The sequence below is a fragment of the Canis lupus genome, chromosome 1, assembly GCF_011100685.1.
Source record: "Canis lupus familiaris isolate Mischka breed German Shepherd chromosome 1, alternate assembly UU_Cfam_GSD_1.0, whole genome shotgun sequence".
In the NCBI taxonomy this organism is placed as follows: Eukaryota; Metazoa; Chordata; class Mammalia; order Carnivora; family Canidae; genus Canis; species Canis lupus.
Window position 1 is genome coordinate 17,424,967 of NC_049222.1, and position 243,793 is coordinate 17,668,759.

At 45.1% G+C, this 243,793-nt stretch overlaps 2 protein-coding genes, 2 long non-coding RNA genes, 1 other non-coding gene and 1 pseudogene across 15 annotated transcripts; 4 read left to right on the forward strand and 2 right to left on the reverse strand.

Annotated features, from left to right (window-relative positions):
- The first annotated feature begins 22,203 nt into the window (after positions 1–22,203).
- LOC119870718 lies at positions 22,204–30,044 on the forward strand. The gene is made up of 3 exons (XR_005353436.1): positions 22,204–22,245; positions 23,592–23,709; positions 29,622–30,044. It is a non-coding gene; the product is annotated as an uncharacterized LOC119870718 (long non-coding RNA).
- Positions 30,045–30,449: 405 nt separating this feature from the next.
- On the reverse strand, positions 30,450–91,228 carry MALT1 (MALT1 paracaspase). Its single transcript, XM_038525473.1, has 17 exons — positions 90,933–91,228; positions 83,021–83,187; positions 72,225–72,346; positions 65,640–65,799; positions 62,222–62,400; positions 61,605–61,701; positions 61,050–61,082; positions 58,050–58,076; positions 56,875–56,907; positions 51,763–51,966; positions 43,103–43,280; positions 42,278–42,352; positions 41,423–41,550; positions 39,137–39,286; positions 36,676–36,833; positions 35,418–35,543; positions 30,450–34,358 (listed from the first exon to the last, which is right to left on the reverse strand). The coding sequence occupies exons 1-17, from the start codon at positions 91,226–91,228 to the stop codon at positions 33,918–33,920; spliced, it is 2,574 nt and encodes an 857-aa protein (XP_038381401.1). The 3' UTR covers positions 30,450–33,917.
- On the forward strand, positions 70,986–71,561 carry LOC100684262 (annotated as a pseudogene).
- Positions 91,229–96,063: 4,835 nt separating the features above from the next.
- Positions 96,064–96,167, forward strand: LOC119869880. Its single transcript, XR_005354873.1, has one exon. It is a non-coding gene; the product is annotated as a U6 spliceosomal RNA (small nuclear RNA).
- Positions 96,168–101,094: 4,927 nt separating this feature from the next.
- On the forward strand, positions 101,095–243,484 carry ALPK2 (alpha kinase 2). 9 transcript variants are annotated; one of them, XM_038525899.1, is made up of 17 exons: positions 101,096–101,240; positions 124,871–125,176; positions 125,529–126,119; positions 131,560–131,622; positions 136,508–136,558; positions 140,422–140,549; positions 143,723–143,840; positions 169,564–171,298; positions 203,982–207,195; positions 210,622–210,769; positions 214,267–214,394; positions 214,499–214,534; positions 217,343–217,617; positions 219,229–219,317; positions 224,377–224,594; positions 229,645–229,693; positions 242,711–243,484. In XM_038525899.1, exons 6-17 carry the CDS (start codon positions 140,441–140,443, stop codon positions 242,937–242,939), a joined length of 6,348 nt encoding a protein of 2,115 aa, XP_038381827.1. In that variant the 5' UTR covers positions 101,096–101,240; positions 124,871–125,176; positions 125,529–126,119; positions 131,560–131,622; positions 136,508–136,558; positions 140,422–140,440; the 3' UTR covers positions 242,940–243,484. The 9 variants fall into 9 exon arrangements, with proteins under 9 accessions (XP_038381832.1, XP_038381827.1, XP_038381828.1 ...); XM_038525900.1 differs by lacking the exon at positions 136,508–136,558; XM_038525895.1 differs by lacking the exon at positions 131,560–131,622.
- On the reverse strand, positions 149,309–191,402 carry LOC102151902. 3 transcript variants are annotated; one of them, XR_005353438.1, is made up of 4 exons: positions 191,264–191,402; positions 183,453–183,586; positions 161,066–161,192; positions 149,309–151,910 (listed from the first exon to the last, which is right to left on the reverse strand). It is a non-coding gene; the product is annotated as an uncharacterized LOC102151902 (long non-coding RNA). The 3 variants fall into 3 exon arrangements; XR_005353439.1 differs by lacking the exons at positions 183,453–183,586; positions 191,264–191,402 and adding exons at positions 157,668–157,762; positions 169,542–171,396; XR_005353437.1 differs by lacking the exons at positions 183,453–183,586; positions 191,264–191,402 and adding an exon at positions 169,542–171,396.
- Positions 243,485–243,793: the final 309 nt, after the last annotated feature.

Consider the following 243,793-nt stretch of genomic DNA (forward strand, 5'->3'; position numbering starts at 1 on the left):
GGCGGCAAGGAAAGCAGGTCCAGGGCCGCAGGGTTCAGGGGGCACACATGGATGCTTCGTCACAGAGCCAGTACCTTTGAAGAAAGCAGATGTGCCCTTACAGTTGTTGGGGGAGGGAGTTTACAATGCTGTTTGTCAGGCTCCCTCTCCAGGTTCTTGCCTAGGGACCTTCCTTTTTAGCAAGCTCTCTGAATCTGATGTTGGTGCCTTTAAAAAAAAATTTTTTTTTTTATTTACTTATTTGAGAGAGAGAGATTGCACAAGCAGGAGGTGGCTGAGAGGGAGAAGCAGGCTCCCGCTGAGCGTGGAGCCCCAAGTGGGAGTCGATCTCACCACCCTGAGATCATGACGTGAGCCGAAACCAAGAACCGGATGTTTAACTGACTGAGCCATCCAGTCACCCCAGATGATGCTGGTGCTTTAAACCACATTTTGGAAAAACATGTAACTAAAGAAATGGTTTATGAACTATGAACATTGATTTTTCTCTTAAAAATATGTAAGGAATATATGTGTTGTGTACATAAATTCTAAAATTTGGAAAAAGAAAGAAAAAAATGGCTTGAAATCCCACCACTCAGGGATACTACTATCAACGTCTTTGTTTTGTTTTAAGATTTTAAATATTCATTTGAGAGAGAGAGAGCAAGAGAGAGCATGAGTTGGGGGGAAGGGCAGAGGCAGAGGGAGAAGCAGGCTCCCCATTCAGCAGGGGATGGGGGGGATGCGGGGTGGGGTGCGGGGGACATCCACCCCAGGACCCTGAGATCATGAGCTGAGCTGACTGAGCCCCCCGGATGCCCACTATCAACGTTTTAATTTATTTTCTCCCATTTTTCTCCTATGTGTGCGTGTCCCGTATGTAGATGGGGCCATACACCTCGGTATTACTCTGTAGCTTGTGTTTTGCACTTAACAATAGATCTTACACCCTGTTCCATATCAATAGACATAAGTTTATCCTATTTATCAGTCAGTGGAGATACATGTTTGGAGGGAGGGTCTGGGATCTTTCACTTCCTCTTCAACATGTATTATCTAGCGAACACCTGCTACCCTGGGGTAAGGCCAGAACTTGGGGTTCCTTTCTGAACCTCCGCGCCCTGCACTTAGCTACACATCTTTTTCTTAAAGATTTTATTCATTTATTCATGAGAGACATGGAGAGAGGCAGAGACACAGGCAGAGGGAGAAGTAGGCTCCCTGCTCGATCCTGGGACCCTGGGATCAGGCCCTGGGCCCAAGGCAGGTGCTCCACCCCTGAGCTACCAGGTGCCCCGTGCACTTAGCTACCCCTGACGCATACTGCCTGGGCTGGGAAGTGGGTAGCTACTGGTTGGTTCTGGGCAAGGAACAACCTCTACTGGCTTTCTGGGCTTTAGAAAGCAGTCGGGGAATCTGCAGCCTCTGACGCTGACCTGGGTGTTTTGGCTCTGGATTTGCGGCCCTGGATCACACCCCACCCCCACCCACGGGAGCCCCCCCCCTCCCCTGGGGACCCGCTTCAGGATGGAAACCTGGGCCCAGTGAAACCAGAGCAGCCGCCTTTGAACGCACAGAAGGCCTCCCCCCTCCCCCGGGTCTCTCTCTCTCCCGGGGCCCACAACAATGCAAAGTTCAAATCTATGGTTACTTGGAAGCGCATTTGGGAACAATCAGGGGGCCCCTGACCTCTGACATGTGACCCCAGGCCTGCCCTCCCAGCCCCGGAGACCAGGCTTGAGCCCTTGGAACCAAAGGGGGAAAAAAATGTGCAGTAGAGGCCTTTTTGAGAAGAAATGCACTTAAAATACAATCTCTAGTAAACTTAAAAAAAAAAAAAAGTAACCTGAGTAATTGGCTTCAGTCTGAGAGATAAACAAACAACAAAGCAGATCCTTGAACCTCCTGTTTGAGGCTGTAAAGGGGCTGCATTTGTATTTTCCCAGTGCTTTTATGACCTAGGGGCCGGCCTTCTCTGCCTCTGGCCCAGGCCGGCGCAAGGCCGGGCTAATCACAGAGCAGTTTCGGAAATGAGGGTCTGGGATGGAATTTCCTCCCCACGTCCCCCGTCTGCGACTGCCTCTCTGAGCCTCCCCCTCTGGAAGGTTCTGGCCCCAGCTCTGCACAGGGCTGCAGAACAAAGAGACCGTTTCTCTGAAACTTCCCTGGAGCCTAGTGAGCCTTGCATTGGACAAAAATTCAGTGGAAGCAACTCGTCTATTCCCTTGCCAGTGCAGAAAAGGAAATCAAGGGTTGCATGTGGAGGCACCTACTGGGTGTCGGTCTGGGTGGGGGAGGGATACCAAAATGTATATGGTAGCTCGGAGCCTTGCCCTCAAAGAGCTTACTATTCACCTGGAACGTCATAGCTAATCAGAACGCCGGGAAGAAGCCACCTCACGATTAAGGCCACGATCCCAGGGACCGTTTGGCAGATGAAAGGTACAGGCCTTCGGAGTTCAGTAGCTGTGAAGGCAAAGACCAGGGTCTCACTCACATGTGGAATGTAAGGACCAAAACAAATGAGCAAAGGAAAAGAAAAGAGAGAGAGAGAGAAACCAAAAAACAAGATTCTTAACTCTAGAGAACAGACAGTTGGTTAACAGAGGGGAGGTGGGTGGGGTGAGGGGGATGAAGAGTGCACGTATCGTGATGAGCACTGAGTAGTACACGTAGAATTGTTGAGTCGCTATATTGTACCCCTGAAACTAATATAACACTACATTAACTGAACTGGAATTAAAATTAAAAAAAAAAGAGTTCAGTAATTGTCTAATATTTGTTGAGCATCTCTACTAGACAAGCTATGGGATGGGATCGAGCCCCACATCGGGCTCCCTGCTCAGTGGGGAGTCAGCTTCGCTTTCTCCCTCTGCCTCTCCTTCGCTCATTCTCTCAAGTGTTCTCCTTCTCTCTCTCTCTCTCAAACGGATGAATAAAAAATCCTAAAAACCAAAGTATGGAATCACAAAGATGGTATGATGGTATCTTGTCTCAAAAGATGGCTGCCATCACTTCTTTCCTCCCCAGGGGTGCACAGGCCCGGCCCTCCTGGAGAGGTGGAGTCTCCTGCTCCAACACTTTGAATCTGAGCTGGCCCATGACTTTGCTGGGCCAATGCTTTGACAAATGCATTATTGTGGAGGACATTATGCTGTGCTAGTTATTTCCAGGCCTAGCCTTTAAGAAGACTGGCATTTTCTGCTTGACTCTCAAAACCCAGTTGACAGGAAATGACATGGGAAGCCCAAATGGGAGAACGACTCAGGCTCCAGGACCATAACCCCAGCCGAGTTTGCCAACAACCCCACCCCGCCAGCTATGGGAGCAAGCCATCGCGAGCCATCCTGGAAATAGATCCTCCCACCCCACTGACCCACCTCAGCTGATGCTGCCTGGTGCAGCTGCGGGCTGTCTGGCCAAGCTCTGTCCTGGTTGCAAAACTGAACAAATCAATGATGGTCTTTGCATTCATGCATCTGCTTTGTTCTCACAACAATCCTTCAAAGAAGATATTATTAGTATTATCCGCACTTTGTAGATGATGGGGCTGAGATGAAAGAGGTTATGTGAATTATCCAACATGGCCCAGTGAGCAAGAGAAGTCACCAGAATACAGGAGTTGGTGCATGCAACACTTCAAAAGGAGGCAGGGATAACAAGTTGTGTGATTAAAAAAAACAAAAAACCCACAAGATGGATGGGTTGAGGTTGAATTAAAGAGAGACCCATGTGTCAGGATAAGTTAGCATGTCATTTAATAATGGCCCGTTGAAAGGGGCCACTGAAGGCTTCTGCGTAGAAGTGACAGGATAAAAATGACTTTGACAAGTGGCTGGACACAGGTTAGTTTGAAGGGACGACAGGCTGTAAGTGGATGGCCCAGCAAAGAGAGCTGTTCAGGAGGGAAGCGATGAGCTCACGGTGTGGCACGCCAGTGACGGGAACGGGAGGCCCCGCACTAAGACTTACAAAAAATTGGAACAGTGATAGGGTTTGATGGCCAGTGGCTCCAGAATTCGAACCTGAATGTCCCAAAGGAGAATGGTTTAGGTGCTATGACTCTAGCAAGTGGTAATGCAGGAAGGAGAGCCCTGCTGGGGAGGGAAGCACATCCTCAAACACCGATTTGTGGAATTGGAATGGATTTGAAGAAGATGATTTCGGTTTCAGACAAGCTGGCACTGATGAGCGGACAGAGAGTGAAGATGTGGAACTCATGGCCTAGGCCCTCGGTGGTTTACGGAGTTCTCTCTCCATCTTCCATATACACTGCCTTATCCGTGGACCCTCGACATGCATTCTTAGTACATGCGCACGCCAGACAGCAAGTAGAAGTAGTGCATAGTAAATACTAAACAAAACAAAACAAAACAAAAACTAATAAAAAGAATAAACTGCCAAAACGGAGAATAAATGCTATGGGTGATCTAGAGAGGAAAGATCACTGGCCTCGAGCATCCAAAAGTGTTACAGTAGAATCAGTAGAAGGATCTTCCTCTAAGATAAGCATGGAGGGCCTGTGGAAAGGATCATTCTCAGAGCCAGAGCACATTGTTCGAAAAAGTGATTTTTAACCATCAACAGAGTATTCGGTCTCATGAATAACCACAGTTTATTAAACTCTCCCTATACATTTTGTGCATTTATGAGGTTGATAATTTTGGTTCCTATAAATGACACCAACAACAAAAGTCTCTGTAAATACATTTTTGCCTGCGTCTGATCTTTCTTTGAAGACAGATTCCTAGAGATGGAGTTAGTGGGCTGAAGGGTGATAATTTGAAAATATTCTTGATACTTGTTGCCAAATAGGCTGCTGAAAACACTGCCAATCCACATGTTGTCCAGCAGCATGTAGAAGGCCCATCCCGCCATTCAGCTTGCAATGAATGGAATGAGAAGAGGACATAGAGCTGCCTATGTTGTAGGATCTTCTTTCTGTTTTTAAAGATTTATTTATTTGGGATCCCTGGGTGGTGCAGCGGTTTGGCGCCTGCCTTTGGCCCAGGGCGTGATCCTGAAGACCCAGGATCGAATCCCACGTCGGGCTCCCGGTGCATGGAGCCTGCTTCTCCCTCTGCCTGTGTCTCTGCCTCTCTCTCTCTGTGTGACTATCATAAATAAATAAAAATTAAAAATAAAAAAAATCATTTAAAGATTTATTTATTTATGTTAGAGGGGGGAGGGGCAGAGGGAGAGGAAGAGAAAGAGCCTTAAGCAGACTCCCTGCTGAGCATGGAGCCTGCGTGATCTCAAGACCCTGAGATCATGACCTGAGCCAAAATCAAGAGTCAGGACTCTCTCTCTCTCTCTTTTTAAAGACTCTATCTATTTATTTGACATAGAAAGAGAGAGCACAAGCAAGAGGAGAGGTAGCGAGAGAAGCAGACTCCCCACAGGGACCCCGGGATCACGACCTGAGCCAAAGGCAGACACTCAACCACTGAGCCACCCAGGCATCCCAAGAGTCAGACTCTTAACCAACTGATTCACTCAGGCACCCCCGTATGACTTGGTTTATTTATTTGAGAGAGAGAGAGAGAGAGAGAGAGAGCAGAGTTGGGGAAGAGGGTAGAGGGAGAGGAGAGAGAGAATCCCAAGCAGACTCCTCACTGATCAAGGAGCCATCGTGGGGCTGGATCATGACCCTGAGGTCATGACCTAAACAGAAATGAAGGGTTGGTCACTGAGCCAACTGAGCCACCCAGGCGCCCCCGATCTTATTTTATTTTATTATTATTATTTTTTAAGATTTTATTTATTTATTCATCAAAGGCGCACAGAGAGAGGCAGAGATGCAGGCAGAGGGAGAAGCAGGCTCCTGCAGGGAGCCCGACATGGGACTGGATCCCGGGACTTCAGGATCATGTCCTGGGCCAAAGGCAGGCGCTAAACCGCTGAGCCACCCAGGGATCCCCGGGTTATATAGTTCTTAAAAAAACAAAAAAATTTTTTTTTTTTTTTTAAGGCTGTAAAAGCAACCCTGCAGGAAGAGCACTGTGCTCAGGCCAGGAAACTGCTGTCCCAGGTGCCCTGCTGACAGTGGCATCTCTGAAACAGCTGCTGGGGGGTTCTCAGCAAGGGGATCCCTCAATTACCGGGGCGCCTCAACCTCCTTCCCCGGAGTCCTACCCGAGACCAAGCAAAACTGCATGAGCTGGGGTGGGACCTGGGCGTGGGTTTTGGGAACAAATGACCCATGAACCGTCATGTGACACTCAGGAACGAACACCCCTGAACTAAAGGACTGTCCTTCCAGGCCATGCTGGAGACTTCAGCCCCGCCGCGCTGGGGCCATCTCGGGGGCCAGGAGGTGCCGTGCCGAGCACACCTTTACCTGTGTACCTGCCGTGCCTCAGCTGCAGGTGGAGGGTGGGCTCGATTCGTATCCGCCAACGTTGGCAGACAGTGAGTCAGACCCAAACAAAATCGCGTCGCTGGCCAGGGCAGCCAGGCCCTCCCATTCCTCGAGCGGGAGAGCTCGGGTGGGTAAAGCCAGGCCGGGGCAGGTGGCCTTGGCCCTCCCTTCCTGTGTTAGGGAAACGACCTGGTGGTCTCCCTTTTTGGGAGGTTTGTGGTTGAGGAGAGAGGTGGAGGTGGGGTAAGGGAGAGGTAGGCCCGGCCGGTGACCTCCTGCTTCCTCCGGGCCAATGGGGAGCTGCCACTGCGCGCTGGCCGGGCTCCCAGCCGCCTCTGAGGCCTGGAGATGAGGGCCATTTAATCCCTTGCTCCTCTCTGGTTATTTCTGCGGGGAAGGGGGCTGGGCCTGCCGCTGGTTCCCTCAGCAACGGGGCCTGGCCCCGCTCCATTGTGAGGAGGGCCCCAGCTGGGAAAATCCGTGGGGGAAGGAAGGGAGGAGCCCGGTCTTTCTAGGGCCTTCCCTTCTCTGAGTTGGTGGAAGCTGTGGACACCCTGAAGCCCTCGGTTCCAGAAGGGAAGGGGAAGGCTTTAGGGTCCTGGGTCCCTGCCCAGGTGGAGGCGGCCGGAGATGGGCCTGCGGGTAGGACAGAGCCACAGTTGAGGGTTGAAAAGGAGGGTGCAGCCGGGCTACATGCTGGGAGGAGGGGTGTTGGAAGGAGTCCTGGGGCAGGGACCTTCCCCTTCACGAAGGGGAGGAAGAGGCCGGGCCGCCTGGGCAACCCTGCTCAGGGGCTGGTCCTGGCCTGACCCTCGTGTCTGAACGCTTGGCATCTTCCGACCAGATTCCTTTTAGCATTTCTATTCCCAGAACTTCCTAAAGGCTCCTCTCTGAAGCGTCCTCCGCAGGGGGGACCTCGGCCCTCACCCTCCCACGGCTCACTCTTCCCTGGGTTCTTCGCCACCTTGGCCTCCTCCCCACCTTGGCCTCCTCCCCACCGTGGCCTCCTCCCCACCGTGGCCTCCTCCCCACCGTGGCCTCCTCTCCACCGTGGCCTCCTCCCCACCGTGGCCTCCTCCCCACCGTGGCCTCCTCTCCGCGAGCCTCATCCAACCCCGCTGCAGCGCCTGCCTCGCCCGCACTCCTCGTTCCCACACTCACGCACGCACGCAGAGCAAAAGCACACGAACATCTCCCGTCCCTTTTTCCAGGCCCACTTTTGTGTGAGGATAATAAGGGCTTCGGCAGCCTCGAGGGGGGTCAGAAAACAGGCACAGCCTAGAGCCGCCGGTGCTGTTTGGGGGCTCCCCGGATGCAACCCCAAGAAGGGGTCAGGTTTCAGTCCCCTCGGTCCTTAGACGTGGGAGCTTCCAGATGTAAAACGGCAGCCACTCTGAACCTTCCCAGGCCACACCCGAGGGTCAGATATGACCTGTGTGGTTTAACGACATCCCTTAAAAATAAGTGTCTCCTGGAGGGAGACCCCTCCATGTGAGTGTGAGTGTGTGTGAGTGTGTGTGAGTGTGTGTGAGTAATGCCCCTCACGCCGGCTCCTGAGGGACGATGGTTTCCACCTGGAAAGCGGTGCTGTGGGAAGGGTCATGTTAAGGACCCCGGAGACTCCGCCACCAGCTTCCTGGGGTGTCTCTTCATCGTTGGCGGCCTCCCTGGCCCAGAGCGAGGGGAAGAATGGGGCCGTGCGCCTGACTCCCAGCCCTCCCAAGGCCGGGCCCCCTCAAACCCCACACAGATGACAAGGTCCCAGGTCATCCCCTGCCACCAGCTTTGCTCGGACAATTCAGCATCCTGTGCCGCCCCTCCTCGCTTAGGCTCCTCTCTCCACGTCTGAACATGCGGTCGCTGCGAGGATCAAGAAAATTGGCGTGTGTTGAGCAGGGAGCCCGGGGCCCGGTGCACAGGCGGCGTACTTGCCCACACGCGGGCACGGTAGTATGGTCTTTGGCCTTTTGGCCTTGGGAGTGTGCCTAGGTTATCGCCACCGCTGGCAATGAGCTAGTGCACGGGGCCATCCATCCCAGCTCACAGGCCTAGAGGTGGAAGCCCAGGCGGCTTCCGTAACCTGGCCACCCAGCCGCCTAGCCGGTGGCGTCTGGATCTGGGCTCAAGCGCTCAGCAACCCCGGGGGCGGGGGGGGGGGGCTGCTTTCCAAAGCAGCCACCGCTTCCCCTGCATCCCCGGTTTTCTAAATGGCTTGCCTTACCTGAGTCCTTGGAGGTTTGTCCTGGGGAGACGAGTCCATTATGTCGATGCATTTGGAATCGGCGGGAGGCAGGCCTCGGCGGGGGGCTTTTAGTGCCGAGTAAGCAGGTGGAGAGAGAACAAGATCAATGCGATGCAGAGGATGTTTTCGAGGCTCCCTCCTGGGGGCTGTAGCCCCGTCTGTGCTCCCAGGTCTCGGAGGAGCCCGGGGTTTTAAGGCCTCCGAGGAGAACTGCTTCACACAAAGACGGGGCAGGTGGGTTTTCCCATGCTGGTGTGATTTTAGGGGAAGAGGACCGTTCCCCATGGGCATATTCTCTAGATCTAGAGTGTGTGAGACAAAATGCCCCCGAAGAGAGACATTAAATCATTCTTCTGAGGTCTTGTTCTGTCTAGAGTCCTTTTTAGAAACAAGTAAGCCTACACTATGCAGCAGATGATGGGCCAACTTCCCGGAAGGCAGCAAAGCATTGCCCGTCCAGGCCTGGGGAGGAACGGGGACCAGGATGGGGGAGTCGGGGCGGGGGGGGGGGCGGTATGAGGACCTCAGTGTTCTTCCCAAGGCACGTGGGGAAATACCTTTGATGTGATGACGTCTGTGTTGGGATCTCTGCTGGGCTGTCCTGCTCCTCTCTGCAGATTTTTGACCAAGAACAGAAAAGAAGGAGGGCAGCGGGGGTGTGGGTGAAAGGAGGAGGACGAGGGCGCATCTGCCTAGCTGAGCAAAGCGGTCTCTCACCCAGCACACGTGTGTGCACAGGTCCACACTTGCACACGCACGCGCCCCCACCGCCCGCAGCATTTTTGGAGAATCACAGTGCCACCTGGTGGCTCCCACGTGCAGAGACTCCTGGAGCCCTGACTGCGGAACCCGCAGCTGCACTGTCCCCTACTTGCTCCCTGCGGTTTCCCGCAGCAGACAGCCCCTCCTCACCCTCCTGCCTTGTTCTCAGGAAGGGAGCCAAGCCATGCACGTGCTTCTGAGAAGCGCTTTCCAGCGTCCCCGGCGGTGCTCTGGGCAAGAGAGACAGTACTCAGAAGAGGGCCTCCCCGCAGAACTCCGAGTGCTTGGGGTCTGAAAACCCTGGCCTTGTGAAGCTGAGTCTTTTTTTTTTTTTTTTTTAAGATTTTATTTATTCATTAGAGGCAGAGAATGAGAGAGAGAGAGAGAAGCAGAGACACAGGCAGAGGGAGAAGCAGGCTCCATGCGGGGATCAGGCCCTGGGCTGAAAGGCGGCACCAAACCGCTGAGCCACCCGGGCTGCCCTGAGTCTTTTTTTTTTTTTTAATATTTTGTTTATTCATGAGAGACAGAAACACAGGCAGAGGGAGAAGCAGGCTCCACGCAGGGAGCCCGATGCTGGACTCGATCCCGGGACCCTGAGATCACGACCTGGGCCAAGGGCAGGCGCTAAACCACTGAGCCACCCAGGGATCCCCTGTGAAGCCCAGTCCTGATCGCAGCAGACCCCAGCCTCCGTCCGACAGACACTGCATTTTTAAACCTCTGTAAATTACTGGAAGAGCAGAGAAGCCTTATTACCAGCGGCCTCCATTTCTGCTTCTCTGACTCAAGCCTTGGTCCCTCCAGTAATGGCTCATCCCACTTTGCTATAATTATAAGAAACGCCACCCATTTGCAACACCGAGTTCCCACCCTGTGCCAGGTACTGTGCAGGGGGGCCCTTCCCATGGCTGGTGACGTCAGGGCAGAAGTGAGCACACCCCCGGGGCTTTGTTTTCCTCCCAGGAACTCGTGTGATCTTTACATCCCTAAGTCAACGAGATCGTCAAGTTGTTGAGAAGCTCCCTGCCTGGTACCTCCTGAGTGCCTGTGACTGCTGTTGTAAGTGGACCAAGTAGGCACAGAACTATGTGCGTGTGTGCGACTAATTTCTATGACTAGGGAGCAATGCAGATTTTTCAGTGCTTTGGAATATTATTGCTTTTTTATTTCTAAAAGGCTATTTATTTCAGAGAGAGAGAGAGAGCACGAGCAAGGGTGAGGGTAGAGGGAGAAGGACAAGCAGGCTTCCCACTGAGCAGAGGAGCCCTACAGGGAGCTCCATCCCAGGACCCTGGGATCATGACCCAAGCCAAACGCTTAACAGACTGAGCCACCCAGGCGCCCCTGCTTTGGGATTTTAAAGGGACTCATTACAAGGCACCAAGATTACGACTTGCAATATTTTTTATTTATGTAGGAGTCCGAGGAGTTCTTTCCAAATGTTAACTCATGGATCCTTGCAAAATCCCCTGGAAGTGCCTGGCCATAAAGGGAACACCACCAGCGAATCATTAATCTGAGTACCACGGAGGTAGAGTCAGGACAGGGAACAAGCAGTTCTTCAAACGTCCTCCCTCCGAAGCCTGGAGCAGTAAAACTCCCTGGTAAACAACCTGGTTTTGCATTGTGCCTGCTAGGAAGGGAGACTCCTTGTTTGGCTCGAGGCAGGGAAAGAATAGAGCTCTGAAAAATAATTCTGGATTAGTCTGCAAGCAGGACAACAGAGAGGAGACGGAGGGTCACATCACCCCTTCTCCTCTCCAACTTATGAATACAGGTGAAGTTGGGCTAAAATGAGTATTTAGAGACTTTCAAGGGGGAGGATCCAGATAGGAGTGCTCATAGGGACAGAGCGCCTGCAGGGGGTGGTGGAGGGAGAACCCATTTCCTTGCCTTTTTAGGTCCTACTGAATGCCTGGGTTTCTTGGCCTATCACCGCTTAATCTAGTCTTTCTTTCTCTCTTTCTTTCTTTTTTTTTTAATTTTTATTTATTTATGATAGTCACAGAGAGAGAGAGAGAGAGAGAGAGAGAGGCAGAGACATAGGCAGAGGTAGAAGCAGACTCCATGCACCGGGAGCCCGATGTGGGATTCGATCCCGGGTCTCTAGGATCGCGCCCTGGGCCAAAGGCAGGAGCCAAACCGCTGCGCCACCCAGGGATCCCTCTTTCTCTCTTTCTTTCTTTCTTTCTTTCTTTCTTTCTTTCTTTCTTTCTTTCTTCTTTCTTTCTTTCTTTCTTTCTTTCTTTCTTTCTTTCTTTCTTTCTTTCTTTCTTTCTTTCTTTCTTTCTTTCTTTCCTTTCTCTAGATTTTATTTATTTATTTGAGAGACACAGCCAGCACGAGTTGAGGGGGAAGGTCAGAGGGAGAGGGAAATCAGGCTTGCCGCTGAGCAGGGAGCCTGATGCAGGGCTCCATCCCAGGACCTTGGGATCATGACCTGAGCCAAAGGCAGATGCTTAACCAACTGAGCCACCCAAGTACCTCCCTTCCTCCATCTTTAAAGAGCATCCCCCCAAGCTCTGCTTCTGTCACCCATCACCTTTCATCTCCAGCTCTCCCCTTATAAGGATCCTTGTGGTGGCACTAGCCCACCCAGAAAACGCAGGACAATCTCTCCATCTTAAGATTGCTAGTTGGATCTGCAAAATCCCTTTTGCCATACAAGATCCCATTCCCAGGTTCTGGGGATTAGGATGTGGACGACTTTGGGGGCTGTTATTCTTCCTCCCTCGCTGGGAAATCAGGGCAGAGAGACTGAATGGCATTGCAAGGAGGGATTCCTGTGATGTGGAAATCTCTCCGTTTAACACCAGTCTCTCTAAGGCCAAGGACCATGGGATGCCTCATCCATGAGCTGCCTCCGGAGTTCTGAAATGTGCCAAGGTGAGCTGTGCTTCTTGACATGCCTCCCACCTTGGGCACAAGAGAGGTCATTCCTGAGACTCTCCTGGGTAAGGGGAGCTGAGACAGTCGTGCAGCTCAAGCTTCTTCCTCCAGAAAGCGAAGGAAGTCGTTTAAGGTTCAGTTACCAGCTGGGCAGACCCAACTCGGGTTGCTGGGGAGATGCCCTTGGCCACAGCAGCAACAGGGAATGGAAAACAGGTTTCATAACAACCAAGCCTCATCCAGTTCTTTTGGAGCATCTCTGAGGAGGCTGTTCCTGGCTTTGAGTCGGGGAGAGGAACCCTGATGGAAACCATAACCACCACATGTAAGCGTTTCCTTCTGCTTCCCAGAGAACCACGTTCAAAGCAAGAGTTCTCATCTGCTGAGATGTGTCTCAACTCCTGTGTCCTAGGACCTCCAGGATGGTCCTGGCCACCCACCGTCCTGCTGTCAGATGTTGTAGTGGATTCTAGGATGTGATCTGAGCTCCTGGGCGTCATGGAGTCCCCTGCCCTGTCACAGGCACCGCTGCCCACGCAGCCCCTGAGTGCTCCAGACTTCCTGCTGCCCTTCGCTCCTGGTTCTGTGGCATGGATGTCCCCGGGGGGACTTTCTACAAACCAGGGTCCTGGGGTCAGCATCGAGGAGGTTACAACGACCATCACTCCCTCGGACCCACGGGTCAATTCCCCTCTAGCCTTGCTTCCCCGCCACCCTCCCCCTCTGGAGAGGCTCCCTCCATCCACAAAGCTTGGGAGAGCCCCACCTTTGTGATAAGCATACTTTCCTCTTCGAAGCTCTTATCTTTCACACAGCTCTTTCAGTTATTTGAACAGGAAGAAAAATCTTTTTTTATTTTTTTAAGATTTTATTTATTTATTCATGAGACACACAGAGAGAGGCAGAGACACAGGCAGAGGGAGAAGCAGGCTCTCTGCGGGGAGCCTGATGAGGGACTCGATCCCAGGACCCCGGGATCATGACTTGAGCCCAAGGCAGATGCTCAACCGCTGAGCCACCCAGGTGCCCCTAGGAAGAAAAATCTTAATGAGGACTGTGTCAAACAGGAATTGGTTAGGATGCGAAGCCAAGAAATGTGAGTTATGCCAGGTGAGACAGGGCAGGGCTCTCAGCACTGGTGACATTTGGCCCCAGCTGGTTCTTTGTGGTAGAGGCGGTCCTGGACGTTGCAGGTTTGGTGACACCCTCGGCTTCTAACCACCAGATCAGCTCTTCCTACCAGGGGGTGCTTTTGCCCTCCCCGAGGACACTGGGCAACACCTGGAGATGTTTCTGGTGGCCAGGCTGGGGATGGGGGCGGGGGGTGATGCGACTGGTATCTCGTGGCACCGAGGGCATATCCCGCAACTCATAGGACAGCTCCTCACAACAAAGAATTATCTGGCCCCCAATTTCAATAGGGCCATGATTGGGAAACCCTGGTTTAAAGAAATCAAAGTGGACATTTATAGTTGGTCCAACAGGATGGGACGAGAAAGTCCCAAGAGAATGACATCCCCGCCCCCCCGCAGCAGAATGCATATCTAATTCTGTCCGCTGAGAGAGCCAGAAATAGTCGTCTTAGCTGGTAATCACTGGAATGGGGGTCCTCACCGGGGGGACCCCTGGCCGGACGCACGGAGGGACCGGGGACGCACGAGCTCCGACAGCACAGGGGACGCGAGCACAGGTGCTGCGCCCGAAAACCAGCACCTGTGGGACTGGGTGCGGCCACGGCCTCACGGACAGCAGGCGGGGCTGTCTCTGCGCTCCTGGCACTTTTTGTCATTTGGATTTGCCTTTTGCTGTGTTAGCATCCCATTTCTGTTGAAACCCTTACTTTTTTTTTTTTTTTTTTTTATTTATGATAGGCACACAGTGAGAGAGAGAGAGGCAGAGACACAGGCAGAGGGAGAAGCAGGCTCCATGCACCGGGAGCCCGATGTGGGGATTCGATCCCGGGTCTCCAGGATCGCACCTGGGCCAAAGGCAGGCGCCAAACCGCTGCGCCACCCAGGGATCCCCGAAACCCTTACTTTTTAAAAAGAATTATTTATTTGGGAGGCAGAGTGGGCGAGCGAGAAAATAGGAGCAGGGACCAAGGGAGAGGGAGAAGCCGACCCCCCCCAAGCCCCCCACTGAACAGGAAGCCCAACGTGGGGCTCGATCCCAGACCCTGATATCATGATCTGAGTTTTTTTTTTTTAATTTTTTATTTATTTATGATAGTCACACACACAGAGAGAGAGGCAGAGACATAGGCAGAGGGAGAAGCAGGCTCCATGCACCGGGAGCCCGACGTGGTATTTGATCCCGGGTCTCCAGGATCACGCCCTGGGCCAAAGGCAGGCGCTAAACCACTGCGCCACCCAGGGATCCCTCATGATCTGGGTTGAAGGCAAACCCTTAACCCACTGAGCCACCCAGGCGCCCCTCTGCTGAAACCCTTAAATCTCAAGTACATTGGGGACACCGCGCTCCTGCTCCTGCGCACGCCGCCAGCGGGCGGGCCTCCTTTATAAAACACAATGAACGGGTGACAAAGGGAAGCGCTGGGGCTGCAGACGGTCCACCCGGGGCTCCGGAGGCTGTGGATTTTGTTGGCTGGTGGCTGGGAAAGAAACAGACTGGGTTGTCAGAGTGGCCGCGGGGTCCCTCCCCAGGGTCCCGGCCTGGTGACAAGGTGGTGGCTGCAGGCCCCGCGAGGAGAACTCGGGCCCCGGGAGCCACAGAAAGGGGAGGTTGGTGAGATGCCCGGGTGCTCCGCTCCCCGCTGCACCTGCACCTGCACCAACGAGGTTTCAACCCCTTTTTCTTCCGACCTCTCATTAGCTTGAAACGTAAGAGCCGAAAATGCATTCCAAGCACGGAAAATAGACCATCGTTCCCTCTTTCCTGTCCTGCTTTCTCTCTCTGCCCCTTTGGGTCACGGGAAACACGGCCTCCCTCCCTGGGCTGTCTCCCCGCTCTCGGGTCCAGGTCCTTAAAGGCTGGGCGGCGAAGTCAAGAATGAAGAAGGAACAGGTTGAGGGCTGAGGGTGGGCTTCCCCAGGCGGCACAGGGGAAATGTTGGGAGTGGAGGAACATTCGGGATTTTCTCTGGTCCTTCGGTGACTTTATTATTATTATTATTATTATTATTATTATTATTATTATTATTATTTTTGCTTGCTGTGGTGACTTTAGTCCTGCACTGAGGCACGTGGCAGAAAGAGGGGGCGTGACTGGTGAGCGGATGTGTGAAGGGCCCTGTGGTTGCGCCGACTACTCATTAAAGGTTTTATGCGGCTATTTGCCAATCAAAACGGACAGATTTAGGACAATGGGAGCTCATCAGGACCCGTGACCCTGACATTGTTCAAAGGGGAGGGGGGACACGACTTACCCTTCCACCCATTTCTGAGCTTTCCCAAGACAGGACCGCCTCCAGCCCACCTCCTGGCCGCCCTCCAGCCCCCAGAGCTGTGCTGGTCACAGATGGGGTCCTTAGGCCATGTCACTGGAGCCAGGGTGTGGGTCCAATCTAGGCTCTCCCACTCTTTTCCTCTGTGACCTCGAGCAAGTCAGCCCGTGGGCCTCCCTGCACTTCTCTGTTGCATGGAATTGCTAATGGCACCTCCAGGGCAAAGGCCTGAGGGCGGGGGGAGTAAGTTAGCCGGAAGCCAGGCTCACAGGAGATGCTAAGTATTAGCCATGGGGCGCCTGGGGGGCTCAGGGGCTTGAGTGGCTGCCTTCGGCTCAGGTCAGGATCCCGGGGCCCTGGGTCGAGCCCGGTGTAGGGCTCCCTGCTCAGCAGGGAGTCTGCTTCTCCCTCTTCCTCTCCCTCTGCCCTTGCCCGAGTGCTCTCTCTCTCTCTGTCAAATAAATAAATAACATCTTAAAAAAATTAGCCATTAGTATTAGGGGTTCAAATTCTGTTCAGCTTTGTAGCTCATCAAAGGCCAAATATCTAAGGCATTTTACTGCTTAATTAAAAAAAGGAAATCCTAACTGCCTCTCATTTACATACTGTACAGATTATTTTCAAAGAGATATTTGAGAGGATTTTTGAGTGGCTTTTGGTCCTGTTTCTGGACATGGGCGGGGATCCCTTCGGGGTGCTCACTACCCCTCCAGATGAGCTGCAGGTTCTGTGCGGCCAATGAAGGCTACTGGATGTGCCCCCCCAACCCCGGGGCCACGTGTCCTGGAAAGTTCCTTAGGGCCCTGCGGCCTGAAAAGCCTCTCAGACCCTGCTTGGATTCCTTCCATATTTTTCTCAGCAAAATCTTTCTCCAGATCTCTGCCTTTTCTTTGTGGTTCCCTGTGCCTCAGGCTCCGTATGTAAAAACGAAATCACAATAAAAACGGAGAGTGGGGACAACCTGAGTGCTCTTAACACCCCTGATCTGTTCACATTTCAAATGGTTAAGATGGTAAATTTTATGTTAGGTATATTTTACCACAATTAAAAAAAAAAATACAATCACTAAAAAAATCCCAAGAGTGGGGTGAGAAGGATGGAAGGGCCTTCATCTGTGATTAAGATTTCATTTATTTATTTGAGAGAGAGGGAGAGAGAGAGAGACAGAGACAGAAAGACAGAGAGGCAGAGACAACAGGAACAGGGCAGAGGGAGAGAGGAGCAGACCCCAGGATGGAGACCTGAGCAGAAGGCAGATGCTTCACCAACTGAGCCACTGGGGCCCCCAGGAACTTCCCCCAGAGAGGGTCCAGGGGCACGTGGCCATGCCCATGCCTGGGAGGGGCACTTTTTCTATTTCAAAAAAATATTGTATTTATTTATTCATGGGACTCACAGAGAGAGAGACAGAGAGACAGAGAGAGAGAGAGAGGCAGAGACACAGGCAGAGGGAGAAGCAGGCTCCATGCAGGGAGCCCGACGTGGGACTCGATCCTGGGACCCCAGGATCACAACCTGGGCCGAAGGCAGATGTTCAACCGCTGAGCCACCCGGCATCCCAGGAGGAGCACTTCTGAGCATCATTGCCCTTTTCAGCGCCAGGGCCGTGGGAGCAAGAGGGCAGGACAGGGGAGGAACCCACCGTGGGCAAGGGCCTGGCGGAGGCTGACTGCGAGCCATCAGGGCGCGTTCCTTGGGGTACCTTAGGTGCTACTTAGCAGTTTTTTAGCAGTAAAGTATTTTTAAGGTACATACACTGTTTTTTAGACCTAATGCTACTGCACACTTAATAAATTACAATACAGTTTAAAAATATGTATGTTCCCCGGGAAACCAAAAGCTTCATTGAATTCACTTGTTTTGCAGTGGTCTGGAACCAAACTCATGACATCTCCCAGGTTTGCTTTCGTAAACCTGGGGGGGGGCCCTACTTCCTGTCATCGCACTGAGCCACCAGCCGGGCTGGGGAGGCCCTGAGTGGTGTGGAAGCTCCTACAGAAACGCAGGCCTGCTCCATCCTGTGTCTTCGCGCAGACCAGCAGGGCAGGGCCACCGGGTCCCACCCCGGGCGCCCCGACAGTCCCAGGCCTGTGCTGCCCTCTGCTGGGCTTCCCCCGCCCACGGCAGTGCCCGGCTCGGCACCGGAGGGAAACCAAGGCGAGGCCCCGAGCAGGGGGAGCAGGGGCAGGGCCTGGAGAGCTGCAGGCCTGAGAGGGACCCCGGGGGCCCTGGTGCAGGCTCTGAGCTGGTCCTCGCCCCTGGGCTGGGGCCCCAGCTGGCCTCACCGGTCCGCCTCCCCGGGTGTGGACGCAGGCAGGTGTTACTCCTCGTTGGCCGGTTCCAGCCCTGAGCTCTCCCCCTTGGGGCTCGGTGAGCTTCAAGTGCTCCCTGGGGTGGGCTCTGGCTCCTGGCTGCCCTGGGGGTCTGACCACCATGGCCACATGTTCCTGTTTTCCTTCCAGAACACAGTTCTAGGTGCTGCCCAGCCGCATCGGGTCAGAGTCCCTCCCCCGCCCTCAGGTGTCCCCTCCCCACCGCCAGTCTGAATGACTATATGACTGTCCTGTCCTCGTCTGACTCCTGCGAAGTCGGCCGGCTGTCCAGGGCAGTTCCAGAACAGCACGGAACACAAAGGCCTTCATCTGGCTCTAGGCCTTCCTTTCCTGTCCGTGCTTGACACCAACATCACCTCTTCTTGGGTGGCGTCTTCTTGTCATTGGAACCAGAGGCACAGGCAGCCTGGTGTCTGCAGCTCCATTTGCTGGCGCTTTGACCCTGCCCCCTCCCTCGCCTGGGTTCCTGCATCTGTAAAGCGGGGCTGATGGGCGGCTGCCAACGCCAAAAGGACACGAATGTGGAAAGCACTTGGAAGCGCACGTGGCACCTGGTGGGCACCTTGTAAGTGGTGGCCATTTATTTGTTGAAAATCTAGGCCAAGTCCCTCCGTGGACTCCAACTTCTGCTATCACCTCGGCTTACGCACGTAAAGCCACTTACCCAGCTGCCTCCTGTCTCCTGACTTTCACCCTCCAACTTACCTAAAGCACCCATCCTCAGACCTGCCCCCCACCCCCGCAACTAGTCTGGACTTAGAACTCTCCAGAACTGTCTCTGAAACCTGACACGTCAGCCCTCCACCTTCTGGAAGCATCCACCTGTCACCCTTCCAGCTCTCTTAGTGAGCACCGCCTTCAAACCTGCTGGCTTCCTTCCCAGGGGAGCCAGTTCGACCCCTCATTTCTCAGCCCATCAGATCCTCTGAGCTAGTACAAGTTTCCCTGCTGAGTTTATTTATTTTTTTAAAGATTTTATTATTTGAGAGAGACAGAGAGAGAGAGGGGGGAGCAGGGAGAGGGACAGAGGGAGAGGGAGAAGCAGACAAGAATAATTTATTGAAAATAGAAACCTCAGGATCCCTAGGTGGCTCAGAGGTTTAGCGCCTGCCTTTGGCCCAAGGCGTGATCCTGGGGTCCTGGGATCGAGTCCCGCATCGGGCTCCCTGCATGGAGCCTGCTTCTCCCTCTGCCTGGGTCTCTGCCTCTCTCTCTCTGTCTCTCATGAATAGATAAATAAAATATTAAAAAAAAAAGAAAGAAAGAAAACAGAGACCTCAATGCCATAGGAGAGAAGGGATACCCAAAGAAATGAAACTTGGGGGAGAAAGAAAGGAGGCAGGACCCTGGGGGGTCCGTGGAGGGATTAGACAGGAGGGGGTCATGCCCTTGGTGGTAGCAGCCAGGGAACTGTGGGCGTGGTGGTGGAGGTGGGGATGCTCGTGGGGGCTGTGGGGCTTCCACTGTCTCTGGGGGCCGAGGCCGGGTTCTCAGCCTAGACAAGAGGGTGGCAGGAGGAACAAAGGTCTGCGGAGAAAGAAAATGTGTGTGAAAGCCACTTGGGGTTGACCCTTGGCAGTTAAACAAGAGGAGGGCCCGCAGTCCAAAGACGGGGTGGTGTTTGTGAGAGTCAGAGTAGAACGAATTGGAGAGTCCAGGTTAGACAAGAGAGTAAATTAAGGGGCGCCTGGGGGGCTCAGCGGGTTAAGCGTCTGCCTTCAGCTCAGGTCATGACCTCAGGGTCCTGGGATCCAGCCCCACTCAGGCTCCCTGCTCAGCGGGGAGTCGGCTTCTCCCTCTGCCTCTGCCCCTGCCCTGCACTCAAGCTTTTTTTTTTTTTTTTTTTAAATTTATTTTTATTTTATGATAGTCACAGAGAGAGAGAGAGAGGCAGAGACACAGGCAGAGGGAGAAGCAGGCTCCATGCACCTGGAGCCCAACGTGGGATTCGATCCCGGGTCTCCAGGATCGCGCCCTGGGCCAAAGGCAGGCGCCAAACCGCTGCGCCACCCAGGGATCCCTGCACTCAGGCTTTTGATGACTTACTAGAGGGTGGGATTAAAAGTGTTTTTGCAGTTATCGGACTGCATGATCTCACCAGCTTCCTAACACCTCCAAAGCATTCTCCAGACTGTTAAAGCAGAATTTTTTTGTATGGTCTTTTGTGTGTGTGTGTGTGTGTTTTCTTTAAGAAGAAAGATGTCTTCTTAAACACAAATATTGGTAAGAGTTAAGTTTTCTTTTAAGGAGAAGAATTACTTTTACTTGGCTATATAAATACAGTCCGGATCGGATTTAGATTTCAGTTATGTTAATAGGTATCTTAAAGACATTTAATTTTATTATTATTATTTTAATAATAATTAAATTTTATTTAATTTTAATTTATTATTTATTTTTTATTAATTTTATTATTTATTTAATTTTAATTATTTAATTTTATTATTGTTATTTTAAAGATTTTATTTATTTATTCATGAGAGACACACACACAGAGAGAGAGAGAGAAGCAGAGACACAGGCAGAGGGAGAAGCAGGCTCCATGCAGGGAGCCCGTGGGACTCCATCCGGGGTCTCCAGGATCATGCCTTGGACCAAAGTTGGCGCTAAACCGCTGAGCCACCCAGGCTGCCCTATCCAAATCCTTTTTAGAAGAAAATCATAATTTGTAAATAGTTACAAACTACGTTGATAACATAGGGTTATTTGTTCTACTTGTGAACGCATCCTAATACTTCTTAAGATTCTATTGGTTGCTTTTCCTTATTACAGCTGACCCTTGAACAACCTGGATTTGAACTGCACAGGTCTACTTACAGTAATTTTTTTTTTTAGTAATATATGTATCTTGCTATAAATGTATTTTCTAAAACTTTTTTTTAATATTTTTTATTTATTTATGGTAGTCACAGAGAGAGAGAGAGAGAGAGAGAGAGAGAGAGAGAGAGAGAGAGAGGCAGAGACATAGGCAGAGGGAGAAGCAGGCTCCATGCACCTGGGAGCCCGACGTGGGACTCGATCCCGGGTCTCCAGGATCGCGCCCTGGGCCAAAGGCAGGCGCTAAACCGCTGCGCCACCCAGGGATCCCTATAAATGTATTTTCTATTACACATTTTCTTATGTGCTCTCTCTCTCTCTCTCAAATAAATAAATAAGATCTTAAAAAAAAAGAGAGAGAGTAAGTTAAGTCCAGAGAGAAGTTAGATGCCCCGGAGGTTAGATGCCCCCAGGTGAGCAGTCTGGATTGGGCTGAATAGTTACCATCCAGGGGGCACTCGAGGAGGGGAGCGGAACACAGGGGAGACTGGATCAGAGCGAGGATGGTTCAAGTCACTTTCTGGGGTGACAAGGTCCAGGCTGGCTCCGGGGAGGCGGGTGGGGTTGCAGGAAACGTCTCTGTTGATGAGGAAGTCACGGGAAGGAGAGCAAGGCGAGGGCCATCAACAGGGAGTTGAGTTTCCCCGGGAAAGATGACGGGGCACAGGGCAGAGCTTGGGACCAGTGTTTTTCAAGACGGAGTGGGGCCGAGAACGTGCTATTTAAGGATGTTTTCTTACAAAGAGGTTTCTTTTTTCTTTTTCTTTTTTTTTTTAAAGATTTTATCTATTCATGAAAGGCACAGAGAGAGAGAGGCAGGGACACAGGCAGAGGGAGAAGCAGGCTCGATCCCGGGACCCCAGGATCAGGCCCTGGGCCCCAGGCAGGCGCCAAACCGCTGAGCCCCCGGGGATCCCCTACCAGCAGGGAGGGGATAGAGATGCCCCTTCTCCCAAGCGCACCCCAGGCCTCCGACCGCTCTGGGGCGGGAGGGGCGCACTTCTGTGTGCGCGCCGGGAGGGGGCGCGGGAGACCGCAGCCGAGAGGGACCCCGGGACGCGCCTCCTCCGCGGCCGGCCCCGGGGCGCCTGCGAGCCGCTTTCGCTACCAGCCTCCATCCGGCTCCCTGGGGTGGCGCTGGAGGCCGGAAATCCCAAATTGTATTAGCAGGCAGAGATCGAGGTCTTGGCAGGGCCACGCTCCCTTGGAAGCTTCTGGGCCCGCGGTCCCGGCTGCGGCTGCGCCGCGCGCCCCCCCGCCCCCAGCGCGCACCTCCTCCGCGTCCCCGGGCTCCCCTCGTCGGTGCCTGTGAGGACGCCTGGCCCGGGGCTGAGGGTTCTCCCCGCCCGCGGCGGCCGCCCGTCCAGATCCCCGTAGGACACCTGCTACGGCCCCCCCCCCCCCCCCCCCCCGTATACCAACCGGTCGCGGTTCAGGATCCGGGGGTTAGAAGGTAGGGATCTCTCTTTGGGGTCACCATTCACCCTCCTCCGCCCCCAGCGCGGGGCCCGCTCGGTTTGTTTCGGTGAACGTGTGGGTCGCGGCTGCTGAGCGCCCGCCGAGGCCGTCGTCGGGGCGCCCCGGGCCGGGCAGTGCCGTCTGCGCGGGGCCCGAGGCGGCCCGAGACCCGGAGGCCGAGCAGGCGCCACGCGGGATGGAGGAGGCGAAGCGTCGGAAGCAGCGCGGACCACCTCGGTGGGAGGCTGCGGCGTGGGGGGTCCTGGGTGCCGGCAGCACCGGGCGGGGACGCCTCCGAGAAGGCGGCCGCCCAGACCGCCAGCGCCGCCGCGCACCTCTGCCGGCACCGGAGCGCGGGTGGAGCACAGGTGGGCGGGAGCGCGGGTGGAGCGCAGGTGGGCGGGAGCGCGGGTGGCCACAGGTGGGCGGGAGCGCAGGTGGAGCGCAGGTGGGCGGGAGCGCGTGTGACCACAGGTGGGCGGGAGCGCGGGTGGTGCGCAGGTGTGCGGGAGCGCGGGTGGCCACAGGTGGGCGGGAGCGCGGGTGGAGCACAGGTGTGCGGGAGCGCGGGTGGCGCACAGGTGGTGCGGGAGCGCGGGTGACCCGCAGGTGGGCGGGAGTGCGGGTGGCGCGCAGGTGTGTGAGAGCGCGGGTGACCACAGGTGGGCGGGAGCGCGGGTGGCGCACAGGTGTGCGGGAGCCTGTGTGGGGCACAGGGGTGCGGGGAGTGAGCGTGGCCACAGGTGTGCGGGAGCGCGGGTGGCGCACAGGTGCGCGGGAGTGTGTGTGGCCGCAAGTGCACGGGAGCACGCGCGGCCGACGGGAGTAGGGAGCATGTGTGGCGCACAGGTGTACCGGGTGGGGGCGAGCAGCCCCCGCGCAGGCCCACGGACCTGGGTGGGAGCCGTCGGCGCGGGCTCCCAGGGAGCACGTCCCCCGTCCGTCCACCTTAGGCAGGTGCCTGCTCCCCGGGCTCCTGGGCCCCGCGCTCCAGAAGCTGCCCTGTGCGCAGGCGGGAGCGGCAGAGGGGAGCTCCCTGCGGGCCAGCGCGGGGGGCAAGGCGGCGCCCCTGCCCTGGTGCTGAGGACTGCGGGAGGCCGGTCCCAGGGCGCCTCGGCCTGCCAGCGCAGGGTTCCCTTCAGGGGCTGCTGGCCGATCCCTACGGGGGCTCTGGAGACCGCGCATCTGAGGACGACAGCAGCCTTCTCCGAGCGGGTGACAGCATGGAGCGGCACTGGGCCCACACGGCATACCCTGGCCCGGCAACTAGGAAGTGTGCAGTTGCATTATGTCTAAAAAAATGTACGTACCTCTATTAAAAATACTTTACTGTTAAAAAAGGTTACACATCACCTGCGCTTTCAGTACACTGGATCACTGATCACAGGTCACCAGGACACATGTAATAAAGAAGAAGTTTGAGCTGCTGCAGGAGTGACATGTGACACCGAGACAGGAGGTGAGCAAATGCTGTTGGAAAAATGGCCCCTATAGACTTGCCCCCTGTGAGGTTCCCACAGACTGCTCATTTGTCAGAAGCCCAGTGTCTGCGGAGCACAGTAAGGCGAGCACAGCGGTAGCAGGTCACCTGCACCTGCTCACAAGGCCATTGTCACCAGCAGCTCAGACTGGCCTCCTGAACTCCTCCCTTGGACCAGGAAGCTGGAAGCCCTCGGCTGGGCTGGGTTTTGGTCTTCCCCTCCTTTCTCAGCATGGTAGCCTGGCCCAGGTCGCCAGCCGGGGCGGGACGGCTGTGGCTGAGGGGACGGTCCCCAACGGGTGGTGGGCTCCAGTGAGAGGAGATGAGATCCATTGTTTTCACTGAGAAACTTTTTATGCCAATGGAAGGTAACTTGGAAGGAGGTATGTAAGCAGATGAAAGTAGAGATGCTCCAGATGAAATGAGGTGCAGAGACCTAGTCCCACCTGCCAGAGAGAAGCTATTTTTTTTTTTTTTTAGAGACAGCACACACAAGTGTGGGGAGGACAGAGACAATCTTTTTTTTTCTTTTTTTTTTTTTTTTTTTTTAAAGATTTTGTTTATGTATTTGAGAGAGTGAGTGAGCACCAGCAGGGGGAGGGACAGATGGAGAAGCAGGCTCCCCACTGAGCAGGGAACCGATGGGATGTGGGGCTCTATCCCAGGACTCTGGGATCGTGACCTGAGCCAAAAGCAGATACTTTTTTTTTTTTTTTAAAGATTTTTAAAAAAATTTATTCATGAGAGACACAGGCAGAGGGAGAAGCAGGCTCCCTGCGAGGAACCCGATGTGGGACTCAATCCCTGGACTCTGAGATCACACCCTGGGCCGAAGGCAGGTGCTAAACCGCTGAGCCACCCAGGGATCCCCCAAACAGATGCGTGACGGCCTGAGCTATCCAGGCGCTCTGAGAGAGAGAATCTTAAGCAGGCTCCGTGCCCAGTGCTGTGCCTGACGTGGGGCTCTATCTCACAACCTTGAGATCGTGACCTGAGCCAAAACCAAGAGTCGGATGTTTAACTGACTGCGTCCCCCAAACACCCCCCAAACAGGAGCTGTTCTTAACAGTTTGAAGACCACCAGACTCAGGTGTGAGGTCAAGTGTTACAAAAGGAAATTGGGAAAGGCGACGGGGCCACTTACACAAGCTGGGGCACAGGACAGAAGACATCGAGGTCAGATAATAGGGTCAGAACCCATGTCTAGCAGCAAGGGGAACACGTGCACGTAGGAGAAATATGGTATAAAAATTATCAATCTTCGAGGAAGACACTAAATCTTTGCAATAGAGTACTGAACATTCTACACAAAGAATGTTAGTTTAGTGGGTGAAACCAAAGCTTATATTAAAATACTTAAAAATATATTTTAACATCTTCCCCTGTTAGAACTCTGTTGAGCATATTATAGCGACATTACTAATTTTTAGGTCAACTCCTTCAGAAATGTTTGGAATGTGACCTGTGACTTTCATCTTTAGAGATGGTCAAATATTTTCTCCTTTAAGAATAATGTTTTAGTGTTTAAAAAATATTTTTCAGGGACGCCTGGGTGGCTCAGTGGTTTAGTGCCTGCCTTTGGCCCAGGGCATGATCCTGGGGTCCCGAGATCGAGTCCATGTCAGGCTCCTGTGTGGAGCCTGCTTCTCCCTCTGCCTGTGTCTCTGCCTCTCTCTGTGTCTTTCGTGAATAAATAAATAAAATCTTAAAAAAAAATTTTTTTTCAAACACTTAGAAGGTTTAAGTATTAAGCCACACTGTTAACACACTTCACAAAAAAAATCACTGTTGGGGGATACCTGGGTGGCTCAATTAGGCAGCTGACTCTGGATTTTGGCTCAGGTCATGATCCTGGGGCCCCCAGAATCAAGCCCTGCATCAGGCTCTGCGCCCAGTGGGAAGTCTGCTCGAAGATTCTCTCTCTCCCTCTGCCTCTGCTCCCCCCGACCCCTGCATGTCTCAAATCAATCAATCTTCAACAACCCCTGTTGGCTCATTTTCTGCTATGTTGGAAAAACAGCAAGTTTAAGTTACCAAATTCAAGATGCCGTTCCTTCTGTTTTCAAAGTAGGATGGTTGGGCAGCCTGGGTGGCTCAGCAGTTTAGCACCACCTTCGGTCCAGGGTGTGATCCTGGAGACCCAGGATCGAGTCCCACGTCAGGCTCCCTGCATGGAGCCTGCTTCTCCCTCTGCCTACGTCTCTGCCTCTCTCTCTCTCTGATGAATAAATAAATAAAATCTTTTATTTTTTTTATTTTTATTTTTTTAAATTTATTTTTTATTGGTGTTCAATTTACTAACATACAGAATAACCCCCAGTGCCCGTCACCCATTCACTCCCACCCCCCGCCCTCCTCCCCTTCTACCACCCCTAGTTCGTTTCCCAGAGTTAGCAGTCTTTACGTTCTGTCTCCCTTTCTGATATTTCCCACACATTTCTTCTCTCTTCCCTTATATTCCCTTTCACTATTATTTATATTCCCCGGATGATTGAGAACATATGTTTGTCCTTCTCCGACTGACTTACTTCACTCAGCAATAAAATCTTTTAAAAAAACAAAGTAGGATGGTTTTTTGCAAACTTCTTTCAAAGACTTGTATCTCTTAGATATAATAGTTGATACTCCGTCAAGTATGAGCATTTAATGTCATGCCAGTTTTGCATTGATTCAGCACTTATTACTCAATAATGATTGTGTATCTCCCCATCATCGGGTAATAAGCAGCAGCACTGGAGAGTAATAATGGGCTCTGTTCTGGGTCTGGGTCGTCCTGCCTCTGCCACTTGTCAGCTATCCAGGGTGAATTAGCATCTTGATTTAGCCTTACAGTTTCCTCTTCTGTTGTTGAGACATTAAATGAGGCCTGTGTGTAAAATGTTTGTACGTAGCACGTAGAACGTAAAGCACCCCACCCCAAGCCTTGCTTCCTTCCTTTGCATAAACGTGTACCGCTGAAGCTCCCATGTATTCATTCGATAATGTTGATGAACCACTTGCTCTACAAAAATAGTGGATGCAAGCTGCCCTTAAAAGAGTCAGTTTGGAGGAAAAAAATAAAAAAATCAGTGTGGGGGGAGGAATCGTGACTAGGAAAGGGAATAGCTTGCCCACAGTGGTGTTTCTTGCAGTGTATGCAAAGTAATCCAAAATTATTTTCAAATATGTGATTAGTTTTGAAAATCACTTGCAAATGTTCACTTCCAGCCACGATGTGATGATAGGACTGGATTCGCTCTCCCACCACGAACAAGTAGGAAGCCATACTCAAAGTACGAAACAATAGTTTTTTTTTTTTTTTTTTTCAGAAACAATAGTTTTTAGACATTGGACAAAGGTCACAGGTCACGATCTGTGAGAGAAGCGAGACAGGGAAGCACTGTGGGTTCTCAGCGTTTGGGCTGTCGTGGAGGGAGGTTCTGGAACTGTTTGGACAGTTTACTGTGGTTATGTAGGAGACTGTTCCTGGTTTTTAAAATTAATTAGTTAGTTAAAATGTTCCTGTTTTTAAGCAGTACACACAAGTATTTAGGGGCAAAAAGGCAACATTTTGAACAGTTTGGGAAAAAGATCATTTGTAGATGTAGACATAGATACAAATATATATATATATATACACACACACACATTTATGAGACAAAATGATAAAACATGGAAAAATGTTAACATAGGGAATCAGGGTGAAGGGAATATGGGAATTCTTTGTACAAGTTTTGAAGTTTTTATGTAAGCTTGAAAGTGTTTCAAAATTTTTAAAAAGTCAAAAAAATTTTAAAAAGTCAAAGTATTAGTGACTTATTAATGTAGGAACACTCAGCCATCTGTTTCTACTACTTCTACTACTTAAATGCCGTTCAAACACGATGCAGAAAAAACAGCAATTCCTTCAGATTTGTGGTAATTACTTTAGACTTAGCTATTTTTTAACAGAATAAAAAGCACTGAAGCTTAGCATATTTACATTGTACAGTGTGTATATCTGTACTTGTAAATTACACATCTGTTTCCTGTATAAAAACTGGAAGATCCAGGTAAGCAAAGACAAATAATTTCAGCAGAGAAACACTGCTCATCAATTGTCTTTCTGTGTAGTCATAATATACTTTATACTGGTAACTGGTGACATTAAATTTCCATGCTTTCTGAAACGTGATTTTGGAGTAAACAACATTCAATTGCAACTTATTTTTAAGCATTTAAAATTTTTTTTTTTAAAAAGATTTTATTCATTCATTCATTCATGAGAGATACAGAGGGAGGCAGAGCCATAGGCAGAGAAGCAGGCTCCATGCAGGGAACCCGATGTGGGACTTGATCCCGGGACTCCAGGATCATGCCCTGAGCTGAAGGCATATGTTCAACCATTGAGCAACCCGAGGGTCATGATCCCAAGATCAAGAGTTGCATATCCCAACAACTGAGCCCTCCAGCTGTCCCAATTACAACTTATTTTAGAAGGTGATACTACATTGCCAATACTATTTTTTTAAATAAAGATTTTATTTTATGGAGAGAGGCAGAGGGAGAAGCAGGCTCCCTGAGTGGAGCCCAATGCAGGACTCGATTCCAGGACCCCGGGATCACGACCTGAGCCAAAGGCAGGCGCTCAACCACTGAGCCACCCAGGCGTCCCATTGCCAATACTATTAAGAGTACTTTGTAGGAAGCACCTTAGTAACAAATAATATACACCATACTGTGTGTGTACTGACTGCTATGGTTTTGAGAAAGCCAGATTCCAAGGATGAGGAGCCTTTTCAAAGCGCTGGCTCTTGAAAGGACTTAGCATCTATCTCAGTGCTGCTCGTTCTGTAAAGTACTAGAAGATAAACAGAAGCACAGACAAGCTGTAGGGCACACTTCAAGCCACACTATTGTTGGGTGGTGAGGACAAGCAGACTCCTCCTTAGTAAAGTCACACTTTGTGTCCGATGCTGAAATATTTTTAATGGGGGGGGTCACCTGGGGGCCTCAGTGGTTGAGTGTCTGTCTTTGGCTCAGGTGGTGATCCCGGGGTCCTGAGATCGAGTTCTGCATCAGGCTCCCTGCGGGGTCCTGAGATCGAGTTCTGCATCAGGGAGTCTGCTTCTCCCTCTACCTATATATCTCTACCTCTCTCTATGTGTCTCTCATGGATAAATAAAAATCTTAAAAATAAAAAAAAATTTTAAAATGAAGTGTTTTTAATGCTGTCAACTTGCAAAAAGAATTAAATATGCTTATACAAACATTCTTATATTCTGGGTATTGTTCTCTTTACTAATTTTTTTATCAATATGAAAAGTAGGTCATATAAGGGAAAGTATTAAAAACATATTTTTTAATTAGGCCTGGATAAAGCCCACAATGTCAAAATAGAAGGACAGGTCGAAATTGCACAAAAGTAATGTGTAAGTTAAAAAAAAATGTTTATTTTAGAGAGAGAGCACGAGGAGGAGGGCGGGGAATCTCAAGCAGACTCCATGCTGAGGGCAGAGCCCAACACAGAGCTTGATCTCATGACCCTGAGATCATGACCTGAGCCAAAATCAAGGATCAATGCTTAACCAACTGCATCGCCCAGGTAACCTAAAAGTATTGTGCAAATTCTGAGTGTTTGGCATTAGTTAATAGTTAAATTAGTTAATTAGTTAATAGCTAAAAGCCTATTAGTTAATAGCTAAAAGCACCTGGGTGGCTCAGTTGGTTAAGCATCCAGCCCCGAGTCTGGCTCCCTGCTCACCCAGGAGCCTGCTTCTCCCTCTCCCTCCGCCCTTATCCCTCCCACCCTGCTTGTGCTCTCTCTCTCGCCATCTCAAATAAGTAAATAATATCTTAAAAAAAATACTAGGGGAATATTCAAATAACAGGAAACAATTTAAAATTTATTAGGCCTTTTGTTAAAAAATCAGATCTCATCCTGATACCACACTTGTGCCGAATCTACGTGTCAGTGTGTCGACGATCCGAGCTGTGGCTAGGTGATTGGATTTACGGAGTCTAACAAGTCAAAAACAATTTTGACTACTGAAGAGACCACCTCATGGTTGCTCTGTGTGCAAGTAAGAGGTATGAAAAGTAATCAGCACGGGGAGGGGGGGGGACCAGGAAAGGTCTATACTGTGTGTGTACTGACTGTTATTGTCCCTTTTGTATGTCAGTATCCTTTAAAGACTTTCCTTCTCAAGGTTGTGATTTATTTGGCCTGTTCACTTCAGCTGGATACCGCTAATGTTTTCTATTGGATGATCCGTGTGTTAACTTTTTTTTTTTTTTTAAAGAAGGTTTTCTTAGTTATTTGACAGAGTGAGAGTGAGAGCCCACGCACAAGCAGGGGGAGCAGCAGGCAGAGGGAGAGGGAGAGGGAGAAGCAGGCTCCCCACTGATCAGGGAACCCGTTGTGGGGCTCGATCCCAGGAGCCTGAGATCATGACCTGAGCTGAAGGCAGATGCTTAACCAGCGGAGCCACCCAGGCACCCCTGACTTAACTTTTTTAAAATTAGAAAACATGTAACTTATCATTGCTAACTTTAGGATTTTGAAGTTACTTTCCAGAAAATACCCCTTCCCCAGGATCAAATATTAGCTCTGGATTTAGGGTGAGCCTTTACTATCCTAATCTCTTCCTCCCATTGTCGTTGGTATCAGTGGGTTGCCCTTCCTAAATTCTACTGATGTATAAAGCCCTCTAATGTTATAAAGCAACTGGCATATAGAAGAGACAAAAAATACACGACTGTTAGTTTAAAAAATGTTTTAAAATTATAAATACATGCCTTAAAAAATTCAAATATACAGGATAAACAACCGCATAGTTGAGTATGGAAGCCACTGGCTGGATTTCCATTGTTCAAGTTATCACACGGGGTTGGAGGGTAGCGGAGGACACACCAGCGGAGGACACGGACACATTTCCATCATTACAGAAGGCCCACTGGGCAGTTCACTGGCTACCACCCTACAGTAACCATAATTAAGCACTAGTATATACATGGCTCATTATAAGAGGTTCTGCATATACTCTGAACACAAGTACCTTATCAGACATGAGTTTTACACTTTCTCCTGTGCTGTGGTTGTCTTTTCACTTTCTCGATGGTGTTCTCTAAAACAGAAGAGTCATTTTGAGGAAGTTCAATTTATTTATTTTTCCTTGTTGCTTGTGCATTTGGTGTTGTCGCTAAGAAACCACTGCTTCGTCCAAGGTCACTAAGATTTACTTGTATGTTTTCTTGTCAGTTTTACAGTTTTAGCTCTTATATTTAGGTATAGGATCCTTTCTGGGTTGAAATTTGTATGTAGTATGGGGGGGGGGGTTCTTTAGCACTTGGCTATACAGTTGTCCTAGGTCTATTCGTTGAGAAGATTACTCTTTCTTACTGAATGCTATTGGCAGTATTGTCAAAAATTAATTGATCATAAACATTATAGGCTTATTTCTGGATTCTCAGATACAATTTATATCCCCGTAATCCATGTTTATCTTCATACCAGTGTCACACTGTTCGTTACTGTAGCTTTGTAGTTAATTTCTGTAATTAGTTAAGTGTGAATCTTCCAACTTTGTTCTTTTTCAAGATTGTTCTGGCTTTTGTATTTTCCATGCGAGTTTTATCATTTTATCAATTTTGTGTTTCTGTATAAATTTTACCAGTTTGTCAATTTTTGCAAACCAGGCAGCTGGGATTTTGATAGGAACTGCAGGAACTCTGTGGAGCAATTTGGGAGCAATCTTAACAATGTAAAGTCTTTCACTCCATGAGCAAAAATGTATTTCCATTTATTTAGGTCTTCTTTTAATTTCTTTCAACAATGTTGTATAGTTTTTATTCATCTCAATGCTACTGTAGATAGAACTTTTAAAAATCTCAATTTCAGAACATTCACTGCTGACACAGAAATAAAACTGATCTTTGTATATTGATCTTTCTATCCTGTAGCCTGGTGAACCCATTTCGTAGTTTTCAAATGAAACTTCTTAGAATTTTCTATCTAATAAGATTGTCATCTGTGAATAGTTTTCCTTCTTTCCAGTAGGATTAACTTTTCTTTTTCTAGCCTAAATGCCCTGGACAGGACCTCAAGAACCAAGGTTGAATAGAAGGGGCAAGAGTGAATGTCCTTGTCTTCTTATTCCTGATGTTAGGGGGAGGACATTCAGCATTCAGTTTGTTGCCAATAATGATGTTAGGTGTGGGCTTTTTGTAGTTGCTCTTTATCATATTGGGGAATTTCCATTTTATTCCTAGTTTGTTAACTATTTTTAATCATGAATGGGTGCAGAATTTTATATGTTCTGCAGCTATTAAGCAAGTCAATGTAGTAGTTTTGTCCTTTATGAATATGGGATGGTTGATACTCATTATTTATGAGCCTATATTTGTGAATTTACCAGTTTATTTGTAAAATGTGTAATCCCCAAATCAAAACTGTCAGCACTTTAATGATCACTCATATATATGTGCAGACCTATGAAAATTTTGAGTTTTGCTGATATGCATGTTCCCAGTGGGGGAGAACAAGGCCATGGTTCACCTTCCTGTTCCAGCTCCACCCCAGACATGACCAGAAGATGAGGGGCCAGGGGCAGGGCTGTGTGAGCTTTGGCTCCGGGGCCAGCTGGACGGGTATGAATCCCAACTCTGGCAGTTATTAGTGGGGTAGCCTCAGGAAGTCACTTAATATTTTTGAACCTCATTTTCTTTGTAAAATAAAACAATATACACCAGGATAAATTGTTCTCAGGATTTAAGATTATATATAATCTATTTGAGATATGAATGCACACACATACGTGCGCACACATTTCCCCTAGGAGCAATGGCTCTGCATTCACTGGTTCAGTTTTCATTGTGACTTCCTAGATTATAACTACTGTGAATAATGAGAATTATTTGCATTCGACGTTGATTTTTGGATGTTACACAAACCTTGCATTCCTGGGATCAATCTTACTTGGTCATGGTATATGATCCTTTTTATTATGCTGCCAGACTCAGTTTGCTAGTATTTTGTGGATAACTTTTTGATCTGTTTTCTTGCGATGTCTTCACCTGGTTTTGTATCAGCGTAATAGTGGCTTCATAAAATGAGTTGGGAAGTGTTCTCTCTCCTTACATTTTTGGGAGAGAGTTTACAAACGATTGGTGTAATTCTCTAAATGTTTGGTAGGATACAGTAGCGAAGCCACCTGAGGCTGGTATTTTCTTTGTGGAATGTTTTAAGATCACTAATTCAGTATTTTTGTTATTGGCACTTGCCATTTTAACTTGCTTTAGGTAGGACAAAAGGTGGTAAGATTCTCTCTTAAGGCCAGTAAAATTCATTAAGAAAATGTTCTCAAAAAAAAAAAAAAAGAAGAAGGAAAAAAAAAGAAAATGTTATCAAGGAGGACATATCCAGTGTTGGTAAGATTCAGAGAAGCAGCTGCCAAGATTATTCAGTGGCAGAAGTATCCTGCTGTCTTGCTCTAAGACAGACAAACATTTCGTCACCTCTCCATGTGCTTTCCTGACCTTAGGAACCATAAATTTCCGCCTGTTCTACATAAGATTTATATTTATATACAAACCTCGTAACTGATGCTTGCAGTGACGTCCTATAATCACAAAGTAAGGTTTATACATTTCTAAGATTATATACAGACCTGCATATTTACATATTATCTTTAAATCCATCTACAAATGTAACACCTCAGAACCTGTCAGGAAGGTAGCGTGTAGTGGAATAAACACTGGAATGGAAACCTGGAGGTCTCAGTTCTGGTGCCAGCTCTAACGTACACAAGATGCCTCCATCTGTTTCTCCCACTGATGAAACTGGGTTAAGTGTGATCATCACCAGGGTTTTTTGCCCTGATTCTAAAAATACAATGACTCACTCTACAATAACGTCATTCCCATCGTTCTTACTTCAGAGTGCTCAAAATGAAAATATTTTTGTTATAAACACACGAACATATACACATCCATCCTTTACTCTTACAGAACAAGTCAACCAATTCATCAGCTCCTAAGAGAGAAGAAGAGGGTCCGTGGGTAAATAATATAATTCCAACACCTGAAAGTCCTGAGTTTGCCATGAAATATCTTTACTAATCTTCTCTCTCTTCGAATAGGTATTTGCTTCTTCATGATGCTTCCCTTCATGTCAGTCCTGTTGCACAGGAGGCATCTGGTAATTATGACAACTTCCAACAACAAGGAGGTCACTTTTCAGAAATTCGGAGTGCATCGGAGAGACTGAATGGCACGTCATCAGTTGTCTCCACTGGCACATTGCTCCTACCGAACTGGCATGGATAGTGGTGGGTGTGGTGACTTGACATAAATGCATCTGCCGTCCGGCTGCAGCGACAGCCATCTGATGGCAAGATGTTACTTGAGTTGCCAAGGTGTGAATGGTAAACCCCGTGGAATGAGTCTTGAGACGAGTGGTAGTGGCCGCCTCCCGCTGAGGTGGATGCTGAGCTCTGGTAAGGGCCATTACACATAATACAAGTTTGGAAGCAAGTCTTCCTTCCCAAACCTCGGTGAATGTCCAGTTTGGCAATGAGGGGTTTCCCAACATTCACCTCCTGCTTCTCCTCTACGGTATCTTCCAGTCCTGAGTACTGATATGACAGGCAGACTGTGAAGATGAGATGTTCCTGAAAAGGAAAAGAAACAATTATTTTTATCAATTGTGAAAGCATCTCAATCTTAAGAGTACTTACTGACATATACAAATACACATGATCACACAACAACAGCAGCCACTCTCACTCCCCTTTCCCAGGTTCTAAATCCCCAAGGCCCGTTTACCCCTTCCCCACACTCAGGAAGGCCCGCTATAATCGCCTTCCCTTTCCCTCATTCAGTACTTTCAACTAACTGGTGGAACTCTAGATCCTGCTCCTGACAGCAGCCAGAGTCACAGCGCCCTTGTACCATACTCTGGGTGAACAGTGGAAAGGTGTTTTCTAAGCAGTGGGGGTTGAGAAACTTACCCTTCCCTATTAGTGAAGATGGAGAATGATCCCTTAATGAAAAAATCTGGCTTTACACCTAGGCCAGAAGTTTAGCTGTTTTAAAAAACATGAAATAATAATCCACAGTCCCAGGTGGAGAAATACCACTGAATCCGATCATTAGGGTTATTACAAAGACAAAGGAGACTGCAGGTAGATTAGCTAGGAATAGGATGACAATAGTCTGTGTTGTTCCTTAACTAGGAAATGATTACTTGAAGATGCAAAGGTATCTTTTTTTTAAAGATTTTATTTATTTATTCATGAGAGACACAAAGAGAGAGAGAGAGAGGCAGAGGCACAGGCAGAGGGAGAAGCAGGCTCCATGCAGGGAGCCCGACATGGGACTTAATCCTGGTTCTCCAGGATCAGGCCCTGGGCTGCAGGCGGCGCCAAACCGCTGTGCCACCAGGGCTGCCCGATGTGAAGGTATTTAAAAGCAGACCATGCTCTGTATCTCTAAGTTTTCAAAAATGTGGAGAGTAATCACATGTGCTCTCACACAAAAACCCTCAGGCCACTACCAGGGACAGAACAGAATATGCAAGGGTCACTGATGAGACGCACTGTGTATCACTTACCTCTACTTCAATTTAATACCAATGAAGCAGCTCATCTATAAACTAATACAAGTGTCACACACCAACATGAACTTTCACTTTCATTAAGTTAGTAGTTATAAACAGGACAAGTAATAACCTTTAATTTTTGCAGCGAACTGAGCCTAGTGTAGAGGCAATGCTTGGGAAGATCCTTGGATACTAAATAGCTGCCAGTTTCTTCAGGCGTCCCTTTATTTGCATCTTTTGGATCAATATCTAAATCCTGTGAAAATCAGCAGACGTTATTAATGAAATCACTTAGGTCACAACGTAGTCTATGACAGTAAACTATCTGAACAGGTATTGCTCTCTCATGAATTTTGGCCTGAGAGGTGAGCCCTTTGCTAGGACTAAAGAAACTGTAAGAACGACATTCTAGAGTCTAACAGGAATTCTAAATTGTGCACAGATACATTTAAAAAGTTAGCTCTGCAAGGCTAGTTACTTTCAAACTACCCCTAGGAGTACTTCTTAGTCCACTTGAGCTTCCTTTAGGGTTCCAGCCCTGTTAGTGTGTGACTCCTGGATTCTCTTCCTGCTCACTCAACACTTTTGGGAAGGTGTAGGGGGATTTACATGATTCATATATTTAAAAAGAATAAATGGACGTGTACATACAGGCAGCCCTTCCCTTTTTCTTCTCTAAGAGCCAAGCCCTGGCTGAGAGCGGGAGATCTGTTCTGGAACTTCAGAGAGAAGGCCTCAGGCTCTCCCTGCCCAACGCCCAGGAGGCCCAAGCGAGTCCAGCACTGTCAGGGTTGGTAGACAGACCTGTCTAATCTGGGGTTCAGGGCTGGACCGTTTGCTCTCACACAAAGCAGTGTCCTCTGTGAAGCCTTTATCAGTAGCAAGGGTGATGTTCTGGATTTGTCTTGCTCCTTGCTTACTTCTCAATTTACTACAGTCATGTAGGAAAGAGGAGCACTATTTATTGGCTTCTTTAGGCCAACGGAAATAAATGAAATAAATGATGATATCTTAATTTTCAGAAAAAACAACTAAATTTCTATGCTTCCAATATACTATAATTTTACTTCTTCACACTTGATATCCTCCTCAGGGCTAAGGAAATTAAAGGCTTCTTTCCTAGGTGAACTTTAGCCATTCCTAAATTTGATAAATTTAGCATATTTGGGGGGTTAGTTTTTAAATGTAATATATATTAAATATGAAAAACAGACTAATGCTAAATACTAATAATACTAAAATACAAATAAGTATTTAGATAAATGGAATATATATGTACTCATATTTCCTTTAAATTTACCATCAACTTTAAGTTTCCATATGTTTAGTCTTTAGTAAGTGACGCTATACCGTCCTATTTTGAGTAAAAGAAGAAAGGGGGTTCTTACAAGAGGGAAATCGGTGACATAGGCGTCGCACATCACCACGTCGGGTGGCTTGTGGACTATGCTCGTGTAGATTATCATGACATTGGAGAACTCGGCGGCAAACCCTAACTGAATCTGAACGCCACACTGAAATTTAAGACACATACTTTCTGGGAGTTCTGAAAAAGAACAAAAAGAACAACTTATTTGAGAAGTGCTTGGTAAGTGTTCTGATAAGCAACAGGCAATTGTTCTTTATGGGACAAAATATAGTGAGAGCTTCTGCTTTCGCTTAAAAATGTTCTATAACACATTGTTGAAAAACACACAGACACACATGCATGCACTTAAAGAAAGAGAAAAAAAAAAAAAGCCCCATGTTCTGCTGGTCAAGCAAATAAGAATCTTTCATTGACTATTTCCTTATAGTTCTCATCCCTCTGCATATGTAACTTTCACAGTGGGAATCGAAAGTATCCATACAGTTGTAGATAAATTTTCACTGTTCCCTCAATCTTCATGAAAACAGTTAAGAAAGCATAATGTCACTGAATATTTGTTACTTTGAACAATTCCACTACTCTTGAGTATCTGTGGTATTTCTGGGTTTAATTGTTTTTCTATCATAGTCATTATTTTGAATATATATGTACTTAATGCTTTAGGATTATTAGATACAGCTACTCGAAGGTCCCTCACACATGTGACATCTCCTTTTATATAGAATATAAATAGATCTCACCATAACATTTCCAAAATGAAGTAACATTAATTTTCAAAGTGTGTACCTAGTTGATGGTATTAAAAAGGAAAAACTGTACTATCATAGTTTTAATTTTATTTTCTCTAATTACTACTTAAGTTTACCATTTTCTGTATTTGTTTCTTATTTATTTATTTATTTTTTAAAAATTTTATTTATTTATGATAGTCAGAGAGAGAGAGAGAGAGAGGCAGAGACACAGGCAGAGGGAGAAGCAGGCTCCATGCACCGGGAGCCCAACGTGGGATTCGATCCTGGGTCTCCAAGATCGTGCCCTGGGCCAAAGGCAGGCGCTAAACCGCTGTGCCACCCTGTATTTGTTTCTTAATTATTAATATATTCTCAATTGTGTAGGCTGAATTTGCATCCTTTGATGATTAACTGAGGGAGTCTTAATGTTTTTCCTTTTACCACTTTGCGTGCGCTCTTTAACATAAAAAATACCAAATCTGTTACAAAAAAAAAAAAAGCTCTTTCTAGACAAACTCTCCACGTCTCTAGAGCCTGTTCGCCTTTGGTAAGGTGACATTTACCCATATCTAAAAGATAAGAATTAAGTATTATTTTAAGACCACAATTTTTTCATTATGTTTTAAATATTTAGGCCAAGAACTATCCTGCAAATCCAGTGATGTTTTCAGTATCACTTACTCACTCAACAACTATTTTCCTGAACACCTAGTATGTGCCAGGCATAGTTCAAAGTAAAGAACAGATAAAAATATTGGACGAGCCCATGTCTAAAGTTTCTTTCTTTTTTTTTAATGCGAAGTCCTAATTGGCTTTATTAGGCAGGCAATTCATGAATTCAGCAGCATCTCACACAGCAAGTAAAGAAATGCTCTCTTTGTTTCATTTCATAAAGGTTGTATTTACTGTTGATTTTTACCACCACGATTTTGTTACTGTTGTTGTTTAGGGCTTTTTTTAAAGGAAAAGAATCAATTTCTTTCTTTTTTTTTTTTTCATTTCAATTACTTATCCAACTATCTGAAAAACCAAGACACTATATTTGTGGCATTTTATTTTAATGTGCTTTAACATATTTACCAAAAATATATCTTAGAGAACAGACTATTAGAAAAGGAAAGATATTATATAGAAGTTCAACGAATACAACTTTCAATTATCTACAGTAAGGGATACATAATACAGATATTTGGGACTCACAACAAATCTAAAATCTTCATTTCGGTCAATAATTTAAACTTACTTTTTCACTAAGTCACATAGAATTACCCAGGGTAATGAAGTTACGGGTATGATTTCCACCTCACCTTCTATTGTCTTGCTCACTGACTCATGGATTCAAGAGTCAAAGACAGAGAATACTCAGTAATATTTATGAGCACGTAGTATTTGCTGACGAGCGTGCTTCTCTATTTACGTGTGTGATCTCATTCAAGCCCAGCAACCTTACCAGGTATTATTTTTTGTCCCCATTTATAGGTAACGTGCTTATCCAGTGGTAGAGACAGGATCAGAACCCAAACCTGTCTGATTTTTCAAATAGCACACTTCCAACAGCTCACAAAAGAATAGGATCTAAGGGACTGTATATTACATAAGTTGTTTAGTCTTGGGTTTGCCCACCAGGCTAAAATATTTTCACTACAAAATCAAGAGGAAAACTATTTATTCAGGAGAGAAAAAATCTCCTTCATCATTTAATGCAGCATAGTATAGAAAAATCTCACAAAAAGCCAGACGTCACCATACCATGTGCCTTGGCCCATTGTAGATTCCGAACCAGAGATTCTGCGGAATAGGCTGTTCCCTGAATCGGGTCAGTAAGTGCTCTCTTTTCAGATAAGCTACTCCGGATCTCTAGAGCCTGTTTGCCTTTGGTAAGGTGACATTTCCCCATATCTGAAAGATAAGAAATAAGTATTAAGACCACAATCTTTCTGTGTTTAAAATATTTAAGTCAAGAATTCTCCAGCAAATCCAGTTACGGCCTCAGTATCACTCACGCACTCAACAACTATTTTCTTGAACACGTACTATGTGCCAGGCACGGTTCAAAGTAATGAGCAAACAGAGAAAATATTGGGCCAGGCCACTTCTAAAGGCCCCCTTTTAGCTTTTATCTTCTATAATTCTATTATCGTATCCCTAATATTTGAAGCTTTAACATTTACAAAGATCTAGAAGTATATTCTTTACTACAAGGGTAGACATGGTAATTTTATGTCTATACTCTGCTGAGAAATACATGTATTTAGTAAACAAATGACTACTTATCTATGAGAAAGGAAGATATCATGCCATCTTTATCTCAGATATCTTCAAGAAATAATGTGTTACAACCACTGATATGGCTAAATCACCATAAGTCCTCTCTCCCCTGACTCAAAATAAGCACCATCCAATGTAGTATGTATATTCCCGTGCATATCTTAATTTTCACTCATGCATAGGCACTGGTAAGTAGTTTATGCCAATGTTTTAGGTTTTAAGCTTAACAAATGTTATGCTGTATGCATGCTTTGTGTTTTCACCCAACATGTTTTAGGCAAGGACTTGTGACAATTGATAAACATCAATTTAAATTTACAAAGCCATATATATCATATTCTTTAATATGAATAAATTATAGTTTCTCTTACTTCTATTTTTATTATTATTTATTATTATTATTAATTAATAAAGTCATAAAGTAATAATATCTGGCCCCTGGTATGTAGTTACTTATCTGAAAAAAAAAAAGAGGTAAAACTAAGATTCTGAAAGAGAAGAATCTATTCTTAAATAGAAGCTAAATATAAAAAACAGATGAAAGCAGAACTTTTCCGGTTGAAGCAGGATGGTGGGGGGAGGTCAAAGATCTGGCTATGTTAAATGGGAAAGTGGTTAAGTCAGGTGATCCAGCTAAGAGATCTACACACAGATAAAAATATGAAAATAAACAAAGGTGACTCACAGCTCTTAGTGAAATACTCACATACCTTATCCTCTACATGCCATCTTTGGAACACCCATGAAACTCCATTTTCCATGGGCTAGTTCATAAAAGAATTGCCTTTGGGTATGGTTTTTAAAATGGCATTTCAAAAAAATACCTGGCAGTCTACTGGTATAGTAGGGTATGTACTTGTTCAGCACCCGATGGGAGCATAACATTATCCCGAGAAGGAAAAGGCAGAGAAGGAAATGGAAGACATGATGTTAGCCATCTAGGATTGTGTCCTGAAAGCAGAATTTAAAAACCACTAAGGGGCAGCCCGGGTGGCTCAGCGGTTTAGCGCCGCCTTCAGCCCAGGGCCTGATCCTGGAGACCTGGGATCGAGTCCCACATCAGGCTCCCTGCATGGAGCCTGCTTCTCCCTCTGCCTGTGTCTCTGCCTCTCTTTCTCTCTCTGTGTGTGTCTCTCATGAATAAATAAAATCTTTAAAAAAAAAAAAAAAACACTAAGTCGGGATGCCTACGTGGCTCAGTGGTTGGGCATCTGCCTTTAGCTCAGGGCATGATCCCGGGATCGAGTCCTGCTTTGGGCTCCCTGCAAAGAGCCTGCTTCTCCCTCTGCCTGTGTCTCTGGCCCTCTCTGTGTGTCTCTCATGAATGAATAAATAAAATCTTAAAAAAACAAACAAACCCATAAGTCCATCATGAAAAAAATGAACCCAGGCTTCTCCACTAGGGCCTCAAAATTTCTATAAAGTTGTATCTGTCTGTTACAGGGAGAGGATGCTCTCTGGATGTTTTTTTTTTTTTTTTTTTTTTTCTCTGCACTAGGCTTGAGGCACAGAGCAGTGAGGATGAAACTTCACAGATTCCAGTCTTGCCTGGGACCAGCTTTGCAGCTGGATCATGCTGCAGAGATGGCACAGAGCTCAGTCACCAGGGAAAGGAGGAGGGAGGAAGAAGCAAAACAGGAGTGCTGCTGAACATTCTAGAAAAAATTGTTTTACAAAAATAAATACTAATTCCAAACCTGCACAATAACAGTAGGAATAAAATAATTATCAGAGAACCCTGGGTAGCTTTCTCTTTATTTATTTTACCTTCTGCAACTTCATCCAGTAACACAGTAATTTTCTTGTCTTCTAATAACCTATCTTTTAAAAATTTCATGAAAATTCCATTTGCCAACCCAGAATGCTGGATTTCAAAAGCTTCTGCTCCTTGACACCTTAAACACAGCAAAAAGACAGAAAATTTTTAAAAAGTTAACAGTTGCCACGTGGGGCTTATATAAATACTGATGAGCCTCATTTGCTTGCCTCTCTGCCTTTTGAATGACACTCTCATTAAAGAGTTAATCTTTTTTTTTTTCTTTTTTTTTTTTTTAATTTATTTATTCATGATAGTCACACGGGGAGAGAGAGAGAGAGAGAGGCAGGGACACAGGCAGAGGGAGAAGCAGGCTCCAAGCACCGGGAGCCCAATGTGGGATTCGATCCCGAGTCTCCAGGATCACGCCCTGGGCCAAAGGCAGGCGCCAAACCGCTGCGCCACCCAGGGATCCCTAAAGAGTTAATCTGTAGGGCACCTGGGTGGCTCAGTGGTTGAGCGGCTGCTTTTGGCTTGGGTCATGATCCTGGGGTCCTGGGATAGAGTCTCACAGGGAGCCCTCTTCTGTCTCTGCCTCTCTCGGTGTCTCTCATGAATAAATAAAATCTTAGGAAAAAAAAGTTAATTTTTAAGCAGGAACTAAATGCTCTCGCGTTTAGTAAAAAGAAGATGCCAAGATACGAGGAGTAAAAGTCAATTACTTAACTCATTTGTCCTATTAAGAATATTAGGGACGAAAATGTATGCCTACATTTCTACAGATATATCTAGGCTTCTAACCTATAATCAAAAGGAAGTCATTGAAAAATGAAGGCATCTTGAACACAAATGCAAAATTTCCTTACGTGGCATATCCAAAGACAATGTTGGCGGTGACTTTTAGTGCATCCAAGATTGGGATGGTATCATCATAGTCGTTTCTATTTAAAAGGGAGGAGGAAGGAGGATAGATACAAATGTGAAAAAAATTAAGCAGTATTTAAAGAGAGCATAAATAATAATATGATGCAAAATCTGAGAATGCTATTCAATTACACATAAATTAAGATTATAGATTCAAAATTCCTATTATCAAATCAGGCACATATTTGCCCCAAATAACCCAGGGCTCCTCTGCTGTTGAGACAGCCAACAGCCACATCATCCGCTCTCTGGTTTGCTTCAAAACCGGAGTTATATCTGAACTCTGGCACTGGTTTTTGATCGGTAAATGCTGAGCAAGTACAAAACCATATTTCGGAGAGGGATAATCACTGGTTCTATTCCCTAGTAACACGGTGGCCAACAACTGGGACCCAAACCCTTTCTGTATATGCGAGCCCAGGACTGCCAGAGGCCCCCCCTCTGCGGGGGCTGCTTCTATCAATTCCTGGAGAAACGAATGCACCAATTACTAGACACATCTGCAGGTGTTCTGAGGTATGAATAAATACCCACACCTCTGAGTTTCTCACTTCTGTTCTCTAACAACTAGGAAAAAAGTTAAAGTAATTAAATACATAGAACATGTATTTTTCCCTTAGTTTCCTTCTTAGTCGGTTTCAATCTAATTACAAACTCACAAGCTTAAGTGCTCCTTAGAATTCCCAGGTTTGTCTCAGATTTAACTCTCAAGGCTGATATTTACCTAACTCCAGGGAACTTTGTTTAACAAAGATGAGGCAGTTTACCTTTTCCTACACATGTCCAACAAGAACACGTTGAGTCCAGTTTCTTTCTCTTGCATCAGTTTCAGTATATTTTGTACACATAGACAGTTTTCAGACCTATATGGATTTGGGGCATCAACAGGGACCATAAAGCTGTTGCCAAAGTTTTCATAACCATGCCCCGCATAATATAATAATCCTGGAAAGGAAAAAAGAAAAGATGTAAAAATTAATTCTAGTTTGCACTCTGAACATGCATGGAGCACTCTTTAGAGAGAAACCTAGACTTTAGTTTTCTTCAAGTTAATGCAAGTTTATTTAAGAGATACTCAATTATAAACACAGTCAATGTTAACTAAGTTTGCACAGAAAAATTTTTTTAAAAGATTTTATTTATTCATGAGAGACACACAGAGAGAGGTAGAGACCCAGGCAGAGGGAGAAGCAGGCTCCTTTTGGGGAGCCTGATGTGGGACTCGATCCCGGGACCCCAAGGTCTTGACCTGAGCCAAAGGCAGATGCTCAACCACTGAGCCACCCAGGCATCCTTGCATGGAAAAATATTTTGACAATGGTTTTCAAGACCAACATTGAGATGCTGTTCTAAAGTATATTTTATTTTTTTAAAGATTTTATTTATTTATTCATGAGAGACGAGACACAGGCAGAGGAAGAAGCAGGTTCCCTGCAGGATGCTCCATGTGGGACTCGATCCCAGGAGCCCCGGGATCATGACCTGAGCCAAAGGCAGATGCTCAACCGCTGAGTCCCCCGGGTGACCCCTAAAGTGTATTTTAATTCATAAAAATAACACATTTATAACCAATGGTATAACACAGAATACAATTTTATCTCATGATGTATATAAAAAAGAAAAAGGCTTAATTAAGACTTCTTTGGTGACTCATTTGTCTCCTCTATGAGACCAGGAGCTCCCCCAGAGCAAGGACAGTATTATCTTTATCTGTGTATTCCTGGGACACAGCAGGAGCTTAGCAAGTTTTAACAGATGAACAAATAAACACAATTCAGATGGATATTGCAATGGTAATATCCAATATAAGAAATTCTGCAGGCACTTCCACATAATGTTAGTAAGGGCTATAAAAATATAAATGTAGCTTTTTCTAAGCAGAGAAGGAAAATCTGATTTCATGGATTATTTTTTCCTTTCTGTTATGAGATATAAATATCATTAATTTTCCATCTAGAGTCTCTTGAATTAATAATCTAAAGTCTGGGTTCTAAAGTATTTCATAGATGAGTCATTATTTCTATACCGAGAAATACTATAAAAACTGCACCAAGCAACTCAACATTTTCTTTTTTTTTTTTCAAGATTTTATTTATTTATTCATGAGAGGCACAGAGAGAGAGAGAGAGAGACAGACAGACAGACAGAGGCAGAGGGAGAAGCAGGCTCCAGGCAGGGGGCCCGACGTGGGACTCGATCCTGGGTCTCCAGGATCACACCCTGGGCTGAAGGCAGCGCTAAACCACTGGCCACCTGGGCTGCCCAACTCAACATTTTCTTAAAAAGAAGTCTGTTTTGGCTGTAAAACAACAACAACAACACCCAAAATATCAGTATGGGCTTCTTTATAAAAATATCTGACAGAAATACTTGTGAAGACATGTTCCCCTGAGCATGTGGTCTTTTGGGCCCACTAATTTTTTTATCTCAGTATTCTGGATATGATGACTTCTTTCTAGGATATACTCTAATGTCAACAATAAAATGGGATTTAGACAGGGAACAACAGGAAAGCTAATCCTTTGTATCTATAGCCCCACTTCCTTTTTTTTTTTTTTTAATTTTTATTTATTTATGATAGTCACAGAGAGAGAGAGAGGCAGAGACACAGGCAGAGGGAGAGGTAGGCTCCATGCACCGGGAGCCCAATGTGGGATTCGATCCCGGGTCTCCAGGATCACGCCCTGGCCAAAGGCAGGCGCCAAACCGCTGCGCCACCCAGGGATCCCTATAGCCCCAATTCCTAACAAAGAATGTGGCTCTGAACATTAAGCAACTTGCTTCATTTGGTCCTAGAGGGCAGGACCCAGGTCTACTGTTCTCAAACTCCTACTAAAATGAGAAATAGGTTTTTTTCATGTCACCTTTCAGGTAAAAAAAAAAAAAAAAAAGTCAGAATGGGCACATTCATTTATTCAGGTGGGTTTATTCCACCTCTGTGCCCTGAATGAAACCGTGTATGTGCCAAAAGAAACGCAAAAGAAAAGGAAGACAAAGTTCCTGCCCCAGGGAACTCTCAACTCATTCAGGCCTGCTCGTGCTTGTGCTGTTAGTCAAAAAACAAAAAAGTCAGTAAATAATGAAATACCATAAAATACCATAAATTGTGTGATTAAGGAAACCTTGCACGATTGGAGTAGATGCAGAGAGGACTCAGGGTGCAGTGACACAGCAATGGGTGGCCCTGAGAGTCAATGGGTACAATGTGGGAAGGCAGAGAAAGAGTGAGCTTCATTACAGGCAGGGGGTAAGAGAAACGAGGTGTGGACCTGGAATGACAGCTAATAGAAAGGACACCAGCCTGGCAAGGAATCAAATTATCATTGTAAATGGGAGTAAGAGTGCACTGATTGGGAGCATTCTGAAAATCATGACACAGGGAGTGGATTTAATTCACTAAACAACAGAGATCAAGTACATGAAAAGATAACCTGAAGAATGAGGGAGAATGTTTGCAAATCACGTATCTAAAAGGACAACTTGTACCTAGAGTATGTACATAAAGAACCCTTCAATTTGACCATTAGAAGGCAAATCCCCAAGTAAAAAATGGGCAAAGGACCTGAATAAACATTTCTCCCAAGAGGATATACAAATGCAAAAAAGCACATGCAAAACAAAAAAAAAAAGCAGAGCAAAACAAAAACGATGAAATACCACTTTACACTTCCTAGGGCGGCTGTAATGAAGACACAGGCAGTAACGAGTGTTTGCAAGGAGGCAGAGAAAGTGGAAACTTCACTTATTTCTGGTGGGAATACATAACAGTGCAAGCACCCTGGAAGGAGGTTAGGCAGTTCCTCAAAAAGTTAAACTTAGAATTATCATATACCCAGCAATTGCAATCCCAGGAACATACACCCAAGAGGCCTGAAAACGTGTGTCCACACAAGACTGTGTACACGAATGTTCAAGGCAGTGCTATTCACAGTATCTACACCATTTAAACAGCCTAGATGTCCACCTGCTGATGAGAGGAAATGTGATGCGTCCACACAGTGGATGATGACCCAGCCATAATAGTAAAGCAACAACATGGATGAACCTTGAAAACATTATGCTAAGTGAAAAAAAAACAGTCACAAAAGGACACGTATGGAATGATTCCATTCTATGGAAGGTCTCAAAAAGGCAAATCCATAAAGCTAGAAAGGAGTTGTGTTGTTGCCAGGGGTTTGGGATAAGAAGGAATGAAGAGTGAGTGCGGAGAGACATGGGGATTCTTTCTGGGGTAGGGGAAGAGATCTGGAGTTAGGTAACCAATGCACAGCTTTGTAAATATGCGTCCCTCACATACTGGCTTTTACGGACACCCTACAGTTCTATGTATATTTAATTTCTTGGATAAAAATCATAATAGACATTAAGCTTCCAAGCTGGTATAGCTTTTTCATGGTTTTGGAAGCACCTTCATATCCATGAACTGATTTTTGATCCATACAGCAATCTTTAAATGACTTATACCCCTATTTTAGAGATGAGGAAATTCTAAAGAGATCAAATAGACTTGCTTAAAATCACATAGCTGATAGGTGTCTGGACTCCAAAAAGGCATTTTTTTCTCATTATATTTAGGGATTTATAATTTTGAGAGTATAGGGACACCTGGGTGGCTCAGCAGTTGAGCGCCTGCCTTCAGCTCAGGGCATGATCCTGGAGTCTTGGGATTGAGGCCTGCATTGGGCTCCCCACAGGGAGCCTGCTTCTCCCTCTGCCTGTGTCTCTGCCTCTCTCTCTCTGTGGGTCTCTCATGAATAAATAAAATCTTTAAAAAATAATTTTGAGAGTATAAATCATGTTCTTTATTTTCTGAATGTCCTTCAACACCTAGCATACTCCTTTATCTGGGCTATAATGTAATAAGGAACATATTTTTTGAATGCATTAAATGAACAATGCAAACCAATCAGGACAGAGGCAGAGCTAGAGAACTTTCCATAAAGGGTCTGATATGCAACAGAAATTGTACCATTTCTACAACTGGCTTTCTTACATAAGCCAGCCAGCCAGGAGGCTCATGGATTGCCTCCATTGCATCTGCATCACGGAACACAACTGTCTGTAGCAAGACTTGTAACTTGGGAGAAGCACCAACTTCAAGGGAAGGTTCGCCCTCCATCGAGCAGGGAAACCTAAGTGTGGTCCGTTATTTCAGAGCCATAAATCCTGCTCTGCAATCACTAAGACACTTAGAACAAAATACCTTTTGTCTACCCCAAAATGACTTATGAAAAACATTTTGCATCAAAGTCTATATCCGAACGACATTGTGGGAGATTAAACATTTTTATGTAAAATAAATTAGATCAAAGCATGGTATTTTAAGGATTGCATGTCTAGTACTGCTTATTAATTGAATCGACTATCCCATCACTCAAGGAGAGGCACACAACATAGGCATCTTCATAAGTGACAAAAAACTTCATGTGGTTAGAAATATAATCCTATCGATTAGAACTTCAGGGAATTTGATTTCTTGGGAACACGATTTCCAAGAATATAGTTCATTACAGATATTTCTTCTTGCCTACAGAGAAAATCATTGTTTGGATGGAAGATTGTCCCACTGGAGCTGAGCTGCAGCACCTAGCAAGGTGCTGATGAGGACATCTGCCACCGCCACCACCGTCACCTACAGAGCTCTTCCTCTGTGCCTGGCACTTTCTGAATAAAGTGCTTGCTTTAATTATATGGTTCTCACCTCCTATAACCCTCATAATATATTTCTCATAAGTAGGTAGATAATATTGTCATCTCCCTTTTACAGATGGAAATACTGAGACACTGAGAGATATAAGAGCTCACATAAATCCACATGACCAACAGGTGACGGAAACAGAATTTGGACACCGGCCAGATCAACCACTGTGCTCCACTATACTGTCTCTTAATAATCTACTGCTGGTTTCCTTCCTCCCTGCCCTCTCCCTCCCTCTCTCTCCCTGTCTCTTTCCTTTTTTTTTTTTTTTTTTAAGATTTTATTTATTTATTCATAGATACAGAGAGAGAGAGAGGCAGAGACACAGACAGAGGGAGAAGCAGGCATCATACAGAGAGCCTGACGTGGGACTCGATCCAGGGTCTCCAGGATCACGCCCTGGGCTGCAGGCGGTGCTAAACCGCTGCGCCACCAGGGCTGCCCTCCCTCTTTCTTAAAAGATTTTGTTTATTCATGAGAGACACAGAGAGAGAGAGAGGCAGAGACACAGGCAGAGGGAGAAGCAGGCTCCCCGCAGGGAGTCTGACGTGGGACTCGATCCCAGGACCCTGGGATCACCCCCTGAGCTGAAGGCAGACGCTCAACCACTGAGCCACCCAGGCGCCCTACTACTGGCTTTCTAGTTAACTTTATTCTCAGAAAATACAAAACGTCAGTGTACTGGTTTTTCATGGCTTCACTACACTATCATTTTGAAAACTCCTTCTCCCCCGCCCCCAAATGAAATCTTAGGCTGAATCTTAATAGGTAACAACACGTGAAAGCCGGGTCTCTCTAATTGAGGCCTGCAGTGGAATACTATCTGGTTCAAATCTCCCACCTAAAGATGAAGGAAAACTGCAATTCAGGAAATGGTAACAACAGCCACAATGCTTTTAGTAGGCCAGGCACAGGGATAATTATTTTATCTTCTTTATTCTGCAATCACCTCATCAGGTTAGTCTATCCACTTCAGAAACTCTTGCTTATAAAAGTTAACTCTGTTCTAGTTACACTGGTCAGTAGAAAAGCCCTAGCGCTGGACATGAACGAGTTTACTTAAGGCCTCCTGCTTCACCACCGAGCTCTGCTGAAACGAACGGCTCCCCCAGAATAAACCAGGCTTTTGCCTTATTCTGAGCAGACTCCTCCAATATCCTTCTCCAGAAAAGCACAGCTGAGCTGCGGTGAGCAGTGAGTGCAGGAAGGCACCGGTGGAGGAGATACCAGGCCAGTTGCTCCCTATCAGAGCCTTCCACATATGATAACTGGAAATCTTTATCTTCATTTGTCTGCAAGGACATGTAGTAGAAATCAGTTATTCCTGTTCTTAGAGTGTGTTTTCTATGTTTATATATGTTTTAAAAGTGAATTGCCTATTTTTTGTTCTGTGGCAATTTTTGTTCCTCTTACAAACCCACGGGCAACATGACAAAAGGGCATAAGCCTGAGTGTGTATGCTTTCCACCTCTAGAGCTGTTCATGCTGAAGCTCCCATGGCTCTGCCCCAGCCTCCTCCACCCCGCAGGATACAGCCATGACCCAGGGCTGCCAATTGGAGGTAAAGACACAGTGCAGGAGGAAGGCCTTCGCCCTCAAGCCTCACCACACTTACATGCTATGCACATGTGCCAGATGTCTGGGGTTCATAATCCTTCAAAGTATAATGCAGCTACTCTGTTGAGACACAAATCAGTAGGACTTAAAAGTCTTCTAGCTTTCTTAAGCTGCTATTTTGCTTTAATATGCTTATGTATTCCATACTCCAAGATGATTTTTTTTTTTAAAGGCTTTTTAAATTTATTTATTCGTGAGAGACACAGAGAGAGACACAGGCAGAGGGAGAAGCAGGCTCCAAGCAGGGAAGCCCAATGTGGGACTCGATCCCAGGTCTCCAGGATCAGGATGATGTTTTTATACTGGGGCAAAGCCTCAGCATTAGCTGAGCTGTTCTTGCCACAGCTTTCTAATATTTTGGATTCTCTACTTTGAAAGGGCATTAAAAGCTTTGCTTTAAAGAGCTAGCTAGGCAAAGGGCTTAAAGCTAAGGTGATAGTGTCAGTAAGAAATGAGAATAATCAAGTACCCAATACTTCATGTAATTCCCTCATTCTTAAAATACTTCACCAACCTGGGGCGCCTGGGTGGCTCAGTCAGATAAGTGTCTGACTCTTGGTTTCAGCTCAGGTCATGATCTCAGCATTGTGGGGTCGGGCCCTGCATCAGGCTCTGTGCTCAGTGCAGAGTCTGCTTGAGACTCTCTCCCTCTCTCTCTGCCCCTACCTCCATGCTTTCTCTCTCTCTCAAATAAATAAATAGATCTTTATAAAATACTTCACCAACCTAAACTCTAAGTTGGTTAATATTTTTCCCTTTTGCCTCATTCCTTTCAGTGACGTTTTAGAAGCCTTTTCTTGGTACTTTATAAACGGAGATAAATTATTTGAGAGAAAGAATCAAACCACCCTCTTAATCTAGATCAAAAGTATGCACACCCATTGCCAAAAAGGCACATTTGTACAGTCTATGTTTTCACAAAAGTGAATACTCATAAACAAGGTTATGTTATTACTACATCAACATAACTGAAATCCCAAATTTGAGATATTTAGTTGTGTCACAACTGCAATCCTTATTATTTACGAGGAAACTTATTTAAATATTTAAAATTTTAAGACTCCCCATCTCATATACAGTGACATATTAAATATTGGGAAAAAAAAAGTTTTTCTTCCATTAAAAATTTTCTTTTGAGACCCATTAGCAATTCCACCAAGCTCACCTCATCATACTAGTCTAATCATAAATTAAAGGCTAAATTTAGAAATTATTGAAGTAAAATAATTCGAAAGATATAGGAGCTAAACTGGTACTTTTTGTTTATCACCAGCATGCCTAACAATAGGCCTGCAGATGCCACTCCTCTCGCAGTCAAATGCCACGGCACGGTATCACAGTGTGCACACCCTGTGAGATACGGCTCAGACCAGCCAGCCAGCTGGCCTTTCATTTGTGCTTATACCCATTACAAGAAGGAAGTCACCAAAGAAATATACTGACAGCATATTCTGTGTCTTTAAAAAATCTTTACCATACATGTGGTGTTCTTAATATTTAGATGAGGAATGCGTAAAATGATTACAAATTATTTACCATTAGAATTTTTGTGGCGGTCCACCTTTAACTATGTTTGTATAGAGCTTTAGTTTACAAATTGTTTTCATATGCTCCATTCACCAACATATCCTTGCTAAATTCTAGCTCCCATTAAAGGACAAGAAAATGCCATGCAATAGTTAGAAAAAGGAATAAAACATATAGAATGTACACTTGATGACCTTTGTCCTACACACACACACAGCAGTACTGTACATATATGAGTCCACAATTTGCCATTTGGTCATTAAGCTTCACTGCACTTCAGCTCTTATCAATAAAAAACAAAATCACACACACACACACACACACACAAAATCACCTAAAGTAGGAAAGAATTCTAATAAGAATAATATTGTTTTGATAAAACAAGAGACATGAAAGGAAAGACATTGAGCTAAGTAGTTATTCACATGGAACTACAGAATGAAGATCAGATCCATCACTTTTACAAGAATAAAATTCTTCATTGGGATGTATTTACCATACCCAATCTTTGATTTTTAGCTCTTACCATAACTTGTGCAATGAAGAGTAAGATAATTATAGAAACAAAGATTACAAATATCTTACCATATACTCCTTTGTCTAAAAGTAATAAAAATTCATCCACGGCATTTCGCATCTCGTATTCAGTAAGATCCAAGAGTGAAACAACTTTGAAATCTAGTTGTCTTAACAAGTTGGTCAATTCATATACATCCACCAAAGGAGCTTTAAGCTTGGGGTGCTCCCAGTAATTCATATTTCCTATCAAAAGAGCAACTTTGTCCTTTGCTGTTAAACAAAAAAAAAAAGAAAAAAAAAAAAAAAAAGGAGGGGGGAGGTGAATGAGAGATTGAGAAGAGGACATAAAGATTAAAACAAAACCTATAGAAATGGCATAATTATAATAAAATGTCTGCTTTACAAATAAGATCTCATTACTATTTAATTTCATTTTGGAACTATCACTTTACAGTACAGAGTAGACCACTTTATATAGTAAACTCTACTGATGAACACAGGCTGATAACTCAAACAACTGAAACCAAACTTAGTGATGCTTTTGAGAACGAGGCAAAGGATATTTATGAGCTGCATATGATGCATCAGTATGGTAACTAGTATTGAATTAATACCTTCATTGAGTTACAACAAAAGTAGAGAATATAATATTCAACTAGACGTTTGAAGCAAATTTAAACAAGCAACATTAGTAATTGGGTTACCGTCAAATTAGGTTGTTTGGTGACAGTGGAAAAGGCTAAAGAAAAAAGAAATACCAAAAAGAGGAACGGGATGAGTTCTTGTCAGAGCAAGTAAGGGGAAAACCAAAGGCGAGAGAAAAGCAGGGACTTAACAAGAACTCTATCTGTATTTTTTCAGTTGATGTGCTGTCTCCTTTTGGTTTCTTAAAAAAAAAAAAAAAAAAAAAAAAAAAAAAATCCCTGGTTTGGGTGACCTTAGGGATATGTGAAGACCTTCTGTATGAATATCTTAACAGTTTATTTTCTGACCTTAGTGGAGAGACTTTGTTCAAAGATGTACACTCATCAATCATACAAAGAATTTTTATGTTTTTAAGGGGCAAAAAGATCCACATTTATGCCTTAGAAAGTACCAGCTAGCTTTACCATGTATAGCTTGTCTCAAAATGGCTGTAGAAGGCTGGTCTTTAGAACTACACCTTTGCTAGTCTGGGGTGGGGTTAGTGGTTAAAGATCTGAGACCAGGCCATGGCAGTAGTAACCTGTTATGATGTTTTTCTTGAAGACTGGCAGTAGGGGATGGGCAGCCCAGATTATGGTACAAACCATGACAGAGACACAAGGGAACAGCAGAGAAGGTGTAGCACGAGCATGTGGCAGTACTCAGCCAACTGGCCAAGGAGCCGCCCTGGGTAGGAGTGTGAGCCTCTGACTGACACAGGTGAGGACTAGGTGACCAACCTCTGTCCCTAAACACTGCTTAAAATTATAATGAACACTACTCTTATGAAATTGAAACCAGCACAAATCATCACACTGCTGACTTGATGTCTGCAATAGGGAACAGAATTTCCAAAATTTCAAATCATTAAATGGATTAAAACTTTCGGGGAAACTTCTTTTCTTTCCACAGAACATTTCATTTAAGTCTAGTGTTAAGCAAGGTCTGGAGAAAAACTAGCACCAACTCAAAGAATGGGACTCTCTCAAAGTGAAAGAAAACCCCACTGTGTGAAAAGCCTCAGTACTTTTATGTCATGGTATCTTTATTCTATATTTACATTCTTAGAGATTTCTTGCAAGTTGCTTATTCCCATGAATATATCTATTTTAGAAAAATGAAATCATACTTAAGCATTTCTACTTTAGTAAAAGTCACTTCAAGTCCTATATAAATGATAATCCTTTATTCAAAAGAAAAGGTCAATTATTAAGATTATTTAAAACATAAGGATTCAGGGCAGCCCCGGTGGCTCCACGGTTTAGCGCCACCTTCAGCCCAGGGCCTGATCCTGGAGACCTGGGATCGAGTCCCAGGTCGGGCTCCCTGCATGGAGCCTGCTTCTCCCTCTGCCTGTGTCTCTGCCTCCCTCTCTTTCTCTCTCTCCCTCTCTCTCTCTGTATCTCTCATTATAAATCAATCAATCAATCAATCAATCAATCAATCTTAAAAAAAAAAAACCCATAAGGATTCAGACATAGTTTCTACTGAACTGCTTTAGTTCTAAGAATCATTGTAAAAGTTGAGGACACTCAGGATAGATTTCAATAGGAGGCAGTATAAAACTTAACATTAGGGTTTTGTTTTGTTTTGTTTTAATTTCTTCTTAAATAAACTAGATCGATACTCTTATACCAAAGTACCCACTATATACCAAAGTACCCAGCAAGACTGTTAGCTGACTAATCCACAGAAAGAAAATTCTCAGTGCATTTTTTTGTTAGCACATCAACCCCCTCAGAATTTAGACCTCAGAATTTACAGTGACAGACTCAGTGCAATCTACCTCTAACTGTGTGTGGGGGGGGCAAGTAAGAGAATGTGTGTCTCTGGCTTACACCTTACAGCCCAAATCATGGGTTCCCAAAGTTTTTCAGGTAGTAAAGTATTTGTAAATCCCAGAGGGTTTTTTTGATGGAATATTATGATAATTTAATGCTATATATGTCCTAGACTAAGTTTTATTGGCAAAAAACAATTATAAGGACTATAACAGGAAAAAAAAAATCACTGGAGTCTGGGGGGTAAAGGACCAGCTGTCAAACTAAGTTGTTTTTGCTAATGTCAATTCTTTATTCATGGATTGAGTCATCTATTTAGAAAGAACACTTGGCACAGTTTACAGAAGGCCAGGGTTCAACGATTTAAAAACTACATGGCTCAAAATGTATCGGTAGTTGACCATAGCTCTTTAAAAAAATTTTCCCTAATGACTATTTTTAATGGCCAATTCCTAAAATATCTTAATGCATTTTCTTGAGTTTAATGGTAATACAGATGATGGGTAAGTGAATCTTACCTTGCCCAATCTACATGTGAAACAGTTCCTTAGTGACAGGCGAAGTGCGGTGCATTTGGAACAGAGAAGCAGACCGCAGTGGTCAATATAAGAGATGACAAAGACCCGTTCTAGGAATTGGTTGTAGAAAAGAAAAGGAAAAGCCAGACTTTAGAGATACGACAGAGAAAGAAGCGGTAAAATGTGAAGTTAAGGAGATAAGGGTAAGGAATCAAAGACAATTTCAAAATAGCAACTACATAAGCAATTCATGATGGTTTGCAAGTGATAAAATAGATGGAAGAAATCTTCTGAAGAAAAACATTTACTGTAAGAGCCACCCACAACTTCTTGAACACAAACCATTTATTGGAAAAAGGAAACATAAATGCCAGTTGATCAAGCAATAGAGTAATAAAACCACTTTAGAAAGATATTTTAACATGCTCCTAGGCATCTTCCAAAGCTTAATGCAATGTATTCTTCAAAAACCGGCACAATGTTACAGCACTAATTCCACGTCAGAAATTATTCTGACAGTGTGTTATTCATCTTGTCTCATCCAAAATAAATAATATTCTTAAGCACCTGGAAAGAACCTGACACAGATTAAGTGCTATTTAGGTATTTGCTAAATAAAAAAATCTTTGGCTATTAAAAATTGAGTATTAGCATCAAATTTGACTGAATATACAGTTCTTGTTGGTTTGCACACAATCTTTTAATCTCTGTGTCCTACAGAGTAAAGTCTAAGCCTACTTCCCCAGATGGGGTAAAAGGGAGGACCTCTGAGGAGCCACGCTATCCTTGTCCTCAGGGTACAGAACTGCACCCCAGCACCCCCACCCTGAATGTGGGCAGCCCCTAATTCTCTCTGAACAACATAATTTGGTGTGAGACTTGCCAGTTCTGGATCTAAACCCTAGGAAGTTTGGAAGATTCACACCTTTGAGACCCAGCCACCATGTAAAGAAATTTAGCTACATGGCAATATCACATGGGGAAGGAGGAGGACAGGGAGGGGAGAGAGTGAAGTAGGCCCACAGTTGTACAACAGGAAAACAGAGGAGCACAAATCCTGTTTAAAGGGGCAGCCACACTTTAGCACAGCTACCCTCAAAAGCTACCACTTTTCAAAAGAATGCAGAAATCTAAATTTGCTCCCTATGTCTGGAAGGTCCTTCTGTTCATCTTTTCTTAAAACAGTTTTTTTTTTTTTAATTTTTAAGTAATCTTTATATCCAATATGGGGCTTGAACTCACAACCCTGAGATCAAGAGTCACATGCTCCACTCACCAAGCCAACCAGGTGCCCCTCTATTCATCCTTTAAAATATAGAATTGCTATTGCAACCTCTCTGCTGCTTCTCCAATCTCTAACTGCACCAAGAGATAGTATTAATCACTTCTGTGTAACATGTGCAGGTTCCTGGTTTACTTATTTGTTTGCTTGCATGTTGCTAAAACAAAGAAATCACCCCACAGAAGTTGACTAGGTCCCAGAAACTGAATTCATAATCTTTTAAAGCTCCCTGTTCTAGAATTTCTTTTACAAATATCCAAAATAAAACATTTGGTCTCAGTGTCATTTAAATATTTAAAATGTCAAATTAAAATATCTTGAATCCCTTCATGATCACCATAAAAGCACTATAAAGTTGCATTTTGACCAAGCATTTTATTTATTTATTTATTTAAAAAAATATTTTTCATTTATTCATTTGAGACGGAGAGAAAGCTCATGAGAGGGGCTGGGAGGGGCAGAAGGAGAAAGAGAGAGAGAATCTTGAGCAGACTCTGTGGGATCAGGACCTGAGCTAAAACCAAGTTGGATGCCCCTATTTTTTTTTTTTTTTGAATTTTTTATTTATTTATGATAGTCACACACACACAGAGAGAGGCAGAGACATAGGCAGAGGGAGAAGCAGGCTCCATGCACCGGGAGCCCGACGTGGGACTCGATCCCAGGTCTCCAGGATCATGCCCTGGGCCAAAGGCAGGCGCTAAACCACTGCGCCACCCAGGGATCCCGGATGCCCCTATTTTAACCAAGCATTTTATTTTATTAAGTAGGTTCTATGTCCAGTGTGGAGCCCAACATGAGGCTTGAACTCATGATCCTGAGACTGAGACCTGAACTAAAATCAAGAGTCAGACACTTAACCAACCAAGCCACCCAGGAGCCCTGTGACCAAGCATTTTAAAGCTCTACTCACCCAAAGGCTGATCAGCTGTTTGCTCTTTATTGTCTACAAAAAGATAAAAATGGAAAAAAGATAAGGTGTTATTGTCCATGATACAAATATCTGCAGGGTTAAAGACCAATGGAAAAAATGAACAATAGCAGAAGCATCAAAAGACAGAATGTGGTTTCTAACAGCTAACTAACAATTTTAATATTTTCAGATTTTTGATTAACACACCTGGACAGACAGAGTTAGAATGAGGGCAGGGGAATGTTTTCAGTAATTAACTACCACAGCTGGGGGCAGTAATCTTTGATATGCTAGGTAGAAAGTAGTCTGAAAATGGTGGGTGGTGGTAATAAGCAGTGCAGGAATGGTTAGCAGTTACCAAAGGCTTGCCAGGAACTGTTCTATGTGCTTTAAATAAAATGGATTTAAATAAGCTTCACCTTGTCTAAGATACATACTTCCTCCATTATATACATAAGGAATCTGAGGCACAGAGAGATTGAGTGAGTCACTTGTAATTGAACTAGTAAGCCTCACTCCACAGTCTGCACACTTTGCCATCTATATACATAGAATGAGAAACCTCCCACCCCAAGGACCATGCAGGGAAAGATGGGAGTTGAGTCAGTAATGTGTCCATTATTATAGACAGGGTAATTCTGGGTTTTTTGTGTTTTAGATTTTATTTATTTATTTGACAGAGGTAGAGAGTGAGCCCAAGCAGGGGGAGTGGCGGGCAGCGGGAGAGGGAGAAGCAGGTTCCTTGCTGAGCAGGGAGCCTGAGGAGGGACTCGATCCCAGGACCCTGAGATCATGACCTGAGCTGAAGGCAGACCACCAACTGACTGAGCCTCTAAGGTGTCCCTGTGTCAGTCTCCTAATGGTCCACGACCCTCTATTTCTCCCCACTCACACATCTTTTACTTCAGATAAAGATACTCCATTAACTGCCTTTTTATGACCTAGAGTCATACACAATGATAAAAATATACGTTGATATATTCTGCTGCTGTATACTTTTCTGTCGTCTTACAATCTAGAATGTTTAATATTTTACTTGCATGAAATTATCCTTCACGTAAGTATTAATTTCAACCCTAAACTGTATTATTTTAATAAAGGAAAAAATTACTAAGACTGCTATAGCAAAAGATTATCTAGTTATTGTATTCAAGCTAATGTTTTATATTACTCACCAGGATGTCCAAGATTATCTAATTCATCTAAAATGAAGAGAAAATAGATCAGTTTTATATAATCGAACCACCAATTTAGCATAAGTTGTAAGACTAATCAGAGAAGTAGGTTTCAAGCTATTAAATTATGTTGTAATATTTCATTAGTTTAGAACTTTTCAAATGCCTTCAGGGAGAAGCCATGCAACTACTAAGCGTGAGAGAATGTTACTGTTGATACGTGTAGGACTTCTGAGCTATTGCTACTTTCGTTAAATGACAAAAAGCAGAACAGACTCATTCATCATTTGTTCAAAGTTTTAGATATTCTGGTCTTTTGAGACAAAAACAGTCAAGGGACAGGTCTTTGGCCTCAATCGAAAACTCTGTGAAACTAAGAAACAATCTCAAATGATTTTTTCTAGTAAACTTTTAATTTTGGAAGAATTTGAGATGTGAAACAAGTAAAGAAGAGTTCCCGTATACATCATACCTTGCCTCCCTATTTTAACATCTTATGTTTAGTAAGGTGTATTTGTCACAACTAATAAATGACTCATGTTCTTTTTTCCCCCCGGGACCTCATTCAGGATGCCACATTACATTTTCTTATGTCTCCTTGGGCTCTTTGTTGTGAGTGTCTTAGGCTTTTCCTTTTTTTTTTTTTTAATATTTTATTTATTTATTCATGAGAGACACAGAGAGAGAGAGAGGGAGAAAGGCAGAGACACAGGCAGAGAGAGAAGCAGGCTCCATACAAGGAGCCCAGTGTGGGACTCGATCCTGGGAATCTGGGATCAGGCCCTGAGTCAAAGGCAGATGCTCAACCACTGAGCCACCCAGGCGTCCCTAGGTTTTCCCTGTTTTTGATGGTCTTGACAGTTGTGAAGATTACTGGTGAGGTACTTTGTGGAATGTCTCTCAATTTGGATTAGTTGATATTTTCCTCGTGCTTAGACGGGTATAATGTGTTTTTGGAGGTACAGTGGTTTCAGGATTATTAACCTGTACTCTCTGGTGAAAGGACAGATACAATCATTTAAGCAAATACCCATGACATTACAGCCATCTATTTTTCCTTTGCAAATCTTATGAAGATGCAAATTAGCATTAGCAATAAATTACAAATGTTACACTGTTCATAAGAGTCACAGAGGAATTTAACTCTTATCTATAACGTAAAACCCATGAAAGAGTATCAACAACTAGAGTACAAGGCTCTGTACAATTTCTTTTGTCTCTTGTCTTAGAGACTTCATTCATTTCTAGTTACTGAGGTCGGCACCTTGTTCCTCCTTCCCCTCTTCACTGAGGTTGCTGCATACATTTGTAACGCATTTAGATTCTTTGGTCATATTCTTCATTCCATTCTGGGATTCCCCCTCCCCTGACCTCCCACTAAATGATTTAAAAAACTTGCATACATGTATTCACCATTACAATGATCAGACTTGTTTCACTGCCCTAAAAAAAATCCCCTGACTTCACTTATTCAATCCCCATCTTTTGTCCTGATCGACTACCTTTAATAAAATACATAAAGTGAAAAAAAAAATAAAATAAATAAAATAAATAAAATAAAATACATAAAGTGAAATAAGTGATATGTTCTGCGGTGAAAAAAAAAAAGATACGATGTAGGATACTGTTAAGGGTATGTGTCAATCCCTCAATTATAAAACATCTCAACCTTCACACTTTTTTTCGAAAGAAAAGTTGGATCTAATCCTCCCATTTGAAGTTTCTGAAGTGGTTCCATAGTTGGATCTTCATCTCGAAGTGTGCTGATAGGTTTATGTGAAAATGAGAATTTGACTGTGTTTGCTACTGTAAAAACTATAGAGATGATCATACAGGGAAAGAAACAGCACAGCAAAGGTGGTAATTTCCATGCAATACCTCGAAGCCAAACAGCAGTGCCACTTTATATCTGTTCTTAGAGATATACAACTTTGGAAAAGTTTAGAAATCATGCAATTAGGCAAAAAGAAGTAAGAAAAGGAAGAGGAGTTTTTGAAGATTTCTTCATATGCTTCCCTCGTGTAAGGCCTCTATAGACAACAGGACTGGAATCCCCCTTATGCTAGAGAACTCCTGTTCAAACGTATGCATTAGGACGAACATAGTAATTATAGCATTTCAGTGTGACACCACAGAGATATGAAAGACAGGAAAACCCAGGAAATACAACATTCAAGTTTTTTTTTCACTTTACCCAAGTAGACCCCAAGATTATACAATAGTTTAAAGAAGCAGACATTGAAAAAATACTTTGCTATCTGCAAACAAAATTTTGTAAAACAATGTGATGTACTAAGAGAAGGTAACGTAAGTATTAAAATGTACTCATTAGAACTTCTATACAATGCTTTGCATAACTGAAACAAATTTAAAAGTTTATGTTGAAACAGATTTCCCAGTTGTCTCTCTATATATTATGGTAAAGATGACATAGTAGATTAATGTACAGACTTGGGAGTTTCAGAAAATGGATCTTACCAATTTTATATTGAAATAGAAATATTAGATATTTGATAAGACATGTGTTCAACAGGAAATTGCCTGTCCTGAAACTGACACGGAAGCCACATGCACATCTGAGCAGCTGATAATCATGGCTAAAAGGATGGCTAAAATCATTTAAACCATTATCCATGGTAGTATGCCACCAGTCTTTTGAACAAATTTCAAATTAAATTTGAACAAATTACTAAAAATTAGTTTGTAATTCTGTAAAAAAAAATTAACATTAAGAATTAACTGCAAATGCTCCCTATTCATATGATGTGCAGAAACACTATTCTTACGTGCGGTAGAAAATCAACGGAAAATTAGTTACTTTAAGTGTGTCAGTTTAACAGTGTCTTTGGCAATTTACAAAACCCTGAGACTCCGTGAAATTTCACCCTTCTTAGAGCTAGTATTTTTTCCATGACTGCGCGCGCAGGCTAGAGCACTCCACCAATCCCCAGAGGAACCAGCATGCAGGATACGTGCTTTCAAACCAAAGGATTACTCTACCTTCAGTGCACTCCACTGCCTCATCTGCTCTTCCTTGTATCAGAGAAAACAGATGTGAATATACTGTAATTCATGATCTTAGGAAGGGCGGCCATCAGGTAGACAGAGAAACAAATATCACAGAAATATGTTGCATACCAACACACGCTGCAACTCTCCTACTGGTGACAACCTAAGTATAAATGCATTAAGCTTCAACAGCGCAAACTACCACATTACGAACTTCATAATGGGGGCTGTTGGTTAACGATCATTCTTTCCTCTCTATGCCTGGGATACCTGGTTCTTAAAATGTTTTTTTTTTTTTTTTTAATGTTTTATTAAACATCTTTTCCCATTTAAACCAGATTTCTTATAACTAAAGTCTTAAAGAATACTTTTTTTGGCCACAAATGTTTATGATTGTGAATTTATGTATTCTGTTTCTGTATAAACAATATAACTGAATACTTAACCCCCCATTAAATAGAATGGGGTAAAGAATTTCCATTGCTTCAATGTTTCATCTTGCATAACTTATATCCATTTGTCAGAACACTGAGTAAGAGTGCTTACCTATGATGATTTCCACCTTCTTGCTATCCTGACTGTCTCGATCATTATATACATGACACCAATAGATTCCCTGATGTTCCAGATCCACATAAGGTACCTATTATCAATATCAGAACACATACACACACACATTTTCTTTCAATTTAATTGGCTTGTAGAAGTTCTGAATTAGGGAAAAAAACCTAGAACATTTCAGAGGACTTTAGGCATTTCTTAGATTATTTCTATATCTTATGTTAAATATAAGCAGGCAAATGATACAATGATTCCAATCATGGTAAGCGAGGTGTAGTACTATTCGACATTTTAAGGTTTTTATTTTTAGAGTAATCTCTATACTCAGCATGGGGCTCGAACTTACAACCCCACAATGAAGAGCTGTATGCTCCATCAACTGAGTCAGCCAGGTGCCCCTATACGACATTTTAGAATAAGCCCTTAGATATGGGCTGGTGCTATGTTATAGCACTTTTGTAAATATAAGAGTGAGTTAATACTGAGTAAAAAGGAAAACATTAAGACACCCTGATGAATATGAACTTTAATGTTTGTCTTAATTTTCAATTATAATATTTTACATGTCAACACAAAAAAAACCCAAATTACCAACTTCTTACCATGTATAGCTTTTTCGTCTCATGTATTAATGGTGACTCATTTTTGAACCACTGGTAGTGAGGAATAGGGCTTCCAACAGCAACACACTGTAAGACCAATGTACTGCCAGGCATTAGCCTTTGGGACCTTGGTTCGACACAGATTTGCAACCTGGATTCAGAGATGCCATCTGAACTTCCTTAAATTAAAAGAAAAACATTACTGAACATAAATAAAACCTCTAGCTTAATAATAAAATTGTTTTCCCCTTTACTAAAAAAAACCAAAAGTGTTTTCAAGTTAATTTTTTAATGATCTTTAATAATACCTCCCAAAACTATGTTGCATAAAGCTGTGGCACTTCTGAGAGATGTTCTGTGGATAAAAGGATGCTGAAGACAAATATACTTAGAAAATCCTGGGTTAAACAGAGTTAAACAGGTTGTTTTTTTTGGAAGGGCTTCTCAGAGCTTTTTTTAAGGACTTCTCAGAGCTTTAAGTGTTAGTATGCTTTGTTTATTAATTATTATTTTTAAAATATTATATTTATTTATTCAGGAGAGATGCACACGGGGGGGAGGGGTAGAGACACAGGCAGAGGGAGAAGCAGACTCCATGCAGGGAGCCCAACGTGGGACTCGATCCCAGGTCTCCAGGATCAGGCCCTGGGCTGAAGGCGGTGCTAAACCACTGAGCCACCCGGGCTGCCTGCTTTGTACATTTAAAAGGGCAAAGTGGCTCAGTCAGTTACGTATCTGCCTTCAGCTTAGGTCATGATCTCAGGATCTGGGGTTCGAGTCTTACATTGGGCTCCCTGCTCAGTGGGGAGAGCCCGCTTCTCCCTCTCCCTCTGCCCCTCCTCTTTCTCTCTCAAACAAATAAATAAAATCTTTAAAAAAATAAAAAGGCAAAATAGTTCAAGTGGTTTCCACATGTGTTTGATTATAGATTCTTTCTGGTGAGGGCAAACAGCTTATTAACATCATGAGTGATATTCACACTCAACACAGAAAGTTCTATATTCTACTGTTTGATTTAACTTATTAAAAAGAGTTTTGGGGGAGGCCTGGATGGCTCAGCTGGTTGAGCGTCTGTCTTCGGCTCAGATCATGGTCCCGGGGTCCTGGGATCCATCCCTGAATCAGCATCAGGGCTCCCTGCTTGGCGGGAGCTTGCTTCTCTCTCTCCCTCTGCCCCTCCCCCTGCTTGTGCTCTCTTGCGTGCTGTAAAATAAATAAATAAAATCTTAAATAAATAAATAAATAAAGTTTTGTTATTAGCATGGAATAAATATGGATGCATTATCACTAGCATTTCTTCCTGAGACAGACATCAGAAAGCATTATTACTATTATCTTCCTAAAGATTTATTTATTTTAGAGAAAGAGAGCATGTGCATGTGTGTGTAGGAGGGGCAAAGGGAGAGAGAGAATCTTAACTAGCATGGAGCCCAATGGAGGGCTCGATCTCATGACCCTGATTATCATGGCCTGAACCAAAATCAAGAGTCCAATGCTTAACTGAGCCACCCAGGTGCCCCCAGAAAGCATTATTTATTGAATGCTCACGTGTTGCTATAAGGTCCTTGAGGAAGGAGGACTTGTTAGTGTTAACACAATACCAAGTCTCCATCATGAAACTTAGCGTCTCACACATTGCAAGTGATTGGTTTTTGCTGAATGAACAGGATTTTTAAAAAAAGATTTTATTTATTTATTCATGAGAGACAGAGAGAGAGAGGCAGAGACACAGGCAGAGGGAGAAGCAGGCTCCATGCAGGGAGCCTGACGTGGGACTCGATCCCAGGACTCCAGGATCACACCCTGGGCCAAAGGCAGATGCTCAACTGCTGAGCCACCAGGTGTTCCAATGAACAGGATTTCATTTATAAACATACTAAAGTTCATTACATGCATGGAAAAATTCTAGAAAGATATAAATAATTCCTTTAAATTAATCATGACTATTTTTAGAGATTATTTATTTAGGTGTAGGAAAAGCTAAATTTGAGAGCAAAGAATACAGAAGATAGACTGGTAACAAAAAGTCTGTTTCCCACCTACTCTTTTCGTCTGGCAAAATGACAAAGAATATGATTCTTGACTGTGAATGTGAATACAGAAAATACCATCTGCTCTTTAGAATAGGCGGATTTTAGAATAGGCGGGCATATCTCTGATAAAGGTCCTCCTCCAGTAGGATTTATCTTTTTTTTTCTTTTTTTGTATAAATGTATTACAAATGAGAGTAAGATGAAGTCACACAACTTCATTACAGTATCTCTATATATATATCAAAGCAAAATATATACCAAAAGGAACTATATTTTACCAACACATTAAAATTATTGCTTCTGATTGATATATTCCATCAGTACTCAACAAAGTACTACTATATAGAAGGAATAGAAATGGTTTATTTTCCCTTTTTGTTGTTGGGGAAGACTTTGTCCCTTTTCTATCTTAATTGTCAAGGACCCATATGGTAGCTTTATGTATAATTAAATAAAGGAATTAAGCTCAAAAAACAAAACAAAACAAAAACTACTCTTTAGAATAGGCGGATTTTTTTATTTTTATTTTTTAAAAGATTTTATTTATTTATTCATGAGAAACACAGAGAGAGAAAGAGAAAGAGAGCAAGAGGCAGAGACACAGGTAGAGAGAGAAGCAGGCTCCATGCAGGGAGCCTGATGTAGAACTCGATCCCGGGTCCCCAGGATCAGGCCCTTGCCTGAAGGTGGTGCTAAACCACCGAGCCACTTGGGCTGCCCCAGGCAGATTTTTTAAATCAGTACTAGTTACTGGACTAAAAGGCTGGATGACAGAGAACAGAAAATCTGATGAAATGCTTTACTGCAGGGAATGATATGTTACCTGAGCCCTTTCATGGCAACAGCATGAAACAGCAACTCTAGAGGTTTTTTTTTTTTTTTTTTTTAATATTTTATTTATCATGACAGACACAGAGAGAGAGAGAGAGAGAGAGAGGCAGAGACACAGGCAGAGGGAGAAGCAGGCTCCATGCAGGAGCCCGACGTGGGACTTGATCCCGGGTCTCCAGCACCACGCCCCGGGCCAAAGGCAGGCACCAAACCGCCGAGCCAGCCAGGGATCCCCCAACTCTAGAGGTTTTATTCCAAAATGCGATTCTGTAATATAACAGTTTGGGAGGAAGCTATAGAGTGTAGAAAGAAAGAAAGAAGACTGTTTGCAGGGGCCAGCAGCAGGGCCAGTCGAAGGCATCTGCTTGTCTACATGTCCACAGAGAAGGGATTAAAGCACATGGGCTAAAGTGTGAGCAACTGGTGACCTTCTGTTGGTGGTAAGTATGTACCTGAGCTGCCAATACTGTTTGTGATACTGTGAAACTAAAGTAAACGTTCGAAATAAAATAAGGCAATTTCTATGCCAGTATTCAACTTCATTTATCACTTACCCTGGAAGCTTCCTGTTACTTCTGTGACATCACAAACATCCAGCTGTGACCACTGGCTGAATTCAAAGGTGAAATTATTATTAACTCGACAGACATAAAAGCCTGCATCTTTTACATGTACTGTGTTAAAAATGAGTTCTGATGCATTTCCGTTCGGAATCTGTGAAAGAATCAGTAAGAGAATGTAAATGAATGATTCATCAAAACATACCTTAGAGAAATGTGTCATGCAAAAAAATGTGTTGACTTCTTTGGAGCTGTCAAAAGCATACTTTTTCCCAAGTTCTAAAATATTTTTTGCTTAAAAAAACAAACATTTTGAATGATTTAAGACTAAAGTCTTAGAAATCCACACTCTTACAAATCCATTAAGCAGAGAGTTAAGCTCTCTCCCATTGATCTTCCAAAAACTAACAGAAAGTATCTGTTCTGTCATTTAAAACTATTCACATCTTAGTATTTAAAGAACCTACAACAGCAAATTTATAAGTAACACAGAAAAGTTAGGCTTGGCTATTAATTTCAGTTCTGGTCAAATTAGCTGTGAGTACATAAGCAAGATATTTCACCTTGGGACCCTACTTTTTCAGCTGCAAAATTCTGTAAGAGGATAGACCCCTTAACACTACTCTTCTTTCAGGGTCTGGGCAGAGTAGGGCTATGGAAAGCATGTCAGAAGACTACTTGTAGGGCAGCCCAAGTGGCTCAATGGTTAAGCACTGCCTTCAGCCCAGGGCGTGATCCTGGGGTCTTGGGATCGAGTTCCACATTGGCCTCCCTGCATGGAATCTGCTTCTCCCTCTGCCTGTCTCTCTCTCTCTCTCTCTCTCTATCATGAATAAATAAATAAAATCTTAAAAAAAAAAAAAGAACACTACTTGTACCTGCATGAATAAACATGGTCAAGTATGGGAAAGAATGGCCAAGGTCTTCCCCAGGGCTCTGGTCACGACATTGATTTCTTTCTGCTTTGCTGCTCTCATCAATTTATAAGTGCCACTCACTTCCAGCACATTGCCAAGACGCTCAGTTGAGTGCCTTGTTATAGTACATTAGCTCCCTTTCAAAAGTACCCCCCTTCAAGTCCCAACCAACGGAATTCAACTCTCACCCCCTCAGAACCTGCACCAGAGGAAGAGCATTTTGCTGAAGACTTGACAACTCGGATGGCAGGCTGCACCTGGCACCGTGTTAATGTACTAAGTCTGCTTTCCTACTAGACTATTTATGCATACTTTCTCTCTCTCAAACCTTCTACAATCCTGCCGACTTCAGATAGAAACTCTCCTCTTCCTGCCACCTAATCACAAAGTGATCTATGTATCTCTTCATAACTGCTCTCTTCTCTCTGGTTAAAACAGAAAACACATCTTCCTAGCAAAGGCTACTAGGGCTTAGGATCTGTGGGGATCCACTCAGAACCCCAGAAGGTATGCAGCCTCATTCAAGCTGCAGACATTTGGGATGAACAGGTCCAAAAGGCAGCTTACACAGAGATCCCCTTATCTAACTAAAAGTAGACACTTCTGGGAAATGAGGCTACCATAAATTCCTTCTTCAGGTGGCTTTACTCAGGAAGGAGATGGAGAAAAAAACCTACCACAAACCCCCTCTCCAGGAGAGTTTTATGGTCATGAAAAAGATGGGAAGACCACTTATACCTGCATAAGGTCAAACTTCCTTATCTCCTGTTTATTCTTCTAGAAATTTCCTTGTAGTGCTAAAAGAAACCCATTTGTTCCTCTCTTAGAAGTCTTTCTCCCTCCTCCCTTTTCCCTACTAAATCAGGTATGTGAGGCTCTAACTTTAACCATTTATGGAGCTACCTCCTTTGTTTTTTTTTTTTTTTTTGTTTTTTTTTTTAAACATTTTTTTTTTATTTTTTTAATTTATTTATGATAGGCACACAGTGAGAGAGAGAGAGGCAGAGACACAGGCAGAGGGAGAAGCAGGCTCCATGCACCGGGAGCCCGATGTGGGATTCGATCCCAGGTCTCCAGGATCGCGCCCTGGGTCAAAGGCAGGCGCCAAACCGCTGCGCCACCCAGGGATCCCGGAGCTACCTCCTTTGTAAATTCCCAAAGGAATAAACTTTTTCTCTTGTTAATCTGTACTTTGTCATTTAATTCACAAGCACTCAGAGACTGAACAGAAGAGGGCAGAGGGAAGACACCTGGGTGGCTCAGTGGTTGAGCGTCTACCTTGGGCTCAGGACATCATCCCAGGGTCCTGGGATTGAGTCCTACATTGGGCTCCCTGCATGGAGCCTGCTTCTCCCTCTGCCTGTGTCTCTGCCTCTCTCGCTCTCTCTCTCTCTCATGAATAAATGAATAAAATCTCAAAAAAAAAAAGGGGGGGGCAGAGGGAAACTTTTTCTTTCCTGCCAATCCCACCCTCTCTTACCTTGCTCCTGCCTTTTTCTCTCTACTTTACCATCTACTTCGTTTATTGTATCACTCTTGAAAACATACCCTAGTGCTTTTTATCTTAAATAAGAAAAAAAATCCCAAACAAATCTCCCTTGACCCACACTCCCCCCCTTCAGCAGCATTGAATGCTAACTACATCTTTCTTCTTTTTTCTTTTTTTAAAGATTTTATTTATTTATTCATGGGGGGCAGGGGAAGAGACACAAGCAGAAAGAGAAGCAGGCTCCTTACCAGGAGCCTGATGGGGGACTCAATCCAGGACCCTGGGATCACGACCTGAGCCAAAGGCAGATGCTCAACCGCTGAACCACCCATGTGCTCCTCTACCTTTTTTTTTTCTTGAAATAATTTCCCTTTTAGGCTTCATACCATCTTCTGTTGGATTTCCTCCCATCTCTCTTTTAGGTTCTTAGTCTCTTTACTGGTTGGTCTTCTGTAACATAAACTTTCATTGACTCCAGATATCCAAATTGCCTAGATGATTCACCTAAATGTCTAACAGGTGCTTTGAACTTAATGCTCCTAAAACCAAATCCTTGATTTACCTCCTTAAATCCATTTCTTTCCCAATCTTCAATACCTTGGTATATAACACGTCCCCAGATGCTTCAAGTAAAAAATCCAAGGGTCACCCTTGATCTCTTTCCCTTTTTCTTCACGTTCCACCTCTAACCTATCAGGTGTGGAAAACTCTCCGTCTAACATAACCTGACCTGGGCACTCTGCTCCCTCTCCATTGCCCTACTCTGGTCCACACTGTCATTCTTGACAGTCTAGTACAGGCATTAGCTAACTGGTCTTTCTGCTTTTCTTTTGCTTCCCTTCAAGTAGCAGCATTGTGTTTTAAAAACACAAATTCTATCGTGTTACTTCTCCTGCTTAAGACAGTCAGTGGCTTCTCACTTTAGATCACCCTGATATTCCTCATAGTTCTTAACTCAAAGAATTCTCTTATTTATTTACTGTTGCTCCCCACCGAGGGAGGCAGGACCTTGTGTGTCGGCACTTCGTCATCATGGCCTTAGATCATGGCCTGGCACAAAACAGGTGCTCGCCAAATACTTGTTAAACGAGTATCCCTTAAAATAACCCCGTGACCATAAAAGTAGTTTGACAAAACTTGACCTTGTGAGGGCTTTAAAATCTATTACAACTCTTTGAATTGAAGAAGTACTGCCCCCTGCCTACATTTTTACCTTTGTCAAGTCAGGGCTTACTTTACAAAAGACATGCTTTTTTTTTATCCTGGACTTTATTTTATTTTTTTTATAAATTTATTTTTTATTGGTGTATATTTGCCAACATATAGAATAACATGCAGTGTTCATCCCATCATGTGCCCCCATCAGTGCCCATAACCCAGCCACCCCCACCCCCTGCCCAACTCCCCTCCACCACCCCCTAGTTCGTTTCCCAGAGTTACGAGTCTCTCATGTTCTGTCTCCCTTTCTGACACTTCCCACTCATTTTCTCTCCTTTCCCCTTTATTCCCTTTCACTATTTTTTATATTCCCCAAATGAATGAGACCATATAATGTTTGTCCTTCTCCGATTGGCTTATTTCACTCAGCATAATACCCTCCAGTTCCATTCATGTCAAAGCAAATGGTGGGTATTTGTCATTTCTAATGGCTGAGGAATATTCCATTGTATAAGACATGCTTAATATAGCAAGTTTTATCTATTGTTTCTCCCTCAAAAGGCATTTATTAAGACAAAAGCAACTTTGCAATTGAGAAGATGTTACAGATAACTTTAGTTACCATCTCTTGAAAGCCTAGGTACGTGAAATGCCCTATTAAATTCTCATACCCCTGGAGGACAGAAATTCATGTCACTAATAATGGACACTCAGGGTTCCAACCCAGGCCTGTCTAGCACCAAAGCCTATGCACAATCTTTTACTGCAGGTCAGCCGCCCTACCTCACCTGTGTGTAAGGGATGGAAATAGGAAATTGTATAAAACCACACATTTCTTCTAAGGCACAGGATCAATTCCACTAAAGGAAAGATCATAATCTTAGAATAGCTCTTTAACTTAGTTTCAGGTTTGCAAATGTAGACCTAGCACTGCATTTGGAAGAAAGCTTAGTTATTTCACTAACAGGTTGAAAAGAATATGGAGTTCCTTCCTTCCTTCCTCCCTCCCTCCCTCCCTTCCTTTCTTATAGGCACACAGTGAGAGAGACAGGCAGAGACACAGGCAGAGGAAGAAGCAGGCTCCGTGCACCGGGAGCCTGACGTGGGATTCGATCCCGGGTCTCCAGGATCACGCCCTGGGCCAAAGGCAGGCACTAAACCGCTGCGCCACACAGGGATCCCAGAATATGGAGTTTCAAGGTACAATCTAGGATGGCAGGGGGAGAGGGCAGGTGGAGAGGGAGAAGAGAGGAGCCTACCAAAGTGAGACACAACCTGGGCGAGCCAGAGCAGTGGGACATGCCCAGTGGCAGAGCGGCTCAAAGAACTTTTAAGAAAAAAGAATTCCAATGTGTGATTTTGCATTACTTGCTGGAGGGTGCAGGGATACAGTATTTCTACAGGAGGAATAATGCTCCCCTCTCCTAGCTGGAATTTGACTTCAGAATCTACCATAATAGCCTACATTTTTTTTTTTTTAAGATTTTATTTATTTACTCATGAGAGGCACAGAGAGAGAGGCAAAGACACAGGCAGAGAGAGAAGCAGACTCCCTGCAGGGAGCCCGACGTGGGACTCGATCCCGGATCTCTGGGATCATGACCTGAGCCAAAGGCAGATGCTCAACCACTGAGCCACCCAAGTGCTCCTAGCCTAAATCTTTTGATATAATAGTTACATGGAATGTTTAGAATAATCTTCTATTTGCCTTCCATGTCATCTTAAAAATACCTCAATTAAAGATTTTGATTGCCTTTTTTTCAGGTGGTCGGGAAGATGGTGGACATTTAGACTGAACATGCCTACCCAAAGGAGCCAAATCAGCTTTCAAAATAAGAAGAGGGATTGCTGGAGAAACTGGCAAAAAGACACTCCTACAGTACCATCAAAACTTTGGTCTGGGTTTCAAGATGTCCAAGGAGGCCACTGAGGGTCCTATATCAACAAGAAATGCCCCTTTATAGGTAATGTCTTCATCCGAGGGCAGACTGAGTCTGGTGTGGTGATCGGATGAAGACGCAGAGACCACTATCATCCACCGGGCCTTCCTCCACCACATCTGAAAGTACAACCACTCTGAGAAACACCATAAGAACACATCTGTGCACCTGTCCCCCTGCTGCAGGGACGGCCAGATTGGCAATACAGTCACGGTGGGCAGGTGCTGGCCTTTCAGCAAGACTCTGTTTCCATGTGCTCAAAGTCACAAAGACTGTTGGCACCAAGAAGCAATTCCAGAAGTTCTGAGGTTAGACGTCCACCCACACCGCCAAAGAAGATAAAGTTATTTAAAAAATAATTTGGTTGGAACATAACTTGCTGTAAGGAATTCTGTATGGCATGTTAGAATGTACTGGTGATATTTACTATTTTTAACATTGTTGTTCCAAGTAACCCTAATTTTCTACAATTTTTAAAGTCTTGAGAATTGATTTTATTATTGCTTACAATTTTTATTTTATTTCTTTAAAGATTTTATGTATTTCTTCATGAGAGAGGCAGAGACACAGAGGAAGAAGCAGGCTCCTTGCGGGCAGCCCGATGAGGAACTCGATCCCAGGACCGCGGGATCATGACCCAAGCCAAAGGCAGATGCTCAACCACTGAGCCAACCGGCATCTCCCCGCTTACCATTTTAAAAAAAAGATTTTATTTTTTTGAGAGAGAGGGAGCATGAGTGTGTACACATGAGCAGAGAGAGAGGGAGAAGCAGACTTTCTGCTGAGTGCAGAGTGCAAAGGATGTGGGGCTCCATCCCTGGACCCTTGGATCATGAAATGAGCTGCAAGCAGATGCGTAACAGACTGAGTCACCCAGGTGCCCTGCTCACCATTTTTTTATAAGACAACTTTTGGAATTGTCTTACCAAAATAATGATTATTGTCTACTTCGGTAATACCACAGCCAGGTCTATCAGAGCAAAATTCAAAAAAACACACTGAGGATAATGACGTTAAATAATTTGCTATCATTCTCTCTTATGACAGAGGAAGTAAAATACACTTAAAAACTTACCTCTTTATTCATTTTAAACCACTGATACTGTACAAAGGGATGTCCAGTTGCCCGGCAACATAGTTTCACAAACTGTCCAGCCAAGACTGCCTTTGATTCTGGGTTGACAGTGATCTTTATTCCTTTAAAAAAAAAAAAAAAAAAAAAAAAAAAAGTTAAATTAAGTCACGGAAGAGAGGTTTTCCTTGTTTATATTTCTGAAACCAAAAAAAAAAAGAGTATTTTGGAAATAACCTGTATATTCATCCTAGTTGTAAACTGCCCATTCATATCTCCTTCCCCATCAGATTGTGCATCTGTGAGTTCCAGGCTTTGTAAAAACAAGAGGAAAGAAACTCATCCACAGAAGACTTTGATCTACTGTACTTCCCATAACTGGGGGAGAAAATTGTTTGCCATATTTCTACAATTCTTAGAAATATTTTTTTCATGTTCTAACACCTCTGAAATCAGGATGCACTTTACTTATTTATTTTTTAGATTTTACTTATTTATTTGACAGAGAGATAGAGCATGCGAGCAGAAGCAGGGGGAGGGGCAGAGGGAGAGGGAGAAGCAGGTTCCACGCAGGGCAGGGAGCCCGACACGGGGCTTAATCTCAGGACCCTGGGATCATGATCTGAGCTGAAGGCAGACACTGAACCGACTGAGATCCCCAGGCGCCCCCTAGACGCCCCCCAGAATGCACTTTATAAGAGATGCCTGCTAGACAAGTCATGATGCAGTTCTCAGTGCCACCTCTTCAAATACTTGGTCCTAAATGTTCATACAGCTGGAATTTCAGTTGAGTTAGGTGCACTGTTCTAGGTATTGACTACTGAAAACATCTTCAAAATACATTTAATTTCAATGCTATGATTTAGCTTTTTTTTTTTTTATGATTTAGCATTAAAATAAAAATTAGGAATGCCTGAGTGGCTCAGTGGTTGAGCGTCTGCCTTTGCCCAGGGCGTGATCCCAGAGTTCCAGGATCGAGTCCCACATGGGGCTCCCCGCATGGAGTCTGCTTCTCCCTCTGCCTGTGTCTCTGCCTCTTTCTCTCTCTCTCTCTCTCTCTCTCTCTCTCTCTCTCTCTCTCTCTCTCGGTGTCTCTCATGAATAAATAAAATCTAAAAAAAAAAAAAAACATTCTGTATGCAGAAAGGCATGGAAACAGAACAGCAGGATAAATCTGACACATGTGATACACACATTTCTCATCTGAGAAATGACTACTAGCATCAAAACTTGGACAGCTTTAGGGACACCTGGGTAGCTCAGAGGCTGAGCGCCTGCCTTTGGCCCAGGGCATGCTCCTGGAGACCTGGGATCGAGTCCCACATCAGGCTCCCTGCAGGGAGCCTGCTTCTCCCTCTGCCTGTGTCTCTGCCTCTCTCTGTGTCTCTCATGAATCAATCAACCAATCAATCTTTAAAAAACAAAAAACATGGACATCTTTAAAGAAAATCCTAAATCAATTATGAAATTATTCCCTCACCCCACACCCCCCTCAATTACTCCCTTGGGGAAGCCTGCTGTCCTGTCATGGGGACACTCAGGCAGCCCTGTGGGAGGCCCAAACTGTAAGGGAAGAAACGTGGGACTCCTGCCAAGAGCCATTTAAGTGAAGCACCTGAGAAGAGGACTGTTGAACCCCAGTCAGCCCAGACGGCTGCAGCCCTGCCCCAACAGCTGGGGCCAAAACCAGAGCCCAAAACACCCAGCTAAGCCATTTCCAGGTTCTTAGCCTTAGAATTTTGTGAAGTAATAAACAGTTGTTGTATTAAGTCTTGGGTTTTGGGGTTATTTGTTATGCAACAGATAATGAACACACACAAAAAAACCAAAGTTAGGAAATTTGACATTTGCCAAGCTTACAGCACACAAAACTGGGTTAGTTGGCTTTCAGGAAGGAAGAAGAAAAGGTCATTAAAACTTGCAAAATAGAATTCCCTCCACCTAGTTTATTTTCTTTCCTCATCTATCCTGAATATGGTTAACAGAATCTTCTTCCTCTGTAAGCCACTAATCCAAAGGATCAAAACAAGATTACAACTGAAGAGGAGTTAATCCAAATAAGAGCAATCTTACAGTATATCAAAGATACTAACCTTTCCAGACAAAAATAGCGTATAAGGTAAAACAGGTATGTGAAAACCATTCCAGGAAGATACCAAAATAAATAAATATTTATTGCATACTTACTATATTTGAGGGTCTGAAGAAACCCTAGAAAACCTTTAGTAAAGGTTTTGCCTCTCAAAAAAGAATTTAAAACTTTTGCCAAGGGAGACCTCTCCTATTCATTAATTTTTTATGTGGATGCCAAGTTAGCACAATATGGAAGTAACAGTTCTTCTGAAACCTGTACTCTGTGTTGGTGGCAAAGTACATGTCAAAGACAGAAAAAGGGATAAGCACTCTCACTTTGGCTGGCAAATTCACAGCACTGCCTTTAACATTCCCAATGCCATTCTTTAGCCAGGAGAGACGTACGTCACAACTTCAAGATCAAGAGATTCTGATTTAAAAATTTAATGTGTGATAAGAAAGGAAAAAAAGTTGTAACAACAAAAGAAGAAAACAAATATAAATCTGAAGAATATAGGATTTGTGGCTAAATGGGCTTTCAAAATGTGGATGTTGGGACAACTGGGTGGCTTGGGACAACCGGGTGGCTCAGTAGTTGAGCGCCTGCCTTTGGCTCAGGTCATGATCCCAGGGTCCTGGGATCGAGTTCCACATTGGGCTCCCCGCAGGGAGCCTGCTTCTCCTTCTGCCTGTGTTGTGTCTCTGCCTCTCTCTCTGTCTCTCAAGAATCAGTAAATAAAATCTTAAAAAAAAAAAAAAAAAAGATTCTCTCTTTCCCTCTGCCCCCACCCCCTCACACACTTTTTCTCTCTAAATAAATAAAATCAAATAAAACAGATTAATCCATGTCACTCCTCTGATTAAAGCCCTTGCCTGACCTATTGTACTTGGAATAAAATGCACACTTCTCATGTAGGTCACAAGGTCCTACATAAACTGGTTTCTCTAACTTCGTCCCTGCCTGTCCTCCTTGCTCCAGCCACACTGGTCCTCTTTTCAGAAGCCAACCTATTTTCTATTTTCTACTTTTCTGCTTACTACTCCTCTGCTGGATTTCCCCTCAAACCCCCCGATGTTTCATGACAGGCTCGTTCTTTCTCATAATCTAGGTCTCTAGCTTCTCTGGGAAACATCTCTAAACCAGCTACCCCCACCCCCACTTCTCACTTACATTCACCCCACTTTCTGGTCTTCACTGCATGAACCATCTGAAATCCCTGTGTTTTCTTGTCTGCCTCACCTACTAAAACAGAAGCTTCATGAGAGCAAGGACCTTGCCTGTCTTGGTCACCAGTTTACCCGACACCCAGAACAGTGCCTGGCACATGGTGACACAGTGAGTGTTCCACACGTATTTGTTGACTGACTGTGTTTCATCACTGTAATAAAAACTACTACGTCAGCAGTTTACTGACTGCTTTATATATGCCAGGTGTTTTGATCTTTAACTTTCAAAATAACCATATGAGTTAGATATTCATTAAATTTATGTTACTATGAAGAAAATGAAGTAATTTGCAAAAGGTCACCCAAATGACCTTGAGTAAACTATTTAACCTCTTGGAAACCAATTTTTTTCCCTTGTAAAATGGCAGAACTAGAATACCAATCTAGGTTTTCTTGAGCTTTAAAATCCCCATGCTTTTGTTTTAATCCAGCGAGTGATTTTTTTTCTCCACCTTTATCGAAGTATGCTTGACAAATGAAAGTTGCGTACATTTAGGGTATATCCTGCGATAATTTATTACATATACACATTATGAAGTGATTACCACGGTTGACTTAATTAACACATCTATCACTTCACATTAGCTAGCATTTTCCAGTGATTTTTTTTAAAGATTTTTTAAAAAAAAAGATTTATTTATTTATTTATTTATTCATGATAGTGAGAGAGAGAGAGAGAGAGAGAGAGAGAGAGAGAGAGAGGCCAGGAGCCCGACGTGGGACTTGATCCCGGGACTCTAGGATTACATCCTGGGCCAAAGGCAGGCGCTAAACCGCTGAGCCACCCAGGGACCCCCTAAGATTTTATTTTTAAGTAATCCCTATGCTCAACATGGGGCCTCAACTCACAACTGTGAAATCAAGAGTCACACGCCAAGGACGCCCGGGGGGCTCAGTCGGTTAAGTGTCTGCCTTCAGCTCAGGTCATGGTCCCGGGGTCAAGTCATGATCCCAGGGTCTGGGGATCAAGCCTGATGTTAGGCTCCCTGCTCAGTGGGGAGTCTGCTCTGGCCCCTGCCCCTGCTCCAGTGATTCTTTTTTTTTTTTTTTTTTTTTAAAGATTTTATTTATTTGAGAGAGCAAGTGAGAGAAAGGAGCAGGGGGAGAGGCAGAAGCAGCCTCCCTGCAGAGCAGGGAGCCTGATGCGGGCCCAATCCTGGGACTTGGGGATCATGACCTGAGCCAAAGGCAGATACTTAACGGACTGAGCCATCCAGGTGCCCCCCTTTCAGTGATCCTTAACGCACCTCCCATGCTAATCTTCTGCTACAGTGAGCCTCTCTTACTGAAGGGAGAATGTCAGGCAGAGTGCAATGTCTCGTACCATGGCAGTGCTTATAAATGGACCACGGCAAATATTCTCTCCTATTATACAAAGAGACAAGAGACAAGAATGATGGAACTTAAAAGGCTTTCTCCCTAGAGTGTCTTACAAAGAAATGAATGACTTTAATGGACAAAGGATCCATATGGCCAGGATGTCCTAAAAGGTGTCCCTCCTTTGTGTGGGAGACAAGCCTACATGATTTCTAATGTACATTCAAGCTCCGTTTACACCTGCACCATCAATTTCAGTAGCCTAGTCTACAATAAGCCAGCGAATAAATACACGTATTTATTAACTTAATGCTTCAAAGACTGAGAATTGAAAGGCACAATGTGATTCGGAAACCGCCCTTGGTGAGTAGTAAAGACAAGAAGTCACAATACCTCCCATGCCTTCACCACACAAATTTCCTTCCTCCCACGTAGTGTTGTGCGGCAGGGAACCATGGTCAACCTGTAACCGCCCTCGCGGGGCGCCCACTAGTCAGAAGGTGCTGAACAAAGGTAAGGAAAGAAGATGGCACAGGGCTATGGAGGGTGTACCAAGGTACACAAATGAAAGTTCTATTTTAAAGGGTGAATGCACAGTTTCCTGACAAACAAGCCTATTTTCAGATAACATCTGCAAAGAAGTCAAAGAGGTTACTTGGTTTCCTGTAAGCCAGGGAGAATCTGAACTAGGTACGATGGAACATGAGGATCGTGCGTCCAATACACACCTGTGCAGATCACAGATTCATGATACCGAACAGTAAGATTAAAAACCCTGCTGGAATTCCAAAGCAGATAAATTAGGGTCGTTCTTGACTTGACAGAAGGATTCACTACAGCTCCCCATTAAGTTAGCCTCTCTCAGGATGTATTTAAATATTGAGGTAATTTACAAACAGCTGTTCCAGAAACAGATCCACTGTATACACGATGGCACATCTGTCTTCAGAGGCTGCGAACCAAACATTTCTCTCCATCAGCTTCTATCTAAAACTCTTTCATAGTTATTCTGAAAATGTCTAAGTTTTCATTGAAAAGTGCCTCATACTGTCCCAGAATAAATACCATTTCTCTTTCTCCAATAATTTCCCTGCAACACAACCAAAGCATGTCCACGTATGACCCTCCTACAAGGCAGTTGACATTTGCCCCTTGTCTACACCTATCTCATCATACCCCGCCTGCTCCCACATTGCCCAGGGACCTGAAGAGCTCCACAGAGACGTTCCTTCGGACCTCATCACTCCCTTCCCCTCTCTCTTCCTCCTCCTTTTGTCATTGCTCCCATCAATACCACCATTGCTTCTTCCACTTCTTGATATTTTCCTTTCAGTAATTTCTGTCACTCGCGCAATCAAAAAAATCCCTTATAAATGAGATCTAGGATGAGGACTTTAAAAAAAAAAAAGATTTTTAAAATTTATTCATGAGACCCACACAGAGAGAGGCAGAGACACAGGCAGAGGGAGAAGCAGAGTCCCTGCGGGGAACCCGATGAGGGACTCGATCCTAGGACCCTGGATCATGACCTGAGTCAAAGGCAGAAGCTCAACCGTTGAGTCACCCAGGTGCCCCTGGTATGAGTACTTTTTAATTTGGCAAGGACAAGAGAACTGCAGTCCATAGGTCAAAGAGGCAACTGGAGGAATAATTCATCACCAAGCTTCTGGAATGACCCAGCAATCTCTTAGCATGATGGAAATGCCACTGAGTTCAGGTTGGGGTCAGCAGACTTGGGCTCTAATCTGCTTTTGTCAATAACTCTGACTCTGGCTAAATGATAAACGCTGGAAATCTCATTTTCCACACAAATGTTTGCTCACTTTGAAAATTTAAATGTTCATAATAGCAGAGCTCTTGTTCCTTCACAGAACTGTAAAGATAAGATGGTTCTGAACTCAAGGTATTTTGGAAATTAAAGAATAATATTCAACAATCTTGGCTCCTGCCCCCCTTTTTTTTTTAAGATTTTATTTATTCATTTGAGAGAGAGTGAGAAAGAAAAAGATAGAGTATGAGAGGGGAAAGGCAGAAGCAGATTCCTCGCTGAGCAGGAGCCAGACATGGGGCTCCATCCCAGGAGTCTGGGATCATGACGTGAGCCGAAGGCAGATGCTTAACTGACGGAGCCCCCCAGGTGCCCCTTGGCTCCTTTGTTAAAGACAAAAAAGATGTGGGGCAAGTGCAAAAATGCCACTTGAGGAGTGGCAGATGAGGAGACCCTGGCCAGAGTCTTCTCGTATGTCTGGAGAATGAAGTATTTTTTTGTTTGTTTTCAGTTAAATCTTTATTTTTCTTTTTAAAATTTAAATTCAATTTGCCAACATATGGTATAACACCCAGTGCTCATCCCATCAATTGCCCATCACCAGTACCCCATCCCCCCACCCAGTCAACTACCTTTTATTTATTTTTATTTAAAGATTTTATTCATTTATTCATGAGAGACACAGAGAGAGAGAGAGGCAGAGACACAGGCAGGGTCACATCTTGGGCCGAAGGCGGTGCTAAACCACTGAGCCACCTGGGCTGCCCGTGATCTAACTTTTATATAAAGAAGGAAACAAAATGAAACATCACAGAACTGGAGTTGGAACCTTGGGATTCATCTAACGAAACCCATATATAAAATGTTAATTCTAACTATCCCCTACTGTCTGGCCTCTGCTTAACTAATTTGGGGCCAGGGCATTACTTCCTTGGCAGCAGTTGTGTGATCTGCATAATTACATAACTGATGGAGCCTATAATCTACACTCAAAATGTTTTCACTTAAAAAAACAACAGGAAACAGGAACATCTTGAACTGCACATCGAGGCTCAACGACATTTGCAAAGGACAGAGATGCCAATGTCAGTTGCTTTGGGATCAGAATTTTTGATGCTTTAACGAGAAAATAAAGGTCTAAAAATCATTGTGGACTTCTGGTTCAAGCCATTTCAGCACACTCACTAACGCTCCCACTTCCCTCCAATTCCCACAGAGATGATCAAAAGAATAAAATAGGGAAGCCATCAGTGCTGAGAAATGGGCATGGACAGCATCCACACGCAAAAACTATAGGTGATTTCTGTAACATAAAGTACAGGCCAGATATACTGAGGATAGGGAGCAGCGAGCCATCCATGTGCTATGAAAAAGCCCAATTAGAAAGAAAGTAGAAGAGAGGAAACCTCAATCTACGGGGTTCCTTCAGAAAATATATTGTGTCAGAGCCCATGGAGAGCAAGAATTTAAGGGTGAGTTACACTTGGCTTAGAGTCCATCCTAAGTGAGGGACCTCTGAGGCTGGTTCCTAATCAAGGGAATCGTTCTAGTTAGAGACAGGGGGATGCTGCCCCCACTATTCTTGGGCTACCAAAACAAATACACAAGAGAAACTCAGTTTCTCAGAAAAACAGAGAAACTCCTTATTACAGCCATCTCCAATGGCTCTCTCTGTAATTCGCTGCTGGCTTGTCAAAAATCAAAATATAAAATATTGTCAAAAATTTTAGGCAGATCATTACACATAAATAAACACAGGACTCAATTTCAGTAAAGCCCAGTGTCACTCGTGGGAAACAGAAAACGTGGAAGCCCGAGATCTTAGGCCAGTGATCCCACCACAACCAATGAGATGGGAAGCCTCTGTGGTTGCCTAGAGGCAACTCCACACAGCATCACTTCATGCAGCTCCTACAACTCTACCAAGTACAGAAGACTTACTCTCATTTTATAGACTTGGCAACCAACAGTAATTAGTGTACTTACTGAAAAAAGATAATGAGATATAGAAGTTATATTTACTTCCTGGAGAGGTTTCCTAAGTTTTCAGAGACCCTGCTTCTATGAAGTGTGAGAACTTAGTAGCTGAGTGCCCCAACTGGCAGATTTCAATGGTCACAATTCCTGGGTAACAGTCCAGGGAGTGGGGATATAAAAGTTAACAAATGTCACCTTATTAAGATTGGTGACAGACAATGATTTCATCTAGAAGGGCTGCATTAACAGTGGTTACTCCTACCCCATACCTCTTGGTATGAAGAGGCTAAGGAACAGATGTCAAGCATCCAAAACAACATGTAACTCAAACGAGGCATTTACAGAAGACCTATTATATCATCTACATTAGGCCTCGGGAAGCAGAGGAGGATCTTAAGAGTCTAAGTTTCCTGACTTATAATCTAGGGTCCTTTCCATTTGTAGCGGACTCTTAAGTTACCTCCTCAGCATATTATGCTGGCCCACTTTCGTTTGGTAATCCACGTAGTTTCTGGAAAGCTGACTCAACCCAACTTCTCTCCTGGGTCTAAGCCAGCAAATGGGCACATTCCATCTCCTTCGCCACAGTGACAGGTGTAGGGACAAGCATGTCATTGAAATTAGTTAGCAAGAGTGAATCTTTTTTTTTTTTTTAATTTTTTTTAAATTTATTTATGATAGTCCCAGAGAGAGAGAGAGAGAGAGAGAGAGAGAGAGGCAGAGACACAGGCAGAGGGAGAAGCAGGCTCCATGCACCGGGAGCCCGATGTGGGATTCGATCCCGGGTCTCCAGGATCGTGCCCTGGGCCAAAGGCAGACGCCAAACCGCTGCGCCACCCAGGGATCCCAGCAAGAGTGAATCTTATTATGATTTTTGCTGGAACAAAGATGAATGCAAGGAACAGTCAGGAGAGCTCTTGCAACTATGTAGAAAGTCACTCTTGGAAGGAAGCCAAAAACAAGAAAGGAGGGGCAAAGATGAAAACAAACCAATTCTTTGAAAACAGGGCTGTCCTCAGCCTCTCTTGAAGCCCAACCTGCTTCAAGACTTTTCAGTTAGAAGATTCCGGAACCCCAGAACTGACAAAGATCTAAATTATAATTTTAGGTTCCCCATGTTAACTTCAAAACATTATCACAAATAAGCCGGTTATGTAATAAAAACTGCATACATCAAAACCATGTAAAATAGAGAGCATGAGTCCTTAGACCATGGACCTCTCAATCTTGACTGGTTTCTCTGCTTCTAGTGGAACCTATAATGGTGAACCAAACCCCTGAGAGAGAAGGTCTGCGGTGCTGGTGCCATCAAGTGACTTAGATCACATGGTTTCTCCTGCCTGACACTGCTGCAGCAGACCAACTTTATCTGTCATTGTGGAGACAAGGGGCTGTTTCCTATTCCTCACACCTGACCCTGGAAGTGAAAAATCTCTCAATATTGGTATGATCAGAAGAAAAATCACGGTTGAATCAATCAACATTTCAAAAGCATCATGTTGGTGAAATACTTAAACAATAAACATTTATTATATATGCTTTATCTCATTTGTCTACATATTAATACATACTTATTTTTTTGGCTGCATTTTTTTCTTCTTTCTTTTCTTTTCTTTCTTTGATTCTTTGTTTTCTTTCTTTTTCTTTCTCTCTTTCAAAGTAAACTCTACCCCCAACGTGGAGCTCAAACTCACAACTCTAAAATCAAGAATCACAGGCTCTACTGACTGAGCCTTGGCTACACTATTTCAACACGAGTTATAGAAATCTTACCCGTAGAGGCACCTGGTTGGCTCAGTAGGGTAAGCATCTGCCTTCAGCTCAGGTCATGATCTCAGGGTCCTGGGATCGAGCTCCACATCACTGCTCGGCAGGGAATCTGCTTCTCCTTCTCCCTCTGCCCCTCCCCCACTTCATGCTCTCTATTTTGCTTTCTTTCTCTCAAATAAATAAAAATCTCTAGAAACAAAAAAGAAATCTTACCCCTAAATAATACTTTTTTTAAGTAGGCTTCACGCCCAACGTGGGGCTTGAACTCACGACCCTGAGGTGAGAGTTGCATGCTCTACCAGCTGTGCCAGCCAGGTGCTCCATCCCCTAAATACTTTAGCATGCATCTCCTTGGAATAAAGACATTCTTCTATAGAGCTACAATACCATTATCATATGATAATTCCCTAATATCTAATACACTTGTTAAATCCAAATGGTTTTACAAGTCCCCAAAATATCATCTATAGTTGATGCTTTTGAACCACAACCCAATAAATATTTATGCATTATACTTGTTTTTCATGTGTTCTTTAGTTTCAACCTGGAAGGAAAAAATGTTTATATTTTCCAAAAATATTTAATACAATTCATTGTCAAATGAGAGATCTTCCTCTACGTTTGTCTACACAAACTCCTGGAGAACAGACCCAAGAGAAGAACCTACCTGGGGGGCTAAGAAGCAGAAGAACCTCCGTGTGCTCCATAGCCTGCAGGAAGTCACTCAGTTCTGTGACCGTACAACCTTTCTCACCCATCAGCTTCAGTAAACATAAGCTTGGACTTCCTTCAGGCTCCAAGACCTTAAGAGAACACTGCTCCAAGTCCAGACAACTGCAAACAACAGATTTAATTCAAGTCAACAGGATTCTCCAACATGATATGCCTGCTACATGTCTGGTATGAACTTCTGTAGGGATAAACTGTAAGTCACCGGTGCAGTTATTTACGTTATGAATGCTCCTGTCCTTTCCTTCTTCTGCCATCATAGAGGATTCCTCTTTATGCCCTTCTCCAACTCAGCTCCTGTGACTACTAAATTAGAAAATGAGAGAAATCTTGAAACAGGATAGAAGTTTGGCTCTGATGTCAATAAAAATTTTTATCTAATTTGGGAATACTGATTAGAAAGACCAGATACCTTTCTCTACTCATTCTTCTGCCTTTATAAAGTATAATATGACCCAAGAAAGAGGCATTTTGAAAAATGAAAAAACTTAATATACAGTATTTTGTATTAGCAAAGTAGTGTGCTTACATATATATTCAATATGATTAAAGATAAGGAACAGTGTTTGTTCTGCATGATATCATTTTTATTAGTAAGAATATATATTTGCTCTTATATGTACAGAGTTAACTTTGACAAGATAGCCAAGAAGCCAGTAGTAGTAATTCTCCTACAGAGGAGAGCCAGGGCAGCTGGAGGATTCACTTTTTACTATAAACTCTTGTGTACTGTCAAATTTTTCTTACTATGTGTCCTCATTTTTTTCAACAGTTTTTAAGACTAGCAGTACTACTAACATTCAAAGTACTTCTAAGCATCTAGAAATACCTTAATACAGGGGCAAGACAAAATCTGGTCTGTGGGTCAAACCCACCCAGCCACCTGATCTTGTAAACACAGCCTCACTCGTTCACATACATATTTACAGTGGTGGATGGCTGCTTTCCGTTGTAACAGCAGAGGTGAGCAGTTGGTCCACAAAGCTGAAACACATGGACTATTTAGCTCTTTGTAGAAAAAGTTTGCTGACCTCTGTCCCAAAGAACCTACTCTCTGTCTCACTGTCCTTTTGTTAAAACTATTCTTTTAACTATCACTAATTTTTATTTTATTAATTTTTATTTAAATTTAATCTGAGCTAACACATAGTACATCATTAGTTTCAGATGTGGTTTTCAATAATTCATCAGTTGCGTATAATACCCAGTGTTCATCACATCACGTACTACCACTATTTAACATACATATACCATTTCCTTTTCAATGTCATTGTGTTCAGTAGGCATATACAAGGTTAGAAAGCCAGGTTAAGGTCAGACAACAGAAAGTCATAAATAACAGGACAAGAAGTATGGACTTCAACCATTTCATAGGAAGAGAAAGCGTAAGTATGAAACATTCAAGAGAAGAAAAACAAGAAAGTTAAACCAAACAATCAAAACAACAAAAAAAACCCCCAAAATCTTCCCAAAGAGACATAACCAACAACAAAGGCCAAAGCCTTTAGATAATCTCCATGACATACTGCAGAATTCGTACCTCACACACCTTTGCAGCGACCTCTCCCTTTCCTGCCAATTTAAATTATAGTCCCAATATATAAACTGTAGAGTCTCTGTGGAGTTCACCCAGACCACACAAGTCCCCCAAACACACGTCAGAGTTGCCTCATGGTGCTTATCTTACATATTAAAGGTTGGCAAATTTCAGTAAAGTACCAGAGGGAAAATATTTTAGGTTTTATGGGCCATACAGTCTAGCGCATGTTTTTCTTTCCTGGCTTTTGTTTTGTCTTACAATTTTTTAAATATAAAAATCAATCTTAGCTCATAAACTGCAAAAACAGGCAGTAGCCCAAATCTGGCTCAGGGACTGTTGTTTGCAGACCTCTGTTCTCTATGTCTCAATTAACACAATTTTGCTTTAAAACTGTGTGCTTTTCTTTCATAGGCATGTCTTCTCTACCTAACCAGATCGTAGTACTCCTAGAAAACAGAAACCCCATATTTTAAACCCCTCAATACCTAAAATCTGCCTTGCCCACATTCATTATTTGTATCTGAATGATTATGGAGTGAATTTCAATCATAATTAAAAAGGCTGGACGACTAGATGGAAGGAGTCAGATACAACAGTATCACAGCTGTGCCAGATGCATGGTGAGCAAGTTTTTGTATGACTTGGAATTTTTTTTTTGTTTAAGAGAGAGAGAGAGAGAGAGTGCGCACAGGTGCACAGGTGTGCCCATGCATGCAGGGGGTGGTAGGGTAGGGGGAGAGAGGGATAGAGAGAGAATTGTAAGTAAGTAGACTCCATGCCCAGTGTAGAACCCAACACAGGGCCCAATCTCATGACCCTGAGATCAAGAGCTGAGTCAAAATCAAGAGTTGGACATTTAACCAACTGAGCCACCCAGGTACTCCTGAATATTCTTAATCCACATTCATTTTGATCAGTTTTATTAAAAGGCTACCATAGCATTTATATTAATGGTCACTCAAAGTTTTAAATTCTGTGGTGAAGTTGGTAATCTCATAACTTTAGGAAAAAAATGTATTCAACCAAAATAATTTCAATCCCAGATCATCTATCTCATAGGATTATTAGAATTAAATTAGATAATCCATGCTAGAAGTACTTAGAACAGTGACTGGCAAAAAACGAGCATTCAATAAAAGGGAGTTCTTGGGGGATCCCTGGTGGCTCAGTGGTTTGGTGCCTGCCTTCGGCCAAGAGCGTGACCCTGGAATCCCGGGATCAAGTCCCGCATCGGGCTCCCTGCATGGAGCCTGCTTCTCCCTCTGCCTGTGTTTCTGCCTCTCTCTCTCTCTCATGAATAAATAAATAAAATCTTAAAAAAAAAAGGGAGTTCTTATTATGCAGTAGAAATATGAGATATTAAAAGAACATTAATTTCCTAATTATGCTGATTTCTGAAACTGTTTTAGGTTTTCCTTAAAACTGTTTTTAAGTAGTTACTAGTTTGGTAATCCCGATCATGTTGTTCAAGGCCTCTTGTCTCTAAATTCACTAGGTTTTCCTTTCTAAGTGTCTCAGATTTATGTGTATATTCAATACCCTATTTTTGTTAAATGTGACTCATCATTACATAGGTCAACTGTTCCCAAAATCTGGACTGTAGACTAGTGGCAGCATAATCTGAAGTCCACGGTAAAATGATAAAAATAAGGACTATAATGACCGCCTTTTACTTCAAGATGGTCTTTCCTATATTTTTAAAGTGTCCTTTCTTTTATGGAATAATGGTGACTATGATGACAGCAACAATGAAAGCTGGGGATGGATGCCTGCTGGTCCTCTATTCCGTAAAATTTCCTTTCATTAGTTCCTGTAACACCCAGGTCAAGAAACCAGTATTAGAGACAATAGAAGGATTACTATTCTTTTAAATAATTAGAATTAAGATCTATAAAAACAAGGATGCTGTATGATATATATATATATATATATATTTTATGATTCAGAAAGGTAGTCAGAATCTGGTACATAAAATTCAGAAGCCATCTCATCAAATGCAGCCAAGTGATGCTTTGATGTTTATACTGATACAGAAGAAAGAGAAAAACAGTTTGACTTCTTTCTTCCAAATGAAGAAAGAGGCCAAGCTGAAGTAGACAAAAATTTCCAATACAAGAGGCACGGGAGAAAAACAAGATTCTGTATCTCCTTTCCTTTTTTACTGACTTTCCGCACGGGCCCTGGCTTTCAGCTAAGATGATGCCTCTACATACCCAGACCGTTTCTTTCCTTTTTTAGTTACATTCCTGTAAGACTATACTTTGAAGTGGTTTCTATCAGCCCTAATTTGGAATTTCTCATTTAAGTTGAAAGACTATTACCGAAACAAACGGGTTTTGCTTTTAAGAAAAAGTTATTTATCTTCACTATAAAAAAATATATACCCAAATAAAACACATCATGCATCCCTTAGGGTACAAATCATGACCCCGCTTTCAGGTTCTTTTGCTTCTCTTCTTGGAACATTTACTCTTTGAAATCTCTATTCATTAACTCAGCAACTACTCATTAGTCATCTAAAATAGGCCAACCATTTTTTCTAGGTTCTTTAGGATACTGTAGCAAACAAGACAAAATTCTCTATCAGCCTGGATTTTACTACTACATATATATATACACACACACATGCACTGGCAGGCAAAGAGAGAGGTGTGTGTGTGTGTCCATCCAATGGTCATAAGTGCTCTGGAGCAAAAAAAGGCAAAGCAGGGGAATAAGTAATGCTGGAGTGGACGTACTGGGTGTTTTTAAATAATGTGATCACTTAAGACCTCATTGAAGGAGGTGACTTGTGAGCAAACACTTGAAGGGGTAAAGGAGGGAGTCAGTTCACCTGTGGAGACTATCTCAGATGGAGGAAACAGCAAGTACAAAGACCCTCCCGTGTTCAAGTCAAAAGCGAGAAAGCAAGTGTGCAGAGAGCAAAGAAAGGAAGACAACAGCGTCCAAGAGATAGGTGGTTAGCTAACTGGTGTTTTTATCCTGAAACAGAAAAGCAGTTAAGGGGTTTTGAGCAGAAGAAGGGGAAGACTCGACTGAACCTTTTAAAAGTAGTAATAATTCTCACTGCCATGCTGAGAACAGCCTGGGGGCAGGGGCAAAGTGGGAGAAGGCAGGCGGCTCCTGGAATGATCCAGGTGAGAGAGGCTGGACTCCGGATGCACAGGAGGTACAGCAGACGAGGGTCGCTGATAACACGGATGTGCTGTGTAAAAGCAGAGTCGGGGCTGATGGTGAAGTTTTGGGCCTGAGCGATCGGAGGGGTGCAGTCGCTATTTCCCGAGATAAAGAAAACTGCATGAGAAAGAGGGCTGTGGAGGAAGATGTGCTAAGTTTTGGAGGTGATACGCTTAACGAATCCAGGGGGTTCAAAGCAAAGATAGGAACCGAGTAATCCACCCTGAGACTTAAGGATACACCAAGAAGGGGACTGGGTGAGGACGTGTAGGTGGAGACACAAGGCCTGAACCCTACAGCACTCCAAATTTCTGACACTGAAGAGACAGGAGAAATTTGTTTCAGCTTTTCACAGGTTCTCATGCTTATAACTGTGTGAGGGCAGAAATCTGCAGCTGAAGACGCCTTCTGTGCAGCAGGTGCGCTGTGATGGGTCTCCTTGGCCCGCATCCCACAGCCCCCTTCCAAGCTCTCTGCATGGAGTCCAGGCAGCAGGAGAGCCTCCTGAAAGTTCTGGCACCTCCCGGGCTCCGAGGTCCCACACCAGCACACAGTTTACGTAGCTTGGCCAAGACACTCGGAACCTGCATCTAGCTGCACTGACAGCAAAGGCTGTTCAGTAGCAGGGTGGTTAGGAGTGGAATTAGGGCTGAGGTTGTAATTAGGGCATTTCCGTGTGCACACGGTCGTGGGAAACTAAAGCGTAAACCTGGATGGACTCTGAGTCACCCAGAATCATATGAAGACATTTATTCCTAATCCGTGAGAGACCGTTCAGGATGGGCTCTTGTGGTTGATTCAGTAAATTCTCATCTATTTGAGGAAACATGTATAGAGTCAGAAAAAAAGTGGAAAGAAACAACAGGCAACCTGTGAAGACCTTAGGGAAAAAGTCCACATCCTTATGGGAACTGTGGTCCACTTGGACCGTCACACTTTAATTCCTTGATCTCACACTAGAGAAAAATATCTTTGGGATTTTCTGCTATCATAGATGCTCTTCTAGCACCAGTATGAAATTACTCTGAAATAGCTTTTTTTTTGGTTTTACATAGAGAAAGCGTCCCCAGCTTACCTTGCTCCTCAGATGTCACTCTCCAGCCCCTTAGTTTCCTTCTGTTATGCCAACTTAATTCTGATTTTGTTAAGTATATGACTTTAATGTTCTCCTATTTCCCAGCCTGCAGGGGTGCCCCCACTCCCACCATCACTCACCTATTCTGAACTAATCTTCACCAACCTGGAAGTCTGGTGAAATCCCATCTATTTCTTTCTTTCTTTCTTTTCCCTATCCGTTTCTTTTCAGACCTCCCACCCTGGAATTTGCCGGGTTCTAGGAATATATGCACTTTGTTGCCTGTCACCCCTTGCGAGGCTGCTGCCCTTCTCTCCATTCTACCTTCATCAGAGATGTGGCCTCAGACTTTTCTATTAGTTTGCCAAACGAACCATTCTGTAGCCTTTGGGAAAACCCAACTGGAGGCTTGGGGAGGAACACTGAGTGTGTGATGTCAGGTATCCATCACTTTCTGATTCCATCAGCCAAGCTTCTTCAGCCGCAGGGCCTTCCTTTCTTTTCTTTCCTCCACTGCCAAATTAGGAGTCCTCATTCCCAGGCCCTCCTCAGCAGAGTCCAGAGCCTTCTCTAACTAGCATACGAATCACAAACTAACCAATCCCAGATCTGATGATCTGATCTCCAAAGAAGAAAACACTTTTCTGTTGTTAAGTCTAGAAATTCAGAAACCTATGGACCTAATGTAATAGTATTTTGGATTTTTCTTTGCACAACCACCTCTCCCTAAAAGAAGCATGTTTTTTGTTTTCTTTTTTTTTCCCCCGGAAAAGAAAATTGTGCCATCTGTCCGCTCAACTTTGTGAGTTTACCACTTCTTAATTCCAACCTCACATGTGGCCAAAGAACCCTAAATCATCATGACCCCAGTTTAACCCCAAACTCTGAAACTCGAGGTTGTTGTGAGGGTTAAAGTAGATAACACATGGAGATGCTTAGTGCGTTAGTATACTCTAAGTGTTCAATAGATGATAACCTATTGTTATCATTACATCCCACACAGCGTTTTGGACATGTTATTTGTGAATGCCCCAGAAGAACAGTTCATTACTAGGTAGGCCCTTGTGAATAGGAATAAAATATTTGTCATCTTTTTATCCTCTGGAACTTCCAGCTCATAATAGGCCCTGAAAACAAACATAACTGTGAATGAATGACTCCCCTTTCCAAAGTATTTACTCCAAAGTGCCTAAGACAGGTTCCACGCATAGAACACAGAATCTTCACTGATGCCTCCTGTTCTCAAGGAGTTCATCAAAAGCGTAGAAATAATCACAGTACAAGCCAAGGTTTAGTCACATAAGGAGTTACAAGAACTTCTCAGGGATTCCCAGGCAGACCAAAATCCCAACAACGGTATAGAGGAGCGGTTCAAAGTGTGGTCTGGGCATCTCTCGTGCAGTTCCTGGGACCCTGGCACCGCAAGGTCAAAACGGTCTTTCACAGGAACACTGAGATGCTATTTACCGTTTTCATCTACCTTCGGAGGAAACGTACACTTTGGAGCATCCGGCGTCACAGGGCCCGGGATACAGCGCGGCCCACTGAAGGCAGCAACACGGAACAGGGACCCGACGTGCAAGGGACCTTCCCAACCTAAAGCAATGCCTCTTGTCTAACTACTTTTTGCCTGTTTTGGAAAAGCCTCTTTTTCCAAAAAAGAAGAACACGTCACTTCTGTGAACATGTAACGGATTACTCTTTTTTAAAAAGTCAGCATACCTAACGCTTCGTGTTCGGTGTCCACCCCGGGTATGCGGGCGGCAGCCGGAACGCGCGGGCAGCCCCCTCCGGGGTCCTCGGTACTTGCCGGGTGTAAACCAGCCCCGACACCCCACGGCGGCAGCTCCGGGCCCGGGAAGAGGCCAGCCGTGCTGCGTCCAGCCCCGTCCCTCGGGCCCGCGAGGAGGGGCCCCGGGAGGTCGGTCTGATGGAGGGAGGCGGCGAGTCCCAGGTTCGGCCTTTCCCCCCACGGCGTCTCCCGCGGGCCCTGCAGGCGACCCGGCCCGCCCGCCTCCCCGCCCCCGCCGCCCCCGCCGCCCCGCGCCCCGCCCTCACCTGAGCCGGAGGCGCCCCCGGCTCCCCGCCACCTCGGCCAGCCTCCTCCAGCCCCGGCCCTCGGGCGCTCGGTCCAGGCTCCCGCCGAGCCTCCGCAGCAGCGGCTCCGGAAGGCGGTTGAGGGTCGCGCCGCCCGGCGCGGGGAGCGGCGGCCCCGAGGGCGCGGCCGGGGGCGGCTGCGAGCCCGGGGGCGGCGGGGCCTGCGGGGCCTGCGGGGCCTGCGGCGCCTGCGGCGGGGCCTGCAGCAGCTCCCCGCACAGCGACCCCGCGAGCGCCGCGCCTCCCGCCGGCCGCATCGCCGGCCTCGGCTCCGCCGCGCCTTCCGCTCGCCCCCTCGCTCGCCCCGGCGCCGCGGAGGCAGGGGCGGAAGGACGAGCCCAGCCGCGCCGCACCGCTCTCCGAGGAGGAAGCTCCGCCGCCCGCCCGCCCCGCCGACACAGCTTTGCCGGGGCCGCCGGCCGCTGCGCCCCGCCCCGCCTGCTGCGCCGGGGGCGGGGGCCGGGATGGGGCGGGGCCTGGGATGGGGCGGGGCGGGGCCTGGGCGGGGCGGGGCCGCCCCCCTGTGCGCGCGGCTGCGGGAACCTGGTGCTGCGTCAAGGGGGCGTGGCCGGGGCGGGGCCTGGGCTGGGGCGGGGCCGGCCCCCCGCGCACGCGGCTGCGGGAACCTGGCGCGGCGCCGAGAGGGCGGGGCCTGGGGCGGGGCCACTCCCTGCCCGCTAGGCCGGGCGCTGCGCCGACGGGGCGGGGCCTGTGGCGGGGCGGGGCCTGGGCGGGGCCACTCCTTGCGCGCTAGGCCCGGGTGCAGCGCCGAGGGGGCGGGGCCTGGGCGGGGCTGAGACGCGCGGCTCCGGGGCGGGGAGGTGGGGTCGGGGCTGAGCGGGAAGGACCGGGTGGCTGCCGCCGGCGGAGGAGGCGGTGGAGGCTGCGCCCGGGCGGCTGGGCTCCGGCGAGGGCGCCCGCGGCGTCGGGGCTTCCCAGGCCGTGGGAGGAGGGTTGCCTCGCTCGGGGGACGCGGGGAGGGCGCCCGGCTCCCCAGCGCCGGCCCGGCCGCGCTCAGCTGACTCAGGGACTCGGTGCGGCCCGCGGCGCCACCCGCAGCGGCGTTGGGCAACCTCAGGGGAGGCTTCCTCGTTTAGGGTTTGATGTGTAGGCATTGCTAAGGGAAGTGGTTCCTAGACATCAGATACCTAATGGAAATTTGCTCGAAATCTGTGCCTACACTTTTTTTTTTTCTTAACTGGATGGCAGATCTTGCAAATGATTGTTTTTAGCAGGAATGGTCTGGTTTCCTCCGAGTCAGACTGCCCCCCCATTGAAGACTGTGGAGTAGCCTGGGGCAAAAGCAAGCAACTTATGAAATGCGACCACAGCCAGATTGCCCCCCTCCCCCCAATTTCTGGTGCCATTAGGTTTTTCATCACACAGGGCAGCAGGATTTCCTGTACCCAACTCTTGCAGCCTTCTGGCGAGGTAGTTGATCCCTGCAGTCTCCCATCACGTTAAGCACAAGCAATCGCTATACTTTTTTTCATCCGGTGTAAATGCAGAGTTCAGAGAATGCAACGGCCAAGTGCCTTTAGATCCGGAAAGATCTGCTGGATTCTAGTTTTATGACCTTGAATAAGTTACTTAACTCTCTGCCTCACCTGTTAAAATGGGACCGAAGACACAGTAGTGTGTATAAGCTTGTTACCAGAATTAAGGGAGCTGATGATGTACCTAAAGCACCTAACTCTGCTTGTCACATAGTAGGTGACAAATGCTAGTTTTTATCTTTACAAACGCAAAAGCTTGTTTCATACTCAGCTTGACTTGATAACCTTTCCCGAACACTTCTTGGTGCCTCCCTGTTTTGTTCTTAGTCATCGGACATATAGGACAATCTATTAGCTTGCATGGGCCAGTTATGGAAATCAAGTCTTTTAGTTTTTACTGGTCTAGTCTTTATTAGTCAACTAGTCTTTTAAAATTGGGATTCAACCGGCTTCTTTTCTCTAAGTCTGCTATGTGCTCAACGTTGCTTATGCAGCTTTTCAAATGTGCCTGGGGGTCAAATGCACATCTATCTTATTCGGCACATCTATCTTATTCACCCTGGGAATCCTTCCTAATTTGATCAGGTGCTTCTTTATCCAACATAGCTCAGCTAGATACTGACAGTGTCCATCCCCTCCCATGTCCTCCTCACCCACTCTTCTCCTGCCAGCAGGACTGCCTCCCACATTTCATTCTACTCTGGGTCCTGTTTTCCACCTTGAAATTTTGTTTTATTTTATTTTATTATTTTTTAAAGATTTTATTTATTTATTCATGAGAGAGAGAGAGAGAGAGAGAGGCAGAGACACGGGCAGAGGGAAGCAGGCTCCATGTAGGGAGCCCGACGTAGGACTCGATCCTGGGTCTCCAGGAGCACGCCCTGGGCTGAAGGCCACACTAAACCACTGAGCCACCCAGGCTGCCCCCGTTTTATTTTTTTAAGTAGGCTCTAACCCCCGACGTGAGGCTTGAACTCACAACCTCGAGATCAAGAATGCCATGGTCTACTGACTGAGCCAGCCCGGTGCCTCCTACCTACCTTGCAGTTTTATAATCTATTCAGTCACCCCACCCACCACCCTCCAACCTCTGCCATGGACTGACATTACATCTTACGATTGGTCTTTTTCTCCTCTTAATCAAATATTAACATTTTTATTATGTAATTTCACCCCCTGTGGTTCTCTTAAGGGGCATGATGGTTTAATAGGGAAAATTATGACCTTTAGAATTAGCCCTGAATTTGAATGTTGATGCTGCCACTTATTAGAGACATGACTTTAGGCAAGTTACTTTAACCTCTCAGCTTCAATTTCTACGTCTGTAAAAAGCAGAAGATAATAGTACCTGCTTCAAATGACGTTGTGAGGATGAAATGAGAAAAAATAATGTATACATATAAAAAGTGTCTCGGAGAAGTAGATGCAGGGTATATTAGTACTCTCAAAACTGCCACATTAATTTTGGGAACAAAGTAATAAGCAGTAATTCCGCTTCCTTTCCTATGCTAACCATTGCAATCATACGCAGATAGGAGTAAAATGGAGAGTGGAGATCTGGCTTTTAAATGCACCTTCAAAGTTCATGCATATCTTTAGATGATATGCTTGGGAGCTCTTCCTCATTTGTTAAAAGTGACATAGATCATTGTGAATCCAGACAATCTGCAAGAAGCTTGTGGTTTCTTTCTATGGAAATCCGTTGATGTAATCTTCAAAATACAAATCTGGAAACTGACTCACAAGTTTCTTTTCCTTTACAGAATTTGACTTTAGATGGTACTCTAACTAAAAATGCCAGGACAACATGTTATTTCATATCTGGACAGGTTTTCAAAGGCCGCGTGGGTGCAGGAGGAAACCTGCAAGTCCTGGACTGGTGTACAATGGAGGGGGAGGATGCAGGAGTCCTGTAACTTACATGGCACCCCTGTCTTTCACCCTCATTCCATAACCAGTACCCTTCATGTCCTCTGGCTCCGCTCTGTGTTGAGGCCACTCAGTGTACCCTCAGAAACAAGGCTCTCCACACCCACTGCAGTCCCTTCTTGCTGCCATCTCCCAAAGAATTAGGGGCACTTTCCCATTTGGATTTCAACTTTGGAATAGTAACTGTCATAATAATTTTCCATCATAATGAATCATCCATACCAAAGACTACAATTACTTGTCTAAATTCATTCATTCATTCATTCATTTATTCACTCATTCATTCGATCATTAACAAATATTTACTGATGCCTACCTTGTGCCAGGCTCTGTGCCAACTACTGTTAAAGGATAGTTTTTATTAAGGCTTTTTTGGGGGAGGGGGCAATTTTAGATTCACAGCAAAGTTGAGGGGAAGATACAGAGATTTCCCATATACCCTCTGCTTCTACACATGCACAACCTCTCCCATTATCAATATCCTGCAGCAGAGTGGTACACGTGTTATAACTGATGAACGTCCACTGACACATAACCACCCTAAGTCCATAGTTTACATTAGGGTTCACTCTTGGTGTTGTGCATTCTGTGGATTCAGACAAATGTATAATAACATGTATCCACCATTATGGTAGTATACCAGTGGTATTTTCACTGCCCTAAAGATCTGTGCCCCACCTATTCATCCCTTTACCCTTGAACTCTCATGAGACTATCAATGGATAGTTTAGCAGTGCTTTATGACATGGAAGACCTTCATGTGCAATACAATCACGTCGTTATCTCCATTTTTCCTTCAGAGTCAAGAAAACACATCTGAGTGCTAGTATGATGATAGAAATAATTTTAGGTATCATGATAAATACGGCACTCTGATAGGAAAAGCCTTGAAGTCTTATTTATTATCTACAAAGCAAATCATTCAGAAACTCTGATACTTAAATGATCATTACTAACAAATCACTGGGGACCCTTTTCAGCTCAAGGTAGGAATTGCAATTGAGGTGCTATTTCTCATGGCCATGAGATGCTTTGTTGGGGTATTCAAGAGTACTATTAACCTACCCAGTAGTCTTTTGACTTTGTGACAAAAACAATTTCATTGGGCTACAATGTAATTAATGAAGGAAGTCAAGCAGTAATACTCACCAACTACTAATCAGTATTCTCTTAGGATGTAGGAGGAACACCTGTGTTCTTCATCTTTGGCTATCCTTAAGAATCATGGGGCACCTGGGTGGCTCAGTCGGTTGGGCACCTGACTCTTGATTTCAGCTCAGGTCATGATCTCAGGGTCCTGGGATTGAGCCCCACATCAGATTCCAAGCTCAGGTTGGGAGTGTGCTGGAGATTCTCTCCCTCTCTCTCTGCCCCTTCTCTGCTCTCATGCTCTCTCTCTCTGAAATAAATAAATCTTTTAAAAAAATATTTTATTTATTTATTCCTCAGAGACACAGAGAGAGAGGCAGAGACACAGGCAGAGGGAGAAGCAAGCTCCATGCAGGGAGCCGGACATGGGACTCGATCCCAGGACCCCAGGATCACACCCTGAGCCAAAGGCAGATGCTCAACCACTGAGCCACCCAGGTTCCCTCAAATAACTAAATCTTAAAAAAAAAAAAAAAAAAGAATCACATAAGGGCAAGGCAATTCATCAAAGAGCTAAAGTGCACTTTGGCAGCACATATACTAAAATAGCAATGATACAGAGATAATTAATATAGCCCCTGAGCAAGGATGATAGCAAATTTGTGGAGCATCCCATATATATATTTTTTGTATCTGTATGAGATGATGGATGTTAACTAAACTGTTGTGATAATCATTTCATGATATATGTAAGTCAGATCATTATGCTGCTCATCAATTATATCTCAATGAAACAGGAAAAAAATTAGACATAGAATTACCATATGATCCAGCAGCCTCACTTCCGGGTATATAGCCAAAAGAATCGAAAGCAGGCACTCAAACAGCTCCTTGTATACCAATATTCACAACCTCATTATTCACAGCAGCCAAAAGGTAGACAGCCCAATGTCCATTAACAAATGATAAAAAAATGTGGCATGTCCAAGCGAGGCAGTATTACTCAGCCTTAAAAAGGAAGGAAATGCTGATGCGTGTTTACAACATAGATGAACCTAGAAAGCATTATGCTAAGTGAAATAAACCAGTCACAAAAGGATAAATGCTGCATGATTCCAATTATATGAGGTACCTAAAAAAGACAAATTCATAAAGACAGAAGGTGGAATAGAGGTTACCAGGGCTGGGGTTGGGGGGGGAGAGGAATGGGGAGTTATTGTTGAATGGATACACCTTTTGCTTGGGATAATGAAAAAGCTCTGGAAATGGATAGAGCACAACATTGTGAATGTACTTAATGCCACTAAATGTACAAAAAAAACTAAGCATACAAAATTGTATGCTTAAAAATGGCAAAAATGGTAAATTCTATGTTACAAATAGTTTACCACATATACAAAAAGAATCACCCAAGAAACCTTCAAAACATACTGATACCTGGGCTCTAGTCCTCAGAGATGCTAAATTTAATTGGTCTCAGGTTAGGCAGCAGTAGCTTTTGATGTATCCCTCAGGGTATTCTAACGCAGACAGGAGGAAGACGGGATGCTTAATCTCCAGGGCGGTGAGGCTCAGCCTTGACTACACATTAGAACCATTTGGGGAGTTTTAAAATACAGTGGAGTCTGTGATTACACCCAGGATTCTTATTTAATTGGCTTGGGGTTCCTGCCTGATCACCGAGATTTTTTCTGAATTCCCTATCTGATTCTAGTAGGCAACCTAAGGGGAGAACCTTTGCTCTGGAAACACCCCAGGATCTCTGCCTTTCATTCCACTTTGGGAGAACAAGTATTTCTCTATGCTAATGATGAAATCAGGGGCAGAGTCCAAAGGCCACTTGATTCCTTCTTTTTCCCTCCACAGAGTCAGAATGCTAAAAATGGGAGAAGCAAAGACCAGTGGAGGGCCCAGGAGAAAAGGGTGAAGATCCATCTATTAGGCTCACTCTTAAGAGAAAGGCTCTTTCTTGTAGGCACCTAGCTCTTAACAGCTTCTAACATGGGCAGTGCTCCCCACTTCCTGCCTTTGAATTCCTCTCCGTCCCCAGGAGGGGCTCAGAGCTGACCTGCTCAGCCAAGGCCCCAAAAAGCCAGGGCTGCTAAGAGTATCTCAATCAAGGGGCTATATTGCTGGTGCATGAAAAACTGGCCAGCTTATCTTAAAAGAATATCGAGATGGTAGACATACACCATCCTCTGTGTGATCCTGACTTACCTTCAGCCAGTCTTTTGTCACTTATGTCTTCCGTGGCATTTGTTTTTTCTGTTCTTCTATATAAATAATGGTTCATTTTACTTATTAGGTCCCATGATATCCTGCTATCTTGTTTAGGAATGCCTTAGTCCACCCCTACTTCCTTGGAACCAAGGCCAACTAGGCCAGGGGTGGAGCAGGGATTTAGTCATGCAGCTCAAAGGCAATGTGGGATTGCCAAAGGCAAGGTGGCCCCTAAAGATAAGAAGTATGGAGAGGGCAGAGGAGGCCAGTTCTGCTCTATGCCTTGAGGTAAAGTAGTGGTTCCCCATTAGTCTGTGTCATTTCATCAAGGTAAAATCCCACCATAAGGGTTTTGGCTGGTCACTTGCCCAGTGGTGGTAAGTGCCTTTAATGTCTCCTATAGACATTCCCCTCTTCCATATATATGGCCCTTGGGAACCAACCCAACACTGGAAAGGGGTCTTGGGGTGCCAGATCCTGGCAATCTCTGCAGACACAGTGAACAAGGGACAAAAAATATAAAGCAGAACCCATGTTTTCCAGGAACCTATGATCTTGTTAAGGAGATAAGTTATATAAACATGAAAAAATGGCAAAGGAAGGTGTTGAACTTGAGGATTTCCACATTTTTAGTGCATTGTAGCTCATTAGTTTTCCAGAGACTTATCAAAGGCCTAGCAATGGTCCAGGAGCAAAGAGAAATAAACTTCTGGAATTAGGAATGGTGGGCCCAGAGAGTTAAAGGAATCTGAGCGATGAAGGCATGATTATTTCCTGGATGATAATGGTATCATTTATATATATATTTTAAATGTGACAACTGTGACTATTCCCAGTTAATGAAATTAACCTTTGCATGTGAACACACCCAGGTAGAAAGGTGGTTAAATACATTTGTGCTGGCTCTACTCCGTGCCTCCAAAGGTGACCTGTCCTGTTTTCTGGGGTGACTGATGGAGGACCTTCGCAGACTGTCACAAGATGTTAGTGATCCATTCAAAGCTCCTGATTGCTCGGACTGTCCCTTCTGGATCTGGGAATCCCTTGGCGTGCTACCTTGAAGACGCATTTGGTGGCTCAGATTAGGGGAGGGGACTAGACATGAAGTCCCCTTTAATCCTAAACTTCTGCATAGAAAGGCATAAGGTCCCAGAGGGAGGAGACCATGTGATCAAAGACCAGCCAAGGTCTTATCAGGGTAACTGCAGCTGCTCCAGGATTGAGTTAAGCAAATTAACATGTAAATACAATTTATTTGTGTGGGGCAGAGGGGCAATATTTAAATGACTGACAGGTCAAGTGGTACCATATTAGTTATTTGCTAAAGTTAGATGTTGTGAACAGCACGGCTATTTCAGGAGGGTAGGCAGACAGAGCATTACATTAAAATGCAAGTAATATTTATTTGTTACAAGAAAGGGGAGGAGAAGTACATATTTAGTTGACCAATAGCTTAAATTATATTTAAGGTCTTTAAATATTAGTCCCATGCTAAGCCTTATATGCTAATTATTAACTTGTTCCGTAAAGCCACGTCAGTGAAGACTTTTTTTTGAACCCCCCCCCCCTTTTTTTGTGGGAGGCTAGCTGACATTGTGAGTAAAAGGGCATTTAGTTAAATATTCAGTAATATAAATTTTTCAAAAGTGACCGGAATGAATTTTATTTAATGGGGTTTTGCCGTGTATAGATCAGAGCTCTTAAGCTTCTGGGAATTTTTATGGCATCTTAATATAGGTAAGCAATAATTATTTCATGGTAATGAGAATAACTTGAATAAGAACACATGTAGTCAGAATTCAACACATGTTGAACCCTGTAAGCTCAGAATGTCAGTCCTAAAGAGCACTCTGGCCGACTTAGCCAACACCTTTAATTTCAGATGAGAGCCCTGTGGCCTAGAGAGGTTTGCTGCCCCCTTCTTGAACCCCTACATAGTAGTTCTCAAAGTGTGGCCCTTGGACCAACAGCAGCAGCTTTTTAGAGATGCAAATTCTCAGGCCCCACCCCAAACCTACTTCATAAAAACTCTGGGATGGGACCCACAGTATGTAGTTTACCAGCCTTCCAGCTGATTCTGATCCACCTGAATGTTTAAGAACTACTCCCCCACATCTTGGCTTTAAAATATCTTGAGGCAGTCAGTTCCCTTAGATCTCTCTCAGCCACATAGAGAATTACTTCCTGTTTTATGTCTAAATTTATCTCCCTGAAGTTTTGAAGGGCGTGTCACACAGTCTTCACAAGTGTAGAGATACTTCTCTTAAGTTCTTTTATGGGCAACAGTGCAGGATGGGTCTCAGCAGAAGGGGAACCAAGCTTAGAGGGGAGATGAAGATAGCTGGCAGTGGGCAGAGAGTAGGGAAACAAGACCTGACCTTCCACCCCTTCCCCATTACCATTATTTGATAATTTGGTAATCCAAGATCAACTCCGAAGAGGAGCATGGTACAGTTTAGTTGGGGGTCTGAGTTCTTTCTTTCTTTCTTTCTTTCTTTCTTTCTTTCTTTCTTTCTTTTCTTTTCTTTCTTTTCTTTCCATTAATCTATCTGAGAAAGAAAGAGTGCATGAACAGAGGGGAAGGAAGAGGGAAAGGGAGAAGTGGGGTCCTCGCTGACCAGGGAGCCCCATGTGGGGCTTGATCCCAAGACTTTGAGATCATGACCCAAGCTGAAGGCAGACGACCAACTTACGGAGCCACCCACCCAGGTGCTCCGAGGGTCTGAGGTTCCTAAGACAACATGGAATCAAGGGAATACAGAGTGGGGGGAAAACTTGGGAGCTACACAGTAGAAAAGATGAGAATCTAGAATATTAGCCAATATTGTTCCAGAAACTCTGATTAAAAGCAAAATAGAATCAAGAAGGATCCAGCCCTCTGGGACTTGAGCATTGTTGACAAGCTAAAAAAAAAAAAAAAAAAAGGCTCCAGATGGACTGGCTGTGATTCATGGAAGGATTCTACTGTTCCCCACTCACTCCTGCCAACTGAGTTAGCAGAGAAATCCAGGGATTCAGGATGCCCAAGAAATTGAATGGGATTCAGAATGCCAAGGGAGCCACGTGAAGCCACTGTTTCTGAGGTATTCACAATGCTGTTTGGAAGGATGGCACAGTGGGTGGTTACTGTTTTGTCTGCCTAGAATAGCACTCCTGTCTCAGAAATACTGCTTCTCAGTGTGGGGTTCAGTAGGAGCCTCCAGTCTCTTACCAATATGTTTCTTTAACTCAGTGATTCGCTGGAGGTAGGCATGTTGTTCCCCAAACTTGGCCTGTGCTGGGAATTTCTGACCTTCAACCAAATGGAGAGGGTCTCAGACTGTGTCAGGTGGCAAAACTGGGAGGTACAAATCGAGCTGTTTGGTGGTCATGTCCCCACCATCTGTGTGGAGGAAGCCAGAAGGCGGTGGGGAAAAGTGACTGGTACACTGAGAAAGAGAAACGAGAGGTGGAGAAAAGACTGGTGCTGATCCAGTGCCTGGTTGTAATCCTCCCTGAGCCTGGCTCACATCTACCTTTTCTGCAGTTCAGTTGGGTAAGCCAACAAATTCCCTTTTTTGTTACTAGGAGGGGAGGGGGGGAAAGTTTCTTCTACCCTCCTCCATTCAGTACCTGGGGCCTGCAAATTATACCAATAAAAGACAGATGAACAGGAGAAAAGGTTTATTTTGTACGCACAAGAGAACCATCAAAGGAAGCAACTGGCTTCTTAAATTATTAGAGTTAAGGGATTAAATACTGGGACCCTGGGTCACTCAGCAATTGAGCGTCTGCCTTCCACTCAGTATGTGATCCCAGGATCTGAGGATCCTAGTCCCTCATCAGGCTCCCTGGGAGCCTGCTTCTCCCTCTGCCTATGTCTCTGCCTCTCTTTCTCTCTGTGTCTCTCATGAATAAATAAATAAATCTTTAAAAAAAGCAACAACAACCCTAATCTAGTAGAAAAAAGGAAGGGGGGAAGAAAAGGCTTCTTAGGTGAAGAACAAATAGGTTTCTTATTTTTTCAACCTTTTTAAAATTTACAGTAGCAACAATATGAAAATGGGAGAAAATGTTAGCATCAAAAATGTTAAAGGAAGTCACTTTTAGAAAAGATCTGTAACTTTGCAAATAGGTTTCTTTAGTAAAGGCAGATGGGGGGACACCTGAGGGGCTCAGCGGTTGAGTGTCTGCCTTTTGCTTGGGGTGTGATCCAGGATCCGGGATCGAGTCCGGATCAGGGAGCCTGCTTCTCCCTCTGCTTGTGTCTCTGCCTCTCTCTGTCTGTGTCTCTCATTAATAAATAAATAAATAAATATATATAAAAATATATATATATATATATTTGGTTTTTTTAAAAGGAAAGGCAGATGGGTTTTAGGAAAAAAGTAGAGAATAAGAAGATTTATGATAATGTCTAGATAGGTGTGAGTGGTCTTTCCATCTTCAGGGTAATAAGACTGCCCTGGAGAAGGGATTTGGGGGAGGTTTTATTCATGTTTTTCCTTCCACTGTAGATTAGCCCTGAAGAAGAATTTGTGGCAGTCTTATTTCCCAGAAGTTGCTCCTTTTAATCACATAAGGGAAACTCCCAGAGCTGACCCCACTGTCATCTGCTGAGTCTCAAAAGTGTCTTCAGCTTAAAAATAACCTTTACACCAAAGTGGCATATGTTGGTGTGGAATATTCTCAACCCCTTCACTGTCGAAGCCTACTTGTCTCTAGGTACTATGTCTCACTTTGCATCGTCTTCTGCCCATGCTTTAACAAAACACCTTGTAAAGTTTTAAATTGTTTTACTTTTTCTTTTTTAAAAACAGATTTTTAATTAATTGATTAATTAATCTGAGAAAGAGAGCATGTGTGTAGAGGGATGGGCAGAGGGAGAGGGAGAGAGAATCCTAAGCAGATGCCCCCGCCATGACCCTAGATCATGACCTCTTAACTGACTGAGCCATGTAGGTGGCCCCCCCTTTTTTAAGATTTGTTTAAGAGCAAGAGAGAGAACATGAGAGAGTGGGAGAGGGGAAGAGAGAGAGGGAGAGAAATCTCCAAGTGGACTCCCCTCTGAACATGGAGCTAGATGTGGGGCTTGATGTCATGACCCCTCCTGAAACCAAGAGTTGGGTACTAAACCATTTAAGCCAGGCAGGCACCCCTATTTTACTGTATCCGCTAAGTGGATACATGATCAATTCATACTATTTTTAAACTTCATATTTTAGGAAGTTTTAGGTTTACAACAAAATTGAGAGGAAGATATCACAGATTTCCTGTATACCCCATGCCCTCACACATGCATGGCTTCTCCCATTATCAGCATCACTGACCAGAATGATGCATTTGTTAGAATTGATGAATCTACTTTGTCATATCATAAGTACCAAAAGTCCATAGTTTACCTTAAAATTCACTCTTGGGGGTGAACATTCTATGGGACTAGACAAATGCATCATGACATATATCCATTTTATAATACAGAGTATTTTCACTGCCCTTAAAAATCCTCTGTTCCATCTATTCATCAATCAGCAACTGCTGATTTTTTTTGTGTGTGTGTCTCCATGGTTTAGCCTTTTCTAGAATGTCATATCATTGGAATCATACAGTATGTGGTGTTTTCATATTGGCTTCTTTCACTTAGTAACATGCATTTAAGGTCCTTCCATGTCTTTTCATGGCTTGATAGCTCATTTCTTTTTAGTGCTGAATAATAATTTACTGTCTGGATGGGCCACAGTTTATTCATCCACTCACCTGTGGAAGACATCTTGCTTGTTTTCAAGTTTTGACAATGATGTTTAAGCTGCTGTAAACATCGATGTGCAGGTTTTCAGCTCCTCTGGGTAAACACCAAAGAGGGTGATTATGGGATTGTATGGTAGGAGTATGTTTAGTTTTGTAAGAAACCACCAAACTCTCCCCGTGGCTATACAATTTGATTGCTACCAGCAATGAGTGAGGATTCATTTACTATCACTGAGCCCACATGGAACCTTTGCACATTTTTTCATCTTGTGAGAACTGTGTGTTTAGAAAAATTTGCTTCTAGAAAATTTCTGCCAAAGAATTTTATCGCTGTGATTCACATCCACTTATTTGCACAATATTAACCAATTATGCTTTTCTTTTTCTGGATAGCATGTTACTATTCACTCTACGGATTGCTTATTATTCCATTTAGATGTTCGTACATTTTATGAAAGATTCCACTAAGGGTATCTCTGGAAGAAATTTGTGTGTGTGTATGTGTGTGTGTGTAAGTAGTATTGGCAGCTCAACAGCCTCTAGCCTGAGGTCCTTTGTAACATCAGTTTGAGCAACAGTAACTCAGCTTCATTCCCAGCTGTCTTCAGAGCTCTTCAGTAGACACTGCCTGATTCTGGTGACTTAATTAATCAGGTGATTTGTCAAGTGAGTTTTAAGTATCTTCTGTTTAATCCAATGCTTTAGACCTATTTGCTTCGAAAGATATTTGAGGACAAGAGTATCCCTAAAACGTGGAGTAAAGAAAGACTAGGGCAGAGAAAGCTTCAAGGCTCCAATCGTATTGTTCCTGAGTGCGTACTTGCATTGCGTTTACCTGGTACAGAACGAAAGACCATGGACTCTTGAGATTTGGCTGCAAACTTTTGGTTTCACCCTGTTATGTTTCCTCCCTTTGTGGTTAACTACTTGGGAGGGGATTTCCGGAGATGTGGGCTATATAGTTTGTTTCCCAAAATATTTTGCATTGTTTTGGGTGAGACAATGTACTGCCTACTGGGTAATACCTAGATCTCAGAGAGCTGATACAACTTATAGCCATAACCACCTGAGGGTAATGTGTCTCAGTGGGGACACATTCTCTCATTAGGAAAGAGAACTTTAAGAAAGCGTATTCTTTTTTAATTTGGTAAAATATACATAAGCATTTACCATTCTAACCATTTTTAAGTGTCCCATTGAGTGCCATCAAGTTCTTGGTGTTGTGCAACCCTAGCTACTATCTATCCTTTCCCAGAACTTTTTCATCATCCCAAACAGAAACTCTCTATCTCTTACTCAGTAACTCCCCATTTCTCCCTTTCCTCCTGGTCCTAGGCAACCTCTAATTGACTTCCTGTTTCTATGAATTTGCCTATTCTAGGTGTTATATGATAAAGGTGGAATCATATAATATTTGTCCTTTTATTTTTGGCTTACGTCACTTAGCATAACAAATACTTTCTAGGCTCATCGATGCTGTAGCATGTTTCAGAATGTTATTCTTTTTGAAAACTGAATAATATTGCATTGCATATATAGACCACATTTTATTAATGCATCTGATGGTGGGCAGTTTCTACTTTTCGGATATTGTGAACAGTACTGCTTTGCTTTGAAAGGTATTTAGGGACAAGTGTATCCCTATAGACTACAGAAGGACTAAGGTAAAGAAAGCTTAAATGTGCCAATCGTATTGTATAAGGAGCTCATGGAGTCCCCACTTCCAATTCTTTGGGTATGTACCTAGGAGTAATTATGTTTAACTTTTTGAAGAACTGAAGAAAGGAAAACTTATGAACTATCATACTTTTTCTTCACTAACCACAAGTTGGATCTTCAGGCCCCAGATGTGATGTTACAGAATGTCTCAGATTACACTCTTGCCACTTTTTTAAAAAGATTTTATTTATTTATTCATGAGAGACACAGAGAGAGGCAGAGACACAGGCAGAGGGAGAAACAGGCTCCATGCAGGGAGCCCGATGTGGGACTCGATCCCTGAATTTGGATCGTGCCCTGAGCCAAAGGCAGATGCTCAACTGCTGAGCCACCCAGGGGTCCCCTGGCCTGGCATCTTTGGATTGATCCGGATTAGGGCCTCTACAGACTGGATTAAATCCCAGGGTTGCTCCAGGCAAGACTAGAAAACCACCTCCATCTTCCAGAACTGCCAAATCACATTCATCACCAAGTTCTGCCACTTTTTATTCCTCCAGGGCACTTGATCCTCTTTCCTTTCTATGTTTGCTGCCACCACCTTGAAGTCCAAGTTACCCTTAACCTCTCTTGTGAACTCCTAAAATAGCATCTCTTGCTGGTCTTCTCCCTGCATGCTTCTTTACACTTTAGCCAGAATGATCGTTCTGAAGTTCCGGTCTGATCATGTCACCAATAGGGTTTGGGCGGAGGGGACCAAATAGGATGATTATAAAGTTCATGTGGAGAGGTAAATAGGTAGCAACCAGGAAGTTTTTGAAAAACAAGAGTAATGAGAAGAGACCAGCTGTTTCAAATGTCAAAATAGATTTAAGAAGCTATAAGTACTAAAATGGTTTTGATTTTTTGTTGTTGTTGCTGTTGTTTTTGAGAGAGCGAGAGAGAGCGAGAGAGAGACAGAGAGAGAGAGAACAGGCATGCATGCATGAGTGAGTGGTAGGGAGAGGGCCAGAGAGAATCTTAAGCAGGCACCATGCTCAGTTCATAGACTGACTAGAGGCTTGATCCCACAACCCTGAGATCATGACCCAAGCTGAAATCAAGAGTCAGACATTCAGCAAAGCCACTCAAGCGCCCTAAGTACTAAAACAGTTTTACACCACACATGGGTAGGCAGATCAAAGGAACAGAATACAGTGCTGTTAAAGAACTTAAATTATAATGAACATGGTATTTTGAATCAGTGGGAAAAATTTGATTTTGACTAGTTTGGTATTGAGACAAATGGGAAAAGAATTATTTCCTTAAACATCACACTAAAGCAAATTCCAACTGTATCAAAATTTTAGATAATATTCTTAAAAATGAAACCATAAAGATACAAGCAGAGAATTCAGGAGACTGTCTTTATATTCAGAGTACGAAGGGCTTTTAAACATGAAAAATCTCAGAAGACTTGAAAGAAAAGATTGGTATATTTGTGTACATACAAAAGAAGATTTTGTTCATGGAGAAACAGCATGTATAGCACCAAAAGGCAAGTGACAAACTGGTAACTGTATTAAAGACAAGGGGTATTATTCTTAACATATGAAATACTCTTGCAAGATAATTTTAAAAGATTACTTATCAACCTAAAGATGGGCAAAGAAAATGAATAGGCTGTTCACAGACAAAAATGATCCAAATGGCTTTTGAATATATGAAAAGATACTTTACCTCTTTTTAAATAACAGAAATGCAATTAAATAATAGAACAATGCTAATTCCACTACTAAATTGGCAAATAAAAATTCTGATACTAGATTGTGCTTCAAATCTGGTACCTCATATCTCATATTGCTGGGAAGAATGTAAATTTGTATAACCCTTTGAAGGACAATTTAACCATGCACTTACTGTTTGATCTAGCAATTCCATCTCTAGAAATGTATCTGAAAAAGATGAGACTCATATACAAGGATGCCATGAGAACATTCCAGAACAAGCTATTCAGTCTGGCAGGAGAGAGTACACGAAAGACTTTCAGGGAGGAGTCATCACTGGAAGAGTAAATCATCTGACACTTTCTTAGCTAAGATAAATTCTCCACTCGGCCAATGTCTGATGTGGTATGTGTACATATGTATGGATGGTTGAAAAGATCTAACTGCAACAAAAACTATTGCTTGCTGAGTTCTAAAGCTGGAGAGAGATATCAAAGTTTCTTCTGGGACCAACATTAATTTTTACATGAATTCCCCTCCAAAAATTACCTGTATTTCCCTCCCAATGAGTAACTTGCTCATAATCCACACTTCTATTTTCTGATGAAGCACATGTCAGACCTGCTCCTGAGACCAGCTCCATAATTTGCAGGGCCCACTGTAAAATGGAAGTGCAGTGCCCCTTGTTCAGGAGCAATTAAGAATTCTATGGTGGCAATAGCAGAATGTTGAACCAAACATGTGGCCCTTGTGACCAAGAGGTCCTATGTGACCCCACAGGTCACAGGCCCATGAGGCCATCCCTGCTAATTGTAGTACAGCTCTACCAAACTACTTTTGTAGTTCCTTTGAATAAGCCAAGCTTTTCCACACATCACTCTGCACAAGCTGTTGCTTCTTTTTTTATTTTTATTTTTTTTTTTAAATTTTATTATTTACTCATGAGAAACACAGAGAGGAGAGAGAGAGAGAGAGAGAGAGGCAGAGACACAAGCAGAGGGAGAAGCAGGCTCCATGCCGGGAGCCCGATGTGGGACTCCATCCCGGGTCTCCAGGATCAGGCCCTGGGCTGAAGGCGGCGCTACACCACCGAGCCGGGGATCCTTGGGTGGCTCAGCGGTTTGGCGCCTGCCTTTGGCCCAGGGTGTGATCCTGGAGACCCAGGATCGAGTTCCACATCAGGCTCCTGGCATGGAGCCTGCTTCTCCCTCTGCCTGTGTCTCTGCCTCTCTCTCTCTCTCTGTCTGTCATAAATAAATAAATAAATAAAATCTTAAAAAAAATAAAACAATAAAAGCTTTATAAAAAAATAAATAAATAAACCACTGAGCCACCCGGGCTGCCCTGTTGCTTCTTCTTCTTCTTCTTCTTCTTCTTCTTCTTCTTCTTCTTCTTCTTCTTCTTTTTTAAAGTTTTATTTATTTATTTATGAGAGACACACAGAGAGAGGCAGAGACACAGGCAGAGGGAGAAGCAGGCTCCCTGCAGGGAGTCTGATGTGGGACTCCATCCTGGATCCTGGGATCAGGCCCTGAGCCGAAGGCAGACACTCAACCACTGAGCCACCCAGGCATCCCACAAGCTGTTACTTCTATCAGAATGTTCTTCTGCAGACCCCTTTTCATTCTCCTCAAAGCGCCTAGTCATCTTTCAAAACCTCCCTGAGATGTTACTGCCCTGAAGCATCCTTCGCCCCATTCCCCCTCTCTTCCTTCAGAGTCGGCCCTGTATACTTTATTGGCTCCCTCTGCACACCTGTCCGAGGTTCTGTCTCCTGCTTGTCTGTGTGCCCAGCACCCCCTCCCCTTACACAATGTCAATCACTAACAGTTATCGGGCACTTACCATATAGCAAGTATTGTGTTAGGAACATTCCGTAAGTAACTCACCCCCACATCAACCTAAGGAAGAAGCTGCAATTATTCTCATTTACCAAAGGAGTTTCAGGGAGATAAAAATGTGTCCAAGCCACACATCTAGGGGTACATATACTAATGAAAGTGGGTTGAGTTTAATATCTTTGTGCATAATTAATTCTTACCAGTAGCCTAAGCCATATGAAGCCCACACTTGAAATACCTTTGTACAAACAAATTTACGGAGAGACTGTCTAACCAGGTCACTAAAGGTCTCCCTTAAAAAATGCAGGAGTATTTTGAATATTCAAGAGGGTGTCCTCTTACCGCCCTTTCCCCACATAATGCTAATTTTCATCAATGATGGTGAGGCCTCTGAGTGGACCCTTTGAGTTTCCTGTCATTTATGTAAACATTTGCCTTCTTTAGGCATTCTCTTTAAGATACAAATATTCTCTAGAGTTAAGGCATTAAACTTATTTCCATTAAACCCTGTAATGCGTATGAGTTTATCACAGACTTCTCTACTCCAGCCTTAAGTAGAAGAGAGAAATATGAGGCTAAATTTAATTACATGATGTGGTGAAAGGTGGTTGGTTGCCCATCAGTGTCTTAGCGATTTTTGTCATGTGGTTCACTGGCTACTTGCATGAGGTGTGTGTGTGTGTTGGGGGGGGGGGGTGGCGGTTGTTTTTGAAAATGAAGATTTGTGACCTTGAACTCAGATCCACTTAGTCTGAATCTCTGGGAATGGACCCCTAATTCCTGCATTTGAACAAGAGCCCCTGGAGATTCAGATGCACACAGTGACCTTCAAAACGAACAGCTTTAAAGGTCAATATAAACTCCAGATAGAATGACATGAAAATCTCTGGCACTATAGGTTGTGTTTTTATCACTACTTCTATACTGGTCTGAAAATTATGGGCAGGAATCCCCCAACATTGCATGGTAATAGCTGAGGGAATATTGGAGTGGGGGAGAAAATGGAATCAAAAGAAAGTATCTAGGGACTGGTACCTCAAAACACTCAGTCTTTCCTGTCACTGGTGCTGGGCCTGCTAAGGCTTCACAGAGTAACTGTAGTTGATTTTACCTGCCTTTCAGGAAGTCAGTCCTTTGGGGGAGCATGAGCAACAACTGCCGTGAGAAGGCTCTGCTATCTAAGACCTGTCCATTCACTTAGTCAAGGACCATGGCTTGAGCCATTGCCAGCTAGGCACTGTGCTAACTACTGGAGCTGTAGGGTGAGCAGGTGTTTCTCATAAAGCTTACAGATTGGGTGGAGGTGAGTTAACTTCTGAGGAAATTATAGGGTTCATAGTGATAATTGTTTTCAATACTTCAGTGAAGTCAGGGAATACGTTGTTATATCAATGATAAAAATGGAAAGCTATGCTATAGTATTTCAGCTTTCCTGTATGGGGAGGGGATAGTTAAAGTGAGGAAATCCTCAGCGCTGTTAGGGTGTGAGATACTTTGTGTGCAGTGAAAGGGGCTGGCCAAACAGTGGGTAAGGGGGCATCATGGCACAAGTAAGGATATGTCAGCAGCAGAACAAATGGTTTGCTCATCATCAGGAATTAAGTTATTTTAATGGTGCAGTTCTCAGAATGTAGCAGCCTTATTTTCCACTCTCCACCCCTCCCCCGTCTTTGACTGTGTCTGAATCTGTGCTTGTTGGCCTGTGTAATTTGGGTAAAAGAGGAAGTTGGATTAGGTAATCGTGAGGCCCTTGAAGGGGCTTTGTTCTTCCAGAAAAGAGAGTTCCTCTGCTGCCTTTAGCCTGGAAATGGAATGGAGCAGGAAACAGTCTAAAATGTGTCTCAGATCAGTCTAGACAGGTATTATCTACACAAAGCACATCCACAGCAGAGCCGGTTACAGGTGTGGCATCGTGCCCTCCTGGGCAGGAACCACAAAGAAATGGGACGATGGCCTCAGGTCTCCAGGACGCCACGAGTGTGGCTGAGGACACTGCACAGACCACATAGTCGGAGGCAGCAGCAAGATGTAGCTGGCTGAGGCTGTTTTACCCTCCTCCTCTTGGCCAGAGTGGATTTCCAGGGAGGAGGTAGGCACAGTCTTGAAAAAAATTCCATGAGCCATGAAGGTGAAAGGACCGGTCAGCAAAGGTACAAGAGAGATTACCATGGGGTGTTCAGGGTGTGTGTGTGTGTGTGTGTGTGTGTGTGTGTGTGTGTAGGTGGGGGATGAAAAGAAGGGCCTGGCAGGGGCAGAGTGCCTACGGGGAGCAGAGATCAGTGAAGGCATTTTGACCTACCACTCAAGGTATTACTGTCCTGGCAACAGGCGCTCATATAGTCCAGCTTCATGCCAGTATAAAATAAATTCTCTTTGAGAAATCTCTGACGTGTTAGCAACATGAGCCGCTGACAGTCTGTGTCATTGATTAAGCTCTGATCGTTACCCATCGACTGGGGTGATGGTATGGCTGAAATGGATAAGAAAGCTGAGGAAGCCAGGCAGGATGAATGTTGGAATACAAGGCTTGTACCCTCCCCAAAGAAGAGCAGAGTCATCCAGAAACATGACCCACATTTCCCTCATAATTTATTTTTATTTGTTTTTAAAGATTTTATTTATTTATTCATGAGAGACAGAGAGAGAGAGAGGGAGAGAGAGGCAGAGACACAGGCAGAGGGAGAAGCAGGTTCCATGCAGAAAGCCTGATGTGGGACTCGATCCCAGGACCCCAGGATCATGCCCTGAGCCAAAGGCAGACGCTCAACCGCTGAGCCACCCAGGTGTCCCTTCCCTCAGAATTTACCTCTGGGTCGGTTCTCATCATGGGACAAGAGAGGACTTGGGAATGTCCACTTGAGATATTTAGCTTTATTCCATGAACAATGGGTTATCATTGAAGATTTATCAGCAGGGGAGAAATATGAAAAACAACAGTGTTTCTGGAAGGCTGGTCTGAAGGCTATCCACTGGTAGCCTCAGCTGATGGTGGCTGTGGTGCTGGGAAGTGGTGGCAAACGTGGTAGACCTGGCAAGAGTAGGCTGGTAGGGTACTGCTGTGGTCTCATCATTTATGCGGGTGGGGGTGGGGTTGGACAGAAAAAAATGGACTCAAATTAACCTTCATAAACTAAATGGATATGGAGAAAGGCCTGTGTAATGCAAATGTTAACTGGTTGTTATGTTACTAGCACGTGCAGCTACCATTTGCAGGTCAGAGATGATGGTTTTTCACCCTGCAGTAAGGTTCTCTTTTTGCCCTTGGGAAGACCAGTGTGGACAACTTATGAGAGAAGTATTTCTCAAATATAAAGACAGGCCATGTTTTCAAGGCTGTAGCCTCAAGCCCTCCGCTGGACTAGCAAAACTGAGCTCAGAACTCAGCCATGCAAATCTTTCACCCACAGAAAGGGATGGAACTGCATGAAGCATGGACAGGCCCTGGAGTTCCAGAAAGGGATAGACTCAATCTGTACATGTTATTGTCATAAAGTGCATACTGTTGATTACAAACCACTGTGAACATATGTATTTTTTAAAATTTTGTTTCAAAGGGATTGTTTTTTTCTCTCATTGTCTTGTCGTGTACAAACTAGTTTTTATAGCTATCAACATTAGGATTAACTCAACCATGCCAGCATCACTGGTATGATGTATATTTAATCAAAGCACACTTTCCCCTACCGTATACTCATAATGACGATTAAAGCCATTATTTTAAATGTTTGTGACTCTTTCCTAAAGCCAAAGTTTCTGTTGAAATATGAATTGACACACCCTTAAGTACAAGGTTGTGTACATGGTTGTGTACACATGCTACCTTCCTAGGGATTCAAAAACAGGTTTTTGGTTTTGAATAGCAATTAGTAACATAGTGCTATTTCAGGTAGTAATGATTAAAGTTAATAACATTTTGTACAATTTCCACATAGTCTATTCATTAAGTAATCTTTTTACAGTTTCATCAGGCCTGAACCCGTCCATTCAGAAAGCTTCAAATTATAGAAACAATACTGTTCTATACGAGTGACCAATTATGCTTTCTTTGGCCTACATTCTTTATTCTGCGGTGAAGTTGAGGCTTAGAAGTCAAAACAAAGGAACTAACTTACTATCCACCAGTTTATACAGAACTCACAGTATCTATGACTTTTTTTTTTAATCTATGACTTTTTTAAACTAAGATCTGTTAAAAAGAAATCTGTTTGAACAGATAACCGTGTACATACCATGTGGTGAAAATGAATTCATACTTCTTAAACGACGAACTTGTTAAATCCTCTCAGTGTCTATTTATCAGCACAATACACACAGGAGAACTGTTGATGGCATATTGAATAGATTTTAATGAATAAATTGCTCTGGAAACCAAAAAAAAGAAAGGGATAGAAGGCAACAGGGGTAGACGACTTCAGAACGCTGTGATTTGGAGAGAACCTCCTTTGTGACATTTTGACAAAATGGTAAGGAACTTACATTTTTCCTGCTCATTCATCAATTGGGTAGAATTGACTGGTCCCTTAATTGATCACGCAACTATAAAAGTAGGAATAGGAAACATAATAGTTTGCCAAAACCCCTGCTTTAATGTCACGTGTTTTTTTACTGTGCTTTTAAAATGATTGTTACTGGGCACCTGGGGGCTCAGTGGTTGAGCATCTGCCTTCGGCTCAGGTTGTGATCCTGGGGTCCTGGGATCGAGTCCTACATCAGGTTCCCCACAGGGAAACTGCTTATCCCTCTGCCTGTGTCTCTGCCTCTCTCTCTGTGTCTCTCATGAATAAATAAATAAAATCTTAAAAAAAAAGATTGTTACTAATGCAGAATTTTGGGCATTAAGATATTCAAAGCTACCTCCCTGCAGATAACATGTGGCAATAGAGTACAGGAGCTCTTTCTCTTGACCTTTGCAGAGCTCCTTAGAGCACACCATTTTCCCTGCTACCTTTACACTTGTTGGAGAATAGGCTCATATGCTGCCTTGTTGCATAAGAGAGTGGCATAATGACACTGTCAAATGAGCAAGTGTCACACCAGGTGGCTGGTGATAATTCTTGTCTTAGACTTTTGGCTCTCCGGGTATCTGTCATGAGGAATATCATGTTCAGGAGGATTTATTCACTAGGTATCTGTTTCTTGGGCTCATAGCAATTGAGATCCGAAGTAATCATTCAAAGTCACAGGTTAATCCAGTAGGTCCTATGCTTTCTGACATGACTCAAGAATAAAGGTCAAAGGCATCTGAACTGGAAAGGAGGAAGGAAAATTATCTCTGTTTGCATATAATGTGATTTTATATGTAAAAAATCCTAAAGACTCCTCAAACAAACCCAACCCACAGCCGTTAGAATTAATAAACAAATTTGATAAAGTTGCAGGATACAAAAACAACATACAAAGGTCAGTTGAATTTCTATACACTAATAATGAACTATCTAAAAAGTAAATTAAGAAAAAACTCCAGGGGCACCTGGGTGGCTCAGTGGTTGAGCATCTGCCTCTGGCTCGGGTTGTGATTCCAGGGTCCTGGGATGGAGTCCCACATTGGGCTATTTGTTGGGAGCCTGCTTCTCCCTCTGTCTCTGTCTCTGCCTCTCTCTCTGTGTCTCTCATGAATAAATAAATAAAATCTTAAAAAAAAAAGCAGACACAAATAAATGGAAAGACATCTCATGTTCACAGATTAGAAGACTTAATATTGTTAAAATGTCCATACGACCCAAAGCGATCTTCTAGACTCAATGCAATTTTTTAAAATTTTATTTTTAAGTTATCTTTACACTCAATATGGGGCTCGAACTCATGACTCATGACTCAAGTCTCAGACTCTTCTGACTAACCCAGCCAGGTGCCCCTCAATGCAGTCTTTATAAAAATCCCAAGGATGGAGCACCTACGTGGCTTAGTTGGTTAAGCATCTGCCTTGAGCACAGGTCACGATCCCATGGGATTGAGCCCCGTGTTGGGTTCCCTGCTCAGTGGAGAGCCTGCCTCTCCCTCTCCCTCTGTGTTTGCTCTCTCTTTCCCTCAAGTAAACAAATAAAATATATTTTTTAAAGATTGTATTTATTTATTCATGAGAGACCCAGAGAGAGAGAGGCAGAGACACAGGCAGAGGGAGAAACAGGCTCCCTGCAGGAAGCTCGATGCAGGACTCGATCCTGGGACCTGGGGATCATGTCCTGAGCCAAGGGCAGACACTCAACGGCTGAGCCACCCAGGCATACCCAAATAAAATCTTAAAAAAACAAAACAAAACAAAACCCAAGGACATTTTAAAAACAGAAACAGAAAAAACAATCAGAAAATTCATATGGAACCACAAAAGACCCTGAATAGCCAAAACAATTTTGAGAAAGAAGAACAAAGCTGGAGGTATCACACAGTTTGATTTCAAGCTATATTACAAAGCTATAGTAATCAAAACAGCGTGATACTGGCACAGAAAGACACACAGACCAATGGGACGGAAGAGAGAACCTAGAAAGAAACTCCTGCATGTATGGTCAACTCATCTTTGACCAGGACACTCAGAACACATGATGAGAGGAAGGATGGTGTTGGGAAAACTGGATCTCCACATGCAAAAAAATGAAACTGGACCCATATCTGTCACTATATACAAAAAGTAACTCAAAATGGATTAAAGATTTGAATGTAAGATCTGAAATCATAAAACTCCTAGAAGAAAACATAGAGGAAAAACCTCTTGACGTTGATCTGGGCAGTGCTTTTTTGGATATGACACCAAAAGCAAGCATAGGCAACAAAAGCAAAAATATACTAGTAAGACTATATCAAATTAGAAAAGTCTGTCTAGCCGCGGAAACAATCAACAGAGTGAAAGGGCAACCTACAAAATGGGAGAAAATAATTGCAAACTATATATAAATTATACCTCAATAAAGGTGGGAAAAATTAAAAAATAATAAAGTACAAAAAAATTGTTTTAAAAAGATAGGCAAGGGATCCATTAACTATTTCATTCTATTTTTAAAGCAGCTTTACGCAAGTATAATTAACATAAAATTGTTTCATTGTTGGTGTACACTTCAATAATTTTTAGCATATCTAAAGTTGTGTAACCATTACTATGATCCAGTTCTATAGCACTTCCGTCATTCTGAAAAGTTCCCTCATGTCCATTTTTAAAAAAAAATATTTATTTATTTATTTATTTGAGAGAGCGCACAAGAGAACAAGCAAGCATGCGTGCACGAGCAGCAGAGGAGCAGAGGAAGAGGGAGAGGAAGAGAATCCCAGGCAGACTCCCCGCTGAGTGTGGAGCCTGACATTGGGCTGAGATCATGACCTGAGCTGAAACCAAGTTGGATGCTCAGCCGGCTGAGCCATCCCCAGGTATCCCCTCCATGGCTTTTTCAGCTAAACCCCCTCCCACCTCCAGACTTCAAGAACCACTGTTCTTTTTTTGTATCTATAAATTTGTCCCCTTTTTTTGGAGATATCATATAAATGGAATAATTCTTTTTTTAAAAAAGATTTTATTTATTTATTTACTTATTTATTTAATGGTAAAAAAAAATTAAATTTAGATTTATAGCCAGCTGGACTCAATTTAGATGATCCCAATTTTGTTGGCAACATCCAAAGCATCATAGTCAGGAGCCAGTTGAACATATCCATCAGGCCTGATCAAGGTGTTGACCTTGGCCACATCAATGTCATAGAGCTTCTTCACAGCCTGTTTGATCTGGTGCTTATTGGCCTTGACATCCACAATGAACACAGTCTGTTGTTGTCTTCTATTTTCTTCATGGCTGACTCGGTAGTCAGGCGGAACTTGATGATGGCATAGTTATCCTTGGGGGTGTTTTTCCTGGGGGTGTTCTTTCGAGGATATTTGGGCTGCCTTCGGAGACGCAGGGTCTTGGGTAGTCGGAATGTAGGTGATGTATGGATCTTCTTTTTTTGTGACTGTGCACGCCTTTCAGCACCGCTTTCTTAGCTTCCAAAGCGTTTGCTTTGGCTTCGGCTTTGGGAGGGGCAGGGGCTTCCTTCTCCACCTTCAGAGCCATCTTCATGACAGGGAAAAATTTTATTTATTTATTCACAAGAGACACACAAAGAGAGAAGCAGAGACACAGGCAGAGGGAGAAGCAGTCTCCATGCAGGCAGCCTGATGTGGGACTCAATCCCGGGACTCCAGGATCACACCCTGAGTTGAAGGCAGATGCTCAATCACTGAGCCACCAGGCATCCCATAAATGGAATAACTCAATATGTAGTCCTTTGTGTTTAGCTTCTTTTACTTAGCATAATATTGAGTTTCTTTTAAGTTGTAGCATCTACCAGTTGTCCTTTCTTTTTGTTGTTGAATAGTATTCTACCGTATGTATGGATGTACCATAATTTGTTTTATCCATTCCCTGGTTGACAGGGACTTGGATTGTTTCTAGTTTTTGGAATACAGGATTTTTTGGGACATGTGTTTTCATTTCTCATAGGTAGATTCCCAGGTGTGTAATTACTGGGTTGTATGGCAAGGATATGTTTAATATTTTAAGAAATTGCCCAACTATTTTCTAAACTGGCTGTACCATTTTACATTCTCATCAGCAGTGTAAGAGGGTTCCAATTTTTTCACATCCTCACAGACACTTAGTATTGTCTATCTTCTTTTGTTACAGCCATCACACTGGGTGTGTAGTGGTATCTCATTGTGGTCTTTGTGCTTCTCTAATGACTAATGATGTTGAGCATCCTTGCATGTGCTTATTAGTCATTTGTATATTTTCTTTGCTGAAATGTCTATTCAAGTCTTTTGCCTATTTAATTGGATTACTTGTCATTCTTTTATTGAATATGTGTGTGTGTGTGTTTATTTGTATATACACACACATATATATATATTCCTGGATATGAGTCCCTTATGAGATATATGATATACAAATATTTTGTCCCAATATATGGTGTGTAATGATGTATTTTGAAGTAAAAGTGTTTTTAATTTTGATGAAATTCAATTTTCTAATTTTTACTTTTATGGATCATGCTTAATGGAAAGGACAAGTGATATAACTCTGCATAACCCAAAGTCATAATCATCTCCTGTGTTTTCCTCTAGAAATTTATTATTGTTACATTTATTTACATTTAGGTCTGTGATTTTTTTTTTTTTTTTTTGAGAGAGAGCGAGAATGAGAGAGTGAGCATGAGCAGGGAGGAGGGGGATTTGCAGAGGGAGAGAGAGAGAGAGAGAGAGAGAATCCCAAGCAGGCTCCACCTCCAGTGCAAAGCCTGATGTGGGGTTCAGTCACATGACCCCAACATCATGACCTGAGCTGAAATCAGGAGTCCAATGCTCATTGGACTGTGATCCATTTTGAGTTAATTTTTGAGTGTGATACGAGGTAAGTTTCAAAGTTCAGAATTTTTGCATATGGATATCCAATTGCCCTAGAACCATTTATTGAAAAGACTCTTCTTTCCTTTGTTGAATTATCTTGGTACCTTTACCAATAATCAGTTAACATAAATTTATTTCTGAATTCTTGATTCTGATAGATCTATTCAGACTATCCCTCTATATGACAGTGTGCCAGTATTGCGCTGTTTTGATTATTATGGCAAATAATCAAATTTGCCACAGGGAATGTGGCAGGGAAATCAGGGAATATAAGTCCTCCAACTTTGCTGATCTTTGTCAAAATTATTTTGGCTGTTCTAATTCCATTGCATTTCCATATAAATTTTAGGATCAGTTTATCAATTTCTACAAAAATCCTTCTGGGATTTTGCTGGGGATTCTGTTGTCTATAGATCAATTTGGGGAAAACTGCAACTTTGACAATACTGAGTCTCCCAATCCATAAATGTGGAATGTCTCTCCACTTATTTAATTTTCCTTACTTTTATTTTCAGTGTTTTATAGTTTTCTGTATACATGTCTTATTTTTATTTCTAAGTATTTTTTAGTTTAAATTCAATTTAGTTAATATATAGTGTATTATTAGTTTCAGGGATAGAATTTGGTGATTCATCAGTTGCAAATAACACCCAGTGCTCATTACATCAAGTGCCCTCCTTAATGCCCATCATCCAGTTACCCCATCCCCCCACCTTGTTTGTTTCCTCGAGTTAAGAGTTATTGATACTATTTTGAATAGAATTGTTTTCTTAATTTTATTTTTGAATTGTTGCTCATATATAGAAATATAAGTGATTTTTGTATATTGATTTACATCTTGTGACTTTGCTAACCTTGTTTATTGGTGGTAGTGGTTTGTCTGCTGAATCCTTGGGATTTACTACATACAGGATTTTGTCATCTGTGAATGAAGACAGTTTTACTTTTTCCCCAATATGTATGTTTTAATGTTTTTTCTTCATTGCCCTGCCTAGAACCTCCTGTACATTGTTGGATAGATGTAGCAAGAGTCATGTCTTAAATTTCCCCTGATATTAGGAAAGTAATAATAATGACAATAATTTTGTAACTATTTTTTAAATCTTTAAAAAAATTTGTAACTATTAAGTAAAATATTCACTGTGGGTCTTTGTTTTGTAGATGCCCTTTATTCCTAATTTCTGAGAGTTTTTTTTTTAATCATGAATAGAAGTTGTATTTTATCAAATGTATTTTCTGCCTCTGTTGAGATGATCCTGTAGTTTTGTCTTTTATATTATTAAAAATGTATTATAATGATTGGCTTTCAGGTGTTAAACTGAAATTAGTAGGATAAATTCCAGTCATGGGATATAGTCCTTTTCATATGTTGCTCATTTTACTTAGTAATATTTTGTTAAGGATTTTTGCATTTATGTTTTTGAAAGACATTGGTCTTTGGTTTTATTTTCTTGTGATGTCTTTGTCTGGTTTTGGTATCAGGGTAATACTGAGTTTCTACTGACTGCTTTTTTCCTGTGTTAGAATATACTGTCTTATTTTTTTGCATGTTTCATGGCTTTTTGTTGAAAATTTGAAAATTTAGATAATATGTGGTAAATGCTTTTTGTGTGTGTGTGTGTTAACTGAATTCTAGTCATCCCTCCACCTCCAACAAGTTGTTGCTGCTGCTTGGTTATTTGTTAGTTTAGTAACTTGTCTGTGAAATCTGTCTCCCCTAAAGTATGTGGACACAGATATTTCCATTCAGTTTTCTTTAAATTTTCCTTCTTTCTTCCTTCCTTTTTTGTGTGAGAGTGTTTGTGAGTACCCCAGTTGGGTGGGGGGAGGAGCAGAGAGATAGGGTAAGAGAATCTTAAGCAGGCTCCATGCCCTGTACGGAGCCCAATGCAGGACTCAATCTCATACCCCCACAATCATGACCTGAGCTGAAATCAAGAATCTGATGCTTAACTGACAGAGCCACCCAGGTACCCCTCTTTAAATTTTTTGAAGCTTGGCTTCCTAGGGGGTCACTCCTATGTCTGCATAGCCTCAGGTCAGCTAATGATTGGACAGAGATTGTGGTTGAATACCTTGTGCCAGTAAAACTTCCATCCTCTGACAATGTATCTGTGTGTGGGTAGGGGAACCCATTCAAGTTTCAGCCATGTTCGGTCTGCCCTGATACTTACTTTGTGCTGGGCCCTTTCATGTCTTCTCTGTGCATGCTGGGAGCATGTGGATGGAGAGCTGGGTCCTCCCTTGTCTCCACTGCACATGCCTGCAGCCTCAGCCAGGCAGGTGTTTGTCCCAACCTCAATTCCATTCTCAAACTAGTGGAGCAGTGGGCCTTCTCCACTCATCTGCTACTAAGAGTTACTTCCATTGCTAACACTGCTGGGCATAGGTGTTTTCCACTGCTCCAAATCCAGTAAGTCCCCTTGGACAGTGGCTGAGAAAATGCCAGTTCTCACAGCCTGCTCTAGCAGAACTCCATGACATCAGAGCTGGATGGGGGAACTGGAGCAAGTCCAGCCAAGGATGTCAAACACACTCATTGTTAGTACCCTAAATGGAGAGCTTTTTCCATTATAAATGCTTCTCAAATTTTTGGATGCCTTTAGTTGATATCTGGAGCACTAAAATGGCTGCTTGTCTGTATTATCTATTTTATCTATCTATCTATCTATCTATCTATCTGTATTTTTTTGTATTTTCCATCTTTATAGTTGCTTTTGAGGGAGATTTTCCAGCCTCTTTATTCAGTCACAGTTAAGTCTTACCTCCCATTTCATTCTATTTTTAATGGGGGGAAATCTAGTTTTCAAATCAAAATCCTATCTGTATCAATCTCTTAGTTGCGAAGGGTGGAAGCCACTAAGAAAGGAACTGAGAATCTTAGATATCTGGGTTAAGGAAAAAGACACAGACTGATCCAGGACACTAGCATAGATGAAGTAACATGAAAAAAGGAGAAGAGCTTGATTCAGACCCAACTTTACTCTCTGCTCTACCTGCAGCAGCATGGATAGTGGATAAGTCCATAGAAAAATGGAGGCTTTATAAGCTAAGGAAGAAACCATAGGAAAAAGATAGTTTTCTTTTTTATTGTGGTTTAAAAAATAACAAAGTTTGCCATTTCTTTCTTTCTTTTTTAAAGATCTTATTTGTTTATTTGAGAGAGAGAGAGAGAGAGAGAGAGCATTGGGAGGGTAGAGGGGCAGAGGGAGAGGGAGAAGCAGGCTCCCCACTGAGCATGGAGCTCAATGGGGGCTCGATCCCAGGACCCCAGATCATGGTTGAAGTTGGAGGGAGACTGTAGCCGTTTGAGCCACCCAGGTGCCCCCTGAATTTGCCATTTCTAAGGGTGCAGTTCAGTAGTGTTAAGTATGTTCACATTGTTGTGAAACAGATTTCCAGAACTTTTTCATCTTGCAAAACTGAGACTCAGAACTCATTAAACAATTCCTCCTTCCCTCCTGACCCTGAGCTCATTTTTGGTAAATAAAAATTCAGAACTTCTCTATGTCAGAACTTCACAAGTAAAAGGGAAAACCATAAATCGGAAGATAGAACCCATTTGCAACAAATTACACATGAAATGCTTTTATATGTTGCAAAGGAAAATACTCAAAGGTGGCCAAAAAATTTGAAGAGACAATCCATCAGAGAAACAGGGACTAATGAACTCATGAAACAATATTTAGCCTTGTTAGTAATCAAATAAATGTACATTACAATATTAATTTTGCTTCTAAGATTACCCAAACATTTTCAGTGATGTGCTAAGCACCAGGAGTTGCCCCCTCAGTGAGATGGGTGGGCTCAGACCTACCGTTAGAAATGTAATGCAATACAACCACTATTGTTTTATTTGCCAATATGTTTCAAAACCTTAAAATGTTCATACTTTTCACCCACTAATGTCACTTTCTGAATGTATAAGCACCCAGAAAGGGAAAATAAAAGAGGTAGAAGGCAATTAGCCAAAAAATGGTGGCTATCTTGAGATTTCAAAATCAAAATATTAAAGATTTTCAGCAATGAGTATGTAATTTTCAGTAACGAGTTTATATTGCTCTTATAATCAAAAGTAAAGCCTTAAAAAGGAAAATTTTATAAAATAGTATAAACAGCATACATAAATCTTTTTTAAAGTTTAAATATCCAGGCACTGTTTAACTAATTAATTTCATTTAGTATTTGTGAAACTGAAATAAACTGTGCCAGAATTTTATCTTGGAAGTCAAAGTCTGGATGTTTTTTTGCGGACAGACTTTCATATTTAGTTAAATTGAATTTTAACCTAGTTTTGACACTTGCGGTTTTAGGAAGCTGAAATATGGCACTTTGGGTACACGATGGATTTAGTACTTCTGTAAGGTGTTCTGTGAACCTAACTCCCATTTATTATTTTGACCCTTTGGGGGAAAATGAAATCTAACTTCCAAGCAACATTCATATGGTTGGAAAAGCCCTTCTTGAATATAAGAATTCTGAGAAAACTGCATTTTAAAAATTATTTTGCAAATTTTTTAAATAAAGATCTTTTAAGTCACCTGTATATCCAACAGGGGGTTTGAACTCATAGCCTCAAGGTCAAGAGTCACATGCTCCACTAACTAGCCAGCCAGGAGCCCCTTTTTTCAAGAATTTTTTAAACCTCATATTCTCATGAAAAATTTTATGTTACCTGGTATGAAAAACATCACAAGAGAACACAGTCCTGTATTTACATTGATATTTCTGTTGCCACTGCACTTAAAGAGTTCAAAATGCCTATTGGGTTGACCTACCTGATTGGCAGTATGGGGAAGTGAATGAAGGTTGCAAAAGTTGGATTTGGGTCATGTCCACCGGCAAGATAGCACACCCAGTGCATAAACTATGAGAACCCCTATATCCTAGGTATATGGACTATTGAGAGAGGGAATCCGAGCTGATGCTCTCAGTAGTGGGGGGCTCTCCCTAAATGCAGACTGTGCCCTGAAGGTGGAGAGGCTGCCTCAGCTCCGGCTTGACCCAAGGACCCTGGCAGAAAATCTGATCTGACCTGACATGTGATTGGTACCAAGTCTCAGCCAAGAATGTGCTCTGCTGGAAAGGGCATTCATCACTCCTACCATTAGGAGTGCAGTTAGACATGAACATTTGAGGGCCTTCTGTGGCAGCAGGGATAAAATGAACAGATAAACTCCTCACGTACCAATTCAAACCCAATTTATGGGAGTGAAGAGCAGCTTGAGAACCTAATGAATTGGCTTTAAATATTCAGATTAGTTGGGAACTGACTCGATCTGGTCCCATCGAGCCTAGAGTGGCCAAGGAATTGTGAGGCACCCACTCATTTGAGAAACGAAGAGAATAACAAAGCCCCAAAGGTCTTTGAGAGAAGCAATTAAAGGACATCCAATAAAAAAAAAAAAAAAAAAAAAAAAACACATGTCCAGGGCACCTGGGTGGCTCAGTGGTTGGGCGTCTGCCTTTGGCTCAGGTAATGATCCCTGGGTCCTGGGATTGAGTCTCACATCAGGCTCCCTGCATGGAGCCTGCTTCTCTGCCTATGTCTCTGCCTCTCTCTCTGGCTCTCATGAATAAATAAAATCTAAAAAAAAAAAAAAAATAAAAAAAAAATAAAAAAATATTTCCAACTCTGCTCTCTGGATGGATAAAGGGAGGTTCTTGTTTCTCCTTCTCTAGCTTCAGAAAAAAGAGATAACTTATGCATACTTTCTTATGTGCTATATTACTTTACCTGGAATGATACTAAACATTTTTAGGTCTTCATTTTTAATCACAAACTCATGTATTTTTAAATGCTATTGAAAAGGCACAAATGTATGCCCTCCTTTTTCTCTTCAATACCTTAAACCACAGAAAATTCAGAACAGTGTCCTGGCCTCATTGAATTTAATCCCAAGGTCTGTTTCTGACTGTCATCTATTCTTGCTCCCCAAACCTAAGATTAAAACAGAAGCTCTGGGCAGCCCTGGCGGCTCAGCGGTTTTGTGCCACCTTCAGCCCAGGGCGTGATCCTGGAGACCCAGGATGGAGTCCCACGCCAGTCTCTCTGTGTGGAGCCTGTTTCTCCCTCTGCCTGTGTCTCTGCCTCTCTCTCTCTCTCTGTGTCTCTCATGAATAAATAAATAAAATCTTTAAAAAATAAATAAATAAAACAGAAACTCTATGGCTGCAGGTTAAGGAGATGAACAATAAAATATATAAACAATATATACAATATATTGTATATATCGTATATATATACACTGAGCCAATATATACAATAAAATTTATAATCCAATATAAATTATATGTATATTTTAATCCTCTGCTCCTTACATTTATTTTACTAGAAGATGAATGCTAGACTGGGAGGGGGTCCATCTTTCAGATGGTTTGTCAGGAACAAAAGCAAGTTTCATAATGAGTGAAAACTTTTCCATTTAAGAACTCCCAGGCAACAATTCTTTCATGACCATATATGTCTGTCTACTGCATTGGGATGTTGGTTCCCTTTGTCTTTATCCTATCCTGTTGCTGTGTGATAACTTTCATTTATTTTTTATCATCACACCTTCCTCTTATCTGCTCTCTTAATGTTCTCTGCTTTTATTTGGAAAGAGCCTCTATGAAGAGGATCCGTCTTTAAATAAAACCAGCTGATACCCACAGTCATCAAGGGGTGGTAATTTTTTGCATCCGGCTGCGTTTCATAGGTGTGTTCCCAATGGGACAGTCATTATTTTAGAGTCTCTCGGCTTTCAATGCCTTTCTTCTCATATGAAGAGGAAACTGAGAAACAGATCACATCAACCATATACATCTTGATATTTAATGACTTTAGGTGATGACTTTTTCATCTTGTGAAAAATTTCATTCCATCCAGGTATGGTGATGCACACACTGCTCTATGCAAGCACAGTCTGCTTTTGAGGATTGTACTGCCCAGCACAGAGTGAGTATATCCAGTTATGTCCCCTTCAAAGTCACTCACTCAGAGCTGCTAATTTTAGCCACCTCTGTGAGTGTCCTAAGAAGTTTCTCTCCAAGCTGTCAGTTTCCAGGTATGGCACATACTTTTCCGGAGAGACAAAGTAGTTCCAGAGAAAATACTCCTGGATTTTGTTTATCTTCTGTCTTGGATTTGGACACAGTTCAATAAAAGAAATGCCCACATTACAAATTCTACTTGGTATGTAACAAGAGCAATTCTTGACAATTTGACAGATACGTGGCGTTTTTTTTTTTCCTATGGTTTTCTTGTGTTCTTCCTCTCTTCTCTTCTTACTACTGTAGTCAGAAATAGGAAGAGAGAGAATGTGTGTGTGAGTGTGTGTGTGTGTGTGAGAGAGAGAGAGAGACAGGGTGGGAGGGGAGGGTGTGGGGAGGACCGCTAGGGGTGGAGGGAGGAGGGTGGATCCTGCTTGCTGTGGCTTCTGCGTTTCTCAGAGAACTTCAGAGAACAACTGTAATACCAGTTCTAAACGAACAGCATAATGCCTCTTTTTTTCACCTCCCCTTCACCCCCACCACCCCCTGCACAGGTTTCCTATGCCTGGTATTCTTGGTCTGAGAACTGCCGGTGTCACTCCGGCCCCAGAGACTTTATCAGACAGCAAGATTCTGCTTTTCTAGGAGGCAAGCCACTAAAGCTGAGGGCCTGCACAATCTTGCAGAGCAGTGCTCGGTGTCCCAGGCCTCGGGGACAGCTCGTCTGTGTTTCGTCAGCTCGCTGGAGCTGCATTTCACCAGGTCCCTTTGCCAGGGCCTCCCCGGCGGCGTCAACAAGTGTCACACCTACTGCAGAAACAGCCCTCAAGTTTCATCACAGTGATGCTAAAAAATATTCTCCAGCTTCAGCAATGACCTAGTTTATTCAAGGGCAGGGAAAAAATGTCTTCTTCCAGAACGTCCCTGGGCACAGAATTTTCCCTCTTAGGAGGATAGGAGCTTTTCTGGAAACAGACCCAACTGTGCTTTGACTTGAACGTGGATAAGACCCTGAACCCTGTAACTCTTCTGAATGCCCAGTCCCAGGAGCAGGGACACCCAATCAATACCTCCCAACACAGCCCGGGGAGCCCACAGCCGAGCCAGCCCTCCTATCACGTCTCTTGGACGAAAAATACTGAAAAGTAAGTATCCAGACTTTGGTTTTTACATAAGGAATGGCTGTGCTTTAAATATGTAGTTGTTCGCATTTTTGCAATAAGGAACAGAGCAGATGGTTTCCTGATGATACAGAACAGGACGGAACAAGTAGGGGCCATCTGGCACATTTGACTCTATAGGCTTTAAAGTAGCCAAATTACCATTTGTAGTTTAGGTCCGTTCAGACCCTCTTGGGAAATGATTATTTTTCATGTCTGTTTATTTGGGCCCAGCAGTAATTAAAATAGACACTTTCTATCTCAGCAATTAAAACACACACACAGGATGACTCGAAGGAGTGATCTGCAAAGGTTTTGCAAAGTAACATGAAAAAGACTCGAAGGAGTGATCTGCAAAGGTTTTGCAAAGTAACATGAAAAATTGGAGTGATCATCCTGGTAACTCAGCCCCAGATCCTTCTGTCTGAAATATTTGAGTATTTTAGTCAAAAGTTATTGCTTAGATTATATGAATGATTGAAAATCCCCACTTTCTGGATGGACACAGCAGTATCTTGTCTGACACCCAGAATGCAAATTGCTGAAAAGCTATCAGGCATTTCAAAATGGCTGATGGAGACATTCATCAAGTCATTAAATAGATTTGCTTTCCTCTCCTTTCCCCCTCCCTTTTTAAAAAAAACTGAGGTAAGAACGCTTGACATCTAACCTCTCGAATTTTAAAGTGTATAATGCAGTTTCGTTAACCATAGGCAGGATGTTGTACTCAAGTTGTTAAATAGATTCTTTAAAAATTTAAGGCAAGAAGTCAATCAAAAAAAATCCATCGATAAAATGGCCCCACTGTCACATTGCATTTTGATAAACACATTCAAACTTTAAAACCACCGATTAAGGGTGTCAGTTACAGACATCTGGCAATCATTTAAAAATAGATAAAAGCAAGAACAGCATTTAGAGCTGCTTCTGCTCTAATATTTCCCTTCCCCAGTCTTTTCCTTAAGTATAGTTATCCTTAATTTTGGAAGCTTAAGTGACCAGGAAAGGTAAGAGATTTTTTTTTTTTTTTTTTTTTTTAACAGCATGCCAGCCAGCTAAGGGTAAATTGAAAGAACTTCTTTGCTGTGAGACTTATGTACCAAAATCCAGGATGTTGTTCTGAATCAACAAATTGACAAATCCTGTATCAACAGGCACTGATGGTCCATTAGCACATTCAGATCTTGGAAATCAGGATTTAAAACAAATTGAAACAGATTTGCTGCCAAATGTCATCGTCCTTTTGGAGTTTTTGCAAAACACTCACTTTCTGGGGAAGGCTTTTAGGTCATGTGGATTCTTGTGTCTGTCACAGGCAAAAATCTCCCCTGTCCCAATCTAATTTGTTTTTAAGCGCCCCATGCACACCTACATGTAGATATCAGCCTAAGCAAGGAGGAAGCGGTGGACATTCTAATGTGGGTAGAAGGTAGTGGGGGGCCGGGGATGCTGAGGAGTAAAGCACAGGCTCTGGAGTCAGATTTCCAGTCAAATTCTGAGTCTAGCACAGTTTTTCAGCCTGTTTGAACTCCAATGTTCTCATCTGTGAAATGAAGATAGCAACATCCACTCTGACTGGAGTGATGGGGACATGAATAAATATACCTAAAGTATATGTAACATCCTAGCTTCTCCCCAAAGGCCAGTTCTTCTCCTTGGTTAATTTAAAAACTTCTCTCTCTCTTTTTTGCTAAAACTTCTAAATGCTTTTACAATAGAAACTATTAAAGTGGTGGAAGTTAACACATTTTTGACATCAATACAATGATTAAACCAAAATAACGTAGAAAATTAGATTTTTTGGGTGCCTGAGTGGCTCAGTTGGTTAAGCATCTGCCTTCAGGTCAGGCCATAATCTCAGGGTCCTGGGATTGAGTCCCACCTCCAGCTCCCTGCTCAGCAGAGAGCCTGCTTCTCCCTTAAACCTCCCCACACTCATGTGCTCTCTCTCTCTCTCTCTCACGCATAAATAAAAATCTTTAAAAAAAAAAAGAAAATTAGATTTTTTGAGGAAACTTCTGTACTTAAAAATAAAGTGTTTGAGAGCAAAACAAACAAAAAAAGATTATATTTTAGAATGTGCCTGCAATAAATGAGAAAAACTATTTTTTGTTTGAAGATGGTTGATGGTATATTTATTACCTGTACAGGTAGGGATTTATCAACATCATAGGATACTTTTTAATATATATCAGTGCCATATTTAAATATGAGTTCTCATAATCCATAAGAATGGAAAGTAAAGGTATAAATCTATACATATGAAGTGATATCTCTGTGATTATTATGAAAATTAAGGCACAGGTCCAGTCTTTCCTCAAACTTTCTAGGGGCACCTTTTTGCTTGGACAGAGGCCTAGTGGAGTGAGGACATGTGAGAACACTCTGAAATGGGCTAGCCATGGGGGGCTCAGCGGAGACAGCAGCTAGATGGACATTTCAAGAGCCATGGCTGGAATTTCGAGGTCAGTGATGAAAGCGCATTATGAACAGGGTGCTTCCTCGTTCTGGAGTGAGGATAAGTCAGGCATAGAGGGATGGAGCAGACAAGAGTCATGAGTAGGCCTCATGGGACAGGTCCAAAGAATGCTAGCCACATCTTTATTATTGCACTGTCTTGACTGAGCTACGGCACAGCTTCTGCCCAGGCACATCAGAGTAGCTTGATAAATCCTTTGCTTGAGCTACTGACAGGTTCACAAGGAAACTTGTTGTTCTTTTCTGCCAAAAAGGAAATCTAGACATTCAGAAATGTAAAGGAACTTGGGAGACAGTAAGCATGTCATCTTAGGGTTGGTAAAAATCAAAGAATAAATGCCCAACTTGCAAAAGAGGAAAAAGACCCACAACTCACCTCTATCTTCACTTGGTCTTCACTCCTGCTCTTGGATAACCAGGCTCATTTGCTCCTCAGTCAGTAGTTGGAGATTTTTCTTCTAGTCCAGTGGTTCTCAAACTTTAAAGCGCAACAGAATCAGAAAGCTTGTTAAAATACAGGCTCCTGGGTCCCACCCCTAGAGTTTCTGCCTCTGAAGGTCCGGAGAATTTGCATTTCGGACAAGTCCTCAGGTGATGCGGATGGATGGCGTGGTCCAGGGACCACACCTGAGGGTCACTGCTTTAGCTGTTTCTTGGGCCTGTAATTTCTGGGGAAACCCTATTTGCGTTGATCCTTTCAATCACTAAACTTGCCTACTTTTCAAAAGATGTGTGGCAGGCCCAGTCACAATATGCTAGAACTGGGGAGAACACAAAAGATAAACCCAGGAGTCGTCTTGCAGGCAAACCTCTCACAGTGGAGTATGTCTGTGGGGGACACTGAGTGTAGGCAGGGCACACGGAAGTGAGTAGTCCACCATTTGGGGAGGAGGCTCTTTTTTCCTCCCACCCTAAGGCTCTCAGAGGAGGCTTCAAGGACAATTTAGCCCTTTAGCTGGGGTTTGAAAACTAGTGGGACTTGAATGGAAGAACCAGATGGAAGATGGTCTTTCTGTGTAAAGGATACAACACTGAGCAAAACGAAACACGAAGGGCAGCTTGGAGAAGGCGTGTCCCACACAGAGTTGTGGAGTGGAGGGCCAGGGGTGGGAATTTCAGGCGCCCTGGGCCAGGGAGGACCAATCTGGACCAATCAGGGCCCAGGAAGCAGGAAGGCTGAGGTCGCACCCATCCTTGAGGTCCAGGTGGAGTGATGATGGGAGAGGAATGTGGGGAATGCAGTTAGGACGACTGGGAAACTTGGCCAGTCAAGGAGGTCTGGGATTTTTTTTTTTTTTGAAGATTTTATTTATTTATTCACGAGAGACACACACACACACACACACACACACACAGAGACAGAGAGACAGAGACACAGGCAGAGGGAGAAGCAGGCTCCATGCAGGGAGCCCGATGCAGGACTCGATCCTGGGACCCCAGGATCACGCCCTGAGCTGAAGGCAGGCACTAAACCACTGAGCCACCCAGGGATCCCCGGGCCTGCTTTAAACTGCAGCCCAAACAAGTTTAAAAAAAATCTCCTGTAGAAGGGTCCTGTGTGTGACTGCAGTGAACGCATGGTACAGTGCTACTCCCCTGCTTTCCTTGGGGGTGGTGCTCCTTATCTCTTAGGCACACTTTACTAAAAACAGCTCGATAATGAATGATAAAAATAATTCTTCAGAAAACAAGGCAAGTGGAGGCAAAACCACAACATTTTCTCCCAAGGCCCCCTGACTGGCTGGGAGAAGGATGGTGGATGAAGGTGGCCGAGGTGACACTGGCACTCTCCGTAGCAGCCCCAGCTCCCATCCCAGGCCGGGAGGGGACAGAAGGGAGGAGAACTTTCCCCAGGTGCTCCCCTGTCTACAGATGCCTGACATTGCACACATTTTGGTCCAATTTAAAATAGACATTCTATAAATACATAAATAAATAAATAAATAAATAAATAAATAAATAAATAAAATAAAATAAAATAAAATAAAATAAAATAAAATAAAATAAAATAAAAATAGACATTCTCTCCAAAGAGCGACCCAGGGAGCCTAGGAGAAAGCAGAGGACAAGAGGAAGAGGAACGAGAGAGAGGATTTCTTCACAACACAGTGAGGACTGTGATGACACATGCCTCCATGGGACACAGCCTTCGGCCCCCCATGTTCAACCTCCAACCAAAGTGATATTAGCCAGTTAGTCCATGGCAGTTGGTCTCATTAACAGTACAGTCCTGCTCTGTATGTTGATAGCATCGTGATCTTTCCTTTCTACCCTGTCTTTGCCCGGAGAGAAGACAGGGATAAGCCCAGTAGAGGAATATGTCCTCTCAACATAGTAAGTTGAAAATTAGAATCAAGAATTATGGACTCTGCCATTCATAAGCTGTAGGACCTTGGAAAAGTCACTTAAGCTGCCAGTTTCAGGGGCATTTTTCTTTTTTCTATTCTTTTTAAAAAGATTTTATTTATTTACTCATGAGACACACACACACACACACACACACACACACACACACACACAGAGAGGCAGAGACACAGGCAGAGGGAGAAGCAGGCTCCATGCAGGGATCCCGATGTGGGACTCGATCCCAGGACCCCAGGATCATGACCTGAGCTGAAGGCAGATGCTCAACCACTGAGCCACCCCGACGTCCCAATCACTGTTTTTAACAGGCTTCCCACTCCCCTTCCTTAGATACTTGGGCCTCCATCCAGAGACAACCATGGTACCAGTGTCTTGAGAGGTTTTAGAATCATTGTGTGTATGGATAAGCATATCAGAATATTCTTCTTGTTTTGCCTATACAAGTGATAGCTGCTCTCCACTCTTCTATATTTTATTTCACTGAACAATATATCTTGGAGATTATTTCATATCAATACATACAGAAATTCCTTATTCATTTTTAATGCCCATTGCTGTTAAAAATAGAAAATCCATTCAACAGATAAACTGAACCATATTCCTACCTGTGGAGATTTTGGTTGCTTCCAGTCTTTTGCTATCACAGGTAAGACTGCAATGACTGCAATATGTGCTTATGACATGTTTGTCTCCTTGCTTCTATTTCGGAAATTAGCTTTATTGGGGCACCTGGGTGGCTCAGTGGTTGAACATCTGCCTTTGGCTCAGGTTGTGATCCTGGGGTCCTGGGATCGAGTCCCGCATCGGGCTCCCTTCAGGGAGCCTGCTTCTCCCTCTGCCTGTCTCTCTGCTTCTCTCTCTGTGTGTCTCTCATGAATAAGTAAATAAAATCTTTAAAAAATTAACTTTATTGAGACATATATTGCATTTTGTATAATTCACCTTTTCCTTTTTTCTCACCCATCCCGCAATTATAATTCACCTCTTCTAAGTGTTCAATTCAATGATGTTTGAAGTAAATTTATCAAGTCGTACAACCGTCATCATAGATCAGTTTTAGAACATTTTCATCACCCCAAAAAGATCCCTCATGGACACTTATTATTATTATTATTACTATTTTTTTAAAGTAGGCTCCACACCCAGCATTGAGCTCAACACAGGGTCCCATCTTATGACCCCAAGATCAAGACCTGAGTTGAGATCAAGAGTTGGGTGCTTAAGTGACAGAGTCACTCAGGTGCCCCCATGCACATTTATTATTAATCAGTGTTCTCCCACTGCCTCCATCTCCAGCAACTACTAATCTACTTTTGGTCTTTATAACTTCTTTTGGATATCTCATATAAACAGAATCTTACGGTATGTGGTCTCTTGTGTCTGGCTTCTTTCACTGGAATTTTTTTGGAGTTCATCCATATTGTACTGTGTATCCACGTTTTTTCCTTTTTATTTCTCCATAGTATTCTATGGTGTGGCTATACCCTATTTTTCTATCTGTTCACTAGGTTTTTCCAGTGGGCATTTAGATTGTTTCCAATGGAAATTTAGGTTATTTCCAATTTTAGGTTATTATGAATAATCCTGTTAATATTTGTGCGCAAGTCTTTGTGTGAATATTTGTTTTCATTTCTCGTGGTGAGATACTTTTGGTAAATTCATGCTTATCTTTTTTTGGAAACTGCCAAACTGTCTTCCAAAGTGTCTGTACTGTTTTATATTCCCACCAGCCATGCTTGAGGATTTTTCTCCATATCCTTGCCCACACTTGGTTGCCTATCATGTTGTAACCACTCCAGTAATTGTGAAATGCTATCTCATTCATTATATTAATTTGAATTTCCATAATGACTAATGATAGTGAGCATCTTTTCATGGGCTTATTTTCTTGCCTCTGTTTCTCACATACAACCCAAAAGTCACACCCAAGAAAGAAAATAATGCTTGAGCTCCAACAAACCTGGACGCAATATCAACACTGTCCCTTGCAGGCAGTGAGGAATTAAGTTTGTTATGTCAACGCTTTTAAAGTTACCTTAAAGTGTCAAGTCATTATGTATGAAATGGGAAAGAACACCTGCCTTGGTAGTTTTGCTGTGGAGATTCAAAGTGATGATGTCTACGAAGTGTCCAGCCTAGGGGCTGACACATAGAACTTACCAAAAACATGTTAATTGTTTCTCTCTCCCCACCTGGTTTGCCTCCTCCTCACCCACTTCCCCAAATTCCCAGATCCCAAATTCCCAGACCCCATCTTTGGGGAGCGTACGCTTCCCTAACTAACATGGGATAGTAGATGTGACATCCAAATCTGTAGTAACTCAGATACCAATTGCCATTTGGATTAGGTTGAGTAATCAGAACTAATCCCTCCTGTCCCCAGTGAGAAAGCACGGTGACAGCTGGCTTTCCTGCCAGCTCCAGAGGCGCTGGTTAGCTATTATCTGCATGTGGGATGAGAGTATTTCCCTGACCCTGTCAGTTGACAGCAGCTTTCCTGCTGACAGCAGCCAAGCCACCGAGTGATTGGGGCAGATTGGCCAAAATAAAACTTGGCATCCATCGAGGGCTCTAATGATTCAAAGAATTCTATAACCTCCTATCTCTTTTCTAATTTGAGAGGAAGATGTTTTGGTGATTTTACTGATATTAAACCCAAAGCTCCTGGGCAGCCTGGGTGGCTCAGCGGTTTAGCGCCGCCTTCAGCCCAGGGCCTGATCCTGGAGACCCAGGATCAAGTCCCACGTCAGGGTCCCTACGTGGAGCCTACTTCTCCCTCTGCCTGTGTCTCTGCCTCTCTCTCTCCCTGTGTCTCTCATGAATAAATAAATGAAATCTTTTAAAAAAAACAAAACAAAAAAACCCAAAGCTCCTGATAGCTAACACTTACAGAGTTCTTACTCTACCATTTAGAAGAGCTTTATACATACTCACTTAGTTTTCCTAACAACGAAATGAAGTAGATACTGCTATTATCATAGTTTTACAGATGAAGAACCTTTGACAGAGCAAAGGTGCGCTAGTAAGTGGCAGAGCTAAGACTTGAACTCAGGAATCGGGCCCTTCATCACCATATCCTTCTGCTATTCTGTTAAGGGCCCTGCCCATTTGGAGTATCTATCAAAATAGAATATGTGAATGCTCTTTTATCCAGCAATTTCATTTCTTGATATTTAGTCTGGAGAACCACTTATGTGCCCAAGGAAGCATGTAGCAGGATGTAGTTTTATTGGAGACACACTTGTAAGTGTAAAAAACTCCAGCCTAGCTCAATGTCATCAACACAAGAACACACAGATTAAGCCTGGTATTGCCATACTAGGCAATATTGATATCATTGAGCAGCATTTAAAAAATGATGTAGCCTTTAATGGATTGGATTGGCAATCCATAACAAGCCAACGGTTATTACTAAGTAAGATAAGCCAACTGCCTGGGAAGTATACACAATTTAATGCCATGCATGCCACAAAATTATATATAAACACACATATGAGATACACATAAATGGATAGAAAGTATATAGATATAACAAAATATAAATGTTATGTAAATGTATACATATTTAGATGCTGATATACATACATGGATAGAAAAATGCCTGAAAGTACAGCAAATCTTTCCTCTTTTTAAAAAAAATATTTTATTTATTTATTCATGAGAGACACACAGAGAGGCAGAGACACAGGCAGAGGGAGAAGCAGGCTCCATGCAGGGAGCCCGACATGGGACTCGATCCTGGGTCTCCAGGATCACGCCCTGGGCTGAAGGTGGTGCTACACTGCTGAGCCACCTGGGCTGCCCCACAAATCCTTCCTCTTGAGAAGGTATTGAGATGGAGGGATAGGCATGAGGGAAACTTTGCCTTTATATGTGTTTTTACAAATACATGTAACCTATGCATTTAGAATCTGTATAATTAAAGGCAAGCCATTTTTTTTTTAAAGGAAATGACTTGTTCTGGACCCCACAGCTAAAAGAAACAAAATAAAGTCATGCAAATCTTGTGCTCTTTCCAGTTAACATGTTACCTCTCCATGTCTGTGAACACCACCAGAGCCCCCTCTGCTTATATCAGTAATTCAATATTGGTTGTCCTCGTTTAGCGGAGAATGATAAATCTGTCTCCAAGGAGTCTAACCTTCAGAAAAGCCACGAAACATGAACCACAGCCTGACTTAACTGTCCTCTCTCCTTTATAGTCAGCACAGTCGTGGCTGGGACAGGCAGTGACTGAACCGTCTCTATGAGTCAAATAGCATGTTTGTAAGTGTTGTAACCTGTGGGACTTCACCGTCAGGAAGCAGTCACCTGGGGAGGAGTCAGAGATGACACATAAGGTTCCCAGTGTCACCCTAACTCTTCTTCTTGGCAGTTTGATATGTCCTTTCTTCCCTTTCTATCCATAGGGGTGGATCCTGGGAATGGGGATGGCAGGAGTCATGTCTTGAAATTACTATTACAGGTGAATGTTCCATGAGAAGAGATTTTTAGACATCTATTGGTGTATTGCTTAAAAAAATTATTGTGGTAACCCACAGCAGGAAAGGAAATTGATGAAACCAAGTGACGTCTTTCCTTAAAGCCTACTGATTACCACCTCGAAGACCAATTATGTGGCAGGTTCTCGTTAGGCCATTTATGTAAGGATTATTCTAATCCTTAGAACATTAGCATCATCTCCTTTTACAGATGAAGAACTTTGACCAGGTAAGTGGCAGAGACAGATGTAGATATGTCCCTTGCAAGTGACAAAGCCTGGGTTCGGTCCTCAGTCCTGTGATGTTTCCTGGATCAGGAGAATTTTCCAGATTCTAGAGCCCTTCCCCCCGCTAACTCCCCCCCCCCCCCAATCATCTAAGTAAGTGTCCTAGGAATGTGGAGAGCCAGGGCAGTCAGTCTTGTGCCCCGACAGTTGCTCCCAAGAAGGGTTGAAGAATGGTGTAAAAAGGAGTGAATACTGACCCATGATGCAGCACAAATGGACCTTGGAAATGTCGCGCTAAGAGAAAGAAGCCAGTCACAAAGGACCACGTAGCATTTGATCCTGTTGATCTGAAATGTCCAGGATAGGCAAATCCACAGAAACAGAAAGTGGATTAGTGGTTGCTCGGGGCTGTGTGTGTAGCTTTGGGTGAAGGGACAGAAAGATGAGAACTTGAAAGCTAAGGAGTGTGGGATTCTTTTTGGGGAAATGAGACTATTCTAAAATTGATTGCGGTGATGGTCACACAACTCTGAATATATTGAAAGCCGCTGAATTGTACACTGTAAATGAATGAATTATATGGCATGTGAATTCTATCTCACTAAAGCTGTTAAAAAATGTTGCATATCTCTCAGCCTTGCTGCCAGTCAGATGGGCTAATGTTTTCAATCAAAGCCGCATTTAAAAAAATAATTAGTGCTAACATTTATCGGGCTCCTACTTTTGTGCCAGGTGCTGTACGAAGTGCTTTGCAAGCAGTAACTCGTTTAATCTTTATAACAACCTAGGAAGTATAGACCACTGTTTTGCCTTCATTTTACAGATGAGGAAGCTGAGGCACGGAGGGGCCGTGACACGCTTCTTGACAATGCTGGTAGGGAGTGCCGCCAGCGTGTGAAGCCAGGGTATCCGGCTCTGGATCTCCTAGCACCTGTGCCATGCTGCCGCTCAAAAACAATAAAGGGATGCATTGGAACTAAGAGCTCTGACTCCTACTCCCTGCTTTTCTTGAGTTGTAAAACCTACTTACATGCTGTGTCCAACCAATATGCTACCTGGTGTATAAAATACATAAAATTGCATGGTTCTCATTTTTGGAAAATTTGCCAGACCAGTAATAAATACTCCAAATATCTTTATTTGGAGGATGATTCTAAATCTCACTCTGTCTCTTTCTCTTGCCTTTCTTCCTTCCTTTTTTCTTTTTCTTTCTTTTTCTCTTTCTTTTTTCTTTCCTTTTTTCTTTTCTTTTCTTTCTTTCTCTTTCTTTCTTTCTTTCTTTCTTTCTTTCTTTCTTTCTTTCTTTCTCTTTATTTCCTTCCTTCCTCTTTTCCTTTCCTTTCCTTTCCTTTCCTTTCCTTTCCTTTCCTTTCCTTTCCTTTCCTTTCCTTTCCTCTCTCTTTCTGAAGCTGTACTTTGATGTTTGCCAACCCTTGTTCTATATTTTATATTGAGTTAAAACAGCAGATGAGGTCACAAATACAACTTGCATTTTCAGTTCTGAAATACAGTAAAAAATTTAAAACTGGACTTAGAGTCCATTCTTACTGCCTTTTGCTTACATTTAGCCCCAACAATGTTTGTTCAATAATACTGAGAAATATCAACTTTTATCTCAATTCCATAGCTCTAGCTCTCATCACCTGCTCAGACCTCTGAAATGGATGAGCAAATACTGACATTAACCGAAGAGCTGCTTCTTTCTGTGTGTATTTTCGGGGCGGGGGGGAGGCACAGTACGTGGGGTGGGGAACATTTCTTCAGCAGTGAAAGAACAGCACGTTGCCATTCATTTTTCCTGGCTTCTGAGCACTGTGGGACCCACACTCATTCTGGCTTAGTCATCTATTCGTACAGTAATTCAGCCACACACACCAAGTCTTCTGTAAACTTCCTTGTGCAAAGTGGCTACCATAAAAGTTGCCCTTTGGAGTTATTTGTCTTTGAGATTTCTTTCAACCTAGTTGAGATAGTTTTTCCATTAGACATTTCTGTGACTGCTAAGTAAATGATAATGCAGGTCAAGTCTGGCCTTTTTATACTGATTGGAACCATCAACCACAAATGTACTTATTATGTAATCTGGAGTGCAGGTGTCTGTTTGACATCTTGCCAACAGAATTTCTTGCTGTTCTGTGCAACTAACTTACTATCTAGACTAAGAGGTGCTTATGATCTTTTAAATATAATACCTATTAATCAGGAACCCTGTGGGGCCCAATCTCTACAGGTTGCATTTAAAATGTCCTATAACTGGGGCACCTGGGTGGCTCAGTTGGTTAAGCAGCTGACTCTGGGTTTCAGCTGCTGTCATGATCTCAAAGTCGTGAGATCAATAAGTGGGGAGTCTGCTTGGGATTCTCTCTCCCTCTCCCTCCAGCTCTTGTGCGTGGGCTTTCTTTCTCTCTCTTTCAAATAAATAAATAAACAAATCTTAACAAATAAATAAATCCAGTAAAATGCCCTGTAACCTAAAATCACCAGAAATGCAATTCAAGTCTTGATTAAGGGGTGTCGAGAGGATCCAATTAACAACTGTAGAGCAAAACTTCTTAACATCCTCTTTTCCGTTTCTCTGGCTCAATCTTCTTTGCCCCAGTTCCCCACAGCGCTGTGGGCTTCTCTCCCTGCCCTTGTGCTCTGTCTCAGACCTAAGCACTTACCTTCCTCTTTGATGCAAACCTACTATTTCTTCAGCTGTACAGCTCTCTCTCCCCGTTCTGTATGTTAGCTGAACCTCAGGTCAAAGCACAAAGTTGCTTTCTACACATTCTCCTGAAGAAAGGAAGGAAGTACATTCTCCTAAATTAATTGTTTTTACCCCCATACTCAGAGAGCTTGGGTGTTTCACTAAGCAGCAGTTGGGAGTGCTTTTTTGTTTTCAAGGACTAACCTTATTTCTAAACAGAACACCTTAAGATTAAGGAAATGCCCTGGGAACACCAAAAGCTGAAGGAAAGGCCTCAAAGGGGAGGAAGCACTAGTGGCCATTGGTGAGCAGAATGTTCTCGGGGCCGTGTCCACCGGGCAGGGCCAGCCTCAGGATCCCACAGTGTGAGCCTCGCACAGGGCCCCATGCCCAGAAGGGCCCCAGCACTCAGTTTATGGCTCTGTTGTTGCCATCTCAAATAGCTCGATCATTTTTGAACAAGGAACCCCTCATTTTCTTTTCTTTTTTTTTTAAATTTTTTTATTTATTTATGATAGTCACAGAGAGAGAGAGAGAGGGGCAGAGACACAGGCAGAGGGAGAAGCAGGCTCCATGCACCGGGAGCCCGACGTGGGACTCGATTCCGGGTCTCCAGGATCGCGCCCTGGGCCAAAGACAGGCGCTAAACCGCTGCGCCACCCAGGGATCCCGAACCCCTCATTTTCATCTTGAACCAGGCCCTGCACATTGGAGGAATTGGTTCTAAATAGTTAAGGTCAACCCATATGGAGTGGGATTTCCCCTTCGATGATACAGTTGTGACCATTAAGATACAGCCTAGAGCTTGGATCGCTCCTGCTTTTGGATGCTCAGCATCCCCAGAATCACCGTTTGCATGTCAAAGTGCGCCTCACCCCATTCATGCTAAATGTATCCCACTGTGGGATGTGCTTTCCCTTTCCTGAGCTTTGAGCATATGGGAACTGTTCACCAACATCCAGAGGAGTGGGAGCCTCCCGTTTGGATAGAGCAAAATGTTATTTACAAGCGCGGGGCTCTCCAAAGGATCATTTTGGCAGAGTGGTGCTAGCCTGTATCTGGAGGAAAGAGAGGATAGGGTAGGGTCCTCTGGGTTCAGACAGACCTGGCTTCTTAGGGGTGTGTGGGTTGTGCACTGCGCAACTCCGGGGACACCTTGCACGCTAGCAGTGTCAGCCTACACAACCATGAAGGGCACCCCAGGACAGCAGCCACTTGGGCTGTGTGACCTTGAGCAACTTGTCGAATTTCTCTGAGATTCCACATGGGTAAGATTCCACATGGGTAAGATGTAGGAGGTGTTAATAACCATTCAGGGAATTTAAAAGAAATGAAATGAAATTACACACCTGGTGACTAATCAAGTGTTAAAAGCCTTCCAGTATCAATGAATACAGGCTTGCTCAAAACTGCCAGCCCATCCCCCGCCCTCCTGGGGGCGCTCGTCTGGGGGCTCAGAGGGAGCAGTACTTTCCCAATTTCAAAATACCTCCCACCTGGAGATTCCTTTGCATTTAATCAACTCTTTATTTGGACGCAAGCGTGGCTTGCACCCTTTTTGAGTGCAATGAGAAGACTTTAAGGACAGAAAGAAAGAGAAAAGAGAGATGGTAAAGCCGTGCTCTCTGTCTGGGGACCAGCTGCCTTGCAACCCACTGGGGTGCATGCTTCTGTACTGGGGCTGCCCTCCCTGGGGAAACTTGGCAGTGTCTGCAGATATTTTTGATTGCCACGACTTGGGGGAGGGCTGCGGCGTCTGGTGGGTGGAAGCCAGATGCTGCTAAGCATGCGACAGTGCACAGCACAGCCCCCACGACAAAGCATCTGGTCCCAGTGCCGGGCGTTGCGCAGGTGAGAAAACCTGCCCACGGGCTTCTTGCAACCTGCCCACCTGCCCACCTGCCCACCTGCCGAGGGCCACCGCCCAGCCTTCCGCAAGCCAGGGACACGCTGCGTTCCTTCTCTCCCCAAGAGCCACCACCAGCACTCCCGGGAAAGTCAGAGGAATCCCCCAACAAATGGTGATGTCAGGGATTTTTGTTTTTCAGATTCACGTGGCATGAAAGGATGACAGACTTGGGAGGGCCCCAGAGGCGCACACTTTGTTTTTTATCTACGTTACTTTCCCAGAAGGTTCCTGAGAAGTCAGACGCCGTGCTTCGCTGCATAATATCTGGTAACCCTCGGTGGCTAATGACCCTCTGCAATCTTCCTGGGGCCCAGGGTTTTAGGCTCACAAAGGCATTATTAAAAACATCATGGCCTGGCTAGCGTGGTCTGAGTGATCAGTGGAACAACTAAATCCTCTATGATTTTTTTCCCCCAATCTGGAGAATTTCTTCAAGTAGCTTCCTGGCCATATTTTTTTTTAATATTTTATTTATTTATTCATGATAGTCACACACACACAGAGAGAGAGAGAGAGAGAGAGAGAGGCAGAGACACAGGCAGAGGGAGATGCAGGCTCCATGCACCGGGAGCCCGACGTGGGATTCGATCCCAGGTCTCCAGGATCGCGCCCTGGGCCAAAGGCAGGCACCAAACCGCTGTGCCACCCAGAGATCCCTGTGGCCATATTTTAATGATCCTTTTCACTTCACATTGTGGTTCTTGGTTAGGCGATTCCCACACTGGTTGTTTTTTCAAATAATACACTCTTAATTTCCTGTGTACGTAGGAATGGGATGATTGACTTTACTTCAGATGACTTGATGAAATCTTCCCTCACTCTTTCCCTGACATTCCCAAACTGGCTAAATGCATCTCCCGCTGCTCGCCTTCTTCAGGTGTGCTAGTCAACAGTAAAGAGGGCAAAACCAAGGCTGAGGATGCCCAATGGAGAGAAGCAGGAGACTGGAACTCCCCCTGGACTGGAGAGTAAATAGCCCAGACCTGGCCCCCTAATAGGTACCCCCAGTAGTAAGGAGGATTTATTATTAAAAGGAAATAGTAGAAGCAAAATAGTAGGGTAGGGAAGTAGTATCTTGTACCTTGTGGGTTTTCTTTCTTGGATTATGTCTCTTCCTTCAAAGACAGAGGCACCGGTGGTCTTCCCTGAGGGTACCTAGAAAACTCTTCTCCCCTGAGCTCACTTTTTCTAGGGAAGAGGAGAGGAGCCAGCTTCTGAAATGGCCACGATTCCTTAGCCAAAGTCGTAATAAAATCTCTTCTCTGGTCTGGGTGCTGGAGTGTATGACTGTGCGCTTAGCTCCTTTGAGGCCAGAGCCAAGCCCCCATCTTTCTCGGTGTTTGTCCATCATTGAACCTTCAGAGGAGGGACAGGCACAAGTCTACACTGAGCCTTCATACTGGGGCTCCCATGTCTCCTCAGGAAGCCCCAGTGTTGGGACATACACGAAACTTGCCTACCAGTCCCCACACCCATTAGCCGGATGCTTGTGAAACATTCTGGAGGTGGCTCTCAATATGTGACCTGCAGGTAGGCTTCAAAAACAAGGGAGGATTTTCGGGTGAGGTTTCCAGCAAGTGGAGGGAGAAAAGAAAACCACCCACAAGGTATAAGATACCACTTCCCTGTGTAAGTCTCATTTCTGGCTGATTATTCAGATCTATACTGCACAGAAGGAAAAAACCCGTCAGCCATTAAGAAACTGCGGGCATCAACCAGCCCTGATCAGTGTGAATAAGAAAACTGGGGTCCAAGCGATTAGAATGAGTTCCCCATACCTTAGGTACCGTCTTTAAAAAAAAAAACCACACACAACTATGCATAAAAATAGGAGCAACTCGATACTTCCTGGGAAGGAATCTAGTAAATTTGACTAGATGATTTTAGGGGGATGCAAAGCTGCTAAGAACAAGCCGAAATGAATTATGATCAGCAGCATCCTTGACGATTTTTCAGGGAAGCTCATTTTTGGTGGTTTAGTCATTTGCCTGGAAGGGACTCCACCAAGCCACTGGTAAAGAAGGATGTGTCCTTGCACGCAGGCCTGTCTGCTCCTGGTTCCGCGGACCGATTAGTCAGGCCCCTGCCTAAAGAGAGAGAGGCAAGGAGTGATAGCCACAGTGGCCACCAAGCACATTGGTGGAGTTAGCACAGAGGTAGCCTGGCTGGGAGGCCCCAGATCAGACAAGACATGGGGAGAGAGGCAGGGCCTCTGAGCACCCTCAGGTCCTGTCCATGGTGCAGATCTCAGAAGCGCATCCAGCACTTCCCATAGTGATCTCTGGGGCCGCTCACCAAAAATCCTGTGATGAATTAAACAGAAACACAAGAAGGATGGATCTAGAAAGTGTTTTGTTTCTCAATATTGGGCTTTTCCTCTGATCACATGGCACATTTTGGTATGTTTTCAATGAAACAGAGGCTAAGGGGAAAGCTCACTGGGACACACTGGAAACCTTCCTTCGGCTGTAACATGGGGTAGAAAAATCCCAAGAGGTGATCTGGGGTTTTGCCAGATGAGTCCATTGGCATCACATCTGGTTAATGATCACAAGGGCACGATGGGCTCCTTCTGAGGGAGAAGGCGTAGGGCAGTGTCTGTGATGGCGCCAGCCAGGTATGCACAGACCCAGCCTGGGAAACACACATCCTGGACTCCTTCATCCTTAGGAGATGGCATTTTGCTCCTGCACTTCGTTCTTCCCTCTTCTGTGCCATTACAGTTAAAGTACAATTTTCCAAAGGTCAAGCGACTTCCCTGCAAATGTGAAATGAACATTTCAATGGTTTCATTCAATCTTTAAGTAGAGAGGGAACCGGAAAGTAGGAAGTCCTGGTCAAAGAACATTTGAGGAACTATTTATTTATGGGCAACTTGATAAAAGAATGTTAGGATAAGATTGCTGATCCAGGTAAAATACTGGTTAATGTCCTATAGGGCAATAAACCATGACTTACAGAGTTATTTTTTTCAGCCAGGCAGAGATCATTTACATCTCCACTGGATAAAAATTTACCAGTTTACATGTAGCTTCACTAAATCTGGGAATTTTAATCAGTAGTAATCTTCGAATTAAACAGAGTACATTCCTCTAGATGGACCTTTGTCCCCCTATGACACTGAAAGAAGATCCTATCCACATTTTTGCCTCATATCCATGTTTTAGATAATTTTTCTTAATAGCTCCTTGAGATTAGGGAGAGGATCCTTCATTTTGGATGCCTCACCCCCACCCCAGCATCACATCATCTTAGGCATGTAGCATGCTCGTTAGTGCTTATTGAGTGATGCATTTGAATCCAGGAGAGGGCATTCCCCAACCGAGATACTTCATCATGCTCATCCCTATTGCTTATTACCCATTCTTGTTCATAGCTTTATGATTTTTTTTCTGAAAATACTTAATCCAATAAGAACATTCTTATGTCTTCATTATCAGGTCAACCCAAGCCAGAGGTAACTTGGTATAAGAATTGCCGAGCCATCGAGGAGTGTGGCATTGTTTCCAGTTATGAATTCTTCCAGAATCAGTATATTCATGTGTTACATCTCTATCGGTAAGTAAATGTGCCTCTGTGGACTGTTTAGCAAGGCCCCTGCATTATGTCATGTGCGGGTTGATGTCGGGGAAGGCCAAAAGATTGGCTCCTATTTGCTTTTCGTACTCCCATGTTAGATGCTATGAGCAGACGTCAGCCAAGGCATCCAGCTGAACTCTGTCTGGTAACTGTTCACACTCCTCTAAATTGCTGCCATTGATGGAATTACAGCTTTATCTAGACTTTTATTCAAGGTGGTCCGGGCATTTTCCTTCATTAAATGAGCTCTTCATTTAACCTTGTTCTCTCTGGAAAGTCAAGAAATGCAACAGGGTTTTGGCACCGTCACCCAACGTTTCTTGCGTAACAACGGAAGGAAGGAGGAGTGGCTGGCCATGATCCCATAGCACACTGGTGACGGCAGAAGGCTGGAAACCATGACTTCTGGCTTGATTTTAGGAAGTAGTATGGTCCAGTACAATGGTTTCTATTCTTTTTTGTTTCCCCAAGAACTATTTGTTTGATGAAATCAGGAAGCTCCACATATGAAGTAGAAAATATAAGAACTGCTTTGGTTGAAAGTGGGTGGACAGTCTGCATGCTCTTAGTCCTCTGTGCTACAGAACTGGTCAGATGGTCCTTACGGGGACTCTGAGGAGCCCCAGGTCTGCAGAGCAAGGTATGAAAATGACCAGTAGGCATGCGCATGTGCAATAGCCTTGGATCTGAGAATAACAGAGTAAGAATGGGGTTTGAATTCTGGCTCTACTATTTTCTGGCTGTTTGACCATAGCCAGGTATTTAATTGTTCCAAGACTGAATTTCTTTATCTGCAAAATAAAAGGATTGCTGAGAGAATTGAATAATATTACGCTTGTAAAGTTCTTGCTGTGTAGTAGTTGTTCAATAAACACTAGCTTTCTCATTTTTCTATCCATTCTTTTGTATCAAAATATGATCAGAGAACTCTTTATCATGGTTGAAATTCTTAACTGGCTTACAGAATATCTAACTTGATAGTCAAGATGCTCATTTATTCATCCACTATTTAATTCATTTTTTAAATATTTTATTTATTTATTTATTTGAGAGGGAGAGAAAGTGTGCAAGTGGAGGGAAGGGTAGGGGGAGAGGGAGACGCAGAACATCTCAAGCAGACTCCACACTGAGCACAGAGCCCAATGTGGAGCTCAAACTCACCACCCTAAGATCATGACATGAGTCAAAACCAAGAGTCAGACACTTAACCGACTGAGCCACCCAAGTGTCCCCATTTACTATTTAATTCTTTAAACAATATTCATCAAGCAGCTATTATATGGCAGTCATGTTGCATAATGCTAGAGGTAGAGATGAACAACATAAACATTGTCCATGCTCTCATCAAACTTTGAGTCTAGTACAGAAGATAAATGGTGAACAAATCATGCCATTCCCTCCCCTGCTCCCCAGTATACCTGAAGCCAGCCCAGGTGCCACTTGCCACCCTCATCCATGGAGTAGACATTCCTGCCTCTTCACTCTAATTTTGTCAAGGCCTTCCCCTCCTTTCTCTTCATCCTGTTCAACTTAGAATCCATCTCTATAGTTCACAGTAATTCTAGTTACGGCTCTGTCTAGCCTCGACATTCTCTTCTCTTTTGCATGGACACCTCTTTGGTGCTTATTTATTGCTTAGGATTGACAGTTCAGTGGACTGTAGGCCTCCTTGGGGTAGGAACAGTCTCTGTTTCACACTAATGCATCCCCTAGGACCTAGTAAAGTGCAACATAAATATTTACTAAGAGGATGGGTGTGTGGATGGTTTTATATGTACCATAAATATATATGATGTTAATTTAGATCAACATTGGCAAACTTTTTCTAGAAAGAACCAGATAGTAAATATTTTAGGCTTTGAAGGCCAGATGATCTGTCACAACTACTCAACGACACCATAGTAGTATAAAAGCAGCCATAGACTATATATATTTAAGCATGGCTGTGTTCCAATGAAACCATTTACAGAAACAGGTAGGGGACCAGTTTGGTCAATGGGCTATAGTTTGCTAATCCCTGGTCTAGATGGTAAGATCCTTGAGTATCTACATACTGTACTCTTTGTATGTTTTCCATTCTTCCCTTTGTCCCTCTGAGCACTCAATCCATATTCCTTGATTAATTTTAGTCTCACACTTAGCTAAAATATTATACTCACTTTTTTTAGCCAGGAGAGAGGCTTAATGAGTGTTCTTTGACTGATGGAATGCCACTTAAGAATTGAGGTTTGTTATCTACGTTATTTGCTGTTTATACAAGACCAGAAATGTAGGCACAACCAGTGTTTGTGGGGTAAGGGAGCTAAGGGATGGAGGAATGAGAAGACCATGATGAAGCCCAGGGGCAGGTGGGCAGGTTAAAATGGGAAGAGAAATTTATGAAGACAACTTGAGCTGTGGGCGGGGCATGGAGTCCTCATTCTCATCCCAGAAGTCCAGCAGGTTTACTGTAACAACTAAAGACCCGAGTTGAAGAAATGTATTCTTTCCAAACTCTTGTTTTGCCATTTTGAAAAGTAGCCTCTGGGAAAGGCATTCAGTCCTGGTACAAGGAAGATTGATGGGGCAATACGATATTAGATGCAGTTGTATTTTTCTGCTTAGGAATGTGCTAGGTACTAATGATCTTTTGAAAACTCTGACTTTTTAACACCAGTAAAGTTCTGAACCATAGCTGCCCATGAGCATCCCCCAAGATACTTTTAAAACCCTGTAATGCTTGGCCTTCAACTTTGACTAATTCACTCTGGACCCCAGGTGATTCCAATGTAATTGCCCAAGGTGAAAAATTCTTATTTATTTATTTATTTATTTATTTATTTATTTATTTATTTATTTATTCATTCATTCATTCATTCATTCATTCATTCATTTATTTAATCTTTACACCCAACGTGGGGCTCAAACTCACAACTCTGAGATCAAGAGTTGTATGCTTGGAGACGCCTGGGTGGCTCAGCTGTTGAGCATCTGCCTTTGGCTCAGGGTGTGGTCCCAGGATCCAGGATCAGGTCCCCGCATAGGGTTCCCTGCAGGGAGCCTGCTTCTCCCTCTGCCTGTGTCTCTGCCTGTCTCTCTCTGTGTCTCTCATGAATAAATGGATAAAATCTTTGAAAAAAAAAAAAAAGAGTTGATGTTCTTCCAACTGAACCAGCCAGGTGCCCCAAGATGAAAAATTCTTTGCATCCTAAAACATTCACCTGCCAGTGTAGTTTGACTTCTACCAGTGTGTTAAATGCTGCTTAGGCAAATGAATGGTATTTTGTGCAAATGTCCTCCAAAGATTAAAGGCTGGTTGTCAGGGGCAGCCCGGGTGGCTTCCCGGTTTAGCGCCGCCTTTGTCCCAGGGCATGATCCTGGAAACCTGGGATCGAGTCCCACATCAGGCTCCCTGCATGGAGCCTGCTTCTCCCTCTGCCTGTGTCTCTGCCTCTCTCTCTCTCTCTCTCTCTCTCTCTCTGTGTGTGTGTGTGTCTCTCATGAATAAAAAAAATAAAATCTTAAAAAAAAAAAGCTGGTTGTCAGTTATCATATTAGTCTCAGATTTTCTTGCCATCATCAGGACACCAGAAACCACCAGATTAACTCATAGTTCCCCAAAGAAAAGTACTTTTGTTTTTAATCTACATGAGTTTAGTCTTTAGGTCGTTAAATCTTCACTCTCAGGTGTTCAAAAGCTCCTCTTCCTGTGTTTCCCAAGGATTTTTTTTTTCCTGGCTTCATAAACCCAATCTGCAGTTCCACTCTGGTCAAGAACTTATCAATGGACCTTCTGATTTTACCTCTTTCCTCACCTGGCATCATCCTTTTCTATCCCTGGTCCCTGGGTTCTCCTCCACATACCCCTCTAATCTTGTAACACCATGTACTTTGAACAAGTGAGATTGCTAGAGGAGATTGATCAGGGCTGTTGTGACCTTTACATACCACAGGTCAAGTGTGCTTGGCAGGGGAGAAGTGGAAAGCCAGGAAAGCATTCCAAGGGAGGGCGACGTTAATAAGAGCATGGTTTGCACTGTAGCATGAAAACTTTTTTTTTTTTTTTTCAAAATACGTGGGGGTTGGGAGGAGGAGAAGAAAATGCAAATAGATGTTTTCTATCTCATAGAAAGTGAATTTTGAGGAGTGCATATACATGCAAGGAATTGTGGTCTTTTGTGAACACGATTTAAGGCAGCCAAACAGATAATCTGTCCAGGAACCCACACCTACAGAGAGACTCCTCTCCTCAGCAAGGAGGTCACGAGCAATCACATCCCACCACGATGAGAGAGCACGGATTGCGAGAGAGGTGGGAGGGAGGGGAAGCTGGAGTGAGTGGGGTTGGTCAGAAAGCCTGGATCCAAGGCAGGGGGTGAGGCTGCTCCTCCCACCCTTCCTTAGCTCAGCAGTCCAGCCTGAGGTAGGCTGGAGGCGTGCCCTGCAGAGGACCTGGTGGGGGCCACGCACAGTCACCATGAACCAGTCTGTGCTTGATGTATATGGGTTGAATAGTGTCCTCCCCAAAATTCATGTTCATCTGGACATCAGAATGTGACCTTATTTGGAATTAAGATATTTTCAGTTGTAATTATTACTGAAGGTGACATGGTGGTGGATTGACGTGGGTTTTAATTCAATAACTGGTGTTTTTTTAAAAAGGAGAAAATAGACACAGATGGGGACATAGCCATGTGAAGACAGGCAGAGCCCCAGGGATTCAGCTACAAGCCAGGAAATGCTGAGGACTGCCCCCCACCACTGGAAGCTAGGAAGGGGCAAGAGAAGATTCTTGTCTAGAGCCTTCAGAGGGAGCATGGCCTTGACAACCTCGATTTGGGACTTCTAGCTTCCAGAACTGTGAAAGAATAATTTATTTATTTATTTATTTTTGCTACTCTCTTCATAGTGGTGTGTTATGACAGCTCTAGGAAACTAAAACATGATATATCTGAACATTTTAGGGAAAAAAAGTGCTACCATTTGCCTATCTTGACTTAGGGGTGACTGACTTCTCTGATAATGTAGTACTGGTCCCAAAATACCAGCTGGATTCACCTGGGCCACCTGAGAGGCATCTATGAGTCAAGGGGCAAGGAACATTTTTCCAGTTATGCCTCAAACTGGATATTGATTACTTAAGATTGTGAAGGAAAGATCAATATGAAGATTTCCTGGGTCACTTGTGTTTTGGCCCCCAGGGAACATTTGACAATGCCTGGAAATATTTTTGATTGTCGCGGCTGGGAGGGGATGCTCCTGGCATCCAGTGAGGAGAGGCTAAGGGTGCTGCTAGACATTGGACATTGCCCGGGGCAACGCCCTACAACAAAGAACTATCTAGTCTAAAATGTCAGTAGTGTTGAGGCTGAGAAGCTATGTAATAAACCACCACAAAACAGAGTTCCTTGAAATGGTAGTGTTTTATTATTTCTCATGGTTCTGTGGGGGTGGCTGTGGTTCCTCTGCTGGCTTGGCCTGGCTCACTCAATGCTCCCTCTGGCCACTTGAGTTTGAGGATTGGTTGGGCTGGAAGGTCCAAGACGGCGTCACCAACAGGTCTGGGAGTTGATGCTGGTTGTTGTCTGGGCCACCTCAGCTCTCTTCCACATGGGCTCCTATCCTCCTCCAGGAGGCTAGAACTGGCTTCCCCATGCTGTGGTCTCAGAGCAGCATTCCAGGGGAATGGATCTGCAGGCCTTTTGGTTGCCACCGTAATACCAATTCCAATACATTCCCCTGGTGGGAGCAAGTCACTGGACCAGATTTAAGCAGCACAAAAGTAGAAGCCACTTCTTTAAGAGTGGAGTGGCAAAGTCACATTGCAATAGGGCGCGCGTAAATGCACGGGAGGAAATTGTGGCAAAGTGTGTGATCTACTACACCTTCTCTCCATCTAACACGTACCTAATTAATCTTTTAAATCACCTACTTAAGCCTCTTCATCCTGCTGGAAAACAACTTTCTAAGGCTCCTTTTTGCCTATAGGACAATTCTTTCCATTCCTAATCCATTCATTTATTCTGCAAACATCAAGCACACTTGGTAGGTTCTCATCAGCCCTAAATAGGAGCATGCAGAGGGCTAAGAAAATGTCTCACCCCTGACTTCTGTGATCTCACAGTCCAGCGGAGGAAGCAGACACAGAAGAAGACAATTAGCAGAATGAGTCATCTTTTTTCTTCCTGATACCAACCAATTCTGACACCAGCTGGCTGTTCTACAATTCAGTTCAGTTCTGACAACCAGATATTCAGAGGTAGCATCAGACTCCACAGGTTTAAGATCTCCCTCCCTCAAGATCACCCCCTCGTCCTGCTTCAGACATCATTAGTTGCAAGTATTGGGTCCCTGGTCACTTCTGTCTGACTGGCTACAAAGTCGGGGGATTCCCACAATCTCCTCTCCCTCCTTCAGGTTGTGTAATTGGCCAGAACAACTCAGGACTCGGGGAAAACACTTTACTTACCATAATCCTTTTGTTATAAAGGGCACAATTCAGGAACAGCCAAACAGAAGCAATACATAGGGCGAGGCGTGGGGTCAGGGCTGCAGCACTTCGTGACCTCTCCAGGTTTGCCCCTCTCCCGGAACCTTGATATAGTCACCAACCTGGGCCCTTTCTCAACCCAGTCCTTTAGAGATTTCTCTGGAGCTTCCATTATGTAGGCACGAAATGATAGAATTTTTGGCCAATGGTGATTAACCATCTCTAGCCCCTCTCCCTCCCCGGAGGTCTGGGCCTGGGGCTGAAGTTCCAACCTTGTAATGGTGCCTTGGTCCTTCTGGGACCAGGCCCCCTCCTGAAGCTTGCCTAGGGGTTTCCAGGCACCAGTCATCCCATCACCACACAAAAGACATCACTCCAGAGATTCCAATGGTTTCAGGAGCCATGTTCCAGGAACCTGGACAAAAATTGAGTATTCATTTTTTTTTAAGATTTTATTCATTTATATGAGAGAGAGAGAGAGAGAGCGCATGAGCAGGGGAGAGGGGAAGAGGGAGAGGGAGAAGCAGACTCTCCACTGAGCAGGGAGCCTGACGCAGGGGCTCTATCCCAGGACCCCAGGATCATGACCTGAGCTGAAGGCAGATGCTTAACCCACTGAGCCCCCCAGGTGCCCCCTGCACATTATCCTTTACTTGGCTTCTGTCTGTCTCCTGACTGGATCGAAAGCTCTGTGAAGCCTGGACTTTTCGTTCAGGGCTCAGTCGATATTGGCTGCACGAAGTTAGTGACTTCTGCTTCACTGATGTCCCCCTCTTCTTTGTTGGAAGGTCAGCTCCTAGGGGCAGGGAGTGGGATTTCTGTCATCTCTTATCCCCACAGACTCATGTGTTTGTAAATGATGACAAAATTCTCCAGGTCCTGCCTCAACGTCCTCATTTTCACTGTCGCCATGCTCTGCCCCTTGCTAGCTGTGTGGCCTTGAGCAAGTCCATTAACTTCTCTGTGCTTTGGTGTCTTCATAAAGTGATCTTTTGTGATCATTTAAATGAGATTTTTCATTCAAAATGGTCAACAAAGTGTGCATTAAGCATGCAACAAGTATCAGTTATTAGTTAATAATTGATGCCCTTTTCTCGACCACTCCCTGAAAGCAATGTGGTCCCAGAATTACTCTGAAAGAATTACTCTGCCCTAGCTGACAGCAGTTGTACTTAGAGCCAGGATAATTTTATCTGAATAGTTTTGAAAAGCATTAGAGTCCCTGGAGAATTTTCAAAGCCAGGAAAGAAGTGGACATTTAACAGGTGAGCTGGAACCCAGCCACAAGTTGAAGCTGCTTTTCTCATATATGCTTGTACTTGAAACCCTGTTTGGAAGGTTTTTAGATGGTCAAATCTGTGACTGTAGTGATGTCTTAGACTTTTTAGTTATTCCTCACATCTGGGTGGACAGATGCCAGGAGCACCGGGATACTGTTATATTCTCGAAGCCATTCTGGTTTGTCACAAAGAGCTGTTTATAAGTTCTTGTTGTCTGAGCCAGACACTTTGGTTTCTGGAGGCCGTCACCCTCTTTCTGGACATGATCACCCAGGGAAACCCAGACTCCTTGTCAAATACCTAAAAAACATGAGTCGTTGGTCAAAAATGAGTCTGGGCAAATGAGTATTGGAGAATTAGTTTCAAACATCTCGATCCCTGCAAGAAACACTTCAAGCCACACATCCCACTAACAGCAGAATTGTCACCATCAATGTTACTTACAAAAGAAAGGAGGTTTTCCTTTATTTCCACCATTTAGAGCAACGATCTGAAGCCAGGTTGTCTGGATGTAAATCCCAGATCTTATATACTGTATCATCTTCAGCAAGTTACTTAGCCTAAGACTCAGTTTTCTCATCTGCAAAATGGGGATAATGATAGTACTGCTTTATGGGATTGGTATGGGGATTAAATCAGGATGGGCGATTTAGAATTCTCTGCAAATAATATTTTATGCAAATGAACATGCCCCCACACTGAACTATCATTTTTGACCTGATTAAAAATAGGGCAACTTGGAGGTAAGACGGGTAGCAGAGCTTGGCAGTATTTTCCCTTGGCTATTTCCCTTTGGAGGATGAGATGTAATTAATGTGTTTCATCAAGGGACCGTTGGGTAGAAATAAAGATGACTGAATCCTGCTATGTCTTGGCTAAGACAGAAAAGGCATTTCATCTGAGGTTGGAAAGCATTTTGTGAACTTCGTGTTCCTGTGAGCTTAAGTAGGTGTAACAAGTCTTAAGGATGACTGGCGGAACTTTCTGCACCCCGAAGGCCTCTGTGTTCCCAGCACAGAGCCCAGGCGGGCGTTCTTCCTGAATGATTTCAGCATCGTGGGCATTCCTCAGAGCATGCCTCGAGCATTTCGTGAATGAGTCCTGAGGGTCTGACGAGAAACTCCCATTTAGTCCCCAGGGTGACGGGTCTGTGCCGAGAATCCCCCGCCTGTCCTCACACTCTGGTTTTGACTTTGGTTAGGTAAGTGTGTCAGAGGAGTGAATGGTTATGGGAGCCACACTGTGGGACACTCATCTTTTCCTGAGCATTTGCTCCCACTGCGGTGCTGGCTCTCAGGGCAAATCGATGCTAGTTTGGGAGCAGGTGACAGACTGAGTCAGGAGCCCCTCCCAAATGTTGGGACAGAGAGGAGTGCAGTAATCCCTGGAAATTGGATGCGTGCTAAATGTCTTTGTAAATGCCACTCCATCAACACTTTCTGGGGACTTAGAGCAGACCGGTAACATTAGGGAAGTTCGGGGCCAACTGGGGTTCATTCTTAATTCGTAATCACAGAATCTTGTTCCAACACTTCTGATGATTGACAAGATGGGGAGCCTCACTGATGTAGAAATCACAGCATTAGTGCTAGTGATCACTTGACTGACTCCCGTTTTAAAGGTGAACGTCATAAAGATGCTACTTGACAAGGACAGACAGCGACTTGGGGGAAGAGCTGGAACCAACTCAGGCCCCATGAGTCCCAGGATGGGCTTTGCTCCAACTCTGAAGAAAGGGGTGTTGGGCAGTGGGTTGGCAGGGGGGTGCAGGACTAAGAACACAATTTGGTTTGGGAACATGTGTCCTTGTCCTGGCCAGCACAGCCTTATTTTCTGCCTCTCAGCCAAGAGTCCCCCATGAAATTTACCTCCATCTTTGCCCCATCACGCCTGGGAGCTTCTCCTACCTCTGACTCCATTCCCCTCCTCCCTGTACTTTTAGTAACTAAGTTCTGAGCCACTTCGGAACTCAAAGATGTTAATGAGGTCTAGTGGCTTGCTCCCACAGGGCCTTTGCACTTGCTCTTCCTTCTACCCAGAATGTTCTCTCCCCACGTAGCCCCATGGCTAGTTCTTGCATCTGCTGCAGCTCACCTGATCACCTAGAGCTTCTCTGACCAGTCACCAATAGCTCTACCTGCCCCAGCACGTCCTACGTTTCTTATCTTGCTTTATTTTTCACATAGCACATGACATAATGTGTGTGTGTGTGTGTGTGTGTGTGTATACATATACTTAACAGCTTTGTGTGGGTGTAGTTGACACACAACGAACTGCTCATTTAAAGCGTTCAATCTGGTAAGCTCTGATATGTGCACACACCCATGAAGCCATCGCCACCATCAAGATGAACATGTCTGTCACCCGCAAACGATTTCTCGGTGTCCCTTTGCAGCCTGTCTCGGCCATTCATCCTTACACAGCAACCCATCTGCCTTCTATCACTGGAGGCTAGTTGTCTTTTCTCGAATTTTATATAAATGAGATCATAGGGCGTGTACTCTTCTGTACCTGGCTTCTTTCACTCTTCATGATTATCTTGAGAATCATCTGTGTCCTTTGCTGTGTCAATAGTTCATTCTTTTTTATCATTCAACTGTGTTTCAGTGTTTCATTGTTTGGCTCAACCGGAATTTGTTATTCCATTCACCTGTTGATGGACACTTGCATTGTTTCCAGTCATGATGCATATTTATTTGTATTTGTGTTTATTGTGAGGATCCCTCAAGTGGATTGTAAATTCCATGGGAGCAGAAATATGTCCAGTGTTCCTTGCTGTACCCCAGAGCCTGCCCAGTGCCTGGTTATCATCACACATTCAGTAAAGATCTATGAGATAAATTATATAATGCATTCAGTGCTTTTGCTGTATTCACCACAGTTTTGCCAAGAGAGGGGGGAATGCTGACGGGGTTCAGGATACATTACCTCAAAATATGGCACCTTGGCATATTAAATAACTTAAGCTGAGGAATTATTAAAAACGGCAGAAGGAGGAGGGTCTGAGTGCTCCCTCCCCCACAACCATCCTCTCCCTGCTTCCCTGCAACAGGTCTTAAAACTCGTCTGAGACAGGTACATTTCCTGTGCCAGGGGGAGGGGAGACATCTTTATCACCAGAGACAGGCAATTTGGGGCCAGGAAATCTGTACAAACAACCTTGTCAAACTCATTCTTACCTTCCTAGTTACTTCTTTACCATTTGCTACCTTTAGCCCAAATCCCTCTGTCTTACCAATTTTTCACAAACTTCTTGTTTCTTTGTCTAAAATGTATCAAACAACTCTGCTCTTGTCACTTCTTTGGGTCTTCACTCTCTCGTGAAGACTCCCTTGTAAAAATTCAATAAAATGTGTATGCTTTCCTCCTGCTAATCTGTCTTCATCAGTTTAATTTTCAGATCTGTTCAGGGACTCTGAATAGTTGAGGAAACTTTTTCCTCCCCTGCAGAACCATTCCATGAGCAGCCATATGAATGGGGGGGCCTGATTTAAATTACTATGGCTTCTTGGTGGTCAGCCAACTATTACTTTAGAGGCTGTGCGGTCTAAGGGGATTGTGAAGATAGGAAGTAATTATAAAAGGCCCTTGGCAGGAGCTATAGGAGCAGACCACTGTGTCAGTAGCTCCTGTGGCCATTTGAGCTCCCGGGAGTCTGCTCTTCTGGTCATTATGCTGCTGCCCCTTCTCTGTTCTTATCATTTCCCATTCACTGGGTTGCCAGGCCAGCAAGGCAGGGGTTTTTCCTGCTCTCCAGCCCAGGCCAGCCTTCCTGCAATATGAGATGCTCCTCTCAGGTGCCATGTGGCTCCCTGCTTTCCTGTGGCTGCCTGGGGCCACACACCTACTCAGCCACAGGGTCCCAGAATATGGGATCAAGGCAGAGGCACAGTGAGATGGCCCAGAGGAATGAAAGAGAGGGACATAACATGCACTGAGGCTCTGGCAGGGCAGGACACAAAGAGAAGCAATTGAATTGTGACAGTTTCTTCCCTGACCGCAGACTCTCAGACTGATTTTGAGAGAGAAGTTCTCGGGTCTGGTTTTGTGCCTGGGTGGAGGGGTTGGTTGGAGCTCCAACACCCACAGAGCTGGATGTGGGGGCAGCTTGTCAAGCAATTACTGGGAACTCAGCTCAAATTGAGCAGTGAGTCAAGTGACAGCTGATATTTTTTTGAGAATTTAATAAAGGGACTTTCACTTTTTAGAAACATTGGAGTCCTGGAGCTGGAAGCAACTCTAAGAACTTGCCGCTCAAAGGTGATTTCAGAGCCATAGCAGCAGCCGCCACCATAGCCCCTGGAGCTCTCTAGAATGCCCAAGTCCTGACCCCTTCCCCTGCCAGTTGGATTCTGCATTCTAACAAGATCCCAGGAGATTCCTGTGCACAATGACACATGAGAAGCCCAGCTCTAAGGATTATCCCACACCTGGCTCTCTGTGACACACGAAGAACTCTAAAAAATACTGATGCTCAGGTCCTACACCTAAGAATGGCTGATTTAATTAATCCAACCCAATTGGTTTTTTACTTTATAGATCACCCAAGGCCCAGAAAGATCATGGGACTCTTCAAAGTTCTTAACAACTGGTTAGGAACACAGCCACTATTTGAAGTGAAAAAGTCTGTCTCCTAGGACTCGTGTCCTATTATATTACTCTCACTGCATTACTCTCTATCAGCCGTCTTCTAAAACAAAATCTACTAACATGTGTGCTGGATTATAACTCAAAACGAAGTGATCATGAGGCTTGCCTTCAAAAAATAAGGATTAATGGAGGGCCTATGGTACACTAGAACCATTCAAGACCCTGGGGACCCAGTAGGGAGCACAGTGAAGTCCTGATCTCATGGGGCGGGGGTAAAGAAGGAGTTACACCAGCAAAACCAGTAGTGTCAGGTGACAAACAGAAAAGGAGGTGGGGAAGGGAAGGAGTCTTGGGAAGAAGGGGTCTCTGCTGAGGTGCTAGGAGCAGGGGTGTGAAGGGTGAGAGCAGGAGAGGGCTGGGATTATCCTGGGGCAGAATGTTCTCTCCAGAAGGACCAGCAGGGGCAGAAGGAAGCTGGAAGTGGGAGCATGCAAGGTCATTGCAGCTACAGAGGAGATAGAGCAGAGTGGGGAAGACCCACAAGCAGCAAAGCCATTATCCAGACAAGAGAGGAAATGGCCCAATCCAGGGTGGACCTGGAGCATGGCGAGGAGCCACCAGGTTCTGTATCCATCTGCCAGGAGTTCCTGCTGGATTGGATGCCGAGGGGAAGTGAAAAATGGGACTCTGAGCTGTGCCCCATGAATGATTAGTAGAACGGAATCACAATTTTTTTTGAGACAAGAAGCAGGCCTGGATTGCGGTCAGTTGGGTTTTTGACGAGTTAGTAGTACTGGTCTTTATAAGCTAACCGGCTTTTATAAAAGAACTCTGGGTCTTCCAGTGTCTAGTGGTGTGCTGTTTTTGGCCTGTTCTCAAGATGCCATGTCTTTCATGGACAGATTTATAATTTAATATAGGAGTTCTTCTGTTGTCACAATGTGCCTTGAGATTTCTGGACACACTCTGGGCATTCTGCTAGCTTGGGTGGAATGTAGGGACCGTTTCTAACTACCCTTGGGTTTTCATTTGATAAGAAGGTCCAGCTGTTAGGGCGCCTGGGTGGCTCAGTTGCTAAAGTGTCTGCCTTCGGGTCAGGTCATGATCTTGGGGTCCTGGGATCAAGCCCTGTGTTGGGCTCCCTGCTCAGTGGGGAGTCTGCTTCTGTGCCTCCCCCCACCACTTGAGCTCTCCCTCTCTCTCAAGTAAATAAATAATTTTTTTAAAAAAAAGAGGGTTCAGTTGTCTGTTTACTAAGCCTGATGGTAGTAATGCTGGAGGTTTTTCTTTTTCTCCTTTCTGAAGTCAGTTTGCTTGTTTCCTATTTAAAGAATATCTGGTCAGCCTACATTGCTCCCAGAGGCTCAGAAAGCTGTCAAAAGCTTAGCACTTTTGTGTCAAAATAGAGCCAAGAAATCACTCCTGATACATGCCTAAGCAAAGATCCCTCCTCTCCCATCAACTTACCAATTCCTCTACCTCCTTCAGGGCCACACAGGAGCTAGCATTCATTTAGCTCAGTGCTTCTGAGCTCTGGTTCCCCTTTAGAATCACCTGGGAAGCTGCAAAAATATGCATGGTGAAGCTCCTCACCCTTGAGATGCTGCTTAATTGCTTTTGGGGGGGAGGGGTCTTGACACTGGTATTCCCACCCCTCCTTTTAAATACTTCATTCTTTAGAGTACTTTTAGGTCCACTGCAAAGATGAACAGAAAGTACAGTTTCCATACCCGTCCTTGACTCACCCCACACACAGCCTCCCCCACCATCTCCATCCCCCACCAGAGTGGTAGAGTTACCATCAGTGAGCCTATGTGGAGCTGTCATTATCACCCAGAATCTGTGGTTTACATTGAGGTTCACTCTTGGTGTTGCACAGTCTATGCTTTTGGATCAATGCATAATGACATGTATTCACCATTATAGTCTCATACGGAGTTGTTCACTGCCCTAAAAATCCTCTGGCCCTGCTATTTTTGAAAAGCACCCCTAGTGATTCTAACATTCAGCCTGGGCTGAGAACTACTGATTTAGTGCTTTCTGTGTGCTGGGCCCTGCTTTAAGCACTTCTAGGAATTACCTCCTATAGTCCTCAGGTCATCCCCTGCTGTAGGTACAGTCACAGTACTTTAGTAGCTTGTCAACATCACACAGTGAATGGGCAGTGTGTGAACCCAGGCAGTCTTGCTGCAAAGTCTGTCCATTAACTGCTGTGCCATACTGGCTTTGCCATCTGCCTCTCCCGTCTGCTCAGAATTGCACTCGGGTGAAGAGGAAAAGTAGAATTTCCACTGCAGTTCACATGTGCCTTGTTCTCCTGAGCAGGACTCTGTGCCTTTCAGCTCACAGCTTCTGTCTTTAGAGCCCTTTCCCCACCAGCTCATTTCTTTACTGTCCCTTCCACATGACCTGCTCATTTCAGCTCTGGTACATCTGCCACGAATGCCCTTGCCACTTCCCCCCCCCCAAACCCGGAGCCAAAATTTAATCCTTTCCACTACGCTCAAGTTCCACGCTCCTGGCATGTTGTCTGAAGATCCAGGCCACCCTGACCTCTCCCCTCCTAGCACCAGAAATGCTCCCTTGCCTTAATTGGGCCTTTTGGGATTCAGTGACACTAGGGTTTGCAAATTGCATTTTGCCCCCTGTGTAACACCTGAAAGTCTCATCTCTCCGCAAAATTGGAGCTCCCCTGGGGAAGGAGACCATCAATATACCATTGATTTCTCTCCCCTTTCTCAAGTCCCACACACTGGCTGGGCATGTATTGTGGTAGGTCCAATAGGACATATGGGAGAATGAGGTGTTTCTGCTCCAGCAGGGACCACAGCCCATGTCAGGTCTGGAGAGCAGGAGCCCTCCATCCTCCCCCTGGCACACTGTGAGCGTGTGCTGAGCATCTTACAGTATGGTTTCTGTTCCCCTCTAAATGGCTGCTTTGATCTGATTCCCAGGGATTCCCAGTTGGAGCCTGAGGTCCAAACTCCCCAGTCTCAGGTGGAAAATCCCCCACAGTCTGGGCCCTGCCCAAGCCCTGGTGGGTGACCACATCTCCTGATTTATCTGAGTCAGTCTCTATTTCCCTGGCATGGCCCTGGTTTCTGCCTGCAGTATTGGTGTATTAATAGTGTCCCTTTTCATTCTCAAAACTGTTCTGTTTAAATAATGAATACTGCAGTGGCCCTAGCTTTTAGCCCACCACTCCCCTAGGATCTCACCTTGAGGCTGTTCCTTGTGCCTGGAATGATCAGCTCCCTCCCCAACCCCAGGCATATACCAACTTTCCCGCCAAAATCCTCCTGTGTATGTCCTGTTTCCTGTATACTCAGGAAACCTTCTCTCATTATCTTGTGTCCCCTGACCTGGCTCTCCATAGTTAGGCATGTTTTTGATAGCCCTTGGCACGTACTGTCCTGTATTGTAGTCGCTGGTATAGATGCCTCATTTCTCTTATTAGATGAGAAGCTCTTAGGAAGAGCCAAGGAATTTACCATTTTTATCTTCTACATAGAGCCTAACACGGTGCCTTATGCATGGTAGACATTTCTTATAATTTCTTAACTGTGTTACTTAAGATAGTCACATCTCGGGTCTCAGTTCCAACTGAGTCAGTGAACTAAATCACCCTCTATCAGTCAGGGTCTAACCAGGAAGACAAAAACTATTTTCAAGCATTCAGTGTGGGATTGTGTGGGTGATTGAGCCACCAGGTCACCCAGAGATGAGCATCAGCAGGAAGCCATCATTCCCTAGGCTGCTCAGTCAAAGGGAGGTGGCGGGACTACTAGTTCTGGGTCACAGGACAGAAGCTGGAACCCTGGTGGGCCCGTCCTGTGAGACCTGGAGCTACTGAAGAGGACAGAAGGGATGTCCTTTTAGAAATACTACCTGAGGGGAGCCTGGGTGGCTCAGTTGGTTAAGCGTCTACCTTTGGCTCAGGTCATGATCCCAGGGTCATGGGATAGAGCCCTGGGTGGGGCTCTCTGCTCAGCAGGAAGACTGCTTCTCCCTCTCCCTCTGCCTGCTGCTTCTCCTGCTTGTGCTCTCTCTCTCTCTCTGTCAAAAAAATCAATAAAATCTGAAAGAAAGAAAGAAAGAAAGAAAGAAAGAAAGAAAGAAAGAAAGAAAGAAAGACCACCCGAGGGTGACTTTTCCCATCCTCCCCCTCTCCAATCTCCTGCTGCCCTGTAATCAAATATAGCAGGAAGCCAGTGGTCCTGGGAACCGGGGATCCAGGGGCGGCACAGCTCCAAGTCCCCTTTCAGTCTTCAGACTTGTGGTTCAATAAATGCATCGGAGAAATGAGTGAACAGGTAAATGTATGCAGAAACTCCTCATCAGTTCTGAGGTGTATCTAGCTCGTAGAAAGTATGATCAAGAAGTTCCGTGTGTTCCTAGAATTAGAATTCTCCCATTTCTTCAACAAACATAGCTTTGGGGCACGAAAAAACCCAAGCCTTTCTTATTCCTTTAGTTATCCTGAATAATTCAATCAATCAAACTGATAGTAGCAGTTAGGCAAGTAACAAGATATGGACACTTAGTGTAAGAAAATACTTTGACCTTCACCTGGTGCTGTGACGGGGGCAAGGACATGGATGTCATCATGTAAGTATTTATTGAGCCTTGTGCTCTCCCTCCCCTCTGCTGCAGGCAAGGCTCAGAAAATCTGCAGGGTGGGGAGGTAATGGGAGGGGGGCTTCAGAGGCCTCCCACCCCCCCACCCCCCCACCCGAATTCCTGGCTGCCCCAGGGAAGACAACTGCAGACATTTTGTTCCCAGGTCTTGTTTCCCTCCACTGGAAAGTGGAGAGCATAGTAAAATAGAACAATACCTGAAACCCAGGGAGGATTTCCTGTCTTACCTCCAGCCAATCGCTTGAGCTTTGTCTCTCACGAACACTGTCCTCAGGGTGTCTGGTCAGATTGCAGGGTTTGTTTCAGCAATTTTAATCTTGGTTGGGAGAGTTTTCTGGGGAGCAGGGGAATGACCTCCAGGAGACAAAAGGGAGAAGAGAAGCAACCTGAGCCGGGGAAATCCACTTTTCAGTCTGCACGGGAGTAAGTCATTCTATTTTATTTGTCAGTGGAATGGTGAGTGAATAGATGTATGAAGGAATGAATGTGCAAATCCAACACCCCGAGGGGGCAGTAATGGTGGGGGTTGTAGGGATTTCATTTATTTATTTTTTTAATTTATTTTTAATTTATTTTATTTTAATTTTTGGGGGGGTTGTAAGGATTTCAAAGAATACCAGGTCTGATAGGTCTGTTTTGCTGGTAGCTAGAGAAAAAAATTGATTCCTTGTCTTCTTTTTGCACCTGTTACATTCTATTCCTCAACCCCCTATTTTCATATTCTTATTTGCCCTGTTCTAGTTCTCACTCGCATTTATAATCCTTGTTCCCAAAGCACAAAACCATCCTATGATCTTTTGTGCAAGATCTCTAGAAAATCTAAGGTTAGCACCCCCCTCCCACTCCTGTATTGATTGATCGAGCCTTCTCCAGCCCCAAATTACATCGTGTAGACCCATGTACCGAGCATTAAATGAGAATCTTTAGGGGGTGGGACCCAGACATAGGTCTTCTTCCTCTTTGTAAATCAGGAAACTGAGGCCCAAAGAGATGAAGTCATCTGCCTAAGACAGCACCTAAATGATTATACTGAGCAACGTGTCAGCCCTGCATTCTGTTGCCCATTTTCCAGAGTGCAAGGGCACTTCTCTGCCAGGTGTTTTGTTGTGAGAGAATTTCTGAGAGCATTTTAAAGCTTCCCTTGGTGAATAGCTTTAATTAGTGGTTTTCAAAGTGTGGTCCAGGGAACCCTAGGGTGCCTAATGACCTTTCGGAGGATCTGCAAAATCAAAACTATTATCACAGAAGTACTGAAACATTATTTGTCTTTTTCACTGTGTTGACATATGTAGTGATGATAAAAAGCAATGGATGGTAAAACTGTTGGTGGCTTAGCATGAATCTAGGCAGTGGTCCCAAATTATACTAGTTGTCATAGAATTGTTCACTGTTATGCAGCCATAGTTAAAAATCAAAACATTTTACTTGATAATGTTTCTGATGCATCAGTAAAAACTGCTAATTTCATTAAATCTTGATGAAGCACTTTTACTGCCTTGTAAGGAAATGGGAAATGGGAAATATGCCCATCCATCTCTGGTGGATTTCCTTGAGATGATAGTCGTCTTGAGAGAAAGCATATATATTATTGTTTAAGTTACAAGCTGAACTAGCCACTTTTTCATGAAGTACAATTTTTTTACTTGAAAGAACAATGGACAAACGATGATCATCCAACCTTGGATATTTGGTGAATATTGTCTTGGAAATAAGCAAAGTAGGCCTGCCACTTCAAGGAAAACTTACAGTATCTGGTGCTAGTGATAAAAATCCAAACTTTTAAAAAAGGTACAAACTTCCAGTTATAAAATAAGTAAGTCTGGGATGTAATGTACAGCATGGTGACCATAGTTACTAATGTTGTATCATGTATTTGAAGGTTGCTAAGGGAGTAGATCTTAAAAGTTCTCATTATAAGAAAAAGAAATTTGTAACTCACTACAACATTAGTGAGTGATGTTAACTAGATCTATTGCAGTGATCCTTTCACAACATATACAAATATTGAATCCTTATGTCATATACCTGAAACTAATGCAATGCTATATGTCAATTATACCTCAATTTAAAAAAAATCCAAGCTTTCAAGTTATCATTGCAGTCCCTTCTCTGAACTAAGGACTTCCACTTTCTTCAGATATTCTTTCTGCTTTTTTATTCTCCCTCGGGGACCCCCTTTATGTATATGTTTTGAGCTCACTGGTATCCCACACACACAGGTCTCTGAGAGTCTGTCCACTTTTCTCCATTCTTTTTTCTTTCTATTCTGAAGACTAGATAGATGCAATCAATCATCTGCAAGTTCATCAACTTTGTCTGCTCACCTCTGCTCTTGAGCCCTCTAGTAAATTTTTTCATGTCAATTATTATACTTTTTAACTTCAAAATTTCTATATAGTTCTTATTTATAGCCTCTGTGTCTTTATTAAGACACTCTTCTCACATTTTCCTTTAGTTCTTTAGACATAGCTTCTTTTACTTCTGTGAACACACTTAAAATAGCTAATTTAAAGTCTTTAGCAATTCCAGGGATGGTTTCTACTGACTACTTTCCTTGCCCCCAACCCCCATGTATGGGCCATGCTTTAATCTTTCTTTGCATGTCTCTAATTGTTTTGCAAAAACTGGACATTTTAAACATATAATGTGGCGACTCTGGAAAGCAGATTCTCTCCCTTTCACAGTGCTTGTTGGTGTTTGTTTAGTGACTTTTCTGAACTAATTCTTTAAAACCAGTATTCCTTATTGTTTGTGGTCACTGAAATCTCTGCTCAGTTAGCTTAGTAGTTGACTCATGACTAGACAGAGATTTCCTTAGATGCCTGGAACCAGTAAGTCTCTCAGTTTTTGTTGAAAGGCTCTGTGCACATGTTGGGACATGCCTTCAACACTCAGCCAAGCAGTAGACAACTCTGTCTTAGCTTTCATTTCCTGCTAGCACAGAGCCTTCAGGTCAGTTAGAGTTGAGTGCTTACTGTCTTCTTAAGTCTTTCCTGAGCATGCATACAGCCCTGGACATGCTAAGCCACACACATGTGCATAGCCTACTAGATTCCCAGAAACATGTTGGAGCTTTTCAATGCCCCCTGTGGGCACCTCATTCCCTATCTTTCCCTCTTAATCTTTTTGGTTAGCCCGTTGTTTGTCTCACCAGTGATCCAGTGCCTCAGGCAGCTGTGATGTGAAACAGTTGCCTCTGAATTTTTACCTGACAAATGTCTCAGGAAAAAGGTTGTTCACTCTAGTTGAACTCTGAATCAGAACACATAAAGACAGTCTTGTGAGTATGATTTTTCAGGGAGCCACCAGAGAGGTCGGATAACAATTCACTGAGAATGGGGCTTTGGAGCTGCTCCAACCCTGTTCTGCCCCTTCTGGTGGCTGCCAGACCCCTGACTTCTGCCATGATTGTGAACACTTGGTTTACATGGAGGTGGGGATGAGGGATTGGACTAGGGAAAGTTTAAATACCAGAAAATTTGCTATTTTCCTTGCGATTCCGTTATTTTTCTTGAATAAATCTTCAGATTTGTCTTTGGTTAATTTTCAGAATTCTGAAAAAGTTGATCCTGGCAAATTTTGTCAGTGTTCTCATTGCTTTTATGGAGGAGAAAATTTCCAGAAGTTTTAATTCTGCCATTACAGATGTCCCTCACCCTTCCACTGCTACCAAGCAACTTAGCACAGAATTGACTTATGTTGTTATGATTAATTAATATTTGTATTATTTCCCTAACTAGAAATTTCAAAAACTTGTATCCTTCATCAGAAGCTTAACAGTTTCCCAAATTATTTTGGAACCAACAGTAGGAATATTAATGCATGTGATTTAAAAAAGGTATTATTTAGAAGATCTCATGAACCAAGTTCCTCCAGATGAACAAATACATGATGTTACAAAATCATATATGGGTAAAGATGCATGTAAAATGTAGTCTAAACCAATGGATTTTATGTAACTAGTTGATAGGGGTTCAGATTCCACATTGCAACCACTCTTTGTATAGTTACAAAGAAGATGATCTATAATCATATGAAAAGACTATTAAAATACTCTTTCTTTTCCAACTTCATATCTGTGTGAGGCCAGATTTTCTCAATATACTTCAACCAAGCCTTATCGTATTACAATACAGAAGCAGGTTAAAAAAAAAAAAGACCAGCTGTCTTTTATTAAGCCAGATAGTAGCTGTGTGAAAAAAATGTAAAGCAGGGGCACCTGGGTGGCTCAGTGGTTAAGCCTCTGCCTTTGGCTCAGGTCATGATCCCGAGGTCCTAGGATAGAGTCCTGGGATCAAGAGCTTCTCCCTCTGCCTAGTCTCTGCTTCTCTTTGAATGTCTCTCATGAATACATAAATAAAATCTAAAAAAAAAAAAAAGTAAAACAATGTTACTCTTGTGAAATTTTACTTTGTTTAGGGAAAATATGGGTATTTTAGCGTAAATATATGCTATTTATGCTAATATGTAATGGGCTTATTTTTGTTATTTTAAAACGAACAAAAGTTTTCAATTTTTCTCAGCTTTAATTTTAATATGGTAAATATTGAAAGATGTAACCCACATAAACAAAGTTCTTGGGAGTCCTCAATTGTTTTTGAGAGCATAAAGGGGTCCTGCTGCCAAAATATTTAAGAACCTCTGATTTAGACCAACCCAGGGGGTTCAAGCCTAGAAGAAGCCCCATCCACTTAAGGTCACATGTACGTCTTTTTCTTTAATATGGAAATGATTAATTTAGAAAGAATGTAGAGCATTCCAGCAAGACTTTCACAGCGAGGCAGAGGAATGCTGCTGCTTCCTTCAGCCAAAAGGAAAGATATGCAAGCAGGGAACGCAATTAATTGTTCAGGGAATTTCTTCCGGGATGCTTTTGCATTCCTGTCAAATCACTGTGGGGCACACAGGTCACTCTGCCAGCATCTTGCAGATTCGAAAGCCCAAGCCTACTGACATCGTTTCAGCTGCCACCACTGGAGTCTCCTCTTTGAGCTTCTCTTGTTCTTCCAGTTTCCACTGAACAACTTAGCACAGAGCAGACCTACAAGGTTCTCACAGAGATTCAGATTGTTTCCCCCAGTAGATTGTTAGTCATTTTAGGGCTGGACATGACATGGCACACATCTCCTTGACTCTCGCTCAGCACTCAACCTGACACTGGGCACCAGAACAAACTCTTCATGAGTGTGTCAGTTGACCAATGAAGATAAAGACTTAGGACAGAAACACTTTATTTGCAAAAATGATCTCTCTACATTTGTCGCTTCCTTTTTCTGAATGTGAATTTTCTAACATGACACACTGAGCTTGACCTCAGAGAAGAAGGCTCTGGTTTCCTAGCCTAGCACCACCACTTACCAGCTTTGTCACTTCAGGGAAATCAATCAACCCCTTTGTGTCTCCACTTGGACGCAGGGAGCAGCATAGCACATTGTTTACTAGAGGGGATGGTCAACAAGCACAGTACTCCTGGCCAGATTTTCTCCCTCTCTTCTTTAAGATATTTAGAGATAATGATCAAGGACATGTCAACCACAAACCATAAGTCTCTGAAAAGAGGTCATTAGCTAGTGAGAAGAATCATACTTAATTTACTTCTTAGAGGTCAGTTATGCTTTTTCTCTCTAGTAGATTTAGGATGATTTGTAAATCTTCTATCACCTGAAACACATACCCCATAAAATCATACATTACTAAATCATAACATTCTCCCATTTGCTTATTTATTTAACCCATTATTTTCTCCATATTTTTCTAAAATTTGTTTGGTTTTACCCTCTTTGGTTCTTGAGAACTATTTCTGTTCTCTGCCTTTGTTAATTTCTCGCCTGGTCTCTTGGCCTCTCCAGCTTATTTTCCTCGCTTCCTTTCTGTTCTTTCCACACAAGTCTTGGCAGGTGGTTTCTCTGGCATAGGGATTTGGTCTGGATAAATCAGGAAATCACAATTATTTGGGGTTTCCCAGTAACCCATGGTATTGTTTTATGCTCTTTCTAAGTTCCTAACTGAGGCTAGGTCTCCAAGGACTAATGGAAAAGAGGCAAGCAGGCAGTGGCATGGGCCATGTGAAGCTCAAACAAAGGCCTCTTTGTCTTCATTCAGCTTTAATTCAGCTCAATTGAGGAGACCTACATGTAAGTAATGAGGATGAGGATGAGGATGTCTCCAAGGGCAGGCCAAGGACAACTTATAGCAGAATGTGTGTGTGTGTGTGTCTTTTATTTTATTTTTTTAAATTTATTTATGATAGTCACACAGACACAGAGAGAGAGGCAAAGACATAGGCAGAAGGAGAATCAGGCTCCATGCACCGGGAGCCCGACGCGGGATTCGATGCCGGGTCTCCAGGATCGCGCCCTGGGCCAAAGGCAGGTGCCAAACTGCTGCGCCACCCAGGGATCCCCTTTTTTTTTTAAGATTTATTTATTTATTTAAGAGAGAGCCTGCAAGAGTGGGTGAGTGGGGTTAGGGGGAGGGAAGAGTGATGGGTAGAGGGAGAGAGAGAGAGAAGCAGACCCCTGCTGAGCGTAGAGCCTGACACACAGCTCCATCCCACCACCCTGAGATCACAACTGGAGCGAAACCAAGAGTCAGGCCCCCCTGTTTGGGACCTTTAAAAACAGATTCTCAGGCCTTTTACCCGTGGATTCTGATTCAAAAATTTTAGTTTCTTGATGATTCTTCTGCACACTTCTTGAAAACCAGAGGTAATCTGGTCTTAGCACTCTCATATCTTTTTTTTTTTCTAAGATTGTATTTATTTATTCATCAGAGACACAGAGATAGAGGCAGAGACACAGGCAGAGGGAGAAGCAGACTCCCTGCAGGGAGCCCAATCCAGGATTCGATCCCAGGACCCCAGGATCACACCCTGAGCCAAAGGCAGAGGCTCAACTGCTGAGCCAGCCAGGTGTCCTCCTCCCCCCCTTTAAAATTGAGTTATATTTGACATGCAACACTGTGCATGTTTTAAGGTGTACAACATATTGATCTGATGCATTTATATTGCAGTCTGATTGCCACAGTAGTGTTAGCTAATATCTCTATCATATCACATAATTATCATTTCCACATTCTTATGTGACATAAGGTTTCTGTTTTGCAAAGCCCCTTCACATTGATTTTTCTCATTGGAACTTCAGAATAACATTGTGAAGCAGATAGGAGGGGCAGACACTGTTTCCTCTAGAAAGTGACCCTAAATTTCATCTCCCCATGCTGTTGGCCAAGGCAAATCGAACATGGGCTGTGGCCAGCCTCAGCCACTCCTGGGTGGCTCCTGCTTGCGAATCAGATTATAAAAAACTAAGATATTAACAAAATTGGAATTAGTCTATTATTTTTGAAAATGAGGCGTATCTGAGCAGGCATCTGACGATTGAGGGCTTACGAGCACATGTGAGCTTGGGGAGACAGAGCGATGCTTTCAGTGAGAAGAGAGAGAACAAGAAAGACTGTGTGCCACTGAGGGCCTGACACTAATCCTTCCAGGTTATGTATTTGTGCACATTTTGTTCAGATCAGTCAATAAATATCTAAACATCACCTCTAATTCTGGCTAGACCCACAGCTGCTGCTTTCTGAAAAGTGCTTTTTGACTTAAGAGCTGGATAATGCATCGGGTGAGACCAGCAATGTTATAGCTACACTGAGGTCAAATGAGATAAATGAGTGCAAATTATAAAGCAAGTGTAATGGGTTTTTATTAGGATTGCAGAGCCTGGAGACAAGCCCTAGTGGGAAAGGTCAGCGAAGCCAGTCAGGCTGGAGGCTACCCGGAGCTCCAGTCAATAAAGGGAGCCCTGGGTGGCGCAGCGGTTTGGCGCCTGCCTTTGGCCCAGGGCGTGATCCCGGAGACCCGGGATCGAATCCCACGTCAGGCTCCCGGTGCATGGAGCCTGCTTCTCCCTCTGCCTGTGTCTCTGCCTCGATCTCTCTCTCTGTGTGACTATCATAAATAAATAAAAATTTATAAAAAAATAAAATAAAATAAAGGGAGGAGCCACGGGAGCACTGTCTCTCCTGGTGGAGGGAGAGCAGGCTCAGCATGATCCAGGATTCAGTTTCTTCCCTGTTGGGCCAAAGCCGAGCACCTGGCTCCGTCTGTGTAAGTCAGGATGGCATGTGGACCTGGGTTTCCAGCTAGAGGGGCACACGGGGTGAGGTTTAGACTTCAGAGTCATGCAAAATTAAGAGAAATGGCACTATCCTCCATACACATAATCCCGGCGTGATACCTTGACACCCTCCTGGCAAGAGCCAGGCCTTCCTAGCATGGGCTTCCACAGAGTTATTGCTCATGCTGCTCCCACTGCATGAAGTAGGATTCTTCAGTCCTTCGTGTACAATGACTCACTCCAGAAAATTGTGTTTTTCTCAAATTCCCATAGCATAAAAAGGACTTAAAAGGAGAGATGAAGAAACCAGATTATAAGATGTCTCCCCATTCATCTGAATAATTCTCAAGCATTTTTCAAGTTGGGGTAAGATGGTGGAAAGTTTTAAGGGAAAATGCTGAGCTTCCTGGATTCTCAGCTCGAGGGCAGCTGGAGCCCAGGGGCTGGTTGCCTCTGACCACAAGCCCCCTTCCAGGGAGACCACAGAAGATCTCCTGGAGGGTGCAGCTAAAACCATGGTCGTTTTCTGTATGCCATGACGTGACAAATGTTGGCACGTCCATCATCCAAAACATGGCAAACTTACCTGTGTGTTCTCTTCATCCTAGCTGTACCCCTGATGACGCTGCCGTGTATCAGATCTCTGCTAAAAACTGTTCTGGAATGATTTGCTGCTCTGCTTCTGTTGAAGTCAGGTGCTCAGCAGAGAACTCGCAGCTCTCTCTTAACCTGAAAGATGGCAGGGGCCCAGGTTGGCCACCTGCAACAGAGGCGTGTGCGCAGGGCAAGACAAATCAACTGGGGGAGGAAGAACCTCCTTGTGAGGGCGAAGAGTATGTCTCGGCAGGTAGTCCCGTGTCTGCTGACTCCCCCTCCTCCAAATTCAGCCCCTCGTGCTCCCTCCAGTTATTGGCCAACAGTGACACTAATGCATCCAGGTCTGAAAATCCCTTGGATGTTACGGGAACGAGGCCAATGGAAGAGGCGCCTGGTCCGGATGACACAGAGGAAGTTGCAGTTGGGTTGCTTTTTTCTGATTCAAGTACAATCCCCACTAAACAAAATGTGTGTTACCCCAGGACAGCGCATTCCGAAGTATCGAGGCTAAGGGATGGTGCCTCAGGCAGTGATGGCCTTAAGGAGGAAGTCTCAGACTCTGGTCATCCGGATCCTAAAGCGCAGAAGTACATCAGCTTCAGCCTGCCACTGTCAGAGGCGACCGCATCCGCTTGCCCAGGTGACAGGGACACGATCAACCAGCAAGGCAGCCCACAGGTGTCCAGCGAAGACTCTGACAGTGACTATGAACTTTGCCCAGAGATAACCCTAACCTGCACCGAGGAGTTTTCAGATGATGACCTAGAGTATCTGGAATGTTCCGACGTTATGACGGATTACTCTAATGCAGTCTGGCAAAGGAACCTGCAGGGCTCTGAGCATGTTTTTTTATTAGAAAGCGATGACGAAGAGATGGAATTCGGTGCGTGTTGCCTGGGTGGGTGTGAGCATCTCCTCAGTGAAATGGGTTGTGGGCCTCGGGTGTCAGATGACACGGGGCCTATGGATGCCACCACTGGCTTCTGTGGTTATCACTCACAATCCCAAGAAGTGGGGGTGAGGAGCAGCCAAGCCTCCACCCACAGTCCCTCATCCCTGCAAACGGGGATGATTCTGACTTGGGGGCCTCACCGAGACACGACATCTACGGTGACAGACCAGGGGAGACATAAACCACCCACTGCTTCTGGGGCCGCTGAAAATGATTATCCAGGAATTCGAGGAGAAACCAGAGACAGCCACCAAGCAGGAGAGGAATTCCCCAGTGACAATCTGCTAAACATGGATAAAGCAGTGATAGAGACGGCGATGAAGCGCTTGTCTGGTGAGTTAGAGAAGCCAGGGGTGAGCCAGTGGATGGAGATCGCAGCAGACAAAAAGGAAGGGGATGGGGGGTCACTGACCAAGACGGGCTCTGAGAAACCCCCCAGGGTGAGGCGGCCAGGTGTGAGAGGAAAACCCAAAAAGCTGAGCCCCAACCTAAAAGAGAGTGCAACAGAAGGCACCCTTAATCTCCTCTATCCCAAAGAACCTGTTAAGCACCCACTAACCCAGAGTGATAAAAGAGCCGGTCTTCGTGCCAAAGCAGAAGCTGCTGATTGGAATTCCCAGTTCCCTGCAGGAGAAGGTGCTGTTCCAGCGCCAGCAGACCAAGGAGCAAAAACCCTGCAAACTCCACTGGGCTCAGGCCCCCAAGGAGCGAACTCAGACTTCCAGGGGGAAGGAGTGCCGGTCCATAGGCTGTTTGAAACAAGCGGAGTTCCAGGCTGGAGTGCTCTTCCTCAGGTAAGACTCCTCTCTTTAAAAATTGCTAGATGAAAGGTATTTGTGTGTGTGTGTGTGCGTGTGTGTGTGTGTTTCCCTTCCCTTCATATTCCTGATCACTCTACCACAGTGTAAATCAAAAGAAGTCTCCCAGTACCATTAGGGTACTTGTGAATGACAGCTGCTGCTGCTGGGAAGGAAATCTGGTTTTGAAAAAAGGCCCAGATAAACCCTAAGCCATCCTAATTATAGCAAAAGACAGATAGAAGTAAGAGGCACTAATGGGATTCTGGACAGCTGGACAAAGAAATTTGATATTTTGTCTACCGCATGTGTTTTACTAGGCAATGTCTCTATTCAGAAGGGTTCTCAAGCAAATGTTTTGGGTGAAGACCTTAAAAGAAAAAGAAAAGTCTCTTTTGGCAATTTCTCGGGAGCTCTTTGAAAATGGTAAGCGCTGGTTTTAGTCAGAATTCATCGTAAAATGAAAGATTTCGGTGCATCTCAAAGATTTGTAGAACCCACTCAGTGGTGTTGGAGGAAGTAGACAGAGTCGGTTTCCTTCGCCCAACAAATCAAAGTAGATTTTTCAACGAATGCCTGTTTTTGTTTTTCTTAGATCACAAAGTATAAAAGAGGCTAAGAAGGTACCGCCGGGGAATAAATTTGTTTCACCCTATTACCGATTGGGGGGTATATTTGAAAGAGATTAACAGGAATAATTAATGCACCAAAGATACTGTGTTTGATGTGCGAATGTCTTAAAGGCTCCCCCAGGGGGCTTTGCATTGATGTTGTGCTGTGAGGCCAAGATTTTATTTTTGCAAATAACTACCTAAGAAAAGGTTTTTCAATTATTTTTACTAGATCTGTGTTCTCCCTCCGCTCAGCTTCATAGTAGGAACCTAGAGATTAGACATATTCCAAAGACGACGGAATATTCCCAAATGCACTCACAGTTACTGCACTCTCTCTGTGAAAAAGTAAACACGTACTACATTGGTTTCTAATGACCCAGTCCTAAAGAAGCCAATCTAAAAATCTCCAGGTCTGAGGTAGCTTTTTCCTGAGCAAATTGTCTGCTCTGCTGGCCAAACTCACCACATAAAAGTCACATTTGTACTTTACTTTTTGCAGGAGAGCCTGCTTTATCCTATTTGGTTGTTTAACACCTACCATAGGGTGATCACATGCCAGTGACCACAGATGGGTGCCCAGGATAAGTTTATGGAGGTGGTTTAGCCCAATACTAATATGAAATTAGGTTGCAGTGTTCATTTTTTCACATCCATAAACATAGCATTTCCCTTTGTTTTCATATAATGCTCTTCCTGGATCAGCTAAGAACCTTTTTACAGTTGCTTATCCACGTTGAGCATTTCACTGGGCAAATTATCCTCATTATCAAAGGTTCCAGGGGAGGGGGGTGAGGGGGTCAAGTGGCCGGGGAGGAGTACGTGGAGACTAGTGACAATGATAGTTTCAGACCTGCCACTGGGGGAAGCGCTTTCTAGCTTCCTCAGCTGCCAACAATGAGAGGAGCTAAAGGAAGGAGCCTTCTTAGTCCTCCTCAGCTTACACCCTAAGCTGAATTCTGAGATCCGAAGTCCTGGGGACAGCAGGCTCAGTGCAGCTAAATAAAAAGGGCCATCAAAAAATAAAAAATAAAAAAATAAAACAGGCCATCTCCAGGACCACAGGCAGCTGCCTCACGCAGATTCTTGTCTCCAGCGGAGTTCTTGTGCGACTCTCACTCCCCTCCCCAGCCATCGGCTGGAGGTCCAAGGTGTGTTTTGTGCTTTGTGGCATAACTAAAGCAATCGCCTCCGACCCATAGAGGATAGAGGTGACTTTTTAGAAAGCTTGCATTCTGCAGGTAGTAGGACTGTTTCTCCCTTTGCTGTGCTCCGTGGCAGAGCCAGCCTCTCACTCAAGGGCACCCAGAAACATGAATGGAAGTTGTCTATGGAGGATGGTCCTGTGCAGCCTCTGTATCTGTGCCATTTATCTTCCCTTAACTAAAGTGGGAAAATTTTGCCACAGGGCCAGTGGCATAGTGAGTGCAGATGCTTTTACCCACGCAAAAAGTTACTATCTAACTGTAGGAGATGCCTGTGTTTCTTGCACGCATACACAATATGGCCAAATCTAGAGCAAAGGGCTAAATATCATTGGAAACGTGATACAAAAGCATGAGAAGGCCCCTGGGAGCTAAATCAGACTTTTAATTTTCTTAAATACTGCTGAAGAAAAAAATTGGTGAATCTTTCTATAACTAAGTCGAAAAGATATTTTAAATATTTATTCTCAGGCAACTGAAGCTTGTGGGAACTTAAGATATGAAACGGTGACAAATCCTCGGTTGGGGTAATATTAACAAATCTGCCCACTCTTGACTCTTGCCTGATGCACTTACCTTTAGGTGTCTTTTTGTAGAAACAGTGACCACCAGCTTATCTTTTAGTCATTTGTCTTCATCTGTATATTGCTTTTAGCATTCCGAGGAAGGGTCCATACCTCTAATTCTGCATTTTAAAAATAAGACTAGATTGTAGAGTATCTCCTGCCTAAACATAGGTCTCCAGGTGTACTTACTTCCGGTCTTCCTCTCCTGCTTTTATGTTGCAAGGCCATCTTGTTCTGATTTGTGTTGAAATAGTACTTACCCAGGCTGGGACTGGAAAGCCCCCAATTTCTCTACGTTTATGGAAGATTCCAAAGTTAATCCCAGTTTGGGAGTGGAAACACTGAGAGGGTACCCCAGGCTAACTTGAATCATCTTCAAGGGTCACACTGCCAATCCCAATCCTTCACCTTGGTTTTGCTCTTCTTTTATGATCCAACTCAGAGGCATGGCCTGACGACCCGCCCATCTTAAGTTTCCTTGTAGCCACACTGGGGTAAGATCATCCTCACTCTTAAATCAGAAGTGCTGTGTCTGTCCTTCTGCATCGCTGCCCAGCTTCACCCCAGGGAGATTTGCATTTCTCTTTGGGCTCATGGGATCTCAAGTGTACAGTATGAAAGTGTAATCTTCGGTTCTGAGAGTTAAGCATCCTCTTGATCAGGAATCAGCACTAAGCACAGAGGGTGAGCTCCTTGGTGGCAGGGAGTTGGGTCACTGTATTTTGTTCACTGCTATGTCCCAAGCCCTTGGGTTCGGGCTGGCCACGTAGTAGGCACTCAGTAGTCGGAAGAGTAAGTAGCCATACGAGATGAGATTTAATTCCATTAATTCCATAATGATCAATGGTTTCAACCACTTTATGGCCTTTGGTATTATAAGTAGACCCTCTGGTTCCCTTCACCTACCAATTTTCCACTACCAAATTGCTTCCCATTGCTCTTTGGGCCCTGGGAATGGATTACTACGTACTAAACTGTAAACACCTTGCACGCGGCTTCCCTTGTGAGTGCTGGTGATTCACATATAACTTGGTCCCATCAGTGCCTTGTTAGCTTGCCCAGATCACTGGCCAGACCCAGGGAGACCTTACCACGTGCCCCTCGCATTGAAGACCCTCTGCCATACTGCCTCCATCTACCTCTGAGTGGCAAAGCAGACAAACTCACTGGTTTCTTCACCTGGAAAATGGAGCATTCTTTCAGACGTGTGGTGTTTCTTCTGTCTTCTTGCCTTGGAATGCCCTCGCTCTGTGTATTGCCAGCTCAACTCCTTTCTTCTTTCAAGGCCAAGATCCTGCAAGGTACTTCCATTTGCACCCCACTCCTGAAGCACAGTCCTCACCCTTCACTATGATTTCTCTTTCCAGAGAAACACAGCTTTTTAAAAACACTTTTAATTTATTTTATTCATGAGAGAGAAAGGGAGAGAGAGGCAGAGACACAGGCAGAGGGAGAAGCAGGCTCTATGCAGGAAGCCCGATGCGGGACTCGATCCCAGGACCCCAGGATTACACCCTGAGCCGAAGGCAGATGCTCAACCGCTGAGCCACCCAGGGATCCCAAAACATAGCATTCTTATTCGCATACTCTGTGTGGTATAGTGAGCTCTGGGCCTGAGTTTGAGTCCTGCCTGACTGCCTGCTGACTCTGTGACCCTGGGAAAAACCACCTATGCTCTCCCGGGTCCACTTTCTTCATCTAAAACAGAAAACAGGGCAGCCTGGGTGGCTCAGCAGTTTAGCGCTGCCTTCAGGGCGTGATCCTGGAGACACGGGATCGAGTCCCATGTCAGGCTCCCTGCGTGGAGCCTGCTTCTCCCTCTGCCTGTGTCTCTGCCTCTCTCTCTGTGTGTCTCATGAATAAATAAATAAAATTTCTTAAAAATAAATAAATAAATAAATAAATAAATAAATAAATAAATAAATACAGAAAACAGAAATAAGAATAATGCCTGATAGGGTGTTGTGAGGATTAAAGGCTTCCATGTAAAATGCTTATCACAGTACCTATGGTGCAGTTAGCATGTAATAAGTATTATCATTTTTATTTTAATATTTACCTTTTTAAAAAAGATTTTATTTTTGAATACTCTCTATACCCAACATGGAGCTCAAACTCACAACCCCCACATCAAAAGTCATATGCTCTACTGCCTGAGCCAACCAGGCCCCCCTATTATTTACCTTCTTAATACATATGTCCCCTCCCCATATTAAAGACATATTTGAGGGCTGGCTGTGAGTAGTTTTATACCTTTCTAAATTGAAATTTTCACTGAGACACTTGTACATGCACACACAGTTCTAAGAAACCACATGGAGAGATCCTTATACACTTTGCCCCCTTCCCACTTTGCCAGGTTCCCCTGATGGTAACATTTTGAAAAACTATAGCATAATATTACAACCAAAATATTGACATTGATACCATCTAGCCATCTCATTCAAATTTTCCCAGTTTTACTTGTTGTGTGTCTACCAAAATTTATCACCTGTGTAGGCTCATGTGATAAATGCAGTGTGACACTTCATGCTAATCGGAGTTCAGCCTCGTAGCTAGGCAGGCGATACCATAACACAGTATGTGGCAGCTTGAGATGTGCATGGCCATCCAGTGACAGGCAGGACACACAGTAGGTCTCCAATAAAAATTTTTTTTTAGCATAGGAAAACACCAAGCAGATAATCTAAGCCTCTTTATTTTTTTTTTTAAGATTTTATTTATTTATTCATAGACACAGAGGGAGAGAGGCAGAGACACAGGGAGAGGGAGAAGCAGGCTCCATGCAGGGAGCCCAATGTGGGACTCGATTCGGGTCTCCAGGATCACACCCCAGGCCGCAGGCGGCGCCAAACCGCTGCACCACCAGGGCTGCCCTCTAAGCGTCTTTATAATGTAGTTTTCATCTCTGGGACAGAGCAACCTGAGATTTGAATTCATCTGCATAATAAAATGCAAACACCTCCAAACACCTCCTCCGCCACCCAATAGCAACTATTAAAACAGACTCCAGAAGGCTGATAAGCCAGCTCTCTACTGATGAGAGGAAGGGCCGAAGTTTATAATCGCTCATCTCTTAGCACGCAGCAGTCAGGCCTCTTGTCAACACCATCCCATGGCTGACCCAGCAAGTAACACAAACATTTGTTTTGTTTTTAATCACAAAGCCTGCTGTGCTGCTTCTGCCAAATGCCATTACTGCCCTGCACCTGCAGGATTAGCGGGTGCCCTGGCTCGGCCGCAGTAATTGTACTCAGTGATTGTTAAATAATCAATGGAAAGTCATTCGAAGCCCCAGCTCTGCTACTAACAGTGCAGTCTGCAGACCAGCTTGTCAAAGAACAGAATCTCAAATCCTGCCCCAGCCTTGCTACATCAGGATCTGCATTTTAACCTGATTCCTAGGTGATTCGTATACACACTGAAGTTCCAGAAGCTCTGGTCTACAGAGAGGAGGTCTTTCTCAGATTAAAAAAAGACCCTAAAGCAGTGGCCTGGCTGGTTGGCTGGGACCTTAAAACAGTCTGATTCCTGAGTTCAGCCCCCAGAGATTCTAAGGTAATTTGGTCTGGGTATGGCTTGGGCATTGGGGGTTTTAAAAGCTCCTGGGTGGTTCTCTGTATCTACAAATTTGAGAATCGTAGCTGTGCTTTAGAACCATCCCTGTATTTTCTACATGTAGAGATGCCTAAGCCCCACCCCTGGAAGTCCTGAAGTCAGGCTTGTACACCTGTTGCCTTAGTGGAATGGAAATGGAAGGGTCCGCTTGGAAGGGTCCCCTTGGAAGGTTCCCCCGGGAGGTTGAAGGTTGAAGACCCACAGAGCAGGGCTGCAGGGAGCTGAAGGTCATAGGCTTCATGAAAGCATTCTTTGAGGGATTCTTGAGCCCCCTGCCCTTGATTTCCTTCCAGTCTTAGCTGAGTAACAAAGCCCCAGGTTATTCACTCCTTTTCAAACACACAATGAGTATTCTCCGCACATAAGATGTTGCTGCTCTCGTGCAATGTCCACATTCCTGAAACACCTCATATTCTGCAAAAATCACACACTTTAAATTATCAGGGCCTCTGGGGAAAATAGCAGTCCCTGCCGGTCACTTCAGAAACAGGTCATTTGAAAACCAATGACAAAAGCAAAAACATGTGCACAGGAAGTTCCTTCACTTGGACTGTCCAGGGAGGCAGCTCGGGTTGGCCGGTGGTTGCTGGGGCAGATATTAAAAATACACAAGAGGGGGACCTGGGGGGCTCAGTGGTTGAGCATCTGCCTTCGGCTCAGGTCGTGATTCCGGGGTCCTGGGATCCAGGTCTTGGTAGGCTCCCCACGGGGAGCCTGGTTCTCCCTCTGTCTATGTCTCTGCCTCTCTGTGTCGCTCACGAATAAATAAAATCTTAAAAAAAAAAATACACAAGCTAACTGAGTGGAAAGGCTGGTAGCCCTCTAGTAGGGCAAGTCTGAGGGTGCCCCAGCTTCAGGGACAGAAATGAGTGTCTGTGGGTGACTGCTGGGGAGCTGGGCCTGGGGGTGGGGGTGGGGAGTGCCTCCTGAGCTCAGACACAGGCCTGGAGTGCACGTCTCAGGAGAGAGGAGTGCCAGGACAGGCCTCATTTTTAGCTTTATTCGAATATACCCAGAGAGTCTCTGCTGCCAATGCAAAAGTTGGGTTGCAGTCTCTTACCCTTTCCTGCTCAAGATTCTCTACTTTATGCCAGGGCTCCTGGGCCTAGGAGAAATCAAGAATGAAGCAGTGTAGCATCTGCATTATACCGACACCATCCCCCTACTAACTCCTCTCTTAGGGAGCACTCCCTACAGAGCAGGTGCTGTAGCGCAGGGTCACAGGGGGCCCAAGGCCTCTCCCCAGCCCAGGGGCCCAGGGGCCCAGGGGCCCAGGGCGGCGCAACACCACGCATCACCATTGCAAGGGTTTGGATTATCTGCACTGGGATCATCCACAATGGTGCTTGTTTAGGAGCACAAATCTCTAAATTTTACCTTGGGCTTGTTGGATTTGCGCTTGTAATGAGCACCGTAGGTGGTTCTCCTGCGCAAGTAAAACTCCAACGGTGAGCTTCGTTAGATAGAGACCCCGAGTGACTACTACCACCTGAGGCATTCCCGGAAAGAATCACGGGATTTGGGAAGCAACAGGAAGTTTAGGGCTTGTCGAGGGTAACCCCTTTGCCCTAAGAGGGGGGAAAACACCTCTTGATGGATGTTTCTCTGCTTTCTAGTTGGCTTGCTATAAACGCAGCTTGTTCTTCACCTGTCCGGCCGCTGAAATAAATACAGATCCTGACTTCTTGTAACTAATCCAGAACAGGTGTGCCATCTACAGCTGAGCTTTATTTTAAGGAGGAGTTCAGTGACAGGAATTTGAGGGGTAGCAGTGGAGGCCGGAGAGAGGAGGGTCGCTTGGCTGCTTGGGTGGGTTTAAGTCCCTGTAGCAAAACTCTCATCAGTTCTTTGGGTGGGAGCCAGGTGCCAGAGACATGCTTTATTGGTGGTTTTTTTGGCTATGACAGAAAGTGAACTGGCTTTGCTGATAATGGGATAGGAAAGATGTTGAACTAACCATCCCTCTGTCAATATAAATGATAAAGCTGTGGCAGAAAGGGGTGGGAGCAGTCCCCAGTAGATCACCAGATGAACCAGACAAAGTAGAGAGTACAGAATTAGACCCAAGAATATATTGGAATTTGGTTTATGATGGAAATATCCTTTCAAGCTTTAGGAAAGAAACAATATCTTCGATGCTGACATGATTAGTCATCTGGGTGGAGGAAGAAATAAGCCCTGTATCTTGCAGTGGACCCCAAATAAACTCCAGATGGATCTCTGAGTTATATATATTTAAAACCCCCAAGCTATAAACTACTAGAAAAAATATTGCAAACTATTTTTAGGAACTTGAAAGCCATGAGATCTTCTTGGGACACAAAGAATGGAAAAAGAAAGAAAGAAAACATTGATCATTTTGGTTACATTGAGCTAATGTCTATATAACAAAAAATGTCAGAAACAAAAGTAAACGAAAGTGACAGACTGGAAGAAATGTGTAGGACACACGTAATAGGCAAAGATTAATTTCCAAAGTATATAAAAAACAGATAAGAAAAAATATTCCTAGCAATTGAATTTTAAGGAAAGGTAAAAGTAAATAAACTCAAGGTTCGCAGAAGAGAATATACAAATGGTTGCTAAACACATAAGATGTTCAGCCTCATGAGTAATTAGGAAAATATAAATTAAAAAAGTATCTCTCACCCATGAGATAGGCAAAAAACTTACAGGATGGTAGGTAATATCAAGGTGTTGAGACTATGGAGAAATGGGTACTTTGTCAACAAGAGTGTAACGTGGTGATATCTTTTAAAATTAATAATATCTTTTAAAATTAATTAATATCTTCTAAAATTAAAAGGGGCATTACCCACTATACTGCAGTTTCATGGGCGCAAGAGACACGTACATGAAGTAGAGCAAGAAAAGTATATTACAGAATGATTCACACAACATGGTACCAGGTATGCTCCCCCCTGAACCAACCCATAATCATATATGTCATTTGTACATACACAGAGAAGTACATAAAATTACCTTCGTTAAATGTAGAAGGATCCACACCAAAATGACAACCACGATAACTCTGGCAGGAGAGGGCATGTGAATAGAAAACTAGTATTCGGATAGGTGTTTAGTAATGTTATAGTTTTTAAGGAAACTGTTCCTTTGTTACTTGTATTCTTGAAAACCAGTATGTTTTAAAAAGAGAATAAACTGAGGTCTAGGAATCCGTGATTTGGGGCCTAGTTCTGCCATTAACCAGCTCTGTGTCCCTGAGTCCACTTCTCCTCTTCCTTGGGCCTCTTCCCTCAGTTTTTCCTTAAACTGAAGGCGTTAAACTTGATCTCTAAGTTTCCAAGGCTCTAAAGTCCCGTGAATCCCTAATTCCACATCAGCTACCCAAATAAATGTCAAATAGAATGGAAGAAAATGTGGATCTCAAGGAGGAGGAAAGCCTTTCTAAGCATAAGGGCAAAAAGTGATAAATTTGACAATGTAAGAATTTTGCATGTTGAAAACCCCCAAGCAGAATTTAAAAACAAATAAAAAATTTAGAAAAGTACATATTGGAGGTGTATAGACAAAGAAAGCAGCATAAGAACAGATGAACATCTGATCCAAAATAGGCAAAGGAATCAAATAGTTCACAAAAAAAAAAGTACAATTACATCATAAACTTATCAACTGATTTTCTTCCTTCCTGCCTTCCCTCCTTCGTCAGTTTTCAGAGATTTGCTTTTAAAGAGATGATATCACCAGCTGATAAGACTGTGAAGGATCAGGCTTTCTTCTATGCTGCTGGTGGTGGGAGTGCAAATTGCTATCCTGTTCCTGGGTGGCAGATTGGCAATACTTACTAATACCTTTAAAATGCGAACTTTGGCCCAGTAATTCGCCATACGAGGTGATCAGCGCTATCAACAGAGCTAGGTGGACAAAAATGCTCATTGCGGCCTGACTTGTAATAAGGAAACTTTGGGACCAATCTAGATATTTAAGAGCGGAGGCGGGGTGGGGATGGTTAAATATTGTGGTACAAAATCCTTTGGAACACCACGCAGCCATCACAGATCATGCTTTGAAGACATTTAAGGATGTGAAAAGATGCTTGTAAACAAATGACGAAGCAATCTGTGTGTGTATGTGTGTGTGTGTGTGTGTTAGTCTCTTTATTGGAAAAATGAGGTTTCATGAGAGGAAGCTCCAGCTCTTCCCCTGTGCTCCCCCAGACCCTAAGGGAAACCCCTGGTCATTTTTCTGTCCAGTGCCTTTACACCTTGCTGCAATTCTAGCATAAACGAGTCAGTCTCAAAATCACTTACTGAGCTCTTCCCTAAGAGAACTGACAAAACCTGGTGGCTTTTAAAAGGAAAGAGCCGGGTCCGTGGGTGGCTCAGCGGTTTGGCGCCTGCCTTTGGCCCAGGGCGTGATCCTGGAGACCCAGGATCGAGTCCTGCGTCGGGCTCCCCAGCATGGAGCCTGCTTCTCCCTCTGCCTGTGTCTCTGCCACCCGCCCCCGCCCCCCCGTGTCTATCATGAACAAATAAATAAAATATTTAAAAATAAATAAGTAAAAGGAAATAGCCTCAGGGGCACCTGGATGGCACAGTTGGTTAGGTGTCCGACTCTGGATTTCGGCTCAGGTCATGATCTCAGGGTCATGAGATCGATGGAGCCCCGAGTTGGGCTCTGCGCTCAGCGTGGAATCTGCTCCTTCTCCCTCTGCCCCTCCCCCATTCCCTATCAGCTCTCTCTCTCTCTCAAAGATAAAAAAAATAAATAAAAATCTCTTCTTGTCTTCCAGCTACTTTGCAACATAAATAAGCTCCATTCCATTTTCCTTGAAAGACGATGTATGTATATATGATAATACTACAGCTTTTCTAAATCCCTTAAGGGGCTGCCCCAAATCTAGCAAGAGAACCTTTCTCTTTGATCAGTGAAAAGTAGTTCTCTTTGATGCTGAAAGTTAGATACTGCATAGAGGCCCCATGAGCATCCAAGGGGCCTAAATATTGTTAAAAATAGAACCAGTAAATATAGATAAAATCCCCTTTCTTACCACTTTCCTAGAACCGTATGTGGTGAGACTGCACTAGGTAAGATGTTACACCCGGGGGGCGGGGGGGGGGGGGAGGTACTCTATGATGGTAAGCAAGGTGTCCTGACTGAATATTTATATCTCCACCCCACCCCCCCAGTCATATGTTAAAGCTCTAACTCCCACAGTATTGGATTTTAGAGGTGGGGCCTTCAGGAGGTAATTAGGTTTAGATGCCATCGTGAGGGTGGAGCCCCCATGATGGGGTTAGTGTCCTCGTAGGAAGAGAGACCACAGCTGGCCCTCCCTCCCACCCTTCCTCCCTCTCCTTCTCCCTCCCTTTCCTCCCTTATCCCCCTCTCTCTTACTATCTCTCCCTCTCTCCCTCCCCCCTTCCATGTGTATGTATATATGTGTGTCTCTTTCTCCCTCTTCTCTCTCTCTCCCTCTCTTTCTCTCCCTCTCTCTCCCTTCCTCTCCTTCTCTCTTTCTCTCCTTCTGTGTTTGAGTGTGGATATATGTGTGTGTCTCTCTCTCCTTCTTTCTCTCTCCCCCTCTCTCCCCCCGCTTCGCTCCCTCTGTGCCACGTGAGAAGGCAGACATGTGCAAGCCAGGAAAAGGGTCCTCACCTGGAACCACACTGGTTCTCCAGAACTGTGAGAAATAGCGTTCCTCTTCCTTCAGCTGCCCAGGCTATGGCATTTTGTTATAGCAGCCCGAACAGACTGAGACATAGGTCACCCTCAGAATTCAGAGCCCCCCGTAATTTGGGAACTACTTGGTGCATTAATGTAATAAATTACCAAAAATCATCCCTATAGTCTACAGTAGACTAAACCAGAGGTTATTCAGTGGGAGGCTGTAAGTTTGTAAGTTTGTTTTCTATTTTTAAGATTTTATTTATTCATGAGAGACACAGAGACACAGGTAGAGAGAGAAGCAGGCTCCCTGTGGGGAGCCTGATGAAGGACTCGATCTCAGGACCCCGGGATCACGACTTGAGCTGAAGGCAGACAGACAGTCAACCACTGAGCCACCCAGGTGCCCCTGTAAGTTCTTATGAATGATGATTTTGGTATTTTTGTGTATTTTTGTGTTCATGACATGACACTTCTATGACACTCTAGTAAGGCATTTTTCTGAAATGGCATTTTTACTTACCAAAACCAAGCAATAAGCGAGTCATACCAGGCAGTTGTGTAGTTAAAAAGCATCAAGATGAAGCTGTTGTGGAGCTTCTTGTTGTGGAGAACTTGTCATCTCGAGTTCTGTACCTGGTCCAACGTCTGCACTGACTGTAGAGAGAAGCAAGGGTTGTCAGCCATAAAAATAGCAACGATTCATAGAGTGTTTGCATCTTCCAGCTACTATGTCAATGCCCTACGTTTGGTATTAATCCCTGTGATCAGAGTGTGAGCTGGCCCACGAAGCTCAAAGAGCTTAATTAACAGGCCCACAGCACATCTATTTTAAGTGATAAACCTGGAATTCACATTCTGAGGAAAGCAGATCAGCACAAGCACAAATTGAGGCTGATGGTTGTGAGGGCCAGTGTGTTCTGATGGGCAGGAGAGTCAGAAACGTTGAGGTCAAAGAACCCCACTGACTGATTCCAACATCCAGATGGTCTATGAAATTATCTAGTTGTCACCCGAGTCACCTGCAGCTACGAGTGAAGACAGGTTCCAGCTACTCACTGCCTGAAGATTTCCTTCGTGGCTTGGGAGGTTGTCTGGCCACACATGACAAGGCAGCTGGAAGGAGGAAACCTCACTTTCCCGTAGGATGACTCTAAGGCATGTGCCACACAGTGTTGTAGCAGGGCCAGTGGATTCGGGCCCCTGTGTTCACGGCTGCAATATGTTCAGCCCTGTGCTGGCTCCTCCCTCCCCTAACTCACATTCCTCCTCTCCCATGCTCCCTGACGTCACCTCCCTGAGAAACTAACTGCACCCCCGTTCTTGTCTCATGTCAGCGTTTTGGAGGGCTGACTCAAATGAAGACCACTCCTAAAGCCTCCAGTTAACGTGCAATCTTCTGTCCCTGGAACACAGAGGCAACTCTCTTTAAAGGCTTGAGTGTGAAGGCGTCTGGCCAATGCCTCAAGGCCTAGCGTTCAAATGCCACTCGTTTCATAACACTTCCGGAATCCTAATGTCCCCGCCTAACCATCCTGCCCTGATCTGCCCTATGGCTCTTCATTTCCCCGACTTTAGAGCTATTGCTGCAAATCACACTAGATTAGATGGACAGTACACTGATTCTGCAGGGGTCAGCGACAAGCCATATTGAGAACGTCTGGTGCCCGATGGTTAGAGATGCCCAATAAACGTTGCATTGAACCCAGCATTTGATCACAACCCACTTGTGAAAGGGGGTTCCAACTCAGCCAGTGTGACAAGAACTTCAGAAACTTTGTAAACCAAAGTAATAAGAGAAGATTTGAATTGTAATAATTCATCTCAAACCATACAGTGGTACAAATGTGGGAAAGTGGTGTTTTAGTTTACTAGGGTTGCCATAATAAAATGCCACAGACTGGCCGGCTGAAACAATGGAAATTAGATTCCCCACAGTTCTGGAGGCTGGACATGCAAAGCCAAGGAGGTAGTTGGTCCAGTAGGTTTCTTCTCGGGCCTCTCTCTGTAGCTTGAGGATGGCCACCTTCTCCCTGCTGGTGTCTTGTGTCTGTTTGTGTCCTAATCTCCCTTTCTGGCAATGACACCAGTCATATTGGATTAGGGCCCACCTGAATGACCTCATTTTACCTTAATTACCTCTTTCAAGGCTCTCTCTACAAAAATCATGTCATTCTGAGGTACAGGGACTAGGACTTCAACATATGAATTGGGGAAGGGGACATTTTTAGCACAGAACGAGTCTATAAATCTCTCACAGACCATTTTGGGGCATACGTCAAAAAGAATGAAGATCTGGAAAGTCAGTACTTAAATATCTCAGAACTCAGACTGGGAAACTCCACAATTCCAGAGAAGCAAATATGCCCAGTTTCTTCTTATGAAATGAGGATGGCTGGATGCTGGCTGAGGGGCCACCTGGGCAGATTGTCCAGACCCAGGTAACACGGTGGGAGGCAGAACAATGGCTCCCAAGATTAGGTCCATCACCTCCGTTCCTAGAACTCATGAATATATTATCATACATGGTGTAAGGGACTTTGCAGACGTAAGTTAAGCATTTTGATTTGGGGAATTTACTCTGGATTCTCCAGTGATCCAAGTGTAGTCACGAGTTCTTAAGTGGGAGGGAGAGAAGAAGGTCAAAGTCCAAGAAAGATCTGAAGACCTCCACTCCGCTGGCTTTGAATTTGAAGGAAGGGGCCATGAGTCAGTGAATGCAGGCAGCCTCCAGAAGCTGGAAAAGTTAAGGAGATGTTCTTCTGGAGCCCCTAGAAGGAATGTAGCTTTGCTGCTACCTTGATTTTAGCCCCATGAGATCCATGTTAGGCTTCTGAATTGCAGAACTGTAAGGTAATACATATGTACTGTATGGTAATATGTATGTATTCTTGTAGGGTAAGACATATGTATTCTTATAAGGGATTGAGTTTGTGGTAATTTGTTGCAGCAGCCACAAGCCACTACTGCAGACAGAGAAGGTAACTTAAAATCAAGGTACCTTGGGGACACCTGGGTGGCTAAGTGGTTGGGCATCTGTCTTTGGCTCAGGGCAAGTCTCTCATCAGGCTTCCCGCGTGGAGCCTGCTTCTCCCTCTGCTTGTGTCTCTGCCTCTCTCTGTATGTCTCTCATGAATAAATAAATAAAATCTTAAAAAAAAAAAAAAACACGACAACAAAATACCTCAAAGCCAAGTCTGGAGATGTCCTTTTTCAGGTTTTTACTTTAGATATCAGAGAGGGAACCCGTTCATGACACAGGCTTTGCAAATTCCAGTGGCCTCTGGCTTAGGAAATCTGATGTGGAAGAGAAAACAACAAGAACCATGGCAATCTACCCAGAATGAGGCCAGCTTCATTTAAAATGAGTATGACATTTTGGAACTCAGGAAGCCTCGGAGAGTGAGGACAGAGCCATGGATGCCACAGCTAATCCCCTCTGGGACTCCTGGGCCCTTCCCGGACTCTCTGGGCCCTAGAACATCTCCAAGTGCACAACCTCAGGTGTCCAGAGGAGCAGAGCACACCTGCACGGGGCTGGGCTCCAGAGAAGGCCATGCCCACTGCAGGGCAGCCTGAAGGAGGCGTGGACCCCTGAGCAGCTCTAGTGCCCGACCTCTCAAATGGGACACTACTGACTTTGGGAGCGGGGCAGCTCTGTGTTAGGGACAACTGTCCTGCACACTGCAGGATGTTTAGCAGCATCTCTGGCCAATCTCACCCTCTCACCCCTCTGGCCATTTCTAACCCCCACCGTAGCTGATAGCCAAGAATACCTCTAGACATTGCCAAATATCCCCTGGGGGAGGGGCAAAAATGACCCCATGGCCATTAGCTGTGGCTCAACTCTATCCCCTCAAGAGTGACAGGAGAGGAACAGCTAGGTCATCTCAATCTGCACTGCCCAACAGAGACCTAACACAAGCCACATACACATAATTTTTTGCATGTCCACACAGTGAGCAACCATCACCACCATTTAATTCCAGAATATTTTCATCATCCTCAAAAGAAACCCATACTCATGAACAGTAATTTCCTATTCTGCTCTTCCCCAAGCACTTGGCAAACTTTAATTTGCTTTTGTCTCTGCAGATTTGCCTATTCTGGATATTTCATGTACATGCAATTGTACGTATGTGGATTTTGTGTGTCTGCCTCCTTTCACTTGGAATATTATTATCAAGGGTCATCCATGCCGATCATCTATCAGTACTTCCATTCTCTTTTAGGGCTGAATAAGATCACACTGTATGGACATACCACATTTATTTTAATTCATTCATCAGTTGACGGACATCTGGGCTGTTTCCACTTTGTAGCAATTTTGTGTGGACATATGTTTTCGGTTCTCTTGAGCGAATGCCCAAGAGTGGGGTTGCTAGGTGACTTTACATCTAACTTTTTGAGGAACCACCATACTGGTTTTCAAAGCAGCTGCACCATTTTATATTCCTACGGTAGTGTACAGGGGTGAGCCGCACACATAACTTTACTTTTTTGGAAGCTATATTTTGAAGTTATAAGACCTAGGTAAAGTAAGCTTTTATTTTTTGTTAATTAAATATAACCAAAATATTATTTCAATATATAATCCCTACACACAAATGGATATTTTACATCCTTTTTTTCTGGTATTACGTTTTCAAAATGTTACACTTATATTGTATCTCAATCTGGATGCTAACTATTCACTGGAAATGAGCTTTATTCAGATTTCATGAAATTAGCAATCGAAAGAGTTAATTCACATACCCAAATTGTTCCAAACCCACTTAAAAATTTTACTGTGTGAAAAAAATTTTTACTGTGTGTATCACATGTCAGTTTTTGAATTTACATGTGAATTAATTAAAATTAAATAAAGTTTAAAATCCAGTTCCTTTAGTTGCACTAGGAACATTTCAGGTGTTCATTAGCCACAAATGGCTGATGTCTTCTGGATTGGACATCTCAGCTCTAAGTTATTTTTGTTACAATTGTGATTTTTAAAAAGCATACTGCCCCAGGCCTCAACCTGGGTTTCTTTTTTTTTTTTTTCTCTCCTAAAACTGATTCGATGACAAATTATAATTTTCCTTTTATTAAAAAAAATTAAGTTTTCTTTTTCAGGGTAGTTTTTGGCAAAATTGAGCAGAAGATAGAGAGAGTTCCCATATACCTCCTGCCCCTACACAAGCACAGCCTCCCCCACTATCAACATCCCCCACCAGCATGGCTGGTTATGATCGATGAACCTCCACGGACACATCATTATCACCAGAGTCCATGGTTTACATTAGGGTTCACTCTTGGTGAAATCTGATGTGGATTTGGACAAATTCTGTGGGTTTGGACAAATGTATAGTGACATGCACCCACCATTATGGTGTGTGGTTCTATTTTTTTTTCTTTTTTTTTTTGAGAGAGAGAGAGAAAGAGAGAGAGAGAGCGGAGGGAGAGGGAGAGAGAAAAATCTTAAGCAGGCTGTATGCCCAGTGTGGAGCCAGACCTGAGACTCGATCTCACAATTCAGAGATCATGACCTGAGTTGAAATTAAGAGTTGGACGCTTAACCGACTAAGCCACCCAAGTGTCCCTGTGGTTCTATTTTTAAAAGAAAGGGCTGCTTCCTGTATCTCCTATATTTCTGGCCGTGGTCTACCAGTTTGGAACAAGTGGCAAACAGTAGCAATTGTCACCCCACGAGCCCCTCCAGCCTCCCAGCCTTAACCCCAAGTAGGCTCTACTTTCAAGGCCAGGTTCTAAGGCAGCCCCCCACTGCCAGAGCCTTGCGTCCCAGTTGGCATCCTGGCAGCCCTGCTGCTTGTTGGGCAGGCTCCACTGTGTCTCTTATATCACTTTAAAAACAACATGCCACCCCGCCCCTGAGCCATCTATCAGGTTACCGTCAGGACAAAAGGGGACACATTCCAGTTGTCTTTGAGGTCACAGGTTATTGGGCTTGGGAAATCAGATGTGGAATAGAAAGCTGGAGGGGAGAGGGCCTGCATTTCCCTTAAAAGTGAGTTTTCATCATAAAACATCAAAGGGCTTAGGTCTGAAGGTCAAGATTCAGCATCAGCATCTGCCCAGAGGCAGGGAATCTATGGCCCCTTCCCTCAGGGATTTTGGGCTTGTGTGGGATAGTGCTTCTCATGCTCTCACGTGCATGCCCGTCACCTGGGAGGTTGTTGGAAAGCAGCTTCTCATTCACCAGGTCTAGGGAAGGGCCTGGGATCCTGCACTTCCAGTAAGTTCCCAGGGATTTCCAGTGAGCACACTTTGAGCAACCAAGGCTTCCCCCAGAAAGTATTCAATGTCCCCTGGCCTTCCCTTCCACCCTCCCCCATCACAGTCAACTGCCCAGTAGTTAATAATAGCTGATGTTTATTGAGTTTAAATATGTGCCAGGCACTGTGCTAAGACCTCAGTAGGTTAGGTTAGCTTATTTAATTATCTCAACAACCCAACCAGATAAATCCTGTGGCTATCTGGGCTCTGGGTTGGGAAGTGGTGCAGCCGGGCTTTGAACAGAGTCTGCTTGACTCCAGGCCCTCTGCCCTCACCATGTTACATAGCCCCCTAATTCCATTTTATTTTATTTTTTAAATTGGTTTTATTTATTTGAGAGAGAGAGAGAAAAAAAAAACACAAGCAGGGGAGGGGAGCAGCAGGCAGAGGGAGAGGGAGCAGCAGACTCCCCGCTGAGCAGGGAGCCTGATGTGGGACTCGATCCCAGGACATGGATCATGACCTGAGCTGAAGGCAGGTGCTTACCCGACTGAGCCACCCAGGCGTCCCCTCATTCCATTTTAGGTCTGAGTTCCTTAACTGTCTTTAGGACAAAAATAAACTCTGATAACTGTAGCTGCCTCTGGTGAAGGGGACTGAATAGGTGGCAGGGGTAGGAAGGACGCTTGTCACTCATACCCTTTCCTCGTGCACCTTGTGAGGGTCTTACTGTGTGTGTGTGTGTGTGTGTGTGTGTGTGTATGACCTACTCACATAAAGTAAAGAATGGGGGAAAAAAATAAGCCCATGGCCTTCACAGTCAGAACCATACATCAATATAGGGTCAGTATCAGGCCAGTTCCCAGGGCAAGGGGGTCAGATATCTTTCTCCAAATTGGGCCTCCAACATCATTGGTGCAATGGTGAAGGTTCTTCAGGCTCCGGCCATAGCCTTCCCACCCTCGGGGAATGTAGGCAATATCCTCTCCTAAGACACTCCCCACATGCGGCTGCAGCAATCTTCCTGAAACCTGAATCTGGGACTATCATTCCCTTGTTTAAAAGGACAACACTTTCCCAGCCCGGGCCAAACCTTGCTGAACCTCTCTCTACGGGACTAAATCTGAATGCTTTGCACAACACATATGGCTCTCCATCTCCAGCCTGTAGGCTCTTTCTCCTTTTTTAAGATTTTATTTATTTATTCGTGAGAATCAGAGAGAGAGAGAGAGAGAGAGAGAGAGAGAGAGAGAGGCAGAGACCCAGGCAGAGGGAGAAGCAGGGTCCATGCAGGGAGCCCGATGCAGGACTCGATCCCAGGACCCCAGAATCACTGCCTGAGCCAAAGGCAGACATTCAACCACTGAGCCACCCAGGCGTCCCCAGCCTGTAGGCTCTTGCCACTGTCTCCTTGCCACCTTGCCCTTTCCACGAACCCCATACTCTCGTCATTCCAGATAACCGGGGGTTCCCTGCCCCACTGTCTTATTCGTGCTGTTTCCTTGACCTGCCCTCCTGATGGAACATTTGCTGACCACCCTTAACCTTCTTTGCCTCCTTACACAGAAAGTAAATTCCAAGAAGCCAGTCCTTGGCTGCTCATACTCTTTTCCCAGCGGCTATGATGAGGCCTGGCACATGGAGAACTTTCCATAAGTGTTGGCTGAATAAAGGAATGCAATAATTAAGGCATGGCAATGCAGAGGCAGCAAATAAATGGATTCTGGATCTTTCCCTCATATGTTTGTCCCTTCCCCTCTCCCTGAAGGGGAATTGATTTCTCCCATAACATTTTTAAAAAAGATTTTATTTATTATGTGAGAGAGTGGACACAATAGAGAGCAAGAGCGAGCACCGGGGAGGAGTAGAGGGGAAGCTGAGCAGGGAGCCCAACACGGGGCTCGATCCCAGGACCCCAGGATCGTGACCTGAGACACAGGGTTCGATCCCAGGACCCCAGGATCGTGACCTGAGACGTGGGGTTTGATCCCAGGACCCCAGGATCGTGACCTGAGACGTGGGGTTCGATCCCAGGACCCCAGGATCATGACCTGAGCCAAAGGCAGACACTTATCAGACTGAGCCACCCAGGCGCCCTCCCCCATCATGCTTTATTCCTACCTCTCTGCTAGCCTGTTTGCTTGCTCAGCTGGGCTGCTACCCCGTAGGCACGTGGAGGCAGACTCTGGGTCTGATTCATCTGTGAATGTCCAGAGCAAACACAGTGCCTGTCACCATGATCTGCTCAACTGAATTAAATCTCATTAAAGAGGCAAGACAAACATGAAAAATCACATTCCCCCACCCCCTCCGATGTGCTGCCTCCACGGCAGTTGCAGAGCTGAGGAGCGGGGTGGGGGCGGGCGGGAGGTAAAATTGCAAATTCTGTAAGTTCCCCTTTCTGCTGATGCTTGAAAAATTATCTTTCTGAGTCAGCATAGGTATTTTGATACTGCCTTGAGATTTCAGGCGTGTGTGTGTGTGTGTGTGTGTGTAAGTGATGGCTTAAAAACAAGTGCTTTCACATTTACCATCAAACTGATGGTGTTGGTAGGGAAAATAATCTTCCTGAGAACCGCTTAGTACTTCATCTGTTCCATTTCTTTTTTTTAAGATTTTATTTATTTATTCACGAGAGACACAGAGAGAGAGAGGCAGAGACACAGGCAGAGGGAGAAGCAGGCTCCACGCAGGGAGCCCCATACGGGACTCGATCCCAGGACCCCAGGATCACGACCTGGGCTGAAGGCAGATGCTCAACCACTGAGCCCCCAGGTGGCCCCATCTGTTACACTTCTAGCTCATCTGACAACACACATAAGGAATTCCCCAGTCCCTGCCTCTCGCTCAGCAGGTGGGAGCGCATCCAGCTCAGGCCTGGGCTGGTCCCATTAGGACGTCCTCAAGCGGCTGGCACCCATCAGAGGGTCCAGAAGCCGGGCAGCGATGAGGGCTAGACCTTTGGTTGTACTGAATTCCCTTCTCCCAACAGGCCACTTGGCACAGAAGCAAGCAGAACCTCCAAGCGAGAGCCAGCCTTCCCATAAGATCCTGCTGCTAGGACTTCATTCTAAACCTCACGTGCACACCATCTCGTCAAGTGACAAAGTGTCACTGCTGAGCAAACTGAGGACTGTGTGGGAGGGAAGGCCCATAGGACAGGCTGGGAAAGGAATGGGATGCTGTTGAGGGTTGAAAATTGTCCCCCCAAATTTATGTCCACCTGGATCCTCAGAATGTGACCGTATTTGGAACTGGGGTTTTTGTGGATGTAAAAAGATGAGGTCACAAAACAGGAAGGATTTTTCCCTAGAGCCTTCAGAGGGAGCATGGCCCTGGGGACACCTTGATTTCCAGCCTGTGGCCTCTAGATCCCAGAAAATAATGTGTGTTGTTCTAAGTCACCCGGTTGGTGGTCATTTGTCTCTGTAGCTCCAGGAAACGAACACGGTTGCCAACAGTGTGTGCAGGGATATGTCAGGAAGAAAAATGTCTGTTTTTCCATTTCTGCCTCCTGGGTCCACTTCCAAAGTAGCTCAGGAGACCGGGGTCGCCTCAAGGGTGAGGTGAAGATGGCCATAAGGGTTGTGGAGAGGAAAGCAAACAGATGGAAAGAAAAAGGTGTCTGTTCTTATTTTTGTCGAGGCAGGACAATAATTTTTAGTTGGATTTTGTTGAGAGAGGGGTTTTTCTAAATTCCTTTCCTCTTATTAGGCCAGGGAGCCTTATGTCTGCACCATCAGTGGGAGTGCGTGAGGGTCTCAACAAGAGTACGCCCTTGCTGCCTCCACGGCAAGGGCCCTTGGAGATGCTGGGACAAACAAAGCTGACAGAGTCAGGGTCTCGAGGGGCACATCATCCAGGCTTCACGTCTCCTGGCGTCAGGATCGGGCTAGCACGAGCTAGGGAAACAGCGAGAACAGATCTTTCCCCTGCTTCCACTCTGGGACACGGGGAGTAGCCCACCACCCACCTACCAGCGTGGACGACTCAGACGCCAGCTCCCACCTGGCCCAGCAGAACCAAGGGCCCGGGCATCCTTAAAGGGATGGTCAAGTGATTGGCTCAGAGGCAGGCCTAGGCAGAGAGAAAGCTGTGACTCCCCACACAGCCCTCAAATTCCTATATGTGATTGAGAGCTCAAGAGGAAGACAAGGTCAAAAAAAAAAAAAAAAAAAGAGGAAGACAAGGTCAGTTCCAGGGGAAAAAAAAATAATAGTACAGGGCTTGCATTTCCTCGTGCCTATGGGAAGAAATATGAATTTGCAAGCCGTCATCAGTGCAAATATCAGCTCAGCATATTTTCTGCTCTCCTGGTTCAAATCACTGCATTGAACCCCAGACATTGTCTTTCTTTCTTGGGTCTCCCAGTATTTCCCTAACAACTTCAGCTTCCCGAAACTTCTCTGTTTCCTCCCCGCTACAAGGGGAGAGGTGATTTTGACGGCTCCGTGAATTTCTGGTCCTATCACCACATTCCTCCTTGCCCTCCACCCAGCCTTTGATCCCCTTCATCTTCACAGTGCGGAGACTTTCAACCTGAGCCTTCCAGCGCACGGTGTAACTGTGCAACTCTGTGCCCGTGGCACGTGGACGTGGCCCCCTTCAGTGCCTGGTGCCCACTGGTGCACATGTACCGATGTCTTCCCGGCAACCTGCATTTGGAACCTCAGTCACTCATGGTAGAAACAAGAGGTGCTTCTTGCTCTCTGCTCTCTCTCTCTCTCCTCAAAAAAGAGCAGTTGGCAAAAAAAAAAAAAAAAAAAAAAAAAAAAAAAAGCAGCTGACTTCGGTTTAGATCAAAAGAAGACTGAGGCCGAGCAAGCAACAAATGATTAGAGACAAAGAGACTTAAATTTTAGGAGAATATATATATTAACCAAAGCACAGGCCCCTCGAGCAACTATTCAGGTAGCAAATCATCTCGACAGAGACCAAGAAGAGAACCCTACTCCGAAGAGGCAAAATTTTCCTGCCTGTGTTGGCAAAGAAGCACTGGCCCAAGAACAAATTCGATGGATTTCACTCATTCGGCCTATTTTTTGAGCACCCGCTGGGTGCCTTGCACCAAGGTGAATAAGACGCCCTAGGAAATTTTGCTTCTCCTGCTGAACCAGGCTGTCTCTGAATCTAATTGGGGAGCTGTATTGCCTGCTGGGTCTCTATACTATCCTTCTAGAACTGAACTTTCTGGAGGGACATTCTCGAACCAGAAGCCAAACGTGAGCATAGAGCTATCCTGCTACTTACTAGAAGAGACAGATGGAAGGGAAGGGACTCTTCAAGCCCCAGGCTTGCATTTTCTCATTTTTGGCAATGATCATCCAAGACAAGTGACCTGCCCATATTTACGTTTATATTCAGATTTTCCAAGCGCCAAATTCCGTCACTGGTGTGCATCACGAAGCCACGCTGAACAGGCAGGGTAGGAGCGTAATAACCATGACAGGTATTTCCTGTTTCTAAAGTTGACAAGAACTTGCTTTGTACCATGTATTATTGTCGGTGGAGTACAGTAATTGCTACTACGCTGGTTTTGATTTTGCTCACAAATTCTAGAAACTGTGAAGAGAGAGACTGATTTGAAAATGCGCTCCTAGAACCTGACTAAGGGTTAATCCCCCCTGTTATCCAACCTGAAATCTACTTAGAAGTTTCAGGCTGTGGGAAGTAAACCCCACGACTCACCCCCAGCTCCAGACCCAGGGCAGGAATTCAGTCCGTGGCCCCGTGGGCTCCGAGGAGGAGAGATCTCTGGGCTCCAGGGGGCCTGGAAGCCCCTGAAATGATTTGCAAAGTTCTGTAGGTAAAACAAAATTGGAGGGGAAGAGCCCATAACTTTTCTCAACTGTAAAAAGGCTGAGCAGATTTGGGGACTGACAGCCTCTGACCAGAAGGCTTTCACTGGCTTGGACTAGGCCTGGGAGGCTCCAGAGCTCTGCAGGGTGGGGATCGGGAGCCGTCCGCCGGCACAGTGCAGCCTGCTGGATGCACGAGGCCTTCACGGCAGGGAGGGAGAGGCAGCAGCGTGGGGGGGCAGGACGAGAATGAGGACATGGGGCCCCACGGTGCCCAGCCCACCCTCTCCTTCCTGGCCTTCTCTGGGGTCCCCACAGGCTCCTTCTGGGCCGGGTAGGTGGGTATGATGACAGGCTGCGTCTTTCTCTCTAATAGTTCTAGTTCATAGAGAGGATTGGGTCTGGAAGCCTTAGGAGTCCAAGAGAAATCCCCTCCAAGGAGGAGGTGAGCTTTAAGGCCCATTCCAGTGTTTGTGTTGGTTACATGGCAGCGGGACACAGAACACCAGGGCCGTCGGGGCCAAGAGATGCTCTGCAGCCTCTCACTTTCCTGTGGAAGAAACAGCCTCCGAGAGCCCCGGTGACTTCTCCAAAGCCACTTTCCACGGTGCAGCAGCTCCAGGACCAGAGCCCCGGGGTTCCTGAGGCTCACTCCTCAACCTACCACCGATTCCGCTTTCCTGGAACCTCCTGGTCCAATCCCAGTCTCTCCAAGACAGCAGCAAACCAAGAGACTACTCAGCAAAGGAATCCGAGAAAAATCGCCGGCCTTCCCAATTCTGTTTTCCTTATGTTTGCGTATCTCCCCGCCAACTTCCCCAATGAGCACGGGGAAGGATGAAGGCTGCTTTTCGGACCCATTGTACTTGGCAGGTGCATGCCATTTAGGTCGTCTCGTGTGCTGGGGTAGCTGGTATATTTGTCCTTAACTTTATACAACCCAAAGTCCCACTGGTGGGCTTTGCTATGGCATTTTACAGACGTCAGCTACATCAACATACGTAAAGCACTTAGAATAGTATCTGCCCCCTGTGAAGGGCTACACTGGGCTTAGGGATTGGTAGTAGTAATGGCACTTGCCCCCCACTTGCTCCGCTCACAAGCTAATGGTCCTTCCCTGACACCGTGTTTCCAGGCAAAGATTCCACTGATCTCACAAGAGGCCCTCAGCCCCAGGAAAGGACATTTATCTTGGAGACCCAGGCCTCTCCCAATAAGGGATCAAATGGACATTTAACAGACTCTACCACTTTTCCAAGAAATCAGGACCGGATTGTAAAGCCAGCTGGCTGAAGATTTCTTGTCTCCTGGGAGAGAGTGGAATGAAGAGGGGCAGGTCAAGTGACAGGGGGTGTTCGGGATCAGGTTTCAGGGTGAAGATTTTAGACGAGTGTCCTCCACTTTCTTCTCTGTTATTTTACCCTTCAAAACCTTTAAGTGACGCTCCTTTCTGGGCCACCCGGCAACTCCTAAAAATAAACTCAAGTTCCTAAAATATTCTAGTTTGCCTGGAAGCTTGCATTGGCTGGGCAGCCGGGCGATTGCAGTGTTGCCGCCACAGGTGGTATGGATTTGCTCTATCGGATGACAAATGACTGAATGACGCTGCGGCCTAGTGAGGGCTCAGCAGATATTGAGGAAAGTGAGCCGTGGGGCGAGGCTGCAGCACCCAGGATGGCTGGGAGTGGGGAAGGTCCTGCCTAAAGATTCCTGGAACCACGGCAGGGGGAGGGGGATTGATGATGTGCAGACAACTGGCAAAGAACATGGTGCTATTTATGACTAGTCCAGATAAGGAAGAAAGAACATTCAAAGAACATTTAAAAGGAAAGAAGAGTTAGAGAAAGAAAATTACAGCGCCCACTCCCCCCCCCCCCCCTCCCCCCCCCCCCCCCCCCCCCCCAGCCACCAGCCAGAGCACACATCAGGCTCTGGCAGTGTTCCCAGTTAAAGCAAGGATCTAAGTGGCTCGACGCCCCCCCCACCCATGGTTGTATTTGGCCTTTAGAACCTTGGCCTCTCCTTTGATGATCTATCTTCTCACATTTCCCCATTCTCCCTCCCTCCCTCAACTTCAAGTTCACCTTGCCTCAGGCCGGTTTGATCCCCTGGCATTTGGACTAGTCCCTTGAGTCCCCTTTCCAGGAACCACCCCCCTTGCCCTTTGTGACATTGGCCATCAGACTAATCTCTACCTAAAGCCACCCAAAGCCACCCACACGCCTCCAGAAGGTCTCCAGGGCCAACCTCATATGCCTTTTTCTTCAACCCCCGGCAGTATATTTTCCTCTCGTATCCATTAGGAGTGCTTTTAGCTGCAGTTAACGGCATAACCAACTACCGGCCTCAGATACAGGATCTTTGCTGTTCACTTGACCAGAAGTCTGGGTAGAAGGTGTCAGTGTTCTTCCAGTGGCTCAAAGATGCCTGCAAGCTCCTGAGTCTGTTCCCTCATTCTGTTCCACCAGCCACAGTGTGTTGGCCTTCATTTTTGTGTGACTGTTGCCTCTTGACCAGAAGATGACAACTCAGCCCCAGGTGGCACACTTCCATTACAGGAGGAAGGATGAGGGTAGGCAAGGTACCTGCCATATCTGTGCCTTCTCCAAGGAAAGCAAAGCCTCCTTAGAAGTCCCTTAGCAGGGATCCCTGGGTGGCGCAGCGGTTTAGCGCCTGCCTTTGGCCCAGGGCGCGATCCTGGAGATCCGGGATCGAATCCCACATCAGGCTCCCGGTGCATGGAGCCTGCTTCTCCCTCTGCCTGTGTCTCTGCCTCTCTCTCTCTCACTGTGTGCCTATCATAAATAAAAAAAAAAAAAAAAAAAAAAAAGAAGTCCCTTAGCAGAATTCTCCTTGTGTCTCATTAGCAAGAACTGACCCTTGTCCCCATCTAGCAATGGGAGGGTATGTGGTCTTCCAGCTTTTTCGGTTGGAGGTTTCAAGGGAGAAGGGGACTGGGGTGCTGATGAGTTAGTCAACCACGGTGCCTACCACATCTGCCACACTCTGCTCAGTAGAAAGGTTTCCTGAGACTTCAGAGAAATGTACAGGAACTATCTAAAAGTTGATATAAGTAACATAAAGGTGCAACGTCTGGGGGCACCTGAGTGGAGGAGTAAGTTAAGCATCTGACTCTTGACTTCAGGTCACGATCTCATGGGTTGTGAGATGGAGCCCCACGTCGGGCTCTGTGCTCAGCAGGGAATCTGCTTGAGGTTCTCTCTCTCCCTCTCCCTCTGTCCCTCTCCCCATCCCCATCCCACACACACTCTCTCTTAAAAAAAAAAAAAAGAGAGAGAGAGAGAGTGCAACATCTGGTTTTTGTACTGTGGGGATTGCACCTGTGGAGTAGGAGAGGAGGATTCGGTGGTGACCTTGTTTCCTCTCCCAGAGCAGCACTGATAGCTAAAATCCATCCATTTGGCCGTTGGCTCAACTTGTCAAGAATTGTTATTTATCTTTTCCATGTACATCTTGTCTCTTCAGCTGGATTACAAGCTATTTGAGAAGAGGGATCTTATCTCATACCACCTTCTATTGTTAGTGACTCAAATTAGTCTCATGCACTTTGTTGGCATTCAGGACGCTCCCGTTAATGAAGAGGAGTGTAACCTTGCACACCATGGGGTGTGTGAAGAGATGACACACCTTTCCGTGGAATCCGTGACAGGCATACTTAGGAGGCCAAAGTTTTGCAAAGGCCAACAAATGAAACAATGTGTTTGTAGAGTCAGAGGCATGTCAATAGAAAGGGGATTGGAAAGTGCAGCGCAAGCAGAGGGTAGGTTTTCAAGGCCGGTGCTGCTTTCAAAAACAGGTTTGGAAGTGTTACTAAATTCGGTTCAAATGTGTTCACTTGAACCTTGTATTCATTCATATGTTTATTCATTCAGCAAAATTAATGGAACCCCTACTATGGGCTACTAAAGTTCTGGAAACTCAGAAATGAGTAACAGAGCCCCTCCCCTTAGAGCCTGTGAGGAAGCTGACAGATAAACAAGTGGTCATGTTGCAGAGCAGGGACCATTACAATCTTCTACCCAAAGTGTCTGAGGAGCCCAGAAATGCTGGCTTTCGAATTAAGGGGGAGTTCCCAGCCTTTGGGTGGTGTTTGCTTTAACTTCTCTTGTTAGGAACCTTGAACTGGAAAGGGCTTTATAGCCAGAAAGACTCCGCTTTAAGGCCTGGTTCTGCCACTGGCTCGGGGACCTTGGGGAGTTTTCTAACCCCTGCACATCAGCGACCTCCTGTGTCAGTTCTCAGTTTACAGCCTCTCAGTCCTCATGCACCCTTCAATGTAGGCTTACTGGGAACAGAATTTTATTAACCATTTCTCTGAGCTAGTAAGCCCGGTGTAGAGCGCTCTCAGCAGAAGGCGCCAAAAAGACACTGCAGGAGGAGGATGATCCTTGGCATTTTGAGCATGATGTGTGTGTGTGTGTGTGTGTGTGTGTGTGTGTCCACCCCACAGAACCTGCTCCAACCACAGGGCTCAGAACATGGCCCATCTGCAGCCTTCTAGCCCTTTCTACTCAGACACCAGAGCTCTGCTGGCCTCCTCTCTGAAGGGCCCCTGTCTGCACCAACATCCAGACTCCCGTGGCCCCAGATACGCAGGGCTGTCACTCCCCATCCCTACTCCCACCACATGTAGCCCAGCCCATGCACTCTGAAGGCCCCAGCCTCTGCCCCTGCCAGTGTCTGGACTCCTGCTGCACACTCACGCACCGGGTGCTGACTGGCTGCTCCCCACCTGCATGTGGAAGGGCAATCCGTTGCTCACCCAGCAATTCCAGGCCAACCCTGGCCTGGCTAACCCAGTGAACAGCTCTGTCGTCTGGTGACCTGTTTACACCTTCTCCAGCTAGGTCTGAGCACCTTGCAAGCTGTCCTTCCTTGGTACTCTCCCTCCCCTTAGAGTACAGTAGGGTTTCCTTGTATCGTACTGTCACCCTTCTACGTAGCTAACCATTATTTATATTCAACTTCCTTTACTTGATGTACTGTGTGGTTGCTGTCTCCTGATTGGAGTCAGGCTATTCAGGAAGAGATGATAGCATCAGTATTTCAGATTTACTTGGCCAACCCAATGAGAAAGTCTAGCCTCTGCTAATCGGTGTGGCTCAGTTTTTCTTTGTCCTAGTCACTTCTTTCTTTTTGCAGAGAACAAGGCAAACAAAGTTCGGTGGGATTGGAGGGGATGATATGGACAAATGTGTGGTTAGCCTTGGAGGAGGAGACAGAGGGTCAGAGAGGCCCACGACATTACTTGGGGTCATATATACAATACTGTACTGAACTGAACTCAGGGGCCCAGTCCTCATGAGCCCACCCTTCATGCACCGCACTGGGCCTTCTTCTGGAACCTCAGACGTTTCCCTTCTTTCCACCTGAATGAGAACAGTTTTCTGACTCACAGAACTTCCTGAGTCCCAGCACTCAGTCGATAATGAGAATAGCCGAGCAGCCAGAGAATCATTTATTGGAGTTCTTTCATAATGACTTCACCGAGAGATCTCCTCCTAAAAGAAAGGCCTGACTCACTTGAAAAGTGTGAGTCTGTGGTTTCCCTCTCTCTCTGAGTCAGCCTCTGAATGACACCCAAGGAGCCTGCCCCTGGAGTCTCAGTCTTGACAAGTACATACTGGGCTGTTAAAGTCTCCACTTTCAGAAAATTCCATTGTTTCAGATCAGATTTATGGGATTTCACATCAGCAGCACACCTTTGGTGTGGTTTGTTGGACATAATTTCCGAAAAGCCAGCAGTCTTATGTTTCCCTGGTGCTTAGAATAGAACTTGGTACGTAGTAGATGCTCAGTAAATGCTTGTCAAGGGGATGAATTTATATGGATTTGCCATACTTTTTTTTTTTTCTTTTTTTTACATATGTGGGGCTTCACTAGGCTATTTTAAAGTGGGATTTTATTTTCAAAGCAAGAGAAGAGAAGAGAGAGTATACCTTAATAGGAACATGACTATTTTGGAAACCAAAGCACAATACCATGGATATGCTGATATATTACAGTGACCAGACTCACTCTGATCAGAACTTATTTGTCCTGTGACTCACCCTCTCCAGAGGCTAGTGTCTGCTAAGTGTCAGCCTCTAACTCTGTTGTTTGGTAAAAGGCAATAATGGGTGGGTAACATGCCGATAAGTAACATAGTGGCTTTTTAACTGGAGCCCTTTGGAAAAAAATTGTCCGGTGCCTGCCAGAGAATTCTACACAAGGCAGCTACTCCATAAATGTCTGTTGGCACTGATGATAATGCAATGATGACAAGATCTTAAAATAAAGGACTGACATAGGCGGTAGAAATTCTGGCCAGGGAAGAAGGCTCAGGAGAGGGTCGCAGTATTTTGAACTGGACAGTCTTTTCCTCATTTCTCAAATCATGACCAGGAAGCTGCTCACACTTTCTATGCTTAATATTTCATTATATTTGTACTACAGCTCATTAGGAAAAAAATGATCCAAAAAAGGAGATGAAAAGAGGATTCTCTATATGTGTTATAGATGTTCACGGATCGAGGTGAAACCATATACAGCTTAAAACTCCTTGACACTAAAACCAAAACAAAAAACCTACCCTTGTTTCTTATTTCACAGAAGCTATCTTTCTTGTTTTCCTTTTTCTATGTTAATGTGATGGGGATATAGAAATGATTGCCTGGGTACAGTGATGCTTGGGTGGCTCAGTCAATTAAGTGTCTGCCTTCAGCTCAGGTCATAATCACGGGGTTCTGGGATGGAGCCCCAACTTGGGCTCCCTGCTCAGTGGGGAGCCTGCTTCTCCCTCCCCCCGGCCCTTCTCATGCTCTCTCTTGCATGAATAAACAAATAAGTAAGTAAGTAAGTAAATAAATAAATAAATAAATAAATAAATAAATAAATAAATAAAATCTTTTTAAAAAGAGAAAGTAAATATATTTTTCTTTTTAGAAACACCAGGATGTGAACCAGTAGTGCCCCCTGCTGTGGTTTAAAAGTCCCTCCCCCACTTTTTTTAAGTAAGTTTTCCCAACGTCAGGATCTGATGGAAGTCCCAAGCCCTTAAGATTGAGAGGTCTAATGGGTGACATTGGGTTGAGCTGTCCGAACTGGTGCGTGGTTCATTCAGTCCTTTCAACAGGTGCTTGTGGCACAGCTGCTGGGCGCTAATTGCTATAACAGGCCTTGAATACAACCTAGAATGGGAGCTCCTTCTGGATGGGTGGGCATATTGCCCGTGTGTATCTCCATCCCCTGGGACGCCCCCTAGTACACAGCAGGCATTCAATAAATGTTTGTTGAGTCGACGAATGGCCCCAGCCCTCATAGAGATTATAGCACAGGAAATTATACTAAATTTCTTCTTGTTCATTTAGCACTTGTGTGCCAAGAAGATCAGAATTCAATGAACACCGGGGTAGCCTAAAGGAGAAGATGAGAGAGGAATCACTGGTGGCAGCAGGCAGCCTTGGGTGGGGGGTGCCGTACAGAGGAAGGTGTGGTCATGCTGTTGTCCTGTTTCCCCCTGGCAGTAAGGAAAGGCATTGACTGCAGGGCCAGAAGACCAAGATTCTCTCGTGTGATTTATGGGAATGAGCCTCAGGACTTGGAGCCACACTGTGCACAGGAACATTCCAGGTCTGCTTTGTCATACCCTGGGGGGCTCGGCCTCCTCCCCTCTATAAGCCCAGTGATCGGTTTCTGCACATTTGAAGGGGGCTGCTCCAAAGCAGGGGTCCTGGGGGCAGAGATGGAGGTACTTGCCAAAATTTAGCAGCAATTCCCCTTTTTGGTGGCTGGGCATAAGTTTGATGTGTGTTGAAAAATCGATGAGCTAAAAGTTTTAAGAGACAAGAATGTGGTCCAAGATCCTATTGCTTCCCTTAAACAACAGCTGATGTCCCAGAACAGCCAGGGTTTACTCCTCACAATGTGAGCTTCCTTCCTTGCTTCTTTTCTCCATCCCTTTTTATCTTTCTGTGTCTCTCTTGCCATGAATCTTCTACTTCTCAACGGACATGGTCTGCCTGCCACAGGGCATTTGTTTTAAAGTGGAAGAGGCCTTCTAGGATTTTATAACCTTCCCAGGGCAGAAATAATTGGCAGTGCTGGTGGCCAGACATAACCCTGTCACTTCGTTAGAGGCAGGCTCAAGGGACAGGCCATTCTCTGTTCTTTAGTAACATAATTAACCAGCAAGCCTGTCATATTTTGGGGACAAAGGTTGTTCGTTGCTACCTTACAAGCACTGTATATTTCATTTGTTATGATCATGTGAAACGTACCTTTCTGGAGAGATGCACACAAGCTCTGGTGACTTATTTGATCAAAATACTTTACATTCAGGGCACCTGGGTGGCTCAATCAGTGAAGCATCTGCCTTTGGCTCAGGTCGTGATCCTGGGGTCCTGGGATCGAGCCCTGCATTGGGCTCCATTCTCAGCAGGGAATTTACTTCTCCCTCTGCCTCTGCTTGTGCTCTCTCACTTGCTCTCTGTCAGATAAATAAGTAAAATCTATCAAAAGAAAGTTTATATTCAATTTATTTCCATCTTTTTTCCTGAGAGAGACAAGAAAGCATTAAATGGGGGTGCCTGGGTGGCTCAGTTGGTTAAGTGTCTGCCGTCAGCTTGGGTCACGATCCCAGGGTCCTGGGTTTGAGGCCTGCATGAGGAGCCTGCCTCTCTCTCTCTCCCTCTGCTGCTGCCCCTGCTTGTGCTTTCTCTTTCTATCTCGAAGAGATAAATAAAATCTTTTTTTTTTTTTTTTAAAGAAAGCATTAAATAATGACTGTCAGAAGGCTTTTTCTTATACTGGGGAATTTGACCTGGAGTCCCCTGGAACACATAGTTGCTTAAATGAGCCTTTCTCCAGGAGGTCCCTATCAGCTAGAGAGGGTTTGGGGACCAGTGTTTAGAGTTTAGTCATTTCCACTACTTCTCTTATCCATCATTACAGTCAAGGATTAACATTCTTGGGTTTGCAGTGATGCCCAATTGTGGGCTCTCCTCAGAACAAGTCTATTCATATCACTTTCATCTTCCTAGGTGCAAATTCAGGAAATGCTCAGGGAGAGGGACTCTCTCAGCCAGTTGCCTGCTTTCTCAGAGCCTGCTGGGGAGCTGTCTGCATTTGCTGGGACCACAATAAATCCCTTCCCCGACGTAGGGGGGATCAACGAGGAAGATGTGTCATTGGCCCAATACCTGGAACTGGAGAGCTGTCCTCGATGCCCACAGCATGGAGAAAAGCAAGACAGGAAAGACCACGCACTCGGAGGTTCTTGGAAAGACCCAGGACATGAGCTGAGCATCCCAGATGCCAATCAGGGAAATACATGCCCCTGGGAGCTGTCAGTGCTTTTCCCCCGGGAGGGCAGTGCTGACCCCAGGGAGCCCAAGGCTCTCTCTGCTGCTGCCCCTGAACCCGCAGATACCAGCTCCACCCTGGAAGCCCCATGCCATGGGGCAAGGGCCGGGGAAGCGGCCAGTGTGTTGGAGCATCTTGAAGCATGTGACCAAGGAACATGTGAAACCGTGGATTCTCCTGTTGGAGCCTCAGCTGATAAATACTTGCCTCAGGAAATTTGCTCCCTGGACTTAGAGCTGGCCGAGCGGCCAAACAAACCCTCTGATTTATGTTCTCCTGATGATGAGACGCCAGGTATTCACTTTCAAACACAAGGCTCCGAGCTCCCACGGGCTCCATGCGAGAGCAGCAAGGAGCGAAGCCCTGCCATGCCCCCTCTTTTTACCAGTACTTTTACCTGGAACATTTCGCAAAAAGCCAGTGAAGGTGGCCCAGGGGAATATTTAGCAGAGATGGAGAATTCCACCTCCATGTTGGTCTCCGTAGTCCCGGCTGGCCAAGAGAGGCCAAGCCCCGGAGGCCCAGGAGGCTTGGAAAGACAGCCTCTATGTTCTGAGAACAGCTCTTCTGTGCAGCTTCCAGGAGGTGACAAGAGGCCCAGTACCAGTGCCCCAGACACCACAGCCACACCAGCCCGAAATGGCTCGGTTGTAATGTTTCCTCAGGAGAAGCCAATGACTTTAACTGCTAATCTCGAGTGTCTTCAAGTGACCAGGGAGAGTGGGGACACATCGACAGTCACCATGGCCACCAAAGTCCACCCAGCCAAATACCTCCCTGTTTCCATTGCTGAGAACCGTCACACAGATGGTCCTGAGGAGAGTTCACCTCCAGCACCAGACAAAAATATTTGCCAGCTTCCTTCCAATGCACAGTTGGGTCATACTTTAAATGATTCCACAACCGATTCTCTAGAAGAGCCCTTTTGCATGGCTCCCGGTGGACCAGGAGCCCACGTCCATGTTCCCCAGCGCCCAGAGGTGGAGGGCTTCGGTACCAGTTCCCCTCTTCAGACTGATAACCATTCTGGAGATAAGAGCCTGACTGTGGACACAGCAGACAGTAGGAGCCTTGAAGAGAATTTCCAAGACAAAGGAAGTGAAACAACACAGAGGATCCAGCAGGAGAGCTTACCCCAACGGGGTTTTCCTCCTGAAGATGATTGCGGAGAAAGTTGGCCCATGGCATCTGTTGCACAAGGGGAAATAGACCTAGTGTCCTTGGACCACTTATCAGCAACCTCCAGGGAGGAGAAGAAACAGAGCTCAGGCCCGGGGACTAGCATTTGCAAGGTGGGTGAAGCCACCGTGGAAGATGGGGGTCAGGCTCCACGCCACATTCCGCCTCTGTCTACTCTCTCCCTGGAAGGGTCCAGAGGGAGCGGGCCAGGATTTTGGAAAACAGGCAGCAAGCTGAAGATTATAACTCTGGAAGCTTCCATTCCAGAAGTTTGGCCACCAAGACAACAGACTGGTCCTGAGTACAAGGAGTTGGAAGCTGGTCCCACAATTCCCGACAGGGTCCGGGCTGCATCTGACGTTCTCAAGGCTCACGGCCCTCAGGCCGAGTCTGGCTCAGCCCTTGCTAAAAACAGAGAAACTTATGGGACCAGAAGACCAGTCAGCCGTGCATACTGGAGTAGTCTTTCTCCCAAGTATTTGAACCAACCCAGACTCCTGGAGTCATCTGTGGATCCTGTAGACAAAAAGGAAATGTATGACACAGATGTGCCATCAGAGGCTTCCAAAAGCGGAAAGAGGGAAAATGTTGACACTGTGAGTCGAAACCAAGAGGAAAGCCAAATCAAGGTGGATCATGCTGCCTTCTTTAAACAGTTTCTGACCCGCTCTAAGGTTGTAGAGTCCTCCGTAGATCCCACGGACGAAGCAGGCGTGACGGCGGGCGCCGGGGTTGAGGCAGCAGGGCCTTCAGCATCCACGCCGGCTGCCACGGGGGAGGAGGCTAAGCGGAGTGTTGGGCACACGGGCCAGAGCCTGGAAGTCCAGCCTGCCAACTTGCAAGGCCCAAGTCCTGACGAAGGTGGGGAAAGCCTTGCACGCCGACGCAGAATAAGCCAAATACAAGACGGCAGCGAGCGAAGCTCGGGGGAGGCTGAGCAAGGCAAAAACAACACAGCAGAATCCGTTTCTCCCACTGCACCTCTTTCTCATGGCCCCGCAGTGATAACTCACGCATCTGTTGGAGTGGACACTCACAACTCCTCAGGTCCGAGTCATGACGTCCCTGAGAACGAGCTCGTCGTTGAGCCCAGAAACCACCAATATCCATTTTCTGACTCAAAGGAGAGAGGAGCCGTTGAGAGTGAGCGTGGGAAACATGCAGCCTCTTCCAGCAGTCTCACTCCGTTGCCTTTTACCTCATCTAAGGGAAACATCACAAACTTTTCAAAAAGCCACAAAATCTGGGAAATGGAAGAGCCCCGCACCGGGGAGACCAGGCCTGCAAGCGCAGCCGGCTGCCCGGCCGTGGCCTTGGCATCCGTTGCAGGTGAACGTGCAGCAGAGAAAGCTGCCGAGACCCTGCAGTCCCCACGTCCACAGGGCTCCCCCCTGGACAGTGGGCGAGACCCAAGGGAGGAGATGCTCGGGCGCCTGGGGGCCCAGACCCTCCGACGCCCAGAGGCCCCACCAGCGGGGAGTGGCTGCGAGGAGGTCCAGAGGCCAGAATCCTCGGCGAGTGGACATTTAGCTGAGGGGGTGAAGAAGAAAATCCTGTCCAGGGTGGCCGCCCTGAGGCTGCGACTGGAGGAGAAGGAGAACGTCAGAAGGAGTTCAGGCTTTCTCAAAAGGATTCCTAACCTTGAAACATTGGCATCGTGTGCAGAGGAGAAGCAAGATGCGAAAAAACCACCTTGCAAAAGAGAAGGAAAAGGTGAGGCTCTGTTGCTTTCTGTGGTTAAGCTTGGGTTTGTGAACCAGATGACCGACCGGTGCCTGTGTCCTTCCAAGTCCTCCTGCGGTTAAGGTGAGTGTCCCCTGGGTAAGCGCGGGTGGAGATACTACGGCAGCGACCGGCGGGCTTGGCACGCAGGCCGAGGGCTCGTTGGAATGCAGATTGCCAGGCTCCCACCCCCAGAGCTTCGGGTTCACGGGGCCAGCCGGGGAAGCGTGTTTCCAACAAGTTCCCCAGGTGATCTGGAGAGAGAACCACTGGAAGGGGCCGCCTGGAGGTAGGTTTCATCGAGGGAGCGTGATTAAGATGACTTTCTGTTTAATTATCCTGTAAAAAAATATTTTACAAAGATAAACAGAAGCATTAATCAGTGCAGCTAATTAGTATAATTAAACAGACCACACGCTAAGCAGGATTTACAGAAATAAACATTTAGGTACAATTTGGGACTCTCTTCTTTAATTGGTGATTTTCATTAAAAACTGCTTAATGGAAACTTGGGGTTTCTTCCAAATTTGAGCATAAGATTTCTTTCCAACTCACCCTCCTCTTTTGCTGAGTCTAAAGTGCCCAGGGGTCTCTGGTCCAGGTTTCTGACCGCGTGAGGCTCAGGGCCCTTGTGACTTGCAGTCACTTCTGCTTTGCTGGGGCGGTGGTGGGGGGTGTCACGTCCGCCCCAACCTCCATCCCTGAGCCTGAATGTTAGCCTCTTTTATTTCAGAGCTTTTCTTTCCCTTCTCATGGGTAGGAGGAGTCAAAAGAGAAGACACCACATACAGCAAGGTGATGCCCTCTGCGTGTGCAGGAGCCCAACGGGGGCCCCTTTAACCTGGAGCGAGGGCTTTGCTCCTCCCGCACCGTTTTCAGACTTCCACACCGGTGCTCCTTATTCCCTATGCACACCACTGGCCCTCAGCCCCTGCTGCACGCAGGACTCGATACAAAACTCCCTTCTGAAAGTTTGGGGGCATCCAGCCAGATATCTAATATACATATTATATATAATATGTATATTAGAAATGTGTACAAAAAATTAAAAATCTTTAAAAATATTGCTTCATTCTCTTTCAATGTTAGAAACATATATATGTGTGTGTGTGTCTAATATATATATACTAGAAAGAGAATGAAGCAATAAAGGATTTTTAATTTAATTTTTTGCACACATTTCTAATATATATTATATATATTATAATTATAATATATATTATACTCTTTCAATGTTTGAAACATATATATATGCATGTGTGTGTCTAGTATGATATATATATACTAGAAAGAGAATGAAGCAATATTTTAAAAGATCCCTAAAGTGGTTTCAGCCCAAAGGGAAAGGTCTATCTGGAATCCTTGTCCGTGGTTATCCGAGGGACCGTAGGAGCAAGGACTCTCCAGGAAAGCACAGGTGGTGGAGTTTGCACGGGGTGTCTGCTCGGCCTCCGTGAGGACAGCGCTCTGGAGGGGGGTGCTCTCATACAGAGACCCCACAGGGAAGGAGTGAGTATGGGGGGGGGTTGGAGGGTGACTCAGGACTCCACTAATAAAGCTGAGTAACCTTTCCTGGGTTCAAAGCTTTGTTTTCACCAGGAACTGCTCTAGCCTTTCTCCTCAACACTTGGCCAGAATATGCACAGAAGAAAAACCTAGCCACACTCCCAGGGCTTCCTTCTAGCTCCTTCATCTCCGTTCCCCTCTTTGTCCCGCACTAACAGGGGTATCTTCCTACAGCCCCTTGTCCAAGACCCGCATTTCATTCTGCTGCCCATTGTATGCCCTACCCACTGTCCCCCCAACTTTCTGTGTTCAGAACTTAGAATGGGCGGCGGACAGGGTTGGCAGCCTCAGGAACGTTTAGGTATCCACAGATCATCGTGAGGACTGCCACCACATAGTGCTGGAAGGGCCAGGAGCAGGAGGCAGGCTGAGTCAAGGCTCTGGACCCAGAGTTTGAGGCTGAAGGCCTCGGTGCCCAGCACAGCTAACCCCGTACGGCTGTGTGAACTGAAGCAGGTCTTGCCATCAATAAGCACTTGGTAGATTTTTCTCTCTCTCCCATCATATTGTTAGTATCTTCAGCTGCTTTCTAGTTGAGAGGTTTGCCTCCCGAGCCCATTATCCCATGTCCTGGGAAGAAAATAAGCTTCTGAACGTGCATTCTGGGGCACCTGGGTGACTCAGGGGTTGAGCATCTCTTTGGCTCAGGTTGGGATCCCAGGGTCCTGGGATCGAGTCTTGCATCAGGCTCCCCGTGGGGAGCCTGCTTCTCCCTCTGCCTGTGTCTCTGCCTCTCTCTCTGTGCCTCTCTCTCATGAATGAATAAGTAAAATCTAAAAATAAATAAATAAAAATTAAAAAGAATAAATAAGTGTGCATCCTGTTGCCCAAGTGTCTGTTGGCCTCTAGGAGGGACGAGAGGCTACTTCACGGCCAGTGGGACCGGAGGTAAAGGGACAGACAAAGCATCAGTGTTGAGGACTCCCGGGTTGACAGTGGATTAGGTGATGCTTTGGGTTACCACAGCTGCGGAGTTGGGGAACTTGGTCTATAGAAGACCGACACCACGTTTCCAGTAACCTCAGTGCCACACCATTCAGCCCACCGGTGGGGTCGGCCCTCCCTTGTCCTGCTGTAGTGTCAGTGCTGCTGCCCAGGGGCTGCCCTGAGGAATGGCACGTTTACCAGGCCGAGGTGCTCCCACCCATGGTTTAAAAAGGTGGTATTCAAAGAGCACAGCTAACCCCCTGGGAATGGTTTCCTGCTGGCTCCTATTTCATTCTAGAAGACACTTCTCTCCTGCTAATGAAGTTGGTATCAGACACCACCGCAATCCATTAGGATCTCTTCAGCGAAGGCAGCCGATTAGGGGAAAGATGGAGGGATATTATTCATAAATAACTTACTGATAAGTTGCCTTTCGTGTCTGGGGCTGACCCACAATTACTTGGACGCTCTGGATTTTACTCTGCTCCCTAATCCCCAGATCTGACTTCGACCTGGACCATCTGGTGATCATTTAAAAGCATCCCTGATAGGCCCAGGTTTTATAGACTACGTATCCACAGTCCCCTGCCCTTTTCTTTAAAAAAAAAGAAGAAGAAGAAGAAGAAGAACTTTCTCATATTCTTTTCCACTTTGTGCATTATAGATCTCACTTGGGGAGTTTTAAGTAATGAAAAGTGAGATTTTTCTGTTAGATTGATTTGTTCATTCTCCGTTAGGCCCGCCACACCTGCCCTCAGACACTTGGTTTCTTCATCTATAAATTGAGGGTAATAATTATTATTATCCCAATTTTTGGGATTGTTGTTGGAATGAAACGTGATGGAATGGGGAAGCCCTTTCCCCATTTGTGAGGCTTGTCACGACTGTCGTAAGGACACTGACCTGCAAATCTCTCGTTTCCAGCTCCGATATTACTGAAAAAGATCCAAGCCGAGATGTACCCTGACCTCTCCGGGAATGTAAAATTAAGCTGCCAGTTTGCGGAAATTCATGAAGATTCGACTATCTGGTGGACAAAAGATTCAAAGGCAATAGCCCAAGTGCAGAGAAGGTGCGATATTTGCCCGGTCACTTTTCACAGCTGTTGCTTGTTTCACAACGTAGTTCTAAAAGGAAAGAATAATAGGAAGTAAAAAGGAAAGCTGAAGCCGAAACCCCACACCCAAAGTATCCAAGACGAGTAAGTAAGCAAAGACAGGTGTCCAGGCCGGACAGGTAGTGGAGGGTTCCTACCTGGGGCCCTACCCTCCCGGAGTTTTCTGGCCTCGGGAAGCCAGGAAGCCTTTCAATGTTTTATTTATTTTTTTTTGAGCTTTTATATTTGATCATGATGTTTTTAGAATCAGGATCAGGTCAGATCATCTTCTAGGCTGAGGCTCCGTGGTCCCAAGATTACAGAGCTCTCTTCTGTATTTCTGTGAATTTGGCTGTGTTTTCTGTTTAAATTCCTGTAAGCCTGGCAAGTTTCAATGCCAAGAAGGTGAATCCAAAGGAAAAAAAAAAATCAATCCAGGAGGTAATAAAAAGTGGCAGCTTGGAGGGTGATAAGCAGCCATTTCTGAGATGGAAAAATCTGTTTATTTCTGGGGCCCTGGGATGTAAAAGGAGAGTGGGGGGGTGGGGGAAGAGAGGAGAGTGCGAATCCTTGCCCAGAATACTGGTGTGGAATGAACCTGATGCATGGCTTCTGTGACCTTGGGCTTCACCGGACACACTTGAGGGGACATGGCTCATTCTCAAACACATCACCTGGTTCAGGGGAAACCACTATAACTCAGTCCTCAGATGCGTCTTTCTGCCAAAGGAGGTCCCCCCCTCCCCTTCAGCTCTAAGTCATGGGAGGTGATCCTACCCCCTTCATCTCATTACAAGTAGCCTGAAAAAGCAAGAAAAATTGAAGAGCTTTATGTATAATTAAATGAAACACGTCTGCTTGGAGCATATGTCTGGAAATTATGTCCCAAATGCAACTCCGGCAGATTTGAGCTATAGTTTCTTTTCCCTGACATCACTCCAGGAAAGCTAACTGGATTGTGACGAATGAGAATAAGGCCTTGCTGCCCCAAATGTTGCTATTATCCTGCTTATGTATGGCTTCAGAATAATTGAAATGCAGAAGAAATGGCTTGATTTTTAAATCAAGGCCGCTCCCTAGAGCTTTATAGAAAAGAAGCACTAATTATTCACTTAAAGAACTTTCTCTCGCTGTCAGCCGAGGATAATTAACCAGTGGGGTTTGTCGCAGTCTTGTTCTGAGCTCAGAATTGGCACCTGAATCTTCTGGGTCCCTTTTCCATTTGAGATGTTTTTAGAAAACCTACCCTCCCTCCGAGCAGCATATGACAGTAGTAGGCTTGCCACGTGCTAATGACCCGTGGCCAGGCCTTTACATTCGTTGCGATGTTGGCTTCGTTTCTTCTTGGCAACACTGGCTCAGGTGCACTCATTTGTGTTTTCTCTGGTGACACTGGAGAATATTTGGGAGTCCTATATCCTCTGTATATCAAGAAATTACTTATATCATTTCAAGTGGGTTTTTAAAGGTTTTCAAATTTCTCTCACCCGTAGTTCCAGGTGAGTGTTTCCTTTACATGTCCCTCCAAGAAGCATCTCACTGCCTTGTCAAAACGTAATTTTAAAGAAGTTGAAATCTCTCAAACAAGAATCATATAAACATGCAGCAAAGATCTTTTTCAACTGGTTAGATAATAAAGAACCAGTAAGATGGTATGGCTGTTCAAAGGAGCATTTGAGGCATGGAGATTTGTATAGTCAGGCAAACAAATTGCAATAAATAATACTTTTGCAAACAGATACAAAACTAGTTAATATTCAACAGGTAATAAATCTTGAAGGTTGTCTTTTCTCCTAGACAGAACCTATAAATTGCAAGTTAAAAACGTCCCTGGTGGTGAGGGCGTCTGTTTAAATAGCAAAGTCCCCCACAGGATCATTCTCCCATAATTAAATTCTCTTCGGGTGAGCCCGTTAAGCTGTGACATATGAAAGGCAGGAAAAGGCCTCCAAGGTTCTCTATCAAGTATCAGAGAATCAGGGAGTTTCTGGGTCAGAAGAAAGATGTTCATGGGGCAATTCTAGTTCAGCCCGCAGCCTTTCCGGTGGGTCTTGGGGACAGAAATGCTGTGCTGACCAGGAGGCCACAGAGAAAGACACTGCCCCAGCCCTTCTGTGACTCAGTGTTTCCCAGCCCAACAGGAAATCTTCCCCTCATAACTGGACTCGTCCTCTTCCAACCATACATTCAGCTTGTGTTCAGAGGCCACATTGGACAATGTATTATGAATTCATGGATTTGTTTTAAGCCATTGGTGCAGGAAACATGGGTAAATCAGAGACTTGATGTCCCTTGAAAAACCAAGCGATAGTGAATACTCTGTTGAATGAGACATTGAGACAGAGTCATGACAAGTGGAAGGTGGGGTTGAACTGTGAAATGATCCAAAACTGAAACAGACCCTGCGCACACACACACACACACACACACACCTGGTGAATGTTTAACCACATTCATTACACAGAACAAAGCTGCAGCTGTATTTAGTGTAATTTTTGGGCTACAAGTCAGTTTTTAGTTTGTGACTTTGGAATAAAGATTGGAGCATTAGCCATAATTCCCATTATCCCAGGTGGGGAGGGCGGTGGTCACAAACCACCTGGGGAGGCCGCATAATGAGATCAAGATGAGGACTCCAGACTCAGGCTTTCTTGGTTCAAGTCTCAGCACAACCCTTATCAGCTATGTGACCTTAGGTCATATACCTGGTCTCTATATGCCTCAGTTCCCTCATCTGGGAAGTGGGAATAGTAATACTACTTCTCTCATTAGATTGATCTGTGCATGACATGAAGTAGACGTGTAAGTCATTAGCACAGTGCCTGGCGCGTACCAAGCGCTCAGTACCCGTTAGCTATCGTCATCGTCATTGTCATCATCACTACCACTGCTGGGTTTTTTGTTCATAGCGCAGTGTCTGGAACTTAATAATGTTGAGTGGGTGGGAGGGCGGATGGATAGACGGTATTGATTCACTAGGGGAGTTCCCTATTTAAAAAATGCCCTCAGCCACGTGTCTTTATTTACAGCAGAGACCCCCTTTTTTTGTCCCTTATATCCCTATGGCCCTGTGTTTAGATTTGGGTTTGGAATTTTTAGGTTTCTTTTAAGCACAGGGCACGGGGATTAGTAACATAACTGAGGTGAATTCTGAGCCAGAAACGTTAATGACAGCTCCCAGAATTCGCATTTCTGGTTCTTTGCTCTACTAGCAGCAGCCAAACATCCCAAATGTTTCTGTATTAATATTGTATGTTGGAGTGAGTGAGGATGTTAAACCAAAATTGGACTGATCATCATCCCCTACAGATAAATGAATTATTTAAACAGCTTATCGAGATCTTGTTCTTTAGCCAGCCCCCTGGCCCAAACCATTAGGACAGGGAAGCATGTGTTTCTTTCTCCCTAAATATATTAGAAAAATCCAACCTCAGAACGATGAAGCATTCAAATATTCATGTCTCCTATTGCAGTGCAGGCGACAACTCCACTGTGTCCTTGGCCATCGTTCAAGCTGGTCAGAAGGACCAGGGCATCTATTACTGCTGCATCAAGAACAGTTATGGAAAGGTGACCACTGAGTTCAACCTGACAGCTGAAGGTAAGCCTCAGATGTTCCGTTTCAGGCGAAAACCATGAGCTGTACCCCCACTCCAGTTCAGAATGCCCATGCCTACTAAAGGCACTCTCTTCTTTGTCTTCTAGTTCTGAAACAACTCAAGAGTCACCAGGATATTAAAGGTAAGCTAACCCGATTTAGATATCCAAGGACGTGGGCACTCCACCAAAGCATGTAATAGCTCCTAGGATCAATGGTAGAAGCAGTCTTCCCATCGCCTCTTCTAACCAGGAGATAGCGAAGGAATGACCGAGAAAATGAATGACCACTCATGAGCTAATTCAAGCTACTTAAAAGGCCAGTAGTCAGTGCACGAGGCTACAAATATCCAGAAGTATAGTGTTTATGATCTGACTGTAGTGTGCAGTAGTGAGGGCATGCTGGTGGGGCTTTGGGGTAAGATGTCTTCCTTTAGGCCTCAGATTTGCATCCAGCCCCCCTGCAGGGGGTTGTCAGGCTTTTGTGTCTTACCTTGTAGTTTGACGAACAGAGCAGATTCCAAAGACAGCCAGGTGTGGAGGAGAGTGTCTCCATTTGTTTGCATCTTTTTTCTTAAAGAATTTATTTATTTATTCATGAGGACACACAGAGAGAGGCAGAAACACAGGCAGAGAGAGAAGCAGGTTCCCTGTAGGGAGCCCGATGTGGGACTCCATCCCAGGACCCTGGGATCACACCCTGAGCCAAACGCAGATAGAGATGCTCAACCACTGAGCCACCCAGGCATCCCCATTCATTTGCATCTTAATGAAGATGAAAGATGGGGTTTGGTGCATCCCTTTGGCGGTTTGGTGCTGGTGTGGCAACAGGGAGACAACTGCTCCTGAACCGTCACTGGGCCACCCACTGAGTACAGCTTGGTGGAGTCCAAGCTTGGTTGGCATGGATTTCCTCTTAGGGAGAACTACCTGTCTCCCCACCCACATGCCCAGCCCCACCCAGTGGTGTGCTGGGAAATGCTTAACCTGCCCACTGTTAAGTGAGGGTGGGGAGGCCCTGATTTCTAATTTCTGTGATGTAAATACTCTCACCACAGCCCATTTTAAACTGCCAGTGTGATGTCGAGAAAACATGGAGCCAGGATGAGATGCACCCCCAGCAGCTCTCAGGAGCTGGAGTGAGCCGGCCGCAGCCCCCTCTGCACGCCTGCCTCACCCTCACCCACGCGACCCCAGCTTTTAGTACCTCATAGGAGCTTTGGTCCTTTAGAGGAGATGTGAGGAAAACCGACAACTCGGTTGGTTTAGTGTCATAAAGAAATTTACCCCATGTGAGGGATTTTTAGATGAACAAAACACCTGAAATCCTTGTGAAGAAAAAGCAGTAAATGCAATTATGATGGGGGAGCATCATAGATCATACACCAAGAAGCTGGGATCCTGACTTAGAAATGGTCTAACAAATACGCATCAAGGTGTTTTTCCAACACAACACATACGGGATCTTTGTAAGCCTATTCAAATGTATTTACTATGCAGTGTACTTGTATAATTTTAGATTCTTTTTCCATGTCTGCCCCCATCTCCCCAGAAGTCTAAATATGCAAAAAAAGATGTCTTTCCTCCTTAGAGAAAAGAAAACAAAATGACTTTCAGAAGGCTTTCTCTGTTTCATCAGCTTCTTAGCATTGCTTGGCACTCACATTCCAGATACTTGCTATGACCCCGCTCATATTCAGGTTCACATAAACTCATTTTTCTAGGTTTTTACCAGTTAGGAATGAGACCCCAGTGGGGATGAGCTGCTGGCCACCTGGGGGGAAATGGTGCTGCAGGTGTAGCGCTGTGACTCCAACCAGAGGGCTTGGGTCTAGACCCAATGACCTTACCTATTCCCAGTATCAGACCCCCTATGACTGAGGGGTCCAGTCTCATGTCTCATGGGACTGGGGAGCCCATACTTCCCTCCCTGTCCCCTTGATCTTTCATGTGAAGAAACTTCAAACAACTTCTTTACCACCTTTCTTATTTGGAGGAGTCCCTCTCACTAAACATTTCATTAGCTGAGTTCTCCAGAGGACGAACAAATAATATTTTACAAGTTGGTCTCTAATTAAGAAACTAATAAAACCAAGCTTGTGGGAAAGCCCAAAATGAATGATGGTCCAAGTAAAACACAAGCTAGCCCAATTTAATGATAGCACACAGAGCTTTCAAAGAAAAGCCCTAAGATTTATTTTTCTCTCCCTTTCATTGTTTTATCTTTGCTAAGGAGCCAATTTTGTTGGAAATTATAGATAAGACTGTTAATTATACCCAATATAGTAATATACAAAAAATTTCCCTTCTTATTTCTAGGCATGTAGTCTGGAACAACTTTTGTGTTAAATTTGATGCATTTGTAAGCACTCAGTTCACAATTTTCTGTTAAGAATAATTGAGTTTTAGAAATTTGGGGGATTATGAAGAAAAACAGAATGGGGTAAATATAGCTCATATTTGTTGGGCTCTGGTGTGTCCATATAGAACACTTCTTATTTTCTTTAAGTGGTATTAGGGCCAAATTTTTAACATGAAATTACTCCTGTAACTAGAATTGAGAAGATTTGGGTTATATAAAAAGAATCCCTTCTTTGTTTTGTGATCCAATTTTAAAATTTAACTTAAAAAATACTTTTCTCCATAAATTAATTTTTTTCCTGGTTCTAGTACTAAGGCTGAAACCTATGATACAATGATTTCCTTAAAATTTGCCTGGGAGGCGCCTGGGTGGCACAGTTGGTTGGGCGACCAGCTGTTGGTTTCAGCTTGGATCATGATCTCAGGGTCTTCAGATTGAGCCCCATGTCAGAACCTATGCTCAGCACAAAGCCCACTTGGGTTTCTCTCTCTCCCTCTCCTTCTGTCTTCTGCGTGAGGATGCCCGTTAGCCAAGGAGCAGCTGGGGGGCGGGGGGGTATTCCGTGGGGCTAAAGGTGAGCTGTGTTTTAGGATGTGAAGAGATTGAATTCAGCCAACTCATCTTCAGGGAAGACTTCCTCAGCGACAGCTACTTTGGGGACCACCTGCGCGGTCAGATCGCCACGGAGGAGCTGCATTTTGGAGAAGGGGTCCACCGCAAAGCCTTCCGCAGCAAAGTCATGCGGGGCCTCATGCCCGTCTTCCAGCCCGGCCACGCCTGTGTCCTCAAGGTGCACAACGCCGTTGCCTACGGGACCAGGAACAACGCTGAGCTCATCCAGAGGAACTACAGACTCGCCGCCCAGGTGGGGCCCCCTGCCCTAAAGAGTCACTGGGGGCGTGAGAGGGATGTGGGAGAGCCTGGGATGAAAGTCAGACTCAGAATTCTTGGGAGTGTCTCTCCCTTTGGGGTGCGGTTGTAAGGGAGCCCCGAAAGCCGGGAACCCTGGCTAAGTTCTTGGGGGCAATTTCTTGCCCTCATGCCAGCCAGATGGGAGGGATTCAGCCTATGTCTGGAGGGCCCTCACCTGTTCTGACCTCGGCTGGGGTTACTTCCACTCTGAGGGAGCCCTGTGAGGTTCTTGAAGGTTTGGGACCACTTGGACACAGGATGTTATGGAAAGTGGAGATTCCAAGTTGCGTGGGATGCCAGGATTCCCACACATTCCCAAGGTAGCAGCTTCTAGATTGGTTTGGTTTGGTTTATGGAGGGGGGTAGGATATATTCAGAAGGTTCAACATTTGTCCTTTTTCCTGCCTTTCTGAGTTTGGGTCAATGTCAGCCTATAAGCTATGATGGGAGATTGAGCCAAGACTCCAGCTAAGTTCCCGCCTCCCTGTGCTATTGAGTCACAAGATCTTGAGGCAAGAAGGGAGCATGGGCTTCCCTCCCTGCCCTTCCTCCCACTTTGGCCCACGTATTTCACTCTTACCACCAGCACTCGCCAAGCTTTCAGGAGCGCTGGGTCTAGCTTTTTCACAAACAAGGTGCCCTCCTAAAACTGTTACCTGTAAAATGAATAAGTTATATTTTTAAAAAGATTTTATTTATTTGTTCATGAGAGACACAGAGAGAGAGAGAAGCAGAGAGACACAGGCAGAGGGAGAAGCAGGCTCCCCATAGGAAGTCCGATGAGGGACTTGATCCCGGGACTCCAGGATCATGCCCTGGGTAGAAGAAAGGCACTAAATCGCCAAGCCATCCAAGGATCCCCAATAAGTTAGAATTTGATGACTGTCCTGGGTGCTGTCAAGCACTAGCCATCTGCGATTGTCTCAGATGTACTGATGGCATGTGACACTTGGTGCCCATGAAGGCAGCCCCTCTTCTGAGTATAGCATTTTGCCAATTGTATTCCTTTCACCTCCAAATCAACCCTTCTTTTTTCTATTCTTTCACTGCATATTCTTCCCATTTCTAGTGCCATCTGGTCCAGCCGGAAAACCTCCCAACATCCAGACTCCCTCTTGGAAAGGCCCTGCAGAGGGGGAAGCAGAGTCCATTTTGCTTTCCATTAAGTCTTGTTGAGATGTTCACTACCCAAGGCTCTCATTACACCCTTGAAGAAGGACTTTAGATGGGAGAGCTCACAGCCCTGCAGGTCCCGAGCTTTACCTGGCATCCTGCCATGGGGCCAGTCCCTTTGCCCAGGGTGAGTTTCAGCCATGCAGTTCTAGAACTTTTATAGTTCAGCACATCGGGCCCCAGAAACCTCTTGAGTTTTACCTGGATAGTTCCTTCGGGTCTCAGAGCTCCTCTGCAGGTAGATACCTCTAGGATGCAATAATTGTTGCTTCTGTACCTCCAACCAGGGGAATCCATTGGCTTGACCCACATCAGGAAATCTGATTAGCCTTCCCGGCAACTCTGAATTTCTTCTAATCACTTGTTTTTCCCATGTGTGTGGGTGATGTAGGAATGCTATGTCCAAAATACTGCCAGACACTATGCCAAGATCTATGCTGCTGAAGCACAGCCTCTGGAAGGCTTTGGAGAAGTGCCAGAGTAAGTGTGTTTATCCTCTCTTGTATCATCACCCCTGGTTTGCTGTGGACCTAGAGCACCTGGAGAGAGGAGAGGATGAGAAAGACCAATAGGACAAGTATTTCACCTGAGCTTTTTGGCTGAGAGTTATGAGAACACACACAGACGGCTCCTATCCTGTTCCTCACTAGGTTGCCAGAAGCTTACAGAGAGATACCTGATAAATATACTTTTTAAAAAAGATTTTATTTATTTATTTATTTATTTATTTACTTACTTACTTACTTATTTCTTATCTTACTTGAGAGACAGAGCGTGAGGGAGAGAGCATGAGCAGAGTGGGAGGGGCAGAGGGAGAAAGAGAAGCAGACTCCCCACTGAGTAGGGAGCCTAATATGGGACTTGATACCAGGACCCTGGGATCATGACCAGAGCCAAAGGCAGACACTTAACCAACTGAGTCACCCAGGAGTCCTTAATAAATATTCTTTAAATCAATGTATGGATGGACGGATGGTAAGAGGGATGGAAGGATGGGGAGATGGACGGATGGATGAATTCAATAAATGTATCGTATTAAATAGAAAAGAATTGGATAGAAAATGAATTGGATAAATGTATCGTGTTAAATAGAAGAGAAAGAGTGTCTACTTCGTGGATATTACATTATCCCAACAATAAGCAAGTACAAGAGAATACAAGAATATCACAAAACAATCACCCTATGATGAAAATAAAATACGATGCTGTGTCTAAGAAGAGTGACTTGGGTAGCAGCAGTGTAGGGACATGGTACCCACTTCCTGGAACCCCACAAAGACAAATAACATGGATTATTTTTATCTACTCATTGACTAAATATGTACTAACCCAAGCAGTTGTTTGGGTGTCTGCAGCTTGTGGTTGCTGGTCTGCTTATCTGGTTGAGATCGTATGTGTGTGTTCAAGTGGAAAAAGAAAGAGGTATGCCAGGGCACACTGGAAGTTTCAAACAAAACAGTCATTTGTGTATCAGTAGAAACTGGGAGAGGAAAGAAGGAAGGCGTTATTGCTTCCATGGACCCTGTCAGCTCACAAAGGGGGAAAAGTTCTCTCCCTGAGGTGGTGTGTTGGGCAGATCATATAGGAAGTCTAATGCTTTCTGCTCTATGACAAGAATTGCCTAGCAGACTTACTTAGTACACAGACATTTCTTGGCAAGTTCTAGATCAATTTACATAATGCAAAGAAAATACACAATTGCCTTTCCGGTAAATCCACTAAGATGGCAATGTGGGGTGAGTTACTGTTTGTTATAGGAACTTGCGCGTTCTCTTTCTTCTCCAGCCTCCTTTCTCAGTCTCTGCCCCCTTCAGTTCTTCTCAAGGAAGAAGAGGGTCAACCGGGTGAGCCGTCCACATGGGCAGAATGGCAGCACCCTCAGGCGGGGTACACCCAAGTTTTGCGTGACTTGACACAACAATTTGGGGGCTTTCTAAAGAGAACAACACAAAATTATGACTATAAAGATTGGTGCAGGGACTTGGAAAGGGCCTGTGTATGTGAGGGACACAGGGGCTAATTAGCATCATTGACACCGCCCCAAATATGCCAGTGGCCTCAAGATAGATTAGGACATTTTGATGTGTAAACACCTTTCCCTTCCTTACGGTGGAAGAATTTGTGAGCGCATGAATAACATGTGGAAGGATAGGGGTCCTCACAAAGGCATCTGCTCCTGAGTCCGTGTTCATTGAACCAAAATCAGAGGACTCTACACCGGGAAACACACACGCACACGCGCACACACACACACACACACACACACACTGCCTTCTCAAGGCTTCTACACTTGAAACCATGTTAGAAAAGAGGAACGCAAGCAAGATTTTAGAGGAGATGGCACAGTGAACGTGAGCATGTATGTGTTGGGGTGGGGACGATTCAGATGCTTCTCAGCCTTGAGATGCTTCCGTGTGCAAGGACCACCAAGACGCTTCCACCTGGGGGTGGAAGGAAGGAAGAGGCCCGTGGGAGAGGAGGTCCAGAGGCTGGATGCACTGAGACCAGGCCGAAAGGTGTTGCTACAGCCCAGGGACAGGGCAGTGGTAGTGGAACTTGGTCACTGGCCATGGGGAGTTGGGACATTCGGTAGGTGGGTATAGTTAACAAAACTGAAGGGAGAGGAGGAGGGATATAAATCCAAGGCTTTTAGCTCAGGAAACTAGTGAGATGACGTTGCCACTAGAGCAGGGAGGGGGCCCGGGCAGGTGTGCAGCAAGGTGTGGAGATAGCTCCGCGTATGCCCAGTCCGAGGTGGGCGGGCGCCGTGGCCCGTCGGACTCCCGCAGACATTTGTTCACCTGAGGCTGGAGCTGAAAGGGAAGGAAAGCAGTGAGCTGGTTTGCTGGACACGAGCGTGAAGGTGGTCATCGCAGCGGCGGAAAGGGTGGAGTCCTCTGGTAGAATGTAGAACAAGAAGAGAGGCCCAGGGGTGGAGCCCTGAGAAACGCGAGCACACGGGGGTCAGGGTATGTGGCGAGTACGTGTCACCTCTCCCACGGGCCTCAGAGGCCAGCGCAGTGGAACGGCAGGCAGGAGGGGGCAGGGTCCCAGGGTCAAGGGGAGAGAGGAGAGGGTCATTCCAGAGGGGGAAAAAGGGTCAATGCTCAGGGGGTGCAGAAAGACCCCAGGCAATCATTAAAAGCCATCAGATCGAGTGACCTTAGCAAGTGGGATTTTTTTAAAGGATTTATTTATTTATTTTTAGAGAGACAGAGACAGAGAACATGAGCGGGAGGGGCAGAGGGAGAGGGGCAGAGTCTCAAGCAGACTCCGTACTGAGCCCAGAGCCCAAAGTGGGGCTCAATCCCACAACCCTGAGATCATGACCTGAGCCCAAACCAAGAGTCAGACGCTGAGCATCTGCCTTTGACTTGGGTTGTGATCCCAGGGTCCTGGGATTGGGTCCCACCTGGGGCTCCCTGCTCCTGCTTCTCCCTCTTTCTCTACCTCTCTCTCTCTTTTTCTCTGTCTCTCATAAATCAATCAATCTTTTAAAAAAAATAAATTTGAGATGCCTGTTAGACATCAATCGAAGAGAGTAGGAGGCTGGAAATGTGAGTCAGGACCTCAGGGGAGAGGTCTGGGCTGGAGACATAACTATGGAACTCACCGACATACGGACTGTATTTGATGCAAGGAGGTCACTAGCCAGTGTGGGCAAAGAGAGAAGAGCCATCCCAGGGCATGCCAGAGTCTAACGGTTGGGGGGAAATGAGGATCCAGCAAAGGAGACAGGAAAAGATGTAGCTGGTGGAGCAGGAAGGAAACCAAGAGGAAATTTCTGGAAGCAGTAAGAAGGTGCTTCAAGAGATCAGCGGTGTCCAGGGCCACTGAGAACAAGTAAGATGAGGGCTGAGAAGAGACCAGTAGACCCAGCCCCATGTGCTGCTGGAGACCTTGGCTGAAGCTGCATTAGAGGGAAAGCCTCCTTGGGTGGGTGCCAGAGAGAATGGAAGGGGACGGTTGTAGACAGTGAGCCTACAACGACCTGAGCTTTGAGGTAAAACTGAGTCCGCCGTGGACTGGGCTGTGGGGTCAACCTGCTGCCTAGAGCTGTTTGGGCGTGTCGCTGTGCCCTGGCAGTGCTTCTGTGGAGGCAAAAGGTGATGGAGGAGGGTGGGAGCACCTACTTGGGGCAATAGCCGTGAGCATTACAGGGGTTGGCCAGACCCAGGACACCAGTGGGACAAGGGGTGCAGGTGGGAGCAAGGAGGCTTCGTTCATCGTGGGGTAGGGAGGCAGGGAGAGGGAGGCTACAGGGTGCCGACCCCAGGAGGTTGAACTCTGTGCCAGTGGCAGCTCTTAGAGGCTCTCCTCTGTTTCAGGCTTCACAATGAAACAGGAAGCAGAGTCATCCACTGAGAGTGGGGTTGGGGAGGAGGTGCGGGCAGTGTGAGGAGGGAGGAGCAGGGGTGAAATAATCATCGGGGAATGGGGGGAACGAATCGTGCTGAAAACTGCATGTGGGATGTGATCCCTTGTCCACTGGAGACACCGTCACTGTTGTGCAGTGTGTTGCCTGGTCTTCCTGCCTTCCTGCCTCTGCCCCTGCACAGCCCCTTCCTCACAGAGTGACAGACTCTTCCATAGTGTTATGGTGTGTGATCGTGGCACTCCTCTGTCCAAAACCCTCCAGTGGCTTTCTATCCAAATTGGTACAAAGGGCAGAGTTTCCAAATGGCCTTCCAAGACCCCACAAGGTCTGGCTTCCTGTTGCCTCCCTGTCCTCACCCACCTGCTCTCACCTCCCCTTTGCTAACTCTACTCCAGCCACACTGGCCCCTCCCTGTTCCTGGAGCACACCAAGGATGCTCCTGCCCCAGTGCCTTTTCCCTTTGTTGGTCCTTTTACTCAGAGCCATGGATACCCTCATGGGTCCCTATCTCCCTTCTACAGGTCCTGCTCAGACATTCTTTCTTAGCAAGGCCTTCTCTGACCGCCCTCAGTAAAATAGCAGCCCCTCCCTGCCCCCTGTGCTATGGAGCACCTTTCCACTGCTTTATTTTTTCACATAGCACATTGCACTCTACATTTACTTATTTATTGCCCGCCTTCCTCATTTTAATGTGAGATCCTTGAGAGCAGAGCCTCTGTTTTCTTCACTGTTTTCTGGAATAGCATCTGGAAGACTATCTGACATAGCAACTACTGAAAGACTATTTGCTGACTGAAAGGAAGGAAGGGAGGAAGGAAGGAAGGAAGGAAGGAAGGAAGGAAGGAAAGAAGGAAGGACATATGATGGGTGGATGAATGGCCAATGGGTCACGGGGATATGACTGTAATGAAAACATTCATTTCTACATGGCAATCAAACTCCATCCCAAGGAAGAGTTTCTGACCAACTCTAAGCCCAAATGAAAGACAGAAATATATCTTTTCACCTATGAACAATTGTTGTGGTCGAGGTCAGCCTGCGTCTAATGGAATCCGGGGATTTGTTCTGCAGCTCCCTGCTACCCCAAGTGAAGAAAGAATGCCCCTGGTCTCTATTTCCAGGTGAGAATGTGATGTGTGCCCATGCTGTCTTCCCTTCCAGGATAATTCCTATTTTTCTAATCCACCGACCTGAGAACAACATCCCTTATGCAACAGTGGAGGAGGAGCTGATTGGAGAATTTGTGAAGTATTCCATCAGGGATGGGAAGGAAATAAACTTCTTGAGAAGAGAATCAGAGGCTGGTCAGAAGTGTTGTACCTTCCAGCACTGGGTGTACCAGAAGACAAGTGGCTGCCTCCTGGTCACGGACATGCAGGGTGAGGAGAGCAGCCTGACCTGGGATCCAGGGATGCTGTGGGCCTGGAATGTTCCTAGGGATGTGGATGGGAGGAGAGGGAGAGATCTGCTGGATGCCCTTAAGCATCTTTATCAGCAGAAAGTGTTACCGATGTCTCATCAGAAACAAGGTCTGACAGAGGAGCCTGAAATGACCAGCCAGACAGAGTAATAAAGTACACTTTAATGACTCGCGCCAAGAATGCCTGCCTCTTACCGTAGGTAACTGAAGATTGGCTTTATTATTATATCCTCAACAGGTGCAATTCAGAAGTATCTAGAGAAATCTGGCTATACTAAAAGATAAATGAAGATCTAATAATTCATTTGTCACAGGTGAAAGGGTCTTTCACAGTTGGATTTCAAGCTTCCCTGGCTAGTTTACAGCATTTTCAATTTATATACAAATTGATGGGAATGCATTTCTCATATGAAGAGGGGATTTGATCATCAGGTTGCCCATAGAGGCTGCCCCGAGACAAGATGCAGTTTGGGGTTCCCTAAGACTATCTTCTGGTTCATTAATTTACTGGAAAGACTCACAAAACTCAGAAAATCCTTTACACTCATGGTTATGGTTTATTATAGTGAAAGGATATAGACTCAAATTAGCAAAAGGAAGAGGTTCATGGGGCAGAGCCAGGGGGAGTTCAGGTGGGAACTTCCAGTTGTCCTGTCACAGCGGAGTCACGCAGGCAGCAACTACTTCTCCCAGCAATGATGCGTGGCAGCATGCGTGAAGAACTGCCTTCTAGAGAAGCTCACCCAAATCTTGGTGTCCAGAGTTTTTATTGGGGGTCTGTCACTTAGGCGTAACTGGCCATAAGATGGTCCTTCACCTCTAGCCTCTCCAGAGGTCAAGCTGGTACCCCACACCCAAGGCCCCAGGCAGATAAAGACACTCTTTATGGGCAGGTCACTCCAGGGCTTAGAAGTTACCTCTCAGGAGTTAGGCAAGGATTGACTCTATTTGATTAATCCTTTCCTGCCCACAAGTGTTCAGGTACAAATATTGGAGAGGGGATGCCAGGAAACACTGGTAGGTGAGAGAACTGTGACAGGCAGCGGGAAGGCAGGCAGTAGGGTACCTATAATGTGGGTTACTGGAGCTCCTGCCTGCTGGGGAAACTCTGGGAGCCTGTGAAGAGCACACTTCTCAGAATCATCCCACCCAAGGAGCGAGGGAGCAGGGGTATTGATGCACCAACTGCCTTCAGCTACCAGTGGGAGGCTATTCCTGGTGGGGGTGTTAGTTCCCCTGCACTTGCCACCTGCACACAGGTGAGCCAAGCTGAGCAAAGCAGGCTCCTGCGATCAGAGAAAGTTCTCAGGCAAGAAATGTTGGTAGCACAGTGAGGTGGAGCCTGTGTGCACGGAAGCGGTTAGGGTGAGGGCAGTGGGCGGGGCGCCAGTAGTTTCTACCACAAGGGTTTTCCTTTTCCTCTTCCTTTCCAAATAATCATACTGTGAAGAAAAATCTGAACTGTAACTGTATGCCTGCTGTGTGTCAGACCTTGTCACATATGAGGATCTCCAGCTCTGTCTCCGGCCTGGTGGTGAAGGGCTAGCCTGCCTCCGGGTTCTGTTCCCACGGCTTCCTAGCTGTTAGCCTTGGGCAAATTACTTCCCTCTCCGTGCCTCAGTACTTTACGCGTGGGGTTCTCGTGAGGGTTACACAGGTGGGGAAAGCATTTAGCACAGAACTGTCACATTATAAGTGCTCCCCAATTCTTTTAACTTTTTATTTTGAAATACACATAGACACAAGGAGTTGCAAAAGTGTTTGGAGAGACCCGCCCTCCCTTTTGTATGTATTCATTTTTTTCCCTGTAATTCTTGTTTGGTCTTCACGATGACCCTACAAGGAAGCCATTAGGATCCATTTTACAGATGAGAAAACAGAGGCTCAGGGACAGTGCTTTAATGGCCTTCTGTCACTCAGCTGATAGGCAGAGGGGTCTAAGACTCTACCCTGTGGTTTCCAACTCCCAAACCCAAGCTCTTTCCACCAAACCACAAATTCACCAATTTGCAAGAGATTTCCAAGTGTCTGATGAAGCTAAATCTTCCAGTGAGGACCTTCGTGAGGGTGCGGTGTTACAGTCTTGCCGATGGGGACAGTCTGCATATTGAAGGCAGCCATATCTGCTCACTTTCCAAAGAGAAGCCACTGCCACACGCACGCACGCGCACTTGGACACACACACAAGGTCTTAACACACAGTCATCTGTTCTAATTAGACTCCGGCTGTGTAAATCTGGATTCCCTCCTCCATCTATTCTTCTTCAGAATTAATTTTGCAATAAGTATAGTTCTTAGATAGAAAAGCAACACCCCGGAGCTTCGTGCACAGCTAATTTCGCTTCCAGGCACTTGTAAACAAGCCTAGTGGAATGTTACATCTCTCGGTAAATGCTCTGTGCTGTTTAATATCTTGGCACGGTGTACCATGCTAGGGAAAATCTCTTCATTGTCATTACCGATGTGTAGAAGATGGCACATTCTTCTCTAAAGAACCTCTACATTTTATAATTTTATGGAGACACTAGAATTAGGATGAAAAAATCAAGCCAACCCAAACTCAACGGTTACCTTCTCAGACTCTTGAAAGCCATCACCTCTCATTGCATCTGCTTGTTGATGGGATCGTGGTGGGTTCTGCAAGCCTAGGGGTGAAAGCCTCTCCTGTGATTTGGCCCTGAGATCTGCCCACTGCTGAGGCCACTAGGGTTGTAAGAAGCCGTCACGCCAAAGACCCAAGAACTCAAGCTCTGGAGAGCAAGTTCCAGAGGCTGCTGCGTCCTTCCTTCCTTCCTTTTATGGGAAACGACTTGTAGATGACTGTTATCCCCCAACTCCACTTCACTGCAGCACACTGGAATTCAAATTATTATCCTATAGAGACTTGGTTGAACTGCTGGCAAATTACTAAACCGAGACAGAGAAATTTCCTTTTCAAAATTGCATCCTATTTTTCTAAACCGTAAGTGATAGCTGATGATTGTGAGAGGCAGGAAAAGCAATTCCCAGGGTCAAAGACCTTTTGCCAAATGACTTTTTAAAGCTGAACTAAAAATGCAGCTCAGAGCTGTGGTTTTTAAATACAAGTTTCCACAAAAAAACAAGATGTCCAAAGAGGGCTTTTACAATTTGGGGCCTTTTTATTTTTATTTTTTTAAAGCACAGTCTTTGTAATAAAGGCTCCATGAAGCCTTTCTGCATATGTTCTAGTTGTTAGCAGCTTTGCAAGAATGAGATGAATTAGTTGCCCACTGTGAACGAGGCTTTTAAAACGCTCACTGGCTCACCCAAAGTGCCGGGTCTGATTTAGCTCACAGGTGCACTGCAGAAAAGCAGGGCTCGTTGCTTCTGTCTGACTAACCAGCCTGAATAGCAACATGGCCTGGATTTTTGCTGTGCTCCAGGCAGATGCTGCTGAATCAGAGCATTAACCCGTTAGGGTTCCTTTCCCCGGCCTCCGAAAACAGTGCTCGGAAGAGCAGAGACCCTTGGATGGAGCTAGGTTGCCATCACATCTAACCTCAGTTGGCTTTGGAGAGGATGCTGGTTCCTTCATCCACAGCCTAGACTGGTTTCTGTGCTGTGACCCCCTCCATGAGCGGGGCATCTGCCGGCCATGGGGAGCACAGCAACCCAGGCCTGGGTAGGACAAGAGTTAGGAGCTGGAGAGGAGGAGGCAAGCCTGACAGGCCAGCGGGGTAGCACGGGGGGAGCATGTGGATCCCATGCTCTGCCACAGAAGGCCTGTCACTGGATTGCACGAGTGAGCCTGAGGCAGAGGAGGCCGCCTGAGTTGGAGCCGGTACCCATAGCCACCACCCTGGAGAGACAGGAGCTGAACTGGGCTGTGGTCTGGCAAGGAGGGTCTGGAAAGGCCAGAAGCCATCCACACTCAGGGCGTCGGAAAGGTCTGTCTTCCTCCAAATCTGGAAGAGGTTGAGGATGCACAGGGAGATGGGGACAGGCTGAGAGCATGGCTCTCCTCTACCGCCCCAGGGGCTGGCAACTCTTGCCCTTCCCCGCCCTGCAAGACAGAAGGATCTCCCCTTTTCTGTGTATCCCTGGGTTCTTCAGTCGCTCCCCAGACCTGCTCCTGCCGGAGAAGCAGAAGCGAAAAGACTTCCATGTGCTTGGGATTCGTTCTGGGGCACTACGGCTCTTTGCTGAACCAGAGCTCGGAGCTCGGGTGGCTGTTTGGTTGTTCGCTGTTGGTGGCCACCCGCCACGATGGCATAATGGGTAGAGGTCAAGGTGGGTTTCAAAGGGTTAGACCATGGGGGCCATGTGTCAGCATCTTCAGGCCAGTGGTTAAAAGTCGACACGTAACTCGGGAGTGTTTCCCTTAGGCCTAAAGCCAACCCAGGAAATCTTCCATCCTCAATTGGGAAACCAACTCTAGGGAGATGGGAAATCACGTATCTGGAGTGTGGCTTTGAACTGAACAAATGCCATGTCGAACATTCTCGCTGCTGACCTCTCCCACCCCAGCCCCTGGCCAGGCCCGCGCCCGCACCACCGGCCTTGGTGTAGGGACTTCCACACTCAGTGATGAAGTGGAGTAGACCGAAGCCCCAGTCGGAGCATTTCTAGGGAGAGAGCTGGTGGGACGAGCGACAAACCTGAGTGGTTCGTAGAGCTAGTGGCCTTCCTCCTCCAGCAGAGAGGGCGGCCAGACAGACAGAGGACGTCGTTTCTGAGCTACAAAGGGCTGGGGGCATCTGGGGCATCAGGCTCCACCGCTGGTGCCCATAAGACACAACTCCCCTAGACCTCCGTCAGAGGCCGGCCGGCCCCCATTATCACCCCACCGAGCTGGATGTACGTCTGAAAGGCTGTGGGTGCCCATAGAGAGAGGCCTCTGCTGGTGGAAGCAGGGAGGGAAGGGTGCTGATGTAGGAAAGGAAGCAAGGTGGGGCTGGCACTACCCCTTCCCCGAGAATAGATGGCCAGAGCCTCCCCAGGAGCTTTCCCGGTAACACAAATCCCATCTCTGCTCTCTCTTCCTATAGGCGTAGGAATGAAGTTAACGGACGTTGGCATAGCAACACTGGCTAAAGGGTGAGTAGAAAACCCCCCCAGCACAGATCGTTCCATCCTGAGCTTCCAAACACCTGCTGTGAAGCTGATGCGGGGAGGGGGCGGGGAGTAGATTTCTTGTCCTAACCACGGATGACAAATGTTCTTGGGACGAATTCAATTCACTTTTCTGACTTATATAAAATATTTATGGACTTCGTTCCCCCAGGGAAACACATTTGTTTCCTAACTTTGAAACAAACAAGGACTCTGGAAACACATTTCAAGATTAATCACTAACAGGAGGGCCGTGGAGGGTGGGGGGCAATGCCAGCATCATTGGAATTTCTTCTAATTATGAACATTCCATTTTTCTGCCTTTCACATCTTCACTATTAGAAGCTTCTAATTTTTTTTTTTTTTGGCATTTGAGTGTCCTGAATTCAATTTGCACATTTTCAATGTTCCCCCCACCCCCCTCCAACATCCCACCTTATCCCAAAAAGTCCTTTGGGCGGTTCCCACATTTCCCTGGAGGTGGTTCAAGGCGCGAACGGCTAGGGAGGAGCTGGGGTGAGCTCCCTTGGGATGTGATGGCTGTTTTCCCACGTTGGTGTCGGGTATTGCTTTGTGCCAGGTGGGCGCTGCCTGGGCGGCCCCGTAACATCTTACTGACTTATCTCTTGAACAACTGTGGCTTCTCTCTTCTTTGCTGGAACCACCACTGAGGAGAAAGCAGGCAATCTGTGGTTCTTGGTGAGCATGAAGTTCTGCGTTGGAGCTGCCACTGCATTTGCCCACTGCCGTTCCCGTGTACTAAGACGGTCTGTTATGAGGACGAAGCGAGGGAGAGATGAGTTTTAGAAGGGATGGATGGCTTCTGTTTTGCTATTGTTCAGGTGTAGGGAGGCCAATGCTTTTCTGGATCGAAGAGGAGACAATAGCCACTGAGAAGGGTTTGTTGCTCATGGTTCCCAAGAGGGCCAGGCCGTGGGGTCCACGTAGAGAAGCACCACGTAGGTCATTGCGGGGGCAGAGGAGTGTGGGGAAATGCGAGCAACAACTTATATTTGGTTTTCAAGGGAAGGAATGGGTGAGGCAGGGAGAGCCAGCTTGGAATTGGCTAGTTTGGAAAATGGCAGCAGGCTCTGGGGTGGAGAGGCTGCCCTCGTGGTCTGGCCCTGGTGCATCAGGGCAGGTGTGAGACCCCAGGAGAGGAGGTGGTGGGAACTGGCTTTGGACTGGTTAGTGTGCATATGAAGGCCAGTCATTTGCCATCTCCAGGACCTGGCTAGCCCTGGGAAGGGCGCTCTCTCCAGGGTGAGCAAGACCCAAGATGTCAAAGCATCAGAAATACAGAAAACAAAAGTCGGGATGGATACAGCTTTCTGTCCTATGACTGCTGAGGACTTATCCGTGGGAGCTTTCTGGTGGTTTCAGACCACGGGCATCAGAGCTCTGCTTCCAACAGGTATACCCATTCCCACGTTAGCAAAGCAGCATGAGAGAAACGCAGGGGGGATATGAAAGAAGTAGAAAAGGGGCTTTGTGACCTCCAGATCGTTGACTGTGATTCAGAGTTCTCACAGACTCCGCAGCGCTTCTGGTTTGGGTTTCGAAGTAAGATGCAGCTTGGATAGTTTCCTTCTCAAAAGCGGCTCAGCATAATGCAGTTTTGTGTTGGGATTCTCTCCGCGCTCCGTCGGCGGTGCTGATGGGAGCCCCCTAAGTCAGATGAGCCCAGAAGTTTGGTTGTGGCCTTGGGCTTGTAAAGAGAGCACGTCAGGAGGGGCACGATGCGGTGGGGAGAACGGGCTGTAGAGGGAGACTTGGGTTCAAACCTTGCTTGTGCCCTTCACTTCTTCCTCTTCTTTTTTAAAAAATTTATTTATTTATTCATGAGAGGGACACACAGAGAGGCAGAGACACAGGCAGAGGGAAAAGCAGGCTCCCCACAGGGAACCTGATGTGGGACTTGATCCCAGGACCCCCGGGGTCACACCCTGGGCCAAAGGCAGATGCTCAACCACTGAGCCACCCCTCGTGCCTTTACTTTGGACTCTCCCGGGGCAGCCTGGCCTCTTGCGTTACAGGCACTAGTGTGGCCCGTGAGGTGGGTGAGGGTGCATCCCGGTGTGTGCAGGACGGTGCCATTTCATGCCTGCTGTCCTGGCCTCCGTCTAGTTAGTCATTTGTCCTGCACAATGTTCTCCACTTAGGAAATAAATTATATGGTGCTGCTCTTTATGAAGGGATTTCTCTGGACCTCAGAAACATTTCCCCAGTAAGGCAGATTCCCATGTTCTCCATGGTTCAGAGCAAATTCAGCATCAAGCCTACCTGCTTTGAATGCTGGGTTCTCATCTTACCAGCTATGGGGTCATGCGACTTCAAAAAACTTTTTTTTTAATGATTTTATTTATTTATTTGAGAGAGAGAGAGAGTGGAGCGAGCATGTGAGCAAAGGGAGGAGCACAGGAGGAGGGAGGGGGCCAAGCCGACTCCCTGCGCAGCACAGAGCCCAACACGGGGCTCCATCCCACAGCCTGAGATCATGAGCCGAGCAGGTGCCAAAAAGTGGAAGCCTAATGACTGGGCCACCCAGGCGCCCCTGGTCACATGGCTTTACGTTCTGGAAGCCACTTATCCACAGAATGGGGACACAGAGGGCTGTCTTGAGGATCCCCCCTGCCCCGTTAATCTGCCTCCAGGCCCTGAAGCTCAGTATGCACGCGGTAATAAATATCGGTTTCCTTTCCTCCTCTTGCCTCAGCCTGACACCAGACTGGGCAAAATTCATACCATTCTTCAGAACAACTTTCTACCAAAACAAAACAGAAACCTGCCCAAGAAGCTTCAAAAACTAAGACAAATGTAAGAGCATGATTATTTAAGATATCTTTTAAGAACATCTTAACAGTTTCCGGGAACTCACTGCACATTTTTTCTCCTAATTTGAAAAGAAATCCAATCCCTTGGTTTTGTTCTCAGCTTTAATGTAACTTGTCTGGCCTGGGACAGCTGCCCAAGACCCATTAGAAGAGCAGATGGCTGGAGCCCAGTGCAAAATGTTGTCTATAAAGTGTTACTTACGGCTTTTCCTCCCCAGCAGTGGTCAGAGAGGAGGAGATGGGGAGAGAAGGGAGTTCTGAAGCATCTGAGAGTTTTGGAAAGGATATTAGATCATCTTGTCCATTGTTTTTACTTATTTATTTATTTATTTATTTACTTATTTATTTATGTCCATTGTTTTTAAAAAGCTTTTCCTTAAACTTTTCCCAAGTCACAATTTTCCCCCCAAAGAAGCATTTCTTAGAAGCTCAGTTTAAAAAGGTGCTAGAAGGGAGAACCCTGGATTGGAAAGTAAGGAGTGGTTGAGAGAGCCCTTCGGAGGCCCCTGGGAACCCTCTGCTCTGGATTGAGAACCAACAACCATGTGCAGCCTTCTTTCCAAGTGAGGAGCAAGAGGTGCCGAGAAATGGCCATGCCGCCTGCAGGCAGGCGCTGTGTGAAAGAAGGCACCCCTGAGCCAAGGGCAGAGCCTCCATGTCCGGAGCTGAGAATCAGCTGAAGAGACTCTCCAGTGAAAGCCAGAGCTGCCACATGGAGCTCAAAAGGGGAGAGCCTGAGAAAGGGTTCTGGTTCAAGGGCAGCTCGAAGACGGGGCTGAGAGAGTCCAGGTGGGGAGGATCGTAGGCGGGGGAGAGAAGACTGGGGAGCACTGTAGATGCCAGAGGGCTTCAGGAGAGCAGGAGAGAGGATTGATGGCCAAGCGTCCATTACGCACTGTCTCTTAACTCTTAGCAAGCATCCCAGGGGGGCTTAGTTCATCTGCTGGAGAGGGAGGAGCCTGGGGAAGGGGCACCATCCTAAAAAGCAATGTTCCATGTAGGCAGCATTACACACGGTCTTTTAACCACATTAGAAAGAACACAAGGCATGGATGATGGGAAAAGCACTGGAGGCCAATCTGACTTACTTTACTACTGCTACTAAACAGGGCTCCTGGCTGGCTCAGTGTGAAAGGCATGTGACTCTTGATCTTGGGGTTGTGAGTTCAAGACCCACCTTGGGCATAGAGATTACTGAAAAAAAACCAAACATTTAAAAAAAATAATAAACACTGCATTGCATTGTTTAAACCAGCAAGAAAAAGATCTCCCAGATTTAGGGCCCGCCTTTTCCGGTCAGCAGTGGTCAGGATCTTTTGCAGGAAGAGAAGCTATTGTGTCACCGAAAGAAAATATTCCCCTTTTGTCTCAACCTGCTCCATATAACTGGCTGCTGACATTCCAGTAAGTGCAACCTGTCCCGTCCTCTTGTTTAGTGAAGGCAGAGGGTATGTTACTATGTTGAGGGCAGTTATTTACAATCTCATGAAATAAAATAGGGGCTGTCAGGACTTACTTGTTTTGATGCAACTTTGCCTGCAAGTGCCCGTGGAACTTTCTCCAGAATAGACCACATACTGGGTCACAAATCAGGCCTCAATGGATACCTAAAGATTGGGATTGTCCCCTGCATATTTTCAGACCACAATACTTTTGAAACTAGAACTAAATCACAAGAAGAAATTTGAAAAGAAACTCAAATGTAAATGATCCTTAAAGCAGAAGTATGTCGGGATCCCTGGGTGGCGCAGCGATTTGGCGCCTGCCTTTGGCCCAGGGCAGGATCCTGGAGACCCGGGATCGAATCCCACATCGGGCTCCCGGTGCATGGAGCCTGCTTCTCCCTCTGCCTATGTCTCTGCCTCTCTCTCTCTCTCTGTGTGTGACTATCATAAATAAATAAAAATTAAAAAAAAAATTCAAAAAAAAAAAAAAAAGCAGAAGTATGTCATATTTCTCCTGGGAGCCAGAAATAGGAATAGGTCTGGAAACACATCACCTGTACCTCGGTACCCATAATCTTTCAGCAGTGGTGAGTGCAAAAACTTCAAGTCACGAAGCATGGCAAATAGCACTGTTACAACTTCTAGCAACCCATTTTCTAGGCAGACCCAAGATACTGACGGGACAGCTGAATATTTTTCCAATTTGAAATTGCTTGGCCATTTAGAGTTCTTTGAAGGGGGAAAAAGGAGAAATGCCTACTTCTATAACTGGAGATTTAGCAATTTAACGTCACCAAACCAAAACCGGTGTAAACCCATGCGTGCAGGGGAGCAGAGGGGCAGGTGTCGCAGTAGGTCCTGCAAACACAGGCCCCTCCCCAGCCAGCAGTGGAGTTTCTGGGGAGATGGCGTGATTGTGATTAGCCACCAGAGGGCACCAGAGCCAATACGTTTTCCCTTTATAGTCTCAACAAAAAACCAAAAAAACAAAACAAAACAAAAAAAAACCCAAACCAAAAACAAACAAAAAAAAAACCCCTACATTTTATGTTGCTGGATTAAAGTAAAATAAAGAAGAGCCCTGAGCAGATTTCTTCACAGTCCGTAAGCACTGGACCAAAGCAGGTGTCATACGAATAGTCCCAAAGGACAGTCCTCAGGGTGGCCATCGGCCAGCATCACGTTTCTACACTCAAAAGAAAGAAGAAGCCGTGAGATGCATGGCGATGTCCAAGGTCCCTGACACGGAAACCAAATCCAGGAGACCCTGGACAGAGTGCCAAAGGGCCTGCTCCATGCAGAAGGGCAAAGGTGAGGCGATAGCGACCCAAATGTCAAGGCAGGAGCCTGGTAAGGACGAGCGCCCCGAGAAAGAGGCTCTGCTGGTGTGTGTCCAGCTCGCATCCTACCAGCCATGAAAAGAGGAGAGATTGAAATAGACTCTCACATGCAGGCAAGCCGAGCTCCAGAAGATGGGCTGCCCTCGCTGCCGAGATCAGCCCACCCTGGGGCCTGTGTGCCCACGGGCGGTCACGAGTCCGAGACCCCGCTGTGCCCCAAGAGAGGCCAAGGCTTGTGGAGACAAAGAAGGATTTGTATTCAAGATACACAGTCCTACAACAGGCTTGGGTGCACATGTGTGTGCGTGCTCTGTGTGTGCGTGTGTGTGTGTGTGTGTGCATGGTGACTCCAGGCGGACTCCTTAATGCATGAATCTGCCAGGAGGGGAAGAAACAAAGGGACCTGGGCACAGAATTTCCTGACATCCTGTAAGTGCTTCTCGCAGCAGAACCCACACTTTCTAGCCGACTTGCCACTGCAGGCTTCGGAGGCCCCTCTCTGAGGCCTAAGGGACCAGAGGAAGACACTTTACCCCCTAAGCTGTCGGCTTTCTCCCACTGGCCCCACTGGCATCTGCCCTGGAAGGCAGCCTGCATCCCATTTTAATCTGATCGAGCCATTACGCGGAGAGCGGGCTGGCCAGGGGCTGCTGTGCTTGGCCACTCTTGGCCACCGAGGAGGTCTGGAGGCCCATGAAGGGAGCATTTACCTTTTTCATAATTTTGGCAAGGCCGGCTGGCGCCACCAGCACTGTTCTCTGGCATGTGGTCAGAGTCCCCTGGGCCCACGCGTCAGCAAGGACATACCCCCTCCACCGAGTGGGAAAAGCACGGCAGTCTCCTGGGCTGTGCCCAAAAGGTCTGCAAAGGACACTTTGTCCAAGTGACTACAGTTGGAGCCGTGTTCTCCCCATTGCTCGGCGCTACCCCCGGCCCAGCGCCCCCGGGACCTGAGGGACCCACAGCCAGGCTCCTTGTCATTTGTCGTCCAGCTTCAGAGATGAAAGAACATCTGGAGAGATTGCCGGGTTCTAGACGGGCCCCTGCAGGACAGCCTGGGAGGCAGGAGGAGGGAAATGCACGATGAGGGGGACGGGGCGCCCAGAGCACAGGCGGGATGAGGGCCAGAACCATCCAGAAAGAAGGTATCCGTGCCTTGAGGAAGGTCCAAGCAAAGTGCAGTGGAGCCAGGTTAGAGGGATGGAAGAGGGGACGCGCCACAGAGATGCCACAGACTCGACAGGTGCGTCAATAGAAGACAAGAAAACGTCTGGAAGAAGCTAGAAGGTAGCTCCTCCCTCTGCAGCTAAAATTCAGGAGGGGGGCAGCCTTGGGAATCACACGGCTGGGCTCTGGCTCCCGGACTGCCTGTTTTAGGGTCTCCAGGCTCCCCTCCTCGGCCCTCTGTGTCCTGACTTCAGTGTATGTTCCAGATATTACGGAGAGGACTGCGCGCTTCTGGCATATGTGGGGATGGGCCACATGGTCTCAAGAGTGGGGACAGTCGTAGATGCTTGGTGCTCCCTCTAGAATGGCCTTGCCAGCAGAACCAGAGAACCGGACTCGTGGGCTGCTTTTGCCCTCCTCTTTTTATGATTCTGCCTTTTTTTTTTTTTTTTTTTTTCCAGCCTGGGCGGATGTCAGGGAAGAATGTGCCAGGGCCGGTTTCCATGGAGGCTTCTGGGCTACTGCTCAGGCTGGGGCCTGAGGGAGGAGCCGGGGGTGGCGGGGACACAGCCGGACAGGGGGTGGGCTGTCGGCCAAGGGAAGTTCCTGGGACATGGAGCCCTGGAGCAGCTGGGTGACCGTGATCCGTCTTACCCGGGGGTGGTGTGGGAGAGGGACAGCATGGTCTGGGGTGAGGTGGTGGCGGCTGGACCAGGGTCCCAGGGCCCTTGCAGGGGTTGGGGGCGGGGAGGAGAGCTCTCCAAAGGGAGGAGGATCAGCTCGAAGACAGCCTCAGAGTACAACTCATCCAGAAAAGGCAGATTTGATTACCTCGCGGCATCCCCACCCCAAGAGCTCGGTGGACTCTCACAGAGGCATCTCTCAGAAGGATTGCGTGAAAACCAGATTCCTGTTGCCAAATAACCTTGGGGAACCCTGGGTCAGAGAAGTGCAGGAGATTTCTTTAGGGTGGGCCGTCATTAGGTGTTTAAAGAGCCGGTGGGTGATTCCAAGGCCCAACGGGGAGGGAGAGAGATCATAGAGCCTTGATCGCGGTTCTTAAAACCACAGGATGATTTTTCGTTCAAAGCATCTTGTGGGATTCTTGCTCCTTGGAACATATTTTGGGAAATGCTGACCCACAAGGACAATCACATAGCGCGGCTCCTGAAGCCTCCCGCAAATGTCCTCTGGCCTCATCCCTCCTCAGAACGTCCTCTGAACCTTTGCCTGTGCCGGGCCCTGTGCCCCATGAACCCTAAGCCATCCGTCCTGTGAGTCCTCCTCAGGACCCACCACGTGCTGGGAAAAGCCCCATCTCTCAGGATCCTCATTAGCTATTTATCACAGCAAAATGCAATTATTTGTTAATGTGTCTGTCTTTCCTACAAGATGGGCAGCTTCCCGAAAAGGGCCACGCGCCTTATTGATCCTTTGGGGTCCCCCTGGCATGTCTGCCCTCTAGCTGTGCCCAGTGAATAAACAAAGGAAGAAATGGAGGGTATTGATGGAACTGCAGGAATTACCAGGTGGTTCAAGTGGGGGGCTTCCCCGGCCCCTCCTTTAGTACATGTAGGCATGAATCTGTTCTATCTGTTCATAAATCCAGCCCTGGCTTTATTGTACACACTCCTCCCAAAACTAGAGGTTTATTCCAATTCCTCACCCCCAACCTCAATCTGAATTCTTTGTCCCTATAAATTAAAAGTTTCTTCAGAAGGGATATCAAACTGACATTTCTGTTATAAATAGCCTCTGGCTTGCTTCTAAAAAGATTACCCGAAGTATGGGGATCCCCTACTGCTTTTTCTTGCCCTATGAAGTTTTCTTTAACGGGTCCCTTGTGAAGCCAGACAGAAACCTTAATTTGCTCACCACAGCCAGATCTGGAAGTTCCTGCTGCTTGGCTCTACCCGCTTCCCCTCCCAGGTGTGTTTGGAAGCCACACACGGCACAGGGAAGCCGTGATGAGCCGAGAGAGGAGCCGGCCGTGCCATCAGCTGGCGGTTTCTGTATGAGTCTGATTATGAGGATGAGAGAAAAAGAGGAATCGTTTTTTAGCAAGAAATCAGCCTAGCAAGGCTGCCAGCACATAGTGAGTGCTGAATAAATCTGTGCTGAGTCGGGGCAGGATTGTGAAATAGAGCGCTTCCTAGCTCCTCCAGAAACAGGCTTCAGGATGCCGTACGACATAAATTTCATGAACAAATGATATGCCTGTGTTCCGATTTAAATATAAAAGTGTCTCCAAGGTCAGTAGGGATGACTTGAGGTCATCACACTTTAGTTCTTCTCCTGGCTCCTCCAGGTGGGATTCCTGGACCAGTGGCCTCAGCATCCCCCACCCACCCCAGAGCTCCATGGAGATGCAGGCTCTCAGACCCCACCCCGGACCTACTGAGCCCAAACCATTGTTTGAACAAGATCCCTGGGTAATTTGCATGCACCACTCTCATCTGAGGGGAAAGATATTCAAGAAAAGATCCCATTGGCTGATGTCCAGTGGAATGAATTTATGGTTCTACTTCTGGAACAAACTAGTGGCTTGAAACAACACAGATATATTCTCTCACATTCTGGAAGGCCAGAAACCCAAGGTTCAGGTAGGTGTCAGCAGAGTAGTTTCCTTCTGGAGAACCAGGAGAGAGAATGTGCCCCATGCCTCTCTCCAGGCTTCCCAAGGTCATTCCCAGCCTGTCATCATGTGATCTTTCTCCCTGTGTATCAGTATCTTTTCTCCCCTTCTTGCACAGACACCAGTAATATTGGGTTAAGGACCTACTCTACTCCAGCTTCACCTCATTTTAATTACATCTATAAGACATCGACACTATTTCCAAATAAGGATATGTTCTGAGGTTCCAGGAAGGATATGCCTCTTGGAAGGGACACCGTTCGCCCTAGTACATCCGTCTAACAAACACAACAGAGATGAGTGCAGTGGGGATAATGCTGGTGAGATGTCAGGCTCCTTGAGATTCACCGTCTACTCCTGATGGTGGCAGATGGCACAATGGCATGCCAGGTGGACCACAGGCAGTGTGTTGCCCATTGCTTGATGTTCCAGGAGAGCTTTGTGTCCTTGGAAACACTCTGGGTTAATTGATCGAGAAATACAAAGGATGTTGCCCTCTTTTCCTTTAAGGCATCAGCTATGGCTGTGAGTCTGAGAAAATAAGAAATCATGACAGAAACCCAGCATCCCTGACTGAGACCAAAACCAAACTGAGAAAGGAGAAGGATATTTTTTTTAAGATTTCATTTATTTATTTTGAGAGAGAGCATACACAAGAGGAGAGGGGGAGAGAGAGAATCTGAAGCAGACTCTGTACTGAGTGGGGAGGGGGGCCCAACGTGGGGCTGGAGCTCATGACCATGAGATCCCAACCTGAGCCTAAACCAAGAGTCGGACACTAAACCAACTGAGCCACCCAGGTGCCCCAGAGAAAGATTTTTAATTCTGTAGATGCTAGGTAGCCAGAAAAGTTCTACAGGTAAGGGACGGAAGTTCGTTATTATGTGACATGCTAAGCTGAGAGTCCAAAATTAGACCCAGAGAGAAAGAGAAGTTCAGAAATGCGATCTGGGGACCCTCTGGGCCAAGGTGAAGCAGCTCTGAGGATGGAGCTGGTTCCATTTGTTTCCTTGACCTTTGCTGAGGAGCCTCCTCTGGACAGGTCTGTCAGGACTCGGGTAGTGTCCTGGGAGAGATCACAGTCTGTGCAGAGATGTGAGGCATTCCCTGAATTCTGAGAAGCAGATGTAGTTTCCTAAAGATGCAGGGAAGAGGTTGGAGATATTTCTTCTCGTGGTGAAGACAGGGTTAGGGAAGGCTTCACAGAAATGCCCTCGAGCTGGGGGCTGAGAGAGGGGCTCTTAGGTCAAGCAAAGCAGCCATCCTTCTAGGGCCTCAGCAAGCCCACGGCCATCCATAGTAAAAATCAGCCCAATCTGAGTCCCTGCTGCCCTACTCTGGCTTTCCATGAGGACTCTAAAGAAGGAGGGACGTAGAGGAAAAGAAGGGACCAGATTTCTGGAAAGAGGCCTGGGCTCTCAGAGGCTAGTCAAGAGGGCAGACCCTGCTGGGCTGCGCAAAAGTCCTGCCCCTTTGTCTACACTCGGCCTATTCCATTCCAGAGCTTGGGTACCACTATATAAGGGCTCACTTGTTACCTGGCATCGCATACTCGGCCACCAGGCAGGGCTTACAAAGTGACTCTCAAATTTTCTGAGAGGTCCCAGTGTGAATTAGTGATTTTCCTCTGCAGAGACTGGATGTTGTCTGAATGTTTAGAAGCCTCCAGGCAGCCTGAGACACGTGACCAGGACGTGTTTCCAGGGCCTTTAGACAGGGAGGCTGCCCCTGCCCGTGACCTTCCTAGTTTGCATGAGGAGCGAGGCCTCCCTCCAGCAGAAGGATGGGGTTGGGCTTTCCATCAGGTCTGACAAACTCAGGCCCAGGGGGCCTTGCATCCTGGCTGCATCCTGCTGGGAAGCACTCGGGGACCAGAGAGATGCAGTGGGGCTGACATTTCAGCCTTTCTCTAGTGTCCTACAGAAGATAGAGATGTAAAGATGATGCGGCTGGCAGTGGGATTTTTTTCTACGCTGCTGGATTCAACTCCTGTCTCGAGCTGACTTTTTCTTCAATGAGGGAGCTTGGCTTTTAGAAACCGAGTCATTTTTCACAAGCAAATGGCCTGTGGGCTCCCGGGGGTAGAGCGTTCCCTCGCAGGGAAGAGGAGGAGGGAGCAGGGGGGATTTGTAACAAACTTGTCCAGATAGAGCTGCTGCCTGATGCTCTGGCCCCAGAGATGAAAGGAACCTTTAACTCCCTTAACTGCTCCCCTAGCAGCTTTAAGTCCTTTAACTCCCCTAACAGAGCTGATTTCATAGGGAAAAGCACACAGTCCTGGTCCCCGTTCATTCCAGGTTCGTTCATCTTTGTGGTTTCTACCAGCAAATGGAAGAGGCCGGACTTCTCGTTGGTCCTATTAATCAGACGTGGCCAGAGCTCTCTCTCACCCAGCAGGGCCAGTTTCATGGGCTTGCTAACTGTGTGGTGCGACGGGACCTGCACTCCAAAGGGCCCTGGGCTTCATTGAATGAATGCATGCTCCACTGTTGTCTCAAAAGTCTTCATAATTTTTGAACAAGGAACCCTTGGTTTCATTTTGTACAGGACCCTACAAATTGTGCCGGCCCCATTCTGTGTGCCGGGCTCACCCCCGCTCCCCCATTTATACCTCCCTCATTCTCCCTCACCCTTCAGTCTTGGCTTCAATATCCCTTCCACGGGATGGGATGTTATAATATTGATCATTTAATAACTTGGCCAATGTTCATTGAGTCTGTACTGCATGTCATGCACTGAGCTAGGTGGTCTATGTGGATTTTCTCATTTCATCCTCACAACAACCCATCAAACAGCTTTCTTGATGGGTGGGGAGATTGAGGGCCTTGTCCCCTCAAGGAGGACACTAACCTTCTATGATCGGGATGAGAAAAAACAGTCATTTAGAGTTTGAGTATTCAGTGTCCCCACCCAAAGGAGCAACCCCTCGGACTACTCCGAAGCAGGTCAGCATAGCCCCTTCTAGAGCCCACCAGTGACAAAGGCCCAGATTCTTCTCCTGCTGGGGAGCAGAGGGGGTGGTGACACAGGACCGAGATCTTCTCTAGAAGAAGACTCAGGGGGCTGCATCCTCACTCGGCTCTTGTACTAACTTGCTTTGTTTTCTGGGCTGCTGCCAGAGTCTCTGGGCCTACATTCCTCTAACTATGAATTGAAAGGTCTAACCTAAATAATTTCTTCCAGCCCCAGAGAGTTGTAGAATCTTTTATTCAGAACTTCTGGGTGGGATGGGATCGCTCTCAGACCACCGAGAGATCTAATTTTTTATTAAGATGGTCCAGCACTAGTCCCCATGATTAAACATAAAAGGGCAATGATATTTTGTTTTATTGGAACCATAAGCATCTAGAACACTTGTGTAATCGCAGGCAGTTGGCCCGTCCTGTGCATGCCAGTGGGTCTTTGCCTTTGCTTAGTCCCACAGGGTTTGTTTTTCCTGTCAATAGCTGTGGCAAACATTGGGCCGTTCCTGCCTAGAGTGGGAATCAATATATTTTCCATGTACCATTAGTGTCCCCGTTAAAACTGGTGAAGTGTCCTGTTTTTAAAAAAAGTATGTGTCCTTCTACCCAAACTCGCAGGTACAAAGGATTTAAAGGCAACTGTTCTATGACCTTCATCGATCAGTTTAAAGCACTACACCAGTGTAACAAGTATTGTAAAATGCTGGGGCTGAAATCCCTTCAAAACAACAGCCAGAAACAGAAGAAGCCGGGTGTCAGCAAAAGCAAAACTCAGCCAAACTCCACAACCACAAAGAAGTTGGCGTCCGGGACCCCAGCAGAGAAGAGAAGCTCGCATCCCCTGTGAACCAAGGGCCGCCGGCTAGCAGCACAGTCTTGTGGGCGGAAATCTGGAAACACCCAAGAAGAGGACACTAGCCTGCCCAGCGGTGTGACAATCCGACAATCCGATTTCCAGCTGCTTCCAAACCCATCACCTGCTGTCTTCCCTGAAATGACTTGGGGGGCAGGACTCGTGACCAGACGTCTGGAGAGACAGAGTCGGCTGTCACTCCCGAAAGACAGTCCATCTTTGTGCCCAGCTTTACCGACTTCGCGTTGTCTATGTGTGTGTTTTTGCACGTGGCTGTGTTGTCCAGGACTCAGTGCTGAGCAGGGTCTGTCCAGGGCCCAGGCCCTCCCCGCCCCCCGTCCCTAACCTGGGCACTCCCAGCCGCATCCAGCTGCTGTATCAACAGAAAACATGAATTCCTCCGCTGGGTCAGGTCGTCACGCTAGTGCTGAGTGTGCCCCTTGCTGCCACAGGCGGCCTCTAAGACATAAGGCCATTTCCTTCGTTATCACACATGTGGCTACAGCTCTCTGTTTAATTAAATTCACATTTAAACAAAATGGGTGAGATGAGTAGATTGGCACAGACGCTTGCTCTTTGGCATCTGTGCCCCAGGTCACGTTCCCCCAGGTTCAGTAACGTGGTAATACCCTCCTCGTCCTCCGTTTACTGGAGCAGGACATAGGTGCATCCGTGTTTCCTCCCCGCTCCTGCATCACGGCTTCGCTCTGGGGAGCCAGGCCTGAGCCCACCGGGTAGCACCAGGGGATGGTGCACAGCCTGGGGCGCGCACCCCAGCTCATGGGGGCCCCACGTCCCACAGGGTCTCCTTCCCTGCCAGTGGGGATCCCACCCGGCTGTAGGGCAGA

What these genes read in the sequence shown, in the direction of transcription:
- MALT1 (XM_038525473.1), bottom strand. Translation starts at nt 91,228, where the DNA reads ATGCGGCCGGCGGGAGGCGCGGCGCTCGCGGGGTCGCTGTGCGGGGAG. An exon ending in GAAGGTGGAAATCATCATAG is followed by an intron (nt 61,083 to 61,604) that starts GTAAGCACTCTT and finishes CTCTGATACAAG; the next exon opens with GAAGAGCAGATGAGGCAGTG. An exon ending in TTTAGACAAAGGAGTATATG is followed by an intron (nt 43,281 to 51,762) that starts GTAAGATATTTG and finishes TTTCCTTTCCAG; the next exon opens with GATTATTATATTATGCGGGG.
- ALPK2 (XM_038525899.1), top strand. Translation starts at nt 140,441, where the DNA reads ATGACAGACTTGGGAGGGCCCCAGAGGCGCACACTTTGTTTTTTATCT. An exon ending in GCTGGAGTGCTCTTCCTCAG is followed by an intron (nt 171,299 to 203,981) that starts GTAAGACTCCTC and finishes TCATCTTCCTAG; the next exon opens with GTGCAAATTCAGGAAATGCT. An exon ending in ACTACAGACTCGCCGCCCAG is followed by an intron (nt 217,618 to 219,228) that starts GTGGGGCCCCCT and finishes TGGGTGATGTAG; the next exon opens with GAATGCTATGTCCAAAATAC.